The 288,358-nt window shown below is 40.9% G+C and overlaps 4 protein-coding genes across 8 annotated transcripts; 2 read left to right on the forward strand and 2 right to left on the reverse strand.

Annotated features, from left to right (window-relative positions):
* Positions 1 to 18,437: 18,437 nt before the first annotated feature.
* On the forward strand, positions 18,438 to 55,456 carry TRAF3IP2 (TRAF3 interacting protein 2). Of its 3 annotated transcripts, none has more exons than XM_089530555.1 (10): positions 18,438 to 18,548; positions 30,989 to 31,046; positions 31,477 to 32,229; positions 38,727 to 38,904; positions 41,538 to 41,734; positions 43,322 to 43,410; positions 44,825 to 44,893; positions 50,330 to 50,446; positions 53,328 to 53,402; positions 54,854 to 55,456. In XM_089530555.1, the coding sequence occupies exons 2-10, from the start codon at positions 31,031 to 31,033 to the stop codon at positions 54,998 to 55,000; spliced, it is 1,641 nt and encodes a 546-aa protein (XP_089386681.1). In that variant the 5' UTR covers positions 18,438 to 18,548; positions 30,989 to 31,030; the 3' UTR covers positions 55,001 to 55,456. The 3 variants fall into 3 exon arrangements, with proteins under 3 accessions (XP_089386681.1, XP_089386683.1, XP_089386684.1); XM_089530557.1 differs by lacking the exon at positions 18,438 to 18,548 and adding an exon at positions 28,229 to 28,269; XM_089530558.1 differs by lacking the exons at positions 18,438 to 18,548; positions 30,989 to 31,046; positions 31,477 to 32,229; ... (2 more) ...; positions 43,322 to 43,410; positions 44,825 to 44,893 and adding an exon at positions 48,596 to 48,758.
* A 19,897-nt stretch (positions 55,457 to 75,353) lies between these two features.
* On the forward strand, positions 75,354 to 195,189 carry REV3L (REV3 like, DNA directed polymerase zeta catalytic subunit). 3 transcript variants are annotated; one of them, XM_089530559.1, is made up of 32 exons: positions 75,354 to 75,627; positions 100,394 to 100,583; positions 104,351 to 104,425; positions 107,287 to 107,447; positions 112,747 to 112,843; positions 113,461 to 113,555; positions 116,583 to 116,687; positions 124,452 to 124,536; positions 124,617 to 124,765; positions 127,033 to 127,158; positions 129,014 to 129,251; positions 131,904 to 132,043; positions 132,956 to 137,069; positions 139,223 to 140,118; positions 140,938 to 141,020; positions 150,662 to 150,787; positions 155,375 to 155,573; positions 158,418 to 158,529; positions 164,800 to 164,915; positions 165,928 to 166,046; positions 167,717 to 167,835; positions 169,676 to 169,817; positions 170,600 to 170,844; positions 171,994 to 172,102; positions 173,982 to 174,188; positions 174,776 to 174,885; positions 176,825 to 176,939; positions 181,260 to 181,397; positions 181,702 to 181,892; positions 184,537 to 184,783; positions 186,807 to 187,016; positions 194,093 to 195,189. In XM_089530559.1, the coding sequence occupies exons 1-32, from the start codon at positions 75,489 to 75,491 to the stop codon at positions 194,231 to 194,233; spliced, it is 9,339 nt and encodes a 3,112-aa protein (XP_089386685.1). In that variant the 5' UTR covers positions 75,354 to 75,488; the 3' UTR covers positions 194,234 to 195,189. The 3 variants fall into 3 exon arrangements, with proteins under 3 accessions (XP_089386685.1, XP_089386686.1, XP_089386687.1); XM_089530560.1 differs by lacking the exons at positions 184,537 to 184,783; positions 194,093 to 195,189 and having other exon boundaries at positions 186,807 to 186,999; XM_089530561.1 differs by lacking the exons at positions 170,600 to 170,844; positions 171,994 to 172,102; positions 173,982 to 174,188; ... (5 more) ...; positions 186,807 to 187,016; positions 194,093 to 195,189 and adding an exon at positions 169,044 to 169,160 and having other exon boundaries at positions 169,676 to 169,752.
* Positions 195,190 to 196,606: 1,417 nt separating this feature from the next.
* SLC60A2 (solute carrier family 60 member 2) lies at positions 196,607 to 209,442 on the reverse strand. Its single transcript, XM_089530562.1, has 4 exons — positions 208,949 to 209,442; positions 205,873 to 206,041; positions 203,860 to 203,976; positions 196,607 to 201,163 (listed from the first exon to the last, which is right to left on the reverse strand). The coding sequence occupies exons 1-4, from the start codon at positions 209,345 to 209,347 to the stop codon at positions 199,947 to 199,949; spliced, it is 1,902 nt and encodes a 633-aa protein (XP_089386688.1). The 5' UTR covers positions 209,348 to 209,442; the 3' UTR covers positions 196,607 to 199,946.
* A 7,868-nt stretch (positions 209,443 to 217,310) lies between these two features.
* On the reverse strand, positions 217,311 to 281,144 carry SLC16A10 (solute carrier family 16 member 10). The gene is made up of 6 exons (XM_089530563.1): positions 280,504 to 281,144; positions 246,355 to 246,499; positions 235,072 to 235,504; positions 223,443 to 223,586; positions 220,563 to 220,791; positions 217,311 to 218,177 (listed from the first exon to the last, which is right to left on the reverse strand). Exons 1-6 carry the CDS (start codon positions 281,039 to 281,041, stop codon positions 217,942 to 217,944), a joined length of 1,725 nt encoding a protein of 574 aa, XP_089386689.1. The 5' UTR covers positions 281,042 to 281,144; the 3' UTR covers positions 217,311 to 217,941.
* Positions 281,145 to 288,358: the final 7,214 nt, after the last annotated feature.

Raw genomic sequence — 288,358 nt, forward strand, 5'->3', positions numbered from 1 at the left:
TACCCATTTTGCATGCCTTTGATGCAACTGCTAAAAAGAGAATTCAGAGTTTCTTTGGCAAGGAAAGTAGGCTGGCGCTGTGCACTAGACTGCCCACCTAAAGGCATACTATTAGAAAGCATTGTGCACTTTGCTTCCTGAACATTAAAAGAAAATTACAAGAAAAGTAGCTCTGACTGTTCTTGGCATATTGTTTCTCATTATCCTGCAAAAGGACTGGAAACTGTCCTGAGAATAATATTGCACATTACATGTCCAAAGTTCAAAACCAAGATATATGTGAACCATTCACATATTTATATTATATCATTTTTATTATTTAATTACATTTTCCATCTTTCTATCAAACTATGACACTTAAAGTGGCTAACAAGAGTAAAATTCAAATAAATAGAAATATATTTATTCTGGCACCACAATTCAAATAGGATGTTGACAAGCTGAAGTGTGTCCAGAGGAGGGTGACCAAAACGGTGAAAACTCTGGAAACCATGTCCTATGAGGAGCAGCTTAGGGAGCTAGGTAGATTTAGCCTGGAGAAGAGGAAGGGGTGACATGATAGCCATGTTTAAATATTTGAAGGGGTGTCATATTAAAAATGGAGCAAACTTGTTTTCTGCTCTTCCAGAGACCAGGATCTGGAGCAATGGATTCAAGTTACAGGAAAAGATATCCTTCTCAACATTAGGAAGAACTTCCTCACAGTTTGACAGTGGAACATGCTGCCACAAAGACTGGTGGAATCTCCTTCTTTGGAAGTTTTTAAACAAAGGCCGGGTGGTGCTTTGATTGTGTGTTCCTGCATAGTAGGGGGTTGGAATGAATGGCCCATGTGGTTTCTTCCAACTCAGGCGCGTTATAGACAGGCCTAAGCGGTGCCGTGAATACGCGCGAGGGGCAGCGCTTCCGGATGCGCCTTGCCCCTCGTACGTATTCCGTACATCAAGATGGCAGTGCCCTATACAGATGGGCGCGGCCATCTTGACGTAACGGACACTGTGCGTCCAGATGTCCAAACCCGGAAGAGACGTCACAAATGCGCACTTTGGCATTTGCAGCGTCTCTTCCGGGTTGCCAGAAGGAGCGCGATTTGTGCACTCCTTTTTTACAGCGTGGGGGAGTCGCGCGGTTTGGCTGCAGCGGCTTCCCCGCGCTGCAACCGGCAGTGGCCCATGACCGCCCCTTTTGGGCAGTCTGTAACGGGCCTCTGATTCTATAACTAAAATATAAAATCAGATTTAAAGGCAATTAAAATAACAAATTGGAACAATAAACTGAATAAACAGTAAAATTAAAAACCATATTTTCTGCCAAAAATCCTCTCTGAATCAAAAGATCTTTCCTGGCTGGCAGATGGATAAGAAAGATTTGCCTTTCTTGACCAGGAGTTCCTGGGAGCAGGCCACAAAAGGACCTTCTCTCATGTCCCTATCAAATCCACCTCCAAGGATTGCAGGACCAAAAGAAGGGCCTCTACTGTGCCTACATGTAGTTGCCACCTGTTCAGAGTTAGGAACAGTGTTCATGGGTACAGGCTGTGACATTCTTCCCTGACCAGCAGCACTGTGGAGACCCTTCTGTACATGCACACAAGACAGTAAGAAACTCTGCCCAGAGACACTTGCCTTTCCAGAGATGAGAAGTAACAAATTAAAGTAACACAGTGAATTGCAATTAGATTTTCAATATGGGGCAGGGAGGATAACTGAGTTACATTTAAAAGTAACACGATAAATGGTAATGACATAACTTGTTTTAGGTTAATGAGTAATCTCATTATTTTTACAGACCTTTTAAAATGGTGTTGTCACAGGATTATTCTTAAAACAATTAATCGTGTTTGAAGGCAGAGTGAAGAGTGTACATGTTGGTGAGGACAGAAAGAAGAGAAGAAAGGCAGCAGACTAGTGGCATGACTTACCTGCTGAGGTTGTTGGCATTGTTCTTTAAGGAGAGTCTTCCTCAATTTGGTACTTTCTAAATGGGTTTGTACTCCAGCTAATAACTGAACTGTGATATTTGAATTGTGTGTCAGGTTGCGAAAACTAACTTAAGCTCCCAAAATAGCACTTTTGAAGGAGCCAGTAGGAAAATGTGTCACTTGTGGTCAACCCAAGTGCTATTTTGAGCCTATGGCTTTACAATAAAATAACAATTAAAATAATAGGAATTTAAGGTGTTAAAATTTTACCTTCCCAATGTAAATGTAAACAGATTAGGTTTTTAACAGTCAATGAAACACATTAAGCCTTTTCAATGAGCGTTCCCGTTTCTCTCCTCATCCCATAAATCATTCTTGCTTTATCGGGCCACCTATCTAGCTGTGATGTTTAATCTTGCACTGAACACTCCTATAGCTTTTCTTAATGCTTCATGCAGCTCAATTACAGAGATGATTTTTCTAGGCAATACATTCTGGTACTACCTTTGGCCCCATGGCTGCATATTTCTGTACTTCTGAAGCATAATTTCCAAGGAAACTGTCTTATTGTTTATTCTTGTTCTGTTAATCGTTGTGCGTCTGCTGGGTAATGATCAATGAACAGCTAATTGAAAGCAAGAGGGAATAAAGAGAGATTAGTTTGTTGCTGATCTTAATTAAGGAGATATATATTGCTATGGGGAAAACTTTAATAAATAGCAGGAGAGGTTTTTATCATTAAGACCAAGTTAATTGGAAGCTACTTGTAAATTAATGTACAGGCATTGTGTTCACCATTCTATTGTTTAGATCTCACCAAGATATAAACAAACCCTGGGGTATAAAACCCTAAAAAAGATGAAGATTCAGCTGTTCTAGAAACTCATACAGACAAAGTTGTGGGAGAGAGGACTGTAATTTCTTGAGCAGCCCAAGTGACATTATATTATGAAGAGGAAACACAAACCATCCTAATGTGTCATTTAATAGAAAACACTTCCATCATCCAGATCATTCAAGTATTTACTTGGACATTAGAGGCTCAGTGAAATTAATGGAAGTTATTTCCACATAAATTGCTTCAGATTAGCATCCCTGGCCTGATTCAGATGCAACACTAAGCATCAGTTCAGTTCATGTAAATGAGTCACTGTGACCTTCAGAGCCATGAGCTCCTCCTTCCTCCCTTCTTCACACACAGAAAATTCAAAACAAAAACAAAATCTTCTGGTTATGATTTGAAACAAACCCTATTCCATCCAAATAGGGGAAAGGGTGGTTTGAAGAAAACCAGACATAAATCATGGCTTAAAAAAAAAAAAAGTCTCTCCCTTTCTGCTGCTTTCTCTCTCCTGCATACTTTGCACTTTTCTCTCTCCATGCCACCTATTTCTGATTGACCCTCTCTTTACTCCAAGGATGGGCAAATTCTGGGATCCAGAAGCCAATTTTCTGCCCCACTCACAAAACACCACAGATTATCCCACAAATGAAAAAAGGGGGGCATCAAAAAACAGTTATTTTCCAGTAATCCACTTCTTGTTGTCTTATGTATTTCAAAGACCCTTAAGTGTGTCTTGTGGGCCATGTTCAAGGAGGATCTATCTCTTCTATTAATGGAAACTCTCAACTCTTGCAAGTTTCCAGAAGCAGACATTCCTTTTTTTCCTTCTTTTTTTTTTTTTACATGGGAGCACTGAAACATGGGTTCTCTGGTGTGGTTATGTCCTGTTTTTCATAGAATCATAGAAGTTTATCACATGAAGGAGATCGGGAGTTTATCCAGTTACTACCCCAGAAAAACCATGAAATTATGTGAAACGATTTCACACAACGTCGCACAAAACCTGCCATTAAGTGGTCACAAAGAACCATTAATGCACATCTTTTTACTTTCGGGATTTCAGTGACAATGTATTTCTGATACAACTTTATTTGCATAATTGTGTGTGATAATCATTCATGCAATTACTCACAATTTTCGCTTTATCTGCAGGATGATTTAAATGTGCTTTAATCTGTTTTTAATACCAAATTTAGCCCCAGTGTAATAAACTCCATAGAATCATAGTTAGAAGAGACCACAAGGCTCCTGTTTTCCTAGAGTGAGACATGGGAATTTGCATATTTAAACACAGATGTACACACAACACATTGTCCCTATTAAGAACTTCAGAATTTAAAAATTTACCACTGTACCACTGCTAACGTCTTACCAATAAGCCTTAATCCAGGGTCCATAACTCTTCAGTATTTCTGTGACTGAATGGATCATTTACCTGCTTTGAGATGCTTCCTACTGCACCTCTACAGGAATCACTGGCCTGAATCCTACTGTTACTTTTGACTAGACTAGTCTGAAGACATTACCACACGAGCTCTATTCTTGATGCAATCATGTTAGTTAATGAACATTAAAACATCCTGGTTTGAGACCAGCCCTTATCATACATCTCCACAATCATAATAAAATAATAAAAATTTTATTTATATACCGCCCTTCTATAAAACCAGGGCGGTGTACAGCATTCATAAAATACATAAAGTTATCATATACATAAACAATACAATAAAAACATTCCAGCCAGCTTGCCACTGCTGACGTAGAGGGGAGGGAGGAGTTAGTCAGGGCTTACATCTGGGAATGCTTGTTTAAATAAGAAGGTCTTCAGCCCCTTTTTGAACTGGGCCAGGGAGGTGGCCGAGCGGAGCTCAATGAGCAAGGAATTCCAGAGGGTAGGGGCCGAGATGGAGAAAGTCCTCTTTGAGGTAGAGGCTAGTCTGGCCCCTGGAACCCTCAATAGCTGCTGCCCAGATGTTCTGAGAGTGCGGGGCGGAGTGTGGGTCTGCTTTTGCCATGGCACTCACTTCTGCATTCCTCCTTACCCCTGCCTCCCTGTCCTATCTGGTGTGTCTCTTGGGGTTTTTTTAAAAAAAAATTAAATTTTTACTTTTAATGCAATTCTGAAGTTATGCTATTGCAAAAAATTTTGCAAAAATCTCCCAAGTCAACAGAACTTTCCAAAGTATTGACTCATAATTTAATGGTCAACTTTAGTTGGGACTAACCAATAGTTTTTGAGCCATTGTAATCAAACAGCATACTGAACATGAAGAAGCAGAGTAGGGAGATGATTCCAACCCTTTTATTACAATTTTTTTTAAAAAAGTAACCATAAAGCATTTCTCCAGTTTTAATTCAGTAATGAAATATGCATCAGCTATCGGAGATCTCAGTCAGATTATTCTAGCCTGAATAATTTCCAAGGAAAAAGAGAAATATGAATAATAAATAAAAGTAATATATATTACAGAGGTAAATCCTTGACTATTTTGTCCTTTTCTGCAAGGATGAAAAGCTGTGGTAGTTTTCTCTCCACTGCAGGAGAAAACAAATATTCCTCCACAGTATTCTTCCCACAGTTGAACATCCTAGAGTGGTGTGGAGTAATCATTCTAAGAAAATAAACATAAGGACTGGAATCATGTATTGGAACTGTGTCTCAATAAGTGGACTTGAAGTATGCTGGAATTAGAATTGGGCAGTTTTGTATCATCCATATCCAGTAGAGGGCTGTTGTTACATAACATAGAGAACAGAGCCAGCAAAGTGTCCAATGTGCATTGGGACCACTGCACTGGTGCAGCTGTATGCAATACCCACTTGGTGCCCTGCCCCATGTTGCCACACATTGGAGCTGCTGTATTCTGTCCTAAGGCACTCTTGATGCATTGTCATGCCATGAGGGGGAGGGGGGAGGTTTCCTGTCCCCAGCTCCTAGAGAAAGAGCCCCTAGAGAAGACCCCCTAGAGGAGGGGCAGGGGAACGCCTCTGAGTGTCAGTTGCTCAGAGCTCTCTGGATTTTGGACTGGCCAATGTGGACACAGAGAAAGAAGCGGAAATGGAGACAGTAGAGGAATTGGCCAAGAAGAATGGAAAGGGGGTTCATCCTGCTCTCCTGTACCCGCCAGTGGAGACAGCAGTGACCACAGCTCCAGAGCTCCAACAGATGTGGCCTGGGGAGAGAGGAGGGATAGAGGGGTGCCCAGCGTCACAAGCCATCATTTGTACCACCCATGCCATGGAGAGGCTGCATCCTCTACCAGTCCCAAATCTCCCTAATCCTGGAATACCACAAAAAGATTGCCCAGCTGGAGCAAAGAGATGAGCATGCCTGTATTCTGGTCTCTGACACTGCTGGGGTGGTTCTGGGGCTCAAGGCACAGGAGGGATAACATTCTACCCAAGTGCCTCCCATGGATGGACTACCCAGTTCTCTTTGTTGTCTCCCCCTCCCTGCATTGGGTCAGCTTCAAAGGGAGCTTAGGGGTCTCACTGCTTATGCCCTTCCTTTTCCTACTCCCAGTTCCAGTCTGCCCCTATGTCTCTCCCCATGGTAAACATTTTTTTTCACTGTTTGCAACTATCTCTGTGTGCTGGTTATTTCCCTTCTCTTGTGTGTGGTGCCAAAGGGAGGTCTTGGTCCATGTGGCAGCTGCTGCATGCCTAATATAAACCCAAAACACATTAGCACTTACACTTAAAAAAATATTCTTCACTTATTTCAGGGCAACTGACACGTGGTTGTCATTCCCAGCTTTTACACAAGTAGGAAGCTCAGCTGCTATAAGCTGGAAATGTGATACCTACTTCTCACAGAAAGTAAAGGCTAAGATTTCTATTACTTAACCTTTCTCTTCCATTGGATAAAAGTAACTAGTTAAAATACACCCATTCCAAGAGGCATTCAGGGGGTGGGATCCAGTAGGTTTTAAACATTTAAACCCCCTTCAAAAATATAAAATATTAACACTTCAAGTTGAGTTCTACCCAACAAAGGCAGGATGCATGCCTCTTGTTTATGCCAGTCTATAGATTTGTCCATTAACAAGCCAAGGATTCCTGAAACAAACATAAGACCAACAGCTGGAAATAGTTTTCTTCTGTTGGCTGCCAAATTCCTACAAACACAATCTGGTAAATGTTTAGGATCAGGGAACCACCAGACAGCTATCAGCTAACAGTGAGAACTTCACCTTGTGTAATACCCATTTTTATTCAATGACAGCCATGTTAGTCTGGATCAGTATGCAAAAGGCACTTATAGCACCTTTGGGACTGAGAGAAAGAAGTTATTAGGGTAAGTTTGCAGAATAAGCATTCATAGTCTAAGGTCCTTATCACAAGGAAGCAAATTGCAGGCAAATTGGTTAAATCCCGTGCAGAAACAAAATTTTAAAATCCGCAAAACACCCGCTTTTGCGGGTTGTTTTTCAAACACGTTGGCATCAATGAGAAATAAAACGACATTAATCCAAATGCAAAGTTGACAAAACACACTCCTTTTTACTTTCATGAAGTTTCCGAATGTAAAAAGGAATGGGTTTTGCCAACTTTGCATTCGGATTAATGTCAGGTTATTTCTCACTGACGCAAGCGTCATCTGAAAAACTACCCACTTTTGCGGGTTATTTCTAATTTCTGTTCAGGTTAATCCTGAACTTCATGTGGGGAAAAAAAGACTTTTGCCAGTGTGTGTGTGTGTGTTTCGCTTTAAATCAAGTTTCTGCATGGGATCTGTCCTGTGTGATAACTTCTGAAGTCTATGGAGCAAAGTGCCTAGGAACAGACCTTTATAGTTATAAATGAGCAGGTTCTATGTGTGAATAGCAACAGAAAAACAAAACTTGTGGGAATGTTGGTGAAGTAGCAAATTCAATATTAACCATGGCTGTTGATGGGCAAAGATAAAACAAGAGAGAAGTGGCACTTCACTCCATTGCCTAAAGATAAGATAAGCAGATAACCAGATGAATGGTGGAGGGAGTTATTGGTATGTCGTATGATGCTGGCTGGGAACCAGAAAGGAGATGTGATAAACTGGGGAAAAGATCTTTCATGAGACTGGAGTACAGCATGCCCAGGTCATACACAGGTGCACCATACATGGCTTTCAGTTTACGCTGAAGGCCGTGTGACAAAGAGTCAATGGCGTGCGTGCATGCGCCTCACCACGTGCGCAAATCCCATTAGTTTCAATGGGGTGCAAGCACACTCAGAACTTGCATTACATGGCAGGGTCCAGAATGGATCCCCACATAAGGCAAGGGCACACTGTATTAAGTAGTGCTATAATATGTGTAGTGTGCCAGGAAACCATTTTCTCTATTCAACTTACTGTCAATGGACTGGAGTGTGTATATGTATTCCAGTTCTGCTGTTTCTTTTTCCAATCTTCCTTTGTAGTTTTTTGTGGGTTTTTCCAGCATCTATGGCTGGCAGCTTCAGAGAATGCTTGCCTGGAAAAAGTGGGTATATATATATACTGTGTGAGCCTGGGAATGCAGGAGTGATTGGCATGTGTATTGTTCTGTGCTGATGGCAGGCCTCAGGCTGGGAGGCTAATGCAAAAGTGGATTAGTGTCTGCTAATTGGTGATCATTATCTGCTGGGAAAGCCCCTGACTCTGAGTGGTTTCCCATTTGCATTTGCTGAGTCCTTATTTTGCTATTCCTCAGGACTGGTAGCCAAATTTTGTTCACTTTAAGGGTTTCTTCTATCCAGTTGAAATTATCCAGATGTTTGTGGATTTCAATGGCTTCCCTGTGCATCCTGACATGGTAGTGGTTGGCATGGTCCAGAATTTCAGTGTTTTCAAACAGTATTTTATGCCCAGGATGGTTTGTGGCATGTTCAGCTACTGCTGATATTTCTGGCTGGCCCAGTCTGCAGTGTCTCTCGTGTTCCTTGATTCTTGTTTGCACACTGCATTTGGTGGTCCCTATGGAGACTTGTCCACAGTTGCAATAAATAGGAATAATTATTGAAATAAATAGGACTTTAACAATGCATTAATTTGTAGAAGAACAAAAAATTACCACCACCTACCACTGTGGAATATGATCCTCAGTAAGTATACTCACAAAGAAATCCCACTTACTTCAGTGGACTTATTCCCTAGTAAGAATATTTAAGTGGTTACTGTTATGTGCCATCAAGACAACTCCAGCCCTAGCTTTTCTTGGCTAGATTTATTCAGAAATGGTTTGCCATTGCCGTCCTCTAAGGATGTGACTTGCCTAAAGTTACCCAGTGGGTTTCCATGGCTGAGGAAGCATTCGAACCCTGGTCTCCCAGAGTCTTATGAGATTACTACATGTAGCTTTTAAACTGCTGTTACAGATGGAAAAAAGTGGGTTTGGTGATATTTATTGAACAACATCTCCGACTTGCTGTTGCTGCAAGTATGGGGAGCTCATAATTGTGCTAGTCTTCAGGTACAAAATAACGCTGACGGGGCAGTCACGATATTGACAGTCACATGATGTCAGTGTCTCCTTCTTTCCACTGTCCTACCTCCCCCTTGGTATTCCCAAATGGGTTAATTTCCTTTATTTTTTTTCTACTTCTATTTTAAAAATTAAATCACAATAAGAGAGTTCCAGAATGAAATCTAAAATAAAAATCTTTAAAAAACAAAAAGCATGTTTGGCAGGTCATGGGGCATGGATGTGGGGTTATGGGGGAAAGCAGAAGAGAACGCAATAGCAGAAGCAGTCCTAGTTGTGTGACTGAGAAGATGTGTGATAATGGCTCCTCTGAAACTGGTATGTTTCCATTTTATTCATCAGAAAACTATGGGGCAAACCAGAGACCCGGGAAAGCATGCCCCGAGGCTGCCCCGAGCAAGTGGATCAGGTCCATGGCAACTGCATAGCCCTCTCCGAAAGCAGACCGCTGCTGTTGGACCCAGGCCATGCCACCAGGAGCTGAATTATCTGAACTCCTTTTTGCTCCAGTCTGGAGCAAGGACTGGAGAACGGCCTCAGTATAGCTTCCAGCCACATTGGAGACATGCGTCATATAAACAACATGTCTCCAACATGACCAGAAGCCGCTGCTTTTGGCCTTTATGTTTTGGGCCTAAGTTTAATAAGCCCTTTGTCCGAGAATGCTGCCGATACACACTCACACGGCTGATAAGATCCTGCTTTGTAGGTCCACTTTGGAGACTGTGTTATTTCAGACACCTCGGCTTTTTATTTGTATATACAAGGCTGCATTGTAGAAATAAAATATGAGTGATGTTTTATTATATCAACATCAATAACAGTTGTTCACCTGTGTGGAAGATAAGCTTGCGAATATCCAAGCAACCAATTAGATTCATGGATGACTGGCTGGTTTTTAAAAACAGATTGGGGAATGTTTCTCTAGTTGGAACAATGCATATATTTCTCAGGAAGGATACATACATCATATACTACTCTGTAAGCACACACATACATACACACACTTTCTTTCTCAAACATTGGTGTAGATTTATTATGATGATTAATTACTGGCACTTTTTAAACATTTACCTTTTTGGTTGCTGTGCCTTTTCAGGAAGCCATGGATGAAATAGGTGCAGCTTCTCCTCTTACAATGCTGACTTTGGGATTGGGGTGGGGAGTAAGGAAGAAGCTCCTGCCAGCAAGCAATGTTTGAAGGAATGGTGGTAATTTATTCATTTATAGAATCATAACATTGAAAGGGACCACAGGGGTCACCTAGTCCAGCCCTTTGCCATGCAGCAATACACCACCAAAACACCCTTGAAAGATGCTCATCCAATCTCTGTTTAAAGACCTTAACCAAGAGAGAGTCTACCTCCTTCTAAGGTAGTCCATTCCACCATAAAACAGCTCTTACAGTAAATAAGTTATTTGTAATATTCAGATAGAATCTCTTTTCATGTAATTTTAATTCATTGGATTGTGTTCTAGTCTCTAGAGCAGCAGAAATCAAGCTGGTCCCATCTTCTACATGACATCCCTTAAAGACAGTTAACATTTCACTTCTCAGTCTTATCTTCTCCAAGCTAAATACACCCAGTTGTATTTCATAAGGCTTGGTTTCCAGACATTTGATCATCTTGGTTGCCTTTCTGTGAACACCTTCCAGTTTGTCAATGTCCTTCTTGAATTGTATTGCCCAAAACTGGACACAGTGTTCCAGGCTAGGCCTGACCAAAGAAACAGAGTGGCACTCTATCTACTAAACTTTTATTGATGTGCTATTTCCAAGCCAGGATTCACCCATTCTATATTTGTGCATTTTGTTTTTCCTGCCTAGATGTAGTATTTTACATTTATCCCTATTGAAAGTCATTTTGTTAGTTTTGGCTTAGATTTCCAAAATGTCTATATTTTCCAATTTTCTCTAGAACTGGGCCTCAAGGCAAACATGTAGCTTTCCAGACATAGTTGGAATGCAACTCACATCTCTAATTAATATTGGGAATGGTGAGGGATTATGGAAATTGCAATGTATTTGCAAAAACATCAGTAAAGTTTTACCTTCCTTGTTCCTAAATCCCACTGTCCCACAAAAATGGCCGCATTAAAATCTAGGTCTTTTGTGCTGCTTTTACTATTTTGACTTTTTGGCTCTTTTGTTCTGCATTTACTGTATTTACTTAATCTGAAAGAAATCAAGTAGCTTGGGATATATTTTTAAAATCCAGATCTTGATAATTTATATGTTACAGTTGTCTCAGTTATATACCATGGGTCCTTGTTATCCACTAGGGTTTGGTTCCAGGACCCCCCGTGGATAACAAAATCCGTGGATGCTCAAGCCCCATTAAATACAATGGCATAGTAAAATGGTATCCCTTATATAAAATGGAAAATCAAGGTTTGCTATTTGGAATTGATACTTTTAATATATATTTCTTCTTCGTGGTCTCTGCGAATCACACAAATGGGTTTTTCTGCGCCTGCGCAGCCAAGTTCGGAAACTTCCAGAATCTCTGGGCAGAAAATGAAGTAACAACTTGCTGCAACTTTTTGGCGGTAACTCTGCCCACCGCTATATATGTCCCCTAGCGGCCCGCTCTTCTCCAGTTCCTTCATTCCGCCGCGCTGAGCAGTTCGAGGAACTTCATGAGCACTTCCTAATTCTCTTTGGATTGAATCTCTGGTTTCGACTTTGGACCTCTTGACCACCGAATTCGGACGTTTCGATCTTGCTTGACCACTGACCCATGGCCTCTTTCAAAAGATGCACCAAGTGTGGTGTAAAAATTCCCATGTCGGACGGACATGAGAAATGTGTTCTCTGCCTCGGTGAGACCCACGTCCTGGGCAGCTGCAAACATTGCAGGGCTATGACCACTCAAGCCCTCAAAAACCAGGACCAGGAGTTAAAAGCCCCCCTGTATGAGAAGGTATTCCAACCGGCAACCACATCTACGTCCTCCGCGGAGCCTGTAGGCCAACCGTCTGGTTCCTCGTTGGACAAGGAAAATGCCGAGAGGCCTTCTAAGAGGAAGCATGGAGACGTGCAAAAGTCCTCCAAATCCTCCCGTAGCGGCCGGGGCCCCAGGCGGGCTAAGTCGGCATCGCCCGCTCCCAAATCGTGCCGCAGAGGACCACCAAGCACAGTCTCTGTGCCTCCCGCTTCCAGGCCTACACTGATCCCAGAAGTGGCCACCTCCGTCCCGGAGATGGTGTCTGCCTCCGTTCCACCGCCTTTGGAACCCAGGATACTTCTTTCCTCTCATCTGACCGTCCCGGGTGAGGACCTGCAGATTGTGGACTTGGGCCACAGTTCTGAATCCAAGGGAGAAATCCCAGATTCCGACCCTCCAATCTCCCCTCAGAAGGCGAGGCCTCGTTCACCCTCACCTGTTAGAGCTAGCCTCCGCACCCGTTCTCCGACCCGTAGAGACAGAGCCGCCCTTGGGACAGAGGCAGACGAGGCCCTTGGTCATGACCCCTCAGACGAGGAGTTTCCTGACCGTGATTTATTCGACACCTACCCTGACCTGGTCTACGACCGTCGCACCAGCCAATATTTACTGCCCGTTGACGCCGCTCACCTGAGGCGGAACATTCCTGGCCCGACAAGAGTGAGGCTTCCATCCCCTTCTCGTTGGGACGCCCTCTCCGACAGGATTGACCATCCCAGATGGTCCGCCCGGAATGATGCCTCTCCGATCAGGGTTTGCGACAGTTGTTCCCGTTCCAGATCTCGCTCCAGGTCACGTTCTTTGTCCCCGCCACTAGAAGAACAGACAGCTTTCGGGGAGCCTGACGCCCCCTCTCCCACGGACGATGTCAAGTCCTTCGCTGACCATGTCATCCGGATGGCTGATGCCCTAAAGCTTGAGGTCTCTCGTCCAGAAGAGGACGCATTGGACCCGGTGGAAATGAAGATCCACGGCTGTGCTCCTGCTCCACCTTGTCTGGCATTTCTCCCGTCATTGGAGAAGATTGCTAAGAGGTTCTGGCACACCCCTGCCACCATTGCGTCAACTTCAAGGAAGATTGAAAACCTCTACCGGGTGACGCCATCGGGACCGTCCTGGCTGTTTAACCACCCTAAGCCTAATTCGGCCATCGTAGAGGGCTCTCAGACCATTTTTGCCCCACGTCCATCCTCCACACCAGTTGACAAGGAGAGCAAGAAGATTGATGGCCTCGCAAAGAAATTCTATGCGTCTGTGGCCTTGGACATTAAGATCGCCAACTATGCAGCCTGTATGGGCGCATATGTCCAGTTTTTAGTAGAGAAGATGGACTCTACTATTAACGACCTGCCCGACGACAAGAAGAGAATCATGTCTGCTCTTCGGAACAAAATACACCTCGTTGGTGGCCAGCAGATTATCTCGGCCAGGCACTCCACAGATTGTGCCTCTAAAGTCCTTTCGGGTTCAGTAGCCCTTCGCCGGTATGCTTGGTTGCGGTCATCAGACCTCACTCCCCAAGCCAAAGCTGCCATCGAGGATATGCCCTTTGACAACTCGGGCTTATTCAATAAGGAGACAGATGAGAAACTGAGTTTCAGATACCGGATGAAGACCGCTGCCAGAAAGCATGGCATGTCTTCTTCCACTGCAAAGTCTCCGCGTCGAAGGTACACTGGCCAGCGACCCTGGTACCCATACAACCAGCAACGCTACCATCAGCATGACTGCTCGTTCCAGCCCCTGGATAGACCGCCTCAAAATCGGCCTTCCCAGTCTCCATCCGGCCAGCCTGAGCACCGCCAAACTTCGCAGCCGAGATACCAACAGTCCTACAAAAAGAAGGATAATAGAGGCAAGAAGAGATTTTGAAGCCTCCTAGTGCACTCCGTCCCTATATTTGCCGAAAGGTTACGGCCCTTTTTTGACACCTGGGCATCTATAACTTCAGACTCTTGGGTGTTAAACATCGTCCGACAGGGTTATGCCCTTGAGTTCCTAGAGCTCCCTCCCACTGGAGCCATTAATTCCACCGTCCCGTCAGACACCCTTCTCGACGAAGTGTGCTCCCTCTTACAAAAAGGCACCATCGAACCCGTGGACCCCAGTCGGGCCCGACACTGTTTCTTCTCCAAGTATTTCACCGTCCCGAAGCGGGACGGGGGACTGAGGCCGATTCTGGACTTACGCCTATTGAATTGTTTTATTGTTTATAAACGTTTTAGGATGTTAACTCTCGCCTCTGTTCTGCCACTCTTGCAGAAAGACTCCTGGTTTGCGACACTGGACTTGAAAGACGCTTACTTTCCCGTGGCCATTCGACCCGAGCACCGCAGATTCCTCGCTTTTGCCATCGGACCCGACATATTCCAATACAAGGTCCTGCCATTCGGCCTATCATCGGCCCCGAGAGTATTCACAAAGTGTATGGCACCAGTAGTGGCCTTCCTGCAGCAAAAAGGGATAACGGTCTTCCCATACCTGGACGACTGGCTCTTCACCGCACCGTCCCGAGAGTCCTTGCTGCGGAACGTGCAATTCACTTTGCGTCTCCTGGATGCTCTGGGTCTCAAGGTCAACCTGGAGAAGTCAAATCTAACTCCCTCCAAGAGACTTGAGTTCATCGGAATGATCTTAGATTCGCAGACTTCGAAGGCTTACCTTCCGTCTCTGAGATTTCAGGCCCTCTGTGCAGCAATACGACTTTGCATGGGTCGAAGACGCTTGCAGGTTCGTACCGTCCAAATAGCAATGGGTCACCTGGCGTCTACTACCTTTGTCACCCATTGGGCAAGGCTTTGCCTCAGACCGCTTCAGTCATGGTTTCTCTCCGTCTTCCATCCCGTGCGAGACTCGCCTCTCAAGATGGTCACCATCCCGAGAGCGGTACAATGGTCCTTACGCTGGTGGCTCCAGCCCGACAACGTTTGCATCGGCATGCCGTTCCTGCCCCCTCAACTGGACATCACCTTGACCACGGACACCTCCCTCCAAGGTTGGGGAGCCCATTCCGGAGATTTGACCATCAAGGACAGATGGTCGCAACTGGAGTCCAAGCTTCACTTCAATGCTCTGGAGATGCTGGCGGTAGAGAAGTCCCTCAAGGCCTTTCAGACCTTCCTCTCCAGCAAAGTGGTTCTTTTGCTAATGGACAATACGACCACAATGTACTACCTAAACAAACAGGGTGGTACAAGGTCAAAGACGTTACTGGACATTACTCTTAGAATTTGGGACTGGTGCATAACGCACAAGATCCTTCTCCAGTGTATCCACCTTCCTGGAGACCAAAACGAGCTGGCAGACCAATTGAGCAGATCTCCAACGACTTGCCACGAGTGGAGACTTCACCCGGAGGTGGTCTCCAAACTATTCCAGCGCTGGGGAACACCGGTCCTGGACCTGTTCGCGTCATCCCAGAACTCTCATTGTCAAAGCTTTTGTTCACGTGACCGAGCCCACGGGCCGCTGGGGGATGCCTTCCAGTTCAGATGGTCACAAGGACTACTCTACGCGTTCCCTCCAATCCCACTCATCACAAGAGTCCTAGCGAAGATAATGTCGGATGCTTCGGATGTGATACTGATCACCCTGTGGTGGCCGAGGCAGACCTGGTTTGCTCATGCCCTACGCCTCGCCGGGGGGACATATCTCCGTCTGGAGTTCCATCCCGACCTCCTGTTGCTCCACAACGGAATGATTCTCCACCCAGGAATGGAGTCTCTCCCATTGGTAGCGTGGAGGATCCAAGGCTAATGTCCCTACCTCCTAACGTACTGTCGGTCATCCAGGCAGCTCAGAAGCCTTCCACGCAGAAAGCTTACTGCTATAAATGGGAAAAGTTCTTAGCCTTCCTTAAGGACAAAGACACTGCTCCATCCCAAGTCTCCATTCCTATGGTGCTGGAGTTTCTGATGACCTTGGCAGACTCAGGCCTATCCTTGAACTCTATCAAGTCCTACCTCTCAGCGATTTGTTCGCGTTATTTGTTTGATGACAAACCTTCTTTGTTTAAGGACCCTCTCATTAAGGGGTTCCTTAGAGGATTTAATAATCTTCATCCACCTGTTACCAGCCCGACACCAGCGTGGAGCCTAGACCTGGTTCTCTCTCGATTGGTCTCCAACCCGTTTGAGCCCATGGCCACAATAGATCTTAGGCTGCTGACATGGAAGACTGCCTTTTTAGTCGCTGTGACTTCTGCTCGACGGGCTGGTGAACTATGTGCCTTGAGAATGGACCAACCATACCTCTGCTTCCATAAGGACAAGGTGGTACTCCGTACTGACATTACCTTTCTGCCAAAGGTGGTGTCAGCCTTTCATATCAATCAGGACATTGTTCTTCCAACGCTGGCCCCGAACCCGACTACTGATGACGAACGCTGATTGCGTGCCCTGGACGTTCGTAGGGCCCTTGCCTTTTATCTTGATAGGACTTCCAGCTCTAGACTCTCAAACAGACTTTTTGTTTGCTATTCAGAGACTAAAAAGGGTCTACCTGTTTCTCCTCAAAGATTCTCCAAGTGGATATGCAATACCATCCACCTGTGTTATGAGCTTGCTGGTAAATCTCCTCCCAGTCGGGTTCGAGCTCATGCAACACAGGCGGTAGCAACATCCTCGGCGTTTTTGGCAGGGATAGCGCTTGAGGATGTTTGCAAGGCAGCTGTCTGGTCCCAGCCTTTGACGTTCGTCAGACATTACAGGCTGGATGCCAGAGCTAGGCAGGATGCTGCCTTTGGGAGGGCAGTGTTATTATCTGGGTTGCATTAATCACATCACACAGCACTTGTTGGTGTTAAGTGTTCAGTTTAATAAAAGGTTCTGTTTTAACATTATTTGGACACTCCCTCCTCCTTGTCTTAAGCTTGGTAGTCTAACCCATTTGTGTGATTCACAGAGACCACGAAGAAGGAGGACAGGTTGCTCACCTGTAACTGTGTTTCTTCGAGTGGTCATCTGCGAATTCACACAAACCCGCCCATCCATCCCCTCAGTGTCCCGTTCATTTTGCATTACTACGTTGCTGTCGCACTGATTGCGCGGCTCATTTGGAACTGGAGAAGAGTGGGCCGCTAGGGGACATATATAGTGGTGGGCGGAGTTACCGCCAAAAAGTTGCAGAAAGTTGTTACTTCATTTTCTGCCCAGAGATTCTGGAAGTTTCCGAACTTGGCTGCGCAGGCGCAGAAAAATCCATTTGTGTGAATTCGCAGATGACCACTCGAAGAAACACAGTTACAGGTGAGCAACCTGTCCATTCAAGCCATGGATGATTGAATCCATGGATTAAAAAAAAATCGTGGATAAGGAGGGATGACTGTATAACAACAACAAACACTTTGTTCCTTTGGATTTTTAGTTGCCCTCCTTCAGCAACATAGTCTATTGATGTGGAGTGCAGTCTTTAAAGAATAATAATATACCTGATCCTAACCCTGATAGCATCTATACAGGATACAAACTGTTGTAGTTAAGTGCCTCTAAACTCTCTCACTTATGGCAACCCTAGCATAGGGATATCTTGGCAAGATTTATTATTCACAGGGAGTTTGTCATTGCCATCTAATAAGGCTGAGAGAGTGTGATTTTCCCAAGGTCACCCAGTGAGTTTACGTGGCTGAGCAGGATCTCAAGTCTGGTCTCCCTGGGGGTCTACTACTTTTATATGTGGCAATGTCCTCCATTTTCTATGTTTTGAGCTTTCATATGTGGCAATGTCCTCCATTTTTTGTTTTAAGCTTTCATAAGTGGTAATGTCCTTTTCTGTTTTGAACTTTTATATGTGGCAATGTCCTCCATTTTGAGCATGACTAAGGAGGATTGATTTATATTTCTATGAGTGTTTATTCGGCTTTTATATGCAGTGACGTCCGCCACTTTTCCTTGAGCACCTTCCATTTTGAGCATGGCAAAGCATAAATTTATACTTCTGAGTGTTTTGAGCTTTTACATCTGGTAACGACCTCCACTTTGAGCCTAAGAAGCATGAAGGTATTATTATGTTTCTGAGTGTTTATTCAGCTCTTATTATGTGGCAATGCCCTCCATTTTGTGGTGCCTCGTCCTCCTCTGCAGTCCCCTGGTCTTTGGCCTTGGAAGCACACCTTGGGCCCCTCACTTTTCTTCTTCCTTCAGGCTCTGCAGGCCCTCTGCCTTGCTGCTGGCTGTGTGGGGCAGGCGAGGAGGCCCTCTCTCCTCCTCCTCCTTCTCTGCCTTCCCTCCTCTTTGGGTAGATATTTGCATAGAGACTCACTTCCTGGTGGAGAGCTGGGCTTGGCTCAGCAATTTATTACCTGGCTGCGAAGGAGGAAAGGCCCCAAGGAGAGGCCTGAGGAGGAGAGCCCCACAGCAAGTGGGCAAGCAGGCCCTTCTCTCTGCTCAGGGGTGAGTGCTGAGATGACTTCCCACCCCACACCTTCCCCTTGGAAGTGATCCACTTTATAGTAGTAGTAGTAGTAGTAGTAGTAGTAGTGGGGCCTTGGCTGGGATTTGGTTATCCAGGATCCCATTATATACAAAGTCCCATTAAAGTCCCATTAGTGGCACAGTAAAATTGTGCCTCTTATATAAAATGGCAAAAATCCAGGTTTGCTAATATATATATATATATATATATTTATAATTTATTTAACACAATTTTGCAACCTTAAGTATATCATTTCTGAAGTTGCTCTACAGAAATTTGAAATCCCTAGCTTGCATAAGCCTTATCTGCAGTTATTGTACAAAAACAGTATATTCTGGGGAATATTTTCAAGCCGTGGATGATGCTTGAATCCACGGATAAAAGATCCGCGGATACAGAGAGCCAACTGTGGTGTTATTGTTATGTTATTAAAACCTCTTCTTCTTCGGAGGTTTTTAAACAGAGGCTGGATGGCCATCTGTCAGGGGTGCTTTGAAGGTGCATTCCTGCATGGCACAATGGGCTCAGACTGGATAGCCCTTGGGGGTATTTTCCAACTCTAGGATTCTATAATTCTCTTGACATGCCATGCAGGAATACACAATCAAAGCACCCATGACAGATGGCTATCCAGCCTCTGTTTAAAGATCTCCAAAGAAGGAGACTCTGAGGAAAAGTGGGATATTTTGACCACGTTCAAAAAAGCATGCGTCTGTTTTGCAACTGTTGTTGTTATGTGCCCCCGTGTCATGTGGCAACCCAAAGGCAAATTTGTCAATTTATAAACCTAGCAATTTAGGACGATGCTATCATGGGGTTTTCTTGGCAAGTTTCTTCAGAGGGGGTTTGCCCTTGCTATCCTCTTAAGCCAAGAGAGTGTGACATGCCCAAGGTCGCCCAGTGGGTTTTTATGCTTAAGCTGGGATTCAAACCCTGGTCTCCAGAGTTGTAGTCCAACACTCAAACTGCTACAGTACACCATGCTGGCTCTGGCCATGTTTAAAAAAACATGCCTGTTACGTAGTTGTTGTGGGGTTGTGAGCCTCCAAGTCATTTTTGACTTATGGCGACCCAAAGGCAAACCTGTTTTTTGGCAAGTTTCTTCACAGGGGATTTGCCCTTGCCATCCTCTGAGGCTGAGAGAGTGTGATTTGCCCAAGGTCACCCAGTGAGTTTTTATGCTCAAGCTGGGAATTGAACCCTGATCTCCAGTTAAATGTTAAAACATTTTAAAATATTTTTGCCTGATGAAGAAGCCAGTGAAGTTTCAAAAGCTTGTAACATGTTGTTATTTTTTGGATTTGATTGGTCCAATAAAGGTATCACTATTTGGTGGATTTTGGATGTTACTGTCCTGATCTCCAGGGTTGTAGTCAAATGCTCAAACTACTACACCACCTAGTAATCTCCATTATTGTTAGATCTAACAGCTAGAGGCCTAGTTGCTGTTGTTGTGTGCGCCTTCAAGTCCTTTCCAATTTGACCCTAAGGTGAACCTATCATAGGGTTTTCTGTGGCTGAGAGTGTGACTGTAGCTCCTATTATCCATGCCTCTTGCCCTTTGCTCCTTCAGATGTTTTGGATTTCAGCTCACAGAAGTCCTGGTCAGTGTGGCCAATGATTAAGAAGGGGCCACATCTGGAGCACCAGAGTTTGAGAATCATGTTGCATATTTCTACAAGGCTTTGGCTAGAATTTCTGAGTTTCATGTTATATAATCACATAGGCTGCGATTCTATGTGCACTTACTTGAGGCATGAAACCATGAACTCAGTGGGACTTGTTTCAGAATGAGCACATATAGAATGCTCTGTGGATGGGTTATTAAAATAAATTTGAATAAATAAAGTCTGCATGCAAGGGGAAATGTCAGACTCACACACATATTTTGCTGTATACATGCACATGCACATCTAGAAACAAATGGATTGTGGTGTGCTTCAAAATTACTATGATTCAAAGAATTCTTTGAAGTCTTCTTTTTCCAAAAACTGAGTAATTTTGGCCTAATGTTTGCTATTTTAGAAAAAGCAAGACAGATGCTATTGTGGTTATAGAGGCAAGCTTTGCAATTCTGGCATAAGGCAACAAGCAATATGAAGTATACTTGGCCTTCCACATTTGCAGCTTTGACTTTTGCAGATTTGATTATTTGTGGTTTTGATTAATATGTCCGCTCTAGAAATCTCTGTGTCCTCCATTGCAACTCTGCCAGAAGTTTACCATAGAGTTGTGCTGGAAAACCTAGAAGTTCCTAGAGAAAACATTTCTCTAGGCATTCATAGGTCCTCCAGCATGATTCTGTGATCAACGTCTGGCAAATGTTGACCATAGAGTTGCACTGGAGGTGTTCTCTTAGATAAAAAGAATAGTGCTTTTATTATTTGTGGTTTTTCCACATTCACAGGGGTCCTTCACCCCTAACCCCAGCGAATGTGGGGGAACCACTGTATTCTTGTTGTTGTGTGCCTTCAAGTCGTTCCCAATTTATGGTGACCCTAAGGTGACCCTATCATGGGGTTTTCTTGGCATTTTTCTTCACAAGGGGTTTGCCATTGCCATCCTCTGAGGCTGAGAGAGTGTGACTTACTCAAGGTCACCCAGTGGAATTACATGGCTGAGCCAGGATTGAACCTTGGTTTCCAGAGCCCTAGTCCAATGCTCAAATTACAACGCCACAAAGTGTTAAGTGGCTTTTAATTTACAATGAATTCACAATGGTGAGACATGTTCTTTTCCATGGCTCAGAAATGTATCTTCGAGACTTGTTACTGCTGGATGAATAGTTAAATAATTAGTAGTGTCAGAAATTATCAATAGGTAGATAAGTATTATTCCATCCTCTTTTTCAGGGAGACATGAGATTGGGTGGAGATTGGGTGAAGATGAAACTAGCTGTTATTGGTTTGGAACATCAGTTGTTGGTGCTTTGGGCTGCCATTCACACACACACACCCACACACACACACACCTGTGAAATAATCCAGAACTGAATGCATCTGAAAACAGAATAGTTGGCTAGCTGAAAGCTTGATTTGCTCTGTGAGGCTTTTCCTGTGCTCTGCTTAATTTAAGAAAAATACATCTGATGAAAATGTATAAAGACAACTGAAATCCATTCTCTGTTACACACCCCTCACAGAGTGTTATCTCCTTTTTCCTCCCCTGCCAGTATCTTAGCAGTGGGCCTGTCTCTTAGCAATATTAAATGGCATGAAATTGAAGGCCTTTGAAGTGGGAATTTACCTAGTGTGCCTTTCTTTACTGCACATTCTTTCTTGCTGCTATGAGAAGAAGGTATAATCAAAAACAGGCTCCTATAGTCAGGCTCTTTCTTTAGAGATCTCATCTGCTGACACCAGCCTTTAAAAAAGGAAACTGCACAGATTTCAAACTTGCCATGAAGAATTATATTAAGAAATGTAAAGAATGGGCTTGAGCACACAGCTATAAGCTTTCTTTTCTTTTCTTCTTTTTTCTACTTTTTTTCTTTCTTTCTTAATGCTGAAGCTCTTCGGTTGGGAATTTGAACTCTCTGTCAGGACAGACTCATTCAGGATAAACTGGCCCAATGGAGCATCTGCTTCTTTTTCTATAATTCCCTCCTCTTTCCTTGAAAGCTTGAATGGGTGTCCTTATCCGTTGCCACAATACTTTATCTGTGAACATTACTGTGGCTCACTGTTTTAGCTGTGGGAGAACACTTCCCACACTACTGATATGCTTCCCCCTCCTTCAACAACACCGACAGGCTAGACAGAAGAATCTCAGTAGTGCCTCAAGATTTAGGACTTTCTTTTTAAACAGAGTCAGATTTTGGAAATGTCTGATCACAAGAATATTCCACCAAGCAACTCATTGAAAACGTCTGAAATTATTTGCCAAAGGAATCTCTGTGGTGTAACTTTGTACTTTAGACCAGGAGACAGAAAGAAAGTACAAGGGCTCCTGAGCTCTTAGACAGTAGGATATAAATTCAGACTTCATAGATTTAACAGTTGCAGGTACTTGCAGAAATAACTGTGGTTCTGATAACTAAAAGAATGGTGGCTTTGGTCTAAAACACACTGCAGAAATCATCCAGTTTGAAACCGCTTTAACTGTCCTTGTTCAATGTAGGGAATTCTGGAAACTGTAGTTTTGTGAGACATCGAGCCTTCTCTGTCAGAGAGCTGTGGTGCCACAATAAACTATAGTTCCCAGGATTCCCTAGCACTGAGCAAGGGCAGTTAACGGGGTCTCAAACTGGATTATTTCTGCAGTGTGTTTTGGACCTTTATCAACCATTTTGATTTTTATTGAATTCTGTAAAGGTTGAAGAATTCCAAGCTGGTCTAGCCAAAAGAACTGAATAGATAAAGAAGGAATGAGCCAGCATGGTGTAGTGGTGAAATCTTGAAATCTTGGCATTTGTATTTTGGTCAGAGACACCAGAGCAATCTGAATAGTAATTCTAAGTACACGTCCCTAAACTGCAAATCCCAGAATTGCATGGGATCTTCCCATGTCAGTTAAAGTGAAGTCATAGTGCTATAATTGTGTAGTGTAAATGAGTGCCAAAAGAGGCAAAGTGAAAAAAGGACTCTCTTTTAGAGGTGCCTTCATTAAAAAAAAATTGTGATGGATTCCCTATTATGTTGGCCCCACAGTTCTATCACTCACCTTTCCATTTTAGTCTCAAGATCCCTCCCTGGATCTGGTATTTGGGCCTCAAGGTGACCACTGGTGGACAAATGACTGTTGATCTGTGGGTTCAGTGTGGTAAAGTGTAACCAGATCTTCCTTATCAATTGTTAAATTAAAATCAAAGTTCTAGAAAATAGAACCAGTTCTGCAAAACCCAATTAAGATCTCCATTCTCCTCTCCCTAACTGGCCCCAACTCATCTGATCTCAATATTTAATCCATTCCTATCTGCCCCTGTCCCTAACTCTCTTTCTAACTCTAGCTGGCCCGATCTAACTCACTAATAGATAAGCACCTTGTTTTATGGGAGCCAATGTTGCGTAGTGGTTTGAATATTGGACTACAACTCTGGAGACCAGAGTTTGAATCCCAGCTCAGCCATGAAACTCACTGGGTGATCTTGGGCAAGTCACATTCTGTCAACCTCAGAGGATGGCAAGGGCAAACCCCCTCTGAAAAAAAACTTGCCAAGAAAACCCTATGATAGGTTTTCCTTAGGGTCGCTATAAGTCGGAAACAACTTGAAGGCACACAACAATAACAACAAACCTTGTTTTATATTTTTCCTCCATAGATCTCGCCTCCCAGTATGCCATGAGTTGTGACTGATTGGGCCTAATCAGGTTTACCCAGTTTTTTGCTTCACAGGGATAAATGCTAAAGCCACATAAAACATTCATATACCCCAAAAGTAACAATGGCTCTCTTTGGAAGGCTCCTAGTTATGGCATTCGGTGGAATATTATAGTGCAGGGTTGGAAATCACGCAAGCTTCTAGATGTCAGTGGGCTGCAGTTCCCAGCATTCCTCATGATTGTCAAGGCTAGCTAGCCCTGCTGGGAGTTGCTATCCAACAGCATCTGGAGGGCTGTATGAGTCCATCCATGTTTTAGAGGCTGAAGATGTAGAAGGGTTGTTATATATGCAGTCCATTTCTTATGATATGTCATTTAGGGGTGAATTTTCATCATGGCTTGCTTGTATCAGTTTCTCCAGAGACAAATATATTTTGAGGTGATTGTTTCCAAATATGTAGAGGTTGCTACACTTGAAATCTCTAGGATCCTTGATACATGCAAGCAGTTCTCAGCATTCTTTTTTTCTCTTCAGAAACAGACAAAATTAAATTGGATTTGTTTCAGTTTGATATTGAACTTTTCCCTTTATGCAACTGCAAAGTGAGTGAGGCTTGAAGGAACACATCAAACTAGCTCTACTGGAACACATTATTATTCTTCCAAACTTGGCAAGAAAATTAACCATGAAGAACATGTGCTTCCTCAAATTAAATGCAAGGATTTTTATTTTTATTTTTTGGACCAGAGAGCTGCACAGGTCAGAATGGAGAAACAAATAGTCACATCACGGAAACTCCAGTTTTGGGGAAAGGCAACCCATTAGTTTTGGGGCTGCAGTGCAAAGTAAGGGTTACACCTCTCATGCTGCAACATCCCACAGTGATCCAAACCAGTCATCCTCCTCCACTAGCTGCTTTTTTCAGAAAGAAGGAAAAGTTGGTGGTTCCAGACATAAGAACTTCCATAACAGGGCTATTTCTTCCTCAAAAACAACACAGCCTCATGGGCTTACTCTTCAGTCAGAAGTATTGGATTGGAAGTCATTGATTCATATACTAATGGGGCAGTTAGACACAAAATCCAGAAGTCTTTTTCTGTATTACACCTGTGTAACTATGCCAATATAATGGATGGCAGCAGTGAAAATAGAGAACAAATCAATTTATTCGGGGGAATTGGGTATTAACAGTGTTGATTTTGCCTGTCTAATCAGAAATAAGCCCAGTCCTTGCTGATTTCAGTGGGTCATTGTTGCAGATAAACATGTTGATAAACGGGCAGCTTGATTCAAGTGAAAGAAAGTCAGGGGCAAAGGTGGAGAGGGTGGGGGCAATTTAATAAAACCATTTCTCCTTAGATTCCTTAGTCCTTGTTGTCAATTTTGGGTTGAATAACTCTGAAGGATTTCCAAACTGACATGCCGTGAAGGAATCTGGATATAATGTAGTGAACAACAGTAGCAAAAACAAACAAACAAACAAATGAAAAACCAAGCAAAAAATGCCAAAGACAAATAATAATCCAGGGCACACTGTTCCAAAGCAACTGTTGTGTGTTGTGTTGTGTTATGTTGTGGGCCTTCAAGTGTTTTGTGACTTATGGCAATATCATGGAGTTTTCTTAGCACGATTTGTTCAGAGGAGGATTGTCATTGCCTTCCCTTGAGACTGAGAGAATGTGATTGCCCAAGGTCACTCAGTGGGTTTTGCGACTGAGCTGGGAATTGAACCCTGGTCTCCAGAGTCATCATCCAACACTCAAACCACTACATCACACTGGCTCTAGGTTCCAATGCAACTACCACAACTAAATTGACAAGTCTCATGAGATTTGATGGGGAAATGTGAGTCTGAAGAATCCAGGCAGTCAATCTTCCAGGCAGTAGATTGATTAGCACAAAACAGCCTGCAATGTCTATTGGTCTGCCTTAGCACTAGTTATTGTGGACTGTTTCCCAAAATTGTTGTTTATGGTCCAGACCAACACTGGAAAACACATGTTTTGTCATGTGTGGATACCTTGAAGCCTTGTGTTCTGATGTTACTGTGTTTGTTTTTCATAAAGCTTCATAGAGGCACGGAGTCAGAAGAGGCCTCAATAATAGTTTATTGTTTGTTTGTTTGTTTATGGTATTTATACCCCGCCCTTCAGCCCTAAAGGCTGTCAGAGCGGCTTACAATTATTATTTTTAATTAGTTTATGACTGAAAAAACATTAATGAAATGTTTATCATGTAAGAGCTTACTTCTAAAATATTGTTCACAAGTGTAATATATCCTCTACATGTAAGAGTTTAGGAATTTGTCATTTAAATCTGTTCTTTTCCAGATTTATTTTGAGTGTTGCCTATTTATATCTTTTTGTTGGTTATATATTCTTTTGTATCTGTATGGCCAGTATTTTCAGATATCCATATTTTGGGATCAATACTATAAAGATAATAAGTAGTACCTTATGCTGAGAAAGGAAATGGTAGTTTGTACATATGTAGGTTAGTTGCTAATTATTTCTTGTTGCTGTGTACCTTTGAGTCATTTCTGACTTATGTCGACCTTATAATAGGCTTTTCTCTGCAAAATTTGTTAGAGTAGTTGCATTCTTGTGAGACTAAGACAATGTGACTTGGTCACCCAGTGGGTTTCCATGGCTGAGTGAGGAATTGAATCTTGGTCTTCAGAGTCCTAGGAGTATATCACATGGAGCTTTTTGGTGGTTTTGTGGCTCAGTTCCAGCTCACTTCTGAAGTGACTGCACTTCCAATGATGCGGTTTCATGTCATAAACTGTTTTATCAGATGACATTGATTTCTATGGGAGCCCCTTGTGAATTGCTTCAGCAGTGTTTCTGAAGTCAGCCCTCATTTTGGTAAAAAAAGGAAAAAAGTGACTCCAGAGAATTTGTTTCCTGGCTGCCTTCAATTGCACTGTGATTTGCTCTGGTGTGGAATAGCACTCTGATGCCACCCCCCTTGGCCCCTGCATCCTGCTCCGTCATTCCCCTCCTCCTCCTTCATGCCATCTCCTCCTCTCTGCCAACCAGCCAATCCCATCATCCCCTGCGTCCCCTGCATCCTCCTAGACCCCGATCTGCTCCCCTCCTTCAGCCTCCCACCAATCCCATCATCCCCTGCCTTCTCCTAGACCCCGATCTGTTCCACTCCTTCACCCTGCCACCAATCCCATCATCCTCTGACTGCTCCTGCATCCCGATCCTGGCCCCAGGGACCCCCAGCGACCTATCCCATCATCCCCTGACTGCTCCTGCATCCCGATCTGCTCCTCTCCTTCAACCTGCCACCGATCCCATCATCCCCTGCCTCCTCCTTCACCTCGATGAAGGATGACAGCTAAGGAGGGGGCAGGGAAGGAGGCCAGAGACCCACTGAGCATGCCCAAGGGTGCTGATTTGAATTGTTGACCCCTCAAAGTATTCTCTGGTGTGGTAATACAATGTGCATTCACTCCCCTTTGCTTGAGTCCGCATCACGTGACTTGCTTGGAATCGAACTGACTTCGCTTGCCCCTCACTTCGGAAGGACAACAGAAAGGCAACCAGGTGTGGTAAAACATCATGTTTTACCCTTAATTCTCATTGCTAGAGAGGAGTGACTCTGGATCTAGTGTGGAGAAACATCACGCTTTGCATTGCTAGAACAGGAGTGCCTGTGGATCTGAGCTGCAACCCCCCCCCCCCCAATGTGTGATAAGGTCCCTAGTCCGATATCAAACCACTACACCATGCTGGCTCTCCACTAATCATTTTTAGTTAATAATAAAGTGGTTAGGTGTTAATGGTAAAGGGCTGGTGGATAGGAGGAATAAGTGGTTTAGGAATAAACCCTGTGGTCCTTAGAACAGTGTCCCAGGGTCATGATATATTTTGGATCTCTCTCTCCAAGAATCAAGGTGGAAGTCAAGGGTACTCACTGGATGCTGGTAGAGCATTCCGTCATCATGGTAGTCCAGCCCATAGACTTCCCATTGGTAGCTGTGGCATGCCTCTGTCTCCCAAATCTGCTCTTTCCTTTCTTTGGGCATGTCCTAAAACAGGTGGGAAACTAGCCCAACCATTGAGCTGAAGTAGTGAATTTCTCTCTCATTGAGGGCAAGACTTTTTGAGGATGGAACAAGGGGAAGACAACAGAAGGATTGAGGAAAATCAACTTTTTGCCTTCCTCGTACCTTGGCTGGTGTGAGCCCGGGAGGGTTTGGGGTGTGATGGCTATTCTATCATGGATTCTCCCTCCTTCGCTGCTGTTTGTGATGTCTGTTTTAAATTTTGTTCTGCTATTCACTGTCTTGTGCTGCCCAGTATCTAAGAAATGCAGGAGGAAGGGGAACATAGTCTTGTCCATTCTGATTTCTGAAGTTTCTTACACCCAAGAAAAGTGCCAAGTTATTGTTCTTAAGAGCCACACATCTAAAATAAAACAAAGGTAGGCAGTAGATAATTGTCATTAATTTTTGGTATGTTTCCCTCACATTTAGTAGTTTTCAACAGCCATAATAACATAGGGCCCAAACAGACAGGCCAAAATAAAGCTGCTTCGGGTCACTTTGGAGGTATGCTGTTTAAATGACATACACATCTTAAGAGGCCAGAAGCTGCACCAAAGCCGTGCTCTAGTCCGTAGGACTGCAGCATAGCTTTGGCATGGCTTCTGTCCTCTTAGGACCCATGCAGTGTTTAAACAGCATACCTCCTAACTGACCTGAAGCAGCTTTATTTGGGCCTGCCTGTTCAGGCCCGTAGGTAGGACACTAATGAGCAAAGAGGATGTTTTCTTGGAGCAGCATTGGTTGTATGTCGAGTTCTACAATCAGGTGAAAGATTAAAAAGCTTTTAAATGAGAGAATACACTGTGGCTGGGACAGGAAGGAGGTAGATTGGGATCTGGTGGCAATGTATGGTAATATGCAGTAGATCAGTAAAGGTTTCTGACTCGTTTTTTAAACAGTAGCAACAGTGTAAGCCTATGCATTGTTTAAGTGCCATTATTCAGTGGCTTCCATTCAAGCTATTCTGCTGCTGAAATTGAGGGACAGGAAAAAATTGGAGTTGATTTTGCTGCAACAAGACTATCGCCTGAGGTCTGGTACTAATAACAAATTCCTTTGAAATGTGAATTCCTTTGAAATTTGAAAACAAATTCCTGAGATATACTCAGAGACTCCCTGGGTCTTAATTCTCAGGTTACTTTTGTGTTTTGCACCTGGGTCTTCTTTGTTGTTCTCAGAGTCTAGTAAAAACAAAGTAGGTCCAAGAAGTCTGAAATTTGGCCAACTTAGCATTATGGCCTTTCTTTTTTACATGCCAGTATTCAGTATTACCTGTAATATCCACGTCATTCAGGAGAATCACCAACTATTGCTGGTCATTATTTAATTTTAATTGCCCTAGAGAATGACTGCCTTTCTCTTTGGATACTCTAATGTTCCTTGTGTTACTCACTTATCTCAGTTGCCCTTGAGAAACCATGCCACTTCTTACCAGCCACCAAACACCTTACTCTGTGTGAGTGAAAAATAAATGGATCCCAGCGCGCGCGCGCACACACACACACACACACACACAATTTTGGTTACCTCATGTACCCTATATGTTGTCATGTTATCTCAAATACACCCTTTACATTTGATGAATCCAGAGGGAAAAAATGTTTAGGGTGCCCTCTAAGCCCTCCCCCAAAAGATATCTGTAGGCTCTGTTTTAAGTCAGAGCCATCTCAAACATTCTCTCTAGACTGGATTAAAATTTCTTCAACTCTTTTCATGTTATGTAGTAACAAATATAAATAGCAGACAGAAACAACTGTAATCAAGTAGAAACCTTGTGAACATTTTTTTGTTGCTATAATTGCAACTGTGTCTGCAACTATTACATCTGGAGTCCTGTTACTGACATATATGTGTCTAGCCCAGCAGCATTTCAATTATTATGAAAGAGTAGACTAGATATATCAAGATCTTTTGTATAGTACAGTATATCTGTAACATCATTTTCAATTTAATATCATGAGCACAATGGATGTCCCGTTGATTTCAGTAGTATAGTTCAGCTCATTCTGATTCCTGTCCCTCCCTCCCTCTCTCATTAAAATGAGTGTGACATAAAATGCACAGTTTTGGCTAGATTATTCTCCAAGTCTTTTCTTATCTGAGATATCACATCTGCAGCCAATGAGTATAACACAAAGCTGAAGGTGGGGGGGGGGGGGGACAAACAGTAATTGTAGCAATACTGAAGTTATATTCTTCTGCAAATAAAAACGCCCAGTGGACAGATAGTCAGATGTGTCAACTTCTGTATCATATCCAGGGATGGAGTCAGAGAAAGAACTCTAAACTTAAAGGTAATCAATGATTTCATGCTCTGTCTTTCCTAAACAAATTTTAGTTCAAATTTTAAAGAGCATTGTTGTGATTGTTTGCCTTCAAGTCGCTTCCAAATTATGGTGACCCTAAACAGGGTTTTCTTGGCAAGATTTGTTCGGGGGGGGGGGTGCCCTTGTCTTCCTCTGAGGCTGAGAGAATGTGACGTGCCCAAAGTCACCCAGTGAGTTTCCATGGCAAAGCAGGGATTTGACCTGTGGTCTCCAGAGTCATAGTCCAATGTTCAAAACACTACACCACGCTGGTTCTATAAAGAACGTACTGTTGGTCAAATACATTTGTCTCTTCACATTTGCGGATTTGACTTTTGCGGATTTGATTATTCACGGATTTTATTAATATGTTCTCTCTAGGAATATCTAGGTCCTTCAGTGCAACTCTATGGTCAACTTTAACCAGAAGTCACACTGAAGGACCTAGAGATTCCTAGAGAGGACACTCCACTAGGCATTTGTAGCTCCTCCAGGGCAGCTCTATGGTCAATGTCTGGCAGATGTTGATCACAGAGTTGCACTGGAGGACCTATAGATTCCTAGAGAGGTGTTCTCTCAGGTATAAACAGTGTTTTTGTTATTTGTAGTTTTTCCACATTCACGGGGCTCCTTTGCCCCTGAGCTTAGCAAATGTGGAGGGACAAGTGTAGTTACTTTCTTATACAGTCTTCCTTTGAGACTGTATAATAGAAGGTTATTTATTATTAAAGTTGTGAAAGTAACATTTGTGATCCCTAGTGGTCATCCTTTTGTCTTCTTCCCTCCTCAGCTGCTATTTCCATTTGGTATATATTTTCTTTGGAATATCGAAATGACCTTCTTCACAGGTGAGTGGATTTGTACTGCTGTTAGGCAAAAGTATTCATTCTATGAGGGCTGTTAAAATATTGCTGCTAAAATGCATCATGAGTGAGATAATCAAATGGGACCAAATCCTCAAAAGACATTTTTTTTAGAGTTCAAAGTGCCCAGTTCACTCCACCACCTGCTAAAACACCCCTTTCCTGCAAGTTAAATATGACTTGTCAGAGGCCAGTTGTAAAGATTTGGCTGGCAAACAAATAGAATTGGGTTGGGAAGGTTCCTCATAGTGGGAAACCAGTGCATGCCGAAAGAAGACCTGATTAGTCTCCAAGGAAAGATCAGTCAGGCTTCCAAGGGATGAATGTTCCATAACCACGATGCCACTGCAGAGACATTGTTGTGTTATATAAATGACAAATGATCTTTCATACCATATTTCCACCACATTTTTAGGTTCTGTAAAGGGTCGAAGTATACCAGTTGAAGTTGATGAAACTGGAGATTGGTCCTCATTTCCAGAACATTCTGCAGAGGAGAGTTTGGATCCTTCTGATGAAAATATAGAGAACTTGGTGCCCGTGGGATCTTACTCATCTTCTCATGGATTGGCTGGGCAGTCAGGTTTTTACAAGCATCATAGTGATTCAGATAATAATAATACTGTATTGGAGGCACATGACCAAAATTTCCAGCAAAAATTTCAGGATTCTAGAAGGGAGCTATTTACTGGTCCATCCTGTGAGTCAACAGCCTCATCAAGACTTAATCTTTTATCTGCAAACACAACAAACCAACTGCTGAGGTCTCAACCTTCAACTGTTAGTCCTGATACTGGACAAAATTCTGATAGCATGCACAGAAGTTCATCTAATCTCTCCCAGAGTTCACTTGGAGAAAGTCATGATAGTGTGGAATCAAGCCAGGTTCAGAGTAACAGAACATCACTGGACCTACAAACAGAAGATGCTGGATATGATTCCCAACCTCTGGATGTTATGGGCATTCGACAACTAGAACCTCCATTGCCACTTACATCTCTCTTTAACCTGCAGGATCTCCCCAGGCCTCTGATGTCCAGAGAGTTTCCACGGGTGGACCCCAGACCATACCCTGTGCTCCCACAAATACCCCGACCTCCAATTTCCCCACAAGCTCAGTGGCATCCTAGATACTACATCCCTGATGATGTATACTGCCAGAATCCATGTAAGTTAGTCATTGAGGGTATAAGTTCTCCCTTCTTAACTAAAATGATACTCCTGCTCTATTTTGCTATTTAGGGGGAAGGAATCTTGCTGATTTCCAAAATCCATTACCAAGCCTTTTATGTTTGCAGTGCTTAGCTATATCAGTGAGCTTATATAGGCTGGATACCCGAATCAGGGTCCGAACACACAGGCCAAAATAAAGCTGATTCAGGTCACTTTGGAGGTATGCTGTTTAAATGACACACGGATCTTAAGAGGCCGGAAGCTGCGCCAACAGTGTGCTCCAGTCCTTAGGATTGGAGCGTGACTTTGGTGCTGCTTCCATCCTCTTAGGATGCATGCCTTATTTTAATAGCATACCTCCAAAGTGACCTGAAGCAAATTTATTTTGGCCTGTCTGTTCGGGCCCATAGTTTATTATTGGCAGGAGCCAAATGTTCCATTTCTGTACAATAAACTCTGCTACTCTAATTCTCACATTTACTACTCTGAAAGTTGCCTTCCTCTGCAAGAATCTCATGTTCTTGTTATTTGACTTCTACTTTCTTTATTCATTTGTCGCTAGGATAGGTTTTTCTTCTTTCTGCCAAAATATGGGGAACCAGTATTTGTTGCTGTCATATTAATCTGCTGTTCCTGTTCTTGTTATTACTTCATCTAACACTGTACTGTGTACTCCTGTGCAAAGTTTTACCAAGTCAGTTATCATAATTTGGTTTTTCTTCATGTGGACAAATAGGGCCTTTTGGTCACGGGTATAACCATTTTCATTAAAATAGCTATTTGTGACAGAAAACCGTCTTTGCTTAAAAGCATAATGATAAAGTGGCTTTCCCATCAACTCAGATGGCCCTTTTCACACTAGTTGGAAAAGAATTTTATTTTGTTCTTATGTATTCTTCAGTGGTTATAGACTTAATTACTTCCGTAGGGACAGTAGGAACTCTTTCTGTCCCATTGTGACCTGTACCTCCAAAAAAAAAAGAAAAAAAAACCAGCATAGAGAGGAACCAGACCCTTATAATCTTTGGCCAGCTCATAGCATGGAGTGGGCAAAGTGAAGACCAGACCCTCATGATCCAGAAATATTTGTTTCATAATTGAATATGATGACCATGGAATTTTCTTTTTCTTTTTTTTTAAAAAAGGAAGTGACTCTTTGGTTATCTTGTGATATTAAAAAATGCCTCTCTTCAGCCAAAACAGCCCAGAGGAATAAAAGCATGGTGTAAATGGCTCCATACCTCCTAGAGCAGGGGTGGGCAAAGTGCAGTCCTCAGGCCCAATGCAACCCACCAGACCCAAAAATCTAGCCCCCAACATGTCTGGAAAAAATTGCTACTTGAAAGAGCCAGAATTGCTCGCTGAGCCTTGGAATAAACAATCCACAACAACCAAGATGCCACACACTTTCTGTCCTCCTATTTCCACCCCACTTGCTGTTGTTTCTGTTTAATGTCCTCAGTGCCCACCCTCTCTCAGTTCCTGGGGGTCCCTCCAAACACTGCCACCCTTCCTTCCATCCCCTCTTACATGAATCCCTTCTTTAAATCCTCTTTGCTAAAACCCCTTGAACAGAAATCTTGTCAGTCCCTCCTTCCTGAAAAGATAATGCAGTAGTCAGATTTTATTTTTTTTAGAAAAGTATGACACCCCCCACCCTGTAGTCCAACATGTCTGAATGCTGTCCCTAATCCTACCACAGTTGCCCACTCCTATCCTAGAGAGTATTCAGGTGCACTGGGGGACAAAAATATTTTTGTTTTTGTTTTTTAGAGAAGGTGAAGCAAGGAGATCTGGTCTTTCAAGGTCTCCTTGAGGGCCAGTGCATCCTACTAACCACCAGCAGTTTCCCCATTTTCCACCCCCCTGTTGTCCTCTGTGCCTCACTTTGCCTGGAGCTCTCATTATATTTGCAACTGTTTGGGGTTAGAGGCTTTCACGCTGCTACTGTGCAACAAATTGTGTGGGGGGAGTCATTTATTTATTTACCTACTGAAACACTTATATATTGCTGCTTAGCCATCATAAGAGCAGCCAAGTATCTCATGACGATAAAATCATACTCCTGAAACAACAAAGTTGAAAATGGTGAAATAAATGAACCTGTTCAAAGCCTAAGAATTTACTAACAAATTAAATTGACTGTCAGCCTAAAATCCACCAAGGAGCCAGTCTCACCACAGCTGGGATGGTGCCACTCAAAATGCCCTGTCTCATCTTACTGCTCATTGTGTCTCTCTTGGCATTGGATTATATAAGAGGGTAACCAATAATGACTGTAACTGAAGCACAGCTTCATGTAGGAAGAGGCAGGCCTTCAGGTATCCTGGTCCAATTCCAGTTAGCAGTTTTAGGTAATATTCAGCACCTTGAATTGGATTTGGCAAAAGAGTTGGAAGCCGGTGCAGGTGGAACAGGATCAGGGTAATATGATCTAAAACATTGCACCAATCAAGGTTTCTAAACTCTCTCCAAGGGAGGTCACATCCTTGCTGCTTCCTTTGTCCCCTCCCCTCCGCTTTCTCACTTCCTACTGCCTTTGGGTTCCTGAAGCATGTTGCTTCTGGTTAGAAACACTCCCAATCATGTATTTTTCATAGATGACATGCCTATTGCACAAAGCTAGAGATATGCTAAATGAAGTTTTTTGAGCTCTATGGTGGAATATCAGAACATGGAGAAATTCCTTTTTGGACTTTGTTGTTGTTGTGTGCCTTCAAGTTGTTTCTGACTTACGGTAACTCTAAGGACCTATCACAGGGTTTTCCAGGGCTGAGAGTGTGTGACGGTCACCCAGTGGGTTTTCCATGGCCAAGCAGGCAATCGAACCCTGGTCTCCAGAGTCATAGTCTAGTGCTCAAATCACTACATAAAGCTGACTCTACAACTTCAACCCCCCCCCCCCCCCCAGTCAAGATTGCCATGAGTCTAAACTCTGGAAAGCTAGTGGAAAACATTTGTTTGTTTGTTTGTTTATGATGCCGCCTTTCTCCTAAATTGGACCCAAGGTGGCTCACAAAAGATACTTTAAAAACAATTTTAAAAACATCACATTAATATAGCAAGTTAAAAAAATACACAGTAATTAAAAACATGCTGAGTTAAAAATCTAAAACCATTAACAGCAAACATCCAGTAAAAAGCCTTCCTGGCTGCAATTACATGTTGGATTTGATATAATTATAATGGGAAAATTATACATTCAGTTCACAAATGTATGAAAAAAAGATACTGCCTGTACCTAAAAAGGATAATGGAAACTACACCATTTCTATGAATTCCTAGGCCTGGGATGATCTAGTCCAGGATGTGTGGACAGAGTGCTTTTCTCTGGGACTGCTGGATGTGTGAGCCAATATCCCTCCAGACTTAAATCCTCCCCACACTCATTTTTTAGTTTTATCTAGGAAAATTGAAAATGTGAAAAAACAAAAACAAAAGCTACTTGTTACATTAGACCTAAATTCAAGACCCCCAGTCCCTTGCTGATTTTCACTTCCTAATACATATTGGTTTAAAAGTACCCCTCTAACAGAGATTTCTTTAAAGCATGAACCGTTATGTAATTTGAAAAATATTTCAAAAGGCTTCCTCCCCCTTCTTCTGAAAATACCCAAACTAGTTGACTGTTCAGACCTGGAGGTAGTATTTTGCTTGCTAACTTCCCACTTTTTACAAGGCATACAATTGAATCCTGACAGCTTTTCACATTTCCCATGATTACTGGGCAATTTTTCCTCACAATAGAGTTTTACACTTAAGTGTGTTCTAATGTATACCTTCTAGACAGAAACAATCTAGTGTGCTCCCAGGCAGCCACTTAGCAATGGGCACCTGCTCCTGGATATTTATAGCATGCTAGGTATTGCATTTCAGAGACATTATCTAAATAGTCCTTTAGAATGCTGAAAGTTGGCTTCCTGTTAGCAAAAACACAAATAAGGGAGGAGAAAACATAAATTACATCTTCTAAAAGTAAAGACTAGAAGTAGCACCATTTCAGGATCTTGCTTTTCTCCCAAAAAGAATCTTACAATAATTTTAGGATATAAGTGAGCCCGGGTTGGGTGTGTCAAGACTCATTTGACATGAATTAACACATCTTTTAAGGCAAGAGTACAGATTGTGTGGCATTCCAGATTTGGTTGGACTGCAGCTCCCAGCAGCCTCAGTCAGCATAGTTAATGGAGAAAAATCCTGAGCGTTGCAGCTGAAAACATCTGGAGGACCCTAGAATTCCCACCCCTGCTTTAAGGCTGCCGTCTTGTACTTGCTTATTTGAAAGTAAACCTAATTTAAATTCTATAATTTATACCCAGCTTTCTAAAGCCATAGTAATCATAGGATACAACAGTTAATCAAAGTAAGCAAACATTTCCCTCCAAATAAACATGCATAGTATGCACACTGCAGTCCCTCTATCCCATTAAATTAATTTTGCTGAAAAGCTCTTAGTTTAATTGGTGTACAGTATTTGTAAAATCTGAAACTATAGAAACAGTAGAACACAATCTAGGTGATAATCATGTGGCCATCCAGATGTTGCTAAACTACAACTCCCACCATCCATTACCATTGACTGTGCTGTCTAGAGGTGCTGAAACTTGCAGACCAACAATATCTGGAAGGCTGCAGGATTCCCAACCTTGACCTCAAATCAAACATTTTGAAAAGTATATTGATTTCTATGGAGTCTTTACGTGTACTTAAACCTCTACAATTTAAATTGATTGAATTTGCCTGGATTGTGCCCATGGTTTCCATCTATAAAAATAGATTACTATAGAGAAAATCCTGAGCATTGTGTGCATTTTAAAATCTGTAACGTTCTTAGTCATTATTTTACATGTTTTTGCTCTGCACTTTGGAGCTTGTCTCAGTTTTCTTAATTTCCATGATTCTCTTAATTCCAAGATCACTATATTCTCTAGTCTAGAGTGAAATGATGTACACTGACACTTTGGGGGCTTAAAATAATTGTTTCCCTCTTTAATATACTGTGAACCAATTTCCATCACTTAAACAGTGAAGGTGATAATAAAGCTCCTGTTACCCATCACCTGAAGGATAGCATAAAAGGGTGGAAAGGGAGGATTTAGCTTTATTTCAGTCAGTAGGTGCCTCTAGACTCTCCTTTTCCACATTCTTTCACTTCTTTTTATAACACAAAAGGCTAGTACAGCTACTGTTTTGACTTCTGTAGGATAGCAGGATTTTTATTTCAGATTGCCAGGGCTGGCCCTACTGTTAGGCAAAATGAGGTAGCCACCTCATTTGATGGAAGATGCTGGGGAATACAGTTGGTCCTCCTTATCCACGTTTTTTTAATCCATGGATTCAAGCATACATGGCTTGAAAATATTTTAAAAAAATATAAACTCCAATAAGCAAACCTTGATTTTGCCATTTTCTATAAGGGACACCATTTTACTATGCCTTTGTATTTAATAGGACTTGAGCAACCACAGATTTTTGTATCCACAGGGGATCCTGGAATCAAACCCCAGTGAATACCAAGGGCCCACTGTATATTGGAGACTACCAACGTGTTCACAAACAGAGCTATGGCTCTTATCCATCCTCTCTCTTAGGATATCTGGCCATGCGATGAAATATGTTCCCCCCCTTTTTTATGTTGCTATAACATCTGACTGTCACCTTGGGCAACATTTGTATGTGAAATGGGGAAGGTGCCAACCAAAATGCCCAAAATACATGATACAAGCTTTGGAATCTCTACTGGCTTCCTGATCAGGCAGAGATGTTAAAAAATCATACAGGAGGAAAAAATATATAAAATGATGTTAGTCACAGGCTTGCATTTTCTCAAGGTGTTGCTGTTGTGTTGTTATGTGGAGGTACATCTATACAAGCAGGTCCCTCTTCCTTCTGGCCATGTGGCACTGGTAACAAAACATTCCAAAGTTTAGGAAATAAAATTTGAATTCCATTAGCAATATAAAAGGTACTTCTGAGATCTCAAATTTCTCCATCTTTTATCAGGTCACAGCCCCCTTTGTTAGGCAGAGAACATTAAATTTCTCAAGAGAAGCCTGCATGTTTTTGCATTAGGAAGGTTTTAGATGCGGTTTTGCTAAAACATGCCAAATGTAGTCCCAATTTTTTGAAAAAATCTTTTACCATTGTTGGAGGTAGAAGCATCAAATAGTAAAGTTCCAGTCCATTGGCTTCCTCTTTAGGATTTCTTGTAGCAGTAAAATGCAGTATCTTAATATCCAGGAAATGTATTCAGGGTAGGTTTGTTGGCCATATAGCATAGTACAATAACATCCAAAATATACAGTGATCCCTTTATGTGGCCAGCTAAAATGCACAAAAACACAATGCAAGACGTAGCTGTGGAAATGATGAGGGAAGAGGAGGCATTCTCCTACCCAAAGTTTCACTTGGCTTGATAATAGCCATTGCTTAGCCTATTGAAAAATATTGCAGATAGTATAACTTAACTTTTCATTTTCTTTTTATTCTTAGATGGGAAAACACCTCAACACCATTTTGCAAACCTACCTCAGCAACAACATCCTATGCCTGGCCCTTGTGTACCTGCTCGGCAAGTAATCCCAAATTACTCCAGTCCATATGTCCTCAAATGCAATGAAGAAAAACTCCCACAAAGACAAATCCCTTCTGCAGAACGTCTAAGATTCCAGTAAGTTTCTACTAACAAGATGCTTATTCCAGGTATTAGGAGCCAGGTGTGATGGTGAAAATAATCACTTTGTTGTATTAAAAGTGTCAAAATCCTGCCATGAATTTTTACCTCCCCTACTTGTGAACTCCAGAATAGCATGGAATACTTACCCTCCAACATTTTACAAATGTATCTGGGGATGTGTGGTCAAGCAACACCAGAGTATGTTCAAGATGGTAAACATTAGTAATGAAGAGGAACATACAGGATAGGACAAGATGCAATAGTTTGCTTTTGCCTGAGCCTATTGGAAAAAACAAGATTCCACCTTCTCCTGAAGTGTCATCATGTAATTCACAGTCACTTTCTGGGGGTTGTTGTTGCTTTGGAGTGGAGGCACCCAAAATAGCATTACTTGGCCTAATTTCTATAACTCAAGTGGGGTTTGGGGGTGAAAATAGGGTGGTGCTGAATTTTTTAAACATCTTCTCCCACACACACACAATTGCTAGCCAGTGTGCCTCATTCATGATGATGATGATGATGATGATGATGATGATTAAATGTTTATTACTTTACAGACATCATCAAACAGCATATAACCTGCCAATGGCATACAATTTAAAAGTCATAAAATGTAAACTATACAACATTAAGCAAGTTATTCAGTTAAAGTACCAACTGTAAAAACAACTAATACATATAATCAAAAATAAAATTATAAAACAATATTAAAATACCATTACAAGAAAGTCTTTAATTTGGATTTAAAACTAGCAACAAAAGAGATAGTCCACAGATGTTCAGGGTGGCAATTCCAGGAGTTCAGTGCAGCAAGTGAAAAAGGACGAAGCCGAGCCAAGGAAGAATAGAAACCCTTGGCTGGGTAAGAAGCCCCAAGCTCCTGGACCACAAATCCCAAACAGGATGGTGAGATGAAATAAGGACTGACAGATAAGGGGGAAGCTAGCCAGTGTGCCTCATTCATGATGATGATGATGATGATGATGATGATGATGATGATTAAATGTTTATTACTTTACAGACATCATCAAACAGCATATAACCTGCCAATGGCATACAATTTAAAAGTCATAAAATGTAAACTATACAACATTAAGCAAGTTATTCAGTTAAAGTACCAACTGTAAAAACAACTAATACATATAATCAAAAATAAAATTATAAAACAATATTAAAATACCATTACAAGAAAGTCTTTAATTTGGATTTAAAACTAGCAACAAAAGAGATAGTCCACAGATGTTCAGGGTGGCAATTCCAGGAGTTCAGTGCAGCAAGTGAAAAAGGACGAAGCCGAGCCAAGGAAGAAGAGAAACCCTTGGCTGGGTAAGAAGCCCCAAGCTCCTGGACCACAAATCAAAAACAGGATGGTGAGATGAAATAAGGACTGACAGATAAGGGGGAAGCTAGGTTGTGTAAACTTTAAATGTTAAAAGAAGATGCTTGTACTGAATTCTAAAAAGAATGGGTAGCCAGTGAAGAGATGCCAGAAGTGGGGTGACATGATCAAAATGATGAACTAAAAAGATAATTTTAGCAGCAAAATGTTGAATGGAAATCAAGGACTAAGTTGGGACAATGGGAGCACCATCAAAAGAAGATTACAGGAATCAAGGCAGGAGATAATTAGGGCATGAACTAAGGTCTTAGCAGAAGAAGCTGATAGAAAAGGTCTAATTTTAGCAATATTATAAAGAAAAAATTGGCATGACCAGGCTACAGTTTGAATCTGAGGAGCAAAGGACAATGAAGAATAAAAAATAAAGCCAAGGCTATGTGCTTCCTTTACAGGGTGAAAGGGAACATTATTGACTGTGATAGAAAATGTATATTGTAAAGTAGGTTTTGTAAGAAAGATGAGTAGTTCTCTCTTAGCCATGTTAAGTTTTAGACGCCGATGAAGCATCCATGATGAGATAGCTGAGAGGCATGATATAACATGTTCAATATCTGAAGAAAGTTCTGGAGTAGAAAAATATAACTGGATATAATCAGCATAAAGATGATATTGAAAACCATATGAACTGATAAGATTACCAAGAGATAAGGTGTATAAAGCAAATAACAACAGGCCCAAAATGGAGCCCTGTGGGACCCCAACTGACAGAGGAAAAGGAGAATGTACCTGACCTCTAGCTACCACAGCAAATGACCGATTTGAAAGATATGACCTGAAATAGATGAGAGTCTAACTATTTTAGACCAAAAGGGGTGGGGATAAACTCAGAGTTTGCCTCTGTATACTTTCTCCTTCCAACAAGAGGGAAGGTGAAGCTCCCCTCATCTTTATGACCTTTTGCTTTAAAAATTAGATCCAGGCTTTATACATGGTTAGTTCAGGGCTGGGCTTTAAAAATGGGTGTACACATCTACATTTTTCCACTTCTATTTGCCACATTTTTCCACCTCTGGTGTCAAAACAACCTTCTGGTTTGTTCCCTATTCCCATTTTTCAAAACTTTCTGTCTCAATGTGAAAGGTTTTTTAAAAAAATAAAAAAGAAAGAAAGAAAAGAAAGACAAAAAGACAATTGTTAAAAATAACATAAACCCCAAAGACCTTGAGCGTTTATGACTTTGGAATCATCAGTTTTTAATATTATGGATGACTCCTCATTTCCTTCCTAGTGGCCAGTTTCAGAACCAGATAGTTGATGGAAGACTATCATTCAAGTCTTACGGTGCCCATGAGGATCTGTATAGGTGCCCTCCTGATTCTGTGGCTCAAGCCAACATCCCGCCATGTCCAGTTGCCATCCCAGGACCTCTAAGAAATTTTGAAGTGAGGGGGACACTGAAGACAAGTAATTTGCCAGAAGAGCTGCGTAAGTTTTTAACCAGTTTTTTGAAAACTCTGTTCCATGGAGCCAAAAACTAAGTAAATGTGACCTATATCGGCCTCCTGACAGGATTGCACATACATAGAATGTCATCTGCAGAGCTTGGAAGATTGTTTTAAAAAGTAATTGCTTGCATCAGTCATTACCAGATTGTCAGAAATGTCTCCTCCTTTGCAAATGGACCTGTGACCATCTAGATTCTATGTGGCAGTATAGCAAGTCTTGAAGATGTCCACATGAGTTGGGGCCTTCTTGGCTTCAGCACCAAAACTTGGCTTCAGCCTCCTAAGAGAAATGTGCTTGACTTTTGAATGTCTTTTATACAGAAAAGTGGGATATAAATGTAATAAACATAATAAAATTTGCAGTGCTAAAGACTGGGGAGTAAGTACCACTGAACATGAACTAAGAACAGCTGGTGAAGCAAGCTACCTCCCAGAAGAGCCTTAAGATTACAACTTTACATAATGACTTACGATCCAGTATGAAATATATTTTTGCTGTGCGCCTTCAAGTCATTTCCAACTTATGGTGACCCTAAGGCAAACCTATCATGGGGATTTTGGGGCAAGATTTATTCAGAGTGGGTTTGTTCTTGCTTTCCTCTGAGTCTGACAAAATTTTACTTGCCCAAGGCTTCCCAGTGAGCTTCCATGGTTTAGCAAGGATTCGAACCCTGTTCTCCAGAGTCCTTGTCCAACATTCAAACCACTACACTGTGCTGGCTCTCTATAGTATAAAATATACCTCTGCACTATATTCAGCACTATATGCTGAAGCTGTTGAGTAAGATTTCATTTGAGTCTGCTCAATGACAGCATACTATGTCACATGAATGTCAATGCAAGGGGTTTAAAGAATGCTTGAGGAATTTGGTTTTTTGCAAATTCTGAAATGAACTGGCTTGATTCTTACCTCCCAGACTAATATGCATGATGGAATGTGTTCATTCATCAGATTTTTCACTTTTCTAAATTTTGCAATCCTAAATGCAAAATGTAAAAATTGCACCAAAATGTGTATCTCAGAAAAGCATATTTTATTTTTTAAATGCATCTGAATGTAAAGTCATTTCCATGCTATTTTTACATAATAGATTAATGTGGAAATAAGGTAGACTAGACTTAGCAGTGAACATGTGAAATAGACACAAACCATAATTAACTATCTGTCCATCCTTAATTGGATGTTACATGTACATAAAATAACTTATCAATGGTTTATTCTTTCAGACCATAGTATTTTCCTTATAAACTGCCCCTCCCTCATGATAGCATTCAAGAGTCATTAAGTGATTAGAGAAGAATTGCCTTGTATTCTTATTACTTTTGTCTGCAGCACCGGGTATTAATCAAATTACAAATTATGTTTTAATCCAGTGATCTCTAGCAGAAGTTCTTTCATGATTCTGTAGCCACCAAACTGGTTCTGATTATTTATATAATGAAAGATAAAACATGATAGAACCTCTTGTCTGCTCTGTGTGAGTAAAGCTGGGGGGAATCCATAGCTGTTTGTATTTCTTACTCTGCCTGTTTTTGACTCCTCACATTCATCTGACATCTCTCCTAGGTAAAGTCTTTATAACCTATTCTGTGGATGCAGCTGTGGAAGTCATGAAATTTGTGAACTTTTTGTTTGTAAATGGATTTCAGACTGCTGTAAGTACTCCATTCTGAAAGAGTGAATGACAGCATAAGTGGGGATGTAGGATATTGGGCACCTATATACTCAAAGTTTTCTTCCTTCTGTTCAAACTTTCGCTCCCTTTGTTGAATATTCAGAGAATTCAGTGTTGTATATTAAGCCTTGACTATTGTATAAATGAGTAACAGAGCTGATTTAAGTGTATATCTGAGATCCATATGTCCATTTTAAGTAGATATGTTAGGTGGAAGGAAGATGTCCTGATAGTTCTTGGGAATACGAAATGATTACTGTAGCACTTAAAAACGGAAATCTATGTCTGCTCACTATTCAAGCTGCTGCCACACTGCAAAAATAAAGCCGTTTGAGATTACTTTAACTTCCATGACTGAATGCTATGGAATTCTAGGATTTGTAGTTTGGGCTGCATCTGCACTGCAGATATAATCAAGTATGACACCACTTTAACTGCCATGGCTCAATAAAATAGAATTCTGGGAATTGTAGTTTGTTGCAGCACCAGAACTCTGACAGAGGAGGCTAAATATCTCATAAAACTACAGTTCCCAGCATTCCATAGCATTGAGCCATGGCAGTTAAAGCAGTGTCAAACTGAATCATTGCAACTTTGGTAGGGCACCAGAGCTCTCTCACAGAGAAGGCCAAATATCTCATAAAATTACAAATCCCAAAATTCCATAGTGTTGCACAATGGAAGTCAAAATGGTGTCAAACTGCATTATTGGCAGTTTGGCAAAAGCCTTAATAGGGCTTGCTCCTAGGTAAGTGTGCCTAGGACTGCATTCGTAGTAGGCATTATGTTTTGCAGAATAACCGTTAGGAAATACAAAAAGTGAGTAAAAGGGAGTTCAAGGTCACCCAAAGAATAAATGTCTAAATAAGAATCTACATCACAAATTCCAAGATTGAGATGATACAAGATGGCAATCCAAAATACTAACCAATGTATTGCCATGCAGTGCAAGTGTCCCGTACATTTAAAACCAGCTTTTCTCTTTGTTGCATTTGCTATTGTTGTGTGTCAAACCCATGAGGTCTAGAATTGAGCCTTCATTTTGCTTATTCATTTGCAATAACCAGTTGGAAAGAACCTGCTCTCACCTGCTTCTATTATTCTAAGATAAAAAGAATGTTTACAGGAGACAGAGCAATTAGCTGAGGCCCCTGAAGGCCCCTTACTGGCCGATAGATATTTACCATGTTCTAGAAACTATCCTTGATCTTTGCTAATGGTAAACATTGTTAATGTATACTTATGCCTATCTGTATATGCACCAATACTTTTGAACTGAAAATATTTTTCAATTGTTGAACTGATGTGCATCAATTAAATATATAAATCATATTTGCCTACCAGCTTACAGTATTAACTGGAAAAATCATGTTCACATTTTCATTTTCTTACAGATTGATATTTTTGAGGACACAGTTCGAGGAATCGACATTATCAAGTGGATGGAACGCTACCTAAGTGATGTAAGTAAAAAATGTGAGTCTTGCATGAGCATTTTCTCACACAGGCAGCTCAAAGATGACTCTTCAGATTCTCTTGTAAGAAGCCATGAACTAAAATAGAAACATATCCCACCCATTCCCTTATGAGTTAATTATTCATGTTTTTCCTCCTTTGGCTTCCTTACTTTTGTCTAATTTAAAATGTAAGCCTTTTGAGGCAGGAAGGTTTTTGTACATCAGTAAAATATGTGTACTGACCACTTTTTAAAAAAGAAAATGAGCTTACATTTTTAAAAGATAAAAACAAAATAAATGAAGTACATTAACAAACTTTGTAATGAAACCCAGATCCTGAGGAACATATGTGCAATAAAGGACTGCACATACTGGCTGGCATCCTGTTAGTGGAATACACAGGTGTAAGTTACCCTTACATCTGCATATGTCTCTTTTTGGTTGATCTGGTAGTTGGTATCTCCTTCCTCCCTCCACACCAATATAGCTCCCCTCCAACTTCCTGTAGTTGTTACAGCCTCTTTTGGGATACCATGATTAGTGAGAGCAGAGGAAGAGATTGGAGAGTCATCTGGCTATGTTCCTTCAACCACATGTGAAATAATTACATCATCTGCTGAGACCTGTGGAGGAACTCAAAAGATGTAATCATCTCACATCTGGCTTTATATCCAGTGGTTGTATACAGAATTATTATGCTATGCTGAACCATGCAAGACTGAGGATATAGATTTTTTTGAAAGTAGTCGAGACTGTGTGCAGGGCTCTGATGACCCCAGTCACCTCTTGGGGAAGGAAAACCTCACCAAAACATTCAGATATCAGCAATATATGCTAGTCTAGGTAAATCGGTTCACTCTGTCAGCAGCTTTCCATCATTTTTAAAGTTAGAAGCAGCAGTCACCTGATAAGGGAGTTGGAAATCTTGCTTCACACAACCTATAGTTAAAAACTGTGGAATTTGCTATTCCACTAAAGAAGTAATGATATTTTTATTTTTAAAAAGTTTTTATTTACTTTTTTTTAGAATTCAACAGTAACAATCAAATCAGTTGTTTATTTGTTGGAATTAGGTGGTAGACATTAATTTGTTTCTTTGTCATGGGATGTAATGTTGGCCACCTACTTAGATGGCTTTAAAGGAGACCAATTACTAGAACATAAAGCTATGATTTCTTTCATCTCCAATGCTGAGGCTTTATATTCAAGCTATTGTTTGTCTAACCAATGCAACACTATCCACATGCCAGGGGGGAGATGCCAGCAAGTTGTGAGGGGAACCCAGAGTTTGCAAAAGTATTTTTAAAAATCTTTTGGGGAAACAATTAAGAATGTATGTGAAGGGACCCTCCCCCCAAGCAACCCAGTAAGGCTCAAGTATGCACTGTGGACACCAAAAGACAATTGGGATGGGATAGAGTGACTGGGGCCCTGGACAGCAGTGTTTCACACTACAAAATTTTATTGCATATCTCACTTGTCAATTTTTCTTAATTATGAGGATTATATTCCGCATCCAGAATCAGAGGTAGCATGTATCTCAGCAGTGGGTAACTAACAAAGGGGCAGGGGCATTTTCCCACTCTGTGTCCACATAGCAGTAATGCATTTCGACAGGCCCAAAGCAACACAACCTCACTTCTGGCTACCATTTTGGGGAGGTTTGGAGGGCTTTGAAAGGTCAAGGGAAGCAAATTTGGGGAGGTTTGGGCAAAACATCACCCCAACACCAGTCTAATAATAATAATTTTAAATTTAGGGCATTACTACACATGGCTTTTAAAAAGTGATTCTACCAGGAAAGAAGCATCTGTGGCCATACTCATCGCATGATGATGCCTCTGGCCCATAGTTGCTCTGTCCCCAACCTGTCCCTTTTCATTCATGGGGGAAACCTGTGAATGACCTGGCAATCACACAAGTTCCCAAATGCAAAATGTCACTCCTGGGGCAGTTGCACAGTTGCCAGTCATATAATGCCAGTGTGCCCTCCTCCCCCTTATCCACTCTCCCCTTTCTATTCCAAAGCACCCTGATTACCTTTCTTTATTTTTCCTATTTTCTTTCCTTTTTTTTTTTACTTTTAAAGACTTAAATCACAACAGTAGCCCACCAGAATTGCACAGAAAAAAGGGGGAGGGGCAAAAACAAAAAATCCCTTAAAGACATGATGGGTATGGGTTAAGGGAGATGTCAGGAAGAGAGCACAATGGGGTAACACCCCGCAGTGGTGCAATTCAGAGAGATGTGATGATTGCTGCCTAGAAAGTGATATGTTACCATTTTATTATTACTGTGTAATTACTGTGACAATAGAGCTTATGAGGAAGAATCCTTAGTCTGGGGACTTTGGGCAGCTCCAGGGGCTGCATTTGATGATCTCAAGAGTTGAGTGAAGCCCATGGGCCATTCTTTGCTCACACCTGATGTATCTGAGTGTCACTGAGACTCAACTATTGCCATTATAACCTGATTGTGGGTTTCTGCATAGTATTTTGTTGGTCATGTGGCAACAAGATGCTATACTGGATAGGCCTTCAATCCAATCCAATTGGGTTCTTCCTGTGTTCTGAACCAGGGTTCAGCCCAGTTATAGGCACAATGCCAGTTTGTGAGTTCAGTTTCCATTCCCATGGGAAATACATGTACAGAAGCCATATTTTATGGATTTTATGTATTATTTATTAAAATTATTTATATTTTTCTTTTTGACTCAACAAGTATCTCTAAAGGGCTTTTGCTAAAGAAAAAAACCTTTAACATACAGCAAACCCAAAAGCAAAATTAAAACAGTCAAAGCATAGTCAAAAGAGGAGATAAGAGCTTTAAATGAAATCAAAGAAAAAAAATGAAATCTTACTATTTGTTTAATTGATATCCTTCCTTTTTTCCAGTGCATGATCCAGAGTGGCTTACAACATGAATTAAAACAGAATACAGCTAAAAATAAATCAATTGTAACACTGAAAAACAATTACAATACCATTAAATAAACTATCACATTAAAATTAGGCACTGAAGTGAACTGTTCAAAATATTTTAAAACAGTTTAAAAACATAAAAGCCAAAAAACCAAAAAGTTTTAACATCTGAGATCTCATCTAAAGAATCAACCTTGCCTCTCTCCCTTCCAGGTGTAATTCCACATTTGACTTCTCTGTATTTTCTGTTACTATCCTGCACTTTCTGTTCCACAGCCCAACATATTTCTGTCCCTTGTATTTCTATTCTATTTCTATTGTTGTCAGTCTTTTTAGCCTCAGCAGTCTCATGTATTTTGTGCCTCCCATTGTTGTTCGTTATTGCTGTACATGCTATTGCTATAGCTTTCTAATTTCACAATGCTATTGCTATTGCTTTCCAATTTCAAAATACTATTGCTATTGTGTTCTAATTTCACAATGCAAAGTAGTTTATAGTAGTCATGGTGCTGTTTTTTTACTGAATGCAATGTAATGGTTTGAGTGTTGGATTGTGACTCTGGAGAACAAACTTTGATTCCCCCCTCAGCCATAAAATTTACTGGGTGACCTTGGGAAAGTCACGTGTTCTCAGCCTCAGAAGAAGTGGCTTGTTTCCTAAGATAACATAAAAATGTTTATGGATGTTTCTGTTCCCTCAACCAAAAGACTGCTACATCAAGAGACTCACCACCAACCATGTATAGTGTCTGTCTGTTTATATGGATATATCTGATAAACTGTTGTCCCTAAAATCCTGTGCTATAATAAATTTGTTTTAAGATGCCATATGACTCTTTGGCGAGTAATGCAGCAGAACACAAATCACTGTCAGTACAGTCGGCCTTCCTTACCACAGATTTTTGTATCCATGGATTCAAGCATCCACATCTTGAAAACATTCCAAAAAGGTATAAATTCCAAATAGCAAACCTTAATTTTGCCACCTTATATAAGGGACATCATTTTACTATGCCTTTGCCTTTAATAGGACTCAAACATCCACGGATTTTGTTGTCCACAGGGGGCCCTGGAACCAAACCCCAGCAGAGAACAAGGGCCCACTGTATTACTACGCTAGATTTCCCCATTCTACAGCTGTACAACACAGCTTGATAATATCAGGATGTAACCCAATAACAGGTAGACACCCTGGCACTATGTAATTGTAGTCGGACAGCTGGGGAAAAGGGACAGCCAGCATCCTCTCAGATCTTCAGCATAATGAGTAAGCATAACACCACCTATCCATCTCCAACCAGACAGTGCCCAGGCACATCTCCATCATCCCAGCTGCTAATTTACAATGGGTATGTGTCCTGATAGTATCAACCTGTCATGCAGTTTAGTGGATGCCATCTTCCACAATATCCACTAAAGTATATACACTGGCATAACTGCGGGTTATACTAGTGTATGTCACCAATGCGAATCTTGTTTGAAAAACTCGGTAAAAACCTTGGTACTGATTATCATGGGTTAAGTGGGGTTTTTGGAACCCCACCCCCACCAAACTGAATTGAGTGTATTTGGGATGCATGTGAACAACAAAGATTCAACTCAGATTTATCCCAGATTATTTTCACCATCTGAATAACCCCTAGGATTCCCCAAGCATGATTTAAAGTAAATCTGTTTCCAAATATTTTAAGTTTGAATGAATTCAGAGTGGCACCTTGTAGAGGGGTCAGTGCTTCATATTCCCTGAGGTTTTTCACAAGCAGGAGGAAATGTTAAAAGTGCATACTTTTCATATTTTTGCTCTTGGGGATGGGGAAAGGTGACACTTTATAAAGGTGGCAGAAGCTTGATTTATTATAACACAGAAGTCAGATTCTTTTAAATCAAAAACATACACAGCCCTAACAACCATGTATAGTGTCTGTCTGTTTATATGGATATATCTGATAAACTGTTGTCCCTAAAATCCTGTGCTATAATAAATTTGTTTTAAGATGCCATATGACTCTTTGGCGAGTAATGCAGCAGAACACAAATCACTGTCAGTACAGTCGGCCTTCCTTACCACAGTAACAATTACCTTCTAGTAGAACAGCAGTAGTTTCAGCTAATAACTTGCTGTGCTGATGGTGCTTTCCCCCCCCCCCTTTTTTTTTTTTTTGGCCAAATTTTTGAAATGGTTGGCATTATTCTTTTGTGAGATTTGTGGGATAATCTGGTCAGCAATGAAATGTATTTATCTCCCTTTATGTTTTAAGTATCTTAAAATATACCATTGGAAGAGTTCCAGCAAATCTGGTGTGAAGAACTCCAGTGCCGAGATTAGTATTGCTTTGTTGCCAAAATGAACTAGATTGTCTTACACTTCCAGAGAACATCAGATCACGTAAAATACAAATTGGCAAGGTTCCAGGCTGCTTTGCCCAACCATACTTCATTTCACAGTTTCATAAATACATCTCTCTCTCTCTCTCTCTCCCCCCCCCCACCCCCACCCCTGCTCATTTTGCCTCCCTGGTAGAAGACAGTGATGATCATCATAGCAATCAGTCCAAAATACAAACAGGATGTAGAAGGGGCTGAATCCCAGCTGGACAGGGATGAACATGGCTTACATACTAAATACATTCACAGGATGGTAAGTGAGGACACGTGCTTGCCATTTCAAAAAGAGGCCAGCAGCTTCCCCTCTCCAAATAACTGCCCTTTGTGTGACTTGTCCTCAATCTGCAGTACTGCAGTTAAACATTGCTTTGTTGGTGTTCAGACTCTGCTCCTGTATTTCCTATGTATTTCATAAGTATTCCTACTTGCAGTGGTTCACCAGCTCAGTTTGAGATCAGTGTGTTTAACTTTTCTTTATGATTTTTACAGCCTGTTTAAATCCTTTTGCATTTTTTTCAAACTCGGTAATGTGAGCTTATCTCAGGTCTGTACTTCCTCACATTGATTCACTCGAAAAACACACTCAACACTAAATCTGACTGCCAGACCTGGGAAAATAAGTATGCAGGGGAGGAAAATTTGCTTCTGTATATTTTCATAAGCCTCCAAGCTAGAGTATTCTCTTTCTGAGTATATTTGATCTTGTCTCCCTGCGGTTTCCCTATTGCTCCAGAAACTCAGTTTGCCAAGATCTCATAAATTCTCTCTGGTGTTTCTTCTGATCACACCTAATAGGATGGCACAAAGCTGGTTCCTCCTTCAGCTGGCAGATAAGTACCAAACCATGCTGATCCTAGTTGCTTGCAGCAGTTCAGGTTAATCAAGATTCTTCATGCAACATAATTGAACATTTACAGGCAGACAGCTAGAGCAGACAGTGCTGCTAGGGAAAGGAGTGGTTTCAAAGATTAGCTGTCCTAATTAGATTTTTTTTGTCATACTAAAGGTGACAGTGAACCACTTTTTAACACTGCTGTGCAGCAGCATAACATGGTTTTCCATTACTATCAAAAGGCACAATTCAGCAAAAATCCACAGAGTCTCAATCCCTATTCCAGCCTGCTAGAGCTTTAAGATCAACAGGGGAGGTTCTCCTCCTCCTAAGTTCCCCTGGTACATTCCAGACAACAAGGTAAAGACCTTTCTTTGTTCTGGCTCCAACTGAGGAACATTGTCCCCTTGAAGATGTGGCCAACTCTAACATTGTATTTTCAGCACCAAATCAAAACCTGTGTTCACACATTGAAATTTGAACTATCTATGTCTGACTATTTTATGTAATTTCTTCATTTAATTATTGTGCATTGGTATGGTTTTATTAGGGTTATTTCATTTTGTAAACTATTGTAAAATCATAGGATAAAGAACAAAAGAAACATATTTTAAATAAATAAATAGAAGCCAGGTAGCTCTCAACCCATTACTTTAGACAGAACATAGTACAGTGGACTCTCCATATTCACTGGGGTTAGGGGCACAGGACCCCCATGAAAGTAGGAAAACCACTAATAAAAAAACACTGGCTTTTTTTACCTGAAAGAATACCTCTCTAGGAATCTCTTGAATCCTCCAGGACAATTCTGTGGTTAAGTTCTGCCAGTCAATGACCATGAAATTGCACTGGAGGACCTACAAATGCCTAGAGAAATGTTCTCTCTAGTAATCCCTAGGTCCTCCAGCATGTCTTTTGGCAGAAGTTGACAACAGAGTCACATTGGAGGACCTTGAGATTCCTAGAGAGAACATATTGATCAAATCCGCGAATAATCAAATCCGCAAAAGTAAAATCCACAAAAGTGGAGGGACAAGCATAATAATTAACAGCAGTAGTTAACATCAGATTAACTAGAATGCTGATGTGTATTTCCAAAAGCAGATCACATTTGTATTTCGGATCTTTAATATACTACTGCCAGTGTTTAAAACCTTTGGCACCAGATGCATTTGTTCTTCCAAGTTCCAGGCATGTTCTGCCTACTCTCACTATGTGTCTGGGGTTATACCCTTTATGCCTTAGGTTTTGTGAAGGCCTTGGAAATTCCTTGTTCTGAGAGTCAACTATACTACTACTACTACTACTAATAATAATAATAATATTTATTTATATACTGCGTTTCCAAGGATCAAGGCGCTTTACAAATCAGATAAACAAATACATAAAACAAACAATTTACATAGGCAAGTACATATAATACATGAACAATACCTAATTTGTACAAACTAAAATTCCATCCCTTATCCCTTAACAGAAAACAATCATCATATTACAATTTAAATTAATTAAGGGTTAAAATAAATAAATTTAAAATAAACAAGTTAAACATTTTAAATTTAGAATTTAGAATAGGTAGGCATAGGAGGGACATTAGGGCGAACATTATAACTAAGATCGTCTGCCACCCGCTGTCCATGCCACTAACCCAGACTTGTTTCTGATCAGATCAGAATATAGACTCTAGATGGTGTGGAAATCAATTTGGATTATATTTGGATGGTTTGAAGCCCTCAGATCTGGTCAAAAACCCAGGTTATTTCACCAATGTAAAGCAACCCTGATTTTACACTATTTGTCCACAAAACACAAGATCCACAATAATCAATTGTTCTTCTGCTTCTTTTTTTAAAAATATAGACACAACTCTTTAGAGATCCTTTTGTACTGTACATCAGCTATCCAGCAAGTGTATAAATATCAACCTACATAGTGTTCAGGATCTTCAGTAAAGGATAGTTAGCACTTGTTCATACTTGGGGGCAAAGGGGAAACTACACTCAGCTTGCTCACCTCCAGACAGGTGACAGACACTGATAAACTGATTAGGGCATCACAGCATTTGATCCTGTGACATGGTCTAGCACAAACTCAACCATTGTGATGACTATGACTTCGAAACCAGGAGAAGGGCATACAAATGTGTTGGCACATGTGAATAGCTAGCCACTGCTGGGTCAAAGCAATCTGGTACAGCAAACATACAAATGAAAGCCTATTGCAACATGTGGAGTTGTTTGGAACCTTAAATCTTTGCAATGTAGAATTAATGTGAGTTAAAATATTTTTCTTGGTTTCATAGATGCAGATTGAGTTCATACAGCAAGGAAGCATGAACTTTAGATTCATTCCTGTGCTTTTTCCCAATGCAAAAAAGGTAAAAAGCTAATTGATTAATCACTTTATGTTGGATGAAAACACAGGCTAAGATACAGTGAGTTTTTGAGAGCTTTTTCTGAATGTTAAATAGTATTTGAAGTGACATCCTAGAGGACTGCTTCACAGCCATTTTTTATAGACGTATTGTTATTATTATTATTATTATTATTATTATTAAGCGTTATTTATATAGCGCCGTAAATTTACACAGCACTGTACATACAATCTTTTAATTAGATGGTCCCTGCCCTCAGGCTTACAATCTAAGAAGACATGACACAAAAGGAGAAGGGAATGGTTGTGCGGAAAGGGATCAGGTCCTGGAGTTCATCTTTCCCTCTGAGGCCTGGACCAAGGCAGATGGATTGGAGGGAGGGCTCTGTTTCTTAAGGATAGGCCCAATGGCTTTGGGCCTGCCATTTCACTCCCTCAAGGCTGGATGGCTTGCCTTTCTCCCTCTCAGGATGATGGTGGATGTAGGGGTGGGCTTTTCTTTCAAGGAAGGCCTGATGGAGCTGGAATTCCTTTCTCCCTTTCTGGATGATGGTGGATGGAGGGGTGGGCTCTTCTTTCAGGGAAGGCCTCTTGGAGCTGGGATCCCTTTCTCCCTCTCTGGATGATGGTGGCTGTAGGGGTGGGCTCTTCTTTCAGGGAAGGCCTGTTGGAGCTGGCTTACCCTTCTCCCTCTCTGGATGAGAGTTTCCCTTCAAAATACATTTCTAGCCTCCTGCCACCCCTTGCATTCAAAGTCTATTCCTATAAGCAAATATGCAGAGAGCCTTGCAATAAGCCATGTTCCTGAAAGGATCATATCAGTAATAAAAGAGGAAGAGAGCATGTTATTTCTCACCCCTTCCTACAATTATACTGGGAGGAAAACAAAGCAGCAACTCTTTCTGAATTCCCTTCTTCACAAATTACAGTAAGGCTATAGTTGTCCCCACAAATGTCATATGGATCAGTGAATATCCATGACCCTAGAGCATCTGTCTACTCAGGTCTTGTTGATGGAGGAAGAAGGCACCATCTACTAAAGGGTCTACTGCAACTCTTTTCCAGAAGTCCCATAAATGTACATGAATGTAGTGTCGCTATGTAACTTCACTGTACTGGAGGATGCATTTTGGGAATATGTCTAGCTGATGTCAGTTAAACAGCATTAACACTGAGTGATAGAGCTACAATGTGCTGACAAAAATGTTTCACGCAGGTGATTTCCACAATGAATTATTCAAATTGCACCATCAGCTCATAGAAGGGGATCCAAAGCATGACTAATTACTTATCATGTTTTGGAAAGGGCCCTTAAGAGAGATGGGTGGAGGGCTTTATGGATGACTCTGTAATTGCAAGTTACTGAAAAGCTGCAGTACAGTAGTAAAGAAACTGTATGTTGCTTTTTCACTGCACTCACTCCCCAATTTTTCTTCTGCCATTCCTTATCCCCAGGAACATGTACCTACCTGGCTTCAGAACACTCACATCTACAGTTGGCCCCAAAACAAAAAGAACATTCTGCTGCGGTTGCTGAGAGAAGAGGAGTATGTTGCTCCTCCAATAGGACCTTTGCCCACTCTCCAGGTTGTGCCATTATGAATGTATATTCAAGTGCATAGGAAACAATTGTTATATGACTCTTTTGGCCACCAGCCAAGATTTTTTCGGCTTTGCTTTTTAGGTGATGAAAAGCATATGCACACTCACTCTTTCCCCCTGCTAATAGAATTGTCTTGGGATAATGCAAGCCCATGTGTTTTCTTTTATGCTGAATGTTTCCTTCTGCAAATGATCAGGCACACTGTTTCTCTGTCAGTGTTTAAACAAACTGCAAATGGAAAGAATGTCCCCATCATTTTCTCTTCTGTTTCTGGCAACTTACTTTTTAAGGCTGTGGCAGGGCAAGTAAGCAGTGTAAATGATGCTGAAATAAGCAAAACATTTTCCTACCCTGCCTTGCTCAGAGTTCCTTTTGTTGTCTGCCAGATGTTATTGCATTGTGCGATAGTCTCTCACAGTCATTTTGTGTACACAATAAAAGTGTTGTCTTTCCTACAGACTGTCATCTTTTTATCTCTGTAGTAGGAGATGTGAGGGTTTAACACTTTCATTATTGATAAACACAGGCAGAAACCCCAAGGTTATTGTTTGACTTTTTTAATACTTCATAAGGATTTTGCTGCTGCTGCTGTAAACCATGGCATAGTTGTGTTATGTTGGATTTAGAAAGCATAAACACATGTCAAACATCACTTTGGCTTTTTCTCACTATCCTGCAGTTTCCTCTCTCTTAAGGCTGCTGCCAAAAACTAGCCTCACCCATGTATGGTTTCCCCTGCCTCCATAACATATGAGATTGCTTATCCTGTAACACGATCTTAACATGTTGTATATTTCTCTACTGAGGTTGGCTAATGATGGGATAAACCAGAAGGATCTATATTGTGGTGAACAGCTGGTGAGGTGGAGACCAGTAAGAACCCATGGCTGAGATCTGGTTTGCTCTGTTGATAATATTATGGTGCCACGAGAAGAAAAGAAGAAAAAGGCAACTGAAGTAAGGAGGGGAAAGGTGATGAGAGAAGGCTGTCATCTACATGTTTTTCTGTTTCCTTAATCTTAAGGAGTCAAAGCAGTGTGGGAAGAGAGAGCATAGACAATTGACTGTGCCTGACCAATAGCATAGGTAATTATCCAAGCCACTGCTTCCCATACTATAGCTGAATGGATCCTACTCCCCTCACACTCATGCACACCCTTGGAAGCCAGCATTCAAGACAAGTGTTACTAAACCAGCAGCCGCCTTCTCCTTACACAAGCACCAACCCTCCTTGCACAAGCACCAAAGAAGTGAGACTGATGGAGTAATGGACTGTTGCACTAGCATACTGTGCCAGTAGGATCTTGACCTCCATTCTCATATCAACAGGCAGCAGAGGGAAGTAGTAACTTGTGTGCAGCATAGAGCATCAGTCTTTCAACTTGATAGCCACTCCTCATCCATCTACCTGTACACACCTGCTCTTGTTGCCACTCGTTACTGATGGTTTGTTATTATAACTTCCATTTGTTGTGTTCATGGCAAAATGGGAGATGATTTTCCACTGTTAAAATGGTATGTGTCACGCTATTGTTGACTTTAACCTTAACAATCATTGCTAATTGGTTTTGGGCACCACAATTCAAGAAGGATATTGACAAGCTAGAACATGTCCAGAGGACAGCAAACAAAATGGTAAAAGGTCTGGAAACCATGCCCTATAAAGGGTGGCTTAAGGAGCTGCATATGTTTAGCCTGGAGAAGAGAAGGTTAAGAGGTGCCATGCTATCCACGTTTACATATCTGAAAGGATGTCATATTGAAATGGAGCAAGCTTTTTTTCCCCTGCTCCAGACATTAGGACACAGAGCAATGGATGCAAACTACAGGAAAGGAGATTTCAACTAAACTTTAGGAAGAACATCCTGATGGTAAGAGCTGTTTGACAGCTGGAGCATGCTGCCTCGCCTTTGGTGGAGGCTCCTTGTTAGGTTTATAAACAGAGGCTGGATTATTTATTTATTTATATAGTGCTGTAGATGGCCATCTGTTGTGGGTGCTTAGATTGTGTGTTCCTGCTTGGCAGCAGGTTGGATTTAATGGTCTTTGTGGTCTCTTCCAATTCTAATTCTATGATTGTAATATTTTTAGTTTAGTCAGCAGTGGCAGGAACCAGCTATAGCTGAGCATATTGTTAGGGCCCATTCACATTACCTTTTAACCCGGTTTTGAAATCGATTCTTCCACATGAAGTTCATATTGGGCCCGATTCTGTCACAATCCATGTCGAGGCTTGCACAAGGAAATGCCTCTTAGTGTGGGTTATCGGGAATCGGGCTAAAATCCATCTTTTCTGAAAAGACCCAGGTTCCGCGAAATATGAACTTGCCTGATCGGGGCAAATTCAGGGAGGGATTAAGGTCAGAGGGCGGGCAGAGGTCAGAGCATTCCCTCCCCTCATCGGAGGGGAGGGGGAGGAGGAAAGAGCTGAAGGAAAAAGGGGAATCTGGATGCAAAGGGTGACAGGAGGCAAAAGGGGAAATCGGGGTGACTGGGCTGCAAAGGGCTGGTGGGGGGAGTGGAAAAAGTGATGGTGGAGGAGGAGGATGAAGGAACCGTGGGAAGAAGGGAGCCATGGAGGGCATTCTCTAACGGAGCAGCAGGAGGAGCATGAAGGAGGGGGGAAGGGTCAATTCAGGGCACCTCAGAGGGAGAGGAGGGTTGGAAGGAAGGAGGAGGAGGAGGATTGCCAAGGGAAATTGGGCTGCAGGGCTAAGCCGGGGGATGTAGGGAAATCAGGCTGCAACAGAAGCAGCCTCTTTTATTTTTGACAATTTATGCGCATGATTTTTTGGGTGACTGATAGGTCACTCTCTCTCAGCCTCAGTGGAAGGCAATGGCAAAGCTCCTCTGAAGAGAATGTAGCAGGAGGAAAAGGGTCAGTTCAGTTCAGGTCAAAGGCAGGGCACAAACGGAGCTCCCATCAGGCACCTTCCCCCCTTTTTTATTTTTTAAAATTATTTTTGACAAAATATGCACATGTTTTTTCTTCTTCAGGCAGATATATAGATGGATAGAACATGGCTAGCAGCTTGTTAACTTTCCCTTTCATTTGCTGGCTTCCACCAAAGGGGAAATGTTGCAAAGGGCTAGAATTGCGAATGAATGTAACAATTTGAATGTTACATTTGTTGCTCTTCAAATTGGCAAAACGATAAATGCTTTTGCTACTGTCTCTAAGGAATTCAGGGGTAGCCTTTTAAAAGCAAAAAAGAATGCATGACAGTCGCATCCTTTACTGGCATTTCCGAGGTGAGGAATTTATTGTTGTTGTTGTTGTTGTTGTTATTATTACATGTGTAAGAGGCATCTCGGGTGGCAAGGAGTGGGAGATACAGGATGCATTAGCTTGCATTTTGGAGTTGAAAATGGGGCCAAGGGCAGATCATAACCTGCACTGACCCAGATGCTCACAACACACACACATACACACAAAAGAGGTTTATTTGACAAAATGTGTGCATTTTGGTGCATTTTGTGCCTGGCTCTTTAAAAAAAAAGGAGGGGGGAAACATACCCCAATGAGTGCTGCAAACGTCACCTATGACGATCGCTTGATTGACAGCAGGTGCCTTCAAGTTAAACCCAATTTCTGAGTAAGGCATTCAGGTTTAAATGCCCCTCAAATCATAGTGGGCACTTGCTAATGGAGAGATTTGGGACAGGGCCGCCCGAATCTGCCCAGTTCCTTCCAGAGCAATACCAGTGTGAATTGCCCCTTAGTTTCATTTCTTTCAGTGTGTAGTTCAGCACATATGTTGAGTGTCCATAATTATGCCTGCATACGCTCTCTCATTTTCTCATGCACACACCACTTTTCCTTGAAGGATCATTTCAGCACTGAAGGATTTGTGTTTCAATTGTATGCACACTTATGTAAGACCCTCTGAAATCAATGTATTTCTTAATCAACGTTTATATTACTGCTGTGTTAAGTGTTTAACTTTGACTGAGTCATGCCAGTTAGTGCTGATTTTATAAAAATAACAGGAGACTTTACTAGTCTTATCACAGTGTTCCTGTAAAGCTGATAACTTACTAGTGTTAAGTTCAAAAACCAAACAATTTATTGAGAGAGAAGGAAAGAATAGCAGGAAAAACCTACATGGTAGTAAGAATGTTACTTTCAAGGACTGGACTATTAATATAGAGTAAAAATAATGACTGTAAACATACAGAAAAGAAGTAATGAGAAGAAAACAAATATGCAACAGTCTGAAGCATATATTCTTCAAAATAAGTCAAGATCCATCCAGTGGAACTACGTGTAGAATGTAAAGAGGCTGAAAAGAGTTCCCAGCTAAATTACATTTGTATAGTGTGAAGATAAAAAGATCTTAATAGTGTAGATAAAGAAACTGGACCTTATTACCACATATTTTCTACCCAAATCTATTCATTCTCCATGTAAATAACAATGTATCAAGTGTAATAAGCAGTTGGTAAATTAATTTATCAGGACAACCATTCTTACACATGAAAGAATATGGGACAATAAGCAAGGAGGTTGAAATTTGCTGCAACTTTAGGCTTTAGATGGGTGTTTATATTTCCTCACCACCACCTCAAGTGGTTAAGACTCCAAACTTGCAATCTGTTGATTGCAAGATTGGCAGGTTGGTAGTTTGAGACCCGGGTGCTGAATGATGGGGTGAGCTCCCATCAACCTAGCAGTTCAAAAGCATGCAAATACAAGTAGATAAATAGGTACCACTCCAATGGGAAGGTAATACCACTGTGTTCTGTGCAATCATGCTGGCCACATGATCACAGAGTAGTCTCTGACAATGCTGGCTCTTCGGCTTAGTAACGGAGATTAGCACAGCTCCCTATGGTCAGACATGACTTGACAACCTTGTCAACAGGGAATACCTTTACCTTTTACCACTACCTCAAAAGTATAGCAGTATGGTTAACATGGCCCACCAGATATCGTTGGACTGCAGCTCCCAGCAGCCACAGCGGGCATATTCAATGGTGACAGATGGTGGGAGCTTCAGTCTAACATCTGAAGAGCCACACTAGTAAGCAAGGGTATGTTCACACTGTTAAATGTTTATATTCAGCATCTTTACAAAGAAATTTAAAAGGTAAACACTCTCCTATATATGATGGGTCAACATCATGATTGACACAGCTAATAACCACTAATAAATTTCTCTGAAGATCCAGCCACAGATGCTGGCAAAATGTCAGGAAGAAACTCTTCTATAACATGGCCACATAGCCCGAAAAACCCATAAAAAACTATGGATGCCGACCATGAAAGCCTTTGACTCCACACTGTTAAATACTTCACACAAGCATGGAGGGAGTGTGGGTAGTGTTTGATGACAGACACAAAGCTAGCCAGTCAGAACTGTTTAAAGTCCTCTTCTGTTGGAAACAAGGAACTAGTTGAGTTTGTCTATCAGCAAGGTTGTAAAATTGACTGAGATGGGTAAATGCAGATCCACAACAAGCTCACTAGTCAAGCTATCTGTGCCCAAGTGTTTTCTGTATCTTTCTGCACATTGCACGTGAATATTGTTGTATCTCAGGGCAAATTTTGGAATGACTGTGGAATATAGATCTTGGCCCCAGCAGCTTTGGGAAGTGCGTCTTTCAATAGGACTGGAGTGCCAAAGGGCCGAAGTTAACATCTTCGTTATATATATAAATTATTATTTTTTTTAGATTGTAAGCCTGAAGGCAGGGAACCGTCTGACTAAAAGATTGTATGTACAGCGCTGTGTAAATTTACAGCGCTTTATAAATAAAGGTTAATAATAATAATAATAATAATAATAATAATAATAATAATCTTTAGACTCTCACACCATTTAAATAAATCCAAAACCTATGACTACATGTGTAATGCAAAGAAGAGAGTGCTGACCAAAAGAATAGATCAGTTGAAAAAGACTGTTACGAAAGGCCTTGTATCCCTTATCTCAAGGTACCAGGGCCAGGGGTAAAGCAGACATGAGGAATGACTGCTACTAATGGCAGTATGGTTCAAAGAGGGAGACTGTTGTAGTTGTGGAACATACAAGAGACAGACTCTTGAAGGGGAAAGATAATTACTATAATTCATCACATGTCCACATTAATGAAGCTTGGGTGAATACCTGGGTTTCAGAAGAAACAAGGCTGTATATCTCAGTACTGGTTTACTATAGCAACAGGCAGAACCTAGCCTCTTGTAAATCACCTGTCACTGAAAGAACAAAGTAGGCTTGACTTACAACAGAAAGTAAACATTAACACACTAAAATAAACCTAGTGGGCAGGGTGGATTAAAGTAGCTACACCCATTTTCCTTTCTCTGGCACTCTGATCATGAGGCAGGGTTTACTGTATTTATTTATTACAAAATGGTTCTTTGTTATAATGTAGTATGCAGGTATCAGGCTTCTTCTGGTTCTAATAGTATTATATTGCTACAAGGCCCAGAATATAATAGTTGGGTACCCTCATCTTGGATGCCTACCAATGTACTGCTGCCAGTTGGGAGATATGGGATTTAGACAAGAAAGGAGTGTGTATTCACCAATACAGTGTGTCCAAAAATTATCTTTACAATTTAAATTTTATATAGAATTGAAATTATAAAAATAATTTTTGAACACCCTGTATTTCAAGCCATATGTGACACAGCTTCAGGACTTTCTATTATCTACATGCTGATACTAAGGCCTGTTACAGACTGCCAAAAAAAAGCTGCTTCGGGTCTCTTTGGAGGTATGCTATTTAAATGATACATGGGTCCTAAGAGTCCGGAGGTTGCACCAAAGCCACACTCCATTCCTAAGCACTGGAGTGCAGCTTTGGTGCAGCTTCCGGATTCTTAGGATGCATGCATCATTTAACTAGCATACCTCCAAAGAGACCCGAAGCAGCTTTATTTTGGCAGTCTGTAACAGGCCTAAGAGTGGCTAGAATTGGCTGAATCCTGAAAGGGACTCCACGCATGGCCTGTTGCTTTTGCAAGAATCCCTTGATTTGAAAGGAAGAGTAGAAGCAGCAAAGGTAAGTCTTGTGTCAATGGGGCTCGACAGACGGGGAGAAAGGGGCATCAAGATGCTGCCCCTGACGGAGGCTGCAGCAACCAAACGGCACGGCCTTTGGGAGCCCTAAAAAGAATCCGTTCCCATTGCTGCCCTCATGTGCACTGATGATGTATGCATGGTGCAGTACCGCTTGGAAGCTGCACCACGCATACGTCATAATGGCTGCCCTCTTGTGGATGGGGGCGAGCTGTGATGGCACCGGCAGTGCACGGTAGGGCTCGGGAATGTGCAGAGGTTCTACTCTCCTGAGCCCTAAAATCGACCGCAGGCCAGCACATAGCGCCAGTCTGTACCAGGCCTATGTCATCTAGGCCTTTTTACTTACAGTATCTCTAAGCCCTATTCAGTCACACTTTGGAGTTAAATTAATAAAGCCAAATTAATAAATAAGCATATAGTCCCCACACTCCTTGCATTGTTGCTTTGTCCATTTGGCACAACAAGACTGAGATGGAGTGCCTCTTCCATTTATGGAGGCTCTCCATGCAAATCAGAACCCTAGAAAATCAGGGTTCACAATTGTGGGGCTTGGAGTAAACCTGAGGATGGCAGAGATAAACCTTAACTGTAAATATACTTCATATGAGGAAGGGCACTGCTTCATAATATGTTATTATAATTTGTTCTTGTGCAGAACCTCCATTCTTTCATGTGGAGGTGTTATTTGGGCTATACATCTGCACATGAAATACAGGTATGTATTTGCCCCCTTCTGAATGTACCTGGCCACTACCATGATGAAAGGACCATTGCGCCTTCTGCAGAAGCAGCTCTTTCATGCAATACAGTGAAGTAATCTGCTTCAGGATTCACTACAGGTATAGGAAGGATGGGAATAGATGGAGTTGGAAGCAGTGTAGGAATGGTGCAGAAACTATTTTATGTTGGCTTTAGCAGTGCGGTGGCTCTAGACTTTGGTTCAGGCAGCAAACTATCTTGTGTCCACTGCCTGTGTCATGGAAATAGGAGGACCAGACAGGAATACATGAGACATAGGGACTTCCACTTCTAACTATTGCCCAGCAAAGGAAAGAGCTTGAAGGGGAGGAATACAACAGGTCCTATTGAAATCCCCAGGTGGTATTGAGAACCAAACCATTTTTTTATGTTAAAGTGTTGCAACCTATTTAAAAGGTGAAATGTTGGGATAAACTATTCACCCCCTCTTTTTTGGCCAGAAAAAGAACAACTTAGAGGGGATGAATATAGCTTTAGGAACTGCATAGCAGCCAGGACTGCCCTCCACTGATGTGGATGAAAGGAAGCTATTAAAAATAACCAAATAATTTTAAAATCATTTAGTGCATATCAGATTGGAACAATGTGGAGAAAACTGTAATTTATGCACTTAAGGAATTCTTTTGTATCAAACACAGCTTCTACAAACTTCAATTGCAAAGACTTCTGCATGGACACTATGATACTTTACAGTAGTACCAATGTTAAGACTTTGGCTTACAGCTATGCATCTTTTTAAGCCTTTGAAAATTCTGTGTAGCTTCATTGTGAGGCTATCTTTCTTTTGGGTGCTTCCTCTCTGTGCTCCTGAATAGGATAAAATGAACTTCCTGAATCGTTCACTTTACTACAAAGGAACCCATTGTTTTCCTGACCAAGGAAGAATACATCAGTAAACAGTATGTGTGTGAACTCTGAAGAGTCTTCTAGGAGGATAGCTTATTCTCCCAGATCCATTTGTCTAATGAAGTGGATCATGTGATAAATGTGCATAATGAGTTCTCTCGGTTGCCAGTGGAAATTGTAAAAGCTAAAACACTAAATCTCACAGGAATCATTGGATGTGTAGCAATCTGAACAGAGAAAAAAGGCATGAAAATATGCTTCCTCTTCTAAATCAAAATTAACAACATGCAACATAACAGCATTCTCCATCCAAAGCCCTGTAATTCACCAAACCCTATCATGTCCAATCTAGGACACTACCTACAACTTGCAAAAACTAGCAATTTACTGATCATATGGCAATTCAAATTTCTGAAAATGTATTGCAAGTGCAAAGGAAAACTGACCCTTTGTTTTAAGTGTTCTTCCCCACTACCTCAACTTTTCTCAAAATATTGTTTTAATAATAATAATAATAATAATAATAATAATAATATAATTTTTATTTATATACCACCTTTCCAACAGATCAAGGTGGTTTACAAAAATGTATAAATAATTACATAACAAATACACAACTAAAAATTCATCCCCTTACCTTAACTAAATACAATTAACATTAGTGTCTCTGTAACATCAGAACCCATTGCCCCAGTTCAGGTCTCTATAGATCTAGCAAGCAATACATACTTCAGAAAGGGATGAAAGATTGCCACGTCAGATCTGAAAATAAAGGGCCAAGAATAAACATGAGCAATCACTAGCACAGCTAGTCTCTCAAAATAATGCAGAACTCTGGTAAGCTTGGACAGAGGCAAAGATCCAAAGGCTAAGAACACAAAATCCAAGAGAAAGAAAGGTAGGCCAGAAAGATCTGTCTGGTAGTAAAGGCTAAGGTGGCAATCCTTCCTGAGATGGACATCTCTTTGCTAACTAGCTTAAGACTCCTATGCAAGAGATCTGGTTAATCACTGCCAGAGAAGAATGCTCTATGGGACAATATGGAAACTCTATGGGAATGGGTGTGGGAAATAACAACACATCTCTACCAATGTGGACTGAACCAATGTATTTCTGATGATAGTCCAGCAGAATTCAGAAAATATTTTTACATGCAGTGGTAGCAAACAGCACCTGAAATGTTACTGCCAGAATAGACAGTGCTAGAAGATGGGGGTGGGGGGGGGGGGTAGAATTAGCAGGGCCTGTTATGAGGTAACTTTCATCATTTTAATCTAGAAATTCTCATTTTTCACTTGCACAAAGTAACATAGGAGGGCTGGATCTTTAGCACGAATTCTTCCAGCAGTGCAGTAGTCTCTGTAATTATGTAAGTTTTTGTTTTCTTTCATAAAAGTATTTAACTAACAGCCAGATTTATTCTGCTCAGGTTCTAGAGAACATGAAATATGAAATTTATTACAACAGTGTTGTCACAATTTTTCTTCTACTAAGGGCTAAAGGAGGTGCACGTGAGCACGTTTCTCAAAGCAACACTGGAAAGGCTTTACATTTCTCCACCAAGCTAGGGGAAAAAAACCTTTATGTTGTATCAGGGCTAAATAAGGAGTCTGTTTGGTTCTAAAAATAGCAACTCATATTGGTTTAGTTATAGCAAGACTTGCAATCCTTTACAGATCTGTGAGGACTGCAAGTTCAAGTGAGGACACATTAGTAGAGGATCATATTCACTTTTGTCTTGTTATTGAAGACACATTTATTTAGTAGTTTAGGCTTGTTTCCTCATGCCCAGAAATCTGAAATTAATGGAAAGATCTCTGTTTTGTGTCATGATTGTACTGGTAAATGGTATTGTTTGTTTGTCTTTTACTTTGCTGTCTATAGCCATCAATGTAAAATTAATCTTTTGAAGGATTTGGGATTCTGTATAAAAATCACACAAACACAAGGAAATCATTTATTATTATTATTATTATTATTATTATTATTATTATTATTATTTTATTTACTAACTTTAATCTTCTTGCCATTGTGTGACGAGGCACACTCCCATGGCAATATCTGTTGTGGTGCCCAAGGTATATTTTTACAATTCCAGATGATCTTTCTTGTTTTAAAAGTAGGTCACAGGAACTTTCAATTTCATTCCTGAAACTGTGAATACAAAGACAACACAACCACACAAATAAACAAGAAAGCAGTATCTACAAGTATGACTGTAGCCTACGCTTGCTAGGTCTTTCTCCCACTTTCCTACAACATTAAGAACTTTGGATTGCTAGACAATATTAAGTAATCTTCTGTCCCTCAACAGAGTAGCAGTTTTCCCCACAAAGGATAAGTATGCACTATGAAAAACAAGATTGGTCATAAATTCCCAAACAAAGGTAGCAATTGGCTAACTACAATAAACACCATTTTCTCCAACCAAACTACTGGCCTAACATTTTATGAGTCCTTTTCTCTTGAAGAACCTCACTTTGGGCAGAACAAATCTCTTGCAGAATCACACTATGGGCAGCTCCTAACATGGGATAAATAAGTATTGTTTCAGTAACCACTCTGTAACTGATGCTGTTCATTATGAGTATCATTTGCAACTGAATCTGAGTTGTAATGAAGCATAGCAAATAAGGATCCTCTCACTCTGTGTAACTTATTTTCAGGATAGGATTTGCAAGATCATTGGCAAGAGGTCTGAAAGAAAGGGTTTCATAGGGGCAAAACAGACAGGCAGGAAGGAGCGGCCACAAGTAGCTCCCACTCTGGGTCCGTGGTGACCACATGCCATGGCCCTGAGTGCGGCCACTACCGCAGTCCCAAATGGACCACAGAAAGAAATAGAAAACATCTGCTTTTGGGGCCGCCTAGGGCAGCCCAGGTGCAGCCCCAGAACAGGTTCAGCGCAGTTTGGGGCCATGCGTTGTCTAATCACCCCAAACCACATGGAAGGCATCTTTTTACCCATCTGTTTTAGGACATAATCACTATACCATGGTGCTGCTAAAGTGCACCAGAATGCCTCTACTTTGGATCCACCCTGTCTCAAAACTCTCCATTCCCTCTGGCAAGGTCTGAGGTAGAACATCTTTTATAGGGATCAATACGTTCTGTTTCGGGGCTTCTTGGAACGGCTATGTCCCATCCTTCCTTTTGTCAAACAAAAAATCAGTCAAGCTAACTCCATACCACTTATTATTTGGCTACACTATTACCTTGTATGAAATTTCAGAGACACCTATTTCTAAACACAAGTGTGCACGCCTCTAAGACCAGACTTTTGTCCCTATTCAGACATGTCATTTTTTGCTTCTGTGCAAGTGGTATAAGACCCAGCCTCTCAAAGAGACTTTGGCCCGTTACAGACGGGCACCCTAGGACGGACTCAGTCCGTGCTAAGGTTAAAAAGGGGCGTCTCTTCCAGACGCCCCTAACCCTAGCATGGACTGAGTCTGTACGAAATGGCGGCGGCCATCTTGACGTAGCGGATGCACTGCGTCTGCACGTCGTGCCCTGGAAATGATGCCGTGAGTATGCGCTTTGGCACTTGCAGTGTCTCTTCCGGGGCACAAGAAGGAGTGCGATTTTCGCGCTCCTTCTTTGCAGTGTCCGGGAACCGCACCGTTTGGCTGCTGCGGTTCCCGGACGCTGCAACTGGCAGCGGCGCAAGACTGCCCCTTCTGGGCGGTCTGTAACGCGCCTAATACTCCAATTAAAGTGATGTAAATACATTACATTATGTAGCAATGGAACATATCATAAAAAGGTAAAACAAAGATCTTAGTACAGCTTATTTTAATGATTTAACAAGTATTGTTGACAAAAAGAGGGAAGGAAAAGGGATGTTTAGATTTCATACCAATAGTGCACCCTGGATTGTCATATTGTATTGTAACATATTTACCTAAATATATTTCTAATTATATTTAACATATACACTTGACTGTAAGTTGACCTCATGTATAAGTCATGGGCAGGTTTTGGAGGGCAAAATTATGGATATTGATATGACCCTTGGATAAGTTGAGGGTAAAGCTTAGGGACATGCAATAAAGGATCTAAATCAGGGGTAGGCAACCTGCGGCCCGCGGGCCAGATGCGGCCCGGTGAGGCCTTGGGACCGGCCCCAGCCCGGTCCTGCCGCCGATTGCCGCCGGGGCCTTTGGCCTCTCACGCGCAGGGGCAATTGTCTATAGAAGCCTCAAAAACATGCATTTATGTTAACATTTTTTAAAAAATCAGCAAATTTTTTCGCGTGTCCTCCACTTTTTTAAAAAAAGTGTCCACCATTTGAAAATGTTGTCCTACATTTGTCCCGGTTTATTTATTTATTTAAATTTTCAAAAAGTTATTTAATTATTTATTTTTTGGCTTCGGCCCCCCAGTTGTCTGAGGGACAGCAACCTGGCCCCCGGCTCAAAACGGTTGCCTACCTCTGATCTAAATGGTGAAGCAAAGGAAAACAATGCTAAAGAACCTACAATATTATGGCAGGCATAACCGTTTTGGCTCACACTAAAGGCTGGATGGAAGAGAGTAGAGAGTAGAGGGAGGTCAGTGCTTTCAGGACAGATTGCACTCTTGCCTTTCATCAGGGGATAGTTCCCTTTTTAATAAGAGTTAAAGTATAGTATTTACATTGACCCATGGATAAGTCAACCTAGGTTTTTGGGGTCAATTTTTGGGGTCAATCATGTATATACAGTAAGAATATGTGAAATCTAATAAAACTGGCAATATAAGGTAGATAATCTAAATTAACTGTGGTTTTGGATTAACAGCCGACACTTAGAAATTGGTATTGTCCCTGTTCCCCTGGCTTTTTACAGATTGGTAGAAAACATGGCTCTTTGCAACATAATTTTCTACTCATTCTTGCTTGTTTATACTAATTACCATATATACATGAAAACATCCAGGGATAGCCATGTTGGCCATTTAGCAAACCAATCAAAAATCCACCAAACAGTGATACCTTTATTGGCCAATGAAAATGCATAATATACATGTTGCAAGCTTTCGAAGCCCCGCTGGCTTCTTCATCTGACAAGGTGTTACAAACCAAACAGGAGGGAAAAATTGAAGATGTTAGTCACAGGCCTGCATTTTGCTGTTTCTCTTCTTAGTTAACATGGTATGGAGGGCCATATCTTGTAGGCTGGCATCTCCTCCTTCTGCCATGTGGCAACTGGGAGATTTTCAAAGTCCAAATAATTTAACTTCATTCTTAATTAAGAATGCCAGCCTACAAGATATGGCCCTCCATATCATGTTAACTAAGAAGAGACCTTGGCTGGTGAAGAAGCCAGTGAAGCTTCAAAAGCTTGCAACTTGTATAGTGTGCATTTTGGTTGTCCAATAAAGGTATCAGTTTGGTGGTAGATTTTTGATCATATATATTCAACTATAAGTCGAGAAATTTATGCCCCAAAATTGACCCTAAAATCCTGGGTTGACTTATATACTGGTCAATAAACTAATACTGCTTAGAAAGGTCCTGAAACAAGCAGCACCATGATGCCCCACTTTCCATGGCTGGAGGCACATGTTAGAGAGAGAGAGTGTGTGTGTGTGTGTGTGTGAAAGAGTTTCCCAATTTGATTTTAAAGCCTTCTCTTCCCATCAAAGAAACACCCCATTTAACTCCACTTCTTTTCTTCCGCAATCCGATTTTCAAACCTCTCCTCTAGCACCTGAGAAGTGGTGTTAGGTGGTCAGGAGAGATCCAGAGAAGGAGAAGGAGGGAAGAATGATTTCCCCTTTGTATCCTTTGCTATAGCCCTCTAAGTTTTACCCTTGACTTATCCACGGGTCATATCAAAATCCATGACTTTTACTCTGAAACCTTCCCTCAACTTATATATAAGGTCAACCTGTACACAAATATGTACAGTAATTTAATGCCATTAAATGAATGTTACTGGAAATGATACACACGATTGCAGGCTGGTCTTACTTTTTGTTACATGTTGTCAGTTTTACTCTGTTTTGTATGTGCTTATATTATTTGCTGATCTGGAAACCATTTAGAGCAGAACGCAGGCTAACAGCATCATCCAGCAAAAACTCAGTGGGACTCAGTAAACCTCATTGAGCACAGTGGGACTTACTTCCACACAAACACATATAGGGATTCCACTATAAGAGATGCTTAACACATGAATTTAGGATTAAAACAATATCATTTGCTTTGAATTAAGAAACAACTGGAGTCACATTTGCAACTGTTTATTGTAGATGTTTGTATGTTCCATAATACAGGTCGAGTACCTCTTAACTGAAAAACTTGAAACGAGAAATGTTTCAGAGTTGAGGTTTTGTTTTGTTATACCAGTAGTGTAGTATGTACCTATACTGTATTTGCGAGGCTGGAGAGAGACACAACTGGCAAGAGATGTGAGGATCTGTTAGTGCTTGGTGCAGCTTCACACATCCTACCTTTTACAGGTCCTTGATGTTTCTCATAGCTCCCTCTAGCCTCACACCTCTGTTGAGTAGCAAATACTGGTACGTACTACACTTTTTGTAATCTTAGATTGTATGCCATAGGCAAGTTTACTCTTTTATATTTATTGTTTTTATGTACAGCACTGTGCAAATCTACAGCACTATATAAATAATAATAATAATAATAATAAATAATAATAATATTTCAAAATCCAAATTCAAATATTCTAAAACTGAAGCCTCAAAGCATCATGTCAGCACTCAAAAACCTTTGGTTTTTGGATTTCTGGATTAAAGAAACTCAAGCTGTGTAGTAAGGGACTGTACAAACAGCCCATTCAGGCGTGGCTCTATGCTGGGCTGGGTTGAGGATGCACCTGCTGCACGCCATGCCACCAACCCAATGCAAATAGGAGCTGTGAAATAAGGCTCCTATTTGCGCCCCAGAATGGGTGCCATAAGGACCACAGCTTGCCCTTATGATATCCGTCATTGTTGGGGCGTAGAAAGATGTGCTGTGTCCACCACGACCACCTACAGAGTTGAACCACGTCGGCAGGACACCAGGGAGAAGGAATCTGAAGAGATGTCTGCAAAGGTATTCAGGCCAAGAAGGAAAATATTCCTTCACCACTGCAAACGGCCTTGAGCTCCTGGCTTGAGAAATAATGACAAGAGCACTTCAAGCCTTCACTCTAGACGAGGGCTTTAATAAATAAGTTACTTTGTCAAACAACCAACAATAACAACTAAACAGATAAGCAGTTACATAACAACTAAAACAGAGAGGCAGTTACTCTAACACCAACTGTCATAACTGACACTCTCTCTGACTCAGTGACAGTTGCATCAACATTCCAATGACGCACTGTTTAAATGCTGACACATATAACTGCCACTAGAGCTGTAAATAACTTACACAACAGCTCCACCTAGTGTCCACATCCATGTCATTTTATCAGACCTGTTTCAACATGGTGCTGACATCCATGTAAGCACTGTGCATGAGCGATGTCATTGTGGCGCACCCCGTCTGTACGGGCGTGCACCAAGATGGCCTCCAGGGTGTGCAGTAGGGTTGCTGAGCGTGTAAACGCTCAGCCCTTGCGCAACCCCAGTCTGCGGTCAGGCCGGCACAAAGTGCCCGTTTGTACCGAGCCTAGGGTTGTCATAAGTCAGGACCTCCAAATCGGGGCAAATGTAGGACAAATGTAGGGCAACATTTTCAAATGTAGGACACATTTTTAAATAATGAAGGACGCGCAAAAAAATTGAGGGTTTTTTAAAAATGTTAATATAAATGCATGTTTTTTAGGCATGATCAAAATGGAGGACATTTTGGCATTATTCCTAGACAGATGGCAGAAATGGACTTGCCCTCGGGTTCAACTTTACTTCTCAGAAGTGTGTACTTGGGCAAGGGACTGTGGTTTTTCTTCACTACGCATGAGTTTGTAAAAATCACAGCAAGTTACATTGGCCATGCTTCAAAGGCTTGTTGATATCAATATCACCATCATCATCATCACTATAATTTTCCAAGAAAGGCAGACTTGTTAGCATTCAAAGCGCCATAAATACACAGAAAATGCACTTGCATATATTTAGTAATAAAAAATAATGGGGAAAAAAAACAACAAGGCAGGGGTGTATATATTTAATAATAAAAATTAATAAAATAAAATAAAACAAGCAATAATAAAAATTAATGAAATAAAATAAAACAAGCAATAATAAAAATTAATGAAATAAAATAAAGACAAACAATAATAAAAATTAATAAAATAAAATAAAATAAGTATTTTATATTTTTAAAAATAATTAAAAAAACCCAAAAAACCAAGGCAGACCTAATGGCCACTGACTCAGCTTTCCTCCTCCTCCTCCTCCTCCTCCTCCGCCCCAATTCTGCCCTTCGAGGCACCCTTCCTCCGGCTCCTTCCTCCTCCTCAAGGCTATGGAATCCTGGGAACTGTAGCTCTGTGGACCATTGCCACAAGAAACTACAATTCCCAGAATCCCATAGCACTGAGCCATGGATGTTTAAGGGGGGCGTCAAACTATTTCTGCAGCCTTTTGCTACCCCAAAGCCCTTCCTATTTACAAGCAAGGCAAAATCTCTTCCTTCACCAAGCCATTGAAAACCAACCCAAGTGGAGGGCTGATTGCTTCTTTCCCATTGGTCAGCTTCAGGAGAAATTTGCATATTACAAGTAAAGGTATTTAGGGCCTCAAAAACGATCCTGTGATAAAGAATTACAAGAATACTGACGCGGTATACATTTAAAAGATGAGGCATTTAGACTCCCAGTGAAACATGAACGATTTATGGCCTTTTTTTTCTTTTCTCACTGTAACCTGGAAAGTAATGCCTCTTGCAAGGCATATATACCAACGTGGGCGGGCAAAACCTCTGAGTGGCAGGTGTCCTGAAGACCTGCTCTCTAGGCTATGCCATGCAGGGATGGCCTGGTTTTTGGCAGCATGATCGTGGAGCCGCCTCCAGGGCCTCGCTGGGGGGGGGGGGAGAGAATCCCGGGGGTGGGGCCAGACTGGGGTGGGACCGTACGAACCTGCCCCAAACTGGGAAAGTCCCGCCCCCAGGCGGGATATGGCAAGCCTAACCGGGCCCAAGTTCCTTTTTCCTTACCTACACACATCCTTCTATGAAATACCTGTTTGAAAAAGTCTAAGAAACTTTTAACTTTATCAAAAGAGTGTAAGGGACATACACATGCACAGAAATAAGACAGCCAGTGCACTGGGACCATGCCACCTGAGGCTTCTGCCTTGAACAAAGGTAAAGCATTTTTTTTAAATATTAGGACAGATTGGCATGCTTTGCCTCTACACCACCTAAAGTTTTCCTGTTGTAAAACATGAAGAGCTCTTGAAAAATTCAGTGTCCTCTGCCTACATAGGAGCCTGTGGCTTCACAAAGGAAGGAGTCATGCTGGGTTCCAAGGAAATATATTCTTTGAATTGCAAATGGACATTAAATTTCTTTGACCCTGAAAATCTCCTAGTGACCACACGGCCAAAGGGGGAGGTGCCAGCCTGTAGATAGCCCTCCCTACCATCTGAACTAAGGCCAGAAACAGAAAATGCAGGCCTGTGGCTAGCATCTTATAGAAAAACTTATAGAAATATAAATCCATGCCTCTCAGTCATGTCCGAAATGGAGTCCTTTAAGAAAAAATGTAGGACCTACCCAAATAAAAACTGAAAACACTCATAGAAAGTTAAATCTATGCTCCTTAGCCATGCTCAAAATGGAGGACATATTAATGTCCAAAATAGTAGAGGAAGACTTGCTCCCAGTAGTAAAATATTAGAAAGCGAAATGGAATGGCCTCATATTTTAGACTAATACTATTACCAAATATAGACTTATAAGGGCCTGATTCCCACTACCTTTTAAACTGGATTGCAAATCGGTTCAAATGACCCTGGTTCTCACTTGAACCGAACTGCTGAAGCAAGACCCATTTAATCTGTGTCTTTTTCACGCTGGTTTTTTCCATGATTCATTTGTGAATGTGAAACACAAGTGGGTTATTTTACAGGGGCAAAATGCGATCGGGGCAAATGTAGTGTGAACCATGCCCTGCTGTCGAATCGATCCATCGATTCGGACCGCAAACCGATTTATTTGTAAGTTGGAATGAGGCCAAGATTACCAATATGAGAGCAATAACTTCACAAATACCTAAAAGTATTTTGTTTATATGACCACTGTGGTCTGTAAATATAGATATCAGATTGGAGCTAAATGAACGAAGAGGCAGAACATACACAGGTTACCCGACTGCGCAGATAAGAAAATAACGAACTTGCTTTCTTCTGGGGTGGCATAGCGGTTTGTGGCCCCTGAGCTCTTCATTTTGTACTGTTTTAACTAGGTTATTTTTATAGTGTGTTTTTTAAAAATTGTTTTTAAAGTGTTTTTATTTTGTGAACCGCCTCGTGTCCTTTCTTGGGAGAAAGGCTGCATAAAAATATAAACAAACAAACAAGACCATTGGACAATTTAATTGTATTTTATAATGTTGTCGTTTATTTTATAACAGGGGAGGGGTAAGGCCATTGCCTAACTTCCATTGCTGCATGTTTTATATTTGCCATCAGTGTATTTTATGGTTGTAGCCCGCCTCCATCCTTTGGGAGAGGTGGGCTACAAATAAATTTATTATTATTATTATTATTATTATTATTATTATGACTCTGGAGGCCAGGGTTGGATTCCCAGCCCTGCCATGGAAACCCACTGGGTGACCTTCATCAGGTCACTCTCTCTCAGCCTCCTCAGGGGAAGGCAATGGCAAGCCTCCCCTGAACAAGTCTTGCCAAGAAAAGCGCAGGGCAGAGTCGCCTTTGGTCATAAAGGACTCGAAGGCACAAGATAACGATAGAGAAGGAGAAAAGGGTCCTGGTCGCCCAGCCTCAGCAGCCTCGCGCCGCCTCAGCCAACTGCCACCGAAGCAGAGAGAGAGAGAGAGAGAGAGAGAGAGAGAGAGAGAGAGAGAAGACTAGACCCACCACCAGCATTTCCTTTTTTTCCGCAGCGCGGTAGTAACAAGCCCCTCCCCTTCCCTCCCAACCAATAAACACCCTCCGCTCGAGCCCCGGCAACCAATCAGCTGCAAGGGAGAGAGAGCGAGCGCGCCAGCCCCTCCCCTTCCCCACTCACCTTTCCTTAGAGATAGGCGGCCGTTTCCGAAATGGCGGCTTAAACATGGAGCCAAACGATAACCTCAGACTCAGGACCGCCCCTTCCCTCCCTCGCGCCGCCGGCCCATCTATCGCTCGGCTTTCCCCTCCTCAGCCTCGGGAGGCTGAAAGCCGAGCTTTCGATATACCCACAGCACCCACTACGCGAGTGACTAACTGCCTGGCTGACACACGGCCTACAGAGTCACTCTTAAAGGGGGAGAGATTTAAAGAAACAATACACATACACACACACTCCCCCTCGGTCGCGGCCCCTTCTCGACCCGAAACACCCCCCTCCGCCATTCCTGTCACCCGAAGGTGGTTGGGTCCGTGACGTCACCATCATGGCAACAACCGCCGCAGTCGAGGAAACGGCCGTGGCGGGGCTGCCGCGCGCCAGGAGCGGGGGTTAAAAACAGATAAACAAATAAGTGCTGCTCCCCCCCCCCTTTTGGTACATTCCATTCACTCTCCTCCTGGGCCTCCTGCAACAGCAAGGGAGCGCGCGCGCCAGTGCGCATGCGTACTCCTCCCTGCCTCCCTCCCATCCGAGCGCGAGCGGGGAAAGGAGGAGGGGCTGCGGCTGAGGCAGCAGAGCAGAGCGGGGAGAGAAGGAGGCTGAGGGAAGCAGCAACAGGGAGCCCCGTCCTCGGGGTGCCCCTGAACGGCGCCAGGCCTCCCCTCCGCGAAGATGTTCTCCGTGAGGGTGGTGACCGCAGACTACTACATGAGCCGCCCGCTGCCCGGCCTGGACCCCTGCCACTCCCGCTTCAGGGAGGCCCCCGCCAAGAAGGTGCCCGTCGCCAGAGTCTTCGGCGCCACGCCGGCAGGTGAGCGGTTGCGGCACAGGGAGGGCTGGACGGCGGGCTCCTCCTGGATTGACTGACGGGCGCTGCCCCCTTCGCCTCCTCGCCCCTCGCTGATCACGCCTGGCCTCCCGTGCCTTCCCTACCTGCCGCCTCCTCCCCGCCTGGTCCCCCGCCTGGTGGGAGCAAAGGAGAGGGGGTCTTCCCTTGCCTTCCATGTAGATACACACACACACACCATAGAAGGTATTGCCTTGCTCTCCATGTGTGTGTGTGTATATATATATATATATATATATATATATAGGGAGCAGAGGAGGGGGAGGGGGCATTCCCTTGCTTCCATATACTGTATATACATACAAATAGAAGGTATTGCCTTGCCTTCCCTATCTATCTATCTATCTATCTATCTAGGGAACAGGAGGGGGAGAAGGTATCCCCTTGCCTTCCATGTACATATCTGTGGAAGCATATAGTGTGTATATGGGAGCAGAGTAGGGGAAGAAAGTATTGCCTTGTCTTGTATCTATCTGGAAGTATATAATACACACAGGGGAGCAGAGAAGGGGAGAAGATATGGCTTTGCCTTCTATAGGCAAGGCAGTACCTTTCCCCCTTCTCTGCTCCTGTGTGTGTGTGTGTGTGTGCTTCCACACACACACGGAAGGCGAGGCGATCATCCCCCCTCCTGCTCCTGCCAGGCGGGGCCCAGGTGGGGACGAGGCTCCTCAATGTATGCATGTATGTCTGTATAGTCATGCCCAGAGTCAGTCAGTCAGACCCGCCCGCCCGCCCGCCCTGGCGGTGTGTCTGCCAGGGGAGGGAGGGAGGGAGGGAGGGGGCTGCTCCGCTGACCTCTCCCAGAGGGGGCCGGGGCTGAGGGGCGGTTGCCGGTGGATCCGCGTGCCTCCCCCCATCCTCCTCCTCCTCCTCCTCCTGCTGCTGCTGCTGGAAGGGGGCGATCCCCTCCCTCTCTCCCGGCGTATTGCAAGCTCTAATGCGGCGCAGCTGTATCAACACCCGCCGCTTTTGTGCCAGTGGGAGCGCAGAGCCATCATTCATCGCCTGCCTGCCGCCTTTCAAACAGCAGCCTCCCTCCCTGCCTCCGGAGGGGAAGGAAGGAAGGAGGCCCTCTGCACCTGGCGGCGCGGCGCTGGGGAGTTTTGGGGAGTTCCGTGACAGGAGGGAGCGGTCTGGAACCCCTGCCAGAAATGGCGGCCTCCCAGAACTTGGCCGGGGCTCCGAGAAGGACCTGCTGCTGCTGCTGCCGCTGCTGCTGCTGCCGCTGCCTGAGGAGCGGCGTGGGCACCGACATTGCATGCGCGTTTTCTTGTGTGGCTAGGGATGCAGCACTCCCTCCTCACAGGCTGTGTTCCCCCAGCAGCATTGCTAGTCTCCTGCTTCCCCCTCCCCCCAAAACGGGGACTCACAGCGGCTTACAGTTTAAAAGAGCAGCACAACTGCAAACATATACATAAAACCTGTTATTATTATATCCAAGTGATGCCTTAAAGTAGAATGATTACAACATTAAAACAGGTCACTAGTTCAAAGAATAAACTACAGTCAGAAGACAAAAGTGTTAAAGCAGTATATGGCTATGTCTCCCTGCAGCATTGCCTCCCCTTCTCCCCTGCCCTCTTTGGCCCCGCCACCTTCCACATGCCCGGTCTAGCCCAGGCCTTGTTGCCTCCTCCTTTCTCTGAATGAGAACATTTCTTCTTACTGCCCACTACTGTTGCAGTTACCAGTATTTAATATCACAGAAACCTATGGTAAACACAAAGAAGTGTCATGGGGGGGGGGGGGGTGGAGGACATAATATCTACCAGACAGTTGGGCTACTTAGCATATATGCCTTGGTAATAATGCCAGGTGCATAAATGATGGTGTCATGACAGTCGTAGAATTGTGCAGCAGTTCACAGGAAGACCAAATGTATTGTAAGTAAAGGGAAAGAGTAGAGGGACAGAACAGAGATACCCTGATTTAAATAAACAGTGACAGCTTTTCCATGACCTGTCACATGTCTTTGGGATTCTGCCACTTTTGGGGACCAGTATTCAGCCTGAAGGTACATAACAAGTACAGATATTCATGTGTCACGTTTATGCATTTTTCTGACTGCTTGTATGAAGGGAGTTTATTTTAGTGTTATGTAATCTTCTGTGTAATTGTTTTCGTAATCCATAAACTTGAAGTCTCATGTTCTGTGGAGATTTGTGTACACTGAAGCAGTTTCTTATAAGGCTTCAGAGTTATTTCAATTAATACTGATGTTACCATTTCAGTATTCTGCATCTCCTTGCAAGTCTACCTAGCAACAGTAGAAAGTGACCCTTTCTCGTGTCATGACTGCACATGTCCTGCGCTGCATGTGCACAGAATGGAGAAGAGAAGCATGTGTTCACAAAAAGCTGAAAACAAAGATGGAGAAAATGGCTTCTTTAAGTTCTTTGCAGTTCACAGATAACTCAAGGGATGGAGACAGTGTTTTCTTCCCCCTTTCCCCCCACTGGGCTTTTACATAAGGGAAAAACAATGTCTCCCCACCTTCTGGTAAAGCCCATTGTAAATGCAAAAAACAAAACAAAACCCACATGCCTCCTTTCCCCTGGAGTTCTCAGCACATGCCATAGGACATGAAGTACAGGTGAGAGTCAGTCTGATCACAAATAATGGCTGACAAGGAAGTCAAAATAAATCCCTACTGAATTAAATGTATATAGTGTCTTTCTGCTTTATGTGATCCTAAGGTGGTTTGCTCTAAATAAGACACCGAGATAATGATGACAAATAAAGCAGCGTGTGGTCAAAATAATAACTGAACAATGAAATTACACCCCTCCCTCAATACTTTTTGGAACAAAATGTTATTTATTGCTCTTTTGGTAGTGTAGCCCTATGTTTATTGGAAGCTGCCCCACTGTATTGTCAGTCTTACTCCATGAATCTGTAGTGCTTGGATCTATAGTTAAAAATCTAAAAAACAAAATGGCATCAGTTTATTTCATTCAGCAGACAATTCAGTGGAATAGAACAAGATGGTTTGATAGTTTTGACCAGAATTTGGCTTCCTTACAAGTGATCCCACAAAATATGTTAGCCCACAAAAAGTTTTACTGTTCCATCGTCCAACACGTATCAGTGTTAGGTAGTCTTTAATGACACAGTGATGACTTCAGAGGTGGAAGGGTTGGGAGCACAGTGCTTCCACTTATAAAATGTCCCCAATATGGTTTTTTCAAAGTTATTCTTAATACAAGGCAAGCACTACTTATGAACATTCTGTACAACTGTAATTGTATTTTTATATGGGACTCCCATATAGTGAGAGCCAGCATGGCATAGTGGTTTGAATGTTGGACTACGACTCTGGAGACCAGGATTTGATTTCCAGCTTGCCCATGAAACCAACTGGGTGACTTTGGGCAAATCACACACTCTTAGCCTCAGGAAAAGGCTGTGGGAAACCTCCTCTGAACAAATCTTGCCAAGAAGAGCCAATTATAGGTTCATTTTAAGGTCACCTTGTTGTGTGCTTTCAAGAAATGACTTGAAAGCACACAACAACAACAACCACAACAGCAACAACAAACCTCATATCCTGACTACTTTTTTGTGGGATATAATGTGTAAAGGAAGTAACCGACAGATGGCATGAAATTATAGTATATGCTATACTGTACTACACTAACCTATACTATATACTATATAAAATACACCCAGGTAGAGATTTGTAAGTGAATTAACTTATGTACATTTTAGTAAACACAGTAAATACGTTCTACGTAGTATGAAATCTTCGTCGTGTTACTCGTTGGGACAACTGCTTGTGAGAGTGAAAATAATTAGTTAATCATGATGAGCAGGAGAGAGAGAGAAAGAATACGGTATTATTGTTGCTACTTTTTAATAGAATGTGCAAACGTTTATTGTACCATGTTCCTTTGGTGAACCTTCTTGTCTATAAAAGGAAAATGAGCAAAAGGGGAAATACCCACACAAAAGGGCTTGCCTTCTATTTTTGGAATTTTCTTGTTTCCACAAAACACATGGTCCTTAATCTACAAGTAAGGATAATTTCTGGCTCCCCACAGTGCTCAAGGTTTGCTAGTGCTGTTATGCTTCTAAATAGGAAAGGCTTCTTTTGGCAATGTTGAGAATATTAGCCTAATTAAGTGATTCTTCTGCTTTCATTCCTGCTCATTTTCCAAGTAATGTTGTCTTGAACTATTATCACCCCTTAGCTCTGAAACAGCATATTATACCACTAAGAATATTGTGTTGAAGGTTTTGGAGAATACTTCATGTTTATTATTATTATTATTATTATTATTAACCTTTATTTATGAAGCGCTGTAAATTTACACAGCGCTGTACATGCAATCTTTTTAGTTAGACGGATCCCTGCCCTTTTTTGAAGGATTTGCAAAAAAGATCACATTAAATGGTAATTGATATGCATTGTTCTTCCTGAAGGTGCATGGGACTATATTGAAATTATGAGTAAATAACTGGAAATGAGTTGACTCTAACTTGAAACCTGATCCAAAAGGCCTTTTTGCCTTTCAAGGAACTAGAAGTGATGAAGAGCTTTGAAAAAAGAACTAAATAATCTATATCATTGTACATCAGAAGGAGACTCAGGAGAATATATATAGAGGTTTATAAAACACAAGGGGAAAACAGATGGGCGAAATAAACCTGCTTCTGGATGTCCTCCGCAGACGGTGTTTAGACGCTGCATGCTGCGATGACACCAGGAAGCTGGCTTGAAGCTGCCTGGCTGCCCAGACATAGGTGGCTTTGTGACGCTCCAGCAGCATGGCATTTACACACTGCATGCCGCAGGAGCGTCATGAAGCTGCTATGGGGCTAAGGCAGGGCTGGCAAAACCAGCTTTGTTTGCCACGGTCCCAGTCTGTCTTCAGAAAGGCTGGCTTCAAGCTGCCCCTTCTTGCCAATCTGTTTCCCAGCAGACAGGGTCCTAACCTCCTGTATTCTGGGTTTAGCTCCTCCTATTCGCTCCTGTAGGCAGGAACAGTAAACAAAAGACCGGCCCCCTATATAAGGAGGAGCTAGCCCCCCTGGGCCCCAGTCTTGTTCCTGCCTACGCTCCTAGCAGGGTGTGTCTCTTTGAGCCAGCGAAGTTTTTCCTTTCTCCGAAAGCGGTTTGAGAGTTTTCTTGGCCTTCCCTTCTTCTCCTCTCTCCTGCCTTTCCCCCCTTCCTTGGTGGTGGCTATGGCAGAGGACCCCAAGAGCACTGGCTAAGGGTCATCCTTAGCTCAGGCTTCCCTAGCTCAGGGTCTGCCAGCTCAACAGAAGGAGCTGGCTTCAGAGAGAGACCCATTGGGATGGGTTTGCTGTTGCTCTGCAGCTTCTTCACTACTGCCACTCCAGTCCTTTCTCTCTTGCTGCCTTGGAAGCATGAAGAAAGACTTAATATGGCAAGGGCTCCCCGGATTGGAGAAAGGTCTTGGCTTTGCCAATGACTCTCCCTCTCCTCCAAAGCCGCCCCCCTTTCATGGTGGGAGAACAGGAGAGTTCTGTAAACAGCATTGCAGCACATGGGAGCCGTGGGAACAGATGGTGAGGGGTATCCATGTCTCTTTTTCTCCACATCACCTCTGCCCAGCCTGTTTAAGGCCAGGGATCAGTGAGATTTTTAAAGGAAGTTTCTTGGGTTTTTTAAAGACAGATTCACAAAGGATAAGTTGGCTCAGTCCTCATTTTTTAAAAATGTTACTTCAAGAACTGTTCAACCTGTTCAGGTCTTGCTGGCTGAAGGCAGTGGCGTCCTTAAATGAGTCTATCCATCTGGAATGGGGCTGTTCTCTTTTCCTACTACCTTCTACCTTTCTAAGCACTATTGCCTTTGTAGGTCAGTCATGTCTTTTCATGATATGGCCCAAATATGACAGCCTCAGTTTAGTCATCATGGCGGGTTACAGACTGCCATTAGGGACGTCCTGAGGACGTCCCAGTTTGAAAAAGGGGCGTCTCTTCCAGACACCCCTAACCCTATCACGGACAGAGTCTGTGACAAATGGCGGCGGCCAGTCCACACGGCTGCCGCCATATTGACATAGCGGATGCTGTGCATCCGCACGTCGTGCCCCAGAAGTGACGCCGCGAGTACATGACTAGCACCTCGCGGCATCTCTTCCAGGGCCCAGGAAGGAGCGCGATTTCCGCGCTCCTTCCTCGGAGCGTCGGGGAGCCGTGCGATTTGGCCGCTGCGGCTCCCAGACACTGCAAGCGGAGGCGGAGCCAGACCGCCGCAATCCGGTGGTCTGTAACACACCCCCGGCTTCTAGGGAGAGTTCAGACTTTATTTGCTGTAGGACCCATTTATATGTATTTTTAGAAGTCTATCCATAGAACTGTTCTCCAGCATGAGATTCCAGATGAGCTGATTTCCATTAACTTTATAAGGGATGTTCTTCAAGTTAAAACATTGACATGATTCAGTGTTCTTTAGCTTTACTCCAATTTTTTATATTAGTGTTCTGTTCCTCAGTCTGCTTCTGGTCTTGTTCTTTCAGAGCAAGTAGAGCTTCTCCCTCTTCTACTTTCGATTCTATAGTCTATTTGATTTCTATATTGGCCATCAAGTGATGTCCATATATACAGTTGCCTCTTTGGTTTCTTGAAGAATGTGTTTGCGATGAAGAAACTGTTAGCCTTGCAAAATTCAAGTTGCTCTTCTGCTTTCTTTTTTGATTCTAGGCCAAATTTTATGACAATTGTTGATTCTGCTCTGTTTCCTACTTTGCATTCCAATCACCTGTGATTAACAAGAAAACCTGATTTAGTGTGTGATCAGTTTGCTCCTGAACTCCAGCACAAACTCTTTCAATTTCTTCTTCTGCCTCTGTAGTTGGAGCATAAACTTGGATTAAGGGTATATTGATGGGTTTTCCTTGATATCTTTGGTTGGACTTGGCATTATATCCTTTGCCTGCTTTTTCTACATCTCTCCTCAGTGCTTCCTCATTTCTTCTGAGGTTTTCATTTCCTAAGTAAAACACTGTGTAATCCAACTTTGACTCAAAATATTCCCTTCTTGTCCACCTTAGCTCAATCACCCCTAGTTTTGCAGTGTTTTATGCATTCCATTTCTTGTTTTACTATGTCTAGCTTCCTCTGATTCATGCTTCTCACATTCCATGTTTCTGTAATATGTGTTGTGCAGCTTTGCACTTTCCTTTTACCTCTGAGTACCTCAGCAATTGAATGTCCTTTCAGCCTGAATCCAATTGCATTGTTAGGCATAGTGCTACTTGTAGTTGTCCTCTGCTGTATTCCAGTAGCTTGTTGAGTGCCATCCAACCTGGGTTCCATCTTCTGCCACTGTCTCTTGTTTCATTTTGGATTGTCTCATCCTAGGATTCTTATGATTAAAAAAACACATTCAAAAGGGATTTACTGTGCTCCCTTTTGGACAGTACTAACAAGAGTTAGCTATGGCGGCACTGCCACTTTGTCTGTGAAATCCTCTGCTAGTCTCTCTCTCTCTCTCTCTCTCTCTCTCTCTCGTACACACACACACACACACACCCATTATTGGTGCTTCCCAGTAGCTGTTTTTGCACAATTATTGTGGCTCCTCAGCAAAAGCCTGTCTGACCAGCAGCACCTCTGCCAACAGCATAGCCTCTTGCCTCACAGGAGCATGTAATCCCACTATTAATGCCACTGAAAGGTGGCATTATATGTATTTATAATATATCCATACATTTCAAGGGCTATCTAAACAAATTAGATTGATATTGAGCACAATCTTGGGTTTTTGAACTTAGACACAGATCATTCAAAATCCTCTTCTTTACAAAGAGAACAGTTTCACCTCCTGAGCAGCTACTGCTAGGAACACCAAGAGTGACAGCAAAAGCCACTAAAATTTTCCCTGCATACAAGACTACATGGTTGCTAAACAACCCAATGTTATTAGAACGGTTCTTAAGATTTTATTAAGTTACAGGTCTTCTGCATATCAGATAAGTACATCTGAATTGCTTTCCTTCTTAATTTTATTATGTTTAACCTAAAGGGAGAAGTCCTTGTAACAGGGCATAGAACCTCACCAAGCTGCTGAATGGCTTGAGTGTATTTAGGCAAGGAATAAGATTCTAATTGCATTTGAGGGAATCTTTGTGAAGCAGTGGTGTACTAGTAGAGAAAGTCATCCCCCTTGCAGATCCATAACTACTCTCCTTTGCTGGCGGTATCTAAGCAGAAGCAGGACATCTGTTAGTTTTATCCCACATTGTTGATCCTGCACTGAGCTGATTGGTTGGGTGCTTATTTCTCCGTGTTGTTATGTAAGTGTATGTAATTGCTTCAAATGACATTGCCTTTATGGGCTAAGGTACAATATGTTGTCCTCCTTCCATGCAGATTAGGGTAAGTGTAATAAGTTCCTTTTTTTCTGAACAAACCAGAGCCCTAAACATGGAGGAAGGGGAGGGGTTGTACTACAACAGAAAGCCAAGCGGTGATCTGTTCTCTCTGACCCACCCACTGCAGTCACTGGGAATAGAAATGAATATCTTCACTAAAAGAAGAGAAATATGCCTCTCTCATAGAGGCCTTTGATCTGCTGTTGTGATGGAAAATGAGCCATACACACAAGGACAGATGGTTATGAAAGCATACACAATAATGAATTAAAGCATTCTGTTCATTAAAACACCATGCAGAATGTACAAAAGCCAGTCTTGAGTTTTTAAGCCTGGTGATACTAATAAAAATGGTATATCATATAAATGTTTTACATTGTTTACATTGTTAAAACCAGGCCCTTTCTCAGTAAGATAAAAAGAACCTGCCCTTCAAAAAAGGCATTCTTTCCAAAATTTGTTAATTGCTCTCTAACCTATAACTCAGTACTATATACACAAAATCCAAATAAAAATATGAATTTTTTTAAAATGTTAGTATACTTCAGATATTTATTATCATTATATGTATTTATAGAGATATAATGGCTTAGAAATTGGCTTGATATACTTATTGTGTGATTTTAGTGTTAGTTTTTAGGGTCTTTATTATAGAGAGGAGCATTTCATTCTTCTGTCCTTGTTTCAAATGCCTGTTGATATTTGGAATAAGGAACTCTAGGTATGAAAAAATGTGCAGATAAAAAGAACAAGATACATATTCCCTATAATACAATCTGCAGCAATTTCTACTGTCTGTCTGTACACTGGGAGCTGAATAGTCTGTATGTGTATCTGTAGTAAGAGGGTAAGGATACTTAGGTTAAAATGAAAATTTGCATGTGGACACTTCCGGCACAGCAGGCGAAGGAGGAGGCCACGGGTTAGAAGAGCTCTCTAACCTTGCCTTCACAACAGCAGTACTTGGGGGAACGGGATTGCAAACTACCCGTCCATATTCTTACTGGGAGGTAAGAATAGCCTGGCAACTCAGAGGGGGGTCCAAGGGGGAGACCTGGTGATACACCACCCTAAAGGACCGAAGAGTTGTGGACACCTGTTGTTGTAACCGTTACTACGGGGGGGAAGACGCCTGCTGTGTATAAAAAAGCAACAACAAAAGCTGCTTATATAAACAAACAGCTACTTGAGTTTACCCACCTATATAAGTGCTCCTGCACTCCTGTGTTGCCAATAAGCTGAACTGAAAGCATTGAAAGCATCGAAACAAGATCAAACGGAAAAAACGCTAAAGTAAAGTTGAAACTACAACTCCCAGAAGCCTCTACTTAAAGAAGTAAGCTGCAAAGACAGAAATTGGAGGAGGGAGTGCAGAGAGATAAAAAGAAAACAAGGAGTGAATTTGGTATAATGAGGAATGGGTTTATAGGGGCGAAGATAAATAATAAATAAACAAATAAGATAAGACAAGATAAAAAGAGAACCTTAAAAAGAAATAAGAAATAAGAAAAGGAAAAGAAAAAGAAAAAGACTGAACGGACGGGGCGCGCACTGAGAGAGAGTGAAAGGTGAGAGAGACGGAGGTGAAAGCGGGCGTGCGCGGCGAAGAACAGAGGGAGAAACAGATAGAACTGACGGGAACGCGCGCTGGGAGAAAGACAGAGAAGGAGACGAAAAAGGGCGCGCGCGACGGACGACGGAGAGCAGAGAAGGAGGAAGGACAGAAGCAGACAGGAACGCGCGCTGGGAGAGAGACAGAGGAGGAGGTGAAAAGGGGAGCGCGCGACGGACGACGGAGAGCAGAGAAGGAGGAAGGACAGAAGCAGACAGGAACGCGCGCTGGGAGAGAGACAGAGGAGGAGGTGAAAAGGGGAGCGCGCGACGGACGACGGAGAGCAGAGAAGGAGGAAGGACAGAAGCAGACAGGAACGCGCGCTGGGAGAGAGACAGAGGAGGAGGTGAAAAGGGGAGCGCGCGACGGACGACGGAGAGCAGAGAAGGAGGAAGGACAGAAGCAGACAGGAACGCGCGCTGGGAGAGAGACAGAGGAGGAGGTGAAAAGGGGAGCGCGCGACGGACGACGGAGAGCAGAGAAGGAGGAAGGACAGAAGCAGACAGGAACGCGCGCTGGGAGAGAGACAGAGGAGGAGGTGAAAAGGGGAGCGCGCGACGGACGACGGAGAACCAAGAAAGAGGAAGGATAGAAACAGGCGGGGGGGAAGAAGGTGCGCGCGACGGACGACGGAGAGTAGAGGAAGGATAGAAGCAGACAGGAGAATAGAAGAAGCTGAAGGAGGAGCTGGGAGAGAAGGAAGACACAGGTGGAAAAAAATAAACAAGGAGAACTCAATGGAACTAAAGCTTAAAACAGACATTTAAATCAACTAAATTCAAGGAAGAATAAGAACACACTGGGAAGAAGACTTCTTATAATTGAAAAACTCATATGGAAACAAGAGAAACTGCAAGAAGGAAAGAAAAGGAAAAGGAAAAGGAAAGAGTAAGAGGACTGTTATATCACTGAATATAAAATATCAAGAATTGAGATGTAATAGAGGAAAAAATTTTTTTTTTTTAGAAAGTTGTCTATTATTGTTTGTGTTTGCTTTTGTCTCTAAGGGCTCTAATTGACATTACTATAAAATTATCTTAATTAAAACAAGAGAAGGGAGGGGGTAAAATAGAAAAGAAATATAGTTTAAGAGTCTGATTAATGTATTATCCTCCATTAAGGTATTATTTGGTAAAAACTGTTACTATTTAAAGGACTATTTAGTTTTAACATAAATATAGGTATAACTTGCGATATACTTGTCAAATAGGAAGAGAAAAAGGAAAGTATGGCAAAAACAAATAAAGGACCTACACAATCTCAGTTGGTATTAACGACAGCTAGAAGAGGATCGATGGAAGATACAATTAAGATTATTGATCCGAATATTCGCATCCTGGATGAAATACGGAAATTACAACAAGAGATAAAAGACGCAAGACTAGAGACCAAAGAAGACATAAGAAATGCTTGTACAGAGCTAAGAGAAGAAATAAAAGATACACGATCTGAAATAAGGAAAGATGTTAAAAAAGAACTAGATCTCTTTGGGAAAAAGATAGACAAATTAACAACTGATCTTAACAATACTCAGAAAGAAGTAGAACAAATAAAGGAAAGGACTACAATATTGGAAAAATCTTCTAAAGATCTTAATCAACAACAGGAAGAACAAAAACGCATGGAATGGAATAATGAACTGCGTTACAGGGAAAAATGTATGAAGCTAAGAGGAGTAACAGAAAGAAATAAGGAAGATTTATATGAGAGACTTATACCCGCTCTGGCTGTATACATTAAAATAACACCAGAAGAATTAGAGTTAGAAATTGATAAAATCTTTAGAATTAATTCCTACCAAAACAAAGAAAGAAATATTCCCAGAGACATAGCGGTTTGTTTTACAAGATCGAGAATCAGAGATAGATTTATTCAACAAAATTATCAAACAAAACTACAGATTGAGGATACAGAGATTAAAATATTTAAAGACATTCCACCACAGATAATGTTGAATAGACAGAAATACAAACCATTAACACAGCTCCTAAAAAATTTGGATATAGATTTCAGGTGGGAAAGAATTGAAGGACTGTCCTTTTACTATCAACAAAGGAGATATAGAATTGACACATTGGAAAAAGCTAATGAAATAGAAATAAAATTGAAAAGAGAATACAAAGAGAACGGAGGAAAAAAACAAGGAAGAGAATACCCAGCAAGAGAGTGGAAACCGAGGAAACATAACGAAAAGGAAAAAGACATAGAAAAACAAAGACAAGAAGAAAAAGAAATAGAAAGATTTACTCCATTAGAAAGAACAGAAATAGACTTGCTGTCTTGAAATCAAGAGATATTATAAGAAAGAATTATATTGTTAAGATTACTAACAGCTATTCTAGATATTTCTGGAAAAATAAGTGTATACTTTATATCATTCTGTAATTAAGCTTACAAAATAAAAGGGGTGGAAGGGGTGGAACAATCACAACACAACAATGACAACTAAATTAATTTCGTGGAATGTAAAAGGGATAAATTCCAAATACAAAAGGAGCATCATTTTCCACCAGCTCGAGAAATTAAAAGGTGATATTATTTGCATACAGGAGACAAAAATTAAATCGGAAGAAATAAAATATTTAAGAAATCCAAAATTAGGTGAATGCTATACAGCTACCTTGGATAAGAAGAAAAAAGGGGTAGCATTATATATCAGTAAAAAATACAATTCTAAAGAAATATTTCATGATGAAAATGGATCATGTATTGCAGCGGAAGTGAAATTAAGGAATTGTACAACATTGGTTGTAGGAATTTACGCGCCACATGAAAATAAAGAGAAATATTTTGATAAATTACATGAGAAAATTCAAGAGCTTGATTATGAAAACATTATAGTACTAGGAGACTTTAATGGAGTAATAAATCCAATTATTGATAGAAAATCCAATGACGGTAAAAACATGAAAAAGAATCAAGGCAAGCTACCTAAGACCTTTTTTCGAATGATAGAAGATCTAAATCTTTTGGATGTGTGGAGATATAAATATGGTCAATCAAGAAACTTCACCTTTTTTTCAGAAGTGCATAACTCCTTTGCTAGAATAGATTTATTTTTAGTGTCAAAAACTTTACTTCCATATATTCAGTCATCAGAAATTTTAGGAAAGCCAGTTTCAGACCATAATCCTATTATATTGACCATACAAGAAAAAAAATTGAATTACACTTGGAGATTAAATGGAGACCTGTTAAATGATGAACAACTGACAAAACGTGTAAAAGAAGAAATGAGATGGTACTTTAAAGAAAACATAACAGATGAAATCCCAATGAAAACTATATGGGATGCAAGCAAAGCAGTAGCGAGAGGAATTTTTATTAAGATAAATAGTGAACAAAAAAAGAAAAAGAAAATGGAAGAGACACATTTACAAAATAAATTAAAACAAAAAGAAAAAGAATGGAAAGAAAAGGGTGACAAAAAATTAAAAATAGAAGTGGAAATATTACAAGAAAAATTAAAAGCATTGTCTATTCAAGAAATCACAACTAAATTAAGAACAATTAAGCAAAGGAATTTTGAATCCGGAAATAAAGCTGGGAAACTATTGGCACAAAAAATTAAAAAAATAAGAAGAAAAAAGATTATTAATGAAATAAAATATAATGATAAAAGATATACCACACAAAATGAAATTATAGAGAAATTTACAAAGTACTATGAAGAATTGTATGATAATGAGACAGATATGGAAAATAAAAACATTAAAATTAAACAGTATTTAAATAAACTGAACCTAAAAACAATAAACGAAGTTCAAAAACAAAATTTGAATAAAGAAATTACAGACAAAGAAATTATGGAAGCAATACAAAAGCAAAAATTGGGAAAAGCTGCGGGTCCGGATGGGATATCAGCAATCTACTATAAAAAATTAAAGGAAGAACTGTTAGAACCATTAAAACAAACATTCAACGAAATAAATAAGCATGGCGTACCTGAAACCTGGAAGGAAGCATTAATAACAGTCATCCCTAAAGGTGAAAAAGATCATACTGATATAAGGAATTACAGACCCATCTCACTCACTAACGTAGATTATAAAATATTTTCATCCATATTGGCAAACAGGCTAAAAAATGTCTTGATAGAATATATACAAGAAGACCAAAATGGATTTATACCTGGACGTTATGGACAGAATAATATCAGAACATTTATAAATATTTTGGAACATTATGAACAGCATAGTGAAAAAAAATTGGCATGTATCCTGCTTGATGCAGAGAAAGCTTTTGACCAAGTGGATTGGAAATTTTTATTTGAAGTTATAAAAAGGATTGATCTAGGAGAAGAGTTTGGGAGATGGATAAAAAAGATATATACGGAACAGAAAGCATACTTACTCATTAACGAGGAGAAATCTAAATGCTTTAAGGTTAAAAGGGGAACAAGACAAGGATGTCCCTTGTCTCCATTACTGTTTATTTTGATCTTAGAAATTTTGATTAATAAAATAAAAGGAGAAGAATCAATTAGAGGGGTTAAAGTTAGAGAAATTGAATATAAACTAAAAGTATTTGCTGATGATATAATTTTCTTTCTAGATGATCCAAACAAAAGCATAAATTTACTAATTCAGACAATTAAGGAATATGGAATTTTAGCGGGATTTAAAATCAATGCAGGAAAAACCATGATCCTTACAAAAAATCTTCCAAAAAATGAAGAAAAAGAACTTAAAGAAATATCAGGGTTTAGTATTGTTAACAAAGTTAAATATTTGGGTATTTACTTTACCAAAAGAAACACCGAATTATTTCAGAATAATTATACAAAAACATGGACAGAGATTAAAAAAGACTTAGAAAAATGGTCTAAATATAAATTATCCTTCTTGGGCAAAATTGCCTTAATTAAAATGAATATACTTCCAAGATTTATGTACTTGTTCTCTAATATTCCAATTATTGTTAATGAAAACTGTTTTGTTCTATGGCAGAAGGAACTAAGCAAATTTTTGTGGGAAGGTAAAAGAGCAAGGGTTAAATGGAAACTTTTAACGGAAGATAAGCTACGAGGGGGATGTAACCTACCAAATTTTAAGTTATATTATTATGCGGTATGTCTCAAGTGGCTAGAGGAGTGGTTCAAACTGGAGAATAAAAATGTGTTGAATATTGAAAAAGATAATTTGAATATGGGGATACACGCATATATGTGGTACATGAAACCCAAAAATAATAGTTTGTTTAATCATCATGTCATAAGAAAAGCTTTGCTCAAAGTCTGGTACAAAATCAGATATCAATTCTATAAGAATATTCCTCCTTGGGTATCCATACAAGAAGCCTATTACAGTAGAACTAAAGATAAAGAAGCTTCTTGGTTAAGATATGGAGATATAATAAATAAAACGTCAGAAGGTAAATATAATATGAAAACTATAGAGGAACTGAAAGAAAAAGGGAAAATTAAAGATTGGTTTTTATATAACCAAATAAATAATCGTTTTAAAACAGACAGTAAAACCTTTGGACTGACAATGGAAAATAATGAGATAGATAAAATAATGTTGGATCAAAAAGGAAAACATATATCAAAATACTACAAAATATTAAAAGAAAGAGATCTGGAGGATGAAACCATCAAAAGTAGTATGGTAAGATGGGCACAGGATATTAAGAAAACAATAACAACAGACGAATGGGAAAAATCATGGAAAGATACAAATAAATTTACCCTGTGTCAAAATTATAAAGAAAATTACATCAAGATGCTATATAGATGGTATTTAACCCCCCAAAAAATACATTATATATATAAATCAGGTGATACTAAATGTTGGAAATGTGGAAAACCCGAAGGAGATTTTTTCCACATGTGGTGGACATGTAATATAACAAAAGAATTCTGGCAAAAAATTCACGGAACTATTCAAAAGATCTTAGGAATTAATATACCATTTGAAGCAAAGCTATTTTTATTGAATATGACACATAATATAAAATCCATAAAAAATAACAGAATTATTTTGTACATGATTACATGTGCAAGAATTTTATATGCCCAGTACTGGAAAAGTATCTCTAATCCATCAATAGAAGACTGGCTGATTAAAATATACGAGGCAAAAAATATGGACATAATATCTGCCTCATTAAGAGGAAAGGATAAAAACCAGATAGAAGAAGAATGGAAATGTCTTAATGAAGAAAGAGATGACACATAATAAAGGATAAATAACAAATGAATACTATCTGACAAAATTATATCAATACAGGAACTGACAAACATAGAAGCATAAATATCAGGAGTAAACAAATAAATATTTCATGATATGGGAATACTCAAGTGTAAAGGAAGTATGGCTAGAGAGTCAAAGAATTCAAATATCTTTTGTAAATAGTCTATATGTTGTGTGTTTGTATATGATTAGAAGGTAATGTCAAGTAATGTAACTCATAGTGCTTGTGCTAGACGTTTATTGGTTTGTGTATTAGGTTGCTTGTTTGTTTGGTGTTTTGCTTTCCTTTTATGCACTTTTTATATGTAATGTTCTATTCTAAATAAATACTTTAAAAAAAAAAAAAAAATGAAAATTTGCATGTGGATGTGAACTAAATACAGTTATTGGTCTTAAAGTAGAACAGATTCTTTGAATGAATTGGGTTTATTAATTCAGTGCTTGCATAAATTCTGTTGATTTATTGGGCCTACTCTAACTGGAACAGACAGTTAGCCTTCTTTCCAGTTTTCTTCATTTTGCAAAACCATTTAAATACTAGATTGTTATTAATTTTTCAGAATAGTTGGATTTTCTTTCCAGAATTATTGCTGTGTAGTAACCTAAATACCTCAAAGGTACTAGATCCTGTTTGATTTTAGGAGTTAAGCATGGCCAGCTCTGGTTAGTACTTGGATGGGAGACTGCCCACAAATACCTGGTGCTGTAGGCTATATTTCAGACAAAGGATCTGGGAAAACCACCTCTGAGTAGTCCTTGCCTGAGAAAACCCTATGGAATGAATGAGGTTGCCATAAGTTGATAGGCAGCTTGAAGGCACATACATATAGGCGGGTTACAGACCGCCTGTTTGGGGCGGCGTGCACCCGCCCCTTTCCCCGCTGTATCGGAGCCTCAGCTGCCAGACCAGCAGCCTCCGAGGCCCCAATCCGCCACTTTCCAGGCTGCGGGGAAGCTGCAAAAGGCCGCTTCCCTGCGGCCTGAAAAGGGGTGTCCTTGGGGCTTCAAGCCCCAAGGACACCCGGCGACGGCGGGGAGGAGGAGAAAGGGGCCGCTTGGCTCCTTTCTCCTCTGTGTCGCTGGTGCAGCCGTCTGAAGGCTGCGCCCAGCGACAGAAACCCAGAAGGAGCTCCGAAACTGAGCTCATTCCAGGGTTGCGGAAAGGGCGCCCTAGGTGCCCTGGCGCGGCTCCAATACATCACAACCGCACCGCCTCGTTTGGAGGCGGTGCGGTTGTGATGCAGTGATGGCGGCGGCCGTGTGGAACGGCCGCTGCCATTTTCTACATGCAGAGCACGTACTAGGGTTAGGGGGATGCGGAAGCACCGCCCCTTCCTAACCCTAGTACGCGTTCGTCGCGTACTTTCTGGCGGTCTGTAACCCGCCATACATTAGAGTCAATTAAATAATGTGAATAAAAGCACTACATGCTGTGGGTTGTTTCATGTGTTACATTTCTAATGTGTATGTAAAACATTTTATGTATGCATCTAAAAGTGCAATGTGTTGCAGATAATCTGTACTTCTTACTGTGGTATATGGGTATGAGTCAACAGTGTGATGCAGCAGCTAAAAAGGCTAATGCAATTTTAGACTGCATCAATAAAAGTATAGTATCTAGATCAAGTGAAGTAATAGTGCCACTCTATTCTGCTCTGGTCAGGCCCCACCTGGAATATTGGAGCAAGCTTGTGTTCTGCTGCTCCAGAGAACAGGACCCGGAACAATGGATGCAAGCTACAGGAAAAGAGATTCCACCTCAACATTAGGAGGAACTTCCTGACAGTAAGGGCTGTTCAAAGGTGGAACACACTTCTTTGGAGAGTGGTGGAAACTCCCTCTTTGGAAGTCTTTAAACAGAGGCTGGATGGCCATCTGTCGAGTATGCTTTGATTGAGAGTTCCTGCATGGCAGAGGGTTGGACTGGATGGCCTTTGTGGTCTCTTCCAACTCTGCGATTCTATGATTCTATATACCAGGCTGCTAGAATTAGCCTCTGCCGGTTATTCTCCCATACTATATTTATACATTTATATATATACTGCTACATAGCATAGAGGTAGCACACATTGTGTTTGTTTGTTTGTTTTTCTTTATTTGTATGTTTCTTTTATTTGTATCTCATATTTCTCCCATCATGAGAGCCTCTGCCACTCTGTTTTATGTTGTACAATATTTAAATATTAATGATTTTGTAAATCTGTTGCTATATACAGGAGTCCTCTTCATTTCTATGGATTGGTTTTCGATGATCCACTCTTTTGATGCTATTAAATTATTACCAGAACCCATTTATTTGATGTGTGGTCTGCTCTTTCTACAAATCTAAGCACAAATATAAGTATTAATACATGTACAGTGCTATATTACAGGCTCATAATGACACTATGAATGAGTTCTACATTATACAGTACCATGAATGAAAATATGGTGCTTTGCACAGTGTTTTCATAACCATTCCTGACTTACACTGTCTTTTCATTCAGTCTGTGACCTGTATACTGTAGAAGTCATTCATGGTGTTGTTGTGTGCTTATAATACAGCACTGTACAGGTATTCAAATTTACCTTTGTGTTTGCACAGTAATATACAGCAACTATGGATTCTACTTTTCAACAGTTTTCTGTTTTCAACAATAACCCCCGTAGGTGTCAGGAATGTCATTAAACGTACACAAATATTAAGAAATAAAATATGGTTGCTGTACTTTGGTTGGTATCCTGTTAGTGACATACACAGACATACTGTAAGTCTGTCTTTTGGTTATTTTTTTTCTAACTTCTACTACAGCCAGAATCCTCATGAAAATTATTGTTGCAGTGTGATATTACCTGCCTTGGCCATTGCATTGCTGGTGGGAAGCAGAGGAGATTGGAGAAGCATTTGAATGCGTTCCCATAGTCAGATAATACCAATGGCATGATTTGCTGAAAACTCCCAAAGACATCATCAGCTCTTGGCAGACGTTGTTGTGGTCTGCATCTGATTATACGAACATAGCCAGATGCTTCTCTGCTTCCCACCTCCACCAGCAGTATACTGGTAGGAGTGCTATTGGTGAGTCCTGGGGGTGGTGACTGAGAAGCTGTAGTTAATTCTTACATGCAGAACTCTTATGCAGTTCTTGACCATATAAGATCTTGTTCTTTGTGTGTTTGTTTTGAACCAAGCTGCAGCCACATTTCAAAGAAATGTCATATTTATAACTGTCTTTCACCTAGAAACTTGGTCAATATATGTGGAATTAGCTCAGTCACCATCTGTCTGGGAAAGCAGCCAGCAGCTGATAACGAGCCCCAAAATAAGGTAGAGTCAAGTGAAACAAAATAGCACAACACAGTGTATGTATTAAAAAAGCAAGTCTTGAACGGCAGACTTCCAAAGCAAAAGGCAGAATTCCAAAAACAAAAGTCCCTAATCAGTCTGGGTTCAAGCCAAAAGGTTAAACAGTCAGCACAGTCAAGATGCCCAAAAGGGTCAAGGTAAAACAGAATGCCCAAGATCCACAGGTCCAGGCCAAAACGTCAAGAAGAGAGTTCACGAACAATGTGCTTTCATCAAGAGAATCAGTTAACCTTTCTGGCATTACTCCCAGACTTTCATCTTGAGCTGTCACTTGTTCAGCTGTTTCTTAATTGCTTGGCATCTCATACAAAGCCTCTGAGACCACTGCAGCCCTGCCCTTTCAGATCTCTTCTGGCTTTAGGAAGGCACAGGTAACTTGACCTTCATCTCCTCCTCCTCCTCCGTGCCAACACTGCCAGGGGCTCTGCTGCCTGGACGCTGGGCTCCTGACCATCCTCTTGGGCAGCAGCCTCTTGATAGTGACAGAGCAGAACTAGGGCCAGGCTGAGTCTCAGACTCCTCTCCTGAGTCCTCAGCCAGGTTAGGCAGGAAGAGTGGCTTCCCAAAGTCATAAACAAATGTCATGACACACAGAATATTTATTTGTTTTTTTAAAAAGTTCTTGCATTGTGTTTTGAAGTTTCCCCCTTTGGTTTTGAAAGCTGATGTAGCAAATAGTTTAGAGATTTTCATCCATGCTCAAGTTACTCATCTGTGCAGCTATAAAACTCTTCTGGATTTCAGTCTTTGGGGGTGGGGGGGTGGGGCTAAAGCATTATTGTATTTACCTAGGATCCTCCCCCCCACTGGGAATAGTGCTATAATTGTTGTTTGCCAGGGAAAAAAATCAGTCCCTTGATATTAAGAAACACTAATCACAAGGCAAAGCATTAAACACTTATAAATTGACATTATTCCCAAAGTGCTGAACCTACATTAAGGTATGAGTCTTGATAGATCTGATTTTTGGAACATTAAAGAAATGTAAAATAATTATGCCATGCCTTCAGCTGAAATTTGTTTTAAATTGGAGAGCACAACATTTTGTGCCAAGTTTAGATCTTTGTGTTTACTTTGCTTAGTTTAATCTCATGACAAATTTGATTTGTTATGAAATACACTGCTGGTATGTTACTCAGAAATGGGCAAAGTGCTGCCTGTAATTGCATGTGAGAGGGCTTTCCCATCCAGCTTTTTTGGAGATTGCAGATCAAAAAGACATTTTATGATTTTTTTTAAAAAAAATGACTCCCAAATGCCATCTTGGGCAGCCCCTCAGCCTTCCTCAGTAACCCACCCTTGTTCTGCTTTGTCTTTGGTTCCAGGACCCTCCATGGATTCCCAAATCCATGGATGTCCAAGTCCCATTAAATATAATAGCATTCTATATGTAATGTTTTCAAGCCGTGGATGGTTGAATCCATGAATAAAAAATCTGTGGATATGGAGGGCTGATTGTAATAGGCGATCACCACATTCCAGCTGACAATGCAAGAGTCAGCCTTCTATGTCACTTGGATTTGTTGTGACTCTCTTCTCAGCGAGTTTTAAATTCTCCTGCCTGCCAATCAGACATAAATTCCCTTTCTGGGCAAGTCAGTTGAATTTTAAAAATTAAAATAGAGAAGAAGGTTAGAGTTAAAGATGAGAAAGTGGAAAAGAGCATAGTGCAGCTGATCCTTCGGCTGATTAAAACACAGACTATGGTATAAAGATAAAACAAGTATCACCTCCCTGATGGCTGAGAAGTAGATTGGGAGACAAGAGAGGGCAAGTACAGAAACCACTCAGATGACCTCTTCCCAGCATGTCCCTACTGATGAAAGGAAATTGGAGTTAAAATTAGATTTAAAAACAGTCTTTTTAACTTGGAGTGAGAATGAGGCAGAGGAAATGAAATTAAAAGATGACAAAAGGCATTTAATGGAATGAGAGCAGAGACCGGAAATGAAGGTGGAGGAGACAGATATAATAAAAACAGTTAAAAGGGGAAGAAAAAAGAATGCAAAGCAGGTTGGAACTTGCCCTCAGAAATTGGAGAAGGAAGCTGCAGCAGAGGCAAAAAGTTCAGGGGCCGGTTCAGGGTCTCACTTTGATTTATTGACTTTGATGGGGTGGTGGTGTTAGAGCTTCCTTGTCACATAGCAACTTGCAAGTGCCAATGTTAGGTGCTGCGTCTGCTGTTGCTAATGGCAACAGTGTGGAACCGCGGCTGCTGGAGACTCCTTTGACTTCACTGAGGTCTGTTACAGACTGCCAAAATAAAGCTGCTTTGGGTCTCTTTGGTTTAAATGATGCATGCATCCTAAGAATCTGGAAGCTGCACCAAAGCTGCACTCCAGTGCTTAGGAATGGAGTGTGGCTTTGGCGCGACCTCCGGACTCTTAGGACCCATGTATCATTTAAACAGCATACCTCCAAAGAGACCCGAAGCAGCTTTATTTTGGCAGTCTGTAACAGGCCATAGTGCAATGAAAATGATGGCTGATTTTATGGCATAGCTAAAGACGTTCCAAAGTTAAGTCAAAGTAACTTTGAGGATCTTGTGCAGGTGTCTAGAGAGAGTGCAGAACAGGCTCCCAGTGGGGGTAGAGCACCAACATCAAATATTGCAACCTATGGACAGTCAGATATTCAGGGCATTATTAAAAAAAACAGTCACCAATGAATTAGACGTTTTTCTTTTTGCACATAGCAATCAGTTTACAAGTTTCAGTCCAATTAATTGGCAAGCTCAGATGAATTTATTTAATATGATGAACTGGTGCAGTGCAATGCAGTGCAAGGAAATTAATTATCACCACCAACAAATAAATTTTAAGTCAAATTACAGCTTGAAGGAACAGGGTCAGCATCAAGACAGTGCATCTGCAGCAAGAGGAGAGTGTGAGCCCCTCTAGGACTGGAGGTTGCAACCCAATACTGTACCTGGTTTAGGGTCCCCCACCATAAGTACCTCCGTTTTGTCTGGATTCATCTCAAGCTTGTTTTCCTTCATCCAGTCCATTAGTGCCGCAAGACATTGATTGAGGGGAGAAGTGCCATCTGTCGTCATCGCTGATGACCGAGACATTGAGAAGTATATTTGGGTGTCATCAGCGTACCCTGCCCCACGTACATGGAGATCACCTGAGCAGAAACATGATTTTTAAAATTTTTATTCCTTAGATGGGAACAGAGGCACATGACGCTCTGTTGGTATCAAATATATAGTGGACCCTTGTTATCCTCTGGGGTTTGGTTCCAGGAACCCCCATGAATAACAAAATCCATGTATGCTCAAGTCCCATTAAATGCAATGGCTTAGCAAAATGGTATCCCTTATATAAAATGGGAAAATGAAGGTTTGATACTTGAAATTTATAATTTTTTTGAATATTTTCAAGTCATGGATGCTTGAATCCGTGTATAAACAATCTGTGGATAAGGAGGGCCAATTGTACTGGGCACAGTTGTTTCAATTATCCTGAGAGCTTCATTATTTCCTAGTAGAGTTGATCACTTTCTGTATGATAAAAGTTTTTGTTTTTAAAGGGAAAATAACAAAAATATATATACTTATTATGTGCTGTTACACTATATGCATGCCTAAGTTGCAATACAGTATCATCCAAAATCCGCATGACAGTGATACCTATATTGGATTAACCAAAATGTACATTATACATGTTGCAAGCTTTCGAAGCTCCACGGGTGCTTCATCAGGGAAAGATGTTAAAAATGGGACAAACCATGTAGAACAAGAGTTTGAACTTAACCTAATGCAGGTATACTTCATGTAACAAAGCAGATAAAGAAAATCATTATTCATCCCATCTCCAGAAAGATGCCAATCACCTTCTTTCCCTATAAGCCCATGAGGAGGGATACCTGCCTATCTAGTCTAAAAAACCTAACATTCTGATAGGTCCTGGGCTGCTTAAAGCCCTTGGTTCCCTGCTAAGCACCTGAATCATTCCCTCCTGCCCTACTACTTTCAATTTTACAAGATTTAATTTTTCCCCTCTCTGTCATTCTTTTTTTATTGTTGTTTCCCAGCTCCTCTTCTACTCTAAACTGTGCTCCCTCGCTCCCTCCCGTTCCAATTGCTTGCACTCCAGTTTTACTTTTTGTCCTGAGGCAGCAGGATATTCTGTTTTACTAACTGACAGAGGGAGTGATATCCCACCATAAGTGCTAACAACCTAATTCACTAAAGCATACTTTAACATCACTGTTAGTTGATGAAATTTAGCAAGCTGGGCAATATGGCTAGAACAACCTCAAACAAATTAATAAGCTGAATTAAAACATGATAATTTTGTAGTCATAATGAGACTAAGATACCATTCATTTCTTTTTGATTTAACTTTAAATGTGTTATTTTTATTTATTAGAGTACTTATACTCCGCACTTCAGCCCTAATCTACCTTAAGTCCTTTTATTAACTCATCTCACAGTACAAAATCAAGGTGTCTGTGCTGATTAACACTGATAGAAATTCCTTAGATTTGCCTTTTGTTTTTGTATTACAATCGTAATACTTTTGGTTTGTCTCTGCACACCTTGAGAGTTTTTTTACTACTGAATTTTACTACTGAATTAAATATGCTGCCATACTCAACAATAAGGTCTTTACATTGTGCGCTGTCACTAAAGCACACAAAAATACAACTTACAGGTGACAAATGAGTTTCTAAAAGTAAGTGTGATGTGTGATCTGTTTGCCATTTTTAAACTTTGCACATGTACACATGTATCATCACTCTCTTTTATAGTACTAGACTCCTGGGTCATCCACTGAAATTGAATGCTAGGAGACTGAAGGCAACACTTTTTTCACAAAGTGTATAGTTCGGTAGTGGATTTGCTTGGACAGATTTAAACTGGAGTTGAATATATTCATGGAAGATGGGACTATCGGTGGATACTACTTATGGCTGATACACATTTTTTAAGTTGATAGGAAACATAAGTGTGAGGGTGAGGTTGTACTCATGTCCTACTTGGGCATTCTGTAGGCAACTTGTTGACAGCTATGTGAACAGAATGCTGGACTAGGTAGGCCTTTGTATGATATGGTGTGCTTTTTATGTATTTTGGCTCCAGACTATTTTGTGTACTGTTAACTAGTAATATGCTGCCTTAAAAGTTGGTTAATCATGAATTGTTCTTCTTTTTGACAAAAAAGTTGGAGATGGTGGCTTCAGAGTATATAATTCTGAAAGACTGGTTTCTTTTTTGCTCTAGGTCAAAAAACCTGTCTCCACTTACATGGCATTTTTCCTTACCTGTATGTGCCATATGATGGTTTTGGACAGCTGCCAGAAAATTATCTACGTCATTTTGCATTCAGCATTGATCGAGCACTCAATGTTGCTTTGGGAAATCCATCCTCTTCTGTTCAGCATGTTTTCAAAGTGTCATTAGTCCATGGAACGTAAGTATGGCGTTATTATCATTTTTTCCCTTGTTGTGATTTTTTTTATTGTCAAAAAACAACAACTAAGTTTTGAGTACTATGAAATGACAAAAGGTTTTTTAAAAACACTTTGATGTGACTTTTTAACATGCTCACGTATAGAATAACCTTTTTTCTTCCTCATCAAATCATTTCATTTCTTTCTTCCAACATAGTTATCATTTGCCATTCAAGTTCTGGATGGGATCTGAGATTTTGATGTCCTGAGGAAAATTCAAATTGCAAAATTTTCTCTCTGTTAAGAAAAAAAAGTTGGTTGTACCATACGGGTTTTCAGTATATTTTGAATTTTAAGTACTTTTATCTGCTATATATAAAACACAAGGTAGGGTGAATTATACCTTGCCCGGTTTATTGAAAAGAGGACTTGGGAGATGAAGAAGAAATTATAAAAACAGAAGTGGTTTTAAAGTATTTCGAGGAAAATGTAACTGAGGAACATAGTAATTGTCTTTCTGTATAATGTATACATTTCTGAATTCAGTGTTCTTGAAGTTGTTACAGTCATCCAACTTACATTGAGCTTATGAGCAGAAGAATTACAGTTGGTCCTTCTTATTCTTGGATTCTGCATCCACCATTTTACAGTAACTATCCATGGCTTGAAAATGATAGCTCAGCTTTCCACATCCCTGTATGCTTGTGTCAGTGAGGTGTGGTGGTGATGATATATGGAAGAATAAAATACCATTTTTGTCCTTTTCTAGTAGCTCATGAACTGATTTTGGAAGTTTTCTAATAGCCTTATTAGCAAGTTATATGCTTTCCCCAGTTAATTAGTTTTGCTTTTAAGAGAAAGAAATACAGTCATCCCTCCATATTTGCAGCTTTGATATTTGCGGATTTGATTATTCACGGGTTTCATTAATATGTTCTCTCTAGGACTGTCTAGGTCCTCTAGTACAACTCTGTGGTCAACTTTAAAAGTTGCACTGAAAGACCATTTGTAGCTACTCTAGTGCCATTCTGTGGTCAGTGTATGTTGGACATTGACCACAGAGTTGCACCGGAGGACCTAGAGATTCTTAGAAAGGTGTCCTCTCAGGTAAAAACAGTGTTTTTGTTATTTGCAGTTTTTCCATATTCACGGGGGTCTTGTTCCCCTAACCCTAGCGAATATAGAGGGACAACTGTAATACTCATCTAAAATAGGGGCTTTGGGGTAAAACTGGATGGGGTCAGAACAGATCTTGGGCGAGGGGACTTTATGGCTTCATCTTGATCTCTGTGCCTCACACAAATGGGTTTTGTTCCATTCAGAAAGTTTTAGAGCTGAGTAGATTGGTGTGATGGGTGGTGTCTGAGCTCCACTTCAGCCTGCATTGCCTTCTTTCTCATTGGCCCCTGTTGCCACCGCCTTGGACAACAACTGCACTCTAGGCCTTTGCCATTATAAAGGACTCTCCCAGTATTGATAGTCCTCATGATATCTGTGTTTACACTGATACCAAGTGTGTTTCCTGGTCCACCTGCTCTATGGCCTCCTTGGTCAGCATCAATACCAGTGACTTCTCCTTCCTTCTCTTCTTTCGTTATTGGTGGTCATTAGCCACTGCAGCTCCTTCATTACCATCACAGCAGCGGTCCATAGAAGAATCTGAAGACTATGATTCTGACTTCATCCTTGGACTCTCCACTGCCTCTCAATTCTTCACCATCAGGACAAGTGGCGAATTCTGGACCATCATCACCACTTGAGGATGTTAAGTTACTCACTGATGTGATTCTGAGGATGGCAAAAGCACTCGTTATTGAAGTCAAGGCTCCACCTGCTCCAGTGAATGACTCTGTTCTCCAATTTGTTGGTCCTCATGCTTCAGTTCTTACTGTACTGTCTTCTAATGCTAAATGAAGTCATTAGACAATCCTTGGGAAAGCCTGCATCTCTACCACCAGTTTCAAACATTTCTGGAGAACCTATCCAGGATACAGCCTGAGGATGAATCCTGCCTTCTCAGTCACTTAGTGCCTAATTCAATAGTCATGGAAGCTTCTCGGTCTAAATCTAGTGAAAAGACACACTCAACATTGATGGATAAAGAAGGGAGACGACTTTATGTTTTCAGTCACAGGTTTTACTCCTCTGCATCCCTAGCTGTTAAGGTGAGCAACATGTAAACCTGCATATCTGCCTACCAGAAGGTTCTGTGGGATAAAATTATGGCTTTTGTTCCCAACCTCCCTGAAGAGTAGACGTGTGGCATTATCATTCCATCAGGAGATGGAGGCCTGGGCTACACAACAAATCCATTCAGCCCAACACTGTTGATTGCATAGCAAAGGGCTGGGGCTCTTTGTCACTATGTATGTGACCTTTCTGGTGATATTCATTGCAGAGTGGAAGACCTTCCCTTTGATATGGTGAGGGCTTTTTTAATGCAAAGACCGACAAGTTCCTACACTATCTTTGTAAGACTCACCTTACAGACAAGAAAATGGATCTTTCTAGACAATGACACTATGAGCATTCTTTCAAGTCTTAGTGGCATCATCAGTCTTTCCTTTTCATAGTCAAGATCATTTTGTCCTCATTTGCAACACTCCTGGCTTTCAGAAGATCCTTTTCAAATAGCAAAAGTAACAGCCCTCGACTTTAAGAAATCCTCATCTTCTTTGACGTTGCATTTTTGACTTCTTGCTCAGTACAACACCTCAGCCAGTCTTAATGCCAACCAGCTCAGGCCGAATTCCATCTTGGGCACCCATGTTGTGCCACCACTGTTCCATTTGGCAGTATATCACTGCAGACTCCTGGGTTCTTAACATTGTTATCATCATCTCTATGGGCTGTACCATAGAGTTCTCATGTACTCTACCCATTTGTGTAATACCCCTGCATTAAGTCCACTACTGGAAGAGATCACTGTGTTGCTTCAAAAGGATGCAGTGGAGAAGATCCCAGATTGATGCAGGAAGGATGGCTTCTCCTTTGGGTACTGAACAATTCTGAAAAGGGATGTAGCTCTTCACCCAATCTTGGACCTTTGATGTGGTATTGAAAGCCGCTGAGATGTCCAAGAGCACCAACAAGGTCACACTTCCCCTGTCGATGCCCAGACGGAGATCATCGACTAAGGCGACCATGGCGGTCTCAACTCCATATCCCGCTCTGAAGCCAGTTTGAAATGAAGATGGTGGCATCTTTTTCAAGAGTCTTGGTAGTGCAGTAATTAAATGCCTGTATTGCGGCCACAACATTCTAAGTTTGATCCTAGAGGAAAGTTCCAAGGTCCCTCAGCCTTCCATCCTTTTGTAGGTTGGTAAAATGAATACCTAGCTTGTTGCGGGCAATTGTAAACCACTTAGGGAGTGCTAGTTCACTGATAAGCAGTATAGAAATGTACTTGCAATTGCTACATTGTATTCTACCATTTTTCCACCAAGGGGATTGGTTTGTGCCAACTGACCTCATACTCACTGGGGTTGGTTCCAGGACCTACTGTGAGTACCAAAATCTGTGGATGCTCAAGTCCCATTATAAACAATAGCATAGTATGCATGCTTTTTGGATTTCTTTTAAAAAATATTTTCAAACCATGGATGGTTGGATCTGTGGATGCAGTATCCATGAATATGAAGGGCCAACTGTAGTGACTATAATTGCGATACACAGGGCAAAGCCCAAATCTAAAATTTAGAATGAGATCTAATGTGCAGGATTCTTCATTTCTCAGTACGCATAGATGTGGAAAACATTAATGACATTGTGAATTTTTGTTTTCCAGACCTTTTTATGGTTATCATGAAAAAGAAAGGCAGTTTATGAAGATCTATCTTTACAATCCTGCTATGGTAAAAAGGTAATAATGTCTGATGTCTCTACTTTTGTTACAAGTAGGAAAGAACACCTTCTTGTAAATGTGCTGTACAGTAGTGTGCTCTACTGAGGTTGCCCTTAAAGATGTGAAGGAAGAATATGGTACAAGTCTCTGAAAAAAATGTTTTGCTGTTGTACTTTTGTTTCTGTAAACATTTATTATAAACAAGATGTATTGGTTTTTGTTTATCTGTTTTCCATATTGCTTGAGCCAAGGATAGGTTAACATGCTTTAAGTAAAAGTAAACAAGAATTTATAAAATGTATGCTCAAGACGGGAAGGAAAATGGTTACAAATCCTCTAATGACTGCATTTAGAACAAGCCATGTGTCTTGGCACTTTTCCTTAAGTTTCCTCATCTGGCATAACTTCAAGGAAACTGGAAGCATTTGCTTCTGGTTTTGATTAAGTACAGTTTGTCATTGTACATCAAACTTCACAGATAGGTTTAACTTTAACTGTGGTTTATGGAAACAAGCTAACCTTAAACACTGGCTAATGAAGTTGGCTTGATTCAACAAACCATAGTAAAGATTAACCAGTGTGTAAGGTTTGGATGTAATGCTAAAACGTAGTTAATCAAAAATGAAAGTTGAAAGCATCTAATGTCCAAAATGCACTGCAGAAATAATCCACTTTGAGACCTCTTGGAACTTTCCTGGTTCAGTGCTAGAGAATCCTGGTAATCGTAGTTTATTGTGGCACCAGCGTACACCCACAGAGAAGGCTAAATGCCTCACAAACCTACAGTTTCCAGAATTCCCTAGTACTGAGCCAGGGTAGTTAAAGCAGTCTCAAACTGGATTATTTCTGCATTGTGTTTTGGATCTGGGTGCTTGCTGACTACAGTGGAAGATAAGAGAGGAGAGAAATTTACCCTAAGGCTCTGTGCAGCTCATTCCCATAAAAATAAACCACATGTTTTTATTATGTTCAGGTATATTAAGTGGGAGTGTATAACCATATTTTCAGCATTATCAAAGTAACAGACAGAAATGGATGTGAAAACTGTGGAGAGGCTTTGAAATGAGCAGTCTTAAAGCTATCAGAAAGCAAGAATTAAAATGTGTCTTTTATGGAAAACTGAATTGCAAAATACAATTTCTCCCATGAAATGTACTGATAGAGTAGGACAGCCTTCTCCGGCCTGATGCCATGATATTTTGGACTAGCTCTCACTATTTCTAACCACTTGCCATACTAGATGGGGTTCATGGGAACTGTAGGCCAAAGTAGTCTTTGAATCACAAACTAAGGCTTATGGGAATAATTGTCCAAACATCTGGAAAGCATTGAGTGGGAGCTGTTGGGAAAGGATGGTGTTCTTTTACTAATCTGTTTAGGAAGAAATAAAAGTGTACAGCTGTGCTAAATAGTCTCTTAGGCCTGTTACAGACAGCCAAAATAAAGCTGCTTCGAGTCACAGTGGAGGTAAGGTGTTTTAATGATGCATGCGTCCTAAGAGTCCAGAAGCCGCACCAAAGCCACGCTCCAGTCTTTAGGGCTGGAGCGTGGCTTTGGTGCGACTTCTGGACTCTTAGGACGCATGCACCATTGGAACACCATACCGCCATTGTGACTCGAAGCAGCTTTATTTTGGCTGTCTGTAACAGGCCTTAATTTGCTTCAAAAGAAACAGATTTCAAGCAGTTGAACAGATTGTCAAACAGTTCTTTTCTGGATATTTGTGTTGTTTCAATGCTGTTTGGAACACCTTTTCCCCAGTAGTGACCATTTCCCTTCTTTTTTCCTTCTTAAACACCTTCCAGTGCTAGTGCAAATTTCTCTATGGTCAACCACATCATGAGGTGTTTGCACTTTTGTGACATTTTTTCAGAAGTATCTAACATGAACAAAATTAGGATCATTATGACTATTAAAATTAACTAGTAATGTAAGCAAAAATTTCAGAGGGCTGAGGGCAAAATAAAATGGTACAGCCTACAAAATAAAATGATGCAACACTATCAGCAAGAAGTATGTGTTTACAAAAAAAAGTAGGCTCTGTAATACTTCTAAAAAACCAATTCAAATTCTACCTTATTTCAGCTTTGCCCTGTTCATCAGCTTCAAGTAATCTCCTTGGAAGGCACTCTTATTAAAAGCAATTTAATGATTGTATTTTAATAGCTGATGAGTTTTTCCCACTGACTAGAAACTGAGGGTCTGAGCTGAGTTCTTTTTTTAAAATTCTAATAGCACCATTTTCCTTTATGGTCTTCATACAGACCCATGCCAATGCTTGTATCTCCTTTTGTCTTAATGTTAAATTCTAGACTGCATTTCAAATATGCATTTTATAAGCACTCAGGCAATGTGGCTGTCCATGCAAATTGAACCACCCCAATTTGTTCCAGGGCTATAGAAAAATGCAACTAGCATCTCAGTTGCATGAACCCATTTCCTTTTATTTTAATAGGTGCAAACAGCTTCCTTAAATAGCTGTGCAAGAAATACTTCAAAGAGTATTGTCACACATTAAAGACTAACCCGTCTTATTAGATTTAACTTTTAATTTATTCCATCTCACTTCATCAAATGCTTAATGAAATGGAGGAAAAAACCTATACCGAAAATCAACAAAAAACTATGTCAAAACATCTCCTCCCTTAATTTTTAGGCTGCCATGAGATTTTTTAATACATATTTTTGCTGTAACAGGATAACTTAATATTCATGCAAATACTTCAGAATTGCATTCTCCAAATATGCATGATCATTCTAGTATGTTAACCTTTTACTGTTTAGTTTTAATTTAGAAATATTTCAGTATTAAGTAACAATGCATTATTATTATTTTCAACAAGCTTGCTTCTAATTTTCTAACTTCTGTTTGATTGTAGAGTGTGTGAGCTTCTACAAGGTGGCGCCATAATGAATAAAATTTACCAACCCCATGAAGCCCATATTCCCTATCTTCTCCAGCTCTTCATTGATTACAATTTGTATGGAATGAATTTAATAAATCTGGCCGCTGTCAAATTTAGAAAGGCAAAGAAAAAAGGTATGTTAAGTCCAGCTTCTTGTACAGTTTCAGACATAAATCTAGATTAGACTTCTTAGACTTACATTTAGATTAGACTTCTTAGATATAAAGCATGGAAGATACAGTGCGTCCTTGGTATACGCAGGGGATCCGTTCCGGACCCCCCGCGTATATCAAAATCCGCGTATGCTCAAGTCCCATTGTTCCCAATGGCGCGCGCCGCCATTGGGGACAACTTCCCTCCCTCCCCTCTCCTCCCCCCAACTCTTTCCTTCCCTCCCTCCCTCCCTCCCTCCCTCCTTACTTACCTTTTTGTCGCCGGTGTTGCGTCGCTGCTGCTGCCGCCTCAGCCAGAGCCGGGGGGAAGGCTGGGTGGGGGTTTTGGAGGCCAAGAAGCCTCCGCCCTGCCACCCGGCCCTTCTGTGGTGGCGGCGGCGGCAGCAGCGGAGCACCAGCGCCAGAGGCCTCTTTGGCCCCCACTCCGCCGCCGCCAGCACCTCTGTGCAAGGGCCGGGTGGTGGGCTGGAGGCCTCTTGGTCTCCAGTCCGCCACTCGGCCCCTGCATTGAGGTGCAGGCGCCGGCGGCGGAGAGGGGGCCGAAGAGGCCTCCGGCGCTCGGCCTCCTCCTCCTCCTCTCCACGGTGCCGCCACTGCTGCCAGGAGAAAGGCCGGGTGCTGTTCCTGGAGGACTCCAGGAGCAGCACCCGGCCTCTCCCCCGGCAGCGTTGGCGGCGGAGAGGGGGCCTCCAGCGCCAGAGGCCTCCCCTCCGCGGCTACAGCCAGAGGAAAGGCCTGGTGCTGCTCCTGGAGTCCTCCAGGAACAGCACCAGGCCTTTCTCCTGGCAGCGGTGGTGGCACCGTGGAGAGGAGGAGGAGGAGGAGGCCGAGTGCCAGAGGCCTCTTCGGCCACCTTCTCTCCGGCGCCTGCACCTCGATGCAGGGGCTGAGTGGAGGACTGGAGGCCAAGAGGCCTCCAGCCCACCACCCGGCCCTTGCACACAGGTGCTGGCGGCGGCGGCAGCGGAGTGGGGGCCGAAGAGGCCTCTGGCGCTGGTGCTCCTCTGCTGCCGCCGCCACCACCACCGCTGCAGAAGGGCCGGGTGGCAGGCTGGAGGCTTCTTGGCCTCCAAAACCCCCACCCGGCCTTCCCCCCGGCTCTGTCTGAGGCGGCGGCAGCAGCAGCGACGCAGCAGCGACGACAAAAAGGTAAGTAAGGAGGGAGGGAGGGAGGGAGGGAAGTTGTCCCCAATGGCGGCGCGCGTACACGCGCGCCGCCATTGGGGACAACTTCCAGATTTGCCATGCGCGTATGCTCAAATCCGTGCATGGCAAATCCGCGTATAAGGAGGACCGACTGTAATTCACTCCATCTTTGTAGCAATTAACATATTATACATTCTTCTTAATGTGTATATGCTATGTTTTGTGCAGTCAGTGGCATCACTAGGGGGTGCAGGGGTTGTGACCTGCACCAGTAAAGGGATGACACCTGATTGGGGCCTCCTCATGCTGCAGGGTAAGAAAGGCCAAGAGATCCCCTCTTGCCTTCTCTGTAGCAGCACTGGCCAGCGCCAGTGCAGCACAGCAGAGGGCTGAGTATGCCCTTTTGGCTATCCCCTCCATCAGCCTTCTCACCCCCCAGCAGCTCCCCAGAAGCTCCACCCCCAAACTGGGTGACACTGATAGTGGGGATGCCACTGTGTGTCACAGGTAGCATTTGTTTATTTCAAGCCTTTTTACCTGTTGTTAGCTGGGAAAAAATACTGACAAAATTTCCTTAATAATAAATAATAAAAATTATTTTAAAAAATTATTTATTTCCCCACCTCTCCCAGGTGGGTTGAGGCGGGATTACAACCCAGTATAAATATACAATAAAATACAGCAGTGAAATATATAACATTTGACAATTAAAACAATACAATCTGATCAAAATGACGGTGGGATAGAGTATTCTAATCCTGAACAGAGGAATGGAACAGTATTTCTTATAGAAAATTGGTTGGATAGGCTCGCCGGAAGAGATTGGTCTTAACTGCCTTCTTAAAAGTCTCCAGGGAGGTAATAAGATGGATCTCTTCCGGGAGGCTGTTCTACAATTTAGGAGCCACTGCTGTAAAAGCTCTTTGAGAAGTTGAAACTAGTCTAGTTAAATGTAATTCCAGCAGATTTTCCCCCAGATATCCTGAGAGTGTGGGGCGGATTATGTAGGGAGAGGCATTCCCATAAGTAACTCGGGGCCAAGCCATGTAGGGCTTTATAGGTAATAACCAACACCTTGTATTGTGCCCTGAAGCTAATCGGTAGCCAATGAAGGTCTTTCAGGACTTTGTTATATGGTCAAACCTTAAAGAACTGGTGACCAGTCTGGCTGCCATATTTTGGACTAATTGAAGCTTCTGAACTTGGTACAAGGGTAGCTCCATGTAGAGCTCATTACAGAAATCAAGACAAGAGATTACCAAAGAATGTACCACTGCTTCAAGGTCCTTTCGGTCCAGGTAGGGGTGCAGTTGGCGTATGAACCGAAGTTGGTACCAAGCACTCCTGGCTGTCGCATCCACTTGAGATGACAATTATAGTGACGAGTCCAGGAGTACTCCCAAACTGCGAACTTTGTCCTTTAGGGAAAGTGTGATCCCATCCAAGACAGGTTGACAAATTTCCTTCCCCGGTCCTAGGGTACCTATCGCTAGTACCTCCGTTTTCTCTGGATTCAGTTTGAGTTTGTTTTCCCTCGTCTAGCCCATTACCAACTCCAGGCAAGCATTCAGAGGAGAGACACCATCTTTAATCACTGTAGCAGTCGGAGGCATAGAGAAGCATATTTGGGTGTCATCCGTGTACTGATAACACCGCACCCCATGTCTCTGGATGATCTCTCCCAGTGGCTTCATGTAAATGTTAAACAGCATAGGTGACAGGATGCCAGATGTAAGCTCTCTTTTAGAAGAGCAGCTGTCCCCTTACATCACCCACCATAATAAGACTCTCTCTTCAAGGTTCCATAATACAAAGATAAAGGAAAAAGGTAAGGGCAGTCCCTTGACATGAATGTCTAGTCATAACCGACTGTAGGGGGCGATGCTCATCTCTGTTTCTAAGCCAAAGAACCAGCGTTGTCTGAGGACTGCTCTGGTGGTCATGTGGCCAGCATAACTGCACCAAATGCTGTTACCTTCCCACTGAGAGGTGGTACCTGTCTATCAACTTGCATTTGCATGCTTTTGAACTGCTAAGTTGGCAGAAGCTGGGACTAGTGACAAGAGCTAACCCCATCATGCAGCACCCGGGCCTCAAACTGCCAACCTTCCGATCATCAGAACTGGCATCTTAACCACTAAACCACTACATCCCACCTAAAAGATAAAAAATAAAAGGGGTACAGCGAAGAAGAAAAAAGCAAGTTCAGACACTGATTGTTCCTTCTATAATGTCGATAGTGTTCATTCTGGAAGGGAATAACAAAGCAAACTCCCTGCAACACATTTCTAGCTGATGTGTGGTGCCACATTGGTCTTCTCCTTGCCATTGTTTTCTTCTTGGGAAGCTTGGATACAGCCATTCAGAGGCTTTAGGTTTTCTGAGCAATAGAACAAGTTCAGATTGTGATACTCTTCAGCTCTTGACCTGAAGAATTACGCTGAATTTAAAATTTAAAGAAACAAACAATAAGCTGTCACTGAAGCAGAGTAGCATTGGTACTGTTAATTCCCTTGTTATACATGCTATAGTTCTGTTTATGCAGCCTAGATTTGCATTAGCTTTTTTCCTTTCTACACCAAGACCCACTAACCCCTGGATTACTGGAAGAATACAGAAGCAAAACAGATCAAATAGTTGTCATCTTTCTTTGCCATTTGTCAGCATGTCTTTTTCTTCATGGAACACAACTTCCTTATTCTTCCTCTTGCTTCCAACATAGCACAAATTTCTTCGTTATTTTTAGCCTCTATTGCTATCTTGAACTTATTTTTAGCTTTAGTCTGTATCAGTCTCTCACTGTTCTTTCTCATTGGATTTGTTTATGATCTCCAATACCTTACCTTTATCAAACTCACATCCACCATGACGTTCTTTCTCTTTAAATACTTCTGACTAAGGTATATCACCCAAAATTTTCTTACACTTATTGAAATCAGCTGTATAAAGACCAGACTGTATGCCTGAATACATTCATCTTTCCTTTTCTTCTGTATAATGAACCCCAAGAGAATTTTCATTGCTTCCACATCATTAATCAGTTCTTCCCCATTGGGAAGAATCAAGTCCAAGATAGTTGATCACCTTGTTCCTTCTTCTCCATTCTGCAAAATGAAATTGGTAGGAAGGCAAGTGAGGAATTTGTTGGATTTTGCATTCTTGGCAGAGTGTGACTGCCAGTAGATATCAGGATAGGTGAATTTCCCCATTACTACTGTGTGTCTTCTTTTTCAATATTTGGTAATGTATTTTAGGAAATTGATATCTGTGTCTTTGTGGTTAAACATATTGATACTTTTCATAATTTTATGAAATACATGTATATATACATTAGCCCACCATGGGATTAAATAGGCCACTTCCTGGTTTTAAAAATGCCTCTCCTGCATTCTTAAATGGCCCAGAAGCCCCAGAAAGTGTGATTAAATTCTCCCCACAAACCTTAGAGGGCAACTAGGAGCACATTGTTTTTTCATCCCTCCCCCAAAATAAAATTGGAGTTCTGTATGAAATATGCAGACAACACTCCCCACACCCATGACATATTTTCATCAGGTATGGCTGTGATGTCCAACTTATCCAGGATTCTGAATGAGATGAAGGGAAAAGTCTGAAGGGATAGTTTCTGGCACCCACATAGTTTTCCTCACACTTCTCATAGTCCTTCTCCCATATAAGCCAATCATTTTCTTTGATTATGTTCGTTTATACTTTTTCTACATCAGTGGGAGGAGAGGTTTTGTCTTTAGCTGTCTTGATTCATTCTTATTCTCTGATACAGATGTTAATTCTCATCTGGAAGAAATGCAAATACAAGTTTAAGTTGCCTAGTTGTGTTCAGTGAGAGCAGCAATGTAAAAGTGAAGGGTAACATATATCACTAGGAACAAATGAAAGACCACTGCAGAACAGAATGAGAATGAAAGATGGAACTAGTTCATGGTACATCAATAGAAGCATAAACTACAGAGTCTCTGAAAGTGGGAAATTTTTGATAATCCTTTTTATGCCTCTTCCAGTGTTCTGTTTCAGATCTGCAGAATTTAAATGTATAACAAAAAATATAGCTCTCAGAACTGGATTTATGTGTTTATGTGCTGTGATCTGTTTGTAGGTGATGCATTTGAAGAAATTGGATGTTCTAAAGAAAATTTATCAGGACATATTGTTGCTGGGACCCTACAACGATGGGAAGATAATCAAATACCAAGGTTAGCATACTTGGAGTCATAAAAATAAATAAAGCATGGTAGGAAATATAAAGCAGAGGCCGATATAGAATTCAGTGGGATTGGATCTGGGCTTTTAGTTGCCCAGATTTCTGCTGTCTGCAAATCTTTCTAATTACCTGCCTTTTTGTATCATTGTTGCTGTGTGAGATACCCAGGCTTCATAGCATTGGGATGCAAAATAATGATGACTTGTGTACATTTTAGCTTTCAGATAGATAACAGTTGCATTTCTGTCTGCCATTAAACTATGGCCTAAATTGCTATGAATCTGAAGTAGTTAACCTGAGGCCAGGATCCAGCACAGAACATCCAATGATAATCTCTTCTCTGCCCTTAGGCCCTTTTCCTCTTCACCCCAAAAACCTGCGCCAGAGATCTGAGAAACTCTCTAGAGCTAATTTCCAAGCAGTACTGTGGGCTACAGGAAGAAGGGAACCTCAGTGTCAGCATACTGTTGCACTTAGTCCAATCTGTTTGCATTATATTTTGATTTTAAACTTGTAATTAATGATAATATTTCCTAATTTTTTAATTTAATAGACAATGCTTTTAATCTAGAATGTAATTTGAATAATTGTTCTTTAATGTAACTGCAGTTCTTTGATACTGGATGGTATTGAACGACAGAGTACCTGTGAATTGGAAGTGGACGCAGTGGCTGCCGATATTTTAAATAGATTGGATATTGAAGGTAAGCATTTTTTCTGTATGTATGTAATAATTCAGAATATTGGTACATTTTTTGCTTTACAGAGCTTAGACTCACAAACCCTCATTGTTCTGTAAAACTTGTCAGACTTATAAACAATACAATTATTTAATGTTGATGTTAACTTCTGTCAAGTTGACTTTGACTTAAGGCAATCCTATGTATGAGTGAACTTCAGATCACCCTATCATCAGCAACTCTGTTCAGATCTTGCGACTAAGCTCTGTTACTTCCTTGACTGAATCTGTCCAGCTGCAATGTGGTCTTTCTCTTTTCCTGCTGCCTTCTACCTTACCAAGCATTATTGTCTTTACTAGGAAGACATTCCTTCTTGTGGTATGTTCTAAGTATGACAGTCTCAGTTTCATCATCTTGGTTTCTAGAGAGAGTTCAGGCTTGTTCTGCTTCAGGATCCGTTTATTTGTCTGGTTTGCAGTCCACAGTCTCCTTCGAACTCTTCTGCAGCACCACATTTCAAATGAGTTGACTTTCTTCCTGTCAGCTTTCTTCACTGTCCAGCTTTCACAACCATACTTAGAAATTGGAAATACGATGACATGGACAATCCTAACTTTAGTATTGATTGATGTGTTTTTTTTATACTACAATCTCTTCCTTCATAGCAGCCTTTCTAAATTGTAGTCTTTTGCTGATTTCTTGACTGCAGTCCCCATTCTGGTCAGTGCTTGAGCCGAGGTATAGGAAATCTTCCTTTTATTTTTGTTTGCTTAATGTTCAACTATAAAGGTGCTTTTGCACTTTCTTCCTTGACTTTCTTCAGTAATCGTTCCAAGTCTTTGCTGTATTCTGGTAGTAGTGTGATGTCATCTGTATATCTTAAATTGCTGATGTCCATTCAATTTTCTTCCTTCCTTCCTCCAAGTCTAGTCCTGCTTTAAGCATGATACATTCAGCATACAAGTTAAACAGATAGGAATATAAAATGCAGCCTTGCCTGACCATCTTGCCAGTTCTGTTTCTCTGTATTCTGTCCTGACACTAGCCTCTTGTCCTGAGTACAGGTTATTCATCAAGACAAATCAAATACTGTGGCACACTCAATTCTTTTTAAAATGATCCATAGTTCTTTGTGGTCTCTGTGCCTCACACAAGTAAGTGTGCACCTGCTCAGAGACTCCATAAAGTTCTAGAGCTGAATAGTTTGTTGGGAACACCCCACACCATCCCCCTCTTACCGCACATGTCTGAGCCCATTAAGCTACCGTCCCCTCAGGTTTTTTTCTCTCTGCTGGCAGAACAACTCCACTGTGATCATTCTCCTGTTGAGTACTTCACCCTCTCGCCTCTAATAACCCTTACCTCATTGGCATTTTTTTTTTTTGCCATGCTCCCATTTCTTCTCCCTCCCCTCATTTTCCCTTCTTGCTCCTTTGCTTTTCTTGTTTCGTGTACTTATACTTCTCTTTTCATTCTTTTCTCTACTTAACAGTAGAAAAATGTCCCTTTCCAATGGACATTCAGAGTGTTTGTTCTGTTTGGGGAAAGGCCATATCATTGAAAGCTGCTCCATCTGTAGACGTTTAACTCCTGAAAAATTCCCTGGTCCCCTTTGCAAGGCTTTCCTTCCCTGGTCCCTTTGCATCCTATGGGGAAAACTCCTCATTGAAAAGCACTTGTCTGGTCCCTTTGCAAGCTTTTGCATCCTATGGGGAAAACTCCCCATTGAAAAGCACTTGCCTGGTCCCTTTGCATCCTATGAGGATAACTCCCCATTAAAAGCACTTGCCTCCTTTGCATCCTACGGGGAAAACTCCCCATTGAGAAGCACTTGCCTGGTCCCCTTGCATCCTATGAGGATAACTCCCCATTAAAAGCACTTTCCTCCTTTGCAAGCCTTTGCATCCTATGGGGAAAGCTCCCCTTTGAAAAGCACTTGCCTGGTCTGTTTGCAAGCCTTGGCTTCCTATGGAGAAAACTCCCCATTGAAAAGCAATTGCCTGGTCTGTTTTGCAAGCCTTTGCTTCCTATGGAAACAAATCTCCATTTAAATCCACTTGCTTCCTAGAGGTCCAAAGAAGGAGATGGAGGGAGAGAAGTGGTATTTCCCTCTTTCCATCCTTCCTTATGGCCCCCTAAGTTTTACCCTCAACTTATCCACGGGTCATATCAAAATCCAGGATTTTGACCCTGAAACCTTCTCTCGACTTATGCATGAGGTCGACTTATACACGAGTATATACAGTAACAAGGATTAGTTTTGGTGCCATTGCTGTTGTCTCTGAGAGATCCTCTGCCAGTTTCACCCCCAGTACTGCTGCTTTCTAGTATCTATTTGGCACATTTAGTCTGGCTCCTCAGCAAAAGCCTGTCTGACATGGAAGACCCTACCAGCAGCACTACTGCCAACAGCATAACCTTTTTGCCTCAAAGGAGCAAGCAGTCCCACTACTGCAGAAAGTTATTGCAAATGGTGGGAGTTCTATAACAAGGGGCTTCAAATAATAAACTGAAGAGAAGTAGGGCAGGGGAAAAACCCTATTGCTATTAAATGACAGATTATAATCAATGTCATTTGAATATTTTTGTTTTCTAATGACTTAATAGAAGAATATATATTTCCATATTGTGGGGTTTGTAGCTTTGGTTTAAGTGGTAGGGGTAAATATTTTATTTATTTCTCTACCTTTAAACAAAGAATGCATAAAATATTAACATGCCATTACTTCCATTAAATAAATTAATTCTTGTAAACAGCAGGAATTATCTGCGAAAAGTTTTCTCTTCAGGCAGGCCTATCCAGTCAATTTTAAATCATGATTTTTTAAATCTGTATATCAACTCTTTTGTATTTTAATGATTTTATAGTATTGAATTTTAACTGGGGTTATGTTTTTTTAAAATTGTGTTTTGTATTTTAATGTATTGTACCCCACCTCAAGTCTTGAGGAGAGGAAGGAAAGAAATACAATTTGTTGTTGTTGTGGTGGTGGTATTAGTTTTAGGAAACTTGATACCTATTCAAATGTGCTGTATCTCTTACTTTTCCAGTCCAGATTGGTCGTAACCCAGGTTTGCAAGCAATATGGGAAGATGAGAAACAGCGGCGTAGAGACAACAAAGAGTCCTCACAAATTAGTCCTCCTAATTCACAAGGTATATTACTAGTCATTATTTCTCTAGATAGCTATTTATTGCTTGTAAGAGCTTTAAGTTTATCTAAGCAGCCAGGAAGTCAAGACATATTCCTGTTATAATAGTTTTTAGTAAGCTGCTTACTAAGTGTCTAATCTTATCTCTAGGTGGTCCCTTGAAATGGGTTAAGGAGTTAACTTGGTTAATTAAATCGTGTAATCTAAATAGAATCTTGCCATAGTAGGTCTCCTAAAATCTCCATGGCTTTTATTTAAATTGAATTATTTCTGATTAACTTATTGTAACTGATATTTCTATACATAATATGTCATTTTGTCCTTACAGTCAGCCCTTCATATCTGCTTGGGGTCTATTCCACCACCACCACACCCGCGTGTATGCCAAAAAACACAGGACCTCAAATCCCATGGTTTTTATTTTTTATTTTTTATTTTTATACAAACATAACATAAAACATACACATAAAACAACAAACCAAACATAGAACAGCAAACAAAATAGCCATACATTTCAAGCTTACATTAGATCCTATACATATATACAAAATATATGTCCGCTGCTTCATTTGTTAAATCCAAATAATAAAATCATATTCTATAGTGCAATATGTTTAATTTCTTTATATCAGCAAATCCTTTTTAATATTAAATTCATTTCCCCAAAATTGTAGTATCGGGAGCTATTCCTCGTTTAATCTATCTTTAGATTTGTCATTGATTAGAGATGTAAGCCTGTCCATTTCTCTTAATTCTTGTATTTTTGATGTCCATTCTTCTAAGGTGGGTATATCATCCTTTTTCCAATTTTTAGCAATGGTCAATCTTGCTGCTGTTATTACATACAATAATACCCTCCAGTATTTATTTTCTATATCTTTATTGAGGGCTGATGTTATATTTAATAAATAAAATTCCGGTAACATTTCAAATTGTGTCTTGGAGATTTTTTGAATGATTAAGTGTACTTTCACCCAAAACTTTTTGATTTTACTGCAGACCCACCACATGTGATATAAAGATCCAGGATTTTCTTTGCAATGCCAACATTTCATATCAGGAATTTTGTATATTTTTTTAAGTTTTAGAGGGGTAAAATACCATTGTTTGTTATTTTCAAATGATTTTCTTTTAGATCTTGTGACGCACAGAAACTATTTGTGTTTTTCCAGGCTTTCTGCCAATCATCATATGATATTGGTCGACCAATATCCTGTGCCCATCGTATCATACTTTCCTTTATTGTTTCTTTTTCTAATTCCCTTCTTAACAAAACTTTATAGAATTTTGATATCTTTTTTTGTCTGACTTCCACCACAAGTTGTCTAATTCATTAATTGTTGTTTCTATCCCTCTAGTTTTAACATCTTTAAATTTCTCTTTTATTTGCATATATTCAAACCAACTTAAATTCCCTCCTTTATTTAACACCTCTCTATGTTTTGTCAGGAAAAAGCAACATGGGATATATAGTCACAAGAAATATAATATGTATGAACGTATTTGAAAGTAACATGACACAGCAAAAGCTATTGAAATGGCACATAGGTGTTGCATATAATGTAATTAGAAGGTCCTAAAAGCCAAGGACACATGTGGCAAGGACAAAGTGAAAAGGTGCAAATTGATATCACCTGAAAGTCATTGAGTGGACAGCAATGTATGATGCAATGTGAGGTAAAGATTGAGCCAAGTATGATATGTCAATCATAATGTATGTACACGCCCAGGAGGTGGCAACTGTATAATGAATGGAGAGACAAATGCCTATATAAGCAATAATGTATGGCAATATTTTTTTGTGGGTATTGAAGAGTATAGTAGTGTGAGTTTTGTGAGTAGTGAATTGTTTTGTGCATAGTGTATATATTAGAATAAAAGTAGATCTTTTATAGAAGACTACTGTGTTGACTGGTGTCTTGAGAGCTGAACAAGAACCAGCAGACTTCAGAGAAGATTGGAAGACATCTTCAGCCAATTCTCAGAGCTACTGGTCAAACTGGTTGTTCTTCCGCTGACCAGGGGGGTGAGAGTGAAAGCCAGGAGAAGAGCTGCAACTCCCATCATCCCTAACATGTTTTATTACTAATCTTCCATTTGTCTCTATATTTATTAGGTCTTTATATATATCCACCATTCCATGTTATTTTTCCCTTTACCAAAAAAAGCTTCCTGAGTTGAAGTCCAAAGTGGAAGCTTGTTATAAAATCTTCCTCTAATTTTTTTCCAAGTTGACATAAGAGCTTTTCTTATTGGATGAACCTGAAATTCTTTATAAGGGGCTTGTTCTTCATACAATAAATATGTATGCCAGCCATATTTCAGGCCCTCCCCTTCCAAATTCAATAGGTTCATATCCTCTAGTTTTGTCCAGTCCTGGATCCAACACAGATTACAGGCCCACATGTATAATCTCATATCTGGTAAAGCATAACCACCTCTTCCCTTGCTATCTTTCAATACCTTCCACCTTATTCTTGGTTTGCCCCACTTCCAAATAAAAAATTTCAGCTCTTTTCTCCATACCGTTGTCAGTTCTTCCCTAACAACTATTGGCAAATTATTAAACAAAAACATGACTTTGGGAAGGATAGACATTTTTATAAGAGAGTTTCTTCCTAAAATTGACAGATTTAATTTATTCCATTTAATTAGATCTTTTGATATTTCTTTCCATTTGGGTTTATAATTGTTTTCAAAGGAGTTAGAGTTGTTGTTTGTGAGCCAAATACTGAGATATTTAGTTTTTTTCACTACACAACATTCAGTTTTGTCATTTATTTTTTCTTCTTCAGTCTTGTTAACATTTTTGATCAATAAACTGGTCTTATCTTTATTTATTTTAAATCCTGCATAATGACCAAATTCTTTCAATTCCATCATTAAGGGTCCAACACTCTGAAGGATCTTCTAAGATTGCTACCATGTTGTCTGTATATGCTAACATTTTCTTTTCTCTTCCTTTTATTTTAATACCTTTTATCATTTCATTTTTTCTTACTGTGGTGCGTTACACACCGCCATAAGGGACGTCCTTAAGACGTCCCATTTTGAAAAAGGGGCGTCTCTTCCAGACGCCCCTTACCCTATTACGGACAGAGTCCGTAACAAATGGCGGCGGCCGTTCCACACGGCCGCCGCCATTTTGACGTAGCGGACACTCTGCGTCCTCACGTTGCGACCCGGAAGTGACGCCGTGAGTGTGCGCTTTGGCACTTGCGGCGTCTCTTCTTTGCAGCATGGAGGAGTCGCACGGTTTGGCTGCTGCGACTCCTCTGCACTGCGACCGGCAGCGGCCCGAGACCGCCCCTTTTGGGCGGTCTGTAACGGGCCTGTGTTAATCAAAATCTCTGTTAAGCTGATGAATAGAAGCGGCGACAGGGGGCAACCTTGTCTTGTGCCTTTATTAATCTGAAATTCCTCCAATTTACTGCCATTTATTTTTAATTGAGTGTGTTGTTGTTTATAAATTTGTGCTATATTACTTATAAATCTTTCTCCTAAATCCATTCTTTTTAAGGTTTCCATCAAAAATTCCCATTTGACATTGTCAAACGCCTTTTTGGCGTCGATGAACATTAAGGCTAGTTTTTTCTCCTTATTCCTATTATAGTATTCCAGGATGTTAATTATAGATCTACTATTGTCTTTTAATTGTCTTCCCAGTAGGAAACCATTTTGATCTTTTTTAATTAATGAATTTAGCACACTCTTAAATCTATCTGCCAAAATCATAGCATAAATTTTATAATCAACATTAAGTAAAGATATTGGTCTGTAATTTTTTATTAATGACATATCTTTGCCTTCTTTTTGTATTAACACAATCGTTGCTTTATCCCAAGATGTTGGTTTCCCTTGATCAACTATCAAATGTAATGTTTTACATAATGGTTCTGCCAATTCTTCTTTAAATGTTTTGTAAAATTTGGCTGTGTAGCCATCTGGCCCTGGAGCCTTCCCCTCTTTCAATCTCTGTACTGCTTGTAAGACCTCTTCCTGCGTAAAAGGAGTGTTCAACATCTCCCTTTGCCCTTTTGTTATTGTCTCTATTTTGTTTTTATCTAAAAAAAACCTTTCAAACCTTCCATAAAATCAGGTGTTGTTTTCCCTTCCTTATATAAATCCTGGTAGTAATCTTTAAATGCATTTTTAATACTTTCCTGATAATTTGTTATTTTACCATTAATTTTAATCTCCTCAATTATTTTTGCTTTCTTATCTTTTTTTATTTTTATGGCAAGCCAACTGCTAATCTTATTAGCGTTTTCAAAATTTCTTTGTTTTGCTTTCTTCAATTCTGTTGCTAATTCTTCTGTAATTTCTGCTTGAATTTATTTTTGTAGAAATTTGATTTTATTAAGTATTTTCTTATTATGTGTTTGATGTTTTAATTGCTCCTCATTCTTTTTCAATTCCTCTATTAACTGTTCTTGTTACTTTTGTCTTATCTTTTTCAATACACTTGCTCTCTGTATAAGGAATCATCTCACTACCGCCTTACAAGTGTCCCATGTTGTTTTCATTAACATGCCATCAGTGTCATTTTCTTCAAAAAAAATAATTTAGATACAGTTTATGCCACACATCTATAAAATCTTGATTTTTTATCATTTCAAACCCACTTGCTGGAAGTTTCCCTTGATTATGTTTTATAGTTTTATCAGATTTTCTGTCTCTGGAAGGCCTTACAACAGCATTAAAATCCCCTGCCAATATAACTTTGTTTTTATTATAATCTATCAGTTTATCGTTTAGAAGTTGGAAATAGGATCCTTTGGCGGGTTACAGACCGCCCATTTGGGGCGGGCTGTACCCGCCCCTTTCCCTGGTGTATCGGGGCCTCAGCTGCCAGAACGGCAGCCGCTGAGGCCCCGATCCGCCGCTTTCCAGGCTGCGGGGAAGTGGCAAAAGGCCCCTTCCCCGCAGCCTGGAAAGGGGTGTCCTTGGGGCTTCAAGCCCCAAGGACACCCCACGGCGGCAGGGAGGAGGAGAAAGGGGCCGCTTGGCCCCTTTCTCCCTTGCTTCGCTGGGCGCAGCCGTCTGAAGGCTGCGCCCAGTGACGCAAAGCGGCGCCGCAAACCAGGAAGGAGCTCCGAAACGGAGCTCCTTCCTGGTCCGCGCAAAGGGTGCACTAAGCGGCCTGGTGCGGACCGACAACGTCATGTCCGCGCCGCCCCATATAGAGGCGGCGCAGTCGTGATGTCGTCATGGCAGCCCCCATGTGGAAGGGGAGCCGCCATTTTGTACGGACTCAGTCCGTACTAGGGTTAGGGGGGTGCGGAAGCACCGCACCTTCCTAACCCTAGTACAGACTGACTCCGTACTTTCATGGTGGTTTATAACCCGCCTTTGTTTTCTAATGGAGCGTATATGTTAGCAATGATTATTTTTCCCCATGTATTGTCACCTACACTATTAAGATTCTACCTTCAGTGTCTTTATAGACTTGTCTTGCTTCTTATTTCTTATTTATAAATGTAGCTAACAACCTTTTTTTTCTTTTTTATGCATGAACAGAACACATTTCCTAAGCTCGGATTCTTTAAACATTTTATATCCCCTTTTCTTATTTTTGTTTCTTGGATACAAACTATATCAATGTCATTTTTTCCTAATAGATGTAATACTTGTTTTCTTTTCCTCTCTAAATTTAATCCTTTGACATTCCATGATCCAATTTTGATCGTCATTTAGATATGGAAATGTTTCCCCTTTTGTTTATTTGGGGATGATCTTATCTAAACTTTGAAGTTCTTTTTGATGTTGTTTTATTTAATTGTCTGGAATTTTATTATGTTTAATGTATAAAATTTGGATGTTAGTTATTTGATGGAGCATTTTATAATTCTGAATTTCTGTCATCGATTTTACATTTTAATCATGTGAATGGCCTTTGGCAAACATTAATAAAATTGAACTCTCTCCCTTTTGTTTATTTGTATGCTACTATTTGCTTAATTGCTATACCTCCTTTCTCTTGTCAGACTGTCGTCTGTCTTCCTTTTTTCTTCTCTTCAGAAGGTATATCTTTGTTCTTTATGTTTATTTACTTTCTCTGTTACTTTTGTCCTCTTTGTTATTCTCTCCTTGCTTATTTGGATTGAATCTTCTATAAAATTCTCTTTGTTCTGATATTCCTTCTGGGTTTATTTTATTGTAAAAATCTCTTGCTTTTTCTAATGTATTTATTAGGTATCTCTTCTGTTTGTAAGTTACAGTAATGCCTTCTGTTTTACCCCATCTATAATTAATAACTCTTGCAATATGTTAGTCAAAAATCTATAGTCTTACCTTCTCTTTAAGGTTTGTGGTGGTAGATCTTTAAAGATTTCAATTGTATTGTCTTCTATCACTAATTTCTCTTTGTAATTTTGGTGTATCAGTTCCTCTTTTATTCTTATATTCATGAAGCTAATCAAAATGTCCCTTGGAAATTTCTTATCTCTTTATTCTAAATATTTTCTTTGCCTGTGAATCCAGGTAGTCTTCTGCTTTGTCTATATATTTAGCTAGGTGCGGGATAATTTTTTCAGAAAAATTTTCATCCACTTCTTCTGGTACCCCTCTAAACTTAATACCTTTCTCCCTTAATCTACTTTCTTGCAAGAGAATTGTTTGTTCACTTCGTCTCAGTTTTACTTCAAGGGTTTCTATCTTCCTTTCCAGTATTCTTGTTTTTGAAGCTACTTCCTCAGCTTCGGTTTTCACTACTTGTACTTGTTTATTAATCCTATCAATTTTCCCTACCAGCACTTCCATTTCTTTATACATATCTTGTTGGATTTCATTTCTGTTTTTTTTTAGTTCCTCTTTTATCTCAATTTTAAAAGATTTCTTAAATTCCCGCAGCTCTTGCAGGATTATTTTATTTATCTCCGTTTGTTTATTAGGTGAATTTTGTGTGTCACTTTGGGGATTATCCATTATTTGTGGTCTTATCGTATTCTTTTTCCTTGACGGCATTCTTGTACTTAGCTTCTAATTATTTGAAAAGAAAGCTCCTTAGAAGATTTTCGAAAACAAATGTTCTAGACTTGTTAAATTTATGTGCTCTGCAGATGGGTAGCAAGGACAGCCTTGGGCCACAGCAACCGCATGGCCCATTCTCAAAGCAGGCCGCTGCCACGGTCCCAAATGGGCCACTTTTAATTCGCTCCTTTTTTTGGTGGCTTCCAACTGCCTTTGCCGTCCTTTGAGCGGCTTCCAGCCACTTTGGGGGTATGTGTCATCTGAATGCCATGTCCCCAAAGCAGCCAGAAGCCACTTCTTTTGGCCCATCTGTTTTGGACCTTAATTTTAGATCCAAAGAATAGTAAGTGCAAGGAAAAGATGCATGAGTTCCTTTTATGTTAAGTCTTGATCAAAATCTAGTGAAAGATTTCCTAGTACAATACTATAGTATATCAGATGTTGCATTTTAGTCTAAGAAATTATGAATAAGAAAAATTAACAATCTAACAAGAGATTTTTGTGCAAAGTCTCACACAAGATGCAAAAAGAAACTTCTCTTGATTTGGAGTTAGATTTTTCATATAATTTTTTTTTTGCTAAACTGGAAACAGAAAATCTGTAAGTAGGAGACATTCTGGTCTTAAAGCATACTTTGTATCCCATTATGGGTTCTATTCTTTGTAAAAGTTTTGGAGGATATGCACTGAATATTGTTTAAGAATTTTAAAAATCCCTTATTTATGAATTCTTTCAGTTATCTCTTTGTATTGTTATATAACTTTTTTTTTCATTTGTTCTTTTTTGGTAACTAAAGATCGTGGATGTGTGATCACAACAGAAAGTGAAAAAATCTTTCAGAAGAGGCTGAAAGAAATTCTCAAGCAAAGTGATCTCTCAGTGTAAGCAGTTATTTAGCTATTACTATTGTCTCATTTATGAACTATATGGTCATTTTAAAGGGATTTATTTTATTAATTAGGACATTATCTGGATCAGTGGACTACAGTGATGGATTACAGGAGTGCTCTACTGAGTTGACGCTACATTCGGACCTTCATTCTCCGGTAGTTGTTTCTTGTTCACCAGCAAACATGGTTGAAGTACACAGAGATACAGAGCCTAACAAAGGTTAGTATTAGTACAGTTTATTATTATTATACCAAATACCATTCCCTGTACATGACCAGTTCTTAATTAGAATGACTTTTGAATGAATTGAAAGACCCAGGCAGACAGAAGGGCACACAAGGATTTATCTCTTCCTTTTCATACTTAGTCTCTCTATCCTTTCGCTTTGAGTCATAAAACAACTAAGAAAAGCAAAAGAGGAGAATATGTTTTCACAACATTCTTTGTTCAATTCAAATTTGTTGAAGGCAGCTCAGATACTAATTACTACTGAATGGAGAAATGTGAAGTACTTGTTAATGATTACGTAATGTTTTGTGTATTGCAAAAGTAGTGAAAACGAGAGAATATATTCAGCTAAAGGTTGTGGGGGAAAGGGATGGAACGGGATGCTTTGATTTGGATTTCCTGCATGGCAGGGGTTGGACTGGATGGCCCTTGCGGTCTCTTCCAACTCTATGATTCTATGATTCATTTAAGTACTTCCTTCAGCAGAATCAGGAGGAGATTGATCTCCCTCTCCTATGAATGCCAAAAATCTGCTATGGAGGGCAGGAGAAGATTTTGCAGGGTTCAGAAAGTATGCACGGGAGGGGAAGAAAGTTTTTATCACAGTGGTGTTGCTCCAGCAGTGCCCAGCTGGTTTTAGGGTTATTTCTGTTTGACTTTTTAAAATTTATGTTATAATAAATTATAAAACTGTATGACTATTATAGAATGTATTCAGTAGTAATTAGTATCTGAGCTGCCTTCAACAAATTGTTGAATAAAATAAGATGGAAAATTATAGGGAAAAACAAAATGAAGCATGTTGATAGTAGCTGCATTAAGTGATATTTCAAGCAGAAAATAAGTACAGTCGTCCCTTGGTATACGCGGGGGATCGGTTCCGGACCCCCGGCATATGCCAAAATCCGCGTATGCTCAAGTCCCATTGTCCCCAATGGTGGCACGTGTGGATGCGTGCCGCCATTGGGGACAAAAGTCCCTCTCCTCTCCTCCTCTTTCCCTCCCTCGCTCCCTCTTACCTACCTACCTACCTTCCCTCCCTCCCTCCCTCCCCCCTCTTCCCCTCCCTGCTTACTTGCTGAGTCACCGTGCCACCGCCTCCCGGCATCCTCCGCCGCCACCACTGTGGGAAAGGCCAGGCGGTGCTCTTGGAGGCCAAGAGGCCTCCAGGCTGCATCCGGCCCTTCTGCAGCGGCGGTGGCAAGGAGGACGAGGCCAAGCTTCCTCCTCCACACTGCTGCTGCTACCGCAAAAGGGCCGGGTGCAGTCTGGAGGCCTCTTGGCCTACAAGAGCACCACCTGGCCTTTCCCGTGGTGGTGGAGGAGGAGGAGACGAGGATGTCGGCAGGCCAAGCCTCGTTCTTGCTGCCACCACCGCCGCCACCTCCACAGGAAAGGCCAGGTGCTGCTCTTGGAGGCCAAGAGGCCTCCAGGCTGCACCCGGCTCTTTCAGGGTGGCAGCGGCGGCGTGGAGGACGACGAGGCCAAGCTTTTGGATCATTTGGGAGGGAGGGAAAGAGGAGGGGAGGAGAGGGACTTTTGTACCCAATGGCACCATTGGGGACAACTTCTGGGTTTGCCATGCGCGTATGCTCAAATCCGCGCATGGCAAATCCACGTATAATGAGGGCCGACTGTATTTGAGTATGCATTAATTTATTCTAAAGCTTTTTTCTCAATGTTGTATGTAATACTAAATAACATAATGGCAAAGAACCTTCACTGAGATGTAACTGCAATGCTAAAGCTCTATTGTAGTGTCATCAGATCATGCCACCCTTGAAGAGCTACCTTTTCAGCCAGACAGAACCCCTAGTGAATGATTTTTGAGGCACTGCAGATTAAACTTCTGGGAAATGTGGTTTAGGATGGGTCATGTTTTGTTGTTATCGTAACTCGAATTTATGATCTCATAACTACTGAGCAGGATGCCAACTAATGTGTTTAATGTTTGTTTGTGCTCTGCATGAAAAAATGAAAAAGGAGGAAGCTGTATTGGAGATCATTTGACTGAAAAGTAGGGTATGAATCTTAAAAATAACTAAAGCTTTAATTCCTATCTCTTTGAATATCGCAATGTGTATGAAGTATTAAAACTGTCAGAGATCCAGTGTATGTAACCATGTATTCTGAAAATTCTGAAAATCTTGTTTAAGCAATTTGAATATATTAATATGATCAGTAATTTTGTTCTGTTTATATGAAAGAAAAAAATTATGTTAACAACTTATTTTCAGAAATCTTACTTTTCCTTTTAGAGGAGTCCAGTAGCAAATATGAAGAGGAGAATGCACTTATTAATGAAGAAGCCATTTTGAATATCATAGAAAACAGTCAGCATTTTCAACCACCATCTCAGAAATTTAATAATACTCCAGTGCTCAGTGAGTATATGCTAGCAATGCATTAACCTTTTTTACACTGAAAAGAGTTATGCTCCAGTTTATTAGTAATTTTGCCACTAATATTCTGTGTACTGTCTCTAAATGAGTGTGGGTAAACTGTGAATGACATGCTGTCCCCACACCTTCTTTGAAGCCTCTTGCCTTACATTCTCTCCAGTCCTCCTGAGAATATTTTTAGTTGACGCCCTGTTTTACTGTCATTATTATTATTATTATTATTATTATTATTAACCTTTATTTATAAAGTGCTGTAAATTTACACAGCGCTGTACATACAATCTTTTTAATTGGACGGTTCCCTGCCCTCAGGCTTACAATCTAAAAAGACACGACACAAAAGGAGAAGGGAGTGGTGGAGGGGAAGGGGCCTTTCTAGTAGGATAATATATATAAAATACATAGCAATACAGGAAATGATTCAATAAAACAGACAACAAAGAAACATCAAATAGAAAGTGACAGTTATGCAATGCCTGGGAACGCTTCTCTGAACAGGATGGTCTTCAACTCCTTTTTGAATTCAGTCAGTGTCATGTTCTCTATACCAAGTGCCACTGCTGTGGCCTCAGAAGAGAAACGCAGCAGCCAGCTTCTGTTAGGCTTAATCCCCTCCCCTACTGCTATCCCTTTTTCATAGTAATTGTACTTTTTTATTGGTAAGAAAATTCATTATAATGATTCTGAATGAGTTTAGGGATTAGTTCTTCTTCTTCTTGGTCTCTGTGAATCACACAATTGGATATTCCTGCACCTGCACAGAGCATAGTGGGAATCTTCTGGAATCGCTGGGCAGATTTTTGGCCATAGCTCCACCCACTTCTAGCATTGTCACTCATTTACCTCAGTTCCTTTTCTTCCACCATGTTAGCAGCATCGAGAAACCACATTGCTTGGCTTCACTTTTTGTCTTCTTGTTGGTGTTTTGACTTACTGATTGTTTTCGGATCATTTTGCTGTTTTTTCTTCAATTATTGAGGAAACTAAGTGTGGGGCTAAACTCCCTGGTGAGGGTGGCTGTTCACATTGCCTCCTTTGCTTAGGATAAGCACACAATGTGAACACTTGTTTCCACTGTAAGGCTTTTACGCCTTGGGCATGGAAGAATTAGGTAGTCAAGGCTGAAGGCTCTCCTATATGAACAGATCTTAAAACCTTCGGGACCTCTTTCGGCTACTGTTTCCACTTCTCCGAGATTGGTGTGGTCTTGGGGCATTTGGGGCAACTTTAATTTGTTAACAGCCAGAAATGTAATTAAAATTTTCAAAATTAAAAATATTTTTCTGGAATAAGACTAGTCCTGGTTATGCCTCCTGCAAAAAATATATATTTTAAACACTTTTAGAAAGAAAAAGTGTTGCCCTCAACTACTTGGCTGACCTGAAAAGTGTTCCCCCTCACCCTTGTGGCAGTTTCTCACCCCTACTCTAAACTGAGAACATTCATTTTGTCTAAGCCTGTTCAAAAATAGATCTTTGCAAAGCATTTCTAGTGATGTTATGTATAAGTAGTATATTATCACTGTCCCATGACTCAGGAATCTTTTAATATTAGTAGTTTGAGAATCGATTTTCTAGTGATAATAGAGTAAAATATACCCAGTTTATATTAGAATATTTCTGACATAGACATAAGGGCCATTAGATTTTCTATGGACAGAGGAATTTGAAAAAAGAGGAAATATTGTTCAGCTGTTTTAACCTAAAGCATGTAAGCCATTTAAGAAAAGGAATTGTACCTGGGATTACAAAGATAGTGAAAAGGTCTCTTTAAAAGCAAACAACTTAAAAGTCAAAAAGATATTCTAAATTGTTTTTTGTTTTGTTTTTTCCTGCAGTGGATAGTAGTGTTGATCAAGCTATCATAAATCTTCTGGCTGGGTTGGAGGATGATGGATATGAAATTGGAAGACCAGGTACATTATCACAACATTTTTCTTCTGGAAGCCATCAGAATCCTCAAAACAGTGATGATGAAGAAAATGAACCACGAATTGAAAAGGAAGAATTGGAACTCAGTTTGCTAATGTCTCAGCGATGGGACACCAGCCCTACTGATGTCAGTGGAAAGAGGAGGTATATTCAGTATTTAGAATTGTTGATCCAAAAATGGTACTAATCATCCTGTATTAAAATACTATAATTCCCAGAGGAGCTCCATATAAATGTCCAAAGTCTATTATATTATGGAAGAAGGTGTCTGTAGAATAAAAAATGTGATTGGTAGTGCAAACCTGGATGCTCCAACAAGTAAGAAAATAAAAAGAACTGAAGGGTGTGGCTATTTGATTCTGAATGGAATTGTATTTGTTATCCTCACATTCCAGAATTATTATGTATTTCTATAGGGACATATTTTGCCAAATGGTACATTTTATTTATAAACAATGTCAGTAATGTGTTTAGATGCATTTTTTATGTGCCAGCTTTATTTTATGTTTTTAAAAAGCTTGATATGGTTTTGCTTAATGAAAGGCCTCTTTCTTACCTGGATTGCCATGATATCTGGATTGTCCATGTTTTGAAGTAAGTTTTCAAACTGTGGTTAAGACATAGTTTGCTTTGATTTGATTAGATTAGATTAGACATAGGTTTGAAGCACATGGTCTGGAAGGAGTGGCCAGAGACTGTTTCAGCCACAGTTGGGCTGGGACCACAGCAACTGCATGGCCCGCTGCCAAAGTGGGCCACCGCCACAGTCCCAAGTGGATGCTGACAGGAGCGGATTATATCTGCTTCTTTTTGGGCCAGCTTTCCCCTACTTAGTGCAGCCTTGGAGTGGCTTCTGAGCACTTTGGGGGCATGTGTCATGTAAATGCCATGCTGCCAAAGCATCCAGAAGCCACCTTATTTGGCCCATGTATTTTGGGCGATAATTTGCTTTGATTTGATCTTAGCTCTGATTCTCATGTTACAACAAACCATAGAAGATAAGGATGAAAATCTGCACACAGAAGAGAAGGAAGTGTACAAACTAGAGAAACATAAGAAGCACTATGATAAAGTAATTAAACTGAAAGATTTAATCACTAAGCTTGGACCTCCATTATTTCTCAACCTAGCCTACATAAGGTGAGCTCCTTCTAAAAAGCGTGTGGAACACTAGGACTCACCAAGACACCACCTTACCTATTACCAGTTCCCACTCCCCTATCTCAGGAGGGAAGGAGAACCAGGGGCTAGCCAGGATTAAGTGAAATAGGATTAAGTGTACTGTAATTAAATACAAAAAGATTCATAGAGTAGAGTTCATGTCTTGCATTTAAGATGATGATGGATCAAAGTGGGGAAGAATCACAAATTAAATATCTAAAACAGTTCAAAGCATGTATAAAACCATTATATAAAACTGATTCACCCTGAAACACTCTATACAAACTTTAAAATTAATAATTTAAAAGTCATCTGGATAAGCCTGCTGGAAGAGCTTAGTTTTAACTGCTGTTTTGAATTCAAACGGTTTTTCCAGTGTCCTTGGCTTAGTTACCAGTCATCAGAATACCCTTAGCTTAGTCACCAGTAGGTTTAGGCAGGTCTGGGGACAAATCTGAAACACTGAATAGCTTCTGGCAGTCAGTGTAGGCAATTATTGTCCTAGATGAACTAACTTGTAAATTCTTTTTTTCCTAAGGCATAAAAGAGAGGATGATTCACAAATTGTAAGCCGCTCTCATAGCCTTGGCTGAAGAGTGGGGTATAAATAAATATTATTATTATCAGTTGGTGAAAGAAGCCAGTTCTTAAATTAGAAAGAGAAAAATTCCTCTTAGGGGTTGTTCTCACTACCGTTTAAACCAGATCTCGATCTGGTTTAAAGCATGATGGTCCCTGATTCAAATCCCTGAAGCGATTTGGAAAAGGGGGCATGGTTTTTACCCATTTTTACGCGTTTAACTTGCATCAAAAAGACACTGGTAAAATGGGGTGTTTTTTGGGCTGAATCAATTTATTTGGAAATAAATCGATTCAGGCCAAGTGGGAACCAGGCGGAATCGAATCAGATTTGAATCTGTCTTGGTTCCCACTGGCAGTGGCTTTCCCAGTCATACCTCCATGCTCCATCCTCACTCCTCCCGGCCTGCCTCTCTCCTTCCACCCCGGCCTCTCCTCTGCCCCCCCCCCCCCCCCCCCCGTATGGCCAGGAAGACAGAGGGAGACATGGCGGGGAAGCCGTGGCTGTCATTTCCTGCACTGATTCTTGAAACCGGCTTAAACATAGTGGGAACCACGCTGTTTGCTGAACCGGTTTCCGGAATCGGTGCAGGAAGCGAGTCAAGAGGTAAGTGGGAATGAGGCCTTAAATGCCCCTCAAGGTTTTTTTTCCCCTAGGGCTTTCTTCTCTAGCTCATTGGCATATTTACCACGGTAGTGCTTCATCACTGCTGAAATTTGACTTGTACCACAATTTGTAGTAGCAGCGCATACTCTTAGGGGGAAATATACTATTCTCTGATGTTTTGCATTCTTTCAGTTTTTAAAAATAGTAGCATCAAAGTAAAATATACAATTCCTATTTTCACTCATTAAGGCCATGTTTCCATGTCTCTTAAACTGTGCTGTTGTAATTTGACCACATTCTGTACTGTAGTAAGCTAATAGCCCGTTTTTAGTAAGATATTTTTCAAATATTTTGTATCCCTTCCTTTTGAAGTAAGGAGTCATACACCATAATTGTATCAGTTTGCTAGAAAAAGGGTTTTAGATTCCTAAAATAAGTTGCACTTCTAGGTCAGTGAGCAGAAGTAAGAATCAGAGCTCAAGCGAAGATGACAACTCTTCAGAAGATGATATGGACTGGAATGATAACAATTTGCTTCTAGCAAGCCTATCTATACCTCAGTTAGATGGAACAGCAGACGAAAACAGTGGTAAGTAGATTTAAAGTACTGTGGGAGTTTAATTTTTCCAGGGAGCTTTCTTTCTTTCTTTCACAGTATCTCAGTTGATCTCTCTCTCTCTCTCTCTCTCTCTCTCTATATATATATATATATATATATAGAGAGAGAGAGAGAGAGAGTTTCCTGTTTGATCTATCTTTTTAAATGTTCTGGATAATAGAATGTCTTGCCATTGTCACTAAATTTATTGGAGTGGATTTATGTAGTTTAATCCAATTGATAGGCTGGTAAGAAAAGTTGCTTCTAAATCATGTTTTCTACCGTCCAAAACACACTGCAGAAATAATCCAGTTTGAGTCCACTTTAATTGTCCTGGCTCAGTGCTAGGGAATTCTGGGAATTGTAGTTTATTGTGTCACCAAAGCTGTGACAAATAAGGCAAAATGTCTCACAAAACTACAGTTCACAGAGTAGCATTGAGCCAGGGCACTTAAAGCAGTCTCAGACTGCTTTATTTCTGCAGTGTGTTTTGGATCTATGATTATGGATTATTAAGTCATTTGGCATGGAGAAATTTTCACAGTTTGCAACAAGAATTCTTTAAAATAGAGAGTGCTCATAGAGGATAGTTTTCTTTCCGCTATATAGCTTCTCTTGCACAACAAGCTATAGTTGACTCTGCTGCTTCTCCTGTTTCACTTATGTATGATTTGGTCCATCATCCTTTTAATCTTGAGCCTGATCCTACCATTCCTGTTCCTTTATGTGCTGTGTCTTATTTTATTTATTTTAGACTGTCAAATTATCTATTTGTCAACAGCTCTGGGAGCCTTTTTGGCTACAGATTGGAGTATAAATGAAATAAATAAATAAATGTCAACATCTTAATAAATATCACCTGGGACAGAAAAGTTGTAAAATATTGTATCTATTGTATTCTAGACAATCCTCTGAATAATGAAGGTTCTCGAACCCACACCTCTGTAATTGCAACAAGCAAAACTTCAGTAAAGACTTCAGTTTTCCATAAAGATGCTGCTATTCTCGAACCTTCATCTTCTGCAAAGATTACTTTTCAGTGTAAACACACAAGTGCCCTTTCTTCTCATATTTTGAACAGTGATGATCAGCCAAACATGATGGACATAAGACCTGAAGTGGCAGTTCATTCTCTTACAAAAGAAAGTACTTACAATATTAAATATCCAACATCTTTCAACAATATCCTTCATTCTGAAAATTCAGTCAAGGAAAATAATAAAAGTGAAATACTTCCAGTTTTGTGCGATGATATCTCCTCAGTAAGCAGACACTTGTCTAACAGAAAATACACTGGAATTAGGAAGGTTTCAAAGGATGTCTCTCTGCATATGAACCACCAAATTAGTGAAAGTACTGTAGTTAAAAATTCTAGGTTTTCAGATTTGGGGCACTCCAAAATAGCATCCTCTGAAACAAATAAAAACACCAGTGGCACACATATAAGTAGTGTTTTCCCAGAACCAGTAAATTGTGAATCTGTGTCTTGCTTTGAAGCTCATTCAACTATAATTCATCCTTCTGAAAATACTACTGATGGAGACAGCCTTAGTAATCTTAAAATTAGATATGAAGAATTTCAGGAACATAAAGCTGAAAAAGCAAACATGAATCAACAAGCACCACATTACATGTTCTTTCCTAGTGTTGTTCTTTCCAATTGTCTCAGCCAACCACAGAAATTAGGTCCTGTTACATATAAGCTGCAGCAAAGTAAAAAACGGTCTAGGTTGAAACTAGGTAAAAAGAAAGTGCTTCTTAGTAATCAACCGTCTACAAACATTTGTGATAATCCATCCTCAAAAGAGAGCTGCTATATACAAGGTAATGCTAGTAATAATGTTCCTGACAAAGACAGTTCATTACCGAATGATAATGAAGTCCAAGTTCCTCATGGTGCTTTTGAAAACAAAATTTCAATGGACAGTAGTAGTTGCACTGATTGCCATTTTGAAGATGGTGCTCAAGAATCTGATCAAACTTTTGGGCTGTGTGGAAGTAAGTACACACTCAGAGCTAAACGTAAGATAAATTATGAGACTGAAGACAGTGAATCCAGCTTTGGTGCACACCATTCAAAAATTAGCCTACCTCATTCGGTGGAAAATGATGAAAGTATAGATAGATCAAAAAAATGTCGAAAAAGAAGAAAACTTTCTAAGAAATTGCCACCTGTTATCATAAAATATATTATTATTAATAGGTTCAGAGGGAGGAAGAATATGCTTGTTAAACTAGGGAAAATAGATTCTAGTGAAGAACAAGTCATACTTACAGAAGAAAAAATAAATCTATATAAGAAACTTGCACCTTTAAAGGACTTTTGGCCAAAGGTTCCTGATTCACCTGCAACCAAATATCCTATTTATCCATTAACACCAAAGAAAGGTCAGAAAAGGAAGGCAAAATGCAAGTCTACAAAGAAAAAATTTGGGAAATTGCAGAATATCAGTAGTAAAAATATTAAAAGAACCCTGTATTTCAGAAGAAGACCACATGCTTTTCTTTCTCCTCCTCTGCCATCATACAGTGCAGAAGCTGAAGACTGTGACTTGAACTATAGTGATGTTATGTCTAAATTAGGATTTTTGTCAGAGAGAAGTGCAAGTCCAGTTAATGTATCCCCACCACGCTGCTGGTCTCCCACTGACCCAAATGCAGAAGAAATTGTGGCCAATCTGAAAAAAGAAACTTTGGTATTTAAAAACGCTAATATGTATAGCAGTAAGATTATTAGTCCCTACATGGGAAAGAATAATCAGTCAAAAACCCAGGTCAAGAGATGTAAAAAGCAATTTGCTACCACTACTACTAAAACCAATAAAAAGAGCAAAAGTAATCTGACTAATAAACCAGGAAGTGAAGTGAAGAAAAAGCCTAGAGCAAAGCAGAAACAAAAAATGGAAAAAGTGTCAAAAACAGTAGCAATTACAGATGAAGAAAGTGCTGTTCCTTCTGCAGCAGAATTCAGACTTGTGCCAAAGCCCTTTGATGTACCTGAGAGTGTTCACATCTTAGGAAACTCACAGCCTCCTTATACCCAGAAAGAGATCCCTTCAGTTGGCTGTTTGGCAGGCCATGTACCATCAGTACAGCTCACACTGACAGCTAATTCACAAGTAAATCCATTGATTTATTTCCATTCACTCTTGGAAAATGAAAAGCCTGCCAGACAACAAGGTTCCACCCTGGCACAAGAGGATCTTCATCCAGCTAGAACTTCGATAGCATCTGGAAGGGAAAAAGCCAAAATTAATCTCCAAAGAGCTAACAATCAAAGTGGGATATTTAGAACAAAAGAATCCTCCTTAATTCAAAATAGTGTGTTTGATCAGTCTAATCATATATCTCAAATAACACTGAATGCATATGGAGCTAAGGATATAATGCCCAAAAAGGCAGAAGAGGTTCCAAATTTGCAAAGCAATTTTTTATCCTCTTTTGGAAAAATAAATGAAAACTGCATTCCTTCTGATACAATGAAGACTGATCAGATCCATCTTGGCAACTTTTTGCATTGTAAAGATAATCAGCAGCCAGTTGTATACCTGTCAGAAGCAGCAAAACATGCTGACCATATTTCTTCTTTTTTTAAAACTTCTGAGGAAGGCCATGGTTCTTTTCAGTTGCCAAAAAAATGCTTTCTAGCTTCTTTGAGAAGTCCAGTGAAAAAACTGGGATGGGAACAAAAGCAGAGGGGATTTATTTTGGATATGTCACATTTTAACCTTGAAAAAAGTATGAAACAAAATGGACTTTCAGAAACAACCTCTCAAGCCAAATCTGATGCCCATTGCAAAGGCAAGACTCTGGTACCTCCTTCAGCATTCAGTGAAGGACATTCTGGCTTAGCTGTTCTAAAAGAATTACTTCAAAAGAGACAGCAGAGAGTGCATACCAACAACATGCAGGAACAGTTATCAGCTAAAACTCAGTTGAGCAGAGGTGCTTCTTATCCTCCTGATCAAAACAAACCAGTTAAAAAATCACGTTCAGTTGCATCCCCAAGAAAACCACGTTCTCCAAGGGATAAAAAATCTAAAGAAAAGGCATTCAAGCTTTTGAAAGATGCTATGAACCAACCGAATAATAAAACTGGCCTGGCTACACCTGTCAGTAGTCCAGTTCTTTATTCAGACCCAGGTTTTGAAAGTTGTTACTCACTTGAAGACAGCTTATCACCTGATCATAATTACAATTTTGATATCAATGCCATAGGGCAGACTGGATTTTGTAGTTTATACTCTGTGAATCAATTTGTCCCAGCAGATCAAAATTTGCCACAGAAGTTTCTGAGTGATGCAGCTCAGGACCTTTTCCCAGGCCAGGTTGCAGAAAGTGAATTTTTAGGTCATAACAACAAACTGTCTAAGGAAGAAAATCATTATTCCTCAGACCCCTCAACATGGTTACGATCTGGCCCACTAAGTCCTCAACTTTTTGACAAAAGGTGCCTGGATAACAATGAAAATCATCTCCACAGTCAATGGAAAAATAATATATTTCCATCACCGTCTCAACCTAGTTCACCTGTAGATATGCAACTAGCAGAAATGTGCCAAAAGGAGCAATTTCAGTTGGACAGAAATGCAGCAAAGAAGGGGATTTTTCTTAATCTTCCATCACCAAACAATGATTGGAATCAAAGCCACTTTAGAAAGGAGACCACTTCTGATCCCAGTCAATCACTTGACTCAGCAAGTTTATCTTTTTCCTCCATTCTATCTTCACCAGATGGTGAACTTATGGATGCAGCTTCTGAAGATTTAGAGTTGTATATTTCAAGAAACAATGAAGGTTTAACACCAACCCCTGATAGTTCACCAAGATCTACTAATTCCCCTTCACAGTCAAAAAATGGAAGTTCTACACCTCGTGGTGCGCGCATCCTTAAACCTCTTATGTCACCTCCAAGCCGTGAAGAAATAATGTCAACTTTATTGGATCATAATCTTGCAGAAACAATTTATCAAGAACCATTTTGCAGTAACCCTTCTGATGCCCCAGAAAAACCAAGGTAATGTGATAATACAAGAGGATTATAGGGTTTTTATAGTCAGATTTCTGCATTTTGTGTCAATGTATTTTTCTGTAGCTCTTGAAATTTCCTATTATTATTATTATTAACCTTTATTTATATAGCACTGTAAATTTACACAGAACTGTACATACAATCTTTTAGTTAGACGGTTCCCTGCCCTCAGGCTTACAATCTAAGAAGACACGACACAAAAGGAGAAGGGAGTGGTGGTGGGGAATGGGATCAGGTCTAGCAGTTCTTCTCCACCTCCGAGGCCTGGACCAAGGCAGATGGATTGGAGGAAGGGCTTGGCTTCTTAATGGATGCTTAAAAGGAGGCTTCCTGGGTCAGAGAGGGGCTCACCTCTGGGAATGCTTCTCTAAACAATATAGTCTTTAACTCAGTTTTGAAACTGGGTAGAGAAGTGATGAGGTGTGCATGTGGGGGAAGAAGGTTCCAGGAGTAAGGGGCAGCAAGTGAGAAAGGACGAATTCGGGAGGGGCCAGTGGTAGTCCTACACTGTGACAGGAGACCTTGACTACCAGAGCAGAGGGTGCGAGTAGGAATGTAAGGAGAAAGAAGGTCAGATAAGTAAGGAGGGGCCAATCCATGGAGGGCTTTGAAAGTCAATAACAAAAGCGGAAGGGGAAAGGGAGCCAATGAAGGGAGGAGAAAAGAGGAGAAACATGGTCAAAGCAGTGAGCGGATGTGACAATACGGGCAGCTGAATACTGGACAGAGATTAAAGGATGGAGGTGTGAAAGAGGAAGCCCTGTCAGAAGGAGGTTACAATAATCTAGTCGCGAAACCACTAGGGCATGGACCAGAGTCTTGGCAATAGAGGCTGAGAGGAATGGACTGATCTTGGCAATGTTGTGGAGAAAGAATCTACAGGCCTTGGCGGTGGCCTGGATCTGGGGAATAAATGACAGAGAAGAGTCAAAAATGAAGCCAAGACTGTGGGCTTGATGAACCGGTTGAATAGAAGTGTCGTCGACAGAAACAGAAAAGGAATAGTGAAGGGTGGGTTTAGGTGGAAAGACAAGAAGTTCAGTCTTAGACATGTCGAGCTTCAAGCGCCGAAGCCGCATCCACTGAGAGATGGCAGTCAGACAAGAAGAAACTTGCTGTTCAAGCCCCGTCGAAAGGTCAGGAGTGGACAGATACAGCTGAGTGTCGTCGGCGTACAGATGATAGGAGAAACCAAAAGAACTGATGAGTTTACCTAGGGACAGTGTGTATAGAGAGAACAGAAGGGGACCCAAGACAGAGCCCTGGGGAACTCCAACAGATAGGGGAACAGAGGACGAAGTCTGACCACCCGTGACCACTGCAAAAGATCTGTCTGACAAGTAAGATTTAAACCAGTCAAGAGCAGAGTCAGAGAACCCAAGGTCAGAAAGTAAATCAACCAGGAGACAGTGATCAACAGTGTCAAAGGCCGCAGACAAATCAAGAAGAATGAGAATAGAGTAGAGGCCGTTTGCCTTGGCCCGCAAGAGATCGTTTGAGATCTTGGTGAGGGCTGTCTCTGTAGAGTGCCGTGGGCGGAAGCCAGACTGGAAAGGGTCCAGGATGGAGTTGGCTTCAAGAAACTTAATACAGTGAGAATAAACGACCCGTTCTAGGACCTTAGAAAGAAAAGGAAGAAGAGAAATTGGACGATAGCTAGACAAAGAAGAGGGGTCGAGAGAGGGTTTCTTCAGAATAGGGGAAACAATTATATAAACCAAACAAATGTATAGCTTTAAGTATAGCATTCTCTCTTGAGCACATAAGCAAGGACCATAATGTCACAGAGTAAAAATAACTGTTATGCCTAAAAAGAAAATGTTCTACTTCATTTGTCAGATTCACAAGTGCCTAGTACTGTGAACTCAACATCAGATTTTTAATGCAGGGGATTTATTAAAGCTTTACATGTTTTCTTTAGAAATATTTGTATACTAATTTTAACATTGATGGAGATAAGAATCTCAGTATATTATTAACTAAAGAAATATTTTGAGTTGCTCTCTCTCTTAAGACAGATTTATGATATGCATTAGTGTTCTATTACAGCTATGTTTTTGTATATTGTAATATATTTATAAAATGTATAGAAATTTTAACTCTTGCCTAAGAAATAACTAAAAGCATTATCTTCACAGAGAGATTGGAGGAAGGCTACTTACTGTAGAAACCAGACTTCCACATGATCTGCTTGAGTTTGAGGGAGACTTCTCATTGGAGGGGTTAAGGCTATGGAAGACAGCATTTTTGGCCATGGCACAAAGCCCTAGATCCGGATCTCCACTACGAAACAGCCAGTGTGCTGCAGACAAAAAACAAAAAAACAGCCATAAAACTAGCGATGACAAAAAAATAGTAATCATGCCCTGCAAATGTGCACCAAGTTACCAACAAGTTAAATCATGGCTTCAGGCCAAAGAAGATTATGATCACTTAAGAAAAAGAACTATTATGAAATCAACAGAGATAGGAAAGCCTGGTGAGAGTTTGAATCGCATATCTTTGCCTAAAAATCATTATCACATGGCTAAGTCAGATGAGGATTCTAGCAAACCTGTTGTACAGTTGGAAGATGTTCATTTTTCGTCATCAAGTTCTACACCACAACAGAATATGGTAAATGATGATACAGAGATCACTGAACAGGATAAGAGTGCAGTAAAAAGAAAGAAAGAGCCACTTGTTGCTACAGCAGTACAGATGGACAGAGATGAGGAGGACTTGGTTAATTATAGTCCCCCTGAGTCACCAGTGCTTCCTCCTTGGCAACAAGTAGCATCCCCAGATTCCAAACAGCCTAGCTCAGAAGACTCAGAGGGCATGTTGTCTTCTTCAGAAGAAACTGAAATTCTACCTGAGAGAGAAAAGAAATGTATCAGAAAAAAAAGTAAGATGCTCTTCAGTGTCTCTCCACTGGTGAACAAAGAATATGATGGGAATTCTGAAAGTATTTGCCTGCATAGTACACCCATTAGGGAGATGCTATCACAAGGAAGAATACCAGAAGGACTTGCAGGTTCTTCATTGTTACCAGGTAAGTTTATTAAAAGAGTGACATTGCAGAAATTGAAAAGAAAAATGAGGCAGTGTAAGGCTAAAACCAAACATTAAGGTAGTATTAGATATGTAGGTTAGTATTTCTGAATGTAAGGTAGCCGTGTGTATGTATCTTCAAGTTGCCCTCAACTTATAGTGGTGTCATTAATTTCACAGGGTTTTCTTAGGCAAGAGGTATTTTTGCCAATTATTTCCTCTGAAATATATCCTACAGCACCTAGTGTTCTTTGGCCATCTTTCATCCAAGCAGTAACCAAAGATGACCCTATTTAGCTTCCAACATCAGGCAGGATCTGGTGCCTTTAGGTTATTTAAGCAGACAGTATTAATCAGAATGTGTTAAAATGCTATAAAATATATAATTTGCAATTAGCATCGGGATTAGAATACCTGTTATGAAGAACAGCTTCCACATGAAGAATAATCTAAGACCAGTAAATAACAATGTGGACCATTCCATCTGTTGGTGATGAGTCTACCATTAGTTTTTTAACAATTGTACTCTGATCATGCTTTTACCAAGTCTGATCCATTAATCTATCTATTGCACTGTTGTCTCACTGACTTGTAGAAGCTTTTCATGGTGAGAAGTTTTTCCCAGCCCTACCTGGGGATGCTAGGGATTCAACCTGGAACTTTTCTTTTGCGATGCATATTCAATGCTTCTTATTCTTTTTTCTGGTTCAGAAGCACTTTGTTGTTTTTGTTCAATTAGTTCTCTGTTGTAAGAATGCACTACTGTGATTCCATTTGATGTATTCTCTCATTACATTCCCCTTTCCCTTTTTTCCCACAGGACCAAGCATCCAGAAATTGAATTGCAGGAGAGGAAATAATGTAGATGCTCTTCGAAAAGTACTTTTAACAACTCAAGTTAAGGTAAAATGCAGCAGTAATAGACATAGATTCTATTTTAGTTATTTTTCCTGGGATTTTTCTTCTCTTAGGTTCATTTTGCTAACTTGTTTTAGAGAGAGAGGAAGAGAGCAAAAGCCAATGTGGTGCAGTGGTTTCTGTGTTAGACTAGGACTCTGGGAGACCAGCATTCAAGTCCTCACTCAGCCATAGAATCCCACTGAGTGACCTTGGGCATATCAGACATGCTCAAAGTTAAAGGAAAGCAATATCAAATTTCTTCTGAATAACTCTTGCCAAGAAAACCCGATAATAGGATCACCCTAAATTGGAGTAGATTTGAAAACCCTTAACAACAACTCACATGCATTCATACAATTCATTTATGCATATATTCCTTTAATAAACTCTCAAATATTTAGTATAAGTAGAACTCTTAAGTATAAAAGACAACACTGACAATTTTAGTGTTGTTCAGTTGTTATGTGATTTTTCTAAGAAACAAAACAAATCAAAATGAAGTTCACAGAATGATTCTTTAATCAAATTCCGTAACTAAAAACAAATCCTATTTCAAATTCTATCTTCATTTATCAAAGGAACACATGCTTCTTTAATAGCTGTATTCATTTCTCTCTCCTGTTCAAATTTTAAACATGTCAACATATTCATTTACAATCTGCCCTATTTTACAGTGATATATAAGTGAAATAAATTTTAAAATATAAAACAAAAATAATATAAATAGGTTAAAGTCATATTAAACGTTTTAACTAGTTAAACCAAGTTTAAAAACAACTAAAACAGTTTAAATGGTTTGCACGTGAATTTTGGAATTGATCTACAAGGCCCCAAAATCTTTTATAAAAAGCTAGCTTTCTACTTGGCACTTGAATGAAGCCAGTATTAGTGCCAATTGGGCCTTCAAGAGAAGGGCCTTTGACGTGAACACTGTGTATAACAACTATTTAGCCATAATTTAACAGTGGACATTTTATAGTTTTCTTTCCAGTGTTCAGTTGTCAAAGTGTTTGCAGTAAAAACTAAATTAAGTACCATTACTTGATATTTTTTTATGGCACGTAAATATCTCATAAATTCAGCAAGAAAATTGTGGTTCCAAACACTTATCATGGAGCTATATCCTCACTAACAACTTTTATTTTTTCAAGAATTCTCTCACGTTACTACATGTCCACCATATGGAACCAAAGGAACCAAACTTATTTCTACAGCTCAAGTATGTTGCATTTGATCCTGAAAACATTTCCTTCAGTTGGATTCGAATACAGTGCCAGCTGCAAATTATTTTCAGTTTATTTTCCCTTGATTTAACATCTGTGGGCATTTTGCTAATAATCCTGAAGTATTTTATTCCATTGGGGGAAAAAAGTAGTTTAGATTAGCCTAGAAACGCAGAACTTGCCAAAAATCTTGTGAAAGTCTATACACAAATGGTATTTTTGCACATGGGGAAGCTTTAATGAGGAATTCTTTTTCAAACAAACATAGGCACAATGTCCAAATATCTTTTTAAAGTGTTCTTGGGTAGAAGGCTAAAAATGGAATGGCAGCAATGACACACGCACAATTCCAGTTGAAATCATTAAAATCAGTTAAAATTAACAAGTTACATACAAGAAGCCCTCACCTATCTTACAGGTTAGGGCAGGGGTAGGCAACCTTTTTTAGCCGGGGGCCGGGTTGCTGTCCCTCAGACAACTGGGGGGCCAAAGCCGGGGGGTGGAGCTTCCACCCTCCAGGGGTGGGACTGCATGCCAGGGGTGGAGCTTCCGCCCTCTGGGGGCAGAGCCGCATGCTGGGGCGGAGCTTCCACCCTCCGGGGGTGGGGCTGCATGCCGGGGGCGGAGCTTCCACCCTCCGGGGGCCAGGCCTCCTCCTCTTTGCCAGCCCCTGACGGGGCCCCAGACGGGGCCCCCCTCTTTGCCGCCGGAGCCCTCCTGGGGGCCCCAGCAACGGCATCGGGCCTCCAAGAGGCCCGCTGCTGCCGCCGGAGCCCTCCTGGGGGACCCCGGCGACGGCATCGGGCCTCCCAGAGGCCCACTGCTGCCACCGGAGCCCTCCTGGGGGACCCCGGCGACGGCATCGGGCCTCCCAGAGGCCCACTGCTGCCACCGGAGCCCTCCTGGGGGACCCCGGCGACGGCATCGGGCCTCCCAGAGGCCCGCTGCCGCCGCCGAAGCCCTGTTCAAGGACTCTGGCGGCCGCAGTGGGCCTCCTAGAGGCCGCTGCCCATAGCAGTGAAGTCTCGCGCGACCTTTTGTGTGGTCGCGCGAGACTTCACTGCTACGGGCGCCGCCATTTTCCCCCCAAATTGGCGGTGAAGTCTCGCGTGACATCGCCGCCATTTTGGGAGGAAAATGGCAGCGCCCATAGCGGCAAAAAGCTGCAATCGGTGGCAGCAGCCGCGGGCCGGCCAAAAGGCCTTCGCGGGCCGAATCCGGCCCACGGGTCGCAGGTTGCCGACCCCTGGGTTAGGGACTGGAGGACTATCAGAATGTGGACTTGCTTAAAAGTGGAACTCAAGGGTTCTTTAGCTTGCAAATGCATTTTGGCTACTGAGAAAGTGAATAACACACTATATATCACATTTGAATGTGTGTTAAAGCTAAATTAATACGCTACATATATAAACAAAAGTGTGTGTGTGTGTGTGTGTGTGTGTGGTCCCAAGTCAAGGTGACTAGATGTTATAACTGCAAAGGAAGACAAGGTATTGAAAAATGTAGGATATTACAAAATAAAAGGCAGTTCTGGTCATTCTGACATGTGAATTCTGCAAGAGATCACAGAATGGAATAACGTTCCATGGAGACATTTTTCAACTTGTTCCTGCCACCTTTCAGCAAGCACTACATGTTCTCATGCTGGTAGCCCTGGCACATTAGGCTTTTGGGTACAGCATGTCTTGTTTGTTACAGGAATTGTATCTTGTACTTTTATCACTGTTCCTATTGGTGTCAATGTATTGATAGAACCTTCTCTTCCAGAATAATTCCAGAAATTCTCCAGATGGATGCCCTTTAGACTCTCTCTGAATGGAATCGATTGTCCAGACCAGGGGTAGGCAACCTTTTTGAGCCGGGGGCCGGGTTGGTGTCCCTCAGGCGACTGGGGGGCCGAAGCCGGGGGGTGGAGCTTCAACCCTCCGGGGCGGGGCCACATGCGGGGGGGTGGAGCTTCCACCCTCTGGGGCGGGGCCGTGTGCCGGGGGCGGAGCTTCCACCCTCCGGGGCGGGGCTGCGTACCGGGGCGGAGCTTCCACCCTCCGGGGGCCAGGCCTCCCCACCTTTGCTGGCCCCTGACGGGGCCCCAGGCCCCGTCAGAGACCGGCAAAAAAGCTGGTGGGGGCCACCAGCGCTGGAGGGCCCCCTGGAGGGCCCCAGCGACAGCACCGGGCCTCCCAGAGGCCCCCTGCCGTCCCTCGGAGCCCTCCTGGAGGGCCCCAGGGATGGCAAAGGGCCCCCCAGAGGCGACCTGCCGCCCTCGGAGCCCTACTGGAGGGCCCCAGGGATGGCAAAGGGCCCCCCAGAGGCCCCCTGCCGCCCTCGGAGCCCTCCTGGAGGGCCCCAGGGACGGCAGCAGGCCCCCCAGAGGCCCCCTGCCGCCCTCGGAGCCCTCCTGGAGGGCCCCAGGGACGACAGCGGGCCCCCCAGACGCCCCCTGCCGCCCTCGGAGCCCTCCTGGAGGGCCCCAGGGACGGCAGCGGGCCCCCCAGACGCCCCCTGCCGCCCTCGGAGCCCTCCTGGAGGGCCCCAAGGACGGCAAAGGGTTCCCCCAGAGGCCCCCTGCCGCCCTCGGAGCCCTCCTGGAGGGCCCCAGGGACGGCAGCAGGCCCCCTGCCGCCCTCGGAGCCCTCCTGGAGGGCCCCAGGGACGGCAAAGGGCCCCCCAGAGGCCCCCTGCCGCCCTCGGAGCCCTCCTGGAGGGTCCCAGAGACGGCAAAGGGCCCCCCAGAGGCCCCCTGCCGCCCTCGGAGCCCTCCTGGAGGGCCCCAGGGATGGCAGCAGGCCCCCTGCCGCCCTCGGAGCCCTCCTGGAGGGCCCCAGGGACTGCAAAGGGTCCCCCAGAGACCCCCTGCCGCCCTCGGAGCCCTCCTGGAGGGCCCCAGGGACGGCAAAGGGCCCCCCCAGAGGCCCCCTGCCGCCCTCGGAGCCCTCCTGGAGGGCCCCAGGGACTGCAAAGGGTCCCCCAGAGACCCCCTGCCGCCCTCGGAGCCCTCCTGGAGGGCCCCAGGGACGGCAAAGGGTCCCCCAGAGGCCCCCTGCCGCCCTCGGAGCCCTCCTGGAGGGCCCCAGGGACGGAAAAGGGTCCCCCAGAGGCCCCCTGCCGCCCTCGGAGCCCTCCTGGAGGGCCCCAGGGACGGAAAAGGGTCCCCCAGAGGCCCCCTGCCGCCCTCGGAGCCCTCCTGGAGGGCCCCAGGGACGGAAAAGGGTCCCCCAGAGGCCCCCTGCTGCCCTCGGAGCCCTCCTGGAGGGCCCCAGGGACGGCAAAGGGTCCCCCAGAGGCCCCCTGCCGCCCTCGGAGCCCTCCTGGAGGGCCCCAGGGACGGAAAAGGGTCCCCCAGAGGCCCCCTGCCGCCCTCGGAGCCCTCCTGGAGGGCCCCAGGGACGGCAGCAGGCCCCCTGCCGCCCTCGGAGCCCTCCTGGAGGGCCCCAGGGACTGCAAAGGGTCCCCCAGAGACCCCCTGCCGCCCTCGGAGCCCTCCTGGAGGGCCCCAGGGACTGCAAAGGGTCCCCCAGAGGCCCCCTGCCGCCCTCGGAGCCCTACTGGAGGGCCCCAGGGATGGCAAAGGGCCCCCCAGAGGCCCCCTGCCGCCCTCGGAGCCCTCCTGGAGGGCCCCAGGGACGGCAGCAGGCCCCCCAGAGGCCCCCTGCCGCCCTCGGAGCCCTCCTGGAGGGCCCCAGGGACGGCAGCGGGCCACCCAGAGGCCCCCTGCCGCCCTCGGAGCCCTCCTGGAGGGCCCCAGGGACGGCAGCGGGCCACCCAGAGGCCCCCTGCTGCCCTTGGAGCCCTCCTGGAGGGCCCCAGGGACGGCAGCGGGCCCCCCAGAGGCCCCCTGCCGCCCTCGGAGCCCTCCTGGAGGGCCCCAGGGACGGCAGCGGGCCTCTCAAAGGCCCGCCGCCGCTGCCGCCGCCGCTGCCCATCGCGGCTTTTCGCCGCTCTGGGCGCCGCCATTTTGGGCGGCAAAATGGCGGCGAAGTCTCGCGCGACCTCCCCCAAGGTCGCGCGAGATTTCGCCGCCATTTTGGGTGAAAAAATGGCGGCGCCCATAGCCCCAGAGGCCGCTCTGGGCGCCGCCATTTTTTCAGCTAAAATGGCCGCGAAGTCTCGCGCGACCTCGAGGGAGGTCGCGCGAGACTTCGCCGCCATTTTGCCGCCCAAAATGGCGGCGCCCAGAGCGGCGAAACGCCGCGACGGGCGGCCGCCGCGGCGGCGGCGGCGGCAAGGGGAGGCAGGGGCCGGTCGCCAGGCCTCCGCGGGCCGCATCCGGCCCGCGGGCCGGAGGTTGCCGACCCCTGGTCCAGACCTTCAACTACTCACTTTTCTTGTGGGGACAGTTTATTTGCTGGTAGTGCTTAGCCATCTCATTGCTGAGCTCAGATTTCATTCACTTCACTCTCTATTCTAAAAAGGATATTTAGTTCTTGGTGTACTTTTGATTTTGAAGGATCTGTTTGTTGATGCCATATAATGACCTCTAGCGGCTTTATCATGCGGCTGCCCCTGTCCTACATTGAAGATCCTTTTATAGATGTATCTTCACTTTTTCGAGGGCTTGCTGAGCCCTTTTTTGATTACAGAAGCCATGACTTGCACAGTTTCACATTGCTGCAGATTTCTTTCATCCTTCAGGTTTTGGTGTGTTTTTCTTATTGGACCAAGAAGAGGTTGTATTCCATATCTTCTTGTTTTCAGTATTTTTCTATTAGTCCAATAACCATTTGCTGTTGATATTTTCTTCTGCCTTCACATCACGTACTTGCTGGATAGCTTTCGATTGGAGATTGCCAGCAAACTTGTGCCTTTTGCTTGTCTAGGCCAGAATTTTCTTTTCTCAGTGGTCTTGTTTCTGTCCATCTCAGTCACCCCTGGTGGCACAGGAGTTAAATGCTGCAGCCACACAGTTATAAGTTCACAGCATTGTCAGTTCAGTCCTAGACTTACACCATGCAAACTGCTTAAAGGCTGCTTAGTTCACTACTACATGGTATAAAAACATAAACACTCTTGCTCTTGCTATTCCTGTACTTTTGACAGTCTCGATGTTGTTCGGTGTTATCCTCCAGAGTTACCGTATTTGCCGGTGTATAAGACGACCCCCAACTTTTTAAATAAAAATATAGGGTTTAGCATATACTCACCGTATAAGGCTACCCCTCCTCCTCCAGGGGCCTGAGAAGCCGGCAGCCCCGAGAGCGCGCGCGCCGGCTTCTAAGGGGCTGACTGTGTGCCGAGCGCGCGCCAAGCGTGCGCGGGCCCCCCAGGCTCAACCCAGCGTATAAGATGACCCCCACCTTTTGACCCAATTTTCAAGGGTCAAAAAGTCATCTTATACGCCAGAAAATACGTTATTCTTCTGTCCCTCATCTACAAAGTAAAGTGGGCCAGTACCTCCATGTTTAACAAGTGTCTGTGCAACATACGAATTAGCAGGCAGGCCTGTTTTTCTGCTGGTGTGAATGCTTCTTTACCTAGCTTGGTGGCTGTTTCCACTGCATCTCTGTACTAGATTTTTCTGCTTGACTTTTGTAGAGTTGCCACATCATCGAAACTGCTCATTCTTATGTCTCGATGTTCTTTGGCTGATGGTTACCCTATTTGGAAGCAATGTGCCTTTCTTGTGTGGCATGATAGTCCCTCTTCCTTGGGCTACAGCTTGCTAGTCTAACCCATTTGTGTGATTCACAGAAACCATGACGAAGAAGGACAGGTTGCTTACCTGTAACAGTAGTTCTTCAAGTGGTCATCTGTGAATATACACAAACCCTCCCATCCTCCCCTCGTTGTGCCCTGCCTCTCCTTAGATCCTGGGCTGCTGCTTTAGTGTCCATGGAACTGAGGGTTTAGGCAAGAAGAGAGCCAATAAGGCAGTCGGAGAGTGGGTGAGGGCTACCGCCAAAAAGCTTCTAACAGCTCTAGAAAGTTCCAATTACGCTCTACACAGGTGCAGAAAAACACATTTGTGTGAATTGACAGATGGCCACTTGAAGAACTACAGTTACAGCTAAGCAACCTGTCCTTATTCTTATTCCTCTGTAATTGGAGCATAAACTTGGGTTATGGTTATGTTGATAGATTTTCCCTAAACTCTTATGCATATGATTCAGTTGGACTTTTCATTATTTCCTTTGCCAGCTTTTGTTATATCTCTCCTCACTATTAATGCCACTTCATTTCTTCTTAGATTTTCATTCACTGAGTAAAGCATACATAATTAATTGAATCAAAATGTTCAATTCATGTCCACTTTAGCGCACTCACCCCAAGTATAATGTGCTCACGCCAAGTGCGGGTTTGCCATCCGCAGACTTGAGCTTCTGCAGACAGCAAGCCCTGGATTTTGCAATGGGCGCGCGTGCATGGAGCGGTACGTGTGGGAGCACTCCCCCATTGAAAAGAACAGGACTTGAGGTCCCACAGTTTTTACTATTTGTGGGGGGATCCAGAACGGATCCCTGTGGAGAGCAAGGGCCCGCTGTACAGCAATGCTTATACATTCTGTGTCATGTTTTATTATTAGCTTCCCCTGATTCACGTTTCTCAATTTACATGTTCCTGTAATATTTGTTGTGGAGGTTTGGACTTTCCTTTCACCTCTGAGTATCTCAACAGCTGAATGTTCTTTCACCTTGAGTTCAGTCACATCATTAACCACAGCCTTAAATATAGTTTTCCTCTGATGTACCCCAATAGCTTGTTGAGTGTCATCTGACTTGGGAGTTTCATCTTTTGGCACTATATCTTGTTTCACTTTAGAATAGCTTATCATAGGGTTTCATGGTGAACAACATTCAAAGTGGGTTACCATGCCTCCTTCTGCACGGTACTAACAGGCATTAGCTATGGTATCATTGCCATTGTCTCTGAGAGATCTTCTGCCAGTGTCATCTTCCACCACTATTGCTTCCTTGTAGCTATTTGGTATGTTTAGTATGGCTCCTCAGCAAAACCTGTCTGACATGGGAGACCCTACCAACAATTAGCATAGCCTCTTGCCTCACAGGAGCACATAGTCCCACCACCTTGGAAAGATAGTGCTATTGGTAGGTCTGTCTCGTTAAAATGGCATTTTGGGGGGGGGGGGGGGGTTGTGCTCTGACCTGTGTTGCAGTAGTTCATGGTGAAAGTCAGAGCAGAGGTTTGTCTAAATGAAATCTCTGGATACTGCAAACTGTTAGCACAATTTGTATGTTCTGTGAACAGACTGTTTTCTGTGCCAGTATAGTTTTGATTCAATTCTATATCAGTGCAAAATTTGCTGTTTCTTACACATATATACAATTCTGTCTGTGTCTGTGTGTCTGTGTTACGTGCCTTTATGTCATTTCTGATTTATGGTGACTCTATCATCAGGATTTCTTGGCAAGACTTGTTTAGAGGAGGTATGCCATTTCTTTCCTCTGAGGCTGAGAGAATATAACTTGCCCAAGATCTCCCAGTGAATTTCCAGGGCCAAATGGATATTCGAACACTGGTCTCTAGAGCCCTAGTCCAACATTCAAACCACTGTGCCATGCTAGATCTCATATACAATTTTAAATAAAAAAGATTAAACTGATTGAGAAGAATGTTGAATGTTAGCTAAATTCAGTAGTAGCTTATATTTTGCTTTAATATGTAAGATCATATTTGCTTCCTAGATTCTTTTTCTGATAAACAAAAGACCCCTATTCATGGACATTTTCAGCAGCATAGGAGGCATTTGTTGTGCTATTCCATGTGGCTGTGATATGCATCGAAATACTGGAGTCATAAGGGCATTATTAGTTGTACCGTATTTTTCAACTGTTCATCACCCACTGAAAATTAAAGCAACAGTTTGGTGTGAAAGACCTGTCAGGTTTGCTTTGACATTGTAGTTAGTTAAATTAGACCAAACTCAGGATGATGTGGGCCTTCACAAACATTTTTGTCCTTCCATCCCTGGGCACCCAAATACTGAAAACATATTTTAAGGGTGGAAACTGAAAAAGGTGTTCCCCCTAAACATTCCCTCTGGGAAAGATCCAGTGTTTGTTCCCATATGTGACAGATGCACATCAGTTCCAGTTGTCATTTTCAGGTAACTGGACATTTTAAAGGTGTTCGAAGGAGACTGGGTGTTCTAAGGTGGAGGGCAAGTTAAATCAGTACATTTGCAAGTGTTGTGGTGCATTTGAGACCATTTTGGAATAAAATAAATCGCCTGAAAGCAGCTGGGGAGAATTGAAACGTAGGAGTGAGTGGGCTTTGAGGATTTCCTTAGGGTTTGCAAAAGTGATGACTGCGAGCTTCACTTTCTTCACTGTGGCATTAGAAGTCAAATATTTTTCTTATTGAGAAAGAATATGAGTTAGTTGAACTATGACACATAGTTTTTTCTGTAGTTAGATAATATTTCAGTCTGCAAAAAAAAACCCTTTTATATACTTTCTTTGACAGAATCAATTCACTGCTATAACTACCCCAAAGAAAGAGACCTCCCAGATTGAAGGACCATCCTTAAACAATTCGTATGGTTTTAAAATCAGTATGCAAAATCTCCAGGAAGCAAAGACTTTACATGAGGTAACTTAATCTGTCACTGAAGATATTTTTACCTGCTTTTACATTTTATCTTTCTTATGTCAGACTATAAGCTTTATCAGGAAAAGTTTTTCTGTAGTGGTTCTTAATTTAGGTTCTTAATTTCTGATTTAAATACATACTAAATTAAATGGCTTTACTGTGTATTTTTGCTTATCTACTGGATTTATTTAATGTTTTATATTTATTTTTATACTGCTCATCATACAAATATTGTCTCCTAAGGCAGTTCACATCAATTCAAAAATGAAACAAAGATCCTTCCTCAGGCTTGCCACTCTTTAACTGTGGCTTAAGGATCAGGAACAAGACAGGGATCCCATTCTCTGGATGACTGCCAGAGCAATCCATACTCATGGCTTTTCCCCTTATGTCATCTGATCAAAGCAGGAGTCCAAAGTTATTTTTTAGTTGACATTAACTCTGTTCTTCCTCTGTATTTTAAGGGGTAGCTATTGATGCTGAAAAGCACAGCCACCCATAAATATGTGCTTGGGTATATTCCATGAGTGTTCACATGACTTGCTCAGGCAGTCATCCAGAGAATGAGAGGTTGGTACTCACCGTGAATGATCCTTCTTGGGTGACTGCATGGTCAACCCACCCCCACCTGGTATATTGAATAGCGCAGGCAAACAAAAGAAAACTAACCTCTTCTACAGCTCTAACCTACTTTGACTAATTTAGTTAAGAAATCATACATAGCAAATGTTTATAATTAAACTGATCAGAGGGAGAATGGAGTTAACATCTTCAACAGAAAAAGAACTTTAGACTCCTGCCTTGATCAGCTAACATGAGGGGAAAACCCATGAGTGTGGATTGCTCACGCAGTCACCCAAAAATGATAATTTATGGCAAGTACCAGTCTCTAATTTCTCCTTCTCTTCCCATTGGCCATGAAACCTAATGCTTAGTAATCCACTAGTAATAGGGATTTTCCCAAAAGGTATATTTAGAAACAAATCTAGGCTCAGTTTAACCCTGGTTGGTTTCTATTATCCTAATACCAAATAAAGAAGAGGGATATACTTGTAAAAATAATGAAGAAGATCTAAGCATTTGGATAGCTTACATTTAATCCTTAGACATTTAATTATACATCATTATTATTTCTCTGCTTTGTGCTCCACAAATTTATCATCAGGATTTTGATAATAGTTATGTTCAGAATAATTCTGTAATCACCAATATATCTTCTGCCCTGGTACTGCAGTGGTTAAATGCCTGTACTGCTGTACTACAGCCATTCACAAACCACAAGGTTGTGAGTTCAATACCAGTCAGGGGCTCAGAGTCAACTCAGCCTGGCATCTTTCCAAGGTCTCTAAAATGAGTACACAGCTTGTTGGGGGCAATTAGCTTAAACTTTGTAAACCGCTTAGGAAGTGCTTAAGATAACTGATATAGAAATGTACTTGCTATTGCTATTCTTTTTTTCTTCCCCCCCCCCCCCTTTCCCCCAGGAGCCCTGGTGGCGCAGTGGTTAAATGCCTGTACTGCAGCCACTCACTCACAAACCATAAGGTTGCGAGTTCAATACCAGCAAAAGGGCTCAAGCTCGACTCAGGCTTTGCATCCTTCCGAGGTCGCGAAAACGAGTACCCAGATTGTTGGGGGCAATTAGCTTACACTTTGTAAACCACTTAGGGAATGCTTATGTGCACTAATAAGCAGTATAGAAATGTATTTGCTCTTGCTATTATTTATTTATTTATTTATTTTTACAATCTCTTTCTCATTGAAAACTTAGTTTACTGTTGTGCATGAACAACTCAGCACTGTAGCATTGTCATGTCTTCTGAGGTTGTGTGAATGTGCTTGCTCGTCAGGAACCGAAATCTCATCACTATCTCTTTGCAGTTGGACTTCTGTGATAACTGTTCAGAGCTCAGTTATCAAATGCCCAGGGATAAATATACAGTGTAGTTGTACTGGGTGATGTTGGGCAAGTCACATACTCTCAGCCTCAGAGGATGGCAGTGGTAACCCCTCTGTGAAGAAACATGCTAAGAAAACCCTGTGATATTAGGGTAACCATAAGTCAGAAGTGACTTGAAGGCACACAACAACCACCACTACCTGTACACACAGCACAAGTCACACCATTTTCAACAAGAGGTACTCCCACAACATTATCATCATTCATTTACTTGTTCTTCCCCAGACTCTAATTAAGATGACCTTTGAACAGATTTTGAGCTTTTAACTAACTTAGAAGTTAGCATGGTGTAATACATGCCACCTTTTGTATTAATAACATGTTGGCAGCTTGCAAAATAACTTTAGCTTGCTGTTTTGCTAAAATAGCTTTAATTTGCTGTTTTCAGGAATACTGTATTTCCTTGCTTTTCAGGCAGCTGCGTTTTGTTAAATTTTAGACAGGCCAATACCTAAAATTCTCTGTACAGTGTACAGGTGGATTTAAGCATGTAACATCAAAAATAGTAATCAATAAAAAAAACATAATAAAGCTAGTAATAAGAGATAAAACAACGCAATTCATAGAACAGAAACTAGTAAAAAATGAGGTTCTGAAAAGGCCATATGTGATCTATCTAGAGACAGGAGGTCACCACTGTTGAAAAAACATCTCTCTGATTACCTATCTTGCCTCAAGCACCTAGGTACAGTAATAATCTTAGGATGTGTCTGGGTAGATCTGCTAGTTTCCAGTGTATAGTGTATTGGATATTTAGTGGAAGGGTATAATTTAGAGTGTATTTTCTTGTCCACGTTGCTTGATATCATAGTTCAGTTTCTAGATTATTTTCTCTAGAAAACAGGAGAAGCTGCTGATTAATCCAAGAGATTGCTGATGGTAAAAAGGCCAACCTACTGAAGTAATCCTTCAAATGATCTGTAGTCACTCACTTATTCTGTGCCTCAGAACTATTAATATACAACTCATTCCACCTTAATATATGCCATATATAATTTTTCCATGCATTTAGTGATACGTTTGTTCATCTAACTTAATGGCCAGTATCCGGCACGCTTGTTGTGCCTGCAGACATAGCTTCTGGAAGCAACAAGCTGAAGAATGGCAGTTTTCCCTCCTCCTTCCAACCTGCCACATGGTCTAAAAATCCTAAAAACCTGATCTGATGGTGGGGACTGTCTTGAGCAGGTTTTTGTTACTGCGGATCATGCTGAGGAGAGACCAAAAATTCCAGTGCTACCACAGTTATCACATTGGATTTAGGTCATTTAATGCAATATAGCCACCTACCTTTAAATTCCAGGTTAAAACCTGAATCTTCTTGGGGTTGATACTACGTATATGTTAGTTTTACTTGGGTGATGTGGTAGCTTAGTGGTTAAGACGCCAATTCTGACAATTGGAAGATCAGAAGGTTGGCAGTTTGAGCCCTGAGTGCTGCATGATGGGGTGAGCTCCTGTCACTAGTCCCAGCTTTTGCCAACCTAGCAGTTTGAAAGCATGCAAATGCAAGTAGATACCTTCGGTGGGAAGGTAACAGCGTTTGGTGCAGTCATGCTGGAAACATGAGCCCCAGACCAGTCCTCGGACAATGCTGGCTCTTTGGCTTAGTAACAGAGATGAGCACCACCCCCTACAGTTGGTTAAGACTGTCTAGTTTTCATGTCAAGGGATTACCTTTGCCTTTACCTTAGTTTTACTTAGGTACATTTATTGCACCCTGAGTTATGGAGAAATAAATAACACTGTATAATACCATATAACTTACAGTCCCTTACTCTGTGTGCTTGGCAGTTCGAAAGCTAGACAAATACAAATATGTTGAATGCTTCAGTAAGTATAGATATACTTATAGCTGTTGGAGAGGTTTCCATAAATTATAACTGTTGTTTATTATAAGATTGATTGTGTGCTACTAGTTGAAGTGAGTTATTAAAGTATTTGATTTTAGCATTCTGTAAAAATTGTCATAGATAGGAGGGGAAGGGAACTAGGAGGACAGGGGCAGAGAAACAGGTCTTGCAACATATTAATAAAGCTTAATCATCTGATGAAATCCACTGCAAGCAGTTTCATGACTTTACAAATGCATAAATCTCTAGTAGATAGGTAAGCAGCTTAACTTCAGATCACCTGCACCTCTTAGCCTAGTTATGATTATACAATCCAAGTTAAAAGCACACCTCACTTCTGCAAAGGAGCATAAGGTTATTTTTATTAACCTAACTGTAAAATGATGGGTTGTCTACTTTACTTCCACTGGCTGGCAAAACTCTCCTTATTTAGACAGTCTTCTGATCCTAGTTGCTGTATAAAAGTTTTTAATGGGATGCTATACCCATTAACTTCATTTGTTGTGTTTTAAATGCTTTTAGATTTTTTTTTTAATTTAGTGCTGTTTGTCATGTGATAGCTTAACTGGCTTTTAATTGTATTTTAATATTATAATCATTTTTAACCTGTATTACAAGCTGTTTTAGGCCACAAATTGGAAACAAAGGCAGGAATTTAAATTGGAAACAAAGGCAGGAATTTAAATGAATTATGAATGAATGATACTTGACTGTTGTCTATATTGGTTTAATTACATTTTTAAAGAAGATAATACTGCATACTTTTCTGTGTAGGTTCAACATCTTACTCTCCTCAGTCTAGAGTTACATGCTCGAACAAGAAGGGATTTGGAAGCAGACCCTGAATTTGATCCTATCTGTGCTTTATTCTACTGCATCTCCTCAGATACCTCATTGCCAAATACTGACAAAATGGAAATCACTGGTGCTATAGTGATTGATAAAGACAGAACAAGAGCAATCTCAAGCCAAGGTTCTTATTTTACTACCATTTTCTTCAGCAGTTCTTCAACATTTTGATTTTATTGTTTTCTGATAAATAATGAACTATATGTTAGAATGTGATTTTTAAGGATTTTTGCTAGAGTTTAAATTCATGTCATCTCACTGTAGAATTATGGGAAGCATAGTAGTGGTTTCCAACTTATATCTTCATATGAACATTTGCAAGGGCTATAATATTTAAGCATCAACTCAGTAAATGTTGAATTAGTATTTAATGCTTTGTGACATGCTCCTGCAGATGTCCTGAAGATACAATGAGGAAAACTTTCTCAGATGGCAGTCCTCAAAACCCTTGTGCTAGACCAGTCCCTTTTACCCTTGTGGGGCTGTTCAATAACTACCACTTTGTAATTGTGTCAAAACTGGTTTAAGTAGAAGTAGAAAGTTAATTGTGTTGAATGTTGCATAAGGGTTGTTGTGTGGTTTTCTCTGATCTTTGTAGGGTCTAAACAGGGCCCTTATTGTATTGTACCTTTTTGGCTTTGTTTAGACCAGTGATACTCAACCTGTGGCTCTAGAGCCGGATGCTCTTGAAGCCCTACAGGCGGCTCTCGCAGTGTAGGCATCTGATCGGCGCTCCACTCTATCAGGCAGCGCGGGGAGCACTGACCAAAGGACCGGCAGTGTGGGAGTCACTGAAGTACCTCCTCCCATAGGAGGAAAGCGAAGGAGCTGCTGGGATCCCCCCCACAGGTAAGAATAGAAATCGCCGCAAACCCAGCAGCCAAGGGGGGAAAAGAGTGGGGAAACTTTCCTCTTTTTCCCAGCAGCCAATAGGAAATGAAGGTCACAGTGGTGGGGAAAGGATGATGTGTCATGTAGTGTTTCAATATATGATGTTTTCTGGTGACACAGCATCATTACAAATGACTGTAACATCATGGTGTGAGTGTTGAGGTTTGGTACTTGATGTTATGCTCTGCAACAACTGTTAATGGTGAAGTGGCTCTCCAGCTGTTAAAGGTTGAGTACCACTGGTTTAGGCTAGTAAAAAACCTACAATTTTAGATTTGAACTTGACAGTAAAATGTTAAAGTCTGTGAGATGTTTTATAATTAAACAACTTTATGTTACTTATCTCAATAGTCTGAAAAGATTAAGAAATACAGTATTGTGACAACACTTACATCTTTCATCCACTGTTATTACTAGATACGAAGAGAAATAATATTATCCCTTCTTTTAATACATATTGTTAACATTTTCTTTAAAACTTTTAAAGCAGCAGTTTGGACTTTATGGGGGCTGCCTTGATAAATTCTGAAAAGTATGTCTGACTAGACTGTAAATTCACATAAGATTAAAAACATTTGTTTAAAAAAATGAAAGCTGTAGAAATATTTAACGTTGCAGAGTTCATTTTTTCGTATTGAGTATCGAATCTATTGCTTTATTTGAGATAGTACTGAATAACAAGGTCTACTCTAGTTTGTAGTTAATGTTAAATCCTATCATGTTTATCGTTAAGTTCTAAGTTCACATTGGCTGCTTATTACAGACGTCATGATCAACTAAAGAGAAATTATAATGGATGGGGAAGATCTTGTATTGTATTGACATGACTTTACCTCAAGAAATTTTTAAAATATAGCCGTGTTAGTCTGTAGAAAAATATGTAGAGAGATCTTGTAGCACCTTTGAGACTAACTGAAAGAAAGAAGTTGGCAGCATGAGCTTTGGTAGACTTAAGTCTACTTTCTCAGATGTATTTGGTCCAGATACATTTGACTTAAGTCTACAAAAGCTCATGCTACTAGCTTCTTTCTTTCAGTTAGTCTCAAAGGTGCTACAAGATCCTTCTACATACATGAGAAATTTTGTTCTGTTTCATTTTGTGCAGCTTACAAATCATTTACTTGAAACTGATAAATTGGATAGGGTTTATGCCAATAATTGTTTAAGTGTAACAACTAATATTTTAAAAGAATTTAAATACTGGATACAGTTCTACTTGCTTCATATGTAGGCACTAGAATACAAAACAATTCTCTCAAAGGGAGTAGGGTTAGTTCCCCTACCCACCATGCCAGCTCAGTTATTGGTCTTTCCTTTCCCTCTTTACCCATCATAGCTAAAACATTTTCAGAGAAGTTTATGCCTTATATTGAATCATGAAATGACTGTCTCTTGCCCAAGATGCTGTTTACAGATCTTGTCCTGCTTATGCCAAATGTAATACACACCAGGAGCCTGGTCAGGAGACAGCTCTTCGGTATGTTAGTGCAAAACAAAACAGGGTACTGATTGAAGTGAATGACCAGACTATGGGGAAATTTAGATGGACAGCAGCCATGGCTAGGCACCAAGGCATCATGCTTTAGGAAGGCCTGTACTAACTTATGCTCTTTACATGGGGCCAGCAGGATTTGTATTCTGTTTATAATGATTCAGTGTATGTAGCACTGCTCTGATAAGGTCCTTTAAAGATTATTGGTCTTACTGTGCCTTTAAAAAGCTTCCTTTATTCCATCAATGAAACAGGTTAAAAGAAACTGAGGACTGCTGAAAATCAGGTTGTTCAGTATCATTAATATGTAGCAAAATCTTTTGTTTCCCCACGACAGAGAACTAATGCTTGCCGGATTTACACTTGTGAACTTTCATAAATCGTTCTAAACCATTTGCATTCAAATATACTTAGGATGTACTAGAATTCTACAAAGTACAAAAGCCATATCTGTTGTTCAAATATTAAATTTCCATACATTATTTTATTTTCTATGAGCAGCAGAAATAGAGAGAGGGACTTTTTGTTATTCTAAAATAAGGTTAAATTTTCTAGAATAAATAAAATTTTAATTTGCTTTTTCAGGTAACAGAGAACATGCCCCTTTACTTACAAGATCTGGTATATCTGGATTGGAAGTCAAATATACTACCGATGAAAGAGCACTTTTCCAGGAAGTAGTGAACATTGTAAAAAGGTAGAGTATTTATATTCTATTTTTTCCTCAGCCTCTGAATTTCTAATTCACCTTCTTCAGCTTCTGTTATGCCCACTTTTTTTCTCAGGTTTGAACAGCTTAAATTCTTGGAAAATCTGTGTTCCCTATTCACAAGAGATATATTTCTGATTCAAGACTACTCAATACATATCTCCTGGCCTCTCATATCAAAGCTATTGAAATTGTAATATCCCCAAAGTACTTACAAATCTTAAACCTCAGAGGATCTCCTATACTTAAATCATCTTACCATATAAAAAATGGAAAAACTATTATAAATACAAAGGCTTTTTCCCTAAAAAAACCAAACAAAAAACAACTTTGCTGCAACACTCCTCCTTAGTGATAACAAATGAACAGTCATAAATAGGCATGGAAAACTAGCTTCTGGACATATATCTTCTCCTAATGGGAAACTGCTTCTTTCCCAGATGGAAAATTGGCTGGTCTGCCCTTTCCAAGTGTCTGGTCTGTGTTCATAGCACCATTTGTTCATGTACCTCTATTAAAGAGATCATGAGTATGCGTTTGCAGGAGTTGAGCAGAGCAGTGGAGGACAGAGGGTCTTGGAGATTTCTCATCAGCAGGGTTGCCACAGGTCAAGATCGACTCAAGGGCAGTTAACAACAACAAAAGTACCTACAACTTGCCTGTTAAAGATACTACTCGATTCCTTCTCTCTTCTCCTTTTCCATATTAGGGTTGATGTTGAAACTGTATCTTGCCCATTTGAGCAAACAGAAACACATTTTTTAAAACTGGCTAATGAAGAAATGACTAATGAAGTCCTGAAACAAACGAGCCAAAAGGTGCAGCTTCCGACTGCTTAATGGGCGTGGTGTGCTGATGGTGCATACACCTGATGCGTCCATAAGCTGCTCTGAGGCTGCCTAAGGTGGCTTGAAGCTGGCCTAAAAAGGAGTGGTAAAAAAACACTCATTGCTGGCAGCCCGTTCAGGACAGTTGCAGCAGCTGGCTTCAAGACTGAAGCAGCCAGGCACCATGGCCCTGGGCTGATTGGGGGCTAATTTTGGCTGGAGTGACCAGAGGCTGCTCCAAGCTGCTCATCTGCTTCACCCCAAAGAGAGTTGTAAGCTCTGTTGCAGGAATTACTAGACATACTTTGCATATACCGTACTTTGTGGCCGTCATGCTACATAAGCTATGTAACCACCTTAGTTGTTTGTCCACTTGTCAATTTATGGTAGCCCCATGAATTTCATAAGGTTTTCTTAGACAATAAAGGCTCTGAGGTGTTTTTGCCAGTTCCTTCCTCTGAAATACAGCCTACAGCACCTGCTACTTGTTCGGGTTCTCCCATCCAAGTACTAATCAAGGCTAATCTTGCCTAGCTTCCAAGTTCAGGTGGGATATGGTGCCTATGTGATAAATTAAAATAAATAAATAGATTCAGTATCTTGATCAAACAATCAAATGTTCATTTAATTTAAATTTAATTTGTCATCTTGTCTCATCAGAATTGTGAATTTAATAATTAAAATTGTATCATTATGCTTTATAGCTGATGTGTTAATATCAATCTGTATTGCATCTGAATCATTGAGTTTATATCCACAAAAGCTCATGCTAAAATTTTAGCCTTAAAGCTGCTGTCACATACCTTTTTTCGCCCCCTCCCTTCCTCCTTTGCGACTTCTTTGAAAACCGATTATTCTCTCTGTCTTTCTGCTCCAGTTGTCTATCTGACAAGCTCACTGGCCTAAAATTTGTCTGTGAAAAAATGAATCTCTGTCCCTTTAAGGTCCTTGGAGGATGGACTAATGTGGCCTGATCCACCTGCTACCGGTTATCCACCATTGATCTGTGCACATAAGAATTCAAGATGGTAACATCCATTATAAAAAAAATGTAGACTTTATAGGAGTTAGACTTTTAATCCTGTTTAGAGAGGACATGTGGCCTTCAGATTTTGTCAGGTTCTAGTTCCCATTAGTTCTCTTATTATTATTATTCTTTATTTATATAGCGCTGTAGATTAGCACAGCACTGTACATAAAAACAATAAATATAAAAGAGTAAACTTGCCTATGGCATACAATCTAAGAACTACAATCTAGTTCTATCCAGCATATGCATTAGTCGGAGATGACTGGAATTTTAATCCAACTCTGCCACCGTCATTACAGTCCAGGAGGAGGCAGGGGGAATACCAGCCATTCAGACCTAAGGGCTGACATTTTGAAAGGGCTTTGAAAGGATCATGGCTGCCTTGCCTGAAGGCCTCTTGCTAAGCAAACAAATCACCTCCCCCTACCCAGACATATCCTATTACACCATTCCTGTCAAGGTTTTAGGATTTTCTTACTTGAGGACAAATCAGCCAGCTCTTCTGGCTTTCACAGGTGCATATAAAATGTGGCTTCATTCTCGCTGTCATAGTAAACTATGTCTAGATTTGTTTTTCAATATACAGAAAATATTTTATGTGAAAATGCATTCAATCATGTGAGCCCTCAGTATCAGTTCTGACATAACATATCACAACCCAGGTTTACAAAAATATACATCTTTATTTCAGACAATATTTCTATTAAGAAAATAATCTGATGTCAGTTCTAGTAGCTAGAACTGGAGCAAGCCTTTGCCACTTCAATGATATGCAATTTGCCCATTAAGTTTTGTAGTCTATGTGAAGTGGCAGATTCTTAGGTACGGAAAACCTGCTCAGATATTAATGGTTATCTCACTGGAATTTGGTACGTAGTTGAGAATTCTAGCAACATTTACCTGGAAATCTTTGCTTCTGAGAATTTTCGAGTGATGGCTTTTGGCATTACTCCCATGATTTGTACCCTTTTTTGAGCTGCTCTTATCAGCTAAATTGCAGAAACTGAATAATCAGCTACCATATGGTGTTACCATTTCCCACATATCATGTATGTGTATAAACTGCCACGTGAAAGTTCTTTGTACCTCACTACATCTGAAGTTGGCAAAGCATTCCTTACCTAGAACCCAGAGATCAGTGCAGCTAGTTCTACTTGTTCAATGAAGCATTAGCATTATCTGTATCAGTAAGGTATGCCATATGACGAATCACAATTGTCAGGCATTGCAAAAGGAGGTTTTGCTGTAGCATGGCTGGCAAGAATTTCTAATTTCTGTTAAATGGTGGCAATAACCAAATGACTTCATGATGAAATGAAGAAAGCTGGAAAGGGGGGTTAACCAGGAGTGGGCGTTTGTATAGGACTGTAAATTTGGTTTATCTGGTACTCTAATCCCCAAACTCAGAATTCTTTAATTATAAGGGCCTATTTATTCCATCTGCCTCATGTTGGTGGATCATGGATTCTAGCAAAAGCAAAGTAGATACTGCAAGCTTAAAACCTATCATACCCTGATATGCCATAAAGATTTGCTTTTAAAAGTACCAGAAAGTAACAGTTTCATTGTTGTCGTTGTGTGCCTTCAAGTCGTTTTCAACTTTTGGTGAACCTGTCGTTCTCCGTGAAACTGAAGGCACAGTCCACAAATATGGGTACTTCTTTGTGCCAATTCAGTCAGCCAAGATCATCCAACATTCCAAACCATTAATACTGTTGCTTCCAACTCCTCTCTCCTCTGTTTAAAATTAATACGTTATTTAGTATAGTATTAGGATTAACAAAAGTATGGCTCCAGGCTCAGGAAATAAGGAACATAAGCAGAGAGATTTGGATTTGGATGTTGACAATGATGTTGCAATTCAGGACAAACGCAAACAGCAGTCAGAAAGCTTGACGGAGGTTTCTAATCCCCCAGAAACTGTGAGTAAGCAGTAAGTGGGTGAAGTCCATGGGGACCATAAAGAAATAATGCAACAACCAAAAGTGCAACAGGTTACCAAGTCAGATACAGAGTTGCTACTTAAAAAAATTTTCTCTCATATAGCAAGAGTGAAACAGAAAACCAATCTCCGCAGCTGCAGGAAAATATTGTTACATTGGACGAAGTAGCGGAAAGGTAAAAGAAGATAAGGCAAAGGTAAAATTTAAGGCAAAGAACCTGCCTGGCCTGTCCATTAAAACTGGCACAGGAGGCACAGAGAGCAAAAGCTTGGAATCCAATTCCGGTCACCATTTTGAAATGAGCCGTCCTGTCTAGAAGGAAATGGTGGGGCTTAACAAACATGTTGACAATCCAGTTTAATCATAAACCACAAGTAGGCAATGATAGATAGCGATCTAGGCTCTAGTCAGCAGGGGAAGCAAGATTCAGTGTGTTATGTTGATGTGTCCAGCCGCAGTTCAGCAAATCGGTTCCCAATCTATCTAGTACACATAATAAAGAAAAAGATGGTACAAAAACAGGCTACATCGTCTGTAGCAAATGTATCTAATGTTAGGTCCCAAGCAATCAATTTATGGTCCAGTGTCTTAAGACAATGATACTCATCAAATGATTTCAGCATATGCACTATGAGATTCAATAAGAGATGAGGTTCAGTTGGGCATAAATTCATTAAATAAACAATAGAATTCAGAACACAATGTCTTAAGGGCAGTAAATACTAATTCTGTAAATTCATCCAACACATTAAACACTATAAATACTGTAAATAGTTTAATAAATTTAAATACAAATGATTTAATGAATGGTGACACTATCATTCTCCCTCCATCTTAACTGCCACCACCCTGGCCTTGAAGGGAGAAAAAAACCAGCAGTATCTGCTAGACTTAATTCCCTTTCCCACTGCCATTCCCTTCTCTTTTTGTGTCATGTCTTCTTAGATTGTAAACCTGAGGGCAGGAAACTGTCAAATTAACAATATGTAAACCTCTTTGAGAGCTTTTGTGGCTGAAGAGTGGGGCATTATGTACACACACACACACACACAGGGGGTTTTCTGGGCAAGATATGTTCATGGGGTTTGCCATTACTTTCCTCTGTGGTTTAGAGAAATGATTTGCCCAAAGATCACTCTCTGGGTTTTCATGGCTGAGCACAGGTTTGAACCCTGGTCTCCAGAGTTACAGTCCAATGCTCAAACCACTACACAGGCCTAAATTAAGCCTTTGAATTCCAGGCATTGGGGATATAAACCATCAACTTCAGTTCCAATCTGAGAAATTGGAATAATTGTGACATTGAATACTTATGCTAAATTGCTTTACAAATAATCTTGTAGAATATAAACTGTATTGTAAGACACTATAAAAGTAATATTTCTTAATTCTTTATAAAGAGCATGCTGTTAAAATGAAAGGCAAGAAACTAAAATGATATTTCTTGGAATTGCAGTCATTAATTTTAAATAAATCTGTAGCAGAATATAAAATATTACAGATCTTTTAAAATTAGGATTTTTTAAAAAAAAATAGTCTTAATCTGTTATGGGCATTTCCTGAGAAAAGAGAAAGAGTTTCTATAAAAAAATTTCCTGCCATCTGAAACAGTTCAGGTTAATAGTACATCTCCAAAAGTTGACTGTTCCTAAGGGTAACGAAGAGAAATCTCTTCTTAGTTCATAACTGAGTGTTTTTCTACCAAAATCCATTATGAAATTAATTGATCCTATCATAAAATTGTCTGTTTGCCTCTTAAAGGAGTTCTGTTCAAAGTAGTAATCTATAAACCAGTACTTATCTGCACTGAGTTTGCAAACAAGAAACAGTTCTAGTCAGTGGTCACAATTACTGTATAGTGCCAGTCCCTGGTATATTGGGGAGGAAAACCTCTACTGGTCCCACACATTAGGTAGTTTAAGAAATACTGCTTTAAAATTATCCTGTTTCATAACTTAGGATGCATACAGTTTCCAAGTTTAATTAGTTTCCCCTCTCCTTTTCTGTGCAGTCTTTGGTTCTGAAAGATTTTCTTCATGATTGACTCCTGTTTGTGACCAGTTACTTTTATTCCAAAATTTTAATTAGAGCAAGCATTAAATCTAGCCCAGCAAGCACCAATCTATGTTATCTCACCCTCAAGTTTACATACAGGTTTTTTTGTAGGAATAGGTAGGGATGGGTAGGGTTAGTAAATATGCTTTGTTCCCCCTCAACATCCCACCCCACACATACCATCTTGGCAGTTTTGCATATCCAGCACACGGTACTGTATTCAATAACCGTTTTTCATGCAAATTGGTTTTTTTCCAATCACATTGCGTGTTTCTCTGTACTCATAGGAATGGAAGTAGCAGTTCAAGTTTATCACAGCTTGCATGTGTGTGTGTGTCTGTGTGTCTGTGTGTCTGTGTACAATGCATTTGACTCTTTGAAGAATATCTATTTTCTCTTTCAGGTATGATCCAGATATTTTACTAGGCTATGAAGTCCAAATGCATTCTTGGGGATACCTCTTACAAAGAGCTGCTGCTCTAGGTGTTGATTTATGCCAGATGATCTCTCGCATTCCTGGTATGTTTGTGATTCTAACATTCTTATTTACTGTGAGAATCTGTTTCCTGAGAATGTACTGTGAGAAACTGAGTTTATTTCAAAATTACCCTGCACATAAAGCGATTTGCATTCTAACTCTTGCAACATTTTACTGTTCGTCAGAATCAGTGCTGCTTTGTGTGCCTTCTGCTTCTGTCTCTAGTAAGCTGATGAACAATCAGCAGATGTTCTTGTTTATACATTTGCTGCCTTAGGTTGGTGATTGTTTCTCCTGTGTTAGAATAAGTGGGGGCAGGAATAAAGGAAGCAGGTAACCTAAAAAGATGTATCTGGGTATATGAAATACTGCTTGTAGTAAACATTTTATAACAAGCTAGGAGAGACACATCCTTGATAGATATTATCCACAGGACAAGACTCTGCGAAAGTATGACTGAAAACCAGCCAGAACTCCCTTCGTCTGCCTTCATCCTTTCACATTTTAACCTTACTCCCATTTTCAGTGGCTGTCTGTAGCACAGGTGCTCAAAATAGTTTTGAAAAGCTCACATTCTTATTGCCATCATTTCGCTCCTTTTGTTCTCAGTGATCATTCTGGATATATTCATTATTTTACCTTCATTGTGTTGGGATATTATCTTGAAACAAGTTGTTTTAATTTAATTTTTAAGCTAATAATTGTAACTGTGCTAGCCTGGAAATTTTTCACTGCATATAGCTCCAGAAAATTCACAGCTGTCTAGAAAGCTTGGAACATTACAAGTGTTGCAAGATTTGTTTTTTTAAAAAATGTTCAAAACACAAAGTAATGCATGCTTCTGGTTCTTTTAATACATAGACAGTGGGCCTGAAGCATGATTTCCACAAGTGGAATAAGCAGTAGGATTTGGGTTATGGGTAAAAATGGGTGAGAGCACCTTCAAGCCCATTTCTTGCCCCACAGATTGGCCACTACTGTTCTACTATTCTTATAAATATTTCTTTAGGTTTAGTCATAGAGTTATTTAAATAATGTTTTTTAATGTTTTAGATGATAAGAGAGAAAACAGATTTGCTTCAGATCAAGATGAATATGGATCCGATACAATGAGTGAGATAAATATTGTAGGACGTGTCGTACTAAATATCTGGAGAATTATGAGACATGAGGTAAAGTTTGGCAAACTATATTAAAGATTAAAGGATGCTGATTTTTAATAAAATTGAGATGTAGTATATTGGTTGCACCATACCTGTTCCCAATTTCAAAATAAATATCTTATGTTAAAATAAACTACTTTCAACCATGTTTTTACTAATAAAATAAGTATTGTCTTTCTACATAGTTTTCCAGATTTGTATTTTCCTTTCTCCATGTAGAATTCATATGCTGTTATTAGTATGAGACATTTGTTAATTATTGTGGTCTGCTGTACTGTTTTTCTGACCTATTGCTGTCAGGTTCTACCTAAATTCATGCCAGCAACAGGTTCATAGAAGCAAATTTCTTCCTTTTCCTCCTATTGAGAAGGTGTCTCTGAAGATGGGGCAATGGCATCTTCTGTAAGTGGGAATCCCACCCAGCAGCAAAATGACACTATTGGATAAACCACATAGACATAAGCAAACCTGTCAGTTATTTCACTTGCAAAAATACGTTAATCCGTTCTGTAGTAAGTTTGAATGTGTACTCATTCCTTTTAGAATTTAACTGCATTTGCATGACAAATTTAAAAATTCCATGTTGTTTGAAAGACTAATATTCATTGTGATGTGAGTGTTCATGGGCTACAGTCATTGGCATCAGAGAGGGAGTAGTGATTCTGACAAAAGGCACTGTGAAGGCTACAAGACTACTACCAATTTGCTTGTGTTTCAGATGTCATATGACTTTTATTTTGATGCAGGCTTATGGTGCTCTTCTTGCTGATGTGGTAACAACACAGCATGGCCACTACTCATTCATGTACAAGATTAATATCTTAAGTAATATTAATACTAATGACCTGTGCTTTATGGTAACCTGTGACCAATAGGGACATGGTGGCTTAGCAATTAAAATGCCGACTCTGACAACCAAGCACTGTATGATAGAGTAAGCTCCCGTCACTAGTCCCAGCTTCTGCCAACTGTTACGCTAAGCCGAAATCTTCTGAATTTTGGTGATTGTGCTTTCCCTATGGCCCCAAATGGAGGCTGTACTCTGAGCAACCATAATCTCTGAGGCAAGTGGTCAGGACCACACTACCCCATATGCACATGAAACAGAATAGTTTGGGAGTTGCAAATGAGAAACTTTTAACACCTTCCAAGTCAGGAAGACAGGCAATTGAGGCAGGATGTTTTGCCGGACAAGGCCAATGAGGCTGATTTACAACTTAATTCTCAACCTGGATATTGCCAGACAAAGCAATCCTTTAGAATGCAGATTTGATTTCCTTTGATGTAGGACAAACACCTTTGCCTTTAGGCTAGTTTTTGCCTATAACAATCCACCAAATCCTTTGTTAGCTAATGGAGCTAATTAAAAATTCTCCTAGAGAGACTCATTGCTACATAACCTAGCAGTTCAAAACCATGTAAAAGTGCAAGTAGGTACCACTTTAGTAGGATGGTAACACCGTGCACCTCAGCATTTAGTCATGCTGGCCATATGACCATGGAGCCATCTTTGACAACGCTGGCTCTCTCGGCTTAGTAACAGAGATGAGCATCACCACCTATAGTTGTATCTGTTTTTAACCATTCTTGTCTTGATACAATTTTTTATCTCAACAATACTCCATATTTTGTATTTAGGTTATATAAAGATGTGATCACACAGCCTTCTCTTGTTTTAGGTGGCTCTAACTAACTATACCTTTGAAAATGTGGGCTTTCATATACTCCATCAACGGTTTCCACTGTTTACCCCTCGTGTTCTTTCTGATTGGTTTGATAACAAGGCAGACATCTATAGGTAATTACTTTTTCTTATGCACATTTCAAATTACATTTCCTGATATAAAAATAGTGGATTGTTTAGTGGATTGCAGATGAAAATTTAATTATCAAGAAAACAAATTTGGCCCTTGGGATCAATAAATGTACTGTCAATCTCAAGTGTGTTGATTGTTTAGGCCAGATTTACACACCATCAACCCATCTCAGAAAGTTCAGTTTGTGATAGACTAAGTGGATACAGTCCTCATGCAAATGTGATACTGGTACAAAATTAATCCATATTATCAAAGATATCTATAGTGCTTGAATGGGAGACTGCCAGCTAATACCAGGTGATGTAGGCTATTGCGGGATACAGACCGCCAAAAAGAGGTGCCACCTTGGCGCCTCTCTTTCCTGTGCAGGAGCGCCACAGCATACAAATTGTGTGGCGCTGCTGCACAGGAAAAAAGGAGCTAAAAAACTGGCTCCTTTTTGCAACGCTGCAAAGCGCCAAAGACGGCATAGTTACGTTGCAGCTGTGCAGCCCCGTTTGGAGGCTGCACAGCTGCGATGTAACCGTTACACGCGCCGTCTGTAAGGCGCTGCATAACGGCGGCGCGTGCATGACATGCTAAGGTTGTGGGGCGTGTGCACGCGCCGCCCCGAGGCAACCCTAGCATGTCGTGGACGCGCCGCAAAGGGCCCATCTGGACAGGACCTATATTTCATAGGAAAGAACTGGCAAAACCATCTCTGAGTATTTTTTGCTTAAGAAAACATTATGAAATTCATGGGCTTGCCATACAGTATGTCAATAGCAACTTGAAGATACATTTACACATGTAATTCTGAACTTCACCCATTACTTACATAAAACATAAAATGACTACATGAATTTCAGTTATGCTTTAAAGGTGAATTGGACATGATCGTTGGCACATCTTGACTGTAACAGAATTCCATGTTGTAAAACAATCTCTGTTGAGTATTTCCACATGACATAACATCTCATCTCTGCCCTTTGTTTCAGGTTTCTGTATAGAATGTTAATATTGCTTATTACAGTTAACATTATCCAAAAGAGGTCCTGACACTAAAAGCCATCATTTAGCATCAGCATTTACTATATATACTCATGTATAAGTCTAAAAATTTCGGTCAAAAAATTAACCCAAAAAACCTGAAATGACTTATCCATGAGTCAATGTAGGTACTGTACTTTAACTCTCATTTTTTAAAAAGGAACCATCCCGTGGTGAAAAGAAAGAGTGTAATTTGTCCTGGCAGCACTGACCTCCTTTTATTCTCTCATCCATCCAGCCTTTAAAGTGAACACAAAGTTATGTCTGCTGGAATTTTGTAAGTTCTTTGGCATTGTTTTTCTTTTCTTTATCATTTAGATCCTTTATTACATGCCCCTAGGTTTTACCCTCAACTTATCCATGGGTCATATAAAAATCCATAATTTTGGCCCCAAAACCTGCCCTCAACTTATACATGAGATTGACTTATAGTTGAGTATATATAGTAGCCATCTTTAGAGGTGATCATTTTGGATGATCTCAGAGGGGGACATAGATGCTATTCATTAATGAAACTCAATCTTTTTAGATGGAGGAAGGAACCTCCACAGTGGTTCATAGTCAAATCAGGTGATGTAGTATAAATAGACTTGAGACATTCTTACATCTATATATCTATAGAACCATTCAGGTTTGTTTCAGCAAGTGGCATTATGTCAGTCCTAACTACTTTGATTTTTCATCTCATTTTGGTTCTTCATCTCACAAATTGTAGATTGCTTCCCTCAAACTTTCTTCCAAAATTCCCTTTTTTCAGACCCTATTTTAATGTGTTTGTGATTTGATTTAAAGGTGGAAAATGGTTGATTATTACATTAGCCGTGTCCATGGGAATGTCCAGCTGTTAGAACACTTAGATTTGATTGGACGAACAAGTGAAATGGCAAGGCTGTTTGGAATTCAGTTCTTGCATGTATTAACAAGGGGGTCACAGGTAAGTTTTCAGTAATATTTTTGAAAAATCAACTTGTCTGGGCAATCATATTTTATTTTAATTTGGTGGGGGATGTCATGATTTTGCCCCAAATGATCTCAAAATATCAGTAGGGCACAGATTTCAAGATTCACCCCTATGAATGGCTATCAAACCTGGCTCTGGGTCTGTCCTGCTTCTTTGAGAAGATTCAAAATTTCACAAATTGATTGAAGCAGAAAATCTCTTCTGCTTCCAATTCAGTTTTTGGATACTTGTAATTTCTCTTTTTATGTCATATTTCTTCTCTGGCAACTGTTTCTAACCCTGACTTGCTCTCCTCTTCAGCTCAAGTCTGCTTATCTATGGAGTTTTTCATTCCTAATGAAGCCCAGGCTCCTTCCACAGTGCTTATTGCCAGTGGTTATAGTTCTAGAGATCTGATATCACATGTTTAGAAGGTGATGCATTCTTAATTTTAAAAAAACTAGTACTAGGGTCTCCACATCATTAATTCAGCAGTTTGTGGATGTTCTTGAACAACTGAATGCTCAGGAAAGTCCTTGCATCCTTAACCAGGAGTGCAGAGACTAATCAGATTGCTACCTGGGGTGATTCTAGATTTAATGTTAGCTCTCCTAAATTCTGAATTTGAAAAGTCAGCTCAAGTAAGGTATCAGTTATCATGAGTCTTGCTGTTCATTAGTATGGGAGTAGCAAATGCATAGTTACTCCAGAACAGTGTCAGAAATACAACTTGTATTTTCATATGTGATCAGCTATTTATTGTGTTTCTTTTGTAGTACCGTGTGGAGTCAATGATGTTACGTATTGCTAAACCAATGAATTACATTGCTGTGACACCCAGCATCCTACAGCGAGCTCAACAGAGGGCTCCTCAGTGCATTCCTCTAATAATGGAACCAGAATCCCGTTTTTACAGTAATGCTGTCCTTGTACTAGATTTTCAATCTTTATATCCATCTATAGTTATAGCGTACAACTACTGTTTTTCCACATGCTTGGGGCATGTTGAGAACCTGGGGAAGTAAGTATTAATAATTTAAATTACCATAAATTTTTCTGCTAATAAATAAATACTTCATAGGTTGAATGAAATAAATTTTCCCACCACTTGCTAATGTATAAGATGACCATAACTGATTAGAATCCCCAAAGGTTTTCGGGTGCAGTCAGAGACCTAAAAAAAAGCATGGCTGAGGGCATGCTTACACAGAACATTTAAACTGACTCCCTCACCCACCTGCCCTCACCACAACCTGTCTACACAATTGGGCCAAATTCCCAATTTAAGTACCGACTGTCTTCACAAGAGAAGGCTAATTCCACACTGAATCTGCCCCTTCCCTGCCTAAATCAGATTTTAAAAGCTCACCTTTTACTCCAGATTTTGCAGGAAAATCCAGAGCACTTTGTAGCAATAGCAGGCGACAGTTTACACACACATCCTGCTGTGCTACCCAGGAGTACTGGCGTGAGTCACTCCCTCTGAGATCACAGTGAGACACCCAACCATGTGATCAACTTTGGCCACCTTGTTTCTGACCTCAGAGAAAGCGACAGGGCAGCATAGCAGGACGTATGTGTAAACAGCCACCCAGTTCCATTAAAGAGTGCGGAAGTAATGGGGGGGGGGGGAATCTAGTGCAGCTCCAGGGATAGAATACTCCAAGAGCAGCCCAGAGTATTCTGAACAGTATAGACTAGCCTTGAATTAAATGCAAATACAGTCTGCGCTAAGTATCCGCGGACTTTCCATCCGCAGATTCAACCATCTGCGGATGGCAAGCCTGTGTTGAGATGGTACCGGTGGTGGAGGAAGAGGTGGAGAAGGAAAAGGAAGCAGTGGTGGCCCCCTGCCCCACTGGTGAGAGCCGGGAGGGACGGAGAACAAGGACTAGTGGAAGAGGAGGCGGGCAAAAGAGGAGGAGGAGGCAGTGGTGGCTCCTGGCCACCCGCCGTAGGTGAGAGCCAGGAGGGAGGGAGAAAGAGAGGCATCTGCATGCGGGCCAGTGAAGTCCCATTCCCAATGGTAAGGTCTGAGCAAAAAGCTGAGCTTTTAAATTCTTCATGATAATAATGGATAGATACATAACAAAGTGGATATGTCTAATGGAGGTAATCAATTGAAATAGTAGTTTGTCTGTGGTTCAGTTCTTTTTCTCTTATATTCTAGATATGATGAATTTAAATTTGGTTGCACATCTCTGAGAGTATCTCCTGATTTACTGTATCAGCTTCGGCATGATATCACAGTATCACCCAGTGGAATTGCTTTTGTTAAGGTAAGGTTTTATCCATCATAAAAGGAGGCATGTTGGATCAGACCAAAGGCCTATTTAGTCCAGCATTCTGTTCCCACAGTGCCCAACTGAATGCTTGTGAAAACTCACAAATAGGACATAAATACATTAGCAACTTCCCACTTATATTCTATAGCAATGTATATTTAGAGGTACAGCCCCTTATACTGGTGGCAGTATTGAGGCATATAATGACTAGTCTCCAGTCCTCTTTTGGAAACCACCCAGGTTGGTGCCCTTCACTTTTTCTAACACTGAATTACATACAGTCTGCCCTTCCTTTACGCGGTGCATCTGTTCCGAACTCCCCCGTGTGAAGAGAATTCCGCCTGTGCTCGAGCCCCATTTAAATGAATGGGGCTCATGCACACAGCGGCGTGGTGGCACACATGCTCCATAGGCGCGTGCCCCATTATCCCTTATGGGACACACCGCCCCTTCTCCCAGTGTAAAGTCCACCCTTGAATGATGCAGGCGCACTGTACTTTAACTTAAAGTGTGGTGGGATTTCTTCCTATCTTCTTTATCTGTATAACATATAATATAACACAGTTCTGTCACATTTTTCCCACACCCATTATATATTTTTTTCTAAACTAAAAATCTCCAAAATTTTAACTGTTTGCTATGTGGAAATTGCCCCAGTCACAACATCAGATTATCTGCCTTTTACTGCATTTTTTCAAGTTCTACAATCCCTTTTCCAGATGTGGTGACTGGGGCTGTATGCAGTACTCCCAAGTGTAGTTGAATCATAGATTTGTATAAATGCATTGTAACAGTGATTATACAGTTAGTCCTCCACATTTGCAGGTTAGTGGACCAAAACCCCTGTGAATGTGGAAAAACTGTGAATAAACTGTCCCCTCCCCCCATGCAACAGCCATTTCCAGGGTGGGAGGGTCATGGGGAACAGGAGCGCTCCATTTCACTGGCTCTTTCCTCCCAGGAAATGCCTCGGAGAAGCAGTTCCAGGGTGAGAGGGGTGTTGGGACTGGAGTGCTCCTTTCCTCTGCCCCTTCCATCCTGGAAATGCTTGCCAGGTTTAACATTTGCGAATAACCAAAACCGTGAATGTGGGGGGCCGGCTGTATTTTCAAAGTTGGACTGCTATATTGACACAATTGACTTTGGCCCCATACAGACAGGCCCAAATAAAGCTGCTTTGGGTCACTTTGGAAGTATGCTATTTAAATGATGCATGCATACTAAGAGTCCGGAAGCCGCGCCAAAGCCACGATCCAGTCCTAAAGACTAGAGTGCAGCTTTGGCACAGCTTCCGGACTCTTAGTACACATGCATCATTTAAACAGCATACCTCCAAAGTGATCCAAAGCAGCTTTATTTTGGCCTGTCTGTATGGGGTCTTTGTTCTCTAATGCAGTATTTGTTATCTCTGTCTTACTTTCTAGTAAGAAATATCAAAACATTAAGGCATGGAACTTTAAAATATGAAGCATAATAATTAAGCAAATTAAGAGTTTTCAATTTTTAAATTTAAAAAAATCCATCTTTTTGAGAAAAATGTTTTTACATCTCTTAAGTTCAACAGTGATGCATTTGTAGAAGCTGGTAACTGTTTAATCTATAATAATATAACAGCTTTAGGGTATACATATCATAATACAGTCATATGATGCTTAGTCAAAATAACAAGTCATCTCTCACTTGCAGAGCTTTTTCTTTAGTTAAACAGCAAACTTCAAAAGCATAGAACTTAACTTTAAAGTTAAATGCTTAATTTAACTAATACCTTAAAAGCTAATGCTTGTCATTAAAAACATAGGGTTAATGTCAAGCGCTAGCTTTAGGTTTCTGAACCTTTTTATTTTTAAAAAAGCATTATGCCTTTTTTATGCAGCCCACAGTAAGAAAGGGTGTATTGCCAAGAATGCTGGAAGAAATTCTGAAGACTAGAATAATGGTGAAGCAGTCTATGAAATCTTATAAGCATGACAAAGCTATCAGTCGAATGCTTGAGGCACGCCAACTTGGCCTTAAACTTATAGCAAATGTCACATTTGGTTATACTTCTGCTAATTTTTCTGGAAGGATGCCATGCATAGAGGTGAGTAGTTAAAATTAAATATTAGAAGGATCTGGGAATGTGGGGAGTATTTAAAGCACAACATTGTTATTTACTATATGGCAAAAGCTGATTTTTTTATCAAGGCTGGGGATTGTTCGTCACCATGTAGGATATGAAGCAAGAGAATGGGGAACTGGTGAAAATTGGGCAAGGAACCCCTTTACTTGTGCAGTTCCTCAAACAATTGTGGATTGAAATATTAGTCATAGATTTTGTTGTTATAGTTTACATCAATTAAAAACATTATTTTAATTGGATTGAATTGCTGAATGCAACCAACCAAAAACACTATGTTGGATATGCTCAGTGAATTAGACACAGGCAGCAGCTTTATTTTATTTTTAAGAATCATCCCAATTTTTTGGGGGGGGGAGGGGAAAGAGAAACGGTATTGCTTTTTTTATAAAAAACCCTCTTTATACAGGCTTTATACAGTGAATCCCACAATTATATCATATGTGAATTGAACATCATGAAACGGTAATATATGTATTATCAGTTGAAAAGAAGTACTATGGAAATAGAGCCTCTGGTTAAGAATTACTTTTAGTATTTTTTATCTGCAGATTGGTGATAGCATTGTGCACAAAGCCAGAGAAACTTTGGAACGAGCAATAAAACTGGTGAATGATACAAAAAAGTGGGGAGCACGGGTTGTGTATGGGGACACAGACAGGTAATGAAAACTGTTCTTTTGCTTAGGAAATTTGAAAACCAGTCATGTAATCATGTTCCTTTTTTATTCTTTTGTAGCTAATGAGAATTATATTGGTTTATATATGAACATTTTAATGAATATAAGACTTCAAGCACACAGTAAATTGAAGGGGGAGGAATGGGTCAGATGCTTTAACAACAGAGATTTCATTATCAGAAGGGTGAAGGAGCCCAACAGTAAGCATTCCCCTTTCCCTCTCTTTCTCTTTCCCTGGACTTTGTGGTGTCGGTGAAGCACAAGCTTTGAGATTGCATATCCATGGTGGTGAAAAGAAATCTGCCCACTTTTCTTCTCAAACTATATAGGCTTCTTTAAAAAGAATCAAGAGATGTCATTTCTTTTGGACATTGATGTGGCTAAAATCCAAAATAAGTCAACTGTAGTGAATTTGCCAACTGGAAGAAACACTTCTTAGCAATAGGATTCCAGCCAGAGTGTTTCATTAACAATTTAACATGCAACCTTTTCTTTGGATAAGTCACTGTGCGACTTTACTTTACTTTTTCCACTTCCATTAATTTGTTCCAAGCTCTGATAAAGATGCAGCTGTGGAAAGCAAAATACAGACAAAGGCTTTCCAAAACAAAACAAAACAAAAATACTCAATCTTAAGCACAGGGATGGGGGAATCATGTGGCCCTCTAGATCTTGTTGGATTGTACCTTCCAACAAACACATTCACTACAGAGGAATGATAGGAGTTGCTTTCCATGGACATCGGAACCACATGATTCCCATCCCCACATTAGCGGACAGCTAAAAAATGTGATCAGATGCAATACCGGAGACAGGGTTGCACTTTCTGAACATCATAGCAGAAGAGAATATTTCCAATGTTCTACTATTCTTATTTACAGGATAATGTAGACAGCCTCTCCCACTGATTTAAGAAGACAGTAGGGGATTGAACATTAGGTTTATTTTTTTGTATATTCTTTTCAATCTATTTGGGGCTTTAAAAGTAATGCCTAGAACTTTTAGTTGCACCTGGAAATGAAGTAGCACTCAGTGAAGCTGATGTTAGAACAGTTGCAGGTGCCTCCTCCCCAAAAGCTCTGGTTAGTACTGCATGGTATAGATGCTACATTTAGTACTAGCTGACATTTCTATATATTTTTCAAAGGCATATACAGCACATTAACATAATAACAGTGAATGAAGCTAAGGTATATCTGTCCATTTCAACTCCTCCTGCTGTGGCCTCAGAGGGAAAGAAGAACAGGCAGACACAGCTCCCTTGTGTTTTAGCCCCAGTGGCTAGTGAGAGAGCCTCCCTCCATTCTTACTGACACTACTGTGGCCTCTGAGGAAAATAAGAGTAATAATAATAATAATAATAATAATAATAATAATTATTATTATTATTATTATTATTATTATTTCCTGCTTCATCCTTCGGATCGAATAAGCAGTATCTGCTGGTCTTCATCCCTTCCCCCATTGCCATTGCCATTGCTTTTTCTTTGTGTGTTATGTCTTATTTAGATTATAAACCTGAGGGCAGAGAACTGTCACATTAATGATTTGTAAGCGGCTTTGGCTGAAATGTGGGGTATAAATGCTCTAAAAAAATTTTTTAATTCTGTCATTGGTCCAAGCACTGTTGATATGGGTCCAAACAGGCAAAAACAGTCTTGCCTGCTGCATTCACCTCAGTATTCATGAGCCCAACCAAACTGCAATTTTAAAAATGAGTAGTACAGTCTCCAAAACAGGCTTTATAACTACTATTGGGTCAACAGTCCATTTGGCTTCAGGCATTTGTAGATATAACTCAAAATAACAATTGCTTACCTGTACATTTTCTACCCCTCAAAAAGAAGAAATGTGCCATACAATGCTGTGTCAAGGAAGAATTTTAAACAGCTTATTTTTTATTTTGATTTTCTTATTCTAGCATGTTTGTACTACTGAAAGGAGCTACCAAGGAACAGTCTTTTAAGATTGGCCAAGAAATTGCAGATGCTGTAACCGCAACAAATCCTAAACCGGTGAAACTGAAGTTTGAAAAAGTAAGAGAAAATTGATACTTCATTCATTTACTTGTAAAACTTATCTCTTGTCTTCTAGCCAAAGATGGAACTACTGACAAAAGAATTACAATGTAAACACAAAAAAGATTAAAAACACGACTCAGTTTTAATGCCATCTGTCATCAAATTAAAGACATATTTATATTTTTGTCTTAGAAAAATGAACTCTAATTCATTTTCTCTAATAATATATCAAAATAGTATGTTTTTTAAAAATATTCTAACAATTCTTCATGTTGGTTGGCTGCAAGATTTAACAAGACACCTCTCCAAAATGTGACAAAGTGAACTAGTTTTAGGAATATGTATTCGTAAATGAGTAATAAGGCAGGGAGAGCGAAGCAGTGAGGTCATGTCTTCTTTTACAAGAAGTTCTCTCCGGATGGACTACAGCATCTACAGCATAAATTTGATGTTTCTGAATTTACTGCCTCTAGGGAGTTTATCGTAAAAGGGAAATTGGAAGTATAATCCAATGGCAATCTGAACGCAATCATGGGGTTTAACATTATTGCATGATAACCCACTACACGCAAATTCGGGCAATGGGAAGCCAGTCCAAACATAATCATGTGGTTTCACATTATTGCGTGATAGACTGCCACATGCAAATTTGGGCAGTGGCATGCTATTTTCGAGCAGTGGGAAGCCAGTTCAAATGCAATGCGCATTCACGTAATTGTGCTAAACTAGCGACTTTAAGTGAATGCGTTCTGGCCCCACTTTCTTTTCATTCGAATTTAAGATAAATTCCTCCCGTTTGTTAAACTCCTAGGACTTACTTCATGTAACCAGAGAGCAACCCACTAAAGATCCCAATTGTACATATTATATATAAAGCATCATGGCTGACATAACCTTCATATGACTTAACAACTTATGGTTTTCTGTCCCTGGTCATATTCAGATTAGTGCAGTGCTTTGTTCTAAAAGTGGTTTTTGATACTAGTTTATTTGTACATTCTTACTTTGTTTTCAGACAAATCAAATTACACTCATCCCTCCATATTTGCAGCTTTGATATTTGCGGATTTGATTATTCACGGATTGGATTAATATGTTCTCTCTAGGAATATCTAGGTCCTCCAGTGCAAATCTATGGTCAACTTTAACTAAAAGTTGCCCTGAAAGACCTAGAGATCCCCAGAAAGAATACTCTACTAGGCCTTTGTAGCTACTCCAGTGCAATTCTATGGTCAGTGTCTGGTAGATGTTGGCCACAGAGTTACACTGGAGGACCTAGAGATTCCTAGAGAGGTCTCCTCTCAGGTAAAAACATGGTGTTTTTGTTATTTGCGGTTTTTCCATATTCACGGGGGTCTTGTGCCCCTAACCCTAGTGAATATGGAGGGACAAGTGTAGTCTATTTTTAAAATGGTAAGAGTGGTTTTCCCATGCTGATATTAACCAGATAAGTAAATGTATCCTGTGCGAGTATTTTCAGTCATAGTGTTACTTCTTGGTTTTCTTTTGTGGACAAGGAATAAAGAAGTGTACATGTCATCAGCTGCCAGATACTCCCTCAGATTTGTGTCTGGTTTTGTGCCTTCGTCAGATGGATTTTCAACCTTTCCACTGTACTGTACTGTATCTAGATTTACAGTGGCTGAATGGATACACATCATGGTACTTCAGAACCCTCCCTTTCATAGTTTCTCATGCATTCAAGCACTGTGTAGCTGCTTATTTAGAATTAAAAAACATCCTTCCTTTCCAGCACAAATACAGAGCAAAGAACAGAGAACCTTGGGCTTCTACCCTGCCTCCTTTCCCCTTCTTTCAGGCACCGAACATTAGAGAGAAGTCAAAGAAAGGAACTTCTTGTCTACTGCTTAAAAGACTCTTCTCTTTGTCCAGCAGACAAGCAAGGAAACATATCCATGTGGCTTCCCTCAATTCTACCATTGGATAGAAAGGCAGAGAAATAACTTGAGAAGGAGGCATGGGCACACACACATACTGGAGGTCGGCTTTTTTCTCTCTCTTAAATCAAAGCCAGCCATTAAATGCTATGCCTAGCCAAACAGTCAACACCATCACTCAACTTCCTGACACCACATCTTAGAAGTCAACCGGAGACCTCCCCCTCATGTGCGCAACTACGCACCCACCCCCATTTGCTTCTCCACCTCTCCCACTCCCTCCCATTCAAGGAGGAAGCCATGAAAGCAGCAAGTGCATGCACCCACCCTGTCCTTCACTGTGAATAGGGTTTTCTCTCTCTAGGAGAAAGGAAAGCAAAGCTGCTCAGAATCTGAACAAGCTTAATTTCTCCAATTCCAGTGTGCTGGAAAACTTTGCCAACTGGCTAGGAACAATGTGTTTGTGCTGTCCTTCATATCTACAAGGCACTATGATGTCGTGGCAGGAAACCATGCCCTATGAGGAACGCCTTAGGGAGCTGGGTATGTTTAGCCTGGAGAAGAGAAGGTTAAGAGGTAGTATGATAGCCCTGTTTAAATATTTGAAGGGATGTCATATTGAGGAGGGAGCAAGCTTGTTTCCTGCTGCTCCAGAGACTAGAACGCGGAACAATGGATGCAAACTGCAGGAAAAGAGATTCCACCTCAACATTAGGAGGAACGTCCTGACAGTAAGGGCTGTTCAACAGTGGAACAAATTCCCCCGGAGTGTAGTGGAGCCTCCTTCCTTAGAGGTGTTCAAAAAGAGGCTGGATGGCCATCTGTCGGGGATGCTTTGATTTAGATTTCCTGCACGGCAGGGAGTTGGACTGGATGGCTCTTGTGATCTCTTCCAACTCTATAATTCTATGATTCTATGAAAGGAAGTAGATGTCAAAAACCACCTCTGTGGCAAAGATGGGGTCATTTGAAGTGTGCAAAGTATTTACTGCTGATTGATCCATGTTTGGTGTTTGAGATCTTTGTTCTCAGTCCTTATTTTTCTTTGCCTGATATTAAAGGAAAGGGCAAAGGGTGTGCAGAAAGATGTGGGTAATAGAAAGGGGTTCTGCTGGGGAGAAGATGGGATAAAAGGGACATGATGACATGGGACCACCCCAGCCATTCCCAAACCACCACTTAATCACTCCCCCCAATGAAAAAATTCATCAGTGAGAGGGGAGTGGAAATCTGGAAGGGTTAAACATTCACAGTAAAATTATGAATAGTTATAGCTGATCAATAAAAGTTAATATTTTACAAAGGGATATTTTAAAGCACAAGAATAAGCAGTTAAAACTACTGTATGAATCCACCTTGTGACTCAAGAAAAAAAATATACAAATTACAGTGCCTAAAACTTACTGAGCATTCTGATGTATACACAGGATTAGGTTTTCTCATTTGTGTGCATTCTGAGGAAACTCTGTATTTGAATGTGCAATCTGTGTTTGTTTCCAGTACTGTCTTGCTCATTGTATGTGTTAAAGCTCCAGGACATGTAAGGAAAAACTTGATCAAAATCACTGAATCATACTGTAATTAAATTAATCATACAGTGGGTCCTTCAGATCTGTGGGAGTTTGGTTCTGGGACTCCGCACAGATACAAAAAAATGCAAATGATTGCACCACATATTATTAAATGATGGCAACATGAATATATATGCTGCAACATGTCTGCATTTCCATCGCCACCATATAATAATATTGGATGTGACGATTAGTGGGCAGTTGAATTCACAGATCCAGAATGTTCACTCTACTATAATCACATATTAACTGAACCTTTCAGTAAAAGAAAGATAAGCATTTAGAAATCAATTTCTGTGATCAATCTGAGCAAACAAACATACAAAGTTATGGTACAGATTAAACATCCTTTCAGTTCTTCCAAGTTTGTCATGCAGTGGGTCTACACTACGGGTGGGGAATGGTGTAGACCTCCAGATGTTACTGAATCACAGCATTTGTCACCACTGGTTTGAGTGGCTATAACTCCTGGGAGTTGTAGTTCAACAGCATCGTGAGGGCCACAGTTCCTAGCATATGTCACAGACTCCCAGTCCCATCTCTCACACACTATACCCAGAGCCATCTCAGACTGCATCAGAGACGGGGTTTTGAGTTCAGGGATCATTTTGTTGGGGAAAGGCAAACATGGAGAGATTTACTCTTTGGCTCTGTCAGAATCTAAATTCGAAGTGTTGCCTGAAGATAACCCATGTATATCTATGGTTATATGTATCCATGGAAGTATTAGAACTACAATAACTTACTAAATGTGTAGAAAAGAATAACAATCACTCTTACAGTTTTCCTGCAAGTCCTAATACCAGTGGGGGTTTTTTGTGTGTGTGTTTGTGTGATTTTTTGGTTTGGTTTTTTTTATATAACAGGTCTATTTGCCTTGTATTCTACAAACTAAGAAAAGATATGTTGGTTACATGTATGAAACTCTGGACCAGAAGGACCCCGTGTTTGATGCAAAAGGCATAGAAACTGTTAGACGAGATTCATGCCCTGCTGTTTCAAAGGTAAAATTTTATAGGCATTTTGTTGTATTAAAAATTAAATATTAGGAAAATGAGCTCTAAAGGGGTGATCGGCTGTTTGAAGGACAAAGAATGGCAGGAATAAAACTGTTATTGGTTATTACAAATAACTTTACCTTTTGAATAGTTATGAGCAATAAGGGATTTTTAAAAATTACAGTGTACATCCAGAATAATGCAAAGTATTTATTAAATAGAAAACAACTCATTACCGCAATCAGAACTTCAGTGTCTAACTATAGATGCTGGCAACAAAAGATTCTTGAAGTTATGCTTTCTTTTCCAGATACTTGAGCGTTCTATTAAGCTGTTGTTTGAAACACGTGATATAAGTCATATCAAGCAGTATGTGCAAAATCAATGCATGAAGTTATTAGAAGGGAAAGCCAGCATGCAGGACTTCATATTTGCAAAAGAGTACAGAGGACTTTCTGCATACAGACCTGGAGCCTGTGTACCAGCTCTAGAAATCACAAGGTAATGAAGAAATATAATAAAATTAAAGATTTAATTTGATATTATAGCAGTTTAGCAAATATAGCGATTTAGGCTCCTTCTATCAAACTTGCACAAGAGAGAAAAGCTCCCAAAAGCAAGCCAGTACAGAGCCACCAGAAGCATATGACTCTTTCCACCCATTCTTTGGAATCTGGGAAGAAGCACAATTGTGAGAAATGCATATCGTAGACATGAAGACCAAGGGCCAATGTCAGACCATTTGTTCTGGCAGAAGCAAATTGGACTAGAGCTGCTCACCTTGTGATTCAATGTAGGTCTGTGGCTTTTCTTTTAAACCAGCTTGCAAGCAACTGGAACATTTCCTAACCCATCTTGGTCAACATCACTTTGAATTAGAGAGTCTACATTGCTATTTAGCTCCTCTTGAATATGTTCAAGCTCTGTGAAGTGATTATGAGACTCACCAAGTTAGTAAGATTGTGAGTTCCACTTTATATCCTTTGCAAATGGTTACATGTGTGTCATCAGTGTAAATCAGCACTGCTCGTCCCTCTCAGGTGGGAAAAGCACAGACAGGCCAGACTGATGCTGTTGGACACGGCGTGACTCTACCTGTCCTGAACAAAACATGGACCACATTGGGCTCCCTAGCACCAAAGGTTGGCATCCATAGTCATTTGAACCTTGTGAAAGTCCCAGAATGGGTGCCCTTTCTGAATAGCTGAAATACCCATCACTGACATAGAATACAGTAACCTTTGAATGTTACATGTTTGCAATTTGGGATTGAAATGGAAGGAGAGAGAGATATGAAATCAAGTCTGTGACATGCCTTTTGTTGTTGAAATCCTAAGGCCTTCTAAAGCATGCAAGGAAAGAATACCATGCTGTCTTGATAGCTTTGGCAATATTTTGAATACTCTTTCAAGAAAGAGACCTAATCCAGAAACTTGAGAAGGGCAGAGCTGGAGAGAAGCCTATGTTATGATAAGATTGTCCGGATAAGGGTAAACATGTGGGTTGGATTTCCTCCAATGAGCCACGAAGACCACCATTACTTTTGTAAACACCTGTAGGGCTGACAGAAGGGTGAAGAGGGGTGCTGATCTTGATAGGGATAGGCCAGTTTTTACTCCCTTGATGGACCTCCTTCAAAATCAGCCAAAAACAAAATGGGAACCTCTGGTTTTCATTTCTAGGTCTTCTTTTGTTGTTGTTATGGGGGGCGGGGGAGTTAGCAGTAAACTATATCTCATGGAGGCCTCAAAAAGTGTTGGTAACAAATTTCGGGTAATTTTCACACACACACACCAGGATACAAGGGCTTCAAGGTGCATGAGAATGTACACAAAAGCCCCTAGAGTGTTGCAGGCAGAGAAAACAGATATGACAAAATAAGATAATAGACAAGAAAAAAGCTGATATAGGATCTCAGAACTGAGATTTTGCAGTCTAAGTAGGAAGGAAAGCTGCTTGAAAGAAGTAATAATACACAATAGGACTCTGAGGTTTGATTGGCATTTACAGGGTTCTGAGAAAACAATGAGCAATGGAAGGAGGGATCTGGAAAACCTCCTTTGTGGCCCAAGGAAAAGAAGGACTATGAGCTAATGGCAGGCATGTCGTGGGTCAGGATATCATTGGCGCAGTACAGACTGTGCCCTTTTCGCAGTGGATTGGGGCCAGGGCAGCCTCACAGGCAGCCCTGCAGCCCCAATACGCCGTTTTTCTGGGCCACAAGCCGCCTCTCTGTGGAGCGAAAAGGGGTGTCCTTGGGGCTTCATGCCTTTCTCTTCAGGATTGTTCCCATGGCCGTGTGGTTGCCGCGGGAATGATCTGCTCCCAAAAAGGAGCTCCGTTTTGGAGCTCCTTTCCACACCGCTGGAAAGTCACGATAACTGCCCTCCAATGGCGCGGGGATGTCATACATGCAGCGTGCCATTTGGATGTGGTGCGTGCGTAATGATGGTGCTGTCCACGTAAACTAGGGTTAGGGAGTGTGCGTTTGGTGCGCACTCCCAAACCCTAGAATTGGCACAAGTACGCCGCTTTATTGCGGTCTGTACCGTGCCATTGACTCTCAAACTGGCCCCAGTCTCACCTTTATACTAGTGTACTGGGTGTTCCCACTATCACTTATGTGGCGTACAGAAATGGGTAGCATAAAAAGAAATTCACAGTTGTTTAAAACTACAGTTGGCCCCCCACGTTTGGGGAGTTGATTTGATTACTTGCATATTTGATTCATATGTTCTCTAGAAATCTCTAGATCCTCCAACATGACTCTACAGCCAACTTTCACCATAGGTTGCAATTCAGGGCCTAGAGATTCCTAGAGGGAACATTTCTCTAGGCACTTATAGGTTCTCCAACACAATTATATGGTCAGCCCCTGGTGGATGGTAACCATAGAGTTGCACTGGAGGACCTAGAGATTCCTAGAGGTGTTCTCTCAGGTAAAATGTGGGAGGTACTTGTGGTTTTTTCACTTGCACAGGGGTCCTATTTCCCTAACCCCAGCAAATGTGGAGGGCATTGTTTTATTAGAAGATATAGGTATGTTCTCCTTTGAATATTGTTTACACTCTAAGTTCACAGTTGTTTTCACATACAGGGAATAGAGTTTGAAGATTTTAGTGGGTTTTTTTTCCTTTTCAAATAGGAGGATGCTAGCCTATGACCGCCGATCCGAACCACGAGTTGGTGAAAGAGTACCATATGTCATTGTGTATGGCATGCCAGGATTGCCTCTAATACAGTTGGTTAGGCGGCCCATTGAGGTTCTGCAGGATCCTAACCTGCGCCTGAATGCCACTTACTACATCACCAAGCAGATTCTTCCTCCATTGGCTAGAATCTTGTCACTTATTGGCATAGATGTTTTCAGTTGGTATCATGAACTACCAAGGGTAAGTGGGTAATAATAGTGGCTAGAATCCTGTTAGTAATATGTACATGCCTAAATCTCTTTTTGGATGTTGTACAAGGAACAAAATCTAAAGAATCCGCACAAGGCAGCTCTTGGGCATGAGGGTACTGCCACATGTGTTTAGGGCCAGGTGGAGGGAGAGGGAAGGCATTCACACTGTAGTTCCACAACTAGGGAAAGAGAATGAAGTTACCTGAAAGCTGTCTTCCAGGAGCTTGAAACTGCTGGGTAGAAGGGCAGAATGGCGAATGTCAAGTGTTATGCTCGGCTCGTTTGTGGCTGTGACTATGGAGAGAGAGAAAAGGTTTTTATCACCAAAAAATGTGATAAATCAACCAAAAAGGTATCTAGATCAGCAGAGAGCTTTGCCTCCAACACTTGGACAACTTTACACCTTTTTGTAGTATACATAAAACCTTAAGAGTTGGAAGGGATCACAGGGGCCATGTAGTCCATCCCTCTGCCATGTAGGAACACACACCTAAAGTGATGCAGGAAGAACATATGATATATATTCGTGTATAAGTTGACGCCATGTATAAGTCAAGGGCAGGTTTTGAGGCCAAAATTGGGGATTTTGATATGATTCCTAGATAAGTTGAGGGTATAATTTGGTTCTCAGTACCCTTCCTTCCTCTCCACAGCCCAGCTGTCCCTTTCGGAAACAGCCAAGCTGGGAAGGAAGCTTCAGAAGCTAGCCCTCCCTCTTCCTCCTCCTCTGCAGCTCGGCTGTGCCTTCAAGGGACAGGGGAAAAGGAGGGAGGAAGCCTCTGCCCCCAGGACTTTCCCCGATCCCAGTGTCCTCCAGCCTTTGCAGGACACAGGGACTAGGGAAAAGGAAGGAGGAAGCCTCTGCCCCCAGGACTTTCCCCGATCCCAGTGTCTTCCAACCTTTGCAGGACACAGGGACTGGGGAAAAGGAGGGAGGAAGCCTCTGCCCCCAGGACTTTCCCTGATCCTAGTGTCCTCCAGCCTCTGTAGGACACAGGGACCAGGGAAAAGGAGGGAGGAAGCCTCTGCCCCCAGGACTTTCCCCGATCCTAGTGTCCTCCAGCCTCTGTAGGACACAGGGACCAGGGAAAAGGAGGGAGGAATCATCTGCCCCCAGGACTTTCCCCGGCCCATCTGTCCCTTTGGGGGACAGCCGGAAGACAGCCGGGCTGCAGAAGAAGCTTGAGGGGCAAGCCTATTACCGTACTACCCCGTATATAAGTCTATCCAGGGTTTTTTGGGGTCACTTTTTCGGCAAAAATTTCTCGACTTATAGTCAAGTATATACAGTAGCTATATCTTGCACACCCTTCTTAGCCTTCCAGCATTTGGAACATAATGCCTTCTCCCTCTTCCAGCCATAGTGCAGCACTCTTTAAGGCTGAATAGACTAACAAAGATAGCCACTGGAAGCACACTTCCTTTCTTGCTCATTGACATATGTACAGTGGACCCTTGTTATACGCCGGGGTTTGGTTCCAAGATCCCCCGTGTATAACAAAATCCGTGTATGCTCAAGTCCCATTAAATATAATGACATAGCAAAATGGTGTCCCTTATAAAAAATGGAAAATCAAGGTAAATTTATACTTTTTTGGAACATTTTCAAACTGTGTATGCTTGAATCCGTGTATAAAAAATCCCTGTGTAAGAAGGGCTGACTGTAGATGGCATGGTGCAGTGTTGACGTCTGGTTTGGAAAATAATGCCCCGGCTACCTCTGATTGCCTCTTAGTCTAAAGGACTGAGACTGGCTGGAAGAGAGTGCTGTCATAAAACAAAATTGTCTTCCTTCCATTCTAATTTGAAGAACAGTATGTGAAGACTGACATGTTGATATATGCAGAACAGATTAAAATAATATACTAGTTGAGATTTACTTGTACATATGGGTATAGCTTGTGGAATATAGGATGCCAAGATCAAGAAAAACATTATGGATAAGTATAAATTTGGTGAAATGTATTCAGTAAAAATAAATCAAGAGTCTTAATCTTATCTTTTTCCCATAGATTCAGAAATCTGCCAGCACATCCCGCACTGAACACGACAACAGAAAAGGGACAATATCCCAATATTTCACCACTCTGCATTGTCCTGTATGTGATGAATTGACACAGCATGGGATTTGTAGTAAATGTAGGAGTCAGCCACAATGTGCAGTGGTGATTCTTAATCAAGAAATTCGAGAACTGGAGCTTAAACATGAACAGCTGGTGAAGGTAGGAAGAAAACCAGCAAAGAGATTAATACTCTGTCTTTATAATCCCGAATATATATAGAAAACAGTAAGCTTGAAAAATAAATACTTCCATGTCACTTTAAATTTTTAGTAAGTGGCCATAAACTTTTATTTACATTAAAACAAGGGTGATTCATTTGCAAATGGAACAACTCATCAGTGTTGACCACTTTCAGGAAAGCCAGGGAAATGGAAATTAGTCAAAGACCTACAAGGTAAGTCAGGGAAACTATGATTAAGATGTACAGTCGGCCCTCGCCTTACGCAGGGATCCGTTCCGGATCCCTCCGTGTAAGGCGAATTCCGCCTATGCTCAAGCCCCATTGGAAACAATGGGGCTTGTGCACGGCGGCACGGCAGTGCGGCGTGGTGCGTGTGCTCATTCAATTGAATGGGACGCGCCGCCCCTTCCGCCCTGCGTGCACCCCGTGGCTTGAGCGCGTAAGCTCAAGTCCGCGTAAAGCGCGCCCGCATATGACGTGGGCGCACTGTACTAATGTAAATGCATTTTTGAGATGCTGCTACAAGAGGAGTCAGTATTTGTGGCAGTTGAAATAGAGTAGTGTAAGGTAATGATCCACCTATAGTCTGTGGGCAAGATGCTGGGTCAAGGAGCCGCCAGGCAGAACAACGCCATCACATCAAAACCATCTTTTGCCTGCCCTCCCCCACCAAACATGGCCATTCACAGCAACAAGACATATGCTGTGACTTTCTGGAGGTACTGCAGATGTCCCAGAAGATGACATCCTAGGAAAAATAGCTGGATGCTTCTCCACACCTCCTCCTGCTAGCTGACCATGTTTGGGAGATTGTAGCAAATAAAAAAGTGGGTTGTGGGGAGAATTTGGTGAGTCCATGATTCTCATGTCTGCAGCAACCAGAAGAGTGATCTACGCAGCCATAATGCGGATTTCACACCTGCGTAAGACACTAACAGAATACAGTCCGTACTTTCAAAATCATATACTAGAATTATTGTTTCTTCATAGGCCTGTTACAGACTGCCAAAATAAAGCTGCTTCGGGTCTCTTTGGAGGTATGCTATTTAAATGATGCATGGGTCCTAAGAGTCCGGAGGTCGCGCCAAAGCCACACTCCATTCCTAAGCACTGGAGCGCAGCTTTGGTGCAGCTTCCGGATTCTTAGGATGCATGCATCATTTAAACAGCATACCTCCAAAGAGACCCGAAACAGCTTTATTTTGGCAGTCTGTAACAGGCCCTAGAAAAACAGAATAAAATGATCCTGCATTGTTTTATTACAGAAAAGAGACTGGCTCTTTGCAGCTGGATAATTTGTAAGTTCAGACAAACTAGAATCTGTTTCATTTCATTTGAAGATGTAAAGATTTTGACAGGCTCATTAAATTGTGGTTTATTAGACTCAGTAGCAGCTTGTAAACTCAAGTCCTGCCATGTTGGTACTGTTCTCAACAATAAAAATGAGGTTGGTTTTAAAATGAGACAACATATGCAGAACTGTGTTAATAAAAGGAAAGATATTTTAAATATTAAAGCGAGAGTTTCTTGCAAAACAGGATTTTAGATTGGTGGTGGTGGTGGTGATAACTGTCCTTGAGTTGGTGACCCTCAGGGTGATCCTGTGGGTGAATCTCTGTGTCCTCTCTGTTTGAGTCTAATCATCTGGCGTGTAGTCTTCCTTGCTTTCTAATGCTTTCCACCTCTCCTAGCATCATTGCTTGTTCTAGTGATTCATTTTTCCTTATGATGTGGCCAAAGTATGACAGCCTCAATTTAGTCATCCTGGCTTCCAGGGATAGTTGAGGCTTGATCTGTTCTAAAACCCATTTGCTTGTCTTCCTGGCTGTCCACGACATTCTCAGCACCACATCTGAAATGAGTTAATTTTCTTTCTATTGGCTTTTTTCACTGTCTAGCTGTCACATCCATATATGGTGATGGAGAATACAGTGGCTTGGATTATCCTCACTTTAGTGTTCACAACTATGTCTGAGTTATGTCAGTTGTTATATACATTTAAATGTAGTTATCGCTTTTCTTTGTTTCTATATAATGAAATTAGTTTTTAAAAAAGAACCAAGCTGTTCTGTCATTTATCATTGTTTGAAATTACTTCTGTTGAAGGTTCCAACTTTTAATTTTTTAATGTAGTTTCAAAACAATTGGGTTTTTTTACATAACAGTAAGTGTTCAAAGAAACCTATAATGAGTTTTGTGCTGCAAATATTCCAATTCAGTACTTGTGTAGTTTTAAATATGTCAAAACCTTTATGTAATGTAATGTAATGCAATCTATGGAAAGATTATGGGTTAGAATGGTCAAGGAAATAAAAATTATTCAGGGGAAAGCAAAATGAAATTTTCTTGGCAGCCTTGCTTATTAATGAAATATTTGAAATTATGCAAGGATAAAGCTGACTTTCGAAGTAGTTGGTTATCTGTGAGGTAGCTGGAGTTTGGAAAATATCAGTTTGTTATAGGCTTCTATCCAATAGTTGATTTGCCATAATGGAACACATTGCCTCTTGTACAAATCATTCTTGTGCAGTATGAGCAAGGCAACCAAATTTTTGACATTGCTAACTGAAATGCTCTAAGCAAGATGGTGCAGGAATTTAGTTCTGTTCTGAAACGTCCACCAACCCTCCACAGCAGTTTTTCCAAGGTGCTATGGGTGCGATTGGGATGACTAGAAGAAATCTGATGTCCTGACCTGTATGGGTACAACCATTTCCTGCAAAGGAAAACCAACATTGTCTTAAATGCCATTGTTAATGCTGACTAGAGTAAATGAGATTTACTTATGAATGATACTCACTATTCAACAATGATGGAATCATTCTACAGTGGTACCCCGGGTTACGAAATTAATTCGTTCCGCCGCCGCTTTCGTAACCCGGAAACTTTCGCTAGCCGAAAAGCCCATAGGCGCTAATAGCGAAAGCCGCAATTCCGTGTGAAATTGCGCCGAAAAGCACCAAATTTTTGTTCGTAACCCGAAATAACCTTCGTAACCCGGAAATGTTTTTTTCAATGGATTTTTTTCGTAACCCGGAAATTTCGTAAGGCGGCGCATTCGTATCCCGGGGTACCACTGTACTTTAGTCTGGACTAACCAACAGAAGCAAGTTATTGTGTACCATTTCCTATTCCTCTAACATCTTGGCCAAGATCATATATCAGGGCTACAGAGTGTAAATCTTCACATACAGTTACATGTTGATTGTTTTACACAACCCCTGTTTTGAGTGGCAGTGTTGTTGAATCAACTGCATAACTGAATGGATAGTGGCATCTTATGCACAACTCTGTTTCCATCTCCTTGAATGGAATACAGGCATCAGACAAAATCCTAGCATCATGTCTGTGACCCATGCAGACATAAGTCCAACATATGCCTGTGCATATTTTTTTTCTCTTTGCAGATGTTAGCATTGCAAAGCTCCTGTCACCACTGTCCCTCCTGCACACACACCCCTCAGCTGGTGGCAAACTTGGGGACAGCTAAGAAGCATCTGGCTGTGACTGTAGCCAGACACACAACAATGAAGTTCTATTTGGGGGGCTCCTAGCAGTCTTCTGGGAGTCCTGGAAGATGATGGCATTTCTGTATCAAGCTGTAGTCACACAGACAGATGCTTCTCACTTGTCTCCTGCTCTCCTCCACTGGCCATGAAGAGAGGTGCACAGGAAGGAGTCCTTTCTGTAATTTGCAATTTTCTTCTTTGGAGGTTTTCAAACAGAGGCTGGATGGCCATCTGTCAGGGATGCTTTGTTTCTGTGTTCCTGCATGGCAGGGGGTTGGACTGGATGGACCTTGTGGTTTCATCCAACTCTGATATGATGATTCTATGAAGAAATAGTTGCACCATAGCAGAATGATACTACTTCTTCGTGGCCTCTGTGAATCATACAAATGGGTTGTAGTGATGCTCGGAAAACTTCTGGAATCACCGGGCAAAGTTAAGTTTGCAACTTTTTGGCGGTAGCTCCGTCCATCCCTTATAAATCCCTTGCGTTCCCACTCTTTCCCCAGTTCCTTTTTTCCACCACGTTAGCTGCTTAGGAACTTCGCTGCTGGAATTCGCTTGTTTTTCTCAAAAAATCTCAACCTCGGCTTGCTTGACCATTCTTGATCTGAACCACACACACACACACACACACACACACACACACACACACAGTGTATTGTTGGTCATTCGGCACGTCTTACAACTTCAATTTAAGGATTTTGATTCAGCTCACGATGTCTCCGGCTCCGTTCAAGAAGTGCGACGTATGTGGTGGTAAGATCCCTGGACAGGATCCCCACTCTTCGTGCCTTCTCTGCCTCGGCAAGACCCACAATCCCAAGTCTTGTGCTCTTTGCAGGTTGCTGACTCCTCAGGCAAGAAAGAACCGCGACTCTAGCCTGAAGGCTGCCTTATACCAACAGGCTCTCCTGCCTCCGGCTCCACTTCGGCACCCACTGCCTCGGAGTTGGTACCAATGGCTGCTGGTTTTGTGGCCAGAGCTCCACTGAGCCAAGCGCCACTGTTATAACTGTCCCAGAAAGGGATGTTGGGTCCAAAGGAACACACCAGTCTAAGTCCAAGTCCAAGTCCTCCAAAAAGGACAAGACTAAGCATAAAGACTCGAGCTCCAAAAAAGATTCGGCCCATGATAAGGATACAAGCTCCCTTGCAGATTCAAGCTCAAAATCCTCCTCAGAAAAGAGGCAGAGGGCTTTAGATTCAGGAGAAGGTTCTCCTCATGGCTCTTTGAGGAAGAGGCCTCTGGATTTAGGAGATGGTTCTCCTCGTGGTTCTTCCCACTCCAAGAAGTCCAAGACCAAGGCTCCTGATGGCGCTCGATTGTCCTCCAAAGACCTTGCCGCCCCTTTCGTATCCAGATGGGACTCGTCGGTACCAGTTGAAGCAGATTCTCTTCAGACCTGTCAGATGTCTGTTTCGGCTTTGGTTGCTTCTCTGCCTGCCACATTGGTCTTTCACCAACTCTCCGAAGAGGAGGCCGACTGCCACTCGGTCACCTTGTCAGCGGTCTCCCACACCGGTCCCTTGGGTTCAGATCCATCACGTAGAGATTCACTAGCCTCCACGCTTCCTTCAGCAGGAAGACTCGGACTATTACTAAGACAGTGAGACAGACAGATATTTTGTCAGTCACGACGTTGTCCATCGTTGCTTGGGCCATAAATCCACTGTCCCACCAATGCCAAGATCCACTTTGCCACTGACGACAAAATCCACTTCATCACCAACTGCTCCAGTACCGTCTCCTGCCTCGGTTCTGAGACCTCGTTCCGCTGTGGCCACTGCTACGCAGACACTGCACTTGTCTTCTCAAGAGGTATGCGATGAAGATGCCTCTGAATCTGACAATGACGAGTTCCATCGTGGGGATCCTCGTGCATCACACATTGACTCAGGCTCTTCGGATGAGGTCTCCCCACATTCTCCTCAGGAGCTGTTCCAACTAGGTGCTTCATCTCCCACCAATGACATCCATACATTTGCAGAGCACATCATTAAAATGGGTAATGTGTTGGACTTAGAGATTACCCACACTGAAGATGATGCTGCCGACCCCGTTGAGAGACGGGTCCACGGCAAAGTCCCTATGCCAGCGTCCATCCCATTGTTGCCTTCACTAAAGAGGATAGCCAAACGGTCCTGGGATGCACCGGCTTCTGTGGCACCCACGACCAGGAAGATTGTACAGGATTTCTCCATCCCAGTCCTCTTGGCTGTTTGCACAACCCAAGCAGAACTCTGCCATCGTTGAGGGGTCTCAACAATCCTTCACGCTAAAGATGTCACCTGCTGACCGAGAGGCAAAGGAGGTTGACGGCCTAGCAAAAAAGGCCTACACTTCCTCTGTTCTGGGACTCAAGGTCGCCAATTACAATGCCTGTATGGGAGCATACATACAGTGCTTAATGGAGAGGATCTCTCCCATCATCCTGGACATCCCAGATTAATGTCAGGATATCCTGACTGAAATCAGAGATGAGGCTCATTCCATCGGGAGCTGGTTGATCACCTCAGCCCAACACTCCATGGATTGTTCAGCCAAGTCCATGGCAGCTGCCATTGCTCTAAGGAGACACGCTTGGCTCCATTCTCCACACTTGAACCCCAACGCAAAGGCCACCATCGAAGACGTGCCGTTCGACAATGCAGGTCTGTTCAACCGTGAGACTGACAAGCGCCTCAACTTTAAGTACCATATGAAGGCATGATTGCAAAATTGACATGGTTTACATAGGTCCTTCATGACCTAATATGTTGAAACATGTGCCTTATGACTTGAACATGTTGAAGTACTATTTATTGAAGTACTAAATACAACAAACACAGTGTTGGTTCAAAGAATTTTATTGTGTGGTTTAATAAACACAGCTTTATTTGAACCTAATTTTGGTGTCATGACACTCCCTCCACCACTGACCTAAGCTTGTCAGTCTAACCCATTTGTATGATTCGCAGAGACCACGAAGAAGGAGGACAGGTTGCATACCTGTAATGGTGTTTCTTCGAGTGGTCATCTGCGATTACATACAAATCCCGCCCGTCCTTCCCTCAGTGTCCTTCTCTACATTGGCTCATTCTCATGTTGCTTACGCTGCATAAATTTCGGAACTGGGGAAAGAGCAGGATCGCAGAGGATTTCTAAGGGATGGGCGAAGCTACTGCCAAAAAGTTGCAGTTAACTTTGCCCAGTGATTCCAGAAGTTTTCCAAGTAGCACTGCGCAGGCGCAGCACAACCCATTTGTATGTATTCGCAGATGACCACTCGAAGAAACACGGTTACAGGTGAGCAACCTGTCCATCTCATGCTTCCATAGAAGAACTTACCTATATGTAAGATACAAATAGGATTCCTGCCATTACGTCATTAATTTGGACTGAGAAAATTTAAGCATATAGTGCATACTTAGAAAAAAGTTCCACTGTGATCAGTGTTTCTTATTCCCAACTAATAGTTTATATAGTCAAGACTGTCCTTATGCCTAATTATGTTTTCCCTTCTTAAATGTAATTCGAACTCTTCTATTTTGTATACGTTTAGATCTGCAGGAATTGTACAGGTTGCTTGGATCGGCAGGTACCGTGTGTTTCATTGAACTGTCCAGTACTTTTCAAGGTCTCCAGAGTGAGCAGAGACTTATCAAAGGCGCCATATCTTCGCCAGCTACTTGATCAGTTTTAGATAACCTGTATTGCAGGATTCCAGGTGCTATTTTTTTCAATGTTTACCACTCTGACACTATCATGCATGGTCCTTCAATTTCATCTTGTTCAGGATTTTAATTGTTGACTTATTTTGAAAAAAATAATGAATGTTTGTCCTAAGTAAATTAAATACATTTCTTCATCTGTTAATAACTCTTTTTAAGATGTCAATTTTCTTCAATCTTCTGCCTTTTTAATGCAGATATTGGAATAACTGTATGTTAACATCTTGTAAATTCATTTCTGAAAAAGCATTTGCTTCTCAATGGACTTCCAAGTACTGAAATCCATTGGGAAAATTGTGTTTTATTAAACTGTCAGTATCAGGATGTGTGACTTATAGATATCTCATCTACTTTATAATTTTGTCTGAAGAATATTTTGTAAATACACTTTTTTACTTTTCAAACAACAGTAAAAATAATGTGCAATGAATTTTATACTGACACTTTTAAAATTTGTTGGGATATTTCCTCTTCAGTTTTGCTTGACTCCAGGTAGACTTGTTGTTTTTTGACCCGACTGTGCAAACAGTAGTATGTGTAGCATTTTTGAAGCATTTTCTAAAAACCACTGTCTTGCTTTAGTTATGAATTGGGGCATTGTGAGGAACTGTGCAAAGACATTTGTTATAAAACTGTGGGACTGTTGCAATACTTTAAATAAGAAATTTTATTCCATTTTTGCTTTTGTATAGACATTTCTATTGCTTCTAAATATGCTTAATATTTCATGTACTGTACAGTTAAAATTTATTTGCCATCATCTTGAGAAAATGTGTATTTAGGATATTTGTATAACTGTATAAAATAAAAAGGAATTATGTGGTCATGATTCATTTTTTTAAAATCGGAAATCATTTTGTTTTTAAAAATTAATGGAAATCATAGTAAAATTGAATAAAATCAAATAAATGTTCATTTCTAAACTAAACCTCACTGTAGTGCTTGTATTTGTTTTTGACAAGGCTGTCAAAAATAATCTAAAGCAGATTGTTCTTTAAAAGCTTTCTAGTGACTATTTGTGTATGCACCATTGCTGGGCAGTTCAAAAACTTGATAATATACAGACTTCCAGAAGCAGAAACAAATATTCTACCATTTAAGAACTTTTTAAAAAAATTCTCTGGACGAGATCTCTCACAAGATGTTGATGTATTATAAATGTTCTGCCCAGGCAGAACTATGGTTCATGACAACTTCCATAGGACTCACCTTCCTGTTGTACCCATCACTCCCTGTGATTTACTGGCAAACAGAGGGATGGGGGATGTGGGTGCCTGCCTAAACTATGCAAAAATATTATCCTGTGGAGGAGCCCCAGGCGGTTCAGGGCACTACTGTTGGTGTTCTGTAGCTGGCTATAAAGACATATCCAGATCCTTCTGCTCTCCACTGGCCACTAAGTTTTTGGTTGTGTGACGGAAGTTATGAATTTCTCTCTCTACAACACCAAAAAAGTTCAAGACACAGCCATAGCTTTCAGTTATGTTTCCTTATGTCAGTAATAGGATGCCAGCCAATATTTACCAGAGTATGCCTTAATGCTAACAGCTTGCCCCAACTACAGTAGACCCATTGATTCAAGTAAGTAAACGTGATAACTCTTACTCTTGGGTGGGTGTACTTTTGTCGGGACCAGCAATTAGATTTAGTTTTTTGTACGCTGAACACGCTTCTTGCAGAACAAAGTAAGACTGCCTGTTATTTTGGCAGGCCAGGAGGGTAATGGACAGAGTTCCAAGGTGACATGTTATCACTCGGTTGGATGGCAAATGCATTGGACTGCAATTGCCCAGCTGGCCTAACCAGGTCAGCCAGTGGTGAAGGATGAGGGAAATTATACACAATATTTTAATAATTTGGGGGATGAAACAAAGTTTGTGTACACCAAATTATAAGAAAGCAAAAGTGTCACTACCTCAGCCACTCATGTGGAAAATTTTAGAGTATTTCAGAATTCAGGATAAGGGACACTCAACCCGTAGTAGCTAAATCCTGTCTGTAGCACCTACCCAAGACAATACTATCATATAAAGGAGTTATATCCTACATTAAAATGTCAAAAGGCACCATTTCCCCAGACCCTTCCTGGAAGTCTGCTTTGGCAGCAGTGGCAGGGGTGTTGCAAGACAAATAGAGAAACTAATAATCACTCTAAGGAACAGATGAAGTAGTCAGAGGCTACATCCTCAAAGTAATATAAACAAGCAACTGTTTTCAAGCCTCCATACATTTCCATATAAAGGGCTACCCAAGTGAATGAAGGTCAACAAAAACATCTTTCTACACTCTTTCCAGAAAGTCTTTTTGCTGATGGAAAGACAAATCTGGATCTTTTATTGAATTGAAAGATTACAAGATACAGCATGTAAAGCTAAAGCAGTTTCCTTATCCTGTGGTATATTACAAACTCTACTGAGATAGTACTACTCAAAGTGGTGGCCCATAAACCACTGGTAGCCTATGAGCTATCAGGACCCTGTTCATGCTTTCCAAGAAATAAAAGAAATAGCAAAGCCAATGGCCACATACAGTGTATGTTACCAATCCCTGGCACATTAGAAACGCATTGCCATCCCTACACAAGAGAGCTTGAGAAGCACTGCACATCTCTGGATATTATTTAGACGTAAGGATCTTTATTTTATTTTTTTAATTTTCCTGTGAGTCAAACTGAATACCAGTTATGGGAGAAAAGCAGTTATATACATTAAATGTGATCCTGGATGTACTACATCAAGCACCTGCAAAGACATCCTTGTGATAGTCTCTGCAAATAAAAATCCTTTAAGTCTATGTTACTCCACTCAGTAAGTAGGCTCATAACAGAGCTAACTGTACAACTCAAGAAAGGCAGCAAAAATGCCACAGTCCCCTCACTCCAGAAGAAGGTACAAATAAATAGGAGGAAACAGTTTAGACAAAAACTGCAGTTAAATTAGCCATTTACACCCCCTCACTTCTTTCCTTACTAAACAAACTCACCTATTTGCTTACTTATAATTTCCCTCAATTTTCTGTACCATTTAGAAATTCAATAAACAAAACCATGAATAAAATTCACGCTGTCCACTCATGGATACTCATGGACCTGATTATCTGACACCCTAAGAACATGCTTATGACTCTTTTTAGTAAAGATATAGTTTATTGAAGAAAAATCACATTTTCTCAAACCCCTGTAAACACAAATAATCACTCTAGTTGCATTACAAAAAAACAACCCCACCAATGGACACACTTAAGAAAAGTAAAATAAAAATAAACCATTGATACCCAAGTCACACAGGCAATATTTAAGGCAAACATTACATTTGACAGTTAAAACAAAGTGCCAAAAGGTGCAAGTCAAAGTGCAGGGCTGATCTGCTTCATAATGCCAGTTTACTGAATTACAAACACACAAATACCAGGAATATATACACCACCAGGAAAGACTAAGTTTATAATTGCAGTAGGTTTTTGTTTTTTGTTTTTCTGCTTGACAAGAATGAGTAAAAAAACCACCCAAATTACCTTTATATAACAAACACCAATATTCTCCAAAACAGAAATCTTGGTGTGTTTTTATCATGCTTTCGATTTGACTGCTGAAAATGCTACTAATCAATGTATAATGTATTTTAGCCCAGAACCAAAAACAAAACAAAACAAAACAGGCTGATCAAAGGAATGTTGGATTTGTAGTTCTGCAAAAGCAGCTCTCCCTATTGCAGAGTAAATCTCGTCTGCCTATATAGAGTATTTACATAAAATGGTCGTAGACAAAAGAGAAATCTCAGAAGCTTCTCTTGAAACAGAGGCAACCCTCCTTTGAAATTCAGGGCTTGAAATACGAAAGGAGACACTGGCAGTCAAAGGAGAGAACTTATCCTTGTAGGCATATTCAAGCCCTTTCTGCATGTCTGGAGTAGCACTTTGGATCATGTTCTTATTAAAACTGGGAAAAAAATCTGCTTAAACACATTGATGTTCTGTTCATGTGGACATCAGGAACCAAACTTGTATTTGCGAGTTAAACCTATGAATAAGTGTACAAATGCAGTATACATTACTACAATGTGTCTCATCTTTTAAAAAGTACATTCTTATTTCACCAACTTTTAATATGAAATGCTTTATTCCAGAACACCCCTGTGAGGTAGTCGAATTATCATTTTAAACTGACTAATCTACAGGCATAGCTAATGATAGTCTTTCATTTTTTAAGTTCTAGTCTTTAATGTTTCACAATGAACATATTATATTGCCATTAAAATCTAAGGCCACTTAACAAGAATTCCACTGCGGCAACAGCAAAATATTTGTGCACAGATATCCCATACATTCAATTTTAAAATCCAGTACCATACCTGAAAACCACAAAGGGAATATAAAAGCATATTCTAAATTTCATGATCAAAACTAGTCTGCAAGGCACACATTCAGTTTTCTCTACATTCTACAGGAGATCATATATCTATCCATAGCTATATACAGATCACATATCTATAGATCATATATCTATCTATAGCTATATATGCATCATATATACATCATATATATAGATCATATATCCTCTACAGCAATTTCACATTAACCACCCACCTTTGCCAACCTGAGTGAAGGTCACTCCTAAGTTCAAACCTGTTCACCTCCATTACACCTGAGCATCAATCACCATTGTGATATTATGTTATAAATTATAAACAAAAAAATGTATTTGGTAAATCCCCATTTTCCACAATATGAAAATAAAATTTATGGCAAGACCTAGATTACAGCATTTCATGTCAGAAAGCAGCATACTACAATACCCTTTGCATTATCATTTGAATAAGACCATGTAGCAGCCTTACTCTTCTCCTAATAAAAGAAGAGGTTATAATAAACAACATCCTGCATGCTCTAGCAAGGGTAATGTCATCACATGGCACAATCAAGGGTAATTTTATAAAGGGAATCTTATATTCTGTAAGCAGGGACACCTGAGTGTAGGATAGACCAATATCTGGATTTTTCTTCCAAGGATGAACCCAACAAAATAAATATTCAGTATTATCTTGGATAAGAAGGAAGTGTTTGTGAATCAGTCTTGGAAGTAGTACAGAAACTGATGTTGATTATAAACAGCATGCAGAAATATATGGGAATAAGTAAACATGTTCATAAGCAAGAATGCCCTTGCTTTTCAAGGAATATACAAATGCCACTCTGAAACGCAGTTTTTAGAAGATGCAACAGCATCCAAGGGCATATGTTATCTAGATAGCCACATTAAGGTAGTGCTAGAAACTGAAATAACAACTAAAATAAAAGATGAGGACCACCCAGGCTGCTCCCAGAACTCAAGACCAAGCCTGTGCTTGTTCAAGTGGTTTTAAATCAAATGTAAACTGCCTTGGTGAAGGCTTAAGAAGCCGACGGTGACGTCAGCAGATGAATCCTTTCTGCAACACAAAATTACTTTACCATCACACAAGCTTGAGGAGTGATTACAGTATCAATATTACAGTATCAATTCTGCCTTATTTTTCTATTACCAACATGTTCATCCAGATGAGCTCCCCCACAATATTCCTCTATGGTACATGCTCAGACATGCTTTTAAACAAAGCAGCCTCAACTGGAATTTACCAAGCTTCTCACCGCTACAGTATTATCACGTTTATAGAATAGGAGTTAGACATCTTGCTGTAGAAGAGCCCCTTAGTCATTTTTACTTGAATTCTTTCGTCTTGGGGATCCAATAGAAAGCACAGGAGAAGAAGTGAACGTGTTTCCTGAAGAAGGATGGCTGGAAGTAGCCAGTGTAGACTCCCCTGGGATCTTCTTAGATGTTTCGATGACTGAATTCTGCTGAGTGTTATTCATTTCGATCACTTCAAAGTCTACTTCATTCCATTCTCTGCCATCTTCCCCGTCCTCCTCCTCAAGGTGAGAGTTGGACAATAATGCTTCCCGGAGTTTCCTGTCTCCAGTATCATTCAGCTTAGCATCACTGGGTGACGTAGCTAATTTATACAGGACAGGGAACAGCACTGCAGTCATGACTGATGCTCCCAGCGCAGTATACATGAGCACAGGGACAGTAGGATGGAATCCTTGAAGGAAGCCAACCACTGCTGGAATACACATTTCCCCCATAGCTGCACCCATCACAAACAATGCTGCTGATTTCCCTTGGATAGTGGTATACTGTTCAATCCAGGATATGCCACTTGGGAAGATGGTGGCCATTGATGCTCCATACACTGCCGAGCCAAGCCACAGAGAGATGGAGTGTGTATTGAACAGTGTCAGGAACAACGACGACACCGTGGAGCATATGATACTCAGGAGGATCATAGCCCCAGGATAAGAGCAGGCAGCCAAACAGATTGCCAATGCCCTGCAAGCTGCAAACGATCCCCAAAAGGCAGCATTCAACCCTGCTGCTTCACTTTCCTTCATGCCAACGTGGGTTTTTGCATAAGTAAAAATATAAGACCCATAGGTTACCTCTGCTCCAACATAAAAAAAAAAGAATATGGAGAGAATAATTATGAGGGCATAGTGGTATTTGGCAAACTTGTATTTCTGTGTGGAAAGTTTCCTTCTGTCCCTAACAGTCCTGGTCTTCCAATATAAAACAAAGAAAAACAATGCGACAAGCAAGAGGTAAGTGCCTATCACAGCATAAGACCACATCAAGTTCAAGGTGAAATGTAGCTTCTGTGATGACGTAAGAGCAGGAAGAGAATCCACAGCAGGCTGACTGTCATTGGTACCACCCTGGTGGGCCTGTGGATCCATAGTAGAGTCACCCAATGCCATCTTGGCCAGGATGGGAGCCACAAAAGCACCCAGTGCAAAACTGAAATGTAAAGCTTGCATATGTGGTCCTGCCTCTGTCCCCCATGTGTCCAAAGCAACAACATTGCCACCTGTAAGGCAAACAAACAAACAGTCACTCAATCAGAATCAGGTTTGCATGTAAAGAATGACTGGAAAAGTCCAAGAGTTAAAATAGACAAACTCAAAGGGAAGCAGAAACTTCCAACCAGCCTATTTTCTATTCTTGCTTCTCCTTCTCTTGTTGCCACCTATTCCCCATCACACCTGACAGCTGATCAGTATGTCTGAGGCTAGATTCAAAGTGGACCACAGAAATGTAGTGCTTTAGGCTTACACTGGAGACATTAGCAAAAGATTTTTGATTCGAGCTTATAAAATATACACTATTAAATATGCGGCTTACATATAAAATGCAAAATTGCTTCAATTAAAACAATTACACTTAGAGCAGCAATTATGTAAGAACCAGAGTAGAGAAGAACAAAGGAATGGAGGCAGACAAGTTACTGATGTTAAATAAAGAAACCAAAAATATGCTAAGGATTCAACAGGGAGAATAATGTGGCAAACTTAAAATGCAAAGGACAAAAGGCTAGACAACACATACGGCTGAATGAGAGTAGACAACGCACAGATGGAAAATCAGAAAGGAAGGAAGGCAGGCAGGCAGGCAGACAGGAAGAAACTGGAGTGCATCTGTTTAGTAGTTTCAAAGGAAAGAGGGTGTTAATGGGAGCTTGACATGTTGTAGGTCTCTGTTTGAAGTCCGTTGTAGTGAGGCAGTACCCTTAGGAGGGAGGGCTGAAGGGGCTGATGAGGGTCAGGTGGAGCGAGAAAGAGGGGAGGCGGAGCAAGGGGCAGGTGGAGTCAAGCCCGGGGAGATAAGAGGAGGAGAGAGGCGGCCGGGAGGAGGAACACGTGGCGGAAGAGGAGGCCGGGGAGTAGCGGTCGGAGAAGGGAAAGCGGAGGTAAAGAGAAGGGCCCTGAGAGACGGGAGCCCAGCGATACTTCAGGCCAGGTCTGGGGGACGGAGAAAGGGACCCCATGAGGAAGTGTCCCTGCGGGACCCAAGGATAGAGGGCGAGTTCCCATTCCCGGACGCGGAGACTTGGGCCACTGGGCGCGATTGGAAGAGGCTTGGTGGGACCCTAGAGGAGAACAGTGGCAGACGGGTCCAGAGCCCCGAGAGAGGGAGAAGGCTGACCTCGAGCCATTGGAGAAACATTCCGGGGGACGAGTGGCTCAGAGGGGACGAGACGCCGAGGAAGACGCCTAAGGACTAGGGCAGCGGAATTCATCTGGTGGGGAACGTGGAGGGTGAAGGGAAGGCCTGGAGCGGCCCTGTTGTGTAGTTGAAGACACCGGGTTGGAAACTGTTATTAAAAGTTGAGTTTGTCTGCAACGTGCGTGCAAGTTTGTTTCCACCCTTGGGGCGGAACGAGGGAGGAGGAGACTAGGAGGGCCCTCGAGATGCAGCCAGCCAACCCAGCCCCGCCCACATCCGTTTTTTCTGCTTCTATCATCTAGCAGGGGGAAAACAGGAGACTTACAAAGTCCTTTCAGACTCTTAACTTTTTCACATTATCAGGGTTTTCACCCCCTTGGGGAACAAGGACTTTCCCTAGAAGCCATGGCTACCTAGAACTGAATATAACAAACAGGAAAATGGGAATGAAAGAAAGAAAGACCAGAGCTAAATGCAGGAAGGGAGATGAAAAAAGGCCAGCCAACTAGAATTAAAGGCGTACTTCTAATACCTAGCCACCAAGTAAAGAAGGCCCTACTCTATTAGTGAAAGCAAATAGCAACTGAATTTATTATACAGTCTTTCTTCTAAAACATTGTGTTTCAGAGGGATTTATCTAAAAACAAGCAAGGGAATAAAAAGATTGATCTTTATTGTTGGTGCAGCATGTAAGATTGAATGGGAGCTACAATGGTCCTTCAACATGGTGCCCTTGACATTCCACACACAATGTAGTTATTATAGGTGTTCCAGGTTACCATATGACATTTATGGCAACCCAGTCATAGGCAAGATTTATTCAGAGGTGGTTTGCCATTGCCTTCATCTGAAGGTGACAGAGTGTGACTTACCCAAGGTCATCCAGTCAGTTTCTGTGGCTTACTGGGGATTTAAACCTGGTCTCCCAAAGTCCTGTAGTGTGTAACTAGTGGGTGGAATAGTTTCCAACCAATTGATGAAGCAGTTTCTTTGAAGCCTGGCCATGAAGTTCCAAATGTACTGATTTCACTGTGATTCAGGATTTTGACAGCTCAAATGTAATGACTTCATGGCCATCTACCAGCAACAGTGACACTTGAAGGAGCTTAACGTTTGCTTTCATCTCACAGGATGCCAAATGTAACTCTTTGTTATTGCATAAGGGGCATCCTATACTCAGGTCTCCTCCTGGGTATCCTCTTCTTTTCAAAAGACTCAGTGAACCTGTATGTGCACAATCAGCTGCCTCAGAACCCCAAAGAGCCACAATACTTAGTTATGTGTAATCTCCCCCCCCCCCAAACAAATAACAAAACAAAAGAATGAAAGGAACAATGGCACACAACTGAGTGGCATGTATAGTTTGCCCTTTGGCTGAAATAAGCAGGATGCAAGTTCAAGAGCTCTGGATGCATGGTGCAATGCACTTATCATTAAAATGCCAGCAAGTCAGTAAAGCAATTTACATTTAAGGGATTCAAAACACTCCTCATTCAATAACACTTAATATAACAGACAGACTGCTGCCAAAAAAGCAGTTGCTGCTGTTGGTTCTTTTACCTGTATCCAGGACTCCCATTGAAAAACCAATGACAGACATCATGGCTGTGAGCAAGAGTGCTGTCTTACACCATGGGATGGCATACAGGCCCATGGCTGTTGCCAGCATAGACAAGCCTATAAAGTAGAGATATTTAAGAATTAATGATTTGTAAAATAGCTAGCTACATTTCCAGACTTAGCTTTTTGTACAAAAAGTCCACAAAAACAGTTTCACTAGATTTGTTGCTCATGGTCTTTGTGTGTGTATATGCCTTCAAGTCACTTGTTGACTTATCGTTACCCCAGGAATTTTACAGTTTTCTTAAGCAATAAACCATCAGAGGTGGTTTGGCATTACATGGTCTTTACTGAATTACCAGAACAAAACAAAACAAAACAAAAACCCCAAACCTCAATTTTTATTAATACAGGTTGAGTATCCCTTATCAAGAATTCTGAAATCCAATACTACATTCTGACCTCAGAAGCATGCACAGGCTTCAGTCTTGCACACAGTCCCAGTGGGCATGCATAAAACTGTACTGTTCACCTCCCAAAAGAAGAAAGCTGAAAGTGTACAAAAGCATTTCCTTCAGCACAAAATTTCTAACAGCACAGAAAATATATTAGCAAAGATCCTGCACTGTCAAATATAACTATGGTAAAAAAGCACCATTATCTTAGTTATGTCTGATGATGCCACCCCTTCTAAAAACCTATCTTCTCAGTCTGGCAGCACCTCAACCAAAAGGTTTCCAAGGCACTGCAGATCAGAGTTCTGGGAAATGATGCCAGCACTCTCCTAGTCACAGAGCACATCAAGAACAGGGAGCTGGAGAGACCTCTTGGGGTCCTGCTATAACTGCTTCTCCCAAGTTTAGGAGAGACTACTGCAGATGTCATTTCCCAGTGCCCTGATCTGGAACATTATGCACAGCCTTTGGGTGAGGGGAGGGAGTGCTGCCTTTTGAGGGTCACATTTGGCCATTAACAATGTGAATTCCTAGCATTTACAAGATGGTATGTCCAGCTTACAGTCTCATAACTGCTGAGCTGGATGCCAACCTCTGTGTGCACAAACAAAGGAATACAACAACTTGGATGAAACCCTATAGGGCTATTTTTCTAAAAACACTTGGAAAGATTAAGCTAAACAAATTCATTTCAAGAGTGCCACGTGAAGCTCTGCATGTTTGACGAGTCTCTGACAGAAAGACATTTGACAGGGAAAGTATGGAAAATCTCTGGTTGCCTGTGCATCTTTATTGTCACACAACTGACTGTTTGGGCTACAGGGTAAGTCATGCATTGTATTAGGGCTGGATTTAATGACATTTGACTTTACTGCTGGTGGCCCCCCAAGGAATAAAGAGCTAGACAGTGTGCATGATGCATCTATCAAAGTAGACCTTATCCTTTCATATTATAGGGACATTGGAGAATTGGGTTTGATAACATTTATTCAAGCAAATCAGCCTAAATTACATGCCCTAGACTAATGTGGATAATAATACAATTACCTTCCAAAGTTTGTTTTCTTTCCAGCTTTCTTATAATGTACAGTACTGTTCTTTGTTAGAAAGGCTTGTACAAATACTTGCACAGTATAAGGGCTTGTATTACAGGGGTAAATCTGTACAAAATGCATATTTTTGAGAAAAATGCAGAACAATTGTGTTTTCTTTTAATCCACAGAAAACAGGATGGAAGACACTTAAGAGTAAGCCCATGTGAAATTGTTAACAGACTCATCCCTATAATGGACATTTCTGTATGAACTAAAATACTACCAATCAGGAGTTTGCCATAAAAGAGTAAAGGGAGGGTGACTGAATCCAGGCTCTTGCCCATTTCCCCTCTTGATCTGCCAATGTAGGAGTTCAACTTCATGCATCAGGCTATAAGCACCTATCCTGGCTGTTATGCCATACACCATATATTAGTACTTGCAATTACCCATCCAGACAGGGAAACATATACAGCCCCTATTACAACGATATATAACACAAATGTTCAATTCTGTGTACTTACCTAAGAGGACATGGGCATTCATGCAGTCAACAAGTATTCCACCAATCAAAGAACCAACAAAATACCCCGATGAACGACCCACAAAGATGAAAGAGATCTGACTGACGTTTTTGTTCACATTTGCAGCCAGGTCTGGAAAAGTGGGCCCTAGGATAGCAATGGCCATACCCTGGAAAGCAAGTCAAACTGTGGTTAACCAAGCCAAAGCTGGCATAAGACATGTTGCTCAGGCAGAGGAGGACGTTGCGCACCATCCCTCCCGCACAAATCAAGGTACTTACTACTGAATCCAAAGTATTTGATGCAAAATAAATAAATCAATAATTCCTACAAACACTTCTCTCCCTCCACAACATTAAAAAAGCTACTAAAATTAATAACTAAGAATTTGCTGCCTTTATTCATGATACCCACATTTTGCTACCTGATGGTGCAATAATGAAATATACACCTGCTAGTATTAAAAACATTTGCACACAAAAATGATAGAAAATAGAGTATTTGGCTGACACTTCAGATGACCCAATAGATGCTTATTTAAAAGAGAGCGCTGTAAAATTAATGAACACTGTAAAGATTGTGCTTTGCGTAATACATAACAACAACTCATTAGGAAAGGCTTGTAACACTATAGTCTTGTAAGGTTTATAACTAGAAAGAAATCAGTAAAACAATTTAAATTATTCATCATTATTTTGTTCACTTACATTTGCATCCCCCTAGGAAAAGAAGACCTATCACAACTGGATCTTAAGGCACCTTGTTATTATCGGTATTAAAACAGATAAAAGCATGACAGGTGAGTATGCTTTGAGAGTTCCTGCATGGCAGAATGGGGTTGGACTGGATGGCCCTTGTGGTCTCTTCCAACTCTATGATTCTATGATTAAAGCAAAATGAGGCCAATTCTGCACCAACTGGTGTTAAGAGGCCTGCCATCTTTGCTTCTGGGGAGCCCATATTGTCATCATAGCTAGTAGCCGTTTGACAAACTTCTCATCCACTAATTTATCTAATCCCATTGTGTACTGCTAGCCATCATCATATTTATTTATTAGTTTATTTATTTCAAGGGTTTCTATCCCGCCTTTCTTCCACAATGGGATTTTTAATCGGAAATGTTTCCTTTCTTTACAGCATTGTTATTGCATTTTAATATTTTATCCTGCAAATTATGCCAAGGACTATAAATCCTAACACTTCACTGTAGGGAGGAGGAAGTGGGGCGGGGGGGGGGGGCGTCTTTTACTAACAAACTGCTTTTTCACTCCATGGAAGCATCCAGAAAAGGTTTCTGTGTACCCTGAGGAAGCCGTTTCCATGGGTCTCTTCCAGGAACCAAGTTTCCTTGATTTCACCTGTGTGCTTTCTTGCACCTGCCGGCTGTCACTCGCACAGCGTTTTCAAGAAGAGGCTCCATGCCAAGACTCCTCCTTGCCCCCAGCTCTTCCACCGCTCTAAATGAGGGTTCATCTACACTGCAGGGAGAGCCAGTGTGGCACAGTGGTTTGAGTGCTGGACTAGGACTCTGGAGACCAGGATGTGATTCTCTGCTCAGCCATGGAAACCCAAGAGATCCTGCCAAGAAGACCCCATGACAGGGTCACCCTGTGTGTGTGCTGCTGTGTGCCTTCAAGCCTTTCCAGCTTAAGGCAACCCTAAGGTGAACCTATCATGGAGTTTTCTTGGCAAGTTTCTTCATACAAGGTTGTCTTGACTGGGCAATCTTGTGTGAGTCACGCAGTCCCAGACCCAGAAAACCCCACAACAGGCTCGCCTTAGGGTTGCCATAATTTGGAGATGCTTCGAGGCACACAAGAACTACTACTACTACACTGTTGAAATAGGATCTACGGTGATCCTAAAGTGTGGTTTGAGTGTTGGATTAGGGCTCTGGAGACAATGCTCAAATCCCAGCTTGGCCATGAAAACCCACTGGGTGGCCTTGGGCAAATCACACTCTCTCAGCCTCAGAGGATGGCAGTGGCGAACCACCTCTGATGAAACATGCCAACCCATGATAGGTTCACCTTAGGGTTGCCCTAAGTCTGAATGCTTGAATAGGCGCCTGAAGGCCCAGAAGACACACAAGGGGACTCTATCATGGGTTTTACTTGGCAAGATTTGTCCAGTGGCTTTGCACTGCCTTCCCCTGAGGAGGCTGAGAGAGTGTGACTTGCCAAGGTCCCCCAGTGGGTTTCACGGCCAAACTAGGAGTCTGGTCTGCAGAGCTGTTGGTTCACTGGATAAAGCAGTTCGGCTTTTACCTACTGCCCCTTTCACTTCTCTGACCTCGTCCTAAAGAGCCCTTGGAAGTGTAGTTTTGCAAGGCCAGGGGGCCAGACCTCCTAACCATTGAGGAGGAGGAGGAGGAGGAGGAGGAGGACAGGCACCGCAAAACACGGGGCACTCGAGAGAAAGAAAGGCTAAAAGCTCTCACAGAAATAGAAATGGAGGATGCCAGAGAAGGCCGAAATAGAGGCCTTGGTCCTGGGAAGAGGAGACTGAGTAGGCGGCAGGGAAGGAAGGAAGGCGAAGAAGGCTCCTGATCCCTGCTCCTACTCCCAGCCCTGTGAGGGCCTTGCGAAACTACAAGTCCCAGGGCTCCAGCTGCCTATGAGGCCCAAAGCCCCGTTTGAGAGGGCTGCTGGGAAACCCTTTAAAGCCGTTGAGGCCGCGGGGCTAGAGTTATCTTAGGCTGGCTTTAAGCTGTTCCTCCTGGTACTCCGTCTGCCACAGACGGCCTTCCTTTCTATTTGGACCATTCGTATTTAATGGACTGCTGGCTAAAGCCGGCCATGGAGTGAAGGCCCTGGAAGATGTCCCTACGGAGAACAAAGCAGTCAGAGCTGAGAAGAACAACGGGGTTATTAAGCGGCATAAATAAAGTTTAATGATGTATTATTACGCTTTAATGTTAATGATTATTATTATTATTACTACTCTGGAGAGAGAGAGAGAGAGAGAGATCTGGCGCTGCCACAAATGGACTACACTTCCCAGGGTTCCCTAGCGGTTAAAGCGCTTTCGAAGCGGAGTATCCGCGCAGTGCGCATGCGCCCCTGAGGCTGCTTACCAGGCCCAGGAAAGCGGCGCAAAGGACGGCCGAGGTGAGCCACATGAGCCCGCGGCGAAGCGGGGACGGAGGGGGCGCTGCTTCTCCTGCTCCTCGCCTTCGCCCTGGGCCGCCTCCGCCAGCCACCCTGACCTCCGAAGAAAGCAGCGCTTCCCTTCCTTCTCCTCCGGAGGGCTCCTTCCCCTCAGCGCCCTCCTTAAATCCTCCTCCTTCATCTTCTTCCTCGTCGCCGCCATTTTCTCCTTCTCCTTCTTCTTCTTCTTCTTCAACGCGGGCGAAGCGGACCTGCTTCCTCCGCTCCCCCGCCGCCATAGCTCTGTTGTGGCACCACGTGGCCACCTCCAAGACTACAACTCCCAGAAACCTCTGCGGCGGGAAACGCCTCCAAACCCTAGCCATTGGATGCTTTCCCCACACCCACCGTTTGCGTCACAGATCCTCTTTAAGCTCCCATTGGTTAAAAAACCGTTAGGGTTGTTTTCTTCCCTCGCTCTCGCCGGTGATTGGTCCTTCACTGGAGCGGGCTTTGCCCACACTCAAAATGGCCTCCCCGGGCTGCGCGAGGAGGGGGCGGGGCTTCTTTGACAGTTGGGTCGGGAAACCGTTATAAAGGGAGAGAGAGCGAGCGAGAGAGCAGGGGAAATGCCACCCTCATATTACAAAGACTGATTCTACACTGGAGAGATAATCCGATTTGGCACCGCTTTAATTGCCCTGCTGGCTCAAGGCTATGGAATCCTGGGAACTGGAGTTTGTTGTGGGCCCAGAGCGGAGCTGCCTTTCTCCTGGAAATCCTTGATGGGCTGTTATCCAATCTGTGGCCCAAAACACACTGCGGAAATAATCCAGCTGAGACCGCTTTAACTGCCCTGGCTCAGTGCTGCTAGGGAATCCTGGGAGTTGGAGTTTATAGTGGCAGGAGAAGGATAAAAGTCTCACAAAAACCCCGCTCCCAGAATGGCCTAGCATTGAGCCCGGGCGGTTAAAGCGCTATCGAAGTGGGTTATCCCTGCAGTGTGTCTTAGAGCGATGTGCGCAATACGGCCCCTTGTGCCCCGTCCTTCCCTGAATGCAGCTTGGGCATCTGGCATTTCACACTCCAAATGCGGTCAAAGTCATCTTCCTCAGCATCACTTTCTTTGCACTAGAGCAGCGTTCTCAACCTGGGGGCCGAACAACCCTTTCGCAGGAGTCGCCGAGGACCATCAGAGAACACATATTTCCAATGGCCTTAGGAACCAAGACGCCGCAGTCTTATGGTTGGGCATCACCACAAGAGGAGGAACTGTATTAAAGGGTCACAGCATTTAGGACAGTTGAGAACCACTAAACTGGAGATTAATGCAATGGCCTGGCACTTATGCAATCCCTGGTCCTTCCTTTAGCTGGGACCAGCGGTTGCATGTAGGCCAGTTTTAATGTCTTTCTGAATACGCTGCCAAATTTAAAACAGCACTGAAGACCAGTCTCTTCCAGCAGGCTTATCCAGATACGTTCTTCTGCATTTATTTTATTTTATTTCTTCCCCCACCCCCAAAAAAAGGGCAGGAAACAATAACAAAGACAAACAAAGACAAGCTAAAATACAGATCCTTAAAAACCAACTTCAAAGATTCAAGGTCACATGGGATCATTTTAGACAGGGAATTAAGATGCTGAATTTGAGCAATAATAATAACAACAACAATGATATTTATGTCTTACCTGCCTCTCCCCATGGATTGAGGCGGCTGACGACGACAATTAAAAAACAAGCATCAGTTAAATCCCTTGATTTAAAAGGACAAATGAGATGTGCACATATTAAAAACAATCTAAATCTAAAATTCATTGTTTAAAATTCACACTTTAAATATCATCTGGATAAGCCAGCCAAAACATTACATATAGACTGTTTTAAAATGTGTACATCTTATTTGTCATGACAAACTGTGGCATGTTTTAATTAGTGTGTTTTAAACTGATGTTCTTAATTGTTGGTTTGTTGTTGTTCCCCACCTAGATCCAGAGAGAGAAGCAGGTAAGAAGAAATACTAATACTAATACTAATACTAATGGAATCATAGAGTTGGGAGAGACCACGAGGGCCATCCAGCCCTACTCCCTATTATTTATTTTTTATTACTTATTGCTTTTAAATGCCCTTGTAATGTGGTCCATTTCCTCCGTTTGGTTTCCAAATCAAAGCTGAGATTACAACGAAGGCAGACTTCTCCACTTGGTCTAGCACACTTGTTCTCCAACTCCAAATGCAGGGTTTTGTAGCCCATAGCCTCTTCTTTTTCTTCTTTGACATACATTCAAAGAAGTAAGTCTTGCAGTAAGACTTAGTTTTAAAAGAGTGAAAACTAACTTACAGGCGAGTAAAGGCAGGCTGCAGTATCAATGGTGGCCAACATAGATTTCCCTCTTTGACTAGAAAAAAGTTTTACTTGTTTAGGTGCTCAGTGACATAGACTGTGTCTGCACTGCAAAAGTAATGCAGTTTGGCGCCACTTTAACTGCCGTGGCTCCATGCTACAGAATTCTGGGATTTGTAGTTTTGTGAGATATTTTACCCTTCTCTGACACAGAGCTCTGGTGCCACTACAAATCCAAGGATCCCACAGAAAGGCGGTTGAAATGGCATCGAATTTCATTATTTCTGCAGTGCAGATGCAGCCATAGTTATGTCTCATGCATAGTAGTATATAGTATTCTGTTGGGGCCAGCATTGTGCAAGATGAACACCTGGCTAAGAGAAGCATCTTTGTTAGAACAAAATTAAGATGGACAGTGACCTTTTCATGCCATGTTGATTCTGATCCTAATAAAAAAGGGTATTCCAGAGTTTTGAAGTAACTAAATTGTTCTTCCCCCAAATTATGAAAGTATGTGTAACTACACCACACTACAGCTCAAATTTAACAAGGTACAACTTCTCACCTGTGTCACTATAACTTGGTTACTTTTATAGTTAAAGAGGTGCCGTCTTGCTAAATGGCGGAGGAAGAATATGAATTGGTTGCAGTGCTGGCCCTTATGCTCTGTGGCAGGTGTTGAGGTGGCTGCAAAACAGAAGGGAGGAATGTATGTTTTGTTGCACATGCCAATGGCTTGCTGCAGTATTTTTTTTAAGTGACATGAAGTAACTATTTACTTTTCAGAGACAGCAAGATACAATTATTTTTTTAAAAAATTGCAAATATGAGTAGATAACTGTTGGATGTGGTGGAGTTTAAATTGTTTCTTTAAATTTTCAAGCTCTGGAAAGGGATTCTTAAGGGTATTACATATCTGTGCCAGTACATTTTGTTCCAAGCAATGACTGGTACTTAATTCTGATCTGTTAGTTATCAAAGTCAAGAACATAATGAATGAAGTTTGAATCAAGGAGCTTTTCAGAAACACAGGCCCTATGCAAAGACAAATAGCATTCAGGTAGAATATATCTTTTATAGGTGAGATGACATAAATGAACATGTTTAATTTGTAAATAAAAGTGAGGGATTAAATTTAAATTATTACATTTCAGACAGGTATAAAAAATGGAAAGAAAGTTACAGTAAAAGAAAACAGTTTACAATATAACAAGAAAAGATGGAAACAGGAATGTGTAAAGAGTCAATATTATTATCTAAGAAATTATTACTTGACCTTTTGCAAGTCATTATCTGCAACAGATTACATTCCACTGATAAGGCTAAATGTGAAATGACGTACTTACCAATCTCACTTTCTAGTGGGTAGTAATATTTCAACTCATAAACAAGTACATGTAATAAAACTCCCTTGCATCCACTTCTACACTCACCCATCCACATTTGCTGGGGTTAGGGACACAGGACCCCTGTGAATGTGGGGAAATCGCAAATAACAAAAACACTATGTTTTTACCTGAGAGAATACCTCTCTAGCAATCTCTAGGTCCTCCAGTGCAACTATGTGTCAACATCTGCCAGACACTGACCATAGAGCTGCACTGGAGGAGCTACAAATGCCTAATGGAGTGTCCTCTCTAGGAATCTCTAGGTCCTATAGTGCAACTTTTGGTTAAAGTTGACCATAGAGTTGCATTGGAGGACCTAAATATTCTTAGAGAGAACATATCAATAAAATCTGTGAATAATCACATCCACAAAAGTTAAAAGCCGCCAACGTGGGGAGACGAGTGTACTTTTATCACTCAGATTTCTGACTTAACTTTATTGTCAACCATCATCTACTAATTATTAAGATGGGCCAAGTGTAACATATTTGTAGAATTATATATATTTTTAGGACACTTAATATATATTTGCATTCAAAGTAGATACCTAAAAGTGAACTCCAGTGCCAGTGCTTAAAATGAATATAAGCTTTGCTGCCCCATGGAAAATGTGAACCTAATAAGATGTGAAAAACAAAATGCACACTTTTATGCCAACAGGTCATATGCCCCCAAATAAACACATGAATGATTGCACAAAGAACTGATTTGCCCTTTATTGATTTTCTTTTGTTTTTAGGGGGGATGTGGGTCACTACTCCCAGAAAAGGGGTAGAATTCAGAAACATAGAAACTGAGGGCTGAAACAGGCGGCCCTTTTGTGCTGTCATCTGGGCAGCTTTGGAGTGCAGCATTTATATGTCACATGTCCTGAAGGCACCCTGAAGCTGCCCTAGCCATTTACACATGGGTGGTTTCAAGGTGTTCTAACAGCACAGCATTTATACATCTCATGCTGCCGGAGTGTCTTAAAGCTGGCTTCCATCTGCAGTGAAACATGAAAAGTCAGATTTTTGCCAGGCGAGGAGGAGCGGCTCTTTGCAACTCCTTTTTCAGCCAGGTTGAAGGCGGATTTGGGCCACGGCGTGTGGTTATCTCCCTTTCAGCCCATAGTCAGTATGGAATATCAGTCTGCAAAGGAATCTTGTAGCACCCTTTGAGACGAACTATAAAGAAGATGTAGCATGCAAAAGCTTATGCTCCGTCTTTTGCAATTAATCTCAAAGGTACTACCTTTGCTTACTGATTATCCCAGAAAAAGTGAAGTCCATATATTGCTGCTCACTGCCTAAACTAGGAGACCCACACTCTTCCCAAAGCCTTGCTACTTCATAAGCTGTATTTCTCTGTATTCTTGAGTTTTCAATTTAGCTTTAAGATTTCTTTCAGAACCCCACAAAAACATCTCCAGTTCTTCAATATCCAGGCTGATACAGGGGCACAAGAACAATGGTGGACTGAGGAACTATCTAGTCCAATATTCTGTTCACAGAGTGCCCAACTGTCTATGGAAAGCCCATCAGCAAAACAGAAGTGCAACTGCATCCTGTATCCTACTCTCTCTCTAGCAAGTGATACATACAAGCATGCTGCCTGTGATAGAGGAGGCCATGTATACAGTCATCTTGACTAGTAATGACTGATGGGCCCATTGTCCATTTAACTCTAATATTTTCACCAGAAAGTACAGTACTCCTTTTAGAGTAACTCAGGCGAATGAAACCAAAACACACAAAAATGTGAGAAAGAATGTGTCAAAAACAGAAGTCTGAAAGGAAAATTTTAAGTATTTTTTTTAATTATATGTCCATCTTGGAATTAGCCTTTTGTTCTGTTTTTTCCATCAGTGTATATATGAAGCTGGCTTTTTTTCCTTCTCACTATTAATTACTTTATTGTATAGTATTGATATTTAACTTTTCAAAGCCCATTCCCGCAATTTACAACCCCCTTTTATTCTCAGTACCCTAAACATGTTACCATCAAAAGTGAATGTGAGCACCTCACTATAATATCCCTAATTCCAGGTTTTGCATCAGGACAGCCTCCACACCTCAGCCCTAGGAGATACACATTTTGTATTTCTTTTTGATAGTATTATGGGTCTAAACCTTATCTTCTAACATATCTATCTTTTGGTTTTAAAATAATGAAGTGAAGAGGCAGATATGTTAGATGTTGCAGGTATCTTTGCATTCACTTAATAGGTTCTTATATACTTTTCCCGTTGCTTGACATACGTCCAAAACACACTGCAGAAATAATCCTGTCTGAGATCACTTTAACTGCCTGGTTCAATGCTAGGGAATTCTGGGAACTGTAGTTCTGGGAGACATTTAGTCTTCTGTCAAGACAGCTCTGATACCACAATAAACTACAGTTCCCAGGATTCCCTAACATTGAACCAAGGCAGTTAAAGGGGTCTCAAAGTTGATTATTTCTGCAATGTGTTTTGGACCATCCTGTGTACATTTTTTTAATTTCTCAGGTTTTTTTATATTTCATTTATTACTTTGCCATTGCTCTAATTTTAGTCGGATTGCTTCAGGGTTTTTATTTTATTTTAATACAATATATTATATTTTTAACTGTTTTGTAGAAACATCTCTGCAAGTAGGCAAAATTAATAAAAACCTGTCTTAATGCTAAGTCTTATCACTTAAAAATAGCTCTGGGGTCCCTGATTTTCTGTTCACATTGCTCATAATCTCACAAAATATAGTGTGATATTGGAAGGAGATAAATTTTTTACTGAAACCCACATACTTCATTATACTGGTCTGTTTTTTTAGTACTGAAATTATCACAAAGTGTTGTTTTCCCATCTCTTAAAGGCTGTAGGATATCAGGGAACTTCCAGGTACTTTTCCCAAATGTTAGAAACTACTTTGCAGTGTGTACATCTTGCTGCTAAATTCCTAATGATTATGTGACATAGATATGTGGGAAGAGATGTACCGTGTTCCCCAAAAATAAGACACTGTCTTATATTTATTTTTCCTCAAGAAGACACACTATGGCTTATTTTCAGGGGATGTCATATTTTTATTATGTATGGTACAACAATTCACATTTATTCAAATATAGTTAAGTCTTCTTCTTCTGGAACATCGTCACAGCTCTCCAAACCCAGAATTCCATCTTGAATTTCTTGCAACTCCATTTCCTTTAGAAACATTGGCCCCAGTCTTTCTCCTCCCTTCCCGTCCCCTTCCATTCCATGCTGGGCCTATCACTATGTCTTATTTTCGGGGTATGGTTGTTATTGCGCAAATGCTTAGAAATCCTGCTACGGCTTATTTTATGGGTATGTTTTATTTTGGGGAAAACAGGATATCAGTGCTGCTGAATATGTATTTTGATCTTCATACAGCACTTTAATCAATGATTTAATTGCATCAAATTATTTCACGGCAGAGCTTATCTCAACTAGTTATCCAACATTCTGAGTCTCCCTTCAAGAAACTTTTGGCATTTATTTCCTCTTGCTTCGTTCCTTCAGGACTTTCAAGTTCCCAAAGTGAGCATGGTGTATAGGATTCCCAGTATTCAAGTGTTAGAAAGAGAAGTTTTACACCATTCAGCTTGTTGAAACCGAACTAGGGCCTGAATATCTTTCCAGGATCAAGCAAGTGTTGTTACTACTCCACAGGAACAGGGAAGAAAAAGTAGACTATAAGACAATAGCAAAAAGTTAAAGGATAGCACTATAGAGGGAGCCCAGAATATTCAGCTAGGTGTAGCCTATAGTTTGAAATGTGAATGAAGGATTGTGCTTCCATGTTGTCTCAGAACTCCTGTTATGGACCAAAGAAAAGAGTCTTCCCTCTTCATATAGGGCAGCAGTTGTCAACTCTTTCTGGTTTGGGGGCCAATGTAACTGTAACCTAACCTCCTGCATCCCCAATATTTTTTTGGGAGGGGGGAATCCCTCAAATGCCCCGGCTCTTCTTGGTCACTTTCTGTTGAAATAACAGACTTACCAGGACCTAAACCTTTAGTCAAAATATTGTAAAACTGCCCGTGTTCCCAAGAGGTCACTGGGAGTCATTTGGATGCATTTTCCCCTAAATAATTTGGGGGGGGGGGGGGGGGCTGGGATTCACAAAAAAAATCACCTTGTGGCCGCATGTAGCCTGTGCTAGTGAAAGAGGAGGACCAGGTATGACAGGACTGAAACAAGATGAGTTTTAGTACTATTCTATGTATGCCTTTTGATTGGAACTTCAAAATTACTAAAATTACTGAACTTTGGGCCAAATAATGAGAATACAGAGCTTTAACTAGAAAAAAAATTGCATCACTATAGCTGTTCATATACTGTATGATTTTAATGTTACTAGAAATACTATAATAATTAATTCCTTGGATTATAATCCCCAGGCCCTAAAGATAACTTGAGAAAAGGGTTGTTGTTTTTTTTGGGGGGGGGGTTAGTGTATGCCTATCTACATACGTAGGAATTACTTGATATTATAACAACAGTTCATTTAATTATTTAAAATATGAATCAACACAATGCCATCCCTATGCAATGCAATAAAGAGCCTATTGCAGAATTAAGCAACCAAAGATTGACAAATATCTAAAAATGAACAGTACTTCATCGAAAAATTATATTTCACAGTTTAATCCTCCAGGGACAATTCATTGCAGACATTAAGGCTGTAACCCTATGCAACATTAGACATTCTTAAACCCACTGAAATAAATGGACTTTGGCATGTCTAACACTACATAGGATTTGGTTTAAGAGGATCTAAAAAACAATTAATCCAGAGAGACACACCACAAAACCTTTTTTTAAAATTAACAGTAATGTCCTTAAAACTTTCAGATGCTATAAAAATTCCTAGATAAATCATTCCATTGGACGGATTAAAAACTACTGAAGGCATTCTGAAAAGATCAGTTAATAAAAGGCAGAGTTCTTCAGTTCCATAAATGCATCAACATGTGTTTGTTGCTTGCTTTTAAAGTTCTGCTTACATACACACTCACCAGTACATATGCTTATGATGTAAAACTTCATTATGTAGAAATGCAGCTTGAAAATGGATCCAACCAAAAAAGTAAAATAATATCCATGCTGTTAGCAATTTTGTTTTAACCTGCATCATGACTTTGATTCTTGTGATGGCTTTGCTTTTGAAGTACAATCATGTGGTACATTCAATTCAAAAACAGAACCCTAACCTAGTTTTTATAAAAAAATAAATTCAATCTGGTAGAAAAATATCAATAATTAAATAACAGACTCTGATTCTTTGCCAGGTTTCACAAAGGAGTCCAATCCTGAGGTACTTTTGATTTCCAGCATTTTCTCTGTAGTTTCCCCATCTACAGGACTTGCTTGTTCTTTGGATTTTTCCTTTTCATGCACCCATGGGATGAAACACAAAACAGCTCCTCCAATAATAGGGGGAACTCCTGCTAAGTAGAATGCTACATCGTACGTACCTAGAAGATCACGTAGTTGTCCTGAGGAAAAAAAATACTATTACCACTACAATATGACAAAGAAGTTGAATTTGACACGCTTAGTGACAGATGGAGATAAGGCAGTATAATTCAGACTATGATGATTAAGCATCCTGATTAGTATAATGCAAACCATGCAATTCAATACAAAAGGTTCACCTTTAGTTGTTACCAACTATAAATGGAAATCCCCAGCAGTTACAGGACAGTAATTCAAATTTATGATCTCGTAACTACTGAACAGGATGCCAGCCATTTTTATTAGTATATTAGGATTCAGTACTGAAACTAAGGGATAATAAAGAATATGTACCAAGCATCCCTTTGTATTACACAGCTCAAATACAGTCCGCCCTTCCTTTACGCGGGGGATCTGTTCCGGACCCCCCGCATAAAGGGAATCCCGCCTATGCTCAAGCCCCATTTAAATTAATGGGGCTTGTGCATGCGGCGGTGCGGTGGCGCACACACCATTACCCCTTATGGGACACGACACCCCTTTTCCCCGTGCGGCTTTCAGCATATGACCCACATGTAGTCTGGGTTCTGTCCTCTCTCTCTCTCTCTCTCTTTTTGCTTCAAAATTATTAATCTTCCAATCCAGAAAATCAAATTATCTAAATTCATGTATCCTATGAGTTTATTACATGCTTTAATGTGTTAGTCGATTTGTATGTGTATCATTCAGAAGCAAAGTACAGTTGGCTCTCCTTATCCATGGATTCTTTATCCACCGATTCAAGCATCCATAGCTTGAAAATATTTTTTAAAAGTATACATTGTATTTATAAAATATTCTACATTATAGCTTGAAACAGCTTCATTGCTAAGCCATCTGTTCTTGATGATTTCTTTCTTCCAAGTGCCTTGAGTTTAGTTTCTACTTCACTTTCTAAAATTGTGGGTTCATCTTCAAATAATTCTTCCTTGAATGAATCTGTCATTCTTTCACCTCTTTTATATAGTGCTTCCGTGTAATATTTGCACTTTTCATTTATTCTTGATCATAAAGCATGTTCTCCTACTGGTCATATAGCATTCTCACTCTTAGTTTAAATCTTCCTTTTATTTCTCTTATCATGTGGAAGAGGCCTCTTGGGATAGCTTTTTGTTCTCTTCTATTTCTCTTTATTGACTATTATAGTAGTTTTCTTTGTCCCTGCACACAAGTTGCTGAACAGTTGTTTCTGTCACCTTCCTGTCACAGATTCTTAACCTGTTTCTGTCACCTTTTACTTTTGCTTGTTGTCCACCCTTAACTGTTTGAAGAGATTAACCTGTCATTCAGTGAGGCTTTTTGTTCTTTTTGGCTGCAGATAGTATCTTTTTCATATTTCTTCCTTCACAATGCCCCTGACTTAAGTATGGAGTTCTTTTAGCTCCAGTCAGTTAGGCTAAATAGGGTAAATCTATTTTTTTATATCATCTTTAAATTCTACAAGGATGTTCTTCAAGTTGTATTTTGGCATTATGGTTGGTGCCACAACTGTTCCTGGTCTTGTTTTGCACAGAAAATAGATCTTCTCCATCTTCCGTTTCCAATTATTGTTGGGTTTTTTGGTGGTTGGCCTCACAAAACTCAGTCTGTTGCTATCCTGCTTCTTTTCTCAGTCCTAGGCCAAATTTTCCAATGATCTTTGGTTTTGCTCTGTTTCTTACTTTTGCATTGCCATCATCCTTGATTATCAACATATCCTGTTTGGATGTTTAATCAATTTCCCCCTGCACTCCATCATAGAATGGATAATAGACACATAAACTCCAAGGCCTAAATACCTTAAAGACATCAGGTCCTGTTTAATCTTGGAAGCAAAGCAGGGTCAGACCTGGTTAGTACTTGTATAGGAGACTACCAACAAATACCTGGTGCTGCAGGCTATATTTCAGAGGAAGAAACTGGCAAAACCACCTTTGAGTATTTCTTGCCTAAGAAAATCCGATGAAATCCATGCCAGTCGCCATAAGCTGACAGGCAACTTGAAGGCATACACACACATACACACACACACACACACGAGGATGAAAGGGAAAAGGGAGGAGGAATCTATGGCCCCTTTAGGACTAACTGACATATTTTAGCACAAGCATTTGATAAGTAATAAGATTTATTTATAGCTCGCCCAATCACAAAGAATCTGGGCGGGTTACAACAGTAAAAATACAGTCGCTGCATCTGAGGAAGTGCACTGATATCCACAAATGCTCATGCTAAAATATAAATCAAACAAACAAACAAACCACTGACAAATGGGGATTGTCAGAATTCAAACTACACAAGAATACAACTAATTAACTCTTAATAAGTTAAGCAATGCCACAATTCTTTATACTTCAGAGTTAATTACTCTGCTTTACTCAGTTTTTAAAAATAAGTATCCTGCTTACCTGCAATAGGTGGACCAACTGTCATTGGTACAGACATGAAGCCCAAAAGGAATCCAATTGCCTGAGAAACATACTGTGCACCAACAAGTTCAAATGCAATAGGTGCCATGATGCTAATGAAGCAACCATCAAAAAGACCCATGAAGAGGCAGACAGCAATAAGACCTCCAAAGGTATAGCATAATGGAATCATCATAGACATCAGGCCAATGAAGAAAAATGAAATAACCTGCACATTGGGAAAGTAAAATGTAAGTGTCAAATTGCATTGCAGAGACATAAAACAAAGGGAGTAGGCTCAGGGTAGTGTTGATGTTATACATCCATTCCAGAGCATGAGCTGTGTCCCTCTGCTCATGGAAGGCTACTCCATCCAGGGGAGAATTTAATGAATGCACATTTTTGTTGATTGATTCTTCTTTCCCTCTGCAACCTCCTCCCCCAAACACACACCTCAAGATCTGCTCCAGCATATAGAAGCTGCAAAAGAAAGATAATTTGCAAAAAGCCTCTCCCTCCCATTCGTTTCACAGAAGCCCTTGCTGAAGTAGAGCTTTCCCGAATGATGGAACACAACCATCAGCTATTGTTCATTCCAAATGATCCAAAGTCTTTTATTAAAAATCAAAGTTTCATTGCAAGATAGTGCAATTTCGGTCTCATGCAGAAAGCAATATTTATATGACATGGTCACCACTGAATACTTTGGTTATTCACAATGATAGCTGCAGCAGGCCCTCTCAATAGTTAGACCTGTTATGCTGCAGACCCGGGTGGGGAATGTGCAGCTGAGCAGATGTTGTTGAACTGTGCCCTAGCCAACAGTAAGGTATTATAACAGAACAGTCCAACAACATTTGGAGGACTACATGTTCTCCATGTGGGTATATAGGGAATGATCTGTTTTTAGATGGAGAACGATCCTTGTTTTTCATGTTAGCCTTTCACAATAAGCCAGAAAAAGTTGCAATCAGCAACAAGGCAATGTCTTCCCTCTGTCATAGACTTGAATCCTATTTGTCAAACCTAACTAAAATAGATCCACTGAATAAGGCAAATTTCACTGTTTTAATGGGCCTAATCTGAGGACAAACAATAGGATTTATGTTACAGTGTCAAGTCACTTCATAAATTCTTAAGGTAAAGGGAGAATAATTATTTCAAGCCCATGCACCTCCTCTCTTGAGTATCTAAGCAATTGTTCACAAGCAATTTTTTAAAGAGAAAAAGAGACTAAGCACAAAACCCTCTGCGGGAAGGCAATTTTCCCTGGCCCAGTTCAATCTGCTCAAGTTCATGCTCACTGCAATAGTATTCAAACTCACAGGAAAGCTGCCATGTAAAATCACACCAGCCAACCCAAGACTGACATTCTATCTACTATATCATATTGCCTCTCACAAGCCTGCTTTCCATCAAGCAAAGTAGTGGAACTTCATTTATGTTTTTTTAAATAAACTTTATTGGCTTCTTTAATATATTTAAACACTAATAAAATTACCTTACCACAAATAGAATACTGGACTTAAATTTCTATTCTATTTTGATTAAGGTATTGGTTCAATATTTCTATTAGGCAAAGGATCAATTACTGTTGAACTAATCTTCCCCTGCTCAGGCATGTTGTTTCCTAACACTGAAACTTCAAAGAGGAATCCATTTAGCTTCTCTTCCTGTTATCTGCCGACTCCAGTGAATCAACCATACGTGCTCCTTCCTAATCACACAGGTGAGGAAATATTTACTCAGGCTACAATAGACTGAACAAAGGGATTTTCTTGGATGCCATCACTTGCAAGTGGCCCTGCTGAGTCTTGAACATAAAGATATCCTTCTTTGCATTCTGATTAAAGTTCTCTGTGGGAGTCATACTTCAAGAGAAATGATTGTTTCATCTTTGACTCCCTTAAATCCAACAGGCTTCCTGTCTGATAAGGGTTTTCGTAGAGCAGACTTTAGAATGCCCATAATTGTATTGGATGACAGCTAGTCCTGGACTGCATAAGTCCAAACTGCATGTTTAGCTATTCTGATAAACTGGTACCTATGCTTGGGCAAATTAGAAAAAGAAATGTCTCAAATATGCAAACCAATGAAGAGAACAAAACACTAAGGAAGGAAACAACAAACAGAGAGGGCAAAAGCAAAAGAGTAAGGGTGAAAGAATACAGAAAATAATATGAGCAGTGTATCCAAAGTAGTAAAAGGTAGAAATTATTGCCTCATATCCAATTTGGAAAAGATTTATAGAAAACAGATTAATGTGGAGAGCATTCAATTGATCACTCAAAGCTGCTCTCTTCTTTTAAGTAGTTTCTTCTTTAAACTAGTCGGCCACTTTACACTCCAATTATTTAAATAAGAGTGAAGATGGGCATAAAGTCCTCCCTGCAGTCTAGAAGCTTCAATAATCATCCTCATTTCTCTTCCTCAATGTACTGAAAGATGGGATGACAAAAATGCTAGCAAGTCCTCAAGGAAAGCCTAGACACTACCATGTCTGTTTTCAGCATCATTCGCAGATTTCAGAAAAAACAGACTGGGGTAGAGGAACCATATCTTTTTGCCCCTACTCTGCTAGCCTTATAACCACTCTTTATCTTGATTGTTTCTTGTTAAATAAGTGATAAAGTAACATTCAGTTAAATGTTATATTACAAGTAAAATACATGTGTGATAATATAAACTGTCAGATTTTCTTTCATTACAGAACTACAGGCATCATAACATTGTTTTGTAGTGTTACATTCTGTATAATAATGTGCAGGGCAGTAAAAGAAAAAAAGGGAGGGAGAGAAAGTGGTAGACCACAGTGGTCTTAGGTCTCTTGTAATATATTACTTCTAATCTTATGATGAGGGTTATTGTGCAAAGCTGTACCTGTAGATAAACCTTTTTTGCACCAGGAATGTAATCTGCAATTCTGCCAAAGACCAATCGTCCAACTCCTGAAGTAATGCCAAGGCAAAGCAGAAGTGTTACATCTGGAACATCTTCACCAATGCGTTCTTTCACATGCTTCAGCTGTGAAACAGGAAACAGAGGAGTTGAATTTGGCAAAAATTCTACATACATATATCACAGAAAGAGTCGTATTTTAGTCCTACTTTTATAAATCTGGTTTATGCTAAGATATTAACAAATCTTTGTCCACGCATACAGCCCCCTCATTTTCTTCCTTCATGAGTTGCCTAACTTCAGTGGTAAACCAGCAACGATCCAAAATTAACTTCAGATTGTCTTTCAGGATCCTCTCTTCTTCCAAACTGATACCACTATTTTCCAGTTTGGATGAACTGAAACAATGGATAATCAGGAACATCCTGGCTTGTTTACATCTTACACAAAGAATAAATGAAGGGTTGTTCATATCTGAGCTTACAGTTGAGATACAACTGAATGTGACCACAGTATCCTTTTTTGGAACACATGCAACAAAGTCAAGATAGATATACAAGCTGGAATTCACTAAGCAGTTACAAATGCATAATCTAGAGTAACCCATTTGTGACTGCTTTGTATTTAAGATGCCTACATATTGACTGCTTTATGCAATACTTAGGGACCGTAAATGTCCCCCAGTCTCCACTTACAAGGCAGCAGCTGCTATAAGTGATGGAGGTCTGATCTGTTGTTCAGGCAGAACAGACCTTGCCGCACGAGAGCAATGTTTAGTGCGGCGAGAAGGAAGTGTGACAGGGACCCTACTTCTCCTTGTCACAAGAGAGACTGATCACAGGAAGGGTTGGAAACATTAGTCAACTGCTTGCCAACTGACAGCGGAACAGATGCCATTACCCACAGAAGCTGCTGCTTGGTAAGGACAGATTTCAGGGATAAGGCTGGGAGACACTATGGCCCGGTCCAGATGGGCGCGATAGGGCACCCTCGTCACGTGCAAGGGGCAGCACTTCTAGACACCCCTTGCCCCTGGCACGTGACGAGAGCATCAAAATGGTGGCGCCTTGTACAGATGGGTGCTGCCAACGTTACATGACGGATGTCTAGCGTCCGCACACCGCACCGCCATTGTGACATCGTGACTGTGCCACCTGCGTACTGCGGCGTCATAATGGCACCACAAGAAGAACCCGCTTTTTGAGGGTTCTTTTTGGTCCACGGGGAAGTCCCGTGGTCTGGAGGCTGCAGCTTCCCCGCGGACCAAAGCTAGGCACCGGGAGACCGTCCTTTTGGACAGACTGTCCCATGCCTATGTAACCATGTAACTAATGTGGTGAAGGCCTCAGTACACTTAAGGCACCACCTAATCTTAGAAACTAAGCAGGGTCAGCTCTGGCTAGTACTTGGATGGAAGACCACCAATGAATAACAAGTGCTGTAGGCTACATTTCATAAGAAGGAACTGGCAAAATCACTGAATATTCCTTGCCTTAAAAAAACCTGTGAACTTCATGGGGTTGCCATACGTTGGCAGGAAACTTGAAGTAACATGCACACAACTAAGGTGGTCATGAGCTACTTAGCTGATAGAGAATTTCAGCCACAACGAGTATGCAAAGTGTCTAGATTAGTCACAGAGCAGATCTTTAAAATCTCTGTGCTAGTCATGTCTTCACTAACCAATCTTAGAAAATGTGTTTCTGTCTGCTCAAATGGGTAAGTCATACTTCAATTTCTACATCAGTGCTAAAATGAAAAAGAACCTAGAAGGAATCAAGAATTATTTTTGAGACTGGTTTATTTTAGCATGAGCTTTTGAGGATTTCAGTCCACTGGTCTAATTGTTGTTTAAAAATCTAAAACAATAAATTAAATTTATTTTTTAAATTTATTTTTAAAAAATTAAAAATCTAAAAACAGTAAAAATAAAACAAAGAAAATAAGTAATTAGAAAATGTTATTTTATACAAGTAGAAACTCTTAAAGAAATATATTAAGATACACTGAGATTTAAGGAAGCAAGATTAAAAATGGAAAAAGATAATATAGCAGGTATGGAAATTAGCTTACGTCCTAATGGATGTAGTGGATGGGTTTCTAGTTCAGATAAATTACAACATATTTAACACTCACACCAACTTAATAAACTATAAATAGTTTACTCAAAAAAGCCCACTGATATAAATTAGTTTAAAAGATTTAAAGTTTTTCATAAAATTATTAAAGAAAATGTACATAAGGCCTTTTGATTTTTTTCAACCCCTTTTCAAATAGTCATACAATAGAGACATATAAAAACTGGTGCATTGCTGTAAAATAAGTGTTTATTTATGGATTTTATATTTTATATGTGTAACAGCATGCTAATTTACTCATTGTTGAATAGCAAATGCATTAAATAAATGTATGTGCTTATCTTTTTAACTTACAGTATCTTAAAAAGCAAATAGCCTCCATTGGAAATAATTAATGTCTTCCTTCCCTATTGTTCTTTCATGTAAGCCATAGGACACATATTTTAAATTTAAGAACAGTCAATATTAGTACACCAAGCAGCTTGTGTATAATCTGAAAGCTACTGTACTAAAACATAAATGGATTTATTCTCCTGACCTTTTGCCAAGCTAGCAAATGCCTGTAATTGAAAATATATCTAATTTATTTGAACAGACATTCTTTCCAAGTAAATAATCCCAAGAATGTACAGCCAGAACAGAGTTCGCACATTTGCTGTTTGATTCTATGTCAAGATCTTCATGAAATCATGAAGTTGCACGGTGAGCTCAGCAAAATCATTTGCTCCCACACTATCATATGGTAAAATACACTCCACTCTTGAAGGGTAGCAATAACAGTATACATTTTAAAGGTTCACAATGCTCTCAAGGCTTATAGAATGATAATTAGTTATGTTAGTACAATTTACTCTGGATCAAGGGAAAAAAGAAGGATCAAACTACCTGATCCTGGGATATGTTTTTAAATTTGAAAACAAAGCAGGAAAAGACCTGAGCATCCCCGATAGTATTCATCTTGTTTCAGAGAGGACACATAACCACTGGAAGAAAATATAATAAGTATTATAATAATAATTATAAGTAATTAAGTTGGAAATGACTTGAAGGCACACAACCACCACCGCCAATTAAGTATTAATTATGAATACTATAACATTAATCTGAAACGATGCCCCAGAAATTAAGTACTTAGGATCCCAGGGAACTTAGTCATGGCCTATTATTAACTACCATATCCTCACACTTTGTCAACTATACCTTCAGAGGTACAATTTTGACATTAATTATATCATAGTGGTACAGTATGTTTTGAAGTTAAAGACAGCATGACACTTCTCATGCCCATATACCAAGGGATTGTGTGTATAAAGCTTCTCTCTCTCTCTCTCTCTCTCACACACACACACACAGAGGTACTGTCAGCCCTGCATATCCACAGATTATGCATCCATGGATTTAACCATCCATGGCTTGAAAATACTATGCCACTGTATATAATAGGACTTGAGCATCCATAGATGTTGGTATCCATGAAGGAATCCTGGAACCAAACCCCAGCAGATACCAAGAGCCCACTCTATATGCAAAAAAATGAATACTGTACAGCACTATTTTTAATTGCTCAGGTAGAATACCACTGCAATCCAATGCATAATTACTAAGGAGGGAACTATAATGAACTCAGCAGTGCTTACTTCTGGCTACAAAGGAACATCCTGTCATTTATAATGGAGCTTTAACCATACCCCCCCCCCAATCAGCCATATGATATGTCTCTTTGCTCTTCTAATTCAAAGCTAAACAACCTTGCAAGATATGATGCCATTTAAAACAGCTAACATGAAGTAAACATTGTTAAAGAAAGGGGGAAAGTATCCAGTGTCTGCTTAATCATTTTCCTCATTCTATATCTTCCATTATGCTTAGGGTTGCCATATCCCGCCCCCCGGCGGGACAATCCCGGTTTGGGCGGTGCCATCCCGGTCCCGGTCCGGTTTGGCGCCCAAACCGGGACGGCCCCGCCCACCGCGGCCACCTCCGCCGCCGCGGCTCCAAGGCCTTTCTGAGGCCTGGGGTGAGGCCGGGGCGATCGCCGCCGGCCTCCTCCCCTCCTTCCTGGTCCCTGCGGGGGCCAAGAAGGAGGCGAGGCCGCGGCGATCGCCGCCGGCCTCCTCCCCTCCTTCCTGGTCCCTGCGGGGGCCAAGAAGGAGGCGAGGCCGCGGCGATCGCCGCCGGCCTCCTCCCCTCCTTCCTGGTCCCAGCCGGGGCCAAGAAGGAGCCGAGGCCGCGGCGATCGCCGCCGGCCTCCTCCCCTCCTTCCTGGTCCCTGCGGGGGCCAAGAAGGAGCCGAGGCCGGGGCGATCGCCGCCGGCCTCCTCCCCTCCTTCCTGGTCCCAGCCGGGGCCAAGAAGGAGGCGAGGCCGGGGCGATCGCCGCCGGCCTCCTCCCCTCCTTCCTGGTCCCAGCCGGGGCCAAGAAGGAGGCGAGGCCGGGGCGATCGCCGCCGGCCTCCTCCCCTCCTTCCTGGTCCCAGCCGGGGCCAAGAAGGAGCCGAGGCCGGGGCGATCGCCGCCGGCCTCCTCCCCTCCTTCCTGGTCCCAGCCGGGGCCAAGAAGGAGCCGAGGCCGGGGCGATCGCCGCCGGCCTCCTCCCCTCCTTCCTGGTCCCAGCCGGGGCCAAGAAGGAGGCGAGGCCGGGGCGATCGCCGCCGGCCTCCTCCCCTCCTTCCTGGTCCCAGCCGGGGGCCAAGAAGGAGCCGAGGCCGGGGCGATCGCCGCCGGCCTCCTCCCCTCCTTCCTGGTCCCAGCCGGGGCCAAGAAGGAGGCGAGGCCGGGGCGATCGCCGCCGGCCTCCTCCCCTCCTTCCTGGTCCCAGCCGGGGCCAAGAAGGAGGCGAGGCCGGGGCGATCGCCGCCGGCCTCCTCCCCTCCTTCCTGGGCCCTGAGGGTCCCAGGAACGAGGAGAGGCCCCGATCCTGGCCTCCGATCGTGGCGGGGCCCAGGCGGGGAGGGAAAGCCTCCTTAAGTGGAGGCTTTCCCTTGCCGCTTGGCCTCCGCTGCGATTGCGGTAAAATGTAGGACAGAATTTTCAAATGTAGGACACACTTTTTGTGTGTCCTACATTTGAAAATTTTGTCCTACATTTTTCCCGGTTTCGAGGTCCGGCACTATGGCAACCCTAATTATGCTAATAAATCTCAGTAATAGTAAAGCTTTGCATTCCCTCTCCAGTACAACACTTGTTATAAAGCCAGTGGCATAGCAACAGTGTTGTTAACTCCCACCAGGGATAAACATGGAGAAAAGGTCTAGAAATACACTATTGTTACCATGGGAGAATGGACCATTTGAAATGATAATGGAAATGTTCAAACTGTTTGAATTTCCAGGGCATTATACAACTTTTGCTGTTATCTTACTCAAGGAGAGTGTTTCTCTGCAGCTAGTCTTTCATTTCATTTTCCATGGTAACTTCATTGGTCATTTTAGCAGATATAAATTGAATTTCCTTCCTATTCTGTGCACGCTGTCATGGTGGGGGGCCTAACACTAGAGGTGCACAAAAATGGTAAATGAACAAGATCAGAATTTTACTTGAAATGCATATTTCTTGGTATGGACAAGATCTTATTTCTGAGAAACAGGAATAATGACACCCAACAATGTCACAAACTCCTGTGGCAAAATGGGACAATGAGCTGGAACACATATTATTGTGTGTAATGAGAAAACAAAGGGTTATGTATTCTAAAATACAAAGTACATACCAAATAAATTGTCCAGTTTTGTTCCATATTAACACAACTATGGATGCTGAACACCAAATACTGAACTCTGTTCCAAAATAATATTTCTTCCTTCTATGATATCTCAGACTTTCATGAATGTAAACTGAATACATGCTAATAATCCACAAATCAAGACCATTAATGTTACAGTTAGGCATACAAACTTTTGTGCACACACTGGGTGCCTTGCTTTTTCTTCCCAAAACACAGTTTCTCTCACTCCATAACATTTGGTTTCAGTTCCTTACTATCCCAGAAGTGGTTTGGTGGGTGACATGCAATCTGCTTTTCATTTTGATGGAATAGGTCTTCAGAAAACCTGTTGAGTGTGGAATTCACCAAGTTGTCTTCAAGATTATAGACATCAGAGTTTTTGTTCATTTATATTAACGGATGTTACAACAAGCTCTGAATAGAGTATGAATAATGAGATTATAAATGTGGAAATGTATATAGTCAAAGACCAATAGCAAATAGATATGGGAGACTCACTTACTTGGAAGTAAGTCACAGTAAGTTCAGGGGGACTCACTTCTGGTAAACATACATAAGAAAACGTGGTAAGGATTAAATCCCCTTTTAGCTCTGAGATATGAGTACATTATACCCTACCCTAAAATCTTGGAATATAACAAAGAAGTCAATTACTCATGAAGAACACTACTTTGATATACAATGGCAGCCAACATTAGCCATAACTGATTGTTTTATACATACATTATCTAATTTCATTTAACTGTCATGCCTCACCATTCTTTTGCCCTGACTTTGCCCTCTAACTGTTTATACCAGTTCTGAGAAAAGATTACGTCCTAAAAAAAATAAGTACTGAGATGCAGTCACTGACAACAAATAGTCACAAGTTTTCCCTGGTATAAACGTGTACACTTAAAGAGTGCACAATACTGTGGAAACAATAGATTCCTAACACCTTTCATATGTAATGTACCACTTTCAGATGGAAGTGAATGGGCTGACTAATCAAACATAAGCACTGCCAACTCAATACTGACAGGTGCAAGAATGGGACAAAAAGTACAGAGCAGTTGCAGAAGTGTATAAAGGGGGGAATTTCACTAACCTGGATAGTCAAATTGCAGCAGAGGTTGAGATCTGAAGGAAGATAAATGTAAAGATTAGAAAAGCAAGTAAAGCACACAGGAGTCGCTGAAGATCTGGTGCCTTAGAAAAACATTGAATTGAAAAACCAAGGTACCATATTAATCTTGGGATAGAAAATGTGTGGAAGGTAGCATGGATGAAGGAAAAATAATAAGAGAGGAAAAGGTAGAAAAAGTGGAAGAAAAAGATGCCATTATGATAACTGATGGTCACACTTTTGACAGAACAGTAACATTTGACTTATAGTATTACTTATATAGGGGCAAAGGAAATAAGAATTGTTTGAAAGCAGTTAACTGCTATTAAGACAATTATACAAAAAACTGGTATAAAACTGTTTGAAAAACTAAGTAAAAGTATATTAGAACTGAATTCATATAGTTATGAGTAAACTAGATCCATAACTATAGAGGTTAAATGTGTTTTAATCACAATGAAATGGATGGACTCATGCCAAGTCTTGATTGGATTGTGCCGTAGACATTTGTTTTCAAGAGTAGGGTAAAAGAGATACACATTGTGTTCTATGGGGGTGAGGGTGGGGATTTTAGTGCATTTTTCTATCAGATTTATTTACTGAAATTACAAAAAAAACACCAGATAAATAGATACTGGACATTGTGCACAAGAATTATTTGAGGTTATATCCAAAGGGCTGCTCCAGCAGTTGGAGGGTGTTTCTGCATGTGCAAGATCAGGGGCTGCAGTCCCCAACAGAACATCCCATGCTGCCTCAGATATTTTCCACACTTCAAAGATGTCACAGACAATGGCAAGGCCTTATTATTCTCATTCACTTGTTGTCAGTTAATCAGGCCATTCAGGGGAAATACAGGGCACTATCTCTAGACAGAAAAGGCCCAATCTACAAACAGAACTGTGCTTCTATTCTTAGGATCTAAGCTATTTTGAAGCGTACATCCTAGGAATAGCTGATGCCATATATACCACATCCCTGATAAAATTCCCTGAATAGTAGTCACTTAGGCTTCACTACAAGGTAGACACCCATTGTTTTATCTATATGGGAGATTAAAGCTGAACACCAGCAATTTATTCTGATTTCATGGGGTGGGTGGATAAATTCATTGTCATGTAATAAGAAGTTACTGAGCATATCCAATCCATACAACACAACTGTAAGAAAAATTGATACTACTTTTGCTATCATGACTTCATCCTACAGAATCTTCTGACTACAACACTAGAATTTTCCAACAAATCATTCTACCTAACATACATCAAACTTTGTGTTGTTCGCCTCAAAGTCATTTCCGACTTATGGCAACCCTATTACAGGGCTTTCTTTGGCAAGGTTTGTTCAGAGAGTGTTTGCCTTTGTCTTCCTCTGGGGCTAAGGAAATGTGACTTGGCAAAGGTAACCCAGTGGGTTTCCATGGCTAAGTGGGGATTTGAACCCTGGTCTCCAGAGTCGTAGTCTAATGCTTAGTGCATTATACCATGCTTTGCTCTCAAACTACAAACCCTAAGATTCTGCAAAATGGAATCATGACATTTATAGTGATTTCAACTTGCTATAAATGTGCAGTGTTAATACACTTATTGAAAGACTCAGAACTAGCCATCTTATCAAGACTAGATAAACATTCGGAGATGCTTTAAATCAACGTTTAGATGCTTTGACCCACTGATCTCATCAGCTCTAGTTCAAATAACTAACTGGGAGCTTTAGGAGTGGTAGTCCAAAATATATGTAGGAGATCACATTGGATAAGTCTCCTTTAGTATTGGTTTTCATCTAAGAAGTTTAACTACATAAGCACACTTTTCTAATCAAGTTATCCATAACCTTCTCATAGCCAAGTTGAAAGCCCCATACTACAGCTACTCGACAAGAGGTTGATTCCATCTGGGTATCAGAGTAAGACATGCATTGTGTAGGGGCCAAAAAATTGTGACTCTTGGGTTTCAGCATCTTATCCAATAGGATGCTTTCTTCACACCAGCACAGGATGTCGGCATATAAGGTACCTGCCTATAAGTGCTTCCTCTTTTGCCATCCCTTTTTTGAAGCTGAGTTCAATACAATCTATTTTGAATCAATAGACTTCAGACTGTCTTTTTCTGGCAAAACCTTCAATTCAGTATATGATCAGGCCAACCTTGTTTTTACTTGGTAGGACCAGTTCAACTCGGGAGCGGGGGATGCATGCTTATGTAAAATTTAGACCTTGACCAGTATCAAAAAAGATGCACAATTTGAGCAAAAGAATGAAATAAAAATCAAGATCTGCAAAGGTGAGTACAACTTTGGGACCAAGAAGCTCTCCTCCAAGCACCCTTCCTAAGACTAAAATTAAGTGCAAACTTTTGTTGGTCACATAACTGTAGTTGTAGTTATATAACAACAGGATTCCCTTATCATGGATATATTTTACAAAAGAGTATGGGAATTTCCTCAGGAAGCAGTATGGGTAAGACTAGACTTATCAGTCACTGTAAAAAGCTTTGAACAGTATTAAAAGAATACAAAGTAAACTGTAGCAACAAGGTCTGCAAAGAATTAAGTAAATGCACTGGAAATTCTATGAGCTGGCACACTGGCACACATTCCAAATGTCAAATGATCCACTGCAGCAAACTTCAAGCAGAACCCTGTGGTGGTTGTATTTTGTTCAGTTTTCCAAATCCACAGGAATATGTATGAGATGGAGTTCCTGAATCAACATACTGCAAAATGTACTGGCTATGGATTTGTACTGGTTGAAGAAAAATATAATAAAGAATAAGAGAGACAAGAGAGACAACACAATGAACGTATTTCCTCTTCCCCATCTTATTCCGCCCAAAAATGGGGGAGAAGGAAAAAGGAAATTGATTTCTAGAACAAGCATCCAGATACAGTAAGAGATAAGGCAGAGAGAAAGTCTGAGTTCAGAAAAAGAAATGTTCAGGTGGAGAAACAATGGGTACAAGAGAGCTGTAAGGGGGGAATATATAAGCAGAGGAGTTGAAATAACATGGGGAGATGTCTTTGTATCTATATGCTTCCAATTCTGTTGTTCTGCACAAGATCAGACACAAAGTATAAAATATGGTTAGCAGTTTCCCTTTTATCTTTCTTACCCTTCATGCACACATCTCACCTGATTTAATCCACATCATTCTGGAAGAGGTGAAGCAACACAGCACAGAAAACCCTAATATTGAACTGTACAATCCAAGAAGGTGCATTCTTTCAATACTAATCAGAAACAGAAGATGTTTTCACCTTTGTATCTTAACAATGTGTTTTTCAACTTGAAAGCCACTTTGAGTCCCAAATGGGATAGAAATAAATAAATATTATAATAATAATAATATAGATGTGTTTCATGACTGTAACATCTTTAAAACTAAACAGATTTCCAGAAAAAGATTTATAGATTTAGGCCCGATACAGACGGGCGAAAAGCACTAGTCTGTGGCCGGGGGCGAAGGCTGAGTGTCCTCACACTCACATCCTTCCCTGTGCTACCAGAGTGCCATATTTCCATGCGCCCATTGAGACGGTGCACGTGTTGATGACATCCTTTTGGCGCAGCACCCAAATGGGGCTGTGCCAAATGGGCATAATCAAGATGCCCGGCAGTGGCTATGGCGCCTCTTCAGAGGCACAAAAAGGAGCCGGAAAAAACAGCTCCTTTTTGTGCTCTGCAGAGGCTGGATTGGTGCCACTGCATGCGTTTACCGCAGCACCGATCCGGGGCAGAAAAGGGTGGTGTCTCGCTGCCCCTAACTGCCCATCTGTACCAGGCCTTAGTTAAGGCATTTTCAAATGAAATGTGCATTATTTAATTTTTTAAGTATTGGCTGTGATGTTATATCTTGATTTTAAGGCTTATACGTCTCATCACTTTTGAGGGCACCCTTCAAAAATAGGCAAAATATGAACAACCATTTCAATTTTGTCTACACAAGCAGCCCCTTTTCTCTCCCCTGCATAGCACACTTGAAAGCAATGCACAAGTCTCTTAAATGTAGTTTTAGATTTTGTCTCAATTGGGAAATTGTCTCGAGCTCTGGAATAATCCAGAATCCTATAAATCAGCTTCAAACTATAAAGGTGCCCTGTAAGAAACAGTACCTATGATTAGTAAGAGATTTCCTTAATTAAACATTTTCTACATGAAAGGCCGTGTATGCCTTTTATTAAGCTAAAAAAAGATAGTATGTATTCACTGACTCAACCATCCATACCTTGAAAACATTCTACTACTACTACTACTACTACTACTATTAATAATAATTCCTAAAAGTAAACTTTGATTTTGCCATTTTATATAAGGGACAGAATCTTACTATGCCACTCTATATAATGGGACTTGAGCATCCATGGATTTTGGTATCCACAAGGGGTCCGGGAACCAAACCTCAGTGGATACCAAGGCCCCACTATATAAAGAGGCCTTACAGTTCTCCTTGCTTTCCTATATTCTGCCAAATAGAGTTTTTCACAACAATTATTTTTTCCTAATTACTGCAAGATGCTATTAAATTAAGAGAAACATAAATACATTTAAATAATGTCTGAAAAAAAAGGATAATGTTACACCTGTTTCTCGATCTTCTTCAGCCAGAATGTAAAATGGAATCTGTTTTGGTTTTTAAATTCATCAGTTTGTTATGTTCAATTACATCAGCAACATACTATGACTCTAAAGCAAGAAAGATATACTTACTAAGTGAACATAAGGTATGAAATATCCAAATAAGGCAGCTGGAATTCCGAAAGCCCAAATTCGATAGCTTGTTATTTTGAAAATGGAAAAATTGAAAATAGTTTTTGCAGGTGGAAAATTGAACTTGCCTTTTCCTCCACTTGTTTTGGCACTAGGAATGAGAGGCTTATACGTAAAGCCAGCCAGGAAGAGAACAAATACAAAACTGCACAGGACTCGGAAAGTGTTATACAGGCCAACTGATTCAATCAGTACATTTAATAGAAAAGGCAATGTTACTGTAAACAAGCTACTGCCAGCAGTGACAATTCCATTCACCAGTCCCAGACGTTTCTTGAAATAATGTCCCAAGATCACCAGGGATGGCTGATAGGTAAATGAGCAGCCACAGCCAAATAAGATTCCATAAGTGAAATAAAGAGGCCCAAGTGAGCTGCAATAAACAGAAAAAAAGGTTATATTTCACAGTCTTCTGCATATGTACTTATGTCATTATTTAAATAAAAAACTAGTGCCTTCTGACCCCCGTGCCAACATGGATTTCTACTAATGACGTTTCAAATCAGAAAATTATTTATCTCTTAAATCTTACAGATTTGTAATTCTCAAATATTTAACAAGTTTCAAATTTGATCCAATAAAATTTAGTGTGGCCATAATTCAATCCAAAATTTATCATAAATATATTTTTCTACGGATAAAAAACTAGTCTACACTGTTAGCATGACTACTCAAGTCAAACTCTGCCATATTTACAAATTCTCAGTTGCTTGTTGCCACAAACATTTGCTTCCTGAATGAAATGAAAGTACTGTTTGCAATGTACATGCAAAAAATGTCTTCTTTTTAAGGTAAACTTAGCAACTGCAGAAGGTGCAGGGGCCATTATCTCCTGAACCTTCATAGGCTGTGCTTTTGCCTTGCCCACTTTTTAAAGGGCCTACAACTTCTAGCAGGCAACCCTCACAAAACATACCACAAAGGAATGTGACCCCCCCAATCACAGAGTTACCACTGCAAAGGCCTTGTAATGGCACCACTTTGGCAGCAGAATGCAGAGCAACCCCTCCACAGAGGTCCACAACTGATAAGAAGGTTCATGTGGCAAAAGGCTGAATTTCTGTTATCCTTATAATGCCCAATATGGTTCAAAGCCTTAACCATAACCTTATGTCTCGGTTAGAAATTAATCAGAAGACAATGTATTTTAAATGAGACCAGTGTAATATGGTCACAAATTCCTTTGCCCACAGCCGTCTGTACTATTAGTATTTTTTTTGAACACTTCTAATTAGCTTGACACAAAATTAATTTTACCAAACAGGGTAAAATTAGTATTTTATATATTAAAGCATCTATAGCAAGCACATTTTTCAATAATAGTTAGAGAGAGATATTGGCAATTTATATAAATTTATAGTATAAACAAGGTGTTTGACTCAAAAAGAAATATCACCATGAAACTGAAAGGGAGTAGGGGAATAATACCATGTGCAGAAAATATACCAGCTAGAACACTATTTCAAAATTCAAGAGACATTAATAATTTAAAGTGTTATTTTTGTCAAAGATTATCCATATTACTTCGTCTACTTTGTAATATAATACTGCAAACACTAGTAGTTCATATTTTTATCCTGGTATGTACAAGCAAGCACCACAGTCATTTATTCTTTAGGGGGGAGATGGGTGGAAACAAGTAGCTAGTCTAGATCAGAATAACTATAAAATAATAATAATAATAATAATAATAATAATAATTTATATTTCCGGCCTCTCCCTGCAGATCAAGGTGGGATTACAACCTAATAAAATGCATACAAATGCAATCAATAAAATACAACAACAATAACATTAAATAAAAACTAACTATCATAATACAACAGTTGTTAACAATAAAATTGTGCAATAAACATAGTTAAGGAGTGGAGATAAGTGGATGTATGTCCTATACAGGATCAGATGGATAAGCCCGCCGGAAGAGATCCATCTTGACTGCCTTCTTAAAAGCGTCCAGGTTAATAATAAGATGGATCTCCTCCGGCAGGCTATTCCACAGTTTTGGAGCAGCGGCAGTAAATGTTATTTGGGAAGTTATCACTAATCTGGTTGTTTGTGATTCTAAAAAATTCTTTCCGGATGTTCTGAGAGTGTGGAGTGGATTATGCAGGGAGAGGCGTTCCCACAAGTAACTCGGGCCCAAGCCATATAGGGCTTTAAAGGTAATAACCAACATCTTATACTGCACCCGGAAGCTGACTGACGGCCAGTGAAGTGATTTTAACAAGGATGTTATGTGGTCAAACCTGGCTGTACCAATGACCAATCTGGCTGCCAAATTTTGGATCAATTGAAGCTTCCAAACTTGGCACAAGGGTAGCCAAATGTAGAGCGTGTTACAGAAATCAAGACGAAAGATTACCAGTGCATGTACCACTGCTTCAAGGTCCAGAAAAGGACGCAGCTGGCATATTAAACAAAGTTGATGATAAGCACTCCTGGCCGTCGCATCAACTTGAGCTGACAACTGTAAGGATGAGTTCAGGAGTACTCCCAAGCTGCAATCTTTGTCCTTTAGGGAAAGTGTAACCCCATCCAGGACAGGTTGACTAATTTCCTTCCCCAGACCTGGGGCTCCTATCGCAAGTACCTCTGTTTTCTCCGGATTCAGCTTGAGTTTGTTTCCCCTCATCCAGCCCATTACTGACCTAAGACGGGCATTCAGAGGAGAGATGCCATCCTTAGTCACTGCAGCAGTTCGAGACATAGAGAAACATATTTGGGTGTCTCCTGATGATCTCACTCAGCGGCTTCATGTAAATGTTAAACAGCATGGGGGACAGAATGGCACCCTGGGGGATGCCAGATTTTAACTCCTTTTTAGAGGAGTAATTGTCTGCCAGCATCACCATCTGGAATCTGCCCGAGAGATAGGAACGGAGCCACTGAAGCGCAGTGCTGCTGATTCCCAACTCCCTCTGGCTCAGAAGGATACAATGGTCGATGGTATCGAAGGCTGCCGAGATGTCCAAGAGCACCAACAGGGTCACACTTTCCCTGTCGATACCGGAAACGGAAATCATTGACTAAGGCGATCAAGGCAGTCTCAACTCCATATCCTGCCCTGAAGCCAGTTTGAAATGGGTCCAGATAATCGACTTCCTCCAAGACAACCCTGAGTTGGAAGGCAACTGCCCTCTCGATAACTTTGCCCAGAAATGGTAAGAGAGAGACCGGTCTATAATTGCTTCTCACCAGGGGATCAAGGGAGAGTTCTTTCAAAAGTACTAGTTTTAAGTTAGCTGGGAATTTTCCCTCCCTAAAGGATGCATTAATTATTGATCATAATAGTCTTTTTACTGCATCACCTCCCTGGGTGGTCATCCATGATGGGCAAGGATCAAGAGGACATGTTGTATTCCTTACACTTCCAAGAAGCTTGCCCACTTCATTGGTATTTACAAACTCAAAATGATCTAGTGTAATGTAGTCAATGGAGTCGCTGGATGTCTCTCTTAAAAATAGTAAGTATGCTTTTACAAAGTTTATCTAAGTTATGAAGAAATACCCTTAAGAAAATTTAAAAGATCCATTTTGAACACAAACTAGCTTGCATTGGAAAGTAGGGGGCTAAAGGAATGGAATTACAGAACCCTCATATGGCACAGAATTATGTATGTGAGAACACAAGGTGAAAACCAGTTTTTTGTCCATTTCATCCCATATGAGCCTGTTCAGAATTTAGATCTTCATTAGAGGCCCTGTTGCATGCCCCACCACACCAAAAGGCCAGGATGGTGAGTGCACAAGATAGGATTTCTATGTAGCAGCATCCCAGTTGTGAAATTCATTTCCTAGAGAAGTCAAAGTTTCTGGAGGATAGCCAGTAGTTTACTATTTTACAATTTCTTTGATCCTTAAAATCAAAATGGCTTTTCTGATTGTTTTAATTGTGTACCCATTTAATTTGTTCTGAAAAAGTTATTTTAATCTTTTTATAAATGTTCTTTTTCTTGTTTTTAACTTGTTTTTATTTGCTATACATTACATCAGGAGCCACTTCAAGTGAGCTGACAGGCAATAAACAAATTCTTAAGTGAACAAATAAAGATGTTGACATACATAGATGTTGACATACCAAATCTCTACGGATTCACAAGGGAGCCACATTTGAACATTATGAAATCGAGCCTTTGGTTTACATAGCTTTCCTTCACCCACTTTATGCATGATATGGGTACAGTACAGGTAGATATGCAAAGATATTGGAAGCCTTCATGTCAGATAAACAAAAGTATATTATAAATTATTTGAAACAAAGCATCTTCATAAACTATAGTAGGATTCATCACAGTCTGTTTAGGTTTGGATGACTCAGCAATCTGGGTTTAATCTATAAAAGTGATTAATCTATATAAGTGAAAACTTCTTAACTCCTGGGGGGGGGGGTATGTCCAAAGAAGATTATTGTGAAAAGCTTCTATTTTCTTCCTCCTTAAAATAGCTAGATGACTTCTGGACAGCTGTACTTCACACACAAAAAAAACCCAACCTTGTATATGGTGCAATTACCTAAGCAGCCAACCCATCTATCTCTTTTTCACCATGTGAACTTTAGAGATAATGAGCATTTAAAAAGCTCCAAACAAATTCAAGTTTTAAACATATTACATAGATATTTAAGATTTACTGGTATCCATCATGCATAGACTTATTACAAACAATTCAACACTAAGAATATATTGATTCCCTAATAAAGGGGCCAGGGTGGGGACTGTGAGAAAGCTAGCCATATCTTATGCTTAAAGAGCAAACTATCATTGTTACAGCTTATCAGGAAAATTTATGAAAAGCTTCACGTGCAATGCTGTACTTTCAAATACTCTATTTGCTTTAGTAAACAACTGGAAATGGAAAAATATCACCAATGCCAAAAGATATGGCTGTGATTAAGATCTAAAGAACTACTTCAGGTGCACCCAAGGACATGGGCATACAGAGTAAGAGTTTGGGGGTTTTTTTTACTCCCTAATAACAGACACCACCCAAGCCATTCCACAAATTGCTTTAAACATCCATTTAGTTTCAAGGGATATTTGCTATGTGGCACGGAGGGGGCAGTGTTTAAAAACACAAGCCTAAAGGCCACTTAGAGCTAATGGAACTAGCTACTCAGTTCTCTAGATCACCCCCTGGGACTGCAATCAGAACTATTATATCGTTATGGACTCTGCAAGTCTCACTTTGATCCATATTCTCTCTCTCTTTCTCTCTGGCTTTTCTTTGTGAACGAAGATTCAGGAAGGACTCATCCCGCACTTTCTACAAGCACATTGATGACTAAAAAGGCCAAGTCTGGTTGCAGAAAGCACATCAGAAAGTCTCCTTGGGTGATGTTTCCAGGTTGTGGTTCTTTCTGCATTGTCATTTCTCTTCGAGACTTGTTCGGCGTGAGCTTTCAAAAAAGGCTGCACACCATGGATAGTGTGTCTCCATGCCTCCCAATGTGAGGCCAGGGCAGACCATTGTTGGTGATCAATTTGGCCGAGCCTGAGATGTTGTTTCAGGGAGTCCTTATATCTCTTCTTTGGGGCGCCCCTCTTACGCTGACCTGTGGTGAGTTCACTGCAGAATATTATTTTTGGGAGGCGATGGTCCTTCATCCTAGAAACGTGTCCTGCCCAGCACAGCTGCGTCAATAGCATGGCCTCAATGCTGGTGATCCCCGCTTGCTCAAGGACAACATTTGTCACATAGCAAGTCCAGTGTATATTTAGAATTGCGCATAAACAGCTGATGAAAGCGTTCGAGGAGTCATAGGTGCTGGCGATAGGTGACCCATGTTTCAGACCCATAAAGGAGAATAGACAGTACAATGGCTCTATACACACTGATTTTTGTGCTTCGCCTCAGGTGTTTGTTACTCCAGACTCTTTTGTGAAGCCTTCCGAATGCACTATATGCCTTTGCTAGTGTGTGATCGATCTCTTTATCAATCTTGGCGTCTGAGGAGATGATACTTCCCAGGTAGGTGAACTGCTGGACTGACTTAAGCACAGATTTGCCTACAGTGATCTGGGGATGGTAGTGTTCTTCCTGAGGTGCAGGCTGGTAGAGAACTTCCGTTTTCTTCAGACCAAAGAGCTCTGCAGCTGTAGCAAAGCAAGGAAGAAGACAAGCCCTCCCTTCAGCCACCATCTTGAGGGAGAGAGAGGCAAGCTAGCTCCACCAGGCCTGCCTGGAAGAAGAAGAGCCCGCCCTCCGGTCCATCTGCCTTGGTCCAGGCCTCAGAGGGAGAGAAGAATGCTGGACCTGATTCCCCCCCCCCCCGGCCACCATTCCCTTCTCCTTTTGTGTCGTGTCTTTTTTGATTGTAAGCCTGAGGGCAGGGAACTGTCTATTATCCCCTCTGCTGTAAACTGCTCGGATTCCCAGTGATTGGGCGGTATATAAATAAATCCTATTATTATTATTATTATTATTATTATTAAGATGTTAGGCGCTGCAGAGCTGCTTACATATGGGCAACGAAGGCAGCATCATCAGCAAAAAGCAGCTCACGGACTAGATAGTTTAGAGTCTTAGTGCAAGCCCTCAGGCAGCTTAGGTTAAACAGGCTACCATCAGTACGGTAGCGTATATAAATGCTGCCTTCTTCTTTGAGATCTGCCGTAGCCCTTTGGAGCATCATGCTGAAGAGAATTGTAAATAGAGTTGGAGTGAGAACACAACCTTGTTTCACACCATTAGTTATTAGAAAGGGCTCCGAGAGAGCGTCGCCATATCTGACTTGACCTTGCTGGCCTTCATGTAGCAGGATAATCATTTTGAGGAATTTGAGGGGGCATCCTAGTCATTCCAGGATCTACCACAGACCTTTTCTACTCACAGTGTCGAAGGCTTTGGTGAGGTCGACAAATGTTACATAGTCCTTTGTTCTGCTCTCTACATTTCTCTTGCAGTTGTCTAAGGGCAAATACCATATCTGTAGTGCTCCTGTTAGCTCTAAAGCCACATTGACTTTCAGGAAGCAGTTCTTCTGCAATAGCAGGAACTAATCTGTTCAGGAGTATCCTTGCAGGGATTTTTCCAGCAATGGAGAGCAGTGTTATACCTCGACAGTTTGAGCAATCGGATATTGCTCCTTTTTTCTTATACAGGGTGATGATGATGGCATCACAGAGATACATATTCTACAATATCAGTAAAACATGATATTGGAGGGGTCATGGAGGACTTGGAGGGTCTCCTTGGGGCTAATGTGGCCTTTCAGCCTTCCACAGTTGCCCACCCGTGTTCTAATGCCTCATTCCATATATAGCTGATACACCCATAGCATTTTTCCTCCCTAAACAACCATCCATGCCAGGAGAGTTACACAAGCACAGTGCATCGTCATGACTCTAGTGATTCTAGTGATAGAGTGGGATATTAACCGTATGTTAAAGGTGGAGTCAGGGCAACAACCTCATTCAAGGCCAAATAAAAAAAGAAGAAAGCAGTAGAACATAGTATCTAACCAGCCTTTGTTTGTTTTTTTGTTTTGTTTTGTTTTGTTTTTTGGTAGAACTCGTGATACTCAATACTGAAATCCCAGATAAGGAAAGCCTACTAATGTCTGACACTTTTCTTCCCAAATCTAACAAAGAAAAAAAATTGGGGGCAATAATTGTCCCAAAATGCCTGCACCAGCATCTGACATGAGATGACTGTCACTTAAAGCATATTGCCTCCAGTCATTTAAACAAGAGATGCTTTGCTTTTTTTTCTTTTGCAAGGATACGATAAAATTACCACTAGCTTCTTCTGAAAGTTTACCTGAAGCAAAGTTTTGTTTTCTGAGTCATTACAAATATCTCTAGAATAAAAGATATTTAAAAAGGGCCAACCACGATATTTTTAAAGGTAGAGGTCCATTTTTCATCCATTTGCTTTTTACTTGTGGCACACTGTGCTGATTGATCTGGGCAACCTGCTGGGAAACAGTTTTCTTGTCATGGTCTGCATTACAGATATATCTCAGCTCCTGAAATGAGTATGTTCCTAGATATTACTGCTTTACCAGAAAATTTGCTACAAACAACTGAAATAACCTGAAAATAATATGGACAGGCTCCTACATCACACGTACAAATAAGAAACCAATAGCAATTCAACATATTTCAACAAACATTTTATGTAAAATAAAGAGTATGTTGTTTATAACTGCTGTTGAATTGACTTATGGCAACCCTATGGATGAGAGACCTCCAAGTCACCCTATCACCAACAGCCCTGCTCAGGCCAAAAAAAACTTGCCTAAGAACTCTAGAAGGTTCCAAAGATGCAATTTTATTTTCTGAATAAAACACTATGTAATTATCTGACTCAGAATGTCCCATTCCTGCCCACTTTTGTTCACCCATCCCAAGTACCGTATTACAATGTCCATTTCTTGTTTTCCAGAATCTATCATCCCAACTCAAGCTTCCCACATTCTATGTTCCTAAAATATGTGTTATGCAGTTTTGGACTTTCTTTTCACCTCTGAGCATGTCAACAGCTGAATGTCATTTCAGCTTGAATACAGTTGTATCATTATTCACAGTGCTACTCAGACTTGTCCTCTGCTCTTCCCCAGTAGCTTTCTAAGTGCCTTCCAACCTGAGAATCTCATCTTCTGCCACTATTGTTTCATTTTGGATTGTCTCATAATGGGGTTTTCAAGGTAGAAAGCTTCAACAGTGGTTTCCCACTGCCTTCTTCTGTGCATCAGCATAAGCATTAGCTATGGTGCCACTGCCACTGTCTCTCAGAGATCATCTACCAATGTCACCCTCATCTATTGCTGCTTCCCAAGTAGCTGTTTGGTACATTTGGTCTGGCTCCTCAGCAAAACCTGACATGGAAAACCCTACTGGCAGCACTGATACCATCACTTTAGCCTCTTGCCTCACAGGAGCACACAACCCTACCATCATAGAGAGTAGTGCGATGGTGGGAAAGAATAAGGATTATGAATATGCATATGAAAAATAATACAACTAGGTCAGGTCAACTTTGAATAAGTAAACAAAAACATTTTGTTTTAAAGCTTCTAAAGATCAACTGAACATTTCTTCCAAAATGCATCCAGGCATTACTCCTCCCCCCCCCCCCCCAATCAGTCTCTATTTTCGTTACGATTTCTGTTTTGGTGGTCAAAAAGAAGAAAAGGGAGAACAGATAAGCCTGCCTCAACAACTACCTGCAGTATGTTTAACAAGCATAGTTCTGTTACATAGGGCCTGAATAGACAGGCCAAATGAAGTTGCTTCCAGCCTCTTTGGAGACATGCTGTTTAAATGACACACGCCTCCAAAGCGGCCAGAAGTCACACCAAAGCCAAATCTGATCATATAAATGCAGTCTCTAACCTGTCCTTTCTTTTCCCCACCAATACTGTGAACTGAGGGAAGCATAATCCTTATTCTCTCCAATATCTTTTCTTTCCTGCAATTCATACACATTTTGTTTCATGATAAAGTAGCAATTTAACAACTAATCTCTGACACATACTCATTCACTCAGTCTCTCCACTCTTGCAGACACCCTGCAATGAAAGGTCCATCCATCTGTTGAAGAATCTCTTCCATCATCATCACATTCACATCACAGCAGCCCACCACCTCACCCCAAAAACCTCCTTACGCTTTCTCTTTACCTGGTACTCCCCTAAGATAAATAAACATGCATTATAAAAAGATAAATTGCTGGAATGCTAGAAATTTGGAGACTGAAGGAAAATTTCATGCAGGGATTCTTATTGAGGGAACAATCCTCGCATTTGTCCCCTTGTCGCTACACCCATGCTGCAATCTGACACCAAAAGTCTGTGTTTCTCCAGCCCTCCTTCTTCATCTTCCCAATGATGGTACTACTAAAAAACATCCAACTAGACAAGAGAAGGGGGGCAAGACTGGGTTGATGTTAAAAGACTTTATGAAAAGGAGCCTTTTTTCAGAGACTTTGGCCCACTACAGACCAGGGCCAAAAGTAGGGTTCAGGAGAGCGGAACATCCACATGCTCCCGAGCCCTACTGCACACCATGGGCACCATCTTGGCATGCCGCCACTTACACATGGCACGCAGTAATGACATCCGCATGGTGCCTTGCCCAAACAGCATGGTGCCACGTGGACTTCATTGTTGTGCACAAGCACGTCAATGGCACCCTGTGCACAGCGTAAAAAGAACCCGCCAGGAGCGGGTTCTTTTTGAGCCTTGTGGAAGTCGCAGCATTTGTCTGCTGTGGCCTCCATCCAGAGCAGAAAGGCACAGCGTCTGGCCACCCCTTTCTCCCCGTCTGTATCCACCATTTGTTAACTTGGGTATGACTGTAATGAAGGGGACAGTCAGTTGCATCTAGGCATTGTCCTTCTCCATATGGTACACAGTTCCCTCCATTAACTTTGATGTTAATGTGGGTTGAACCAGCGGAGTAAGAAGTCACACAAAACATGACCAGTGAGTGAGCATGGCCAGGGAAATAGAACATGTCTTGAGGAAAGTCTAGAAATCCAGACTAGAAGTCTGGAGGTATGCAGTTGATCCAGAGGCTTAAGGATCACTTTAAGAACCACTCAGATAGTGTATGTGGAATGCTTTCATCACTGTAAGATGCTTTACAAATATTATCACAGATGTGATCTATGTTTATTACTTCTCTTTCATGGAGACCATTTAGAAAATAATGAGATAAATCTAAGTAGATTAAAATACATGTATACATTCATATGCTATACATAGGAACCTATTAACTTTCCTTTGAATATACTGGATTAGATTCAGATTGAGTCACAAACAACTGAGCTCAGTAACAATGATCTCTTCCCACCCTTCTTCCCCACAGCAACCCATCCAAATCAGGAGATGTTGATGAATGAGTGAGGCACCATCTATGAGTGGAATCCTTCTGCCAGTGGAACACACGTCCTAGATTCAACTCAACAAAAACTTATCACAGAAGAATGGATTATATTTGTGAATTTTCATTCAAACACAACAAAATTTTAAAAAGCAACCAATTACATAAACAACTTACTTATATCAGAATACCGGAAGATATGGATTGCAAATTACTTTAAACACTTGAAGCTCTATAGTAACTGGCAGCAACCACAACAACGTGAGGTTGTACGATTCAGGTTGCTGAAGGCTTTTCACGTTTTTCAACCAATACGGCCCATATTTCAACCAATATGGGATATACTGTGAAATGTCACCTGCATTCAGAGAATTCAGTGAAAATCCGTTAATCTTACCTTACAAATGAACTTGAAAGGAGCCCAATAAAAGCCACTGCTGCTCCGCCAACAGCTACTTTTCGGCAGCCAAATATGTTGGTAAAGATACTGACTATTGGAGAACAGAAGAAGATCATTCCCATTGACAGGGAATTCACCAGCGCTGTAGAAAAGATTAAGAATATCAGTGTGAATCCATTTATTATGGCAGGTCTAATTATATGACAGAAGACCATGAAGTGCAACTGTTTCACTAGCTTTAGGAGAGTGTAGAATGAAATCTTGCAATGTAACTAAACTGATAACTAGCATTGTTAGTAAAATCAGTTTGAAAAACCTCATCAAGTTTTTCAAAAGGCTGTAAAAGGCAACCACAGAAAACTTGTCTCCTTTGATGTGCAAATTAAATTAGCAGATGTGTGGATGACAACATGAAAATTGTTTGGAAATCATGTGGACACATGTTTCAAAGTCCAGAGCTAGTTTATGAAAGAATCTGGGCATCTCAACTAGAGACATAAAACCTGCTATCAAGCCTAAAATATTATATGTAGACTGCCAGTTGAAAAAGATCCAGTACTACTTACTAACTACTAATTAGGTACCTTATTACTTATTAAGCAAATCCCTCAGATATAATCTTTTTTAAAAATGAAGGATTATGATTATATGAAATAGTTTGGTTTCATAATCTTAAAAATGAAAGAGCTGAAGTGATTGTGGGCAAACCATAAAAACTGTAGTAATTAGCCAAGAAAGAATTCTCATCTGGCAACCAAAGGAGTGGGGGGAGGGCTTCTAGATCAAACAAAGGCAGAAGTAAAATAAGAAATCTGTTAATGTTAAGTGACATAATGACGCTCAAGTAAAAAGCAGATATGCACAGGCAACCTTTGCTCAACAATGCAATCAAAATAGGTTTATGGGAGGAGGGGGTAAGCCTTTCTAACATCATGGGCCATATTTCTTCAGGAGTAGGATGATAAGGTTCACATGCCCACAGCAGATAGTGCCAGGGCAAAAACTAGGCAAGTCCATTCCTGGTTTTTTTTTTTTTTAATCTCTCTACATTGCTTCTCTTTCTTCCTCTATTTCCACCTCTTCCTCTGTAACTAGTGGGCTGCCTGGGGAAATGACATATCTCTCTTTCAGAATCCTGAAATCATGTAGGAGGGTTTGAAACTGAGCTCAGGGCAACATGAAATGAGGCAAAGGGCGCATACTGCAAACAGCTAAAGCTCAAAGTTGTTCTTGTTTTAAAAGAAGTGAGTTTTAAAATCATCAGTGTAGTAAAGTTTAATGAAAGCTGAAGTTCCTTCAAAATGTAAAACGCAAGCTGTTAGTGGCAAAGAAGAAGAATTGTAACAATGCATCACAATATACTGTAGTATCTACTACCCATGCTAAATTCAGCACATGTGAAGGATAAAGCTTCTGCCCCAGGGCCTTGCAGTGGCTGCAGTGACTGCCAAAAATAATTAAACAACTTAAACCTGACATGGTCAGAAGTCCATTTCTGGTAAAAAAAATAATTTATTTATTTAACTTAACAAAACAGGGGAACCCTGAGACCTAATTACAAGGTAAGTTGTCAACTCTAGAGGCTTCCAGGAAAGAATTCACCCCTTTCAGGAAAAGAAAAGAGAGGTGTGTGGGGAAAGAGAAAGAGCATGCACATAGACACGTGTGTAAAGACAAGTAATTTATCAGTGGCAACTGAATTATCAACTTTAGTCAAGGGCAGAAACTTTAATCTCCTCATCTTCCTTTTCCACATTGCTTCTCTCTCTCACACACAGACACACACAGACACAGAGTGGTGTCCCGGTCACTCAGTGGGGGGGGGCTGTCAGGGGCGCAGCAGCCAAAAGGGCGCACTTGGCTCTCTCCTTTACCACAGTATCAGAGATCTCTTTGTGAAGAGGCCCAAGCTGGGAGGGCCCGACCAGGCATCACTTGGTACGGGCTGCAGCCCTCTGCACCCTCTTAGTGATGCTAGTGTGCATGCATGTGCATGTGCACGCGCACACACACATGCGCGCACACACACAGCCCTTTCAAAAGTGGGAAATGCTATGAGAAGCAGAACAAGATACATTCAAACTGTACACATATTCTTGCCTCTGCATACACATTCTTTCTTCGTATGGTATCAACATGGAGTCCAGCCTACATACCTCTGCAAAGATACTATATATTTTGCTGTATTGTATCCTTGGCTGTCTAATAATAACCATGTTTCTCATACTTACGTACCTAAGCTCCCAAGCATCTGAATCCTATCAGAAGCCCAACTACAGTAGAAACACTGAATTTATTGTTGAATGATGAGTCCATTTATATAATTTCAGTGATTCAGTGAGTCTACTCTGACTGAGACTAGCAACAGGATATAGGCCCAGGTTTCTCCCCCTTCTAAAAGTCACATTGACCCTGGCCTTGTTCCTCACTCTCCCAAGCTCAGGAAATACTAAACATCCTGCATTCCACCCTTTGACCCCTCATCTCTGCAATTTCAGTCAACTTCCTGCTGACTTTGCTGAGTATTCCTCAGCAAGTTGGTTCAGCTCTGCATTCTTTTCACCTAGACCTATGTCACTTTTTTGGTTTGATACGTGTACTTTTGGACATTGTGATTTTTTGGTTGTGGCCAAACCATTTATAGCCCAGACTCTAGAAAGTAGTTTCTTCAGCAATGGCAATTTTGAAATTAGAGCACTATACACCAGTAACCTCCCCATACACACACACACAAAGCAAACATAACAAAATAGAAAGTAATTATCCTGACCTCTGAAAGGACTTGCTCTCACTTTTGTTTTTCTTCTTTCCCTCTCTGAGTAACTCCACATCTATGTAAACTGATCATTCTGCATGAAACTGTAGTTTCTTTGGCCTTTCCATGCACACACACACCAGAACACAACAACAACAACTACAACAATTCCATTGTGTGCCCTGCATATTGAAGGCCTGTTACAGACAGCCAAAATAAAGCTGCTTCAAGTCACTTTGGAGGTATGGTATTTCAATGATGCATGAGTCCTAACAGTCTGGAAGCTTCACCAAAGCTGCACTCCAGTCCTTAGGAATGAAGCGTGGCTTTGGTGTGGCCTTTGGACTCTTAGGACGCATGTATCATTGAAATACCATACCTCCAAAGTGACTCGAAGCAGCTTTATTTTGGCTGTCTGTAACAGGCCGAACTCAAAGGTTGAAAGAACAAGTTGATTATCTGTGATTGTGGTTCCCTGGGCTGACCAGATTGCAATATGGAAATAAATGTCCTTTAAATCCAGTGTGGCAAGCCAATCACCCTTCTGCACCAGAGAATGGATAATTTTGCTGGTGACTATCCTGAAGTGTCTGGGCTGAATGTAAAAGTTGACACTGTGAAGGCCCAGAAAGGGCTGCAGACCACCATCCTTCTTGGTAATGATGAAACAGAGGTGTAAAATGATGTACACCGATGCCCTTTACCTCCTAGATGTATTACAATCACAATATTCCTTGTAAGTATGAGAAATACTCCGTATAGACAGATATTGTATTTACTAAGTATGAAAATGTTCCTATATGACATAAGGTCTATAAAAGCAATGTGCCTAGACCACAAATGTTTATGAAAGATAATGTACCTAGACTGGAAATGTGAGATAATGAACGATCACAAGAGTGTGTAACTGCATAGGCTGACTGTTGTACATGTGGCTGAGATAGTGACACCTTTGCTTTCTGATAGTTCATTGTGCACAAACTTTGTTTCATCCACAAAATTATATTTTAAAATTGTGTATAGAATTACCTGCTAGGCATAAAATGTGTATATGAAATGCAAATGAATTTCATGTTTAGATTGAGACACATCTCCAAAATCTCATGATGTATGTGCAAATATTCCAAAATTTGAAAAAATCCAAAATCCAAAACACTTGTGGTCAAAAACATTTCAGATAAGGGATACTCAGCCTGTATACATTTCTTGAAAGTGCAAAGCTTGAATGATTCTCATTGTGAATGCTTATGTTGCATTGTCTGCTAGGCTACACTATTGTTTAGAACCTTGACAGCTAAGGTGAACAAAACGATAAACGACAAGGAACTTTAGATAAAAACTGGCAAACATAAGGCAAGGAACTTTCAGTCCCTCAACCAAGATGGGATAGAGGACCATACACATTTCAGCATGTAAATGTAATTAGCATAAAGTTGATTGATTATTAAAGCCACAGAACAGCTCGTGAAAGGATTAAGTATGCCACCTATTACAATGAGCATGAATGTTGTGGGTAAGCAACAATGCAGTGTTAATGCAACTGACTACAAATAAGAAATTGGAGCTTCAGATATGACAAGAGCAAGAATACAAAAGACATCAGTTCTTTTTCTCAAAACAGTGTTTTTCCAGGAGTATGTCTCTGCACAGAATAGGGCTAGATACATAGTTTTTTAGATCTTTTTTTTAGATCTGCAGATGGCTTTTCCAGGCTCTTAAGATCCACCTCAGTCCCATTATATCCTTTTCCAGTTCCCTTCCACTCTAATCTATCGCATTTATAGTTCACTGTCTTTGAGATCCCCTATTCATCTTGCATCCTTCTGCTTATTCAGCGTATCTTTTCTTTATTGTACTACAATGAATACAGTTTCTTCATACCTATGCTCTGAACTGGCAGAGGCTCTGACCACTGCCTCTTTCGTGCTTTCTCTGTTGCCAATGCTTATGGGCAGGTAAGATTCATAACAAACCCCCACTAGAGCTCCTGCTAAGCTCAAGAAAAGGATGGTGGGCTTTTACCCTCCAGGTGTTTTGAACTACAACATCTTATCACTGGCTGTGCTGAGTGGTGCCAATGAGAGCTCTAAGTCCACAACATATAGAGGGTCACCTCTGTCCTAAAAGTCCCTGTGAGCACTCACAGCAATGCTCAGAAACACCATGAACAACAATATTGCTGGATGCTGCCAAATAAGGTTACAACCACAGTTAGAACCTAAACCCCAAGGGCACCTCTGGGGCCCTCCCTACTACCATTATTAATTTGTATCTGAAACACATGTGTGCTGGTGGTTTTTAAACTGTTTGACTGGAACAGCCCTTCTAAAAGACTGGATCAGTCAAGATTCTGTATAAAACTGTTCTTCCAGTATAGTCCGATAGGATACACCAGCTGAGATATATGTTGTTAAACAACCTAAAGCAAGGAATAGATTAAAATTTTAATGCTGTTGTTGTTGACTTCAATTAATTTCTGAGTTATGATGACCCTAAGGTGAACCTATCATGGGGCTTTCTTGGCAGAATTTGTTGAGAAAGGATTTGCCCTTGCCTTCCTCTGGGGCTGAGAGAGTATGACTTGCTCAAATTCATTCTGTAAGTTTCCATGGCTGAACCGAAAATGGAACCTGGGTCTCCCCGTATCTTCATCCAACAATCAAACTACAGCACCACAGTGGTTCTAATGTTCTAATACATCTAATTCTTTGAATACTGGTTTTAAAGTGTCTTAAAGTATGCTATTATTATGTGATCATTGCAGCTTCTCATATATATACTCATTCTGTTTCAATTTGCATTCTTTCTCCCACATTTCCTATCCTACACATTAACATACAGGAAACTGGACAGAATAACAAGTTTCAACAAAGAGTTGTCCAAATGAGCAAGGCTTTGCTGAACTGATGTTTTGTTTATTGTGCAAATATTAAAACAGGAAAATACTTAGGCTGCAGCCATAAGCACACATACCAGAAGGCAGCTTGCTTAACAGGTATAGGTTTGGGCTTGAAATTTTGCAGTGGAACTATCCAAAACATTCAGTACTGTACATATTATCCTTGTAGGCAGCATTAAAAAGCTACTAAATTAAGGTATATCATTTATAGTTGGAGAAGAAAATGGTAATTACTTCAGAGTTTATGAAAGTGCAGCTAATAAAACTAATCTGATTTTTATGGAATGGTAGTTATCTAATTAAAATTACTCCTCTTTCTTACCACATTTTGAATCTAATCCAGCTAATAAAAACATATTAAATTTCTTCTTGACAAGCTGTTCTTCAGCTGATGGGCTTTGACACTACATAAGACAGGGGTTACAGTAGAAGCACTAACAATTTTCTTTTAGCGTCTTTAAATTTAAGGGATCAAAAAGAAGGGAGCAGGGAGAGCACAGGGAAAGGAAAGGATAAAGAGGATGAACATACTTTTGTAAAGCTTCTATTCCTGGGATCATTACTAGGTACTACAGGTATGCAGGCAAGTGGCCAAGTACAAACCTGCAACATTCCCATGTCAAAATAACTTTTGCTTGTGAGGTCTTATATGCACGCATGCATTAAAGCAGGGAAGAGGAACTTGTGGCTCCTCAGATGTTAAATTGCAGGTCTCATCATCCTTCACCACTGGCTAGGCCTGATAAGAATGGCAGTCCAACAACATTTGGAGGGACAAAGGTTCTTCCCCTCTGAAGTACAAACACAAACAAAGAACAGGCACTATCCAATAGGCACTCATCACAACTGTTTCTATCATGATGAATTAGAAGTGTGCAGAACTAGTCTACCACACCACACACACACACACACACACACACAAGGTCTTCAGGAGTGCAAATTTCCCTCCCGTTCCCATTCTTTTTAAATGAGAGTCCCTGGGGGATCTGGGATGAGCTACAAAACATACTGGTGCACATGTAGCCTACACTGCACAGGAATGTTTGGTATCCTCTGGTAGTGGTTTCATGAGAAATGTTAAGTGCAAACTCAAGACGGTAGAGGGTGAGAGATGTTCCTCAGTCTTGGTCTTGTACAGTCTTTGGGATAATGCTTTCTTTACTCATCTGAGGAGACTAGAAAAAGCCATGCCACACCACCCCGTGCAGTCAGCCCTAAGAAGTCAACCTTCAATGGTTACAGAATAAGAAAAGGGGAAAAGCACCGATCTGTAATTTGGCAACCAAAAAGGAAATCAGAAGGAATGTTGAGGCTGGTAGAAGAAAATGAAATCATCCTTAGATGTATTTTGGAAGAAGCCTTCAAATGGTCTCTAGGAGGTTTTGCCTAACCAGGTTGATTTTTGAACAAAAAGACTGCTGAAGCATGCTAAACTGCTTTCCCCCCAACTTCCCCACTTTTTTGGGGGTGGTATAGGAGCTTAAATCTATTCTTTCCATGTTATTTCTGCCTCCTGTACCAACATTTCTTCTAGTAATGCCCAGGAACACATCTATTTCATTTACTGAGGAATACCTGTACTGAACCAAATGTTCTCTTCTATTTACTGTATAAAAATACAACGTGATGGTTACGTTTGTTAGGTAAGCTTAATTTTCTAAAGTCACTTGACCATTTACATAATACTTCATCTTTACCAGCTTGTGGACTGCAGTCTACAATAAACAGTAAACACAATAAACAACACAAATGCAGTGCTCAAGGCCACAGTAAGTGAACTAGACAGATGTTACCTAGCAATGTATACACAGGCTGCCTCCGCATTGCAGAAATAATCCCATTTGTCACCACTTTAACTGTCATGACTCAGTGCTATGGTAATCTGAAAACTATAGTCCATTATAGCACCAGAGCTCTCTGACAGAGAAAGCAAATTTCTCATAAAAACGATAATTCCCAAAATTCCATAGAACTGAGCCATGGCTGCTAAAGTGGTATCAAATTAGATTATTCCTGCAGTTTGGATCCAGCCCAATCCCATTGTGATGGAGGAAGAGAACAGTACCAGTTGCTATGGTAGAAACACTTTCTAATGTTCCCAATATATTCATATATTATTTCCCACAAAACATTAATGCTTTGAATTAGTAACATATCATGAAACTGTAAAAAAAAAAAAAAGAATCAGCCACCTTAAAACTCAATAAGGGAGATTTAGACATTGAACTTTTAATACAATCTTCTTTTATTAGGCTGCAGTCCACAAACTGGTAAAGATGAAGTATTTGGATCTGAGTCTCTCAGCTCAATGAAATACAGACATCTTAATATTACAGAAAGTCATAAAATCATTTCCAAATCTGATCCACTGGGAGGTATTTAAAATGCTGAACACATTTGGAAAAGAAGTTTGAGTATTAAAACCCAGAACTATCAGTCAGACTTCAGACTACCACAGAGGCTGGCAACGTATGGCCTTCCAGGTGTTTTTGTATGCAGTTTGCATGAGTCCTAGCCATGACAACCAATGGTGAGGAATGCAGGGAGCTGAAGTCCAACAATATCTAGAAGACCACACTTTGTTCAATGATCTATTGATACATTTCCTGAAGTCACATATAGAGACTCATTACATATTTTTAAATGATATTCTGAGATATATGTGGGTCAACACACACACATACACACACATCTATTTCAAGACACAAAACAGAAAGATTCCTTGCATATTAAAGAGGACAGCTCTTTAGCCTAACCACAGTAAATACACTGCATGTGTGAATGCATACTACATGGTGAATTTGAAAGATTTTATTTATTAAACATTGATTGTAAAATACAAAAATGTGTGCAGTTAAAGTGATGTCAAACTGCCTAACTTCCCCAGTGCAGAATAGGCCTTAGCTTGGGAACTTGTACTCCAACATTTCACATAGGGAAATAGGAACATCTGTGCATTTCCCAATTGAGGGGGATGGGGTTTCATAGAATAACAATCCTGGTTTGTAATCCTAGCTGTAATATAAATGACAAGTTAAGATTCCTGGTTTGGGTGTTTGTGTTGTGTGCCTTCAAGTCATTTCCAACTTATGGTGACCCCCAAATGACCGCATCATGGTATTTTCTTGGCAAGATTTTAGGAGTTTGCTTTTGCCTTCCTCTGAGGCTGAGGGAATGTGACTTGCCCAAGATCATCCAATCGGTTTCTATGGCCAACCAGGGATATGAGTTGAGGTGTCCAGAGTTGTAGTCCAACATGCAAACCACCACACTACACTGGCAATGGTTCAGGTGACAAACTTTTAACAAAACACTGCAAAACCCTTCCTGATTTGTTCAGTGGTTGCACTGATATGGAGGCACTATTGGGGGTGAATAGAAAGTGATAAACCAGGAAAATCTCAAAGGTGTTATTGCTCTATGAATGCATGGCCAGAATCTTTGAGAATTAAATGCAGAACTTTACATACATATTTGATAAACCACTATTGCAGAAATCTTATGGTAGAATAAATCTATTAGTCATAAAGGTGCCACATCTCTCTGTTTGGAAAGAGTACAACCTAACCCAGCCACTCCTTTGAAATTATACACTTTCCAATCATGGCCACAAGAGGGTGCAATGAACAACCACTTTCTGCATCCTTTGGGGGATGAATTCCAAATCATTAATCATTAGCCCCCAGATCTACCGCAATTGCCCATTCCTGCTCTAATGCCCAAACTATAATTAATGAATCTGGGGCTGCATCTGCACTGCAGAAATAATCCAGTATGACACCACTTTAGCTACCATGGCTCCCTGATATGGAATCCTGGGAACAGCAGTTTATTGCAGCACTTGAGCTGTCTGACCAAGAAGGCTAACTGTCTCACAAATCTACAGTTCCCCAAATCCCATTAAATGAGCCATGGCAGTTAAAGTAATGTCAATCTGGATTATTTCTGCAGTGCAGACAGCCCTTGAGTTATGAATTACAGTACAATATCATTTGAGTCTTGTTTTAAAATATGTCTTTTTGGGAGACAAGGTATTTGTGATAGTAATTTATTTAGCTAATTACAGGTATACCTTGGATAACAAAACCAATGGGCATTACTTATTTAACAGAAAATTTGGTACCACGCATGGAAAGAATAGGGATAGGGTCCTACACCACCACCACCAAGAAAAAAAACGTTTTAGTTAAAACTAACTATATACATATGTGAAATGAAGAGAAAAAAACACGTCAGGTAAGCCTTGCATAAGTCGGGAGGGGAATATCATGAACTTTCTAGAGATAATTGGAAAATTTCTTCCAAATTGCCTCCAGGAGTTACCTCTTTCACTGTCTCGACTTTTCTTATGACTTCCATTTTGGTAGCCGAACTTACTCTTTTTTAACATGCTGGGGGTAACTGGTGAAGCAGGCTTACCTGCTCTCTTCTTTTCTCCCTGTTTTGCTGTTCACATATGTTCAGTAAGGAATTCAGGAAGCACTTGCGGTTTACTTTGCTTGTTGTAGGCAAGTGCATATGGCTACAAATGAATAGGCTAGAATAGAATCCTATTCCTTCCCAGATCAAGCTTTGTTTATTGCATTGTTTACTGCAGATGTACCACTGCAACCAAGCATGGAAAGTCTGTGTTTCTCTAGCCCTCCTTCACCATTGTTCCAATGCCAATGCTGCTAAAAAACCTTTCAGCTAAATGGAGAATGATGAGGGGGGAAAGGAACTAGGCAGAGAAACTAGGAACTAGTAAAAGGAAGTTTGCTGTCAGAGGCTTTGTATTTTTAAAAACTCCCCAATTTAAAAAGCCATTTGTTGTAGTCTAATGTCCTAGTATCTGCATTTTAAAGGGAAATATCACGTGTGCCCATATGATGGAGAAGTGTGCCTATTTTAATTCATTGTTCCTTTTATTGTGATATTTGCGGCATTTTAATCTTACTCTCCAAAAATTTCCTGGTAAATCATATGAATACAGGACCCCCACAAGGATGCCAAAATCCGTGGATGCTCAAGTCCCATTAAATACAATGAAGTAGTAAATTGGTGCTCCTTATTTAAACATTGCTTTTTGGAATGCTTGACTCCTTGGATAAAAAAAATCCATGCATACAGAGGGCTGATTGTACTATCCTTTTCTCTCCTTTCTGATCAAAATTCCCAGATTATAGAGATAGGCCTGGTACAGACTGCGCTGTGCGCCGGTCTGGGGCCAAAATTAGGGATATAATAATAATAATAATAATAATCTTTATTTCTATCCCGCCTTTCCACAAAAGTGATCAAAGCGGCGTACAAGATACAGTTAAAACATCAGTATATAAAATTTTTAAAAGACATTACAAGGGGATATAAACAGGGGGTGAAACATGAAACGAAACAGGAAATGAAACATATCACATTCATCAGGGGCTAAATAAGCAACAATATTACAAAATGTGGGGTCAAAAACAGAGAGCAAGGGGCAGAACAAAAAAAAAAAAAAAAAACTCAGTTAGCTAAAGTGAAAAAGCCAGCTGAAATAAGTATGTTTTTAATTGTTTCTTAAAAGAAACTAGTGATGCAGAGGAGCGGAGCTCTATGGGAAGCTCATTCCACAATGAAGGGGCAACGACAGTAAAAGCCCTCTGAGAGGTCCTTACCAAATGAGACTTAGGGACCTCTAACAGATTTGTCCCAGATGATCTGAGAGTGCGGGGCGGATTGTATGGGGAGAGGCGGTCCTCTAAGTACCCTGGGCCCAAGCCATTTAGGGCTGGGCTCGGCATGTGCCGGTGCCATCATTCCGTGCGCCTGTCCATACAGGGCGCACAACAATGATATCCGTGCAGTGCAGCAGCCAAACAGCACCATGCTGTGTGGTCATCAGAATTCCACGCAAGTGTGCCAATGGCACCCCAAGTGCACTGTAAAAAGAACCACTGGGAGAGGGTTCTTTTTAGGGCTCCCGGAGGCCACGGCATTTCTCTCCTGTGGTCTCCATCCAGGGGAGAAAGGGGCAGTGTCTCGCCACCCTTTTCTCCCAACCTGTACAGCCCCAAAGTGTCCAGATTCTATGCAACCATTCATGGTGTAGATATTTGATAACTAGGTATCTTAAGGGAAACCTATGAATTCTGATGTTGATTTTAATTGTATAATTGATTAAATAATATTGTTTTTAGTATCACTATATTATCCTATATATTTTACAACTGTAATTATTGTATATGTGAGAATGTTGGGGTGTGAGTATTAAAGAAAAAATGACAGCAGAGGTTTGAGGAAATTTAACAAAACTTTACTTAACAGAAGTCTCAAAAACTGAAGCAAAACAATATGAATGGCATAGTACAAAATCCTGATAGCAGCATGGAGAGCAGGATTCAATGAATGCTCCCAAGACCCAGTAGATCCACCAGGCAATTATACCTTTCTAATTAGTTAATACAATCACCTGGTCTACTTAGCTCATTACCATGGTCTACACCTGTCTGCTCACTAGATTCTCATCCAGTCACAACTTATTACCCGGACAGAGAAAGTCTTTGACCATAAGTATGTAATAAAACTGTACTTATTTCTTGTAACATAAGGAAATATTACAATTAACATTATTGCTGGAATTTAGATGAGAGTACGGACCAAAACACACTGCAGAAATAGTCCAGTTTGAGACAGCTTTAACTGTCCTGAGCCAGTTAAAGCTGGCTCAGTGCTTGTAAATCCTGGGAATTGTAGTTCACTATGGCACTAGAGCTCTCTGACAGAGAAGGCTAAATGTCTCATAAAGCTACAGTTCCCAGAATTCCCTAGCAATGAGCCAGGGCAGTTTAAAAGGTCTCAAACTGGATTATCTCTGCAGTATGTTTTGGACTCTAGATGTTTTTTATGTAACAAGTGTGTTATATTGCTTTATATTGTTGTTTTCTTTTTTAAAAACTTTGCTGTATTCACTACTTTGAGTACCAGAAAAGTGATTTATAAACATTTAAATAAAATGTCCAGTGTGGAAAGCCACCCTATCTGTCAGAGTTGTACGTTTTACTCTGTTCATAAGGCAACTTTACAGAAACAAACAAAAAGGCACCTTTTCCACTTACAGTATTTTAACAAGTGTCTCCATGTTCAGAGGCATTCAAATACTTCACAAGGGGGACAAACAAGAGGACCATAGCTTACAAACACTCAGAAGCATCTGGCTGGCTAATACTGAAAACAGAATGCAGGATTAGATGGATATTAAAGAAATTAAAGAAAACTTTCATGCCGGTGGCAAAATAAGTAGTTACACAAGACATATGGACTACAGTATTTACAGCTATCTTGCCCATGTTCTAGAACATTAAAAAAATGGCTAACAAGGCTTCCCTTTTCAACTTGCCTTCTTAAGTAGTGATATCCCCCACCAAAAGCACATGCCCTTCAAAAGCAGCATCACCTAGCTTTTGACTCTGGTTCCTGACCACAATTTGTCAATTGGCATCATAACAAGCTGTGGTTAATTCTAAAGTAGCAGTGAAACCAATCTGGCAAGAGAAAGACATGTTGCTTACCTATAACTGTAACATTTCAAGTGGTCACTTGTAAACTCACACAAATAGGATTATTTGCACCTTTGCATTACATTAGAGCTGTTATCTAAATGCTTTGACAGCAGCCCCACTCACTATCTGCATGCCCAACTAGAGTGATTCCTGCCTAAACCCTCAGTTCCATGGACATCAAAGCAGCAGCCAAGTATCTAGGGAGAGGCAGGACATGACAAGAGGAGGATGAAAAGGGTTGTTTGAGTTTACAGATGACACCAAGTTACAGGTAAACAATTTGCTCTTCTACTTTGTGGTCCCTTGACTCAAACAAACGGGAGACTAGTAAGCTACCGGCCACGGGTGGTGAGAATGTCATACAATTCAGGAAGAGTAGCTGTCTCAAACTCAGCCTCCCATCTGGAACACTTGGACGATTATTATTATTATTATTATTATTAAGCTTTATTTATATAGCGCTGTAAATTTACACAGCACTATACACAAAATCATTTAATTAGACAGTTCCCTGACTTCAGGCTTACACTCTAAGAAGACACGACACAAAAGGAGAATGGAATGGTGGTGGGGAGGGGATCAGGTCCAGCATTCTTCTCTCCCTCTGAGGCCTGGACCAAGGCAGATGAACAGATGGAGGGCTCTATATCTTAAGGATAGGCCTGATGGCATTGGCCCACCCTCTCTCCCCCTCAGAGGCCAGGATGGAGTCAGATGCCTTGTGGGAAAGGTTCAGTTCCTTTAGGGAGGCCGGATGGCAAGGCCTGCCTTTCTCTCCCCCTCATCATCCCTTCGTCCAAGTCGTCAGCATCTCCCAGCAGGTTAACATGGGGCACGGAGAGGGTCATCATCTCCCACAAAGTCAGCCCCAAGGCAAAGATGTCTGCCTTGTCGGTGATGACCCCGCCTTCCTCCAGAGCTTCCTTGGGCTTCCAGGGCTCGGTGCCAATGTAAACTGTCTCTGGGTCACTCACCATCATATTTTCATCCAGAGGCAGTGAAACACCCACACCACAGATCTTTATTGACTCAAAGTCACCCTTAATGACAACATTGCAAGATTTGATGTCACCGTGAAGCAATTTCTTTTCATTGTGAAGATACTTCAGCCCCCTTGCCATGTGCAAGGCAACTCAGAGGATAGTTGAAGCCAGGAAGGGGCCCTGGTGGTTGGCCTGCCTTTCTTCAATGAGGTCGGTGATAATGCATAATGAATGCCTAAGGTTGAGAACAGGCAGCTACCCTACAAATCCCTGTAAAAAGATTCCCCTGAGGAATGCTGCCATAGCCCTGTGAAATTCCCTCTGAACTTGCACAGGAAGAGGCTCCCACACAAAGACACAGATGAGCCTGACAGTGCTGGGGACCTATCTGGAGAAGCACTATACAGAAAATGTTAAGCCCTTCATGCTAACAAATAGTAGAAGAATAGCATATATACTCTCATAAAACATGTAGTCCATACAGAGGACTAGCACCTGTTGAACCTTCGGAGAGGGAAGAAAGAGATCAAACTCAGATGAAAAGTTCTGCCACAGGACAATATTGTCCATGTGAAAGTGGAGTTTAGGAGAATAACCTCCTGAGGGTGCATCACTCTCTTGCTCTTTTGGTTGATAAAACAGGCACCACCTTCCAGGAGAGACCTCATGCCACAGAAAGACAAAGTTCAAACGGGTTTCGAAGTAACTGGAAGAGGCACCACTCAAAACTCCAGTGTGACAGGTCCATTAGTGGTGGATGAACACTTTTGAATACCCTGAAAACCCTTTACAGAGGAATGTGGGGAAACAGGAGGTTTTCCATTGATCTGCCAGATCCATGAGATCACCATCAGATAGCATATGATAGATAAGAGGCTGAATTCTCCTGACATGGAGCTGGGGAACTCCAAAACATGGGTGATTCTCACCTGAACAGAAGCAGTACCCCAAGGTAACAGGAAAGAGAGAGGTAAAAAGCAAAAGCATTTATAAGCATAAGATTGCAGAATGGCAGGTCAATGAGCTGCAAAGATAAGTGTATCCAGATCAAGTAAGGTAGGTAAAGAATGACCACCTTGCTATCAGTTTTGTGTATCTCTAGTTCTGATTGCCTTACCCCAGTTAATAATGAAGAGATTCGTTTTGGCATGAGGAACTACTCTCAAGAGAAGCTAGAGAGAAGGGCCAACTTAGGGTGTGTTTTGCTAAGCAACTGCACATTTGGTCGCAAGTTGCTTCCAAATGCCAAACAATCCTCTGCCTGGAATACATAAGAGAAAAGCAACTCCATTAATAAATCAGTAACCACATGTTTTCATAGGTGTTTTAAATTTAAATGGATCAGTCTGTTAAACCAGCACACATTTCATTTTCCTCCTTTAAAAAGAGGGAGTTAGATATTTCAGCCTTCTTTTGGAATCAAATAAAAGGGTTGAGACTGGGTTCATATTTGAAATGCGGGATGTTGCCCTGCACTTGCATACTGTCCTTCTTTCTGACATCTCAAGCATTCAAGGGGAAAACGCATTACATTTTCATTTGTGATCTCCTCTTTCATAAAAATGGGTGTGGATCCTCAGTGTGTACAACCCATGTGTCAAACAGCAAATGTAGCCAAGTCCTCTGGCTTTTTAAGTGGTTCTTAAGTCAAATATTACTTTGGCTGATTCTGAACTATTCTGTGGTTGCTGACAATCTCCTGGTTGCAGTGGCTCTACTGTTATGGAGATGCTGATTGTATTTATTCCTCTATACATTGCTTTAGTGTGCAATCAATAATTCCAAGTTGTTTATTTATAGAAATCTCCTAATTTTCAGTCTTTTTACAAAAATGTGTAATGATTTCAAGATATGCAGTGAACACTATATTAATTTATCAACCCTAAATCTTTTTTAAGGTGTTCACATCACAACTGCAGCAGAAACAAAAATCTTAAGATGAAAAATTATAATGATGCAATCATAAAGATGTAAAATTCAAAGACATAGCCACGTTAGTCAGGAAATTCAGTATGCAAAGGGATCTTGTAGCACCTTTGAGACAAACGGAAACTCTCTTGTTCAGTTAGTCTCAAAGGTGCTACAAGATCTCTTTGCCTAAAGATGTAAAGACGAATCACGTATACATAAAGTTAATTTATCATATAACATGAAGTATAACTTCAGAGTTCCTTTTAACAATAGCTGAGAACAGCCTCAACCAGATTAAAAACTACTTAAGTGAATACAAAATACAAAAACGAAGTTTTTTAAAAAAAAACGTCAGAACTAAATCCAATTGTTAATCCAACTGACATTGTTGTTGTTGTGTGCCTTCAGTCTTTCCAATTTATGGCAATCCTAAGGCAAACCTATCAAGGGATTTTCTGGGGCTTGGAGTGTGTGACTTAGCCAAGGTCACCAGGTGGGATTCCACGAGTGAGTGGGGAATACATAAATCTTTCACATAAATTGACCTGATTAATGTAATTTCAGTTGGAGGGTCAGCATGATGTAGTGGTCTGAGCACAGGGCTACAACTCTGGAGATCAGAGTTCAACCCCCTGCTCAGTCATGGAAACCCACTGGGCAACCTTGGGCAAGCCACACTCTCAGCCTCAAAGACACCGGCAAACCCACTCTGAACCAATCTTGCCCAAAAAAATAGCAACTGTCAGTTGGATTTAGCCCTCAGCAACAGAAAACATATTTTAAAATGCATTGAACTTAAGATGTGAAACCCATCGAGAAAAAGCAGTTGATAAGCAGCTCCTGAAAAGACTACTCTAAACATGAAGCAATGTTGCTCAAGAGTATCTTTACTAGTCATGACACTTGTCAGACTAGTAATACAGATTGTTAGATCAGCAAAATATAAGCATAGGAAAGCTGATACCACAAACTAGAACGTACTGCAAAAAAGGGGGGGCGGGCTAGAATCGTATGGTACCAAACTGCTCCTGGAATGTAGTTTGGAGTGGTTTGACAGTGTCTATACCTGTACAAGAAGGTATCCAAGCCCTCCTTGTGCAAGCAATGAACAACAGCAATAGATGATAGCAGACAACCTCAGCTATTGCCCATGTCCACAGGAGTGTTGGTAGCAGCAGGAACCCAGAACCAGAAAATACATCACATAGGAATTTCACTATCATATTGTGCCAATTTACTTTAGATCTTTGGTTAGTGTAACTTCTGCCAGTTCTACCCTGGTGAAAAATTGTCACTCACCATATTTCCTTCAATCTAGGAATATGGTTCAACCAGTGTCATCACCATATTATAATCAAGATGGTCTTTCCATGAGGTACCAAGCTAGATTTCCTTTCAAAAAATATGATGTTGTAGCATTGAATCACCACCATACTTTTAAGACACATTTTTCTGGATTACATTTCTTACACTACCAGAACAGGAGATTTCTATCTGAACTCAACCAAATTATTCATGAGTGGTTACAGCTATCCCATGCGCACTACTTTTTAAGCTTCTACACCAAGAACTGGATAGTTAAGACAGAGTATGTCATTGGTTCTGCTTCTTCTGAAGCTCTCAACAGCTTTAGATACAATCCTTCTGGGCTGTTTGATATGAGATTTAGAACTGTGTTGCTTTGGTTCCAGTCCCTTTTTGACTGAAGGTTCCAGGAAAGTGGGGGTTGGAGAACTGTTCTTGGCCATTAACCTGTGGGGCTCCACAGATTATGTTTTTTTAAATATCTACTTGAAATGGCTAGGGAAGATCATTTGGAGTTTTGGAGTCAAGGAGTCTGTGGAAATTCTGAATCTCTGTATGGATACAGTGAAAGAATGGATGAAGGCATATAAAATGAGGCTCAATCCAGACAAAAGGTAACTAAGGCGGGTTACAGACCGCCATTTCGGACGTTCTCAGGACGTCCCGGTTTGAAAAAGGGGTGTCTCTTCTAGACGCCCCTACTCCTATTACGGACAGAGTCCGTAACAAATGGCAGCGGCCGTTCTACTCGGCCACCGCCATTTTGACATAGCAGACGCTCTGCATCCGCACGTCATGCCCTGGAAGTGACACCGCGAGTGCGCAACTAGCGCCTCGCGGCGTCTCTTCTGGGGAGCAAGAAGGAGCGCGATTTTCACGCTCCTTCTTTGCTGCGTCCGGGAACCACGCCGTTTGGCTGCTGCGGTTCCCGGATGCAGCAACCAGTGGCGTCAGCAGACCGCCGCATTTCGGCGGTCTGTAACCCACCTAGGAAAGCTAATACACCCTGCTCTGGATGGGGTTGTATTCCCTCTAAATAATGAGGTTGCGGTTGCATTCTTTCTGAGATCAGGTTCAGGTGCTTGGCCCCACCACTGTTCCTGGAAAGTCAGGTGCTGCTGTGGTCACAAATTCCTTTGACCAGCTTTGGTTGGTGTACCAGCTTCTACTAGCTGCACCCTTTCATAGGCAGGGCATATCTGGGTATGGCAGTTCATGTCTGAATCACCTCCCAATTAGACTATTGCAACATGCTGTATGTAGAAAAGTGTTCAAGAGCTGCATCTAGTACAAACTTCAGTAGCCGACTATTATCAGGTGTGCATTTTAGAGACAACCTAAAACCAGTCTTACCAGTACTGCATTGGCTTCCTATTTGCTTCTGAGCCCAGTTCAAGGTGGTCATCTTAACTGATAAAACCCAAAATGTTTTGGGGCTAGGATATCTGAAATACCTCCCCTTTCCATTTGAGCCTGCTTAACATTTAAGATCTTCAGTGAACACCATTATGAGCCCCCTCACCCCAGGAGCTAGGCTAGTGGGAACAGATGATACAAATGTCACTACAGCATCAGACTGGAGAACTCCCTTTTCAGGGAGAACCGACTAGCTCTGTCTCTTTTGAATGTACATAGTCTCTGGGACCCTGTGGTCAAGGGGGAAGGGGTAAATAAATGCCTTAAATAAAGAAACAATAGTTTACATGTCCTCAAAAGGAGCCACATTATCCACAATTATACATTAGTGTTGTCTCATTCTTCCTGTACCTCAAATGACTTGTTAGATCATAAACTCCCTTAAAGCTCACTGTGTCTCAAATGGTATTAATCTGAGACTGGGTTTCCCAAGATTTCATGTTATCTATCCTACACTCCTGCAAGGAGTAAAGCCAACGTATGTCAAGCTCAAATATGCCAAGAAGCATCCATATTCTGATCTTGGTAGGGTTTTATGTCATAGCTACATGTAGTACCTCTCCCTATGTTTCTATCTGATCATTTAGTAAATAATAATGTGAGGAGCAGTTTAAAGCTATCTAGAACTGTTTCTTGATTTGCATTCTTCTTTGTCTCTGGGCATTCCCAAATAATGTATCTTGTTGCTCTATAATGAACTTTATTTGTAAGGCTGCATCATTTGGCTGCATCATTATTGATATGTGAGTCATTCATAACATCTGCTGTTCTCTACAGACAAAATAAAGCTCAGATGTTTTGCGATCAACTGAAATAAGACACAGTGCATGAAATCATCAATCTATCTAGTCTTGGGGCTAAGAGCAATGTTATCTTAAAGCAAACCAGCACAGTTGTAATCTTCTCGATAGCTTTTAAAAGATACAGCTGGCCAAAACAAACAAACTAACATAAATAACACTCATCTAGTTAAGCATGGCAAAAGCCCATATGTAGTAGATTACATAATTCTAACAGTACAAAAACTGGACAAAAGTATGATATATACAAAAAAAATTACAGAAAAGTACTTATACATCAAACAGCTGTCAGTGACTCAAGCAGATCACCTAAAAATGACAACAACGTCAGAATCAGCACAGCCCTTTGAGTTCTTCCATTGTGATTGTGATCTCTTGGGAATTTAGGAATGGGTAGCAAATGGATGCTGTTCCACACAATGTGGCTTTTGACATTTAGTTTTTAAGTTGAAAAAGCTTCCTCTGTGAAACATACAAAAATAAATACTTTAAGACTGTCACATTATGCCATTTTTTCTGTTTAGCTATGTTTGTATCAAGAATTGTCCCAAATAAGCAAAATCAAGTCATTTGAAATTTCTAGGGTACAACACACACTATTAAAAAAAACAAAACCCAGTACTTCATTTCTAAACTATTACTCCCACACTGTCCTGTTAACTTTTTAGTAGGTATAATTTATAATGAAGATTATGCTGCTATAGTTAAAGTTTTGTTCTATATCTACTGAATGTAGTTGGAATTTTGTTTTGTTCCTTTGTGTCTTCGAATGAAATCCAATATCATACTAGCACGTTTGAGTTCACTGAAATGCCACCTTTTCCAATTTTTTCATATTTTACTTGTTATGAGCAGAAATGTGTGCTTGTCTGAAGTGCTCCATGTGTTTAAGATTTTTTTTAAAAAAATCAAATTACAGGAGTTACAGAAATACAGTATTTTCCTCATTGCATCACACTACCTTTATCTTGTTTAATATTAAAAGAACTTTAACAAATGAAATCTGTATTAATTCTTAAACTTTTCCTCATTGACTGTACTTAAACATTATACTGTACTGTATAACACTCACTTCAATGGCATGAAGCCAAAAGAATGATGTTTGCTGACAATATTGCTCTTGAATTCTGTGGTCCTTAGGTGTGCAGTGAGCAGAAAGCTCTGTACCATAGAGTTCAGTAAGTGCCTTTCAAGGAAGTGATTGGAAGGAAGCTGATCTCTTCCTTCTTCCATTGTTCCTAAATGTGTGTGCTTATTTTTTTAAAAAAATAATAATGTCTTTATCCCTTGCTTTACTTAAACTTCACTATTCCTTATGTTTGGTTGGTGGAGGAGTCAGCAGTAACCTTGGTTAGTGCTGAAGCTGCTGTAGATGTGGGGCGGGCAAGAAGTTTCAGAGGCTTCCCTGCAGCCAGTCCTGAGGCTTCTAAGAAGACCCAGAAAAGCAGGAACCAAAGAGAACAGTGAAGGTGAGGCACTCCCTCTTTCTATAGCTGGGTATAACAACATTCCGGGGATTTTTAATATGCTTTTAAAATGACTTACACACACTGTATTGAGGGGTTGCTGAACTGAATCCTTCTCCTCTAAATGGTATATTCAAACAGCCCTAATGTCTATAGAGTTTGCAAAGTATGAAAGTATTCTGTACAACATATTTATAGTTTGCTGGATTTCACCAGCAAACTGCATTAATGTTTCCTTCCCACAGTAAAATTTCAACGGCAGCTTTTTTCAGTTGATGGAAGGGGGCTGGGGGGGGGTGTTGGATATCCACAAAATTTATCTCAAAGGATGGATGTGGCCAGTTGGAAGCATTAGACCCACCATGCCAATCTAGCAGGAGGAGAAATCAGCCATTTCTGATTCCACTGAAGAAAACTTTGCCATCAACGGAAGTACACAACTAGAAGTCTCCCTGTTTTTGTATTTTATATGGCTAGTTATTTGTAAGTTTAAGAATTTATTTGGTTGTTCTATGTTGTAATGTAATCTTCAACAAATATTTAAGAAAGTTAAAAGACAAAGCCTAGCAGACAAAAGAATCAATGAACAATGATACATGTTCACAAAACTGGTTACTGTTTTGCAAGGTCAGGTTAATTCTGAAAGAAGAGAACAGCACATTTTGTTTCACAACTAAGAAGCCTTTGGCAAATACCTTTTAGTTTGCTTTTAGAAGTACATAAATTATATAGCATAAAGTGCTTACAGTCCAGGAACATTATTTTTTCTTCTTCTCACAGCCCCTTCAACAATTGCTCATCATGTTCTTCATTTATAACACCACCCCTTTCCCTAAAACTGGGACTCGTTGTGCCCTTAATCTTTAAAAACTTAAATGTTATGCCATAGCTTTAGAATTACAGTACTAGTGTCAATGGCCCAGTGCATAACACAGTTCAAAAATGCAAAGGGATGTTGTAGCACCTTTGAGACTAACAGCAAGGAAGAGATTTTCAAGATAAGCTTTCACAGTTTGGGGTCTACTTCATCAGATGTACCCACTCCATGAAAACTATGCTACAAACCTCTTTCTCTTAATTAGTCTCCCAAGTGTTAAAAGGTTCGTTTACAGAACTATGTCTTTGAATAAAATTCAAAAAGAAAAACTAACAATAATAGATATTTATTTCAAAGATTAGTGCAGTACTATCTTATACATGATTATTTAGAAATAAGTCCCATGTCAGTCACTGTCGCTTACCCACATGTTATGTAATTCGACATATGTTACAAGTGACATACCTTGTCTGTTTACATTTCTCCTTAATACAATAATATATGCGAAAGTAACTTCACTATAAAGTGTTTATTTTAATATATATCTAAAACCCCTAAAAACTCAAGTAGGGCCTAAACAGACTGCCCCAGGTGCCTTTTGCCACCACAGTGGCACTTTCTGGCACTCCTTTTGGTGCTGTGGCATCTGGACACAGTGCCAAAGGAGCACTGTGATGCCACCCGCTATGTAGTTGGGCACATGGCATGATGGCAGTGTCAAGGCATGTGTCATGTGGACACCACACCCCCACTCTACCGCGAAACCAGCGTATAACGTCAGTCTGTTTGGCCTCATTGTCAATTTACTATAAAATGATTGTGCTATTAGTTTTGCATAGTGCTAAAGCAATCACCTTATTAACACTAAGACCTTATGTAAGCCATGGTGGACATTAAGATCTGCAAGGAAGGGCTTTCTCACAGTCCCACCACCCTCACAGTCACAGTTGGCGAAAACATGTGAGACAGCCTTCTCTATGGCTGCTCTTAAACTGTGGACCTCTCTTCCACAGGAGATTTGGCTGGCCCCTTCCCTCCTCTCTTTCCATGGGCAGGTGAAGACATTCTTGTTTAGACAAGCCTTTTAAACTCTGTGTGTGTAATGTGCTGTTGTAATTTTTAAATCTTGAATCTCTAAATGAAATTAAATGTGAATATGGTTTAAGTGTTTTGAATTGCTTTTAACCATGTCATTAATAATTTTTTGTTTAATTTGCTTTTAACTTTTGTAATCAATGTTTTGCCTATTATTCTTTTTTAAAATGTTGTAAACTGCCCTGTATATCATTTGGGGGGAAAGGCAGGATATAAGCAAAATAAATAAATATCATCTGAAGTGCAATACTTTTCCTTTAACAGTCTGACAGACCTCACTGTGCTTGCTGTTTATGATTTGCTTCAGAGGTGTGGCAAGTCAGAAGGTCACTGGCAAAACTAACAGAACTTAAAATAGCAACTGCCACAAGGCTTGGATTACAACAACAACCTTTTAAAAAGCATTAATGTCACACATATTTTAGGGCAAAGCATAATTTGCATCTATTTCTTACAGAACATTGATTAAATATGACATTTTGTTATCTTGAAACAGAAATAAAAAAAATAGTTCAGACTTCAGAATTTAATCTTGTTCTGACACCTGTGTCCAAAGATTTATGCATATTACTAATTTACCTGTAACCTAAGAACACTGTTTAATCAAATCATTTATCCCTAAATGTCAACTGACCATTGAGAATTAAAATATGTTGAATAAAATCTTTAGTAATCCACAATTCATGAAACAAGAAAGAGGAATTCAGAGTATGTAGTCATCATTATGGGAAGAGTTATGAAGAAAACAAGAAGGTAATCATTAAAACCAAGGCTTCAACTGGAGTACAAAAACTTTCCAGACTATGTTTGCAGTTACATTAACTGCCCTTTACATTCTATAGTTTCAATTCATGTGCACTTATTTAGTGTAATTAATAGAAACTGCACCTGTGTATTTAACCCAGTTATATATCTAGTTTTGCCTTCAATCTCCAAGGCATTTGTCCATGCTGAAATGGTCCAGTACATAGTTCATTATGTGCACAGCACGATGTTCTCCAGTTACACAGGAAATACAGTGCTGACGTGTTAGTGCTAGGACAAGAACTCACAAACAGTAGATTGGAGAGTTTAGGTAAGATTCAAATTAAGAGGAAACATTGCATAAGTGAACTGAGGTGAACTTTAAATTAATTATTATTAATTTAAATTATACTGCATCTTAGACTAGTGTTGAGAGATTTAAAAGTATCACATTTTGTTGAGGAAAGCTGCCACAGTTTCTTCTATACATGTTCAAAGATGTTTTCCTGATTGCAAACTATGAAGGATGGGTAGTACTATATTCTCATATATAAGGCTGTGGATATTCTGTTTGAGTTTGATTCCTACTTGCTTCATTTCACAGCATACATTCAATGAGTGAATATCCCCATAAAGTCTTCAAGGTTTTCCACTTGGCATGTTCTTGAGTGAAAAGGCAGGCTCAACTCCATCTGACTTGGGCTTGATTAAGAAGCAGAACCCTCCTTTCAGTCCATCTGCCTTGGTCCAGGCCTCAGAGGGAGAGAAGAACTGCTGGACATGATCCCCTACACCACCACCATTCCCTTCTCCTTTTGTGTCATGTCTTTTTAGATTGTAAGCCTGAAGGCAGGAAACCATCTAATTAAAAAGATTGTATGTACAGCGCTGTGTAAATTTACAGCGCTTTATAAATAAAGCTTAATCATCATTATTATCATATGATCTGGATCCTCTACTGGACAAGAACAGCACATGCTTATGAATCTTAGAAATAAATATTGTAAACTGCAAGTGCTACCTCCTCATTGTCTTGCCCTATCCCACAGGTACTTTACATGGGATCAGAAAATTAGTGTCCTTGAGGCAGAGAAGTCTGATGGCATGATGTTCTGGATGTCTCTAGTCCTGGACTGTGCTCCTGCTTTTCTCTTTTATTTCTGTCATGTCTGAACTTTGACACCTGCTTGGACCACCAACCATGTAGTTTTACAATGCACATTGTCCACGTGCTGTGGCCAAATATATGTTACATTAAATTGGTAATAATCAACATTACACAAACACCCTTCCTGTTAGAATGCAGCCCCCTCCATCTGGGAGCCCCCCCCCCCCCATGACACAAATAAGAGGTGCTGGCTGCAAAAGTGAGTCAGGAGTGTCTTTGGGGCATGAGGAAAATTTGTATAACAGGATTCAAAAAGAAAATGTGAGATCCATATAATTTTCGTTTGACAAATCTTTACCATAATTTCAACTGCTAAAATTAAAGATTAAAAACTATCAAGACAGTAGGTGTGACTTCAAACTGAGAGTTTGCATCGAAAACTGTATTTGTCAAAGACATGAAAGCATGCAATTTAATGCTAATAATATGTTTCAAACTGTTGAAAAGACTCAAAACTGTACATTCTTAAAACACTTAAAACAAAAATCTTATACTTTATATGTTAACAAAAATGTTCTTTGTCCTTCTTCAAACTGTAAAAAAAAATGAGATTCAGCTTTCAGTGTGCAACCCCCTTCATCTCTGTAAAAGATAAATAAATAAGTACAGAAGCATCCAGTTATTTGCTTTCCAATAATCACTAGATTTAAGAGACAGTGGGAGGAGGAAGGGGATAGAATGAAAGAGAGAGAGGGAGAAAGAAAAAGTATAAACCAACAATCAATCCAAAACGACTGTAAATATAAGATATAGACACAACATGTCCAGTGTGTAGTGGAGATATTTTCACATTGTGGGGTTTTTCCCCAGAAAAGGTGTTAACATCGGTGTTAAAAATATAATGGTTGAAGTATCTTAAACAGTCTCTTACATGAATACAAACCTGACACTTTGAATTATTTAACTTAATAAGTCTGCTATAAGCACTAAATGTTTATAGTTTACAGTTTACATTTTTTTAAAGATTTAAAAATGTTCCTACTGCAAACTTGCTTTCCTCTCTCCATAACACTAGCCATAAAACTAGCAAAGTAAGATTTTACAGCTCACTCAATAAGATATAATCACTTAATGAGGTTTAATCGAAGGTCAAAGGTATGATTTATCACAAATCAGAGAAACAGCACATCAAAGTTCAAGAGCAGTGTTGTTGTTGTTTTTTAAAACAAATTAAATCTCAATAACTAAATTATGGTAAATGCCTTCCATTCTGATTTTAAAATGGAGATTTAATGTTCCTAAAGCTTGAAACCAACATTTTGTTTTTACGACAATGTTTTAAAAGAACCAATGAAAAATACGAAACACACATATAAATTCCACTTTACCACCATCACCCCTTGCTCTTTCTTCCCTGAGCAGTGAGCCATCCTGCTGCTAACACAATCTAGCCATTAGCCAGAGGATCAACATCACAGGCAGCTCACTTGCTTGTCCTCTCCCTAGCAATATACATACAATCTCTGTGTTGAAGGCTGAAATCCCATACCTGCTTATTTTGAAGCAAGTCAGATTGAAAATAACATGGTCACTTCTTAGTAGATAGGTTTATATTGTAAATAACTTAAAATCCACCATGTTGCTTTGAATTCTCAAAGTTGATCTTTCTCTTCTCCTGCTTCTCTCCACTTCCATTTTGAGCCTAATGTTTCTCATCCATTAGAGCCAACTTACACATTGCAGTAGATCAACCACTAAATATGTGTGCTTATATAGTATTTAACTTCTGGGGGATGGGAATCAGGGTTAGGATTGCAGCAAAAAAGATGACTTGTATTTTCTTTAACTGCAGTGGCAACTTACTTCCCTTCCCTTATAGCAAACTGGGAAGGAATTTCTGTCAAAAAGCTAGAAATGCTTTCTCTTTGCCATGCTCCCAGTCTTAATAGTCCATGACAGCTAGCTAAAGTCTGCAAAGTATAAAGTCAATTATGCAACATTAAATTCCATATTTGATATAAAATGTACTTTGAACTTCAGATTTTAAACTCAAGGGCAAAGCTTGTGTCTTTACATTGTTTTCCTCCCTATGGCATGCAATTACTGTAACAACAAATCTTGTGACAATTGAAAGACTAAAAGAGATTTATTGAGGCATAAATGTTTTGGATTCAGCTTCAGATGCACGAAGTTCACAAAGCCTTGTGCCTAAACCTTTTAAATCCTTAATGTACTGTCTCTGTTGAAACAGACTAAACACATACTTTTCAAGCCCAATATTAAACTTTGATTTAAGGCAAATTTATTTATATATTTAATATCCTGCCTTTCTCAGCACAGCATCCAAGTGGCATACTATGTTTTAAAAACACAATACAATTAAAAACTCTTTAATACAAACATGAAAACACAACCAAATTTTTATTTTTAAAAACTAACTAAAAACAGTATTAAAAGATGCTTGAAACATAATAAAATAAAAACAAATTTAAAAGCTCCCATTAAAAGCTCTATCTGTTGCAACACACTAAAAACCAAAAGCATCCTTAAATAAAACGGTCTTTACCTACTGGCAGAAAGACAGCAGGTAGGGAGCAACCGGACCTCCTAGGGAAAGGAGTGCCATAATTCTGAGAAGGTGCCCTCTCTATTTCTCTCTTTTATCCCCACCAGACGTGCCTGTAATGGTGGCGGGACTAAGACAAAGCCTTCCCCTGCAGATCTTAGAGCACAGGCAAGCCTATGTAGGAAGATACGAAAAGATTGTCAAATAGTCTGGATGAAACAATGTCTAACTACTGCACTGCACTTTTAGCACAGTTTCCATCATTTACATCACAATTTACATCACTACAGAATGTCAGATAAACCTGTATAATTTCTTTAAAAAATATGAGAACAAGGGAAAACTATTAACAAGTTCAGACCATTTCTTGTCCTCACATTAAAATTCTACATTAAGGAAATTGTATGTATTTTGCACATCTGATAAAGTCAGTGGTAACTTTTCATTGTTACCATTGGCCAGTACACATACTGAGGAGCTGGCCTTTCTCTCTTCCAGAAGCAGCCCCTCATGCCTCATCCAACGCTACTCTAAAATACTCAAATCTTTGGGAGGCACAGGAATTGTTGCTGCAAGTTCCTGTGCATGCACAGAGTACCACATGTGGGGCTTCAAGCCTAGAACTGCTTAACAGCTGTTAAGACTAAAATAGGAGACTTGTAGCACTCTAATTATTAGACTTCAGCCTACAGAGCAGTTCAACAGTTCTGGAAGCCTTTAGAACTTTCATAGGAACGAAGTATACTTCCAGCCCAAGTCAGAGCAATTATCCAAAGATTACTGCTTATTAATTCACTTATCCTCTTCAGTGAGCAAAAATAATGGGGATTAGGTTGCCTTCACCTTTTGCGAAGTTCATGCTCACTTTCAACCAGACGCTTGCAGTCATCATAATTAATTATAATAGGAAGACATACTAATTGGATTAAGTGATACATGTACCTATTTTCTCTCCAGCTGGAAGTGGGTGTTTTCAAAGTAACCAAGTAAAAGTAGCAGAAGGTGTTTAGCAAAATCCCAGTCATTTATTAATTCGTGCAAGTAGTTCTTCCACAAAGAGATTTTTTTTAAAATGTATTCACTTTTTTAAAAAAGAAAGAAATTTCAGTTTCTTCTATAAGTTTCTGTATCTTCAGAAACTAAAGTTAAAAGTCACAAATAATAAGATTATAAAAAATTCTAACGCAATTGCAGCACTACAAGGACAAATTGATTTTTTAAAACTATATTTAGAAAACTGACATCACATGACACCTCCTTTTTAATACAAACTACTATTAATATTCTTCTGGTAATGCTCACATTAACTAGTCTGTGTTTAAGAAACATGTGCTGCCTCAAATTTGTACTTCAAGATTTTTTTTCTTTTTACAAAAAGATGCTTTGTTTCTGACACACTTTACTAGAAAGAAGCTCCATTCCTTCAGATTGGTTCCAAATGTCTCCCTTGACCAAGTTTTAAGTTAGCTCAGCAATCAAGGCAGATAACCACAACATCTGTCTACCGAATTTATTTCCTTTCTGCATACTGGGGGTTTCCTGAAAGTCTCAGTCCTCAGCAGGATGCTTTTTACAGTTGTTAAAATTTGTTTTGATACAACAGACAACCACCTCCCAATGCTATTGTTAATTTAAACAAAATTTGTTAACATTGATTATTCTTTTTCAGTTATCTTCCAAAAGAAATACACACTCTGTATTACAGTATGGGGCATATTGGAAAGGCTATATATGTTCAGACCGAGATGTTACGGTATTAGAATTTCTTGAGGAAATCAACACTAATTGAAAACAGCTGTTCACAAATAGTGACGACTTTATAATTAAATAATTTTGGAAGAGTAATGATAGGTGGCATTCTGAGTCACATTTAATTTAATTTAATTTAAATGAAAAGACACTAACAGTTTGTGCTAGTGTGTTGTATGTAACTAGTATGCCACAATCAATCCTAATCATTTTAAAGCTGGCAGATACACAGAAACTAAAGTGCAAAATTTCTCAGCTGTGTCATCTGTTCAGGACTGACCCATAATGTGTTATTCATCAGCTATGTAACAAAAAACTAGCAAAGCGGTATTCCATATGAAAATCCATTTCACTCTTCCTTAATACTCAACCATTTGAAGTCAGATTAAAAGACACCTATGTCAGCTACCATGTCAATGGCTGGGTGTGTATGTGACGGCTTCAAGTCGCCTGCCAACTAATGGTGCCCCATTAATTTCATCGGATTTTCTTAGTCAAGGAATACTCAAGAGATGGTTTAGTCCTCGAAAATATAGCCTACAGCACCTGGTATTCATTGATGGTCTACCATTCAAGTACTAATCAGGGCAGACCCTGCTTAACTTCTAAGATCAGATATTTAGGAATAGTCAGTGGCTACTTTTGGACACATTGCTTTCTGCTTTGGCCTTAAGTTTACCTGTAAAACAGGCAACTGACAACAGTGGTTGCTAGGGCGAATTAATAACACTTTTATCCAGTCCAAAAACATAAGAAAATCCCTACTGTATTACACCAAAGACCTATTTAGTCCAGCTTTCTGTTCCCACAGTGGGCAACTGAATGTCTATAGGAAGCTCACAATAAGGACAGGAGTGCAGTATCAGCCTCCTGTTCGCGCTCCCTAGCAACTGGTATTTAGAAGCATACCATAAGCATACCATATATCTAGTATTGTACTTGAGATATCATACAGCCATAATGATTAAAAACCATCAATAGCTTTATTCTTCATTAATGTCTAACTCTTTTTAAATACATCGTGAACTAAACCTTGAGATAGTGAATTCCATAGTGAACTGATTGCTGTGTATGGCACTTACTATTCTCTGTCCCCCATCCAGCTTCAACTGTGGTTGTGTGCCTTCAACTCCACTTCATCTTACAGCAACCCTACCAGAAGGTTTTCTAAGAAAGATTTATTCAGAGATTTGCCATTTAATTTCCCTTAGGCTGAGGAAAGTGACTTATACAAGGTTACCCAGCGGTTTCCAAGGCTAAACAGTGATTTGAATGTTGATCTTCACAAGTCCTAGTCCAGCACTCAAACCACTACGCTATGCTGGCTCATATTCAACTTTAAATTGATCCTCAGTTCAAAACATCTCTTTGTACACTTTCTATGCATGAATCATCATTTTATATATCTCTGTATAGACTTTACTGGGTTTTTTCCCCAAGCTGAAAGCCTTGAGAAGGCTTTCTTCATACAGAAGTTGCTTAAGCTTTTTTGATCCTTTTGGTTGCTCATTTCTGCACCTTCTCCAAATCTACAATTTCCTTGTTGAGGTACAATGACCAGCATTGTAGACTGTATTCCAAATGTGGCTGCAATACAAATTTGTTTTAAAGTGTTGAGTTACTAGCAGTTTTATTTTTTTATTCTTTTCCTAATGTTCTCCAGAGTAGGATTTTCCTTCCCCAGAGCCTCACACTTAGTCAATGATTTTATTCACCAAGAACCCAAGATATTTTTTTTTGCCTGTCAGTCACCACTAGCTGAAATCCCATCTGCATCCTTGTAAAGCTAGGAAGTATTTTTGCCCCTGTTGGCATCACTAATTTACACCAGACCACATGTGCCATTTTAATGGCCATTCTCCCGATTTCCTTCTAGAGCTCTCTACTGTCACTTTTAATTCTAACTGTTCTAAATAATCTTCTGTCATCCATAAACCTACTCAACCCATTGGCCATCCCTGTCTCCGGAGCATTTAAGAACAGGTGTGAAAGTACTGATCACAATACAGATTTTTAGGAGACTCCTCTTACTGCATTATAAGAACTGTCTTATCTATTCTTATTCTTTTGTTCCTGTTTTGTCATCTATTACTGGTCTGAAATGGGAGATCTCCTTTTATTTCATGATTTCTAAGGAACTTCTGGGGACTGGAATTGTCAAACGGCTTTTAGAGGTACACAATGTGTACCAAAATCATCAATGCTTGTTCACACTCTCAAAGAACTTTAAAAGCTTAGTGACACAGCACTGAATTTGAGAATGTTATGTTGATGCTTCTTACCTGGTCATTTTATAAACAAGTCTTAAGTTTCTGATTTTGAATTAGATTCTATTGACTTAAATGAGACTAATTTACAAATATGAAATTAAAAAGCTATGTAAATTATAAACCTCTTGCAGCTGCTAGGGGTGCAACAAGTGAAATCCAACACATTGTTATCTCATTGGTGCAGATCAGCATTCCAAACATTGCAGCCTATTTCTGTAGACTTCTCTTTCTTCCAGGAAAAAACAGGTGCTAGATTTGCAATCAAGTCAGAAAGCAGGAAGCAGGAATTATGTTAAATGTCCACCTGAGAACAGACATCTATCAAGCATTGGAGTATCCCTTATCCAGAATTCCAAAATCCTAATTACTGCAGAGTCCAAAACTGTCCACGTGGGTGGCTGAGACACTAACGCCTTTGCTTTCTGATGGCTGAATGTACACAAACTTTGTTTCATGTACAAAATTATTAAAAATATTATGTCTAAAATCACCCTCAGGCTATATGTATAAGGAGAACAGGAAACATAAATGAATTTCATGCTTAGATTTGGGTCCCATCTCCAAGATCTCATTATGTATATGCAAATATTCCAAAATCTGAAAAAATCCAAAATCCAAAGCACTTCTCATCTCAAGCATTTCAGGTAAGGGAGACTCAACCTGTCTTCTCAGTTTGACCCATTCTGATACACATTCTCCACCACATCTAGAGCAACTAGTCAATACACTTGTCCCTCCATATTCACTAGGTTAGGGGCACAAGACCCCCATGAACATGGAAAAACCGCAAATAAGAAAAACACCACGTTTTTACCTGAGAGATTACCTCTCTAGGAATCTCTAGGTCCTCCAGTGCAACTCTGTGGTCAGCACACTTTCTAATGTCATTTGACCCATGTGGGACTTAGCAGGGATCATCCCACTTCCTCCAAAACACTGCTGCCCTTGCCATTAGAGAAACTTTGCGTGTGTGGACCAAAGTACAATGTGGTAGGAGAAATCTGTAGGTTTTGATAGGGCATGCAGTTGCTATCACTCCTCTTGTCCATTTACTTTCTTCACATCCTTCATCATTTTACATATCAACCACATTCCCTCTTCTATTTCCATGTGCACATGTAAAAACAACAATTACTCCTCTACTTAGAAGGCGGCTGGGTCTACAAACTGTACCAAGAATAGCATGGATCTGGTTCTTCATGGTACCGCTATGGTATAAGGTAAAGGGTAAAGGTAGTCCCTTGACATGAATATCTAGTCGTAACTCACTGTAATGGACAGTGCTCATCTCTGTTACTTAGCTGAGGGAGCCAGCACTGTCAAAGATAACTCCATGGTCATGTGGCCAGCATGACTGCACAGAGCGCTGTTACCTTCCCACCAAAGGGGTACATGTTTATCTTGGACATGAATCTGATTCACAAAGCTGATACTTTGTAGCACTAGTATAGTGCAAAAATGTATCCGAGGCATAGATTACCCAAATGTTTATATCATCCGTCCCAGAAAGAAAAAAACATACCATCAAATCACAGTTACCATCCAGCCATCCAGCTGCACCCCACATCATAGAACTAGGGCTACAAAACTGCTGCTGTGACATAAAAGCATGGATCCTGTGACGCCAACAAACCACCATTAAATCACATCTGAATCCATACGTTCCTCTACAAAGAGCAAACTTTGAAAGCTTCACATGGCATCATCATAGTGCAAAACCGGTAAGGTACAGAGGTCCTCATGGCTCACCTGGTTTTCTACATGGAAAACCCCCACTCCAACTACCATAACATCAAGCATCTCATCTGTGGCCACAGACTGCATCTCATCTATCAAGGTCCCTGTATTCAGCAGTGCTGCAATGGTGTAAAAACAGGACCTGAGGCATGCACTCTCAGGACTTTTAGCGGATCAGAAATACTGTCAAGTCACCCTTCTCACAGGACATGGTTCTGGTGGGACATGTGGCTGTTGTTATTGTGTGCCTTCAAGTTGTTTCAGACTTAAGGCAACCCATATCATGGGGTTCTCTGGGCAAGATATGTTCGGGGGGGGGGTTGCCTTTCCCTTCCTCAGTTACTCCCACTTAAACAAAACCCAGCTACACAGGGACTGTCCATTGCAGTGACCCTCCGGCTGGCGCCCTCCAGACGCCCTGCAGTTTCTGGAAAGCTGTTCTGTATACCTGGACCTGGTTGTTTGTTTCAAGCACACCCCTTAAGGCCCCTTCTTGCCAGGTGACCTGGCGTCCTCTTTTTCCAGGACATGTCCTACTTCCCAACCTTCTGTCCAGGAGGAGATCCAAAACATCCTCCATTTGTGAGACTGACCAAGAAGCATGGCTTTATATTTACATGAGAGTCTGTAACCTTTATTTGGCCGTGTCCCCCATTTTTCTTGTATGCCCTACATTTTTGAGCCTAATAGTCACAAATTTACTTTTTCTGTGGCTGTTTATCAGCTTCCATTTGGCAATGCCCTACATTTTTATTAAGGTTGCATCCACACTGCAGAGATAACCCGGTTTGGAAGCGCTTTAACTTGTCTGGCTGAAGGCTATGGAATTCTGGGAGTTGGAGTTTGTTGTGGGGCCCAGAGCGGAGCTCTGCTCTGGGCCCACAACAAACTCCAACTCCCAGAATTCCATAGCCTTCAGCCAGACAGCAAAGTAAAGCGGTGCCAACCCGTGTTATCTCTGCAGTGTGGCTGCCGCCCTCGTGCCCCTCTCTCTCTCTCTCTCACCTGTCCTGAACATGAGCTGCTTGTCCTCGGGGTCTCCAAACTCGGCCAGCATGGACTTGAAGAGGACCCCGCAGGAGTTCTGGATGCCGAAGACGGCCCCGTTGCACCACATGGAGGCCAGCATCACCAGCCAGCCCCAGCCGCCCTCGGGGGGCTCGAAGGACTCCGCGGCGGCGGCGGAGGCAAAGGCGGCGGCGGCGGCGGCGGTTACGTCCTCCTCAGGCGGCGGAGGGGAAGGAGGCGGCGGCGGCGGAGGAGGAGGCGGCGGCGGCTGCAGGAGCTCCCCGTTCTCCTTCCCTTCCTTCCCCTCCTCCTCCTCCTCCTCCTCCTCCTCCTCGGGAGTCGTGTCTCCCACTCCGCTGGCGGCCAGGGGATCCTTCTCGGGCGGGAGCCACCCCCCGTTCGCCGGCTTCCCTTCTTCGGCCACCGCCGCCGCCTCGCTTTCCTCGAGGGGAGCCAAAGGAGACGCCGCCGCCGCCGCCGCCGCCGTCGTCGTGGAGGCGTCCCCGGCGCCCAGCTCCTCGCTGACGGGAGGCATGTCCGACCCCTGAGGCGCCGCCGCCGCTTCCACGCGAGGAAACAGCGTATGGAATATGTGTAACTCCGCTGCTGAGGTGACTTCTCACAATGTTAATATATATATAGTTGTATTGTCATATATATGTATATATATATATATATATATAAACCTTCCTCTGCCGCAGCGCCGCCTCACTCAGCGGCGGCCCCTGGGGCGCTTTGACTCGCGGCGGGGCATGTGAAAGGGCCCTTTATATACCTCTCCCGCGAGGGGGCGTGGCCTGGGAGGGAGGGAGGGGCTTCTCCTGCGCTTCTCTTTTCTTCTTTTCCCCTCCTCAACCTTCCCCCGCCCCTCTTTTTGTCTTGGTGTCGTCGCCGTCCCCCGATCTCCCAACTTCATCCCGAAGATCCCACTGGATAAGAGGAGGGGAGGTTCCGCCCCTTTCTCAAGTGGGAGGGAAGGAGGGAGGCGCCGTCCGCGTGCCAGCGGTTGGTTGAGGAAACCGAACGCTGGCCGGCAACGGCTCCTCTGGAGACAATCTCGTTGGTGTGTTCGGGAGAGGACAGGAGGGGGGAGAGGCAAGTTGAGGAGCGCGTGCTCGCTCTCTGTGCTGCGCACGCGCGAGCGGGCGCTAACAGAAGCTTCCCCAAGTTTAAAGGTTAGCGACCACCCGATTGGAGGAGAGGAGGCGGCGGCGGGAAAATAGCTTGCTCCCTCCCTCCCTCTCTCTCCCCCTCCCTTCTGAAATACAGGTGGGGGCGGGGCCTCTTGGTCTGGCCCTCACAGGCTTTGTGGTGGAATTGTGACAAGGGCCGTTTTGTTCTGACAGCTAAATACACACACACACACACACACACACACACACACACACAAACATATATATATATATATATAAGCACACATAGATATACACACACATATATGATTTATTTATATTCCGCCTTTTCCTTGTGGAATCAAGGCGGATTACAAAATGAAGGGATCAGAAATACAAAAGGCATCCCCCTATCAAATACATCACAGGAAACAGAACAACAATACATAATTATACAGAAATGAAAAAATACTACATAATAAAGAATACAAAATACAGTGTCCAAATTGCATAATATAGCACATTAATGGAGGCATAACATGGCATAATAATCTAAACAACAATCCCCAGCATACACACACACATACATATATATATATATATTTACACACATATACTGTGTGTGTGTGTGTATATATATATATATATATATACACAGACACATATACATATTCATACACACATATTCACACACACATATATATACATATATACTGTGTATATATCTGCTTTATTGTGACTCTGTTCCAGCCCTTAGATGGAGTAAAGAGACACGTGAAGCACAAATATAAGTTACTATATATGAGATATGAAACAAAAATTTATGTAAATTCAAAATACAAAGATATTAGCTAAAAAGAGAAATCCCAAAGATACCAAGATGGAAGTGAAATGTAATAATGTAATGCATTATTGTATTTTAATGTTTCTTGAAATGGTGTTTCTCATTTCTAGGCACAGAGACGGCTTTGGTGGCCTTGGTGGATGCCCTTCACAGGGAACTGGACAGGGGGAGTGTGTCCCTGTTGGTCCTGTTAGATCTCTCAGCGGTTTTCAATACCATCGACCACGGTATCCTTCTGAGCCGCCTCTCTGGGATGGGGCTTGGGGGCACTGTTATGCAGTGGCTCCGGACTTTCTTGGAGGGGCAGACCCAGAAGGATGTGTTGGGGGACTCCTGTTCGACTCCTTGGCCATTGGCCTGTAGAATCCCTCAGGGTTCTGCTTTGTCCCCCATGTTGTTTAACATCTACATGAAACCGCATGGAGAGGTCATCCGGAGTTTTGAGGCGCGGGGTCATCAGTATGCAGATGACACCCAACTCTGTCTCTCCATCTGATTCCATGGAAGCTGTCCCTGTGCTGAACCAGTGCCTGCTGTCAGTAATGGACTGGATGAGGGCAAACAAATTGAAGCTTAATCCAGACAAGACAGAGGTGCTCCTGGTCAGTCGTAAGGCAGATCAGGGAATTGGGGCTATGCCTGAGCTGGATGGGGTTACACTCCCCCTTAAATCTCAGGCTCGCAGCTTGGGTGTGCTCCTGGACTCCAGTCTGAATCTGGATGCCCAGGTCTCAGCAGTGGCCAGAAGTGCATTTGCACAATTAAAACTTTTGCACCAGCTGCACCTGTTCCTTGAGACGTCAGATCTGGCTACAGTGACACATGCTTTGGTTACATCCCTTTTGGACTACTGTAACGCAATCTACGTGGGGCTGCCTTTGGAAACTGTTCAGAAACTTCAGCGAGTCCAAAATGCTGCAGCCAGAATGTTGACCAGAGCCAGTTACAGGGAGCGTATAACTCCTGTACTGAAACAGCTTCACTGGCTACCGGTTCGTTTCCGAGCACAATTCAAAGTGCTAGTTATGACCTATAAAGCCCTACACGGCTTAGGTCCAGACTATTTGAAAGACCATATCTCCCCATATGAACCACCTAGAGCCCTAAGATCTTCAGGAGAAGGCTTTCTCTTGGTCCCACCACCATCCCAGGCTCACCTGGTGAGGACCCAAGAGAGAGCCTTCTCAGTGGCTGATCCTTCCCTGTGGAACTCCCTTCCTTCCACGGGAGACTAGGCTGGCCCTTCACTGCTGGCCTTTTGCAGGCAGGCAAAGACATTTTTGTTTAAACAGGCCTTTTGAGATCTGGCAGGCTTGGTTTATTGGGAGACGAGAGGGTTGGTCTTGGACTGTTTAATTTTAACTTTTTATGTTTTAAATTTTTATGATTTTAATTGTACGATTTTAATTGTTATGTTTTATGTATATTAGTTGCCTTGGGTCCCATTTTGGGAGAAAGATGGGATATAAATAAATAAATAAATGTTTCTTTGTTTTGTGTTTGTTTTGTGTTATGTTAATAAAAAGTATACCAAAAAGAACCAAGAAGACAGACAGCCCTATGAAATTCATAGGATCGCCATAAGATGACAAGAGGTTTGAAGGTACACACACACACACAGAGAAAATGTGTATGATCCCACAAAGGGAAAGGCAGGGCTACTAGCATGTCTTTAGAGGCAGACACCTGCATAAGGCTTGACAAAAGGTTGAATAAGAGAGTGGAGGACAAATTTGCTTTTTAAAGCAACTTTGGGTTAGCAACGCCCAGAAGGGGAGCCTATATTTGCTGCAGGAACCTTGCAAGAGACCTGGTGGCACTTGTGTAAAAGAGCACATTTACTCTAGTATAATCTTTCCTGGACTAGTGCCCGCAAAAAGGTTATCATCGTCTCCTCCTCTGTTTCCAGTGTGTGCAGAGGCGAGTGGCCTTGCTTATGTAACAAAAACAGCACCATTAATGCACAAAAAGGTCTGGGAAATCCATGGCTTGCAAATATACACATTTAAAAGGGGGGGGGGGGGGATTAGGCAGGAAACCATAAAAGTAGCCCATGGAAGGTTGAACATGCTCAATGGGTACAATACTGGCTAAATTCTTGAAGGGAACTGGAAAGGAAACACTGGAAAAGGGGGAAACAGAATTGATGGAAATCTGAATGGTAACACTCTCTAAATGTATTGAGAGGTTGCACATTGGTGACATTCACATGCTACATTTTTGCATGTACACTTTTTGGTGGAGACCCAAATACTTAATATATTATGTGCTCCTGAGTTATGAAAAAGTGCAACAGAGTCATTGTAGGTCTCTTCCAACTCTATGGTTGTATGATTCTTGAGACACATTGCCATCTAAAGTACAGTGCATAGCTTTATGGTTCATGAAAAGCTTTAGCATTAAATGAGCCAAATATATATTTTGTGCATGCTGTAGCTTATAGAGTTCTACTGTTTATAATTTTCTCATTGCCTTCATCATCATTTTCATTAATATCATTATTAAAAGGAGTTTATAATTTGCCCCTAAGCAACACACAGTTTAAAACAGCAATAAAAATACATATCTAGCAAGAACCTGAAAGCAAATCAGAAATATATAGCATCATTTGCTCAACTGGCTATGTACAGAATATAAAGTGATACTCAGGTCCTAGGACATTTACAGTTTCAAGCAGATGGACCAAAAACTTACTTCATGGTGGACATAGATCAAATTCTGGTACACAAAAATGTGCAAATGTGAGATAGTAGAGACTCTTGGGCAGTAGAGGAACAGATAAACCGAAGCTCTGCTCACTCAAGATTAGCTCTTTTGTTAAAGACCTGTCTCTAAGGAAAGGTTTATCTTGTGCCCATACACAAATTTCCCCAGTTTAACATAGCACCAAAACACACTACAGAAATATTCCCATTTGAGACCACTTTAACTGCTCTGGCTCAGTGCTAGGGAATCCTGGGAATTGTACAGTGGAACCTCGCCATACGCGGGGGATCCGTTCCGGATCCCGCCACGTATGGCGATTTCCGCCTATGCTCGAGCCCCATTGTAAACAATGGGGCTCGTGCGCGGCGGCGCAGGCGCGCACAGGGCGCAACAGGTGTGCGCGCCCATTCAATTGAATGGGACACGCCGCCCCTTCCACCCCACGCACACGCCGCGGCTTGAGCGCATATGCTCAAGGCCACGTATGGTGGGGTTCCACTGTAGTTTATTGTGACACAAGAGCTCTCTGGCAGAGAAGGCTAAATGTCTCACAAAATTACCATTCTCAGAATTCCCTAGCACTGAGCCAGGGCAGTTAAAGTGGTCTCAGTCTGGATTGTTTCTGCAGTGTGTTTTGGACCATATTCACCCTCTCAAAAGAGAAGATTCTGCTTTGATTACTTAGGGGAATCCTTCATAACAGTGACATAATTTTTCTACTGTCCATACCAGCATGGCCAGGGTGACAAGACATCATCTTTTTCCAGGACATGTCCTACATTTCAACCTTCTGTCCAGAAGGAATTCCAAAATGCCCTCCATTGTGAGCCTGGCTTAGAAACATTAATACATATTCCTAGTGTTTTTAGTTTTTAGTTTGTAATATCCTACACTTTTTTTTAATGTCTTGCATTTTACGGTGCCTTGTCCTTCTTTGCAGTTATGCCATCTAGTCACCCTGAGCATGGCCCTGTCTGCCAAATACAATGACAATATAATGTCAGAAAGACATATGATATACATTAACCAAAATATTAACCACACAGAAAAGCAGAAGTTAACCAATTAGTTAATATTTTTCAATCAAACTGACTTTCTGAGCAACAGCAGTCCATTCTTGTCCAACCTGCTGAGCCATTTTTGTACAAATTGTGGGCAGGATGGGAGATAGAGGGACTATATAAATGCATATAGACATAGGAACTACGGTACACATTTGCCCACTTTTTCTTTTTTTATCCCATTTAAAATGTCAGCATGGTTTTACCATATGAAAAATAGTGCCCATGACTGTATGTATGTGCCCTTCTTATTATTATTTTGGACATGGAGCAAGAGCTGTATGTTGTTCCTTTTCAAAAAGCACTTTCATTCTTTTGTAAATATTTCTTGATATATTTAACTTCCAAGTATACACTGGCACTTACTTTCCCTTTAATTAGAACAAGGATTTTTAACATCTCTCTCTGAATGTTATTTCCCCCTGAACTTACACTAAAAGCAAGCAGTGTTTGCATTTTTGTTGTTGTTCCAAATTATGTGATAGTTCATATTTTCCAGCAGCGTATTTAATAACAGCCAGAGGTCTTCACTATAGTGTTGTCTCTTTGATAAGTATCAGATGAGCATGTTCTCATTATGGTTAGTAGTACAAATTTTTTTAAAAGCAAGAATATAAAAGGACTGCTGAACTAGCTAATAGTACAGTCAGATTTAAAAGTTGTGCAATCTCATAACCATATATTGCCCATATTTATATCCTTGCACCTCATATTTCTGGGAGGAATGCAGTAGCAATACTCCTAATGCAATGTAATTGACAACAAGCAGCATGACACTATTATGTCAGCTCTTAAAATAATTTTTCAACTTTGAAATGTTCTAGGTTGACCAAATGCCAGTTGTCTTACAATGTACTCTGTTAAACTCTTCATATTTTGAAAAGTGGGAGAATTTACAATATAAATTACAAAGATGCACAGCATTTTCTACCAATCTTAGTCTGAGTCATAAATGTCTTTTTAAACACTGTGGTCCAATGTATGTAACCCATGTCACAGTTACAGAGTATCTTTGTTCCTGCCATAAAACACACAATCTAAAGTATTATAACCATTTTATGTCCAATATACACATGGGCAAAACTAAAGGAAATGAAGAAGGTAAAGGGAGGACAAGAAGTCCAGAGTAATGTGAGTGTTGGGTATTGTTTATGCATGTTTGCTTTTTAAGTAGAGGGATGTCCTGTCAAAATATTAGTGTGTAGATTTTAAAATGTTGATTATGTTAACAATATTTGGTCCTAATTAAAACAACATGGAATGAAGGATAAAATTTAGCATTAAAAAATCCATCCCCCAGATGAGGCCAAGTAATACAGAAGTCAAAAGATTTATTTTCTCAGAACAAGGATTTAATTTATGCCTCTCAGTGGGTGCAAACATTTGGCTGCTACTTAGTCACTGGGCTCCTGCTGCTGCTAAGTAGTTTGAAGCAAAAAATAAAACAAAAATAAAAATATGCATTTGGCTTAAAGTAAATAAAGGTCTGGACAGTTATTTCTGTGAGAAAGGACAAAGCTTGGCAAAAGAGAAGGACCTTGCTTTACAGGATAAATGTCAGTTTAGAGCTCAGAATAAACAGTGCAGTAGCAAAAAAAGAAAAAAGCAAGTGTGACTGTCTAGCACCTTTGGAACCAGAAGTTGTTTTTGTTTATATCATACTGGGTCTTGTATCAAATCTGAAACTAAACACAATTATTTAAGAAATAATTTTGAAATCATATATAAAATTAAAGCCTTTTAAACAAGGATGAACCAGATTGTCAGACTGTAATCCCAATCATTCTTCACCATTAGATACATTAGCTAGAGATGATGGGGTTGCAGTCCAACATTTGGAGGGCTACACTTTGTCCACTCCTGTATTAAAAGGAAAAAGAGTAAACACATACTATTTATTTGTTTTGCCTTCTTTTCCATTATGACCTCATACATGGGATCCCAAGGCAGTCTCTCATCCAGACACTGAGCAGACCTAGATCTGCTTGACTTCAGCAAAATTGTCATGTCACTCATACCCTCTAGATGTACAGTATAACATTCCCAGTTATGGCCTATATCCAATATTGCACTGCCTCTGTGGTTACTCATCCTCTCAGATCTGCATCCCTTAAAGCTATCTGGAAAAT

Source organism: Sceloporus occidentalis, unplaced genomic scaffold (assembly GCF_023333645.1).
Source record: "Sceloporus occidentalis isolate IW3139 unplaced genomic scaffold, rSceOcc1.0.p SCAF_6, whole genome shotgun sequence".
In the NCBI taxonomy this organism is placed as follows: Eukaryota; Metazoa; Chordata; class Lepidosauria; order Squamata; family Phrynosomatidae; genus Sceloporus; species Sceloporus occidentalis.

Excerpts from the sequence above, each read along its gene's own strand:
- SLC16A10 (XM_089530563.1), bottom strand. The coding sequence starts at position 281,041 with ATGCCTCCCGTCAGCGAGGAGCTGGGCGCCGGGGACGCCTCCACGACG. Across the intron at positions 220,792-223,442 it reads CAAAAAAGGTTTATCTACAG|GTTATTTCATTTTTCTTCAT; the intron begins GTACAGCTTTGC and ends CCCAATGTGCAG. Across the intron at positions 218,178-220,562 it reads AGTTGGTCCACCTATTGCAG|GACAACTACGTGATCTTCTA; the intron begins GTAAGCAGGATA and ends TTTTTTCCTCAG.
- TRAF3IP2 (XM_089530555.1), top strand. Across the intron at positions 44,894-50,329 it reads TGGAACGCTACCTAAGTGAT|AAGACAGTGATGATCATCAT; the intron begins GTAAGTAAAAAA and ends CCTCCCTGGTAG. Across the intron at positions 53,403-54,853 it reads TTTTTCCCAATGCAAAAAAG|GAACATGTACCTACCTGGCT; the intron begins GTAAAAAGCTAA and ends CCTTATCCCCAG.
- REV3L (XM_089530559.1), top strand. The coding sequence starts at position 75,489 with ATGTTCTCCGTGAGGGTGGTGACCGCAGACTACTACATGAGCCGCCCG. Across the intron at positions 174,886-176,824 it reads GTGTATGGGGACACAGACAG|CATGTTTGTACTACTGAAAG; the intron begins GTAATGAAAACT and ends TTCTTATTCTAG. Across the intron at positions 181,893-184,536 it reads CCAGCTCTAGAAATCACAAG|GAGGATGCTAGCCTATGACC; the intron begins GTAATGAAGAAA and ends CTTTTCAAATAG.
- SLC60A2 (XM_089530562.1), bottom strand. The coding sequence starts at position 209,347 with ATGGCTAGGGTTTGGAGGCGTTTCCCGCCGCAGAGGTTTCTGGGAGTT. Across the intron at positions 206,042-208,948 it reads GCGCCGCTTTCCTGGGCCTG|GGTATGGCCATTGCTATCCT; the intron begins GTAAGCAGCCTC and ends CTTGCTTTCCAG. Across the intron at positions 203,977-205,872 it reads GAATGCCCATGTCCTCTTAG|GCTTGTCTATGCTGGCAACA; the intron begins GTAAGTACACAG and ends TCTACTTTATAG.